The sequence below is a fragment of the Melospiza melodia genome, chromosome 18 (genome assembly GCF_035770615.1).
Source record: "Melospiza melodia melodia isolate bMelMel2 chromosome 18, bMelMel2.pri, whole genome shotgun sequence".
NCBI lineage: Eukaryota > Metazoa > Chordata > Aves > Passeriformes > Passerellidae > Melospiza > Melospiza melodia.
Window position 1 is genome coordinate 2,737,559 of NC_086211.1, and position 282,808 is coordinate 3,020,366.

Below are 282,808 nucleotides of genomic sequence, written 5' to 3' on the forward strand. Positions count from 1 at the left end.
CAGAGCAGGGGACAAAACAGAGCCTGCGGAGAGAGCCACAAACCAGATCCTGGGAACAGACACACAGCACAGAGCGACAGACACACAGATCTGATCCTGGGGACAGACGGACAGAACAGAGCGACAGACACACAGATCTGATCCTGGGGACAGACGGACAGAACAGAGCGACAGACACACAGAGCCTGGGGACAGACACACAGCACAGAGCGACAGACACACAGATCTGATCCTGGGGACAGACACACAGAACAGAGCAGGGGACAGACACACAGAACGGAGCCTGGGGACAGACACACAGATCCTGGGGACAGAGCCACAGATCCTGGGCACAGACACAAAGAACAGATCTTGGGCACAGAACAGATCCTGGGGACAGACCCCCAGAAGAGATCCTGGGGACAGAGCCACAGACCAGACCCCGGGGACAGACAGACACACAGGACAGACCCTGGGGACAGCCGTGCCCAGGAGCTCCGGACAGCAGTGGGGACAAGGAGCCGCACCCTGGGGACACGGGGATGCCCTCACGAGTGGCAGTGCCACAGCACGGCCACGGCTCTGCACAGCCCGGTGACAGCAGTGACAGCCCTGCAGGGACGCTGGCTGTGCTGTGAGGTGACGGTGACAGGACAGGGGGATGCCCCGGGACAGGCACAGCCTGGCCTCGGCGCCCCGCGGGGAATTGGGGTGACAGAAATGAGCCCTCGGAGCCATCTGTGCTCAGAATGAGCCCTCGGAGCCGGCTGCGCTCAGCCCGACCCACAGTCGGCAGTTTCGGCCGAAAAAGGCTCCTCTTCCCCTTCCCCCAGGGCTCCTCTTCCCCTCCTTCCCCCTCGGCCCCTTTTCTCAGCTCCTGAAGGCAGCAGGTGTGTGAGCAAACCTCCTGCCCAAGGCTCGGCACTGCCAAAAGCAGCCGGGCTGAGGGAGGAAATCATCCCAGCAAAGCTGCTCAAGGGGAAGGCAAAGCACCCCTAAAACTTCAGGGCCAAACATTGCCCACCCTGTCTGCCTGTGCCACCTGCAGCTCTCCTTGCAGCACTGCCACTGGGGCAAGAGCCCAGCAGAAAAACACATTTTGTTGTCAGGAAAAAACTGTGCTCTGTCACCCCAGAGAGAGTGGGGCACCTCCAGAGCCAGGTGCAGATGGGCACTGAGGGATGCAAAACCTTGTGGGGGATGCAGAGGGATGCAAAGCCTGCTGAGGGATTCACGGCACTGGGAGGATGCACAGGGAGCTGCTGGTTTGTAAGAATCCTGGTTGATGCTCTGGGGAAGCAGTGAACTCAGCAGAGGAAGGGTTTTAATCCAGAAATGCAGAGCAGGGGGCTGGCGGTGGCTGCCCAAAGCTCAGGAACAGCCCCAGGGTGGCAGCCACTGCCTTGGCTGTGGGGCAGGAGCTCATGGGGCACCGTGTCTGGAGGTGCTCAGAGCCCTCAGAGGCTGCAGGAGGGCTGAGGGTGTCTGGGGCACAGGGGGTGAGGAATGGGGCACACGGCCAAGGAAATGGGGCTCCAGCCCAGCCAGCCCCAGAAGTGTACAGCTGAAAGCACACTGCCTGCTCCCTGCTCAGCCAGGAGGGACAAACCACCCCCAAGTGCTTCTCACTTCCCTCCCGAGGGCTCACCAGGGTGGAAACTGCGAGTCTCTGCTGCTATTTACAGCAGCGAGTTTCCCCTGCAAAACCCCGAGAGCAGCTCGGGGCTGGGGCCGCCTCTGCAGGGCCATCTCCTGCTCTGCCACACTCACCCAGCTCGGGCAGTGCCAAAATGGGGATGTCCCTGCCAGGGGAGGCTCAGCACAGCAGCGATCTCATCCTTTGTGCCAGGCACATGTGGCACTGTCCCTGCGGTGCCTCCTCTGCTGCTCCTTGCTCCAAGCCCTGAGGTGCTCAGGATGGTGCCAGAGCTGCTTCCCACCCTCCCTCAGGATCTGGGATCTCATGGGCCACATCCACGAGGTGCTGGGCTCCTCTGGGCTCTGCTCCCCGTGAGCAGGACCAGCCTCCAGCGTCCCTGCAATGGGCACGGCAGCCAAACATCCCCTGGCCCCTCCAGCTGCACGTGGCGAGCACAAATCAGGAGCTTTGAACCAACCAGAAGAACCCTTGGTGCTGCTCCACGAGTGCTTTTAGTAACTGGTATTGCTGCTTCCTTCCTCCTTGAGCTGCTTCTGCAGAAAGGTCCCTCTGGGCTGAGCTGAGTCACGGCTGTGCCACGCTGCCAGCGCCTCGTGTGCTGCCAAGCCATGCCCAGCATCCCTGCAGGAGCAGGGACAAACCTCTGGGGCTGCCAGCAGGGCAGAGGGGGCTCTTCGCCTCTGTAAAAACCAGATGTGCTATTAATGAGTTGTTAATGTGCTATTAATGAGTTATTAGTGTGCTATTGATGAGTTATTAATGAGTTATTAATGCTTTGTGCCCCCAGCCCAGCCAGGACTCAGCTGCCCATGCAGGGCATAGCACATAGCACAGCCCTCCTGCCTCCCAGACATGGAGGCACCTGAGAAAATCAGTGTTTAGGACACCTCACTAAAAAAAATAATCAGTGTTTAAGGCACCTCACTGAAAAAAAAAATAAAAATCAGCGTTTAAGGCATTTCACAAAAAAAAAAAAAAAAAAAAATCAGTATTTAAGGCACCTCACAAAAATAAAAAAAAATCAGTGTTTAAGGCAACTCACATGTTCTGTGAATTGTGAGCAGGAGACAGGACAGTGGCTTGTGCTGACCATGCTGGGGACATGGGGAGGATGGAAGTGCCTGGTCCTGGCAGGGTAAAACTCCTTTCCCTGAAGGAAGCACGCCCCTGGCACAGGCTGCAGTGGTGGAACCACCCCCGGAGGGATCTACAAGGTGTTTCAGGGTGGCACTTGGGGACGTGACCGTGGCAGTGCTGGGGACACAGCTGGGCTCAGTCTGAGAGGGTTTCTCCAGCCTTTGTGATTCTGGGATTCTGCTGAGAGCTCCCGCTCCACAGGGCCCTCTGCAGTGTGCCCACCCGGGCCAGCACACCTGTCCCTGTCCTGTGACACACCGCAGTGTCCCCACGCTGTCCCAGCAGCCCAGGCACCCAGAGCCAATGCAGGGCCCTGAGTGTGCAGCCAATTTGCATGGAAGGGACGAGGGGCAGCCCCAGGAAGTGCAGAGCCAGGCATTAACCAAATCTCTCTAATAATAACCCTGGGCCAGGCAGGGCTCAGTGCTGCAGCTCCAGGGCCATGGCTGGAGCCCAGGGGGAGTAGCCACTGCTGAGAGCCACATGTGAGTGACCCATGGGGGGCTCTGGGGTGGCATGGGGGGTTTGGGGCCAGGGCTGGGGCTGGGCATGATCCCGGGGCCAGCAAGGAGGGGAGGGGAGGCTCAGAGCTCCCGCCCTGCTGTGGGGCTGGAGGGGCAATCTCAGAACGGTTTGAGCTGGTGGGGAGCTGAATTCTCGTCCTGTTCCACCCCCCTGCCATGGCAGGGACGCCTCCCACTGTCCCAGGTGCTTCCAGCCCCATCCAACCTGGCCTTGGGCACTTCTAGGGACGGGGCAGCCCCAGCTGCTCTGGGCACCTGTGCCAGGGCCTGCCCACCCTCACAGGGAAGAATTTTTCCTGATAATTTATCTAAATCTACCCTCCTTCAGCTAAAAGCCATTCCCCCCTGTCCTGTGGTTCCTTGGAGCTTTGCATGAGGGGCCTGTGGGGAAATTCAGAGGGTCCTGAGAGGCAGAGGGAGAGACTCACCTGGCTCTGCTGGAAAATCCATGGCTGAGAATTCCGTGCTGGGAGCACCACGTGTACCTTGGGACTCCCCAGGGAGGGGAAGGTCTGTCCTAGAAGAGACCAAACATCTCCTTGGGGGTGTCCTTGGGAGGGAGGTGCCCAGGCTGCAGCTCCTCAGCTTTAACACAGCCCCAGATCTGTTCCCATCCCTTATCCCATGGGAAATCCACCCAGGCCAAGGCTGGCTCAGCCCCCTGCCACCCCAAGGGTTCCCTGCCAGCCCTGGGGCTGCTCTGGGTGCAAAGCTCAGCTTTGGTCCCAGAGCACCCGAGGGGAGCAGTGGCCTGAGCCTCGCTCTGCCCTGGGGATGTCTCTTTTATATTTTATATAAAATTAAATAAGTCATTATTTAATTTGATAGCAATGTTAATCGAACAAGTGGCAGTGTCAGGGCAGCATCCCAGTGCAGAGAGGATTTTCCCCTGGGAATGGGGGTGGGTTTCTCTCATGCTGCCCCAGGCAGGACCCAGCTCATCCTGCAGGGAAGGTTCTGGATGGGCAGGGGCAGCACAGATGTGCAAAGTGCCCAATCTCAGTCCTGGAGAGAGATCCTAGAGGAGCACTGGGGATTTTCTCTATAAAAATCAAAGTTTTGGCCCTGCCAAGCAGCAGCTCAGCCTGTGGGCACACAGAGCTGACAGTGCAGCTTGGGGAAGCTTTGAGCCTTTGGGGCCATCAGCACCAGCATCCCCCAGCCTGCAGGAAAGAGCTGCAGCTCCAGGAGGGCTCAGGGAGGGATGGGGCTCTCGGGAGCCCTCTCAGGCTGCAAAGGGCTCATGGCCAGCACTGCCCCCTCTGCTGGGTTTGAGCTTCCTGCAGCTGCAGCCCCTGCGTGTGGCACAGCCCAGGGGCTGTCATCAGCCAGCCAATTCCTCTAAATGTGAGGTCTGGGTGGTTTTTGTGCTGCTGAGAGCTGCTCCTGTGCCTCTGGCATCACATCCAGTGCACAATGGCACTGGGAGCACTGGGGCAGCAGAGGATGGGACAAGAACCCCTGACAGGGACAAGAGCACGTCCACCTCCAGCTGGCACTGCTTAAACTGGTGCCTGAAGTCTCCTGGGGAGATTTCCCTCCTTCTTCTGCTCTGACATTTCTTATTCATCAGCCTGGTTTCACTATGACACCAGAACACCCAAGAGAAAGGGCAGCAATGACACACAAGGTGGTGGTTCTGGTACTTTCAGAAAAGCCTGTAAGGATAGCAATAGTCCCCAGTGCTCCTCTGGCAGGTGCAGGGACCCTCAGACCCCCAGGGCACAGCTCAGGGGCACCTCCAGGCCAGGGTGGGCTCTGTGTGTGTCCCCTGGCACTGGCACAGGACACACACAGAGCCTGAACAGCAGATTGGGCTGTGTGAGCCTGGGCCCAGAGAGGCTGAGGCACAGCCAGGATCCCCCCGCAGGGTCCCAGCCCCACAAGGGGACAAAGTGGCTGCAGAGCTCCCCACGGTGACCCCCCCACACCCACCTGTGTCTCTCCTGCAGCCATGGATGGGCCACGAGCGGGGCAGGATGCCATGAGGAACTGCACTGACCAGCAGTACTGGGACACCCTCGTTTCGCAGTGCATCCCCTGCAGCCTGGCCTGCGGGCAGTCCCTGGCCAGGAAGTGTGATGCTGTGTGTGGTGAGTCTGGGCCGCCCTGCATGGGAGAGCCAGGGATGGGGCCAGGCTGGGAGGGAGGAGCAGAGCCTGGGATGAGCCCCAGGGCGGGCTCAGAGCCAGCTCAGGCCAAATGCACACGGGGATGTGGCAGCTCCCCAGGGATGGGCTGGGGCTGGCAGGACCAGGGGCTGCAGCTCTGCTCCCTTCTGGGGTCACCAGGCTGCACCTGCACTCCTGTTCCCTACTGGGGAATGCCCCATTCCACCCTCCAAAGGCAGGGATGTGGATAATGACAAACCCCCAGCCTGGGACAGGGCCTGAAAACACCTGGGGAGGAGGACAAGGGACAAATGAACTCTGGTGCCCAGCCCTGTGCCAGCACCCTTCCTGGAGCCACAGGCTGAGGTGGCTTCACCCCTCCAGGGCTCACTCAGCAGCCACAGGTGAACATCTCCTCCTTGAGGACAGGAGATGCCATTCCTGGCATCCTGAGGCAGGTTTTGGTGTGTCCCAAGGCGCTGTGCAAGCCCCAGGGCAGCAGCAGCAGCAGCCAGGAGCCCCCAGGTGAGCCCAGGCTGGCTGAGACCATCCCCTCCCCTCAGCTGCCAGCAGGGGCCTTTCCCCAGCTCTCCAGCCCAAATCCCGGGTCTGTCCCCCTGGCAGCCCCACTGATGCTGTCAGTGCTGGGGCTGCAGGCAGGTCCCCCCTGAGCTGCCAGAGCAGGAGCTGGGCTCGTCCTGCCGTGCATTGGGGTGGGATGGATGTGCTGAGGACACCGTGATCATCTCACTCCCCTCCTCTCTCCTTCCCCAGAGTCCATGGACTGCAACAACAGACCTGGGTTTTACTACGATGATCTGGTGAAGAGCTGCATCAGGTGCAGCTCGGTGTGCGGGCAGCACCCCCGGGAATGCGCCCCGTCCTGCGAGCGTGAGTTGGGCAAGGGGCACCAGAACCCCCCCTTGTCCTGGAACTGGGGCTGGGGAAAGCAGCCAGGGCCCATTTCCCATTTCCTCCATCCCACCCTGGCCTTTCCCTGTGCTCACAGCCTGGGCAGCTCCCAGGGCAGGGGGGAGTTGGCAGCCCTGGGTCCCACCCGGCTGAGCTGCCCCAGGGAGGGGCAGAAAGAGGGGACAGGTAGAGCCCCAAGATCCCCAAGTCCTACACTGGGGTTGGGGTCCTACACCCCCTGAAGATGTGGGAGGGTGTGAAAGGGGCATGGGAAGGGATCTCCTCCACCTCACCATGGAGAAGCACCAGCGGGCAGAGGGGACACGGAGCTGCTCCCAGACCCTTTCCCAGCGCAGGGCACAGCGCTGGCAGCTCCTTCCCTGCCAGAAAGGCTCCGCAGAGGTGTCTGAGGGGTCCTGTCCGTCTGTCCTGCCGCAGCCACGCCCGCGGCCGTGCTGGAGCCGGAGCCGTGCGCGGAGCAGGAGCCGTGGCTGGCGCTGTGGCTGCTGCTCGGGCTGTGCCTCGCCAGCCTGGGCTGCTCCCTGCTCCTGGGCTGGAGCCACCTGCGCAGGAGGGGAGAGCCGGGACACTGCCAGCCCAGCGCCGCCCCCTGCCACTGCCGGGAGGACCCCGCCAAAGGTGGGTGACACCGGGACGGGGGGGAGACTGGGGGGCAGGCTTGGGCAGAGCTATTTCCTAAAGGGAGGGAGAAAAAGCAAAGACAATGAGGATGAGCCTGGGAGAGGAGCAGGACTGGAGCCCTGTGCCCGATTCTCCACCCTGACCCTTCAGTCACTCCCTCCCCAGGCACAGATTCCCTCTTGGAGCTGCTCCACGGGCAGCAAATCTCCAGTCTCCATCCAGAGGGTGAGGGGACAAAAGCCAACCCCCTTCCAAAATGAACGCCTGAAAACAACCCAACCCTCTTCCAAAACGAGCATCTGTCCCACAAAAACCCCATAAATACCCAGTTTTAGTTCTGCAGCCAGAGGGGCTTCACAAGTCCTTGTGTCAGGGAGAACAGGAGAAAGGATGCTGGGGAACAATTCACCATGGAAAAGGTGGTTTCATTCTTCCTCCTTTTCTTCTCTCCTGCCTTTCCAAAGAAAATAATGCCTACTTACCTGTTTCTGCACACACATCACACACACCTATGTTTACATGCACCCACCTCAAAGCCATCAATGTCAAAAATCACTGAGGAAAACCCCATGAGCCAATGTGACACCTGGAGTCACTCCAGGGACTGTCCCTCAGGCCATTCCTGTCTGCTTTGCTGAAGGACACAGGGATCAAAGGGTGATCTTCAAGATAAGCCACCAGGTCTGGAGAGATTCTCTGGGTGTTCCTGGTGGTGCAGTGAGTCCATGCTGGGAGCTGGGTGTCCTCTCCAGGTCCAGGAGCAGCTTTTCACCGGCTCTAGGGCAGCACTCCAGAGCATTCCCAGGTGAGAGCTGCTCCTGGGCCCCTCGGCTGATGCATTTATTTGCAGATGGACTGGTGGAAGCCGCCAGCGTTGCTGAGGGATTCACCAGCATCAGAATCCCAGAGCCAGTGGAAACCTGTGGCTTCTGCTTCCCTGGACATGGCTCTGCTGTCCAAGAGACCAAACCGTGCCCCAGCAGCTCCGGCCACCCTGGGGACAGGGCTGCTCCCTCCTTCTCCGGGATCTGCAGCACGGGCAGCGCTGGGGCCCTGCCCAGCCCTGAGGATGGCCACTTCAAAATCATCTGCTCTCCTGCCCAGGAGAAAACGCCCATGGTGTGAGCACAGAGGGGTTCCAGCACGGGATCACAGTGGGAGGATGCTCTCTGTGCCCCCAAACCAAAGCTGCTTCACCCTCTGTTGCCTGGCACAGCCTCTGCCCAGCCCAGGCTGCAGGACACAGACAGGGCTGGAGGCTGCACAGAGCTGTTTGCTTCCACTCAGGAAAACAAATTCCCATTTTTCTTGTGCACTCCCAGTGAAAGAAGTCACTTCCCATGTGGCAGCATCTGACTTCATCCTCCAGCTTGACCTGGGTGCATCCCAGCCCTTGGAGACATCTCATGGGGGCTTTTCATCCTGGTTCCACACCAGCATCCCTGCAAAGGATCCCTGCTCTCCTCTCCTCTCCCTGCCTGCAGATTCCTTCATCAATCAGAACAATGTTCAGCACAGCTGTAAACCTCTGAAATGTGGAATTGGGTCCAAGGATTTACTGGTGAAATTGATAAGGAGCCAGTGTGGGAAGCTCCAGTGCCAGTTCCCAGCACTGCCATGGGTGATGGTGAGGCTTTGCCTCAGGACCAGGACATGATGCTGCACATGAGGAGCTGGGACAGGCACCAAAACCTTCAATGGAACTGGGTTTAAATATGAAAATTCATCCAAGGCTGAGAACTTTCTACAAAACTGGATTTATGTATATCTGACCTGGGTTATTCTGAAGAGCTGGTAAAAGTGAGGAATCAGCTGGAGATAAAGCTGCTTTGAGAGAATATTTTTTTTTTATCTAACCTGGCTTTGAAAGCTATCACAGAAAAATAGGGGTTTCAACGTGTAATTTGAAGTTCTCATTTCCACTAAAGGAGACTGTAAGATTTATTTTTTTTTTTTTTTGCAAAGAATCACTCCTGGTAGGAGCTCATCCCTTCCACTGTCTTAAACTAGAGCTTTAAACTTGAAAGAATAAATGTAATTCTATATATGCACCCCTTGGAAAGCAGGTTTTGCACTTAGCTTGGGGCAGCACCAGCACATCCTCCCCTGGCACCAATGCCCCCAGCTCTGTGCCCCCTCTGCCCAAACTTCCCAGCAGGGACAGGGAATTCAGGAGAAGGAAAACCCTCAGCAGCATCAGCCAGGGCCTCCCCAGGCTGCCCCTTCCAGCAGGGGAACACCTGGATCCAGGCCAGCTCTGGTGCCCTACAGACCTTCAGGTGCCACCTCCAGGAACCCCTGGCCATGGCATTTGCACAGAGATTCAGAACCTTATTTAAAAACAGGATAGAATTAGTGAACACATGCCACCACTGCTGCAATTAGGGCATCCCTGAAGGATCAAGAGGTATCAATTATTCAAATGAGAAGGATTTTAGGGCCATGCCTGTGCTATGAGAGCAGGAGGTCACCCTGTGTGGCACCAGGAGCCCCAGCTGGCTCAGGAGGTCACCCACCTCACACCCAGGCAAAGCCAGGATGGGACAGGGCTGCTCCTCCTGTCACCGTGTGGTGTCCCAAAAATTGGGGAAAACTCTCAGCAGAAGCCAGGTCCTGCCCAGACACAGGAGGGGAGCATCCCTCACCATCCCCTCCTTGTGGGAATAGAACTACAATTATCAGCACAGAAAAGGTAACAGAGAGCAACTTGAACAAATTAGCAGGAAAATAACAAACACCCTTAGCTGCAGAACCAAGAGGAATCAGGGGATTTGGGCATTTTACAGCAGCTCTGAAAGAGCATACCTGGAGACATCAGTTCCAGTGTCAGAGGGACACCATGAACAGGACACAGTAATTCCAGATGGGATGGGTCCAACCCCATTGGGAATTAAGGGCACTGATTCTGAGCAGGATCTCCTGCCCAGGGTTTAACCAATTCTCACATTTCTGCTTTTTCCATCAGGCACCAGCATCAGGCAAAGCTTTATCTCTACTCCAGAGGCTGAGGGACATGAAAATGGAGCTAAAAGCACTTTCTGGCTATTTTTGTGTCCTCTGTAGAGTCGTGTTCACTGCTGGCAGGTAACAGAACACACCCCACCGTGAGCCTGCACGGCTGCACCACTCTTTGTTTCCAGTCATTTCTGCAAATGCCTCCTCCCAACAGACCCAGCTGTGCCGATAGAAAATGTACCTCAAAATAAACAAATCAAGCCCAAAGTGCTCCCCTGGATGAGGAGCTGTCGGTGCTGGCTGTCAGCACATCAGGGAGCCTTTGCCTCACCCTCCCTTAGGGTGCTCCAGCGTTTTCCTGCAGGCGATGCTGAGGGAGTTCCAGAGGAACCTCCCGGGAATGATTCCGTGCAGGAGCTGCAGGGCTGAAGGGATGGAGGGGAAGAGAGGGCTGTGTGTGAGAGAAAGCAGCAGGAGGGGTAGGGCTGCTCATACGCCAGCAGCCGCTCTTCCATTTTTATAGGAAAAGGGAAAATGCTGTCCCCTCCTCTCGGAACCGGCGTGGATTTACTGCTGCTGGCAACAGAACCTGGTGTGATTGGGGCAGGGACACGGGGGGTGGGCTGGCAGGGGGGAGAAGGGGGTAAGAAAAGAATAAAAGACCTTTTAATACCCTAAGAATTCTGCTTTTGAAACCAGAAAGAGAGCCTTGAAAGCTCCCCCCGAGAACCATCTGCGCCGGTGCAGCCGCACAGAGCAGGAGCCTCTCCACCAGATGGGCGGGGAGGAAAAATTAAGGGTGATTTATACGGCTGCCTCGGCCCCAAACAATTTGTTCCTAAAGGCTGTAACAAAGCCGGCTGCAGCAGCTCCGCCGGCTGAGCGTGTGCTGTGCAAAACAGAATTCATTAAAAGGGCAGCCAAAGGCTCAGAGCGACAAAGCGAAGGCAGCGCTGGAACTATCCTCATCCCCATCCCCATCATCATCCTCATCCTCCTCGGCGTTTGCCGCGGGGTGGCAGTCCCGCTCCGGCCGGGATGCAGCAGCAGCGCTGGGCATGGCAGGGCTGGCTGCTGCTGCTGCATTATTAACCAGCGCGGAGCGCAGCCACGGGGCCGGGCTCGCCCTGGGAAGGAGGGGCCGCTCTCCTGCGGCTCCTGCTCAGGAATGCTCGGCTCAGAGCGGGCGGCACCGAGCACAAAGGGGAATTAAATTGTTACACAGGCAGGAACGCGACGGTCTCGGCAGTGCGGGCACCCCCGCACCACACCCAGCTCCTGGGTCTGGCTCGGGATGTTCCATTTGTCCTGCCCTCCTCCGTGCCCTGTCGCCGATGTACAAAACCTCCTCGTACCGTTCCAGTCTGTGTGCAAATCAGAAGAATTCCACCTGTTCAGCTGCTCCTGTAAGATGGTAACTTAAAACCCAAACACTCAATTCCCTTATTTTGCTGTTTATCAGACTGTGTGAGACACCTTGTACCTCATTCCTAAAGGCTTCGATCCCTCCCTGCCTTCCCACACTGGCAAAGCTGGGGAATGCCTGGCAGGGGATTTATTCAGAGATTAAAGATCAGAGCAGCTGTGGCTGCCCCTGGATCCCTGGAAGTGTCCAAGGCCAGGCTGGATGGGGCTTGGAGCAACCCGGGAATGTGGAAGGGGCTGGAACAAGATGATGCTGAAAATCCAACCCAAACCATTCTGTGACTTTTGGTGTGACACCAATTCACACAGTGCCCAGCTGACACTTCACCCTCTCCACACTGGAGAACAAAGCTGGTTTTGCTCTTAGCTCTGTTCTGAAGGTTTCCTCTCCCAGGCTGCAATTCCACCCCCAGCCCAAGCTCCTGAGAGTGAGATCCAGCACGAGCAGCTCCTGCTGGTGCCTCCCCACAAGACAGAAGGGGAGGAAAGGCCCCAGAGCTGAGAACACCAACACACAGACTGTGCCACTGCTAGAGGAGAAGAGCCCGTGAAGAGTTAATCCATGTGGGAGGATACAAGGAACCAATACCAGCCTAGCACAAACCAGGAAAATGTGTTGTTTACTTAGAGCACTGCAGAAGGGCTCAATAGCAGCAGATCCATCACTCAAAGCTGCCCCGGCAGCGACCATTCCCAACAGATGGTACATTTTTCACCACTGAGGTTCTCTCAAGTGTCAGATATATGTAAATCCACCTTTGGAAAGCAGCAGGAGGGATAAAAAACCAAACCAAAACCAGCAACAACAAAATAAGCGCTTTTGAGAAATTCAAACTTATTCACAAGATTAAAAAAAAAAAAAACAACAAAACAAAACCAAAAAGAACCAAGACCACTCTTACAGTATAAACACACCAATTCATTCATTTTTACTGATGGTTGCATTTATGAATTTCATTCTCGTGAAAAAAGGGAATAAAAGGAAAAAAATTAAGAAAATAGCTATTTATAGAAAACAAAACAAAAAAGGGCTCAAACAACAGAATCTGTGCTGATGCTTTTGGATGAGCAGTCCGATGGCATTGAACATTACCTGTGCAAGCAGGCATGCTTGAAAACCTGTCTGAGTACTGCAGCTTCAGTCCCACAATCCAGGATTTCTTTTATGGTTGTTGGAAAAAAAAGAGCCTAATAGTTTCATACTGTATTTATTTAATAACTAAAATTCACAAATAAAAAGATACTTGCAAAGTCCTTTAGTTGTCTCATCCCCTCCTCCTCCACTCTACTGCTTTCAGACCCATATGCATAAAAAAATGGGTTTGGATTTTTAATTTTAACTGTTATATGATTGGTCGTTGGAGCTGAAGCACCAAATGGAGAAGATGCTTTATGGAGATGAGGGTAGAATCCTTTGCCTTCCCACACACATTTTTGGAGGAACACAGGAGATGTACCAGTGCCCGGACTCCTCTGCTCCCATTTCCCCCACCCAGAGCATTCCTTTCATTTTATATTTCCTCTGTTAGGTGACTGACTGCAGCCTCTTTTCCCCCTTTCCGTCCTCGTGGGACTGCACACACGTTGGACATTGTTCATTTCTCACTCTCCAGGCTGTGAGTCAGTGTCAAGTAGGTCCTGTTACAGCTCAGTGCGAGTTGGTTTGTAATGGGTCTTTTCATTTCAGGTAGGTTTGTGTGTCGATTCAGAAGGCTTGAGTTGTTTCTTCCTTGTTTACATCTGACAAGCTGCTGGATAAGGCTATTCATACTCCAGGAACTGTTTGTGATAGAACAGCAAATATCTGCAAGAGAGCAGAGGGACAGTGGCAGTTCTGTGCCAAAGCAGATGAGTTTCCATTGATGCAACCATAAGACATGAGGGCTGTTAATTTTGGTTTTCTTTTCAATTTGAGACGATTCCAGGGATGAGAAGGGGGGAAGCCAGCTGACATAATTTTACCAGCAACTCAGGGAACTGAACAGCTGTACATCAAAGAGGAATCCCATGGGTGCCCCATCCCTGGAAGTGTTCAAGGCCAGGGACAGGGCTTGGAGCAACCTGGGATAGTGCAAGGTGTCCCTGTCCATAGCAGGGGGTTGGAATGAGACGAGATTTAAGGTCTTTTCTTAGCCAAGCCATTCTATGATTCTATGAAAGAGTCAAACCTTGTAAAATCTACTCAGGACCTGAAAACTCTGGAGGATCGGATTCTGTTGGTGCTCAGACAGGCAGCAACCATTTAACACTGATGTGGCACAAAATAAAGGTGCTTTAAGGTACAGCTGTTGCTTCAGAGTCACACTACCAGAGATCAGACCAGGATTACTGCAAACTGCTCCCATTTACTGGAACAGAAGCAAAGTGAAGCAGCAGCCATGTGGGTGAACACTCATGTCCCAGTCAAGTATCTGATGTGTCAATCTGCACTCAAATCTTGTGTTTTAAAGGATGAAGTTCTTCCTGACCCTAACTGCTGTGTGTGTACTGGTACAGCAGGGAGCCCAGCCCCTCAGCAGCCACACAGAACAAGGGGACTGATCTCCACACAACCCTTACCCACCCTGACAGCCTCAGAGCACTTCTGAGACGTTCCAATTGTTACAATTCCATCCAAGCCCTGTGGATTCCCTCACGAGATGCAGAGCTAAAGTGTCAGCCTTTATCTGAACCAGGGAAATGCATCAAAGCTCCAACCAGCCTTTATGGGCAATAGCTGTGTTGTACATCCTCTTCTCCTTGCCTCTGGCAGGTTCTTCCATGGGCATAACCCCACCTGAGCACCAGGCATGCGTTACTGAATTACAACAAACTCATTTCTCTGCTCACCTCAAAGCAGAAGTTCCCTGCCAAGTCATTTAACACTAAAATTCAGGTATTATAGATTTCTGTTTTTACTTCCCGATTGAAGTTTAAAAAAAGGAAAAACGGGGAAAATCTATTAAAAAAATTACAACCTGAACATTGTGCCTGCAGCAATCCTTGAAAATGTCATGAATAATTAAAACAAGAATGGTAAAGACTTATCTCTGCAGTACCAAGTCCACAGTGGAAAATGCAAAATGAAGACTTCAGATTTTAAGTTGCTTTTTTCTTGGAACATACACCAGTCCCCAGTGCTTCCCTCAAATAAGGAACACCACGGTGCTTCCTTGAAAAATACTGCTCTGTCCTCCCAAAGCTTGTGTAATATAAATATCAGAAGCCATAATGTCAATCTGAGATTAATTTAAAGCCATGAGCTAAGGAACAGCTCATGTTCTCTACCTGCCTCCCATAGAGCTTTGCTATTCTGGGTCACAGCACTTCCTTCATGGCTTTTCTTCCAATCTTTTACACTCATTATAATCCAAAGGTTCTGCAAGCACAGACTGGATTGTGTCAGAGGTAAGCACTGCTCCTGCACTGGGAGATCACATCACTTTGGTTTTCAGAATCCCTTCCATGAGCAGGAGTTTGGACATGAGCAGCAGTTCCAGACATTGCAGTCACCTGATGTCCCTTGTCCTTCCCCTTCCTTTCCTTCAGCAAATCCAGGGTTATAAAGCAATCATGGATAAATTTAACTGTGCAGCCTCCATGCTGAAGCACTGAGCATTACAGGGGATATTCAAGAGAGAAATTATCCTTCTCTATGATTTAAAAGGGTTTTTTTTTAAGTAAGGAAAACCCAACAAAGGTGAAAGTTTGCCTTCTTTTCCCCTTCCCAGGGCACCACTTACCCTTCACTGTCTAGCACATCCTTAATGCTTGCCTTGGTGATAATGGCATCATCACACTTGAACCACTGGTCCTTGTGCTGCCTGATGAAGCTGGTATAGTGCCCACTCTCCAAGGTTCCCTGGTGATTAACTACTGCAAACAAGGAATACCTGGGACAGGAAACAGACCATCAATATGTGCATCCAAAGGGGGAAAGAACAGACATTTCAGACAGGCAGAAACTTTTGTTCATAAGCACACATAGTAATGGTAAAGGATCTGATCCACCATAAAACAGCAGCTCTAACACTAGATGGGAAGAGGGTGGCCTTGCCCAGGGAAAAAAAGAAAAATTTCTCTTTTCCTGTCTTGCTATTTTTGCAACTCTCCAGTTTGGTGATCACTGTCAGCTTTACCAATACTGGCTACCAAATTTGCTTCTAAAGTAGATCAATATTGGTGCATTCCTGAAGAGGAACACTGATTACCCAGTCTGACCTTCTACTTCCCTGATTTACTCTAGTGAACCAGAAAAAATGCATCTGAGGTATGGGAAGGAGGTAATCTTAGATATTTCTAATGATAAACTGCTGAACTGATTAACTGCCCTTAATCTGCAAAGCCTGTACTTATTTTGAAATACTGAATATATTCAGCCTCAACTTCCAGCTCTCAGATGCTGCTGTGCATTTGCCTGAAAACTTGCAGGTCTACCTCTGTTCCAAAAAAGATACTGATAAGCAAGTTGCTCTCATTTTTTTTTCCTTCTCTTTTTTTAAAAGTGCAAGAATGAAGTCTTTAGCTCTTTTGTTCTAAGGTAAGATTTTGTTTCCAGTCTTAAATACACTAGTGGCTCTTTTTCAAGCATTTTCCACTCTCTTTAACTCTTTCTTAAAATGCTGCCCTCACACTTTGTGTGTGACACAAGCACAGCTGAATAATGGTAAAATAATCTCTCTAATCTCACTTGATATTGTCCTACTCAAGTTGAAAATTCACAGAACTCTCTGACACAGTGGTGCCACAACAAGGCACCTATTCACTGACTGCCTACAGAGCCACTGATTTAGAGCCACCCTGTCTAGGGGAGCCCTTGAATCCAGCTGGGATGGACAGCACACTTCAGTCCCAGCTGGAGCCTTCTGACATTGCCCCAGCCCTTCCCAGGCACCCAGATCCCTGAGGAGAAGTCTCTGCTCTCATTACCTAAATCTGCTTAATTTTCAACAATTTCTCCAAGTTAAGGCATGTGCAAACCACAAAATGATCAGCTGTGTTACCTTCAGACCTTTTCTAGCCCTACATCTAATGATTCAAGCTGTAGGCCCACACACCACCTGCATGGTGACACCTGCACTAAGACCTGGTTAGTTTGGTTTTACATATTTGTGTGATTCCAGTTTCTTACTGAAACCTTTAGTGGCAAATCAAGTGCCTTGAATTTAAATACACAACAGCAGCAATGAAAATTGTAATCTTATTTAACTGAAGAGGTAAGGTTTGTGTGACCATTTCTATTCGTTTCAATTACACCCCCTTTACATTCTTAAGCAAGGCCCACACCAGTCCATCATTTATTCTGACTGGAATCAATATCTGCCCAGGAGACCCCAGGATTACTGGGATCACCTGCTCCTGACTTTGAGTGTCAGTGTTCTAATTACTTTCTTTGGTCTTCTGGAACTCCCTTTGCCATTGCAATAGGAAGAGGAATATTTCAAGGCAACACCCATCTCTTGTAACAAACATTGTGACCACAGCATTTCATTTTGCCCACAGACCATTTGAGGGTCTCACCCTCAGCTCTGGAACAGAAGGGCAGAACTGCAGTGAGTGAAGCTTTGCTTTGCAACATTCCAGACTTACTGTGCTGTCAGATATGGAAATGCACTGGCACTGCAGGGTATAAAGCAACACTATCTCCTTCTAGAAGGCAATACCTTTCACAACAGGAGGCATGGAATGTACCACTTACTTATTATCATTGTTTAGACTATCCGTCGGCTGCTGGTACTGCCCGTTCATTCTGCTCTCTTTACTGCAACACACACACACACAAAAATCCAGTCACTTAAAGCAGTGGCTCCCCAAACCCAGGAAATTGCTCTGACATGACACACAGCCTGTTTTCTGAATCCAGGTCCTTATTCCAGCTGAGCAGCAAAGGGCTGATTAGGATGCTAAAGATGCTTTATTTGCTCTCACAGCAGTGCTACATCACAAACACCATTTCTCCTCCTGGTCAAGGCTCCAGTGCTGCAAACACACATCTGCTTACGTCAAATGTTTTATCCAAAAAGCTTCAAAACAGGTTAAGAAAAGATTTGTATTTGAAACCCGGGAAATTATCTAATTACATCAGTCCTTTATCTTGTAATGGGTCAATCATCTTGGCTCTGACTTCTGAATTCATTTTGTGTTTTGACAGCAGCAATAGGATTATGCTGTTGATTTCCTAGCTGGTGAAATTCAGAGTACTGAGTTATGCCTGCTGATTATCCCATCTCTATTCCATTATGCTGGATACCTTTCATCAGCAGAGCCTGTTCAATCCAGGGAGAATTCACCAGAGAGGAACAAGGAAGTCTCAGGAATATATTGGAATAAACCATATATTCTTAATATAACAGTATTTAACAGAGCCTCAGAGCTCTTCTTTCCCTCTTGGTAGAAGCATCTACTTTCTTTCCTGGGTAATAAGGAGTGCAGGCAAAGCTTGAAATTGTAAGTAAAATTTCAGCATCAAACAGAGTCTCTCTGTTAAGAGATACCATGGTTTGGGGCTTTCTGCACTGCTTCAGATATAATTTAAATCTGAATATCCTCTTGCATATTTGCATGAATGTCTGACAAATACTTTTTAATTAAGCTGATTAAACTCCTTTCATAAAGGTGCATTTATATAAATGCCACGTCTTCCACAAACCTGGGAGGTGGCAGAAGTCTTGCTGTTCCTATTTTAATCTGGACTATGTTTTTGCTTCTTGCAGCATTCTCTAAACAGAAGGTGAAGGTACTAAACAAAAACCCCCAGATTTGCTTATGTGCAGGAATAAAAAGGGAGGATTTTTATAACTTCAGGAATACTGGTTAGGGCTTAGGCTGGCTCTGTTCTGGCCAACTGCACAGGATGGCAGGTGGGTGGGCACGGAGGGGATGGGACCAAAGCAGGGATCTGAAGGCAGGATGGATCTGGGTCTATAAATTGAACAGGCAACCAGAAACATAACACACATTAATTAAAGAACCTCACCAGAATGTTTAAATATAAATCCTTTTCAGGCACATGAAACTGAACAGTTTATCTAAAAATGGGTTTAGAGAAGCTACATCTTCCACAGAGAAGCTCATGGCAGAAGTGCCACCACAGACACTGTTCTGTACCCTCAGGAATGCTCCTTGTTTTGTGCTGCACGTGCGTGAATTGAGAACCAGTTCTGCCCAGCTCTGTGGGGTGTTCTGGGCTGGGAACCCACCTGGAAGCCATGAAAGGTGTCATGTCCAGCTCCAGGGGAAACGAGACATACGTAGTGATCTTCCGCCTCAGTTTGGCTGAGTGTTCAAACCGCTGCAGGCAAAGGCAAGAGGTTTCTTCTTTAGAGAAAGGGTAAATTTTATCTCTTTTATAAATGTCCTAAGCTTAGAAACAATAACATGAAAGCACATTAGCAGTCACTATACAGGGACAGCCCCAGAGTTTTCCTACCAGCTCTGTGGGAATGTCCATGTAAATAACAACACATTTCTAGCAGGAAAAATACCCACCATTTGTGGGCTCAATGTTAACACAGTATTAATTAGATTATTTACCTTGATATGTATGCATACAAACCTATTCCCACCTGACATCACAGAAAAGATATATTAAACAAGGAGAGCACACAGAGCCTTTACCCAAAGCAGTGTTCATTTGCACCAGGGCTATTCAAGCCCATGGCTGCTGCCTACCCTGGCTCACAGAACTGGTGATAACAGAGTTTGATTCACACTCTGAATCCATCCATCCCATCATCTCAAGTGACAGGAGTCAAGCCTACACAGTAATGCCCATTCAAATTAAGACAAAAAATGGAATATACTAACAAAAAAAGCCTTGTGCCTCAGCCAAAAGGGGCCTGCAATACCCACCACCCTCTCCTCATCTCCTTCACTGAACATCAAATTGGATCAGGAACAAATACCAGAAAGAGATGAATGAGTTTCCATATAAAGGCAGCTTCCCTCTCAATTTCTCAGAAATTTTTCTCTATTTACACTTCAAGTTAAGTATTTTCCAATTGTGATGCTGTAACAATTCCCTAGCAACAGATCCAGATGTGAAAAGCTGAGATTTCTGCAATTCTTATCTTTTGTGTTTCTCTCTTGTGTTAACACACAAAATGAAATTTGCATTTTGCATAGACAGGACAACACAATTACTTAGGAAAAGTAATTTATTTCCCAAAAAATCTTCAGTCATTTGGAATAAGACAAATACTGAACTAAGTATAGGAAAGGAGTGGAGCACGTTCACCTTGATTTACCTCAGAACTTTTCCATGCTTTTCCTTCAATACAGTGGCAATCTTTCAGTGAAAGTGTAAAAATTGTACCATGTAGGATGAGGGGGTGTAACTGGAGATTGGTTTCTGTGCTGGTTCAGCTTTTGGACCAGCCTTCCATTCTGTCTCTAGATTCAAGCTGGTTAAGCTCCCCCAGACACACTGCAAGGCTACATCAGAGATAATGTAACACTATCTTAATAGAAAACCTAGCTGGCAAGGCAAGATGTTCTTTATATTAATTTATATAATAAAAGTTTAGTCAGTGAAAGCCAGAAGACATATCCAGGAATTCAGCTCATCCTGTCAGAGAGGAAATCACATCCTCTGCTCTGTTGGCCCCCTGTGAACTTACTTTGAGATGAAAACAGGCCACAATGGGTAACTTCTTCATAGTGAGTTGTTTGGTAGATTCTTGGTAGCTATGGCAACCACTACATTTGATTTTGGCACTGCTTCCTAGATGTTCTGGCCTTGTAAACCTAAAAAAATATTGAAAAGCAAAGGAATGCACAAAACAATCAGATGGTTTTTGACATGTGCTGGAAACGCTTTCACTTGTGGGTCACTGGCACCACAAGAGACAAGAGTCAGTGGGTTTTATGTAATTTTGGAAAAACCTGCAATCAAACCAGAATAATGTAAAGTGCCATGGCTCAGATATCCAAATGTGACATGGATCATTGCTCTGACTTGCACTGAAGTGAATCAGTGGCTGAGAAAGGAGCTCAGTGTCAGTTCATCTCCTACAGCAGAGCAGCTCATTTTCATACAGAAAGCAAAGAGAGATCTTTTGTTTTCAAACCCAAAAACATTGATATGGAAGACACTCTTCTGCAACACACTATCCTACCTTGTAGCCCTCCAGGGCTGGGATCAAAGCTCTGAGATGGAAAGGCCTGTAAACACAAAGTTCTTTTGAAAATACAGATACCCTTCTAAAAAACCTTTGTTGACAAAAATCTCTTTCAAAATTTTCAGACAGAACTGCTCAAAGGAGCCATGGGAAGAAACCATTAGGGAACAGGGAAGTGCTCACAGAAAATGGACTCCCTCAATGTTCTCACTACAAACTAAAGCAAAATCCCTCTTTTCCAGAAATTCAACACAGAAAGGCCAGGACCACGGACTTTTCTTTCTCAGTCCCTTCCCCCAAGTTTAGATTTTCAAAAAGTAAATCAACCATTTTAGTTTTTAGGAACATAAGACAATTGTGGCCTCCTCTGTTCTGAAACCAATTGAAGATGGGGAATGGGAGTTCTACCAAGGATTCATTTGTCATATTTGCATTGAAAAGGTAGAAAGGTCAGAACGAGGAAGACTTCATTTACTTCCTCATTTTGGGACCCCTCCCCATGAAAGGGACCACCAACCCAGTTCAAGGAGCAAACTGTGCATGCTTAATAGCTTTTGAACTAATTACCATATGAAGTGGGGAACGGGGTGTACCAAAGTTATGAATATGGATTTGTATTTTGGGTATTCAATACTTGCATAGATAAAAGGACTCTGTAATCAGCTGTAAATTGCAGTGTGTATTTGGGAGCTATCCCACAATAAACAAACACTTTCTAACTTTAAATCGTTAGAGAGTTTTTGGATATTGGTACTAGATCAATATCCATACTGGGAATGGGATCTACCAAAGTTCTGAATATGCATTTGTATTTTGGGTATTCAATACTTGTATAGACAAAAGGACTCTGGAATCACCTGTAAATTGCAGTGTGTATTTGGGAGCTATCCCACAATTAACACACACTTTCTAACTTTAAACTGTTAGAGAGTTTTTGTCTGTCACAGTTGGATACCAGTACTAGATGAATATCCATACTGGGAATGGGATGTACCAAAGTTAAGAATATGCATTTCTATTTTGGGTATTCAATACTTGCATAGACAAAAGGACTCTGGAATCACCTGTAAATTGCAGTGTGTATTTGGGAGCTATTCCACAATAAACAAATACTTTCTAACTTTAAACCGTTAGAGAGTTTTTGTCTGCCACAGTTGGATATCAGTGCCAGATCAATATCCATATTTTAATCAGTCAATACCTTCTCAAGCAGTCTGTGAGGGTGGTGGTGCCCGACACGTGGCTTTCCCCGTTGACCACGCTGCCATCGCTGCCCGGACTCAGCGGCCAGAAGGGGGTGGAGGAGCCTGGCAGATCCAAACTGATGTCCCAGAACGGGTCTATCGTTGTGGAAACGCCACTGGGGGGGACACAAATGGTTCCACACATGTCATCCTCACATTTTCTGAAAAATCCCTTTGCCAGGATTTTGCTCCTGGGAAGCTGAGAAGCCTCAGAGAAAAATGGAAACAATAATTATCTGAATCACTTATCCTGTGTTTTGCTGCTTTGGAATGTGGTTGGAGACTGTTTATTCAACATGTGAATTATCTTGATTTAATGACCAATCACTGTCCAGCTGTATCAGGGCATTGGAGAGAGTTACAAGTTTTAGCCTCCTATCTGTATCCTTTCTCTATTCTTTAGTATAGCATAGTATAGCATTCTATAATATAATATAATATAATATAATATAATATAATATAATATAATATAATATAATATAGATCATAAAATACTACATTAGCCTTCTAAGAACATGGAGTCAGATTCATCACTTTTGTTCCTCCCCACCTTGGAGGCCCCAGAAAATACCACATACACAACTTTAAAGGAAGCCAAATGAACAGTTTCTCTCTCACTTTGGGGTGCACTCCAGGTGCTTAATTTTAAGGACTTTGGGATCGCCATCACCCCTAGAGGGCACTCAGAGATGACAGAAAATAGAGCTGCTCCTGAGTGTTTGCCCACAATGGATCGTTTCCCTGCATATTTAAAAGCTGTATATTTGGGGAAATGTAGGTGATGTATTAAATGCAAAATAAAAGTATTTAAGACATTCTGCCACTCACTGGAGCCCTGAGACTCAAAGCATTGATGCTCTGAGACAGAGGCACCACTGACCAGTATAAACCAGTTAACATCTGTGACAACAGACACATGCCATCCAACTAGTTTACAAGCTGGTCTTGTCTGCTCAAGACATGGAAGATTGTGCTTGAGGCTACCTCAAAAAAGAGGCTTTAAAAATACCCTTGCTGTCCAGCAGTGCACTGAATTCAGCTTTGCAGCTCCTCTCAGCATCTCCTACAGCCTTAGGGATTTTAGAGGCCAAAGAGTAACTGTACCAAGCAGCAGCTCGTGTTCTCCATCAGAGTTCTCTAAAGACAGCTGAAGACAAGTCAACAGCCAGACTGTGGAAAAAGCTGCTCAAAATTTTAACTGCTATTGATTCAAATCTTTTCTTCCAGCATCCACATTTCTAAGAGAACTTCAGGGGTTTAGGCTTCTTGTTATGTTTATTTTTTGAGTTCTCTCTTCCCCTAAAACCAGTGTCTTTCAATCTGCAATTTCATTAAGCCTTCAATATTCTGCCTTTTCCCTCTGCTTCATTTGTGCAAAAGTTGTCAATTTCAAAAGGAAACTTCTTTTGTCAAAGTTCCATCAATGTTAATATTGTGTCATAACAAATCAAGCTTTGCATTATCACATAAGGATTCTGTGGCTCTACCAGGCAAAGAACAAAATTTCCTATGTTTTCCTTACAGTAAATCTTTTGCAAATCCCTCCAGGAAACTGAGAATAAAAGCAGATTCAAACAAGCCCAGCCCATGTGCAGGACAGCAAGAATGTGAGGCAGAACAAAAAACAAGAACTCTGACTTCTGCACTGTGGCAACACCAAACATCTCCAAAGAGAAGTCAACTTGTTCCAGTACAGAGTAGGACAATAAATACACTTTTCCATACTCTTGTAAAGACTTTTTTTTTTCTGGTACCTGAGATTATATTAGGCATCAGCCTCTTTGAAACCTCTCCTGATGATACATGTGATTCTTGACTGAAAGAAAATGTGGTTCTACATCAGAATTTTCTTCAAATGTATTTGCAATGATGTATTTTGAAATTCCAAGAGATCTTGGAAGTATTTTCTTTATGAACTTGAAAAAAACCCACCTTTTCCAGACTAGTAAGAGGTTTGTGTGCATAAGCCTGTAGTACTTCCCAGGCAGCTTTTTAGGTATGTTTTAATACATGGCAGTTAACTGGTAACTGATTGCATTTAGCTGTCAGAATTATAGAATTAGAGAATCCCAGGATGGTTTGGTTGAAGAGACCTTAAACATCATCACATGGGACACCTTGCACTAGACCAGGCTGCTCAGAGCTCCATCCAGCCCGGCACTGAACTCTTCCAGGGATGGGGCAGCCACAGCTGCTCTGGGAAATCTGTGCTGGTGCCTCAGGGTGCTGCACCAACACGGTTCTTGTCTTTCTGGAGTTCTGCCAGTATTTATGGTGTTCAAGAGAGGAAAGGCTCAGTGCACTGCACTGGAGGGGTGCAGGTTTGGATCAGGATCAGGAGAAGTGACTTACTGGCAGACTTGACAGGTAACATCCGACTGCAGTCCGCCTGTGAAGATTTGGTCTATGATGCAGTTACAGTGGTTGGGGTTGTTGGCCTTCTTCCCATTATCATCACCTGCAGGAATGCAAACACAGGCTCAGAAGTCAAAAATCCTCTGAGGGAACAGTGGTTTGTCTTGGACTGTGTCTCCAGTAACTCTTTCTAACTCAAACTTATACTGTAAGTTCACAAGGATAACACAGAACCCTGAAGAAGTTGTGCATTGAAGAAAACAAGGAAACAAGATTGGAATTCCTTGAAAAATATAGAAGATAACCAAAAGTTGACTAAATGTAGAGGTGAAGCTTTAAGCCATAGCAGTTCTTAGCCAAACCCTTGCTCTGGGTATCTCCCTTTACAGAGGTTTGCTTTCCACTGCCTGGCAAAAAGATCAGCTCCTAAGACAAGGGAGTTACCAAGGTGGTTCATGAAAATTGATACTTAAATTTCACACCAGCAAATGCTACATTTTTACTTCTATCCCAGTCAAATTCTGTGAGTAGAATGAGGGGAGAAGGTTTGTTAAGAGCCCTTCATCCCCAGCCCAATGCCTCCATCAATGTGCACCTTCCATGCAAGTTTTCATCAGTGGGAAAATGAAAAATGTCCTTTTCTGAAGGGAGGAGGTAATGCTGTGTCCTCCTCCAGCTTCTCCAGAGGCAGAACACATGGCAGTGAACATATTCCCATCTCTGAGGCATCACACACTGTCACTGCAGGTCCCAGGAGGAAAGTGTCATTTTTAGGACGTAAGTGCTGAGATAAGCCAATTCAACTTTCTCACAATAACCAGAGTATTAAATAACCAGAGTATTTAACACTTCTGCACACAGTTCTCAGCTTCCAAGCCCTCTCCCTCCATTCCCCAAGCTGAAGTAGGAATGACAACCTTTTCCTTGGGTTCCCAGACTGTCCACTGCTTATTTTGCTTGGGCAGGACAGATGCAACTGGGCTTGCTTTGCAATCAGAGATGCACACACCAACTACTACACAGCACCAGCTAATTATTTTTTAAAATAGATCTCAAGATGTTTTTCCATCTCCTTCAACAGCAACTGCTACAACAGAATTAAGTTTGGAGAGGTTTCCCAGTGTATTTAACTTACTGGGAAGTATTTGATTTCTGAAACTGAAATGCTAAGACTGAAATACTGAAATACTCCTCAAATCTCTGCTACTTCTCAAAACCAATTATTTTCTACTCAAGAATGTAAAAAAAAACCACCTGAAGAAATGAAAAGTTTCTAAAAGCAGGGCAATAGACCATTTTCATGTATTTAAGGTGCTCTAGCTGGAGTTTTCTTGTAGTAGGAACAGATAGAATTTTTTTTTAATGAAACTTTAGAATTATGCTGAAAAGTATTATATAATAATCTGGCAAAGGTTCCACTGGATACTAAGTGTGGAAAAGCAGTCATAGGTGATACCTACTAAGCTGCAATGGGCCACTTGAGTTAATTAGATTCTAAATGCCTCAGGAAAGTTCTCCCTCAGCTGCCAGATTTAGGCTTTAGAAACTTTTGTTTGAATTGCCAAGAAAAGCACATTGTTTCCTTAAAAAGACTCTTGAAGAAAATGCTCTAAAATTAGATTTCAAGTGTATGAGGTTCAAGTTGGGGGTTATCACACCCGGTCTGAGGCGTTTCTTGATGGGAATTTCAGCTAAATCTCGCTGAACTTAAGAGCTTTTAAAGGGTTCAATTATGCTAAGCTAATGAAGAGGGCATACAGGATAGAGACTGTGCAAGGCATCCTTCACCTACAGAAAAAGATTCACTTATATTCACAAGCATTAACAAAAAAAAAAAATTCAAAATAGAATTAACTGGGTTTTAGTCAAAGCTCCACTTTTCCTTTTTAAAGAGCTACCACATCCTTGTAATCTGCCCATTTCAAACATTGTCTGTGCTTTGTTTTGAGGGGGCAGGAGGAGGAAAGCTGTGCTGAGAGCTTTTCCCTGGATCACAGGTACCATCCCAGCTGGACACCTTCAGCAGACAGGCATTTCCTCCCACAGCGAGAGCTGAGCTCTCCCTTTTCAATTACACAAGTCAATTAGGATCAGTGATGAGAGGGTCTCAAATGAATATCCTGCAAGCTTGTTCCCAGCAAAACAGAAGGGTATTACCCACTCAACATTATTTCCCATGACATTTGGTTGGAGAGGAGGGAAAAAAAGAGTAAGATTACCACCTACACACAACTTGTCAATATGGAACAGATGCTGAGGGGAGGTATATTATGCAGCTGAGAACTAGAAGCTGCTAGATTGTTGTGCTCAAGTTAAGGCTCCCTTCAACATTTCTGTCTCCCAAATGAGGTTTTAATTTCAGATATTTTTTGGGGGGTTAAATCCAGTCCAGGGAAATCAGCAGCTTTCAAGAATGGTTTTAGTCCTGTGCTGACCCAACTTAAAAAAACATCAATGTACATATTAATATGATTATGAGAATGGCTGAAAATTGAGTTTAGGAGTTTGCACTCAACTCTCAAAAAACCCCACACAGGTTACTACTGTGTCTGTGAAATAACTAAGATGTTAATCTATTTCAAAATAGGCATTTAATATACCACTAAAGGTAAATAATGCACAGCAACAGTAAAAACAGCTTAAAAATACACAAGTTTTTAAGACTGCTTTTGGTTTTGATACAAAAATACAAGTTTTGCCTCAATCTTTCATTCAGTATTTTAAATGAGAAATGGGAAGTCAGGAATTGTCAGATTTTAAAAGAGGTATTTATCAAAACAAGACATTAATGTTAATATTTCTGCCTTGCTTTGGTCCCTGGTGTTCTGAACAAGTGCTTGTTATTTCTGACAAAGCAGTGTACACACAAATCTATATGGATCAGAGCAGATGACATGTTTCACAAGCATATGCTCTATCAATTCCTAAGAATATCATAGAGAATTCACAGAGCAGGGCAGTGTTTTCCTCCCAAATCTCAGTACATCATTCTTTTTCTGCCTTCAGATTTGTTTTGTAGCATTCCTTGTTAAAGGTGAATGCAAAATGCTTCAAGAAATCCAAATAAATGAGGAATAATCAGCTTTAAGGTACTATTCTCCCTTTTTTAAAACTACTGAATAAAGTGTGGGATAAAAACACAGATTACTTCTATTTTTTATCTTGCTTTTTGAACCTTTGTGTATCAGTGCCCATCTCTTGAGTCCTGTTGCTCCTGCAACAGAAACCCCCACAGCAGTGATGCCACTGGACAGAACAGTAATTTTTGACTTGCAGTCTTGATCCTTTTAAGAGAACAGTAATTCTGACTTGAAGATGTCTGAAACAAAGGTGGGAAACTAAAAAGTGTCTGCATGATTGGAAGCTCACTGGTGTGGAAGTTTGCAGAATCAGAACCTCAAATTTATCCCAGAGCACTGGGGATAAAGATGCATCTGTCATGTTGACTGAAAGCTGACTTAATGCTTTACAGCCTGGGCAGAAATACAGATTATTTACACTATTTCTTCCACTAAAATACTACTTTTCAGTTAGATCACCTGCCTCCAGCTCTTGAAACGAAAAAGTGATGCATAGGCAAGACACACTTGTCCCCTTTTATTCAGAAATATTTTCTATTACTCCAGCAGCTCAGAGGAGCCCGTTGAGGGTTTAGAATGTGCCCTGCCCAGATGCCACAGCTCAACCCAACAGTGGCAGCACACCCATCACCCCTCACACAGGACATCATTTACATGGACATCAGACAGGTATCCTGGCCTTCCAAAACTCCACAGATGACACTAAAACAAAGTATAGATTCAACCAGCATTTAAAACACCAACCAAATCAAAACAAAATTACCTGGGCTGGCCTGCCCACATAATCATCTCAGGGCACTTGTAGGATTACAAAATTTATCTTTAAATGGACATCAAAATCAGGTATTTTTCTTAATTTAGGCAGTGACAAATCAACAACAAATATTCACAGCTTTGTCTTCACTTGCATTAAGACATTTCCTAGACAGCTGAGTACACAGAATGGAAAAGGGATAAATAAATAATGGCAGCCAAACAAACATCACTGGGTATTTATACCTAAGGAATACTTTCATTTACTTTGGTGCCTGAAGCCTTGGTGATCATGAATAATGTCCAAAAGCTAGAGCAGAATTTCCCCCATGACTTTATTTTATTTCACTGTGTGTTAATTGCAAAACTTCATTACTATTGACTGGAAGCTTTAAAAGCTTTTTTCGTTCATTAAAATAAATATTTAATATTGGCAGAGGAGGTATTATTTGCTTATTGTAGCTGTAGGACATATTCTCACTATTAGTAATAATATTTTTACATCTGCACACTTCACATGCAAGTGTGTCTGTGTGGATTCACAAGTGGGAAAATTTTCTCATTACACTGAAAACTAGTTCATTCCAAATGTGGTTTTGCATGACTATACTTGAAATTCTGTTTTAGATTAACTTGTTTGGTTCCCACACAACTGCTCAACCACTTCTTTTAAATTACCTTGATGTGGTATAGATTATTTACTATGATTTCATAAAAGCCTCTCTATTTCTTCAAAAACAGAAATTTGAAAACCTGGCAGAAGAGATATCAAGGAAGATTCTTAAAGTCAAACCACATTTTTTTTAAAGTCTTTTCAGATTCTTTATCAGTTTGAGAAGAGCTCAGGCACCTTCACTATTGCAAGTCTTTCTTTTTACGATTCTGAGACACAAATACTCCTTCATTAATTAATGAGGATGTGTAGAAGAAATATGAGCATTATCTTATATCAGAGATGATGAAAAAAAGTTCAAGATTTGTTAGATCAGAAATGGTTCAGAAATTTAACATGAACAAAGAAGTGCTTCTGTTTGCAGCTGAATTTATTCAGGGTTAAGAAGTCAATATTTGGTTAGATTTTGTTCCTTACTGGACTTCCACACCAGTTTAATTTGGATTATTGAAATCCAGTTAGTGGTTGTCAAATGACAGACATTAATAACTGCATAGGAACTGCTCTGTGTACTCCTGTCCTTAGCAATACTTTTTTTGGAGAAGATTCTTTTGGAGGCACCAATTATGCATGTGAACAAGCCCATCTGCTGCCATGCAGGGCTACCTCAGAGATAAAAGCAAGATTCACAATGGTTCAGAGAAGCAGCAGCAGAGGCCTTCCCTTGGACAGTCCTCTGATAAACCAAAAAACTAAACCCTAAGTGCTTTTCCTTGAGCAAAGCTGAGTGCTTAAATCTTCTTTTTGATAACCAAGGACTTTTTGTTTGTTCTGTTAGTATCAACTCTTCTACTTTCCCTTGGAGGAACAGTAAAAATTTCACTGCTGCAGGAAGTGAATCAAGTTAGAGCAAACACTGGCAGATTGGGAAATTTTCAGTTCAGCTAACAAACAGAAAATACATCATTTCATATGATATTACAAAATCAAGACTTAAATACTTCATATCAAAAAGCCCGACACTGAATGTTTTTATTGTATTGTACAATTACGTATTGTTCTATACAGACTAATAAAACAAGATAAACCACAGCCACCCATTGCTCTTCCTTAATCACATTTCTGTAAGCAATTTGGTATCAGAAATACAACAGAATCATATTTAAGCAGAATAATAGTATTAAGTATTAAGACATAACCTCTCCCCTATGTTATTTTCATCAGTCCCATGACACACTGAGTAAGAGCTCTAACTACTGAACGTATAAATAGAATAAAAGGGCAATTTAAAAGAAAAAGACACTGACTCACAACCAGTAAGAGAACATCATAATGGTGATTCAAACCAATGTACAGACTTGTCTGCCTATAACTTTTGGTACTTTTTGACAGTGGGAATGGTTTATCTATTTCTAAATATTTTAAGTCTACTGAACATTTTTAAAGGAATTTGCTAAGAGTGCTGCACTGGCACTAAACTTGGTTTAAGAAGAGATGGTTCTACCTCCTTTGGATGAAATAATCCTGGTTGATTGGAGCCTCAGGACAAGCCTTACCTTTGCAGTGTCTGTGTAGCACATCTAATGCAGCAATGAGGAACTCGTGTGCATCTTGTTGCTCGTACCCTGCTAAATGCCGTGCGTGAGTCCATACCAGGTGCAATAACCTATATGGAATGTGAGGAGATCGGTGCCCAGAGTAAAACTGCTCAAAGCAAAGAGAAGGACATCACTGTTAACAGCTTGCACAGCCTCAGTGCACTGCATTGTTAAAAAGTCAAATGAGAGCAATTAGTCAAATCAATTTAAACCGTTTAATTCTGATGGCCGTAATAATAAAGGGTAGAAACAGCTTTTGTCACAGACTGCTGGAGAAGTGATCTCAGAACTGAGCAGCTCAGTTCCTGAAATTCCATCAATTTGTGATGGATTAGCCTGAAAAATGTGGGGGTGCAGGGAGTGGGGTAGGCAGACACAAACATCACTCACAATTTGCTTACTGATACCACTGGCTTTTATTAAAATAGCCTGGGAGGAAAGAAAGGAAAAAAAATCCTGCATTTGAAAAGGAGCAGCAATTTCATTCACAAATTATGTGAATGAAGTGCCTCCCCTCATATCAGAACAAACACTGAAGCTGAGAATATTAGATGCTGACTGTCAGCCAATCTCTGACCCGTGGCAACTCTGCATCCAAATGCTGTGCACACTTCAATTTATGGAAAAATTTCTAAGCAGGGCAGCAGCCTCATGCCAGTACTGGCCTTTCACTGTGAAAGGCTTTAAAAACAACTTTATTGAGCCAGCTGTTTGCAGAGCTGAAGGTCCCCATTCAGGCAGTGATCCCCAAAGCCAGCTGCCATCCCTGCTCCAGCAGGGTGTCCCCTGCCTGGGAGTCTGGTGCTGGACCAGCTCCTGCATCTGCTCCTTCATCTGCTCCAGTCCAAATCTGATGAGCTGGCTCCAGAGTGACTAAAACTGCCCCAGGTGATTGAGCCAGAAGCACATTAGAGAGTGCATAGATGAATTATTCAGTCAGCACAGCCTGATGTGAAACACTGCTGCTGCTGCTGGGGGTGACAGTGCTGGGGAGGGAAATCAGCACAGGGCAGGAGGACACTGCCCACAGAAACTTTTTTTTAATTAAAAACCAGCCATGTCCCACCTGAAAAAATCCAAATCAACAAAAAAACCCCAACCAACCCACTCCAAAAAAAAACATGCCCAAAAACCACCCATGCTAAGAGTCTGTGTTTCCCTGGGTTGAGGTTCAGCCCTTCCTTATCCCTGCACAGTAATACCAGTTCCAAAAGAAAAGCAGGGATGCTCCTGTTGTCCCTGCAGGAGTCAGAAAAGGCCCAGAAGAGTTTATTCACTTGACAGAGTAACATTTTATATTTAAGAAGTGAACATTTGTGAGTCATTTTGCCTTCCCTCACCTTCAGCAAAGGTATCTGCCAGTAAATGCTGCGTGCAACACCACAATTATGTTTTCCCAAGATCCTATAAAATCCATGGCAGTTTCTTTTCAGTTACTCTTCCCAAACAGAAGACAGTAAGTGGCAAATACACAGAACAAAAAACAAGATTTAAACCCCCAGCAGTATATAATTCTCATCCTTATTGGAAAAGTGAGCTTCTTTCCCCAGCCCTGAGTTTCTCCCTGCACAGTCTCTGAGCATTTTATATAAGTCCAATCACAGGCACTGTGCTACAAACCTGCTGAGAGAAAACACTGTATTTTAAGGGACAGGTTGGCAAAAGGCAGCACAATCTTAATCTAATCCTCATATTGGTAGGGCCTCCTACATGATTTTAGTGTATTTCCTCCCACAGGAATTTCTTCCTCACAAGCTCCACTTTTCCCCACCAAGAAGCTGCACCTCTGCAGCCAAACACCACAAAATGCTCCTATAAATACAAAGATCAATAGTTACTCTGATGCCAACAAGGATGACACGGAGGGACTGAAGCAGGAGTGTGGTAATTGAAATCTGCTGATGCAGCTGCTGCTCAACATAATTCAGGGAACTGCAGCAATAAAACTTCCCTGTTCTGTCACTCCTCACAATTAGTCCCAGAGCTCTCTGGTCATTTTAACCACCAGCACTCCATGTAATTACTCCACTGCAGACACAAGACCTGCCAGCAGATTCTACATTCTCTGCTGCCTCAGTAGGATGAGAAAGATCTGACATGAAGCTTTATCAAATTATTAACTATTATCACAATAAACTAGAAACCTGCCTGGTAAGAATGTGGGGTGGGGGAAAAGCTTCACTGCTCAAGTAAGTATTAAATATAACAAAGAATCTGAGCACATTCAGTAACAATATTTTAACTGGAATGTATAAAACATCCATCCCATCTCTGTCATTTCCTTGCTGCTGGGAAAAGCAGCCTATCAGAGCAGTTCCAGTCCACAAAAAGGAAAAGAGTCCATATAAGTTTTATTCCAACCTTTTCACTGAAGTGTGCAAATATAAACAATGATGTATCTGCAAGTCACCTTTAAAACACAGCTGTTAAACAACTGTTAACTGTTCCAAACATAATTTAAACTTTTTTTTTTTGTTTAAATTTGTTTTCAATTCAGCGGTATCGGTTGTTTATGTTGGAGAGAACTGGTTTGAGCAATTTCAGAGTGCTGGGTAATACACTGCTTAATTGCTATTCCAGGAAAAAAAAGGGAGGAGGGGAGAAAGGAACAAACCAACCAGGATTCAAAGCCTCCATTCTTACACAGACCAAGTAAAACTAATTTTGTTTTTCCACTTGAAACACTTGCTGTTGCATCCTAGAAAGAATCTATGGAGGAATTAGAAGACTATAGGCTTTGTAATTTGCATTATTGTTACAAAAAAATATACAGAACACAGTGAGGTTTTAAAACAAAACAAGACCCCACTGTACACATCTGTACTTCTTTTTCCTCCTCCAGCCAAAAACATGCACAGAAGTTTCTCAATTATGTGAATGAGCAGATTTATAAATTTGATTTATCCCGCACATGTATCTGCTGAGCAGTCTCTGAGCTTTGTAATTATGAGTTTATAGGCAGAAATCCTGTACCAGGTTCAAGTCCAATTTGAGAATTCAAAAACTCCTCTTGGAAACTGGTTCTCAGTAAAGACTTTAAATTTCCTGGCAATTTACAATGGATGAAAGGACTGGGGAACACATGGAACTCATGCAAGAGAACACCTTCTGGAGGCTTCCCAAAGAACAATAGTTCAAAGAATCACAAAATACATTTTTCTTGCATGAACTCTATATGTTCTTCACTTCTTTCAAGGAAAAGTACCAAATTTTACTAAACCAGCACAAACTCTATTTTCCATGACAAAATTCAAGCTTCTGTCTATGTAAAGGGCCTAACTGCATTTTCTCCTCTCTAGTACCTTTGTTGTAACTTATTTTATACAGAAGTCACTTCCACAGTAGCATCTTCAGATATCAAAGCCATAAATCATCTCCTCCTTTTCCCTCTTGGTGCTCACTTCTCAACTCTTCCCCTGCTTGTGCTGTGTGCTGTGCTAGGCTCACAGGGATGAGTAATGATGGGGAAAAGGAAGGGTTTGTTCCTTCCACCTCTGAGTGGATGCATTCTGCTCCCCTCCCATTCCATCTATTCCAGTCACAGAGCACGAGACACAGATCTAATCCCACCTTCCTGAGTGGTCATTCTGGAAAGGATTTAGATAAATCTCAGGGTGTGGGCTATCCTGAAATTCATTTTCATTGGTGAAACAAAACTACAACACAAGCACCAGTAGGTAAAAAGGAGTGCCCCAACCCTTTCAGCCAAAAGGCTCAATGAATGGACTGTGTGTTCCATCTTCCCCCTGCCCAGATTCACCACTATCTGTTACTCCCAAATCCTTTTCATTCCTTTTCTTATACAGTGTAAGTCATGTCATGATTCTATTGAGAAATGGGTTTCATGTAGCACAAAGAAGAATGTTAATTGATGCAGTCAGATATTTTTAAAACAAACAGAGCTCAATGCTTGGTGTGTCTGCCAGAAAAGCTACCAGGAAAAAAACACCTCAGTCCTGAGAACCATCTGACAGTCATTACTCACCACCAACCTACTTCAAGGTGGAAGAACTTTGTGGCTTCCTATTTATCACAGAGAAATCACCCAATCTATATAACTACATGATCTTAAGCAAAAAAAGAAATAAAGTGGGATGGATAACTTCTGTTTAAGAGGCAAAAGAGCAAAACTTGCTTATTTATATATAGTAAGTTTTATTTAATGTTCAAAACAGTCTCTCTTTTCCTCCCTGAGAGCTCCCACTCAGGCACTCTGCAGATCCCCTGGCATTCCATTTGCCTAAGATCACACCTTCAGAAAAGAAGGGTGGAGGGGAGATGAAATTAACCCTTGCCCTGATTGTTTGTCCCTGGGTAAGATGCTTTGGGATAACCACACTAGCTAATCCTGGTGGGAAAGCTATGTAGAAACAAGACAGAACCTGAATCAAAGTTTCCCTGGTAATTCAATTACAAAGGAATTCTCAGCCATAGCATTGAGATCTCCTGGTTTGCCTTCCTCTGCTCAGACCTCAGCTCTGCAAAGGAAGTGACAGAATCTTCATTACAACCACTGCATAGAGCTGGGACATGAAACATAACCAGTCTGCTCCAAAAATTATAAGGTTTTTGTTTTAATTCTGAAAGCAAAAAAATTAAAACTCACTGGGAACAGAACTGTACAATGGGTGCTGACAGAGCCAAAAAAGCACAACAAGGTATTTACTGCTTGTGAGTTAAAATATACCAAGTTGGTTACAGACCCAACAGCTTTGCTTAGGAGGATTAAGCTCCAGTTTTACTTCTAGGAGGTTGAGTCACTTTCTGTGTCCTCCCACAGCACATGGCTGCAGTATTTAATGTGAAATAAGGACAGGGACTATTGCTGTCTGCACAGTCTGGTGTCACAGATATGGCTGTTCCCTCATCCATACACCCTCATGTTGCAGAACATTTAATTAATAGAACTAATGCAAGTGTAGGCATGAATTTGGACTTGAAAATGAAGGCTGAGCTTCCCAAAGTTGTGTATGAAATTAAACTTGATTACAACTGAAACTAACACAATAACACAAATGCTGTGTTTAAGCCCCATTTTGGGTAACAGCCTGTTCTTTGTTCCATGCTCACAGTAGAGCAAAAGGCATTCTGAGCCATCAACAGGGCTCCACACACAAAAATGGAAACAAAAATCATTACCTAGAGAGTCTTGATCTTTCCTGCAGCCTCTCAATCTGTAATGTAACACTCATTTCCCCTTTCCCAAGGGATTTTTTTAAAAATGCATGTGTAAATAGAGTGTGGTGATGTTCAGCGGTGTGAGACTTTATATACTATTTGCTGAAAGGATAGCAAGAATATAATAGTTCCTTCTTTTTAAATAAGGAAATAGGTTTCTCTATTAACAGTCTACAGAAACTGATATTTCTATACCATGACTGATTTTTTTTATCTAGGTATTGTGGTATTTCCCCACTTAACTGCACATCTGGTTTCAATAATCCTACAGCTGCTACCTATTGGTCTGCCTGCCTTTTGTTTTTACCTACTTTCCTGACAGACTCAGAACAATTGAAAAATAGAACAAAAAATAAGAAATGTAACATACAGCTAATGATTGATTAGCAGAATGAAATGTTGCAAATCCTCAGAAGTCTTGAGCATAAGCAGAAAACAACTTTTGTACTGGAACAACTAAGGGGGCTTTACCTTCTTGTATGTATGTTTAACTCACCTGCAGTGACCAAAAAGAATCATCTCTGGTGAAAAAGGCACCAGAGTAAAATCAAATTGAAAATCACAAGATAAAGGTAAAGCTATTTTAGGTTGGTCCCTATCAGAATGAACTTCCATGACAGCACATCCACAGAAAACCTGCTCTGTGTACAGACATCTCCAGCAATTTTAAATGCTCCATGACAGCATGTACACTACCAGCTCTTTCTGGTTTTTTGGTTGGTTTTATTTTACTTACCAAGAAAGCAGATCTACCACTGAGGGAAAGGCACAAAACTGGGTTTGTTTTGAAAGACATCTTAGAACTAGGAGCCCATGTCCACCCACAGTCCTTACAATACTGATGTGGAATTAAGATAGATAATAAAGCTCTTGGACTATTTATTAAGGAAAAGCCTGTGCTCATCTCACACAAAATGAACCAAACCTACAGAAAAGACACACTGCAAAGCCAAGTTCCTGAGTGGGAAAGGGAGAGAAGTGCAGCTTGTACAGGGAAGACACAAACTGCAGCAACACATTCACTTCTCTTAATCCTCCTTCCTGGCCCTTACTGGGTTTGCACATAAGAGATGACAGAAAAGATGTTTCAGCTGGTGAACAAGCGCTAAATTGAGATCTTTAAAATATTCATACAGACCTACATAATCCAGTACCTTAAACCACAAGGATGTATACTACTGCTTTATTCTCACTCCCATTATCACCTGAAGAGCTCGTGACATATTTTCCAGTTACAACTTGCACCTTTAATTAAAGCACACATTCATCTTTAAGACTAAGGATTCCCAGATCAGTCTCAGAAGAACAGGCAGCACTGTAATTATTTCCCATACCAGCTTTGCCTAAACAAGGGTGACTTCACAATAGGACTTAAAGCCATTAGTTTCCCTTTCAGCAGCTGGGTGTTTTTGACAGCCAGGTCTCAATCTTTACTGCTTTGTTTTACTACATTTTGAGGGGAAACACAACTTGCATTCACTTTATATTTGCAAATAGAACACAATTCCTTTTGGGTTAAGAAGAAGCATCTGTGGCAAGGTGATGCTTTGTGGCAAACAGCACTCACCTCCTGAAAGAGCGTAGACATTTCACAGACCAGACATGAGCTGGGACTTTGCATTTCACATTTGTGCCTGTCGGAGAGGAAGAAATCTCGCAGCAGTGGAGTGTGGGTAAGTGCCTGGACAATACAGTTCATAAAACATGTGTTCCCAAGATTGATTAGCCCTCGTAGACCTATAAAGACAGAAAGGGGGAGGGGATGCATAAGCATTATCAAGTTAAAAAAATGGTAGATTTGCATTTTTATACACTTTTCACAATATTGCCATGGATTTACTGTCTTACATGCACAGCTCCAAATAGAGTTTTATACTGGTTTAGGGAGGCTATTGGTAATTTTGTACTCAAGTCACAAGAAGCTGCAGAAGCTTTCTGAGCTACACTAGGATTTTTTAAATTCTAGGAAATAAGGAAACCTAGAAGTTCAGCAACACCAATACCATTATTTTGCAATGGCTGTTGTGCCACATGTCACCAAAACATGTCCCTCCCCAAGACTGATACCAAAGTGCAATGACAACAACTGCTAAGTCAGTACAGTAAGAAACCAATACATTTAAAGAAATCAGTGAGTAAGTTTTCAGATTGTTTAAAAAGCTTTGCCCCATGCAGGTCACGAAGCCAGAACAAGGTTTTTGTACTGTTATAATCATCATCTTTCTAAGACAGGCAGCAAAGGAAACAGCCCTGACAAACCAAGTCAGGCTGTGCCATCCAATGCAGACTTCAGAGATTTTAAACCCAAGATCTGAACAGAACAACTTTAAAAAAAGAAACTCTGAACAACACTAATTCCACACTTGTTTTAGGTAAATTAAACATTAATCTACAGCATACATTAAAAAATTCAACTTGGCATAAGAGGATTCATCACACCTTAAGTCAAACGTTCAGTAATGCCCAGAGATGATTCCTTGTGCTTGGAAACCAAGATGCTTAAAGGAAAGCTCTTTTGTTGCACAACAGAAGGGAGGTTAGGAGTGGGGAAAGCTTTTCAGTCATTTTGCAAGGTCTAAGTGAGAAGAAAAACATGCTCAAATCCTTGAGTATTCTTCCAAAATATTAACATAATACCACCATACAGGAGCACTAAACAAGAAGAGCATCAGGTGGCCAAGAATGCTTATTTTTAATCAACAACTTACTTTGAAATGAGATAAAATGCACCGATAGATACAACTCTGGTATTGATTTAAAATCAACACAGTCCTCTTCTGCAATAAAAATAGGATTACTACAGAAACATTGAAAGAAAACACAACAGGATTACTAGTCACAGAACGAGGAATTTCCTTGTCATTCCATGGGATGAGAAAACCTCTCAGCTGGCAGTGCTGAGGTAATTAGAAGTGGTGCAGTTCCCGTGCAGTACAGCAGATAGTGCTCCAAGGGCTCTTTAGCATCCTGCAGCAGGAGGGGGTGTGGTCCAGTTGCTATGTTACCACTGAGAACAGGCACCACAGCAGCTTGAGCTGCACCCAGAGCTGAAGGCAGGGACACAGAGCACTCCTGAATCCTTTTTCCTGTATCTAAAGCAACATCGACCTGCTTCCAACAGCTTCCTGTTCCTTCTGTGTACTCACAGGACAAAGTTTCTCATTATATTACAGTGACTTCTACTGGGCAGAAGCTTGTTGCAATTATTTGCTTGATTTTCATGCTGGGAGGCAATAAGTGTGTGCACAACATTAGCAGAGTGTTAAATAGTTAATTTGTTGGAGCAGCTTGAAATACTGTGTGATGCTTCAGCTTGGTCCACAATCCTATTTCAATTCCCAGTCTGTGTCTCTGCAAACAATGTCACAACAGGAGGGGGCTCGTGCTGTGCAAGTGGAGAAACATTTTGGTACCTCTTGCTTACCTCTCCCCTCATTTTCTGCCATTTAAAATTGACTGGATTTATTTAAATCACAGGCTGTGCTCACAGGAGGTTGGAAGGCTCCCTGACATGCATTTTGAGAAGTAGAAGATTCTATTCTCTCCCTATTTCTCCCTCTGGTTAGCACCAGATTTCAAAGCCAGCCTGTTCAGCACAGAAAACTAGAGGAAAACCAGTAGTAAATCTAGAGATTCCCCCTAGCACTTTTTGGTGTCTAATAGAGCAGTCACAAAAGCAAACACATAAAGGCAGCTTTTTGGAATCATTTATTAAGCATCATTTATTACATGCCTGTGGCTGGACCGTCTTTCCCTGTGACCACAAGAATCAAATCTTCCTTAAAGTTGCCACCAGGAGACAGTTTCAGGCATCAAACTCAGAATGCTCTTGGCTTACTCTGCTTGCTTGGTCTTTGCTGTCAGTTTTTCATGGATCTAAATGGAGCAATTCATGTGCTGGGACTTCACTTGAATGAACCAAGACAAAGCAACCTGCAAAACAGACAAGGCTGAAATGTGAATACTCCAAACTCCAATAAAAATCAGAAAATGGTGATTTGTAGCAAAACATGAGAACTTACTCAGTTGAAAAGGGAAAAACGAAAGCAGCACACATCAGTCTTATCCTTGTGGGAGCAATGACTGCAGCTGCTGCTCAGTCTCTTAAACTGGTGTTTGAAATGAAACAGGTATGAGGAACTACAGCTCAGGTACTGCATAAGTAATTGCAGCACACTGGAAAACATCAGAATTTGATGTAGGTAAACTAAAGAGCTGACAGAACTCAGAACAACACATCCTGTTGTGCTTAACTTTTATGGGGAATAATGAGTTTTGTTGGAAAGAAAAACAGCTAAAAATTAAAGCCTCTACAACACTCTGGTCAATAACATACTGAGAATGTAAAAGCTTTGTGCCTGCCACACCTATTCCCTCCCCTTTAATAAAGCCTGGCAAGGTTGTGCTGGAACAGTCAAGCATTGCAACATGTGGGTCATAAATTAACAGAAAAATAATGTGCCAAAACCTCACATGCAGCAGTCCATTTGTGCTAGAGCACCAACAGTGGTTTCCACCAGGCTCTAATCAGAACACAGTGTCACAGTCTAAGGATTGTCAGCAGGCTCCAATCTCAACTAATAATAAAGCTCTGGTACTTTGCAAACTTCTGCTGTGCTTCATAGCATTGTCTTTATTTTTGTTTCTTATTAATTGTTCTGAAATGAGCAAGGACAACCTGTGAGATACTTAATATTTTCTACACATGCATGTGTGTTGTTGTGGTAAATGTACTTCACAGGAAAGAAGTTTTAGCTCTGAACCATGCTGATACAATTGTAAATATTGGAATAAATTAATGTTGCTGAGAAGACAAAATTGTCATGTATGGTAAAATTGTCATGTATGGTATAATCATAAAAGAAGGAAATATCCTTTAATCATCATCATGGAATACAAACAGTACTCTCATTCTGCCAAAAGCTGGGCAGGCAGAGCATAAGCAAAGGCAAGAAATCTACTTTTGCAATGCCTTGAGCACAGGGAAACCCATCTGGGAAGTTTTGTACATTTGGTCTCAAGACTGGATTCTGGCTGGCTTACCTTTGTCAGCTTCAATTCTTCCATCTTCTTCCAGGAATGGGTTCTGTTTTTCCAATGCTCAAAGCAGTAGATCTGTAACACTGGGCAGCAATGGTTGTTGGGATGCAGGGAGATCCAGAGCACTGGTCCTGCCAGTACACCCACACAGGGGAGATGAAAAATCCAAGACAAGATAAGGAAATTCCACTTCTCCATGAAATGCAACTCTACAGCTATTAGAGGTGGGGAAGCAGGGAAATGAGAGGACCACACATGAATAGAAAATACAGAAAACCCAATCCTGCCCTCATGGAGGAGGTTCTGTTTGCCTCTAAACCCAGGCTTCAGGCTGGGACTGGAAAGAGCAAACAAACCAGTCTGAACAGATGTTCCCATGCAGAAACCTGGGATTTAGTGGAATGAAGGTTCTGGAAGGAAGAGCAGCAGTCACTGGACAATGCAGCTTGGTGAGACAACCAGGAGATGATTCAGATGCAGTGAAGCACAGCCAGCCTGAGATCCTCTCTACAGGAAGCCCAGGTTGGCAACACCTTAGAGCAATCCTTGTCCCCTAGCCCAGCTCCCCATCTGGTGTTGATGCTTCCCTGCAGCTCCATCAGACAGTGTCACAAGTCACTGCAAGCTGAGCAAGAGCTCACTGAAATATTTAAAGACAGTTCAACATCACACTTGGAAACAAACAGCGCAGCACAGCAGTGAAGAGTTCTATAATAATTTTGGGTGTTCATCCTAAGTTCATCCAACAAGAACTGGAAACAACATTTAAGAGCATCTTTCTGGAAGTATTTCAGAAGAGGTCTACCCTATTTCCCAGCACCTAAAACTACAACAAAATTACTCTCTCAGTTCTCAGGTTTCAGGTGTAGAACACATCACACATGACCTGAATGGAGCTGCCACAAACACCGGCCCAGTCAGACCCAGAGCTGCTGTTCCACCTGCATGCCCGGAGCAGCAGTTCTGCTAATGGGGTTAGTGACAGCAATTATTTTCCAAAGCTAATCCCTTCTGAAATGTTAATACAAAAATACTCATTTCAGAAAGCAGCAGTATACAGATATGTGAAATTACAAGTCTACACAGGAAAGCTCATCACATTCTGTGACACCAATGATCACGTGAGAGACCAAAAAAAACCCAACCATGCAGTTTTGGTTAATTTATTCCCCAACACTTCAGCTGAGCATCCTTTCTCAGGGACTGGAACCCACAGCAACTACAGAAGCAGGAACACTGAGGCAAATGAATCGGAACTTTTTCTTCAGATGTTCTTACAGAACACTTTTTACAAGCTTACCAATAACACATTTGGGTATTAAATTGTTTTGGCAACTGTTTAAGAAAAAGCTACAGAAACTTTTGCCACAGCCAAATTAAATGAAGAAATTTCAACCACATGATCTTAAAAACTAACTGAACAATTCAACTACTACCAGCAAACACAGAACATGCAATCTACCCAGAAAGAAAAAAAGTATCTTGGTAGGGAGAAGAGGAAGCAGAAAATATTGGTTCATCGGTAGATCTTTTTCTCAATAGAGTAATTTTGACAGCAACACCAAACAAGGGATTACATGACAGATGAAAGAAGTGGAGATGAACACTCAGGGCAATAATCCTCCCTTGTTGGGTTACTGCTGAACCAGGTGAAAACATGCTCATGCTCCCTCTTTTTTATTTTTCTGACTTGACTCCTTTTCTCCAGCTATTCAGGGCTGCCAGGTCAGTCAGTGCTCAGTCTGAATCACTGTAAATCCCTCTGGAAACAAACCACCTTCCCTGAGCTGTTCCACCAGCACCACCCACCCACCTCTCACCCCCTGAGCTATTCCATCACCAACAGGCACAACCTGGAGAGCTCCACTCACTCTTCTGCTCTACCCAACTTTTAAGCTAAGCCTGTTAAATCACAAGTCAGAATACAGTTCTAGAGCAATACATTTTAATTTAGAAAACAAGATCTGCAATACATTTTTTCAATTTTTTCTACATATGTTATATTCTATACATGAACATTTCACTGTATCATTCCATTATCTAAAAATATTTCTTGATTATCATATATATGTGTGCGCATATCAAGATTCATAAGTCATGTTGAATGCTGCAGTTTTGGGAGGCTGAGAGGATGACAGAGGACATTGTATTTAGATAATATTGTTATGAAAATTTGGGTTTCTTTTTCCTGTTTTAACTATAAGTAAGTATTTTCATTTGTCACTGACAGGACTGAAATAAAAAACAGCCCCTTCATCTATAAGGTCTAATAATCCAGAAGACACTGAGTCCAGAAGCAGTGAGCATAAGACTATGAAAAATAACTCCTGTAAACAGAGAGAAATAAATTATAGGACTATTTTAGATACACTTCATTGTGCACTGCATCAAAACAAGCAAGTTTAGCCACCCCTACACAGCAGAAAGGCAAATAAATCAGAAAAGGCCTTCTAGAATGAAAAAAAAGTCATCATAGGAGAAATAAGTATTTGAATTTTAAATGAAACCCCATCTTTAACTTTCCCATTTCCAGCTAAAAGTTTCTGGATCACTGCATTTTTTCTATTGCTTTTGAAGTAAAACATTGCTCAATAGCAAAAAATTTGCTTATGTGTACAAAAGGAAACTGTCCATGAGTTTGTATCCGGTTGGGAACCCTGGAGTCCAACTACAGGAGCTGCTACACTGGAGGGAAGAAGAATGTGCCATGAGTGGCACATGTACTGCAAAACCATTAACTGTAGAGAGAAAACAATATAGTCATTATTCCTCCTTGGATGTATCAGCAGCACCAGAAGACAAGGGCTGTTTATAAGGCTGAATCATCAAACCCCAAAGTTCTCAGTCTTGGTGTGTCAGTGCTGTACAGAGCTGGAGGAATTCATCCTCATTACTGACCTGTTTCACTGTTAACACAGCTCTACCCCGAGGCACAACCGGCTCAGGCAGACTTTTAAAGGAGTGATCCAGACACAATTCACACTCTACCTGAACAGCTGACAACCCAGAGCCAAAAGGGGAATGTGTCCCAGCACTGAATGCAGGCTGGCACCTCAGCCAGGTGCTTGGCATGTACTCACTTTTCCTAAGGTACTCGTTCCTCACCAAGGGTGGTTTTGTTTTTCCAAAAGACAGTTAATTTCCCACCTTCCAGATTTTAAGTGGTTCAAAATAAACAAAACAACACAGCCGTTCATATTTCCCAGTCTGTAAGAAAAATCTTACCTTATGTGTTTTGATTTAAATCCAATGCTTAAAAGCATGTTCAAGTACTTTATTCAGGCTCACAGGGCAACTTCAAGTCTTTTTTTGGATAATTTCTGGCATATTTGTATGCAACTGGGCAGTTCTGGAGTGACATCAGCATTCCTAGGAGACTTTCCAGATTTATTCTTTATGTTGTTTTAGAACTGCCATTCAAAAGTGAATGTTTGTATTCTTTTTCCTCCATTAAAATATCCATAAACCCATGAAAAGTTACCAAATGGCAACAACCCACCTATATTACATTGCCAGGAGAGCTGCACAGTGAGATTTGCAGCAGTTCAGCAGCAGAGATTAATGCATTTTCTAGCACATCCATGAAGAGGACCTAGCTCATCCACACCACATGGAAACAACAGCACTTACTGAGACACCAAATATGTTTTTCCAGCATTCAGTTTGCCCCCACCCCTCTTAGCTGACAGGGAATTGATTGCATTCACTATTCCTATTCAATAGCTTCAGTGACATCACATAATACACACTTAGAGAAGGGACAAACCACAACAGGACAGTGCAAATGTAATTGGAAGACAAAACAATAACTCAAGAGCAACTTGTTAAAGGGGAGAAACTATCTGAAATCAATTAAATTCAATAAAAACAATTGTGAAGTAGGAAATGAGGAAAAATTAAGCAGACAAACACAAAATAAGGAGCAATGGCTACAGTAACTCAGCCTAAACAATTTAATCTTGAGCTGTAGCTCTTCTACAAACAGCATTTTGGAACTTAACAGGAATAGGAGAAGGCCTGGAAGTCATTCTGCTCTGGTGACAGGTAAATCTCAGCTGCATGATGTCTGGAATTGAGCACCCATTTTAAAAAGAAATTATGCAAAGTCAAGAACGTGAGTAAAAATTTGTGTGGAATTAATATTTGAGACTGGAGAAACAACTGAAAAATCCACTGGCTGAGTTAATTAATTAAAACCAGATAGTGTTGGTGGAGGAACAGCCAGGCTGACAATTTTCAAGTATGTTACAGGCCACTACAATGAGGACTGTAATTAACTCTTGTGACCTACCAAAGCTATAATAAAAAAAGACTGAGCTCACAAGAAGTAAAATTTAATTAGATATTAAAAATAATTGTCTCAGCTAGAAAACACTGCAATGAGGGAGTTTGGGACTCAGTTGTTGGAGTGGTTCCAAAGGCAGCTCTGTCAGCCCAGTGCACCTAACTCAGGAGACAAGTTTGATATCCTTCCCTGTTTGTCACCCTGAGACTGCTCAGCCACTCAGACTGGTATCACAGCTGGTACAAAGCACAGCCCAGCCCTGGCAGGAAGGTGAGGGCACTTCCACAGCCCAGCTCACCTGATGCCACCTGCAGAGGTGGTCACAGAAAAGGATGAACTGAACTCACCCCCTGTACACAGCAATGAGTGTCTGAGCAGCTTCATCCAGCTCACAGCAGAGCAGGGCACACAGACAGTGCCAGAACAAGAGAGGGATGCAGGAAGTGCCAGAGCCTCCCAAAACCAGCCACCCCTCACCCCTCTCCTGTAACAAACTTCCAATGCAGGCAGGTGGATAAAACAGCCACAGGCTGAGCAGTGAGCAGGAATGAGATCCTCATCCCTGGATCCCTACTCAGCCTCATGGCTCTGGAAACCAGAATTACCTGCCCTGCTGCCACTCAGGCAAGGCTGGAGAACAGGTAACAACTGCTGCTTGAATGAGGGCTGCTAACTCTCCTCAATGTTATTTTTAGACTGCATAGGTATTCTGTGCATGGGCTTCTGCATTTGTGGCTCAGTGCATCACTCTCTCCATTTAGTAATGCACAAGAAGAGTCACAGGATAATGCAGAGAGATCCAGGAGGTCTGGTATTCATTACCTTTGTGTCACACATGCTACTGTGTGTCAAGGGAAATTTAACTTTGCACCTAACAAGAAAGTTTAAAATCAATTCTGGAGGAGCGCAATGGAGTCCCTGTATTGTGCTGCACCTTCAATTAAAATCAACTCCACAACACTGACACAACACTGGACCCAGGGTTCAGCATAGTAGATATGTGTTTGTAACTTATTTAAACAAAGAATTTCTAGCAATGACACAGAAACAACCAGCAACAAAAGGAGATGAGATTCAGGAAGGTTGTCCTTTGCCAGATTTAGGAGCAAAATGACATCTCTAAGCAATGACTACCAAAGATATCTTTACTACAGATCCTTCCCCAGAACAACAGCTTGGCCTTTCCACACATCCTACTCGGACACATATTGTTGGAAGAACCTAAGGGCAACTGACATGGTTGGAGCAAACACATCAAACAAGTTACCAAGAGCATGAGCCAACACCAAGTGTATCATTTTATATTATTACTGTTCAGATGAAATCTCAGAGCCAGAAATGACTCCTGAGTGTGCACAGTGTGCCAGACACACAAAGTACTCTCTATACTCTACTTCCAACATGTATATCTTTGAGCCAGTTCCCAAACTGATGATGCCAGAACAGGAGCCTTTCCACTGCTCAGACGAGTTCCCATTCCCTGCCTTAGGGCACATCCCTGAGATTTCATTTCCTGGGGTTGCTCTGTGTGTTCAGCAGCATGCAAGCACCGTGTTCCTGATTCTCTGAGGGCTACTGCTCAGCTAGGATTGGTTTTATTCCTGTTTCTCCAGGCTAAGAGCACTTCACACAAGGCAAGTGATCTCCTTGGATGGTGTGGGCTGTGAGGTTACAGCCTGTTGCTACTCTGCAGTGGCTGCATGCCCAGATTAAGACCAAGCACACAGACAGGACAGGAGCACTTGATGTCCTGTAAGTTCTCCTCCTTCTGATTTGGTGGCAATTGGCTCCTGTGTGCACACCCTCAGCTTGGTAAAATGAGTCAGCAATCCTAAAATATCGGGCAATACAAACAAACAAACCCCTTAAGGTTAATTTTTCATATGGCCTGTGTAAATAGAGAAGCTGTTTCAAGCAAGACAAGGGACTGCAAGTATCTATTCCCTCTGAATTTGAATTAAGAAACATGTTTCCAAAACAAAATAAATTAGGGGGTTTGACCAAGCCACTAAAAAGTGCATTGAATCTTGCACTAAAATCACAGGAAACAGATGCAGAAGTTCTTGAGATGACACCTGATCTGTTCCTATACCTCAATGCAGAATTAAAAGTACCTGTATTATTCCTGACAAATGTTTCTCTGAATTGTTCTTAAATCTCCTCAGTGATGAGATTCTGCAATATTCTCCGATGCCTCTTGTATTCTGAAGTGCTCCAGGGTCTCATCTTTGTAAACAAACAAAGAACTGCAGCAACATTAACATGGAAGATACACACACAACAAGACCTACAGATAAGCTCCCCTAGTGCTAGAGCTTCTGAATGAGAATGAATGTAATGCTGCAAACAGCAACTGCTTTACAAAAGCTCCAAAGATGAGGGAGGAGACAACTTGTCCAAAATACTGGGTTATCACTGGTTTTTTCTATCTATATGGATTTACTGTCTCCCACAGCAAGCTTAAGTTTAAAATAAATGTGGGGGAAAGGAAAAGGGGGGCTAAAGGAAAGGATCTCTGCATTGTGTGAGAGTAGTTTGGAACCTTTTGGTAAATAATTTCACAAGAAGAGGACCCAGGAGCACCCTACAAAAAAAGGCCTTTTTTTTTTCCTTTCAAGGTCATGGAAAATGCCAGTTTTTATATCTGTAATTTTGTATTTCAGCATTTTTATTGACCATCTGCATTGTGAAATTGTTTTTCTCTCTCAGGTGTCAGGAAGAAACCAATGCAGCATGTTCTCATACCCAGAAACCTACACAGCATGTAATCATCCACAGCAACAATCTCTGTTTGATTCTCTCAGCTGAAATGAAAAAAGCTGAAAAAGCCATTAAATTCTGCAGTAGAACTTGAACCAAACTTCTCTGAATTCCTGTCCTGGCATATCAAGACCCACTGAACAAATTTTGCCTGTTGTGCTTCAATTTGATCCAATCTCTGTCAAGATCTCTGAGCATTGAGAAAACACTGGAGAATGTACACACAGGAGAAGGAAACATGTCACTGGAAATAACCCCATAATCAAATCAATTATTAAATATCAAAGCATTATATGATCTCTGTAAAATATGAAGATCAGTTGGCTGGAGAAGAAAGACAGAATCATAGAATCCTGGAATGGTTTGGGTTGGAAGAGAGTTTAGAGATCTCAAAATTCCAACCCCCTGCCATTCATTCCACTGGAGATGTGGAAGCATGTCACAACAAGAGCTTCAGAAACAAAAAGGCACCAAGTCCTGAAAAGCAGAAAGAACAACATGAAATGTCACATTTAAGCATATGCATTGAACAAAATGCCTTCATTTACTGCTGAAGCCAGAGACCTCTCAACTGTGGTGCTTGTTGTATATTCAGATACACAAAGCTGAACAAATTTAAAGTTGAATACAGCTATGAAGAAGCTCTCAAAGCAATCAGGAGCTGCCCGGTCTCACAGACCTTATAAAGTTCAAGACACTGAAGTCCTAAGAACCAGAGCATGGAAATAATGATTATTCACATAATTGCTGGAAGGTCAGGAAGAATAGACAGAAGACATCCAGCATCAAAAAGGTAACAGCAGCAGGCAAAGAACAGGAAATATGTTTGTGAAAATGCCTGAATGATGGATCCAGAGCTTTATGACACCGGCCTTTAACAGCCAGTTAAGCTGTAGACCCTTCAAGGTGTTTTCCTCTGGCAAAAGAAAAGCCTTTACACAAAACAAAACACTTCAAAAGGTGGCACAGAATAAAATATTCTCTTTGCCCTCCCCCAAAGCAGCCAAAGTTAAAAGCTCAGCGAGCTCTTGTGCACAAGGCTTGCAGAGAGAGCCTTGTGCAGATGGCACCCATAAAGAACAAGAGGTACTCCCACCAAACTGACAAAATAAAATTCACACCCGCAGCCGTCCTTTCCCCCCAATATCACACCATATGCTGCCTACAAGTTTTTACCCTTCCTCCAAACAGATTTCACAAATTAATAACTTAAGGAGCAGGCTAAGTGCCAATGAAACTAAACGCATCCAAATATATTAATATGCACAAATTATTGTTGATGAACTGGCACCGAGCTCGTCCAACAATCCACAACACACAAACCATGCCACATGCTGTTTATGCATATTCCTGCTTGCAGCATATACTGTATCTACCTTCTGGCCACATAAAGCCAACTCTGGAAGCAGACAGGAAAGAGCAGAATGGAAGGTCAGAGTAAATATAATCCAAAAGCAATCCACAAAAGAACAAAACTGAGATGGCGATGATTGGCCTTGTTGAAAATGCCACGCTTGCTGTGCTAACACCAAGCTAACCAGGTGAAAATACAGTGGTAAATCAAGGTTTATATCAAATTGGTGGCTAAAGAGATCTATGGATGTCCCATCCCTGGAAGTGTCCAAGGCCAGGTTGGACAGGGCTTGGAGCAACCTGGGATAGTGGAAGGAGGTAGAACTGGATGAACTTTAAGGTCCCTTCCAACCCAACACATTCTATGATTTTTAAACATAAGAAAATGAAGATTCTAATGTTAAGGACACAGCTCTGCCCATGACAAGACAACAGGCACTTGTCTCCATGGGCTAATTCTCAATTCCATATCTGTAACAACAAATAGCTTATTTAGATAAGGTATCTCTTCAGAGGGCCATAATGAAATTCTGGCTAAGTGCTGCTGTTAGGTTTTCCTTGGTAAGAAAATTCAGATTCTGATAAAAACCCATTCAAACAGATGACAAAGTCACTGACACCAACTGCATTTTTTATTGAAAGGCTGCTGTTTTGACTGCATACTGAAGTTTACATAATGACTTAGTGAAGAAAACACAGGAAAAAAATTAAGTACCAGTAGAGAAAGAAGTAAGACAACTCAGTTAGCAAACATTTTACACTTGAAATCAGCATCTATGAGGGGGAAGAAAAAGAAGGGCTTTTTTGGGTGCTTTTATTCAACTTGATTTAAGTGATGAAGTTTCACCTGAAGAAGTGCAGAGCACAGTTTAGAAAATTCAAATCAAAACACTGTCTGTAAACTAAAATTAATGTGTCTGGATAAGTAACAACCATAGATCTACTTCTAAAAAGTGCAGAGCAGGAAAATCAGGTTTCAGTTAGAAGTTTGGAACATGATCCAAGCCCTGGATCAACAGCCTTGTCTTCTAAGGAATTTCCCATTGTGCAAGCACACACAGGATATCTTCCTCTGCCTCCAATCCCCAAGAGCCACCTAGAGTTACAAAATTAAAGTATTTTCTATGCGAGTAGGAATGGCAACTTTCCAAGACAGGATAACAGAAAAATTCAACCCCAACTGCAATTTTCTGATTTCACATACAATTTGTACAGTCTGCAGGGGTTTCAGCTGATGTGAAATGAAAACATCAACAGAACAGCTCATACACCGAGTGACATCAGCTCCTGATTTTCCTCAAAGAGGGTTTAAAATTCAAACAAATATTGAGGTAACAAGATCAGAACCCCCCTCAGGTGGCCAGGTGGCAACAAGACATTCTGAGGAAGTGATGTTCATCAGTCAGCTCTTCAGATGCTGACTGATCTTTGTCTAACAAAAGTGTCTGCAACAAAAGTTTGCTCATTTTAAGCAGGAAAATGCTGCAGGGACTTCACTGATAACTCTGATGTTCCTAATCTTATTCAGGAACAAATAAATCACAGATAATCAACTGCTGTGCAGATAAACCACACAGTGACATGACTGCAGTGATGCAAATTGCTTTCTGGCACCAGCTTTGGAAAACCAGGTGACAAGTTCCCAGACAGTCAATACACAAAAAGGCAACTGCAGCATCCAATCTGGAATTTCTCCTCACAAAGCCTTTTGCAGAGGAAAGCTTCTATTTTATATTGATAAAGAGCTAAATTTAGGAAGTTGAACAAGATTTTCAGACAGTACAGCTCTACAAACTTCAGAGAGCAAATCACTACTTGTATTTTAGAATTCTTAAAATAATCACATCCTTCTAATTTTTTCTTAGAATTCCCTGGGAGCTTTAAGAGAAGAGGGCTTTTTAAATTTATTTTTAAGATCAGCTTTATCAATTTTAGACCTAAGAAATGTATTACACAATGGTCAGACATGCTAAGCTCGTGACAAAGTAAAACAGGAACAGAAGGCTCTCCCTATTGATATGAAGGTATCTCTTTTTTTTTTATATTTTACCAATCCAACCTTTTAAGAAACAATTTTTCATCAAAAAAAAAACATTTTAATAATGAAGTTAATATAAATAAAACCAAAGAGGAAACATTCACCTGAGTAATCTTAAAGGTGGTTTTCTTTCCTTCCTCACATAGCAATCTAAAGGAATTTAAGAATCAGAGATTTCTATTCAGGATGCACTTTGTGCAGTCATAACTTCAAATATCAAAGCATTACTGCTTACAAATCAGTAATTTAAATTTAAAGCCATAGCTAAAAATGTGGTGCTATACCAAACCATATTTTTCATTCCACTTTTCCACTTGAGCTACATTAAGTGTCATCCAAGGAGAAAAAGCACACCTGAGTGCTGCTGCATTCACAAAAAACATCCAAGTACTAATGCAGCCTTCAACACTTCCAAGTTAGAGAAGCAAAAATGCTTCTGCTGGCTTGTCTAGAGAACAGAAATATTTTCCAGGTCACTGTTTCTCTTCCCTTGCCACCTTCATACAGGAGTTCTGCAATATTTATTCCATTTATGCTGCTCTTTGGCCCATCAGGCTGCTCAGCACTGCAGCTGCCAAAGCCACCTCTAATCCCAGGCAGTTTTGGTTTTGCCACCTCTCCATGCCATCACTCCTGGTGAGGAGGATTTGCTCAGTCTCCTGGAAAGGTTTGTCTCCCCTCTGCCTTTTTGCAGCCCTGCAAATGGGAATCCCGGGTGGCTGCTGCTAATTACCCATGTGCATTGGGAGTCTAATTCTGCCCATTGTTAATACACCCATCTTCAGCCACAAAGTCACTTCATATGCTAATCAGAGAGCAGCTGATCCCAAGCTAATATTTCATATACTCAGGAGAATGGATCTGCTGGGGGTATTAATGACAGCAGAGCAAGATGAGCTTGGAAAATAGTTCCCAAAAGATATTGTATCACTTCTGGTTCAACCCCCTAACAAATAATTTGCTTGTGAATGTGGAGCTTTGTCCCTTCCCTCCCCTGCAGAGGGAGGCCACTTTACAGACAAGAGGAGACTGAATAAATTAGATTTTTTTTTCTTTTACAACACAGAATCTAATTTAATAGCTGTTAAGTCTTACCTAATTTTTCCATGTAAAAGTTTTTGTGTTTAGGGATGTTTGAAATATAGTTTCAAGCCAAAACCAAGAGGAGCATTTCTATGAATACTGAATAGTCCAGGACACTACCCAGGTGTGCTGATGAGAGCAAAATAAAATAATTTGGGAAATTTCTATGTTCCCCACAATATGCCAACCCTTCAGTCTGATCTGTGGAAAAAGCTGTGGCAACACAATGAAAAAAATCAACATTCAAGTGTTGGAGGCAGAACAAGGTCTGAGCTGACAGAGCTTCCACAGAGCACATTTATGGTCTGAGTGAACGTGACATTCCTCCTGAATGTCTTGAAATACAGAAGCTCCATCAAAATGTCAAGTCAGGACAGCAGAACATGCAATGTCCCACACAAAATCCACACTGCAAGGATTTCTCATCATGGCTTTTTGCCTGTAAGACAAGTCAATGTTTCCACTTGGTTAGCAGTGTGTTCCAAGTCACTTTGAAGGTCCTTATGTGCAATACTGGGAACAACCCTGCACATCCCAAAAGACAGGAATCAGCACAGTTTCCACAGCCTGCAGAAGTGCCCAGTGTGAGTTCTCATTTCAAGAGCAATTTGCTCAGTGGCAAAATAGAGATTCAAGTCCAGTTACCTGCACTATCTTCTTACTAGATGGAAAAAGTATCTATAAGATAGAAACACAGCATTTAAAGAGCATCAAGGAAAAATTATGGATTTCTGTTTTTTCCTCATTTTTTTGAAGATGTGAATAAGAAGTTCCTTCTTCAATGGGTTTCAAATTGTCACTCAAGTAGAAAAATCAAAAGCTGTGAGTTTTGCACATTATTTCCTCTAGTGAACTACCAGTTCAAGTCTCCATTATAAGATATTCATCTCATGTCTGAGTATTCTTCAGTTTTAATTCATGGTGCTGATCAAAGACAAAAGATCCTGCAGCTGTACAAAAGTTCAAACAGCTCAAAAAGCAGCAGACACATCCAGCTGTTTTGAGAAGTACCATGAGATTGCTACAAATCTGGGATAAAAAAAATCCCTTTATGTACCCAGAATGTTCAGCCATGGAGTAAACATCCACCTAAATGAGTGTCATGCACATAATACAGAAGTGACAGGCAACTGCAACAATCATATTGTACCACCTAAGTGTGGTTTAGATAGGAAAAACATAAAATTTAATGTATTTTATTGTCAGGGCTCAAAATCATATGCAGATCCTTCAAATACAAGTTCTGTACATCCTTTCAAGGCCACACCTGCCCAGGTTTCAGTCTGTCGTCCCATGTATTTTAGTTGTAACACTAATAAATTTTCTTATACAAATGCTGAAACAAATGTTGGCACAACGACCATTCCAGGTCATGGCAGGGCAGCAGAATGTTCCACACCCAAGTGATATCTGTGGATCTCTGGGGTAGGACAGAAAGCCACAAACCTCCCCCTGGCCTTCCTCTTAAAACAGCTTTGAAAAGAGGATTTTATGCATAAAAGGCAGCTGGTTATGTTTTAACAGACTCTTGTGTAAACAGAAGTGCTCAACAGATGTGCAGCGCCTATCAGAGATGGTTATCAGCATCATTTTCATTTCCAGAACCAATAAAACTGGACATCATGCCTATTCTCTCAGCCATTTACCTACCTCAGAAGATAAACTGGATTCACTAATATCTGCTATGGGATTGATAAAATCCTGATGTAAAAAGAATTGAGTATTAGAAAAAGAGAGAAATGAAACTGTCCAGCTACTGCAGCATTTCAGTCTGCAAATAGGCTCTTCACTGATCTGAAACTGCAAACAGACAAGTCAAAGTGAGGAAAGGGAAGGCAAAAAGACTCTGAAGCAGATTTATATTTAGCATCAGGTTAGGTGGAGAGAAAAGGCTCAAGGACAATGGCAGGTCTTTTCTTCCTTGAGCTAAACCCCCAATGCATTTTTGTGAAAGAAAGCAAGTCTTCTGCTTTTAACTGCAGCCCAAAACTGCATTATGGCTCCTGGGTGCTTTGATTTTTTTCTTTACTTTCTAAATCTCAGCACACAGAGGCAGCTCCAGGGCTCAGAAGGAGAACTCTTAAAAGCAGACCTGCAGAAGTGAGGAGATCAGTCAGAGCCTTGTCCCCGTGCTCCCCCGCCCAGGCAGCCACAGATGAGATTTCACACCACCAGACAGGGCCTTTTTAAACAGCCTGAAAGATCCCAAATCCTCCAAGAGCAAGCAGAGCATTCCTTCTGATTGCAAAGAAAAACACTGAAATGTGCTTCAGTTCTTCACAAAGGTCATGGTAACCTTCAAAATTTTATCAAACTTCTTCCCCCCTCCCCAGCTCTATTATCTTTACTAATTTGTAATGTTCTTTACAAAATATACTGGAGTTTCTCAGAACACAAATCCCAATGTGAACATGATGCAAGCAATCTTTGCTTAGTTAATTTTTCCTAGGCTGTTTAATGTTTCCAAAGTCCAGATGTTTTTCCAACTGTCTTCCCTGTCACACGACTGCACAAACATAGGTTCTTTAGAATTACCATTTTATATACATGTTCAACTTACTCTGTGCTTCTCAGTCCATTTTTTCCAAATAAATATACACATACTTTGGATTCAATGACTTACTGCATTAGAAACATGACATTAGAAAGCTTTAGAAAGTATGCTCAGTGTGTTTTGACAAATGCAAATGTGCTGAAAGCGTGACATGTGCCATGAAACAGTACAGAGCTTTAAAACTGTGGAAAAAAATTCAGTTTCCTACTTGCAATGTCTATGGCTACACCTCCAACCTTGTACAATTAACAATCACGTACCATTAACCATTTTTTTCCAAACCTCACCATTAAAATGTTATTGTGCATTTAACAGCAAAGGAAAATGCCCAATAATCTTAATTAGAGCTGGTCAGGGAGCTAATTTTAACCCCCTGCTACCCAACCTAAAAACAGCAGGGAAAACATTAGAAGAACTGTTCATTTTTATCACCTTTACCCAAATACTGTCCAGCCAGAAGCAGATGCACACATTTCAGAGAATTCTTTGCTCCAGACCACTGAACTCTTAAGCATTAAACCTTTGAGATGCATTTCAAACCTGCTATTTGACACCACTGGAGAAATAAAATCACTTTTCAGAGTTCATATGAAATTGAAGAGATCCCATTTAGAGTGTAAAACATGAAGTAGGAATGTGCTGCTTCTGCTAAAAGAGATTTACCAGCTTTGGTTAAGGATGCACCAACTACAGGATTTCCCTTCACATCCCTGCACAGGATGTCTGATGAAGGCTGAGTTGAGATATATCAGTGATTTCTCATTACAAGCATGTTATCAAAAAAGGATTGTGCTTTGTAGCTGTTACACAGCTCAACCATCAGCAGTACCTGCAGTGACAGAGCAGATATCCATCCACAGCAAGAAAAAGGTAGTGTAAAATAAACTGACTTTGTTATTCTAAAGCTTACAGAAATCCACTACAATTACCAATGGAAAAACAGCACAGAATTTTGAACATATAAATCAGTGACAATTTGGCTCCAGAAGGGATTTCTGGAACTCACCTATGGTGCAGTTTGTGGTTATTTTTCTTCGCTTGGGGTTGTGTCGTAGCAATTCTAACTCTCTCTTGGTCGGCTCCCATGTTGAATACTTCTCTCCAATGCCTAAGCAGATAAAACAAAGTTTCAGGAAGTTCTTTAGTAAAAGGATTGAAAATTCTGTTCAAGTCAAAACTTTTAATGTGCTGTCCATTAGGCTAGATTCAATTTATGCATAACTTAAGGACACTGACTGCTTTTTACCCCTTCTCAAAAAACATGGTTTGAAAAGCTATCACCAAATTTTTGAACAAAGAAGAACTAACATAAGAAAACAAAGGTACTTCTTTACCTATAAAGAACATTTAGGCCAATAAACTTTCCATTACTGGATTATCATCCTCCTTTCAATTAAAAAAAAGAAATTCCAGCACAAGAATAAACTTGCTATTATTCAAAAATACATTGTTTGTGCTCAGAGGAGGTTAAATGACACCAGCATTGATGAGCTTGCCAAGTTATTTAATAAATCTAAACTGATCCAACTTAATGGACAGATAATCTTTAGAGAACAGCAGAATTTAATAGCTCAATATACTGAACACACTACATGTATATGCCGTTACACAGAATGACCTCTCCTTATACTATTAATGGATTAGACAAGTTTTAATTTTTGACATTCACTTTGTTGACATATATAATGTTATCTAAAAATGAAATTAGTAGTAGGTTTTAACACCACCCTCCCTCCACCAACCAGTCAAAACTCTCCAAATATTAAACCCCTTCTCATGAGCTAAAATGTGTCATTTTTCTTTTTGAAGACCAACACTGCATTTCCACAAGATTTCTTTTGCTCAAAAGGAAAGTGCAGTAGAAATGAGCCAGGTCAGTAGTATGGAGAGCAGATTTGAGACCAGCACAGAGCTGTGTTCAGTGTAAACCTGATACAAGAAAACACAACAGTGAAGACTCACGTGCTGAGCAGCTCAGTACTGCTGCAGCTTTCTATGTAGCACAGAAATTGCTGTGCAAGGTCAATTACTGTGAGTCACAAAGGCATCTTGGCATTAAAAATAAAGAATTATAAGATGGCAAGCAGTCTATTCTAAAACTGAGAATTAAAGTCAATTAAGAGTTATTTTTCACAGAATGCATGGAGCAGAAGCAGCGCTTTGCTACAGAAAATAAATTATAAATCATACATATGAAAAGGATAGTAGAAAAATATAGCTGGAGGCTTACACATTCTGCATAATGTACATTAAATTTTAATAGCTCTTTGATCTTCATTTTCAGAAATAGCTATGCTTGTCAGAAACTACCCTCCCAAAAATGTTCAATTCATAGTTACTACTGACCCTCCAGGTTCTAGTAACAGAAGGTCTCATTTTTAGATTCTCAAGGCCTAGAGAATTCTTATTTACACAAATACACCCATCTCTCACTTTATTTGATTCAACAACAGATTATGCAAGGAACTTAAAGAACAATACCAGAATCCCTTTCCTTTATCCAAGGTTCAGCATCAAGCTACAGACCCAGGGAAACAGAAAAGGCAGGGAATGACTGAGACTGATGAGATAACACAGCTGCAATGCTTTGGACACACTGCATGTCTGCAGAGACCCTTTGGAGATGCACAGATGGACACTTCACAGGGATGGAACATTGGCTTCCAACAGCTTTGGCACTGGAGGTCTCCAGCAATCCTGGTCATATTTGTAATGCTCCCTTAGGAATTTATATCAATGTATTGGTAACACCTTGTTAGCAGCAGCAATTGCATTGTGCAGCTGTAAATTGCTGTGTTTGGGTTCACTACAGGTAAAACATGGCCAAACACAGCCAGTCAGTGTGATGAACCCTGATAACAATTAAAAAATAACCCCTTGGATATGTTTAAATCCTGGTTTAAGTCAAATACAACAAAATTCATACCTGGAAACACATGTGCACTTTAGGCATGCAATAGCTCCACATATATCAGCAGCACTATTAATATATATTTATATATATCTATATATAATTATATAGTTTAAATACTGTAGAGGATGGGACTAAAGCATGTCACAAGAGCAACTCTAGGTAAGGCTAAACATGACAGACTGGATTACTTTTAAGGATTCTGGGTGAATGAAATATTTGTTCAATTTAAAAGAAATGAAAGGAAACAAAACATCATGTGCAATCAATGCCACAAACAGAGCAAACCAGACAGAAAACATTCTTGCAGAAGCCTTTCATTAGAAGGAGCACAAGTTAAGTCAGACACAGAAATTAAAACATGTTCCATTCCAGCTATATAACTTAGCAGGAATGCTGAGGTTATATTACTCTTGAAAATTTGGAAAAGGCAGAGCCATTTATTAGGAATGGTTTGATGTTTAAAAATGAAAAACTACAACAAAAAATAACCAAATGACAAAGAAGGAAAGAGGTTTAATAAAAAGGTTTAATAACACTCACAAGCATGCCAAAAACTCCAACATAAACTACCTTAAACAAAGATTTGCAAACCATGCACAGGTCACCATTTACAATTAAAGGAAAGTAGTGTTAGACAAGTGAAAATTACTAATTTTTAAAATGCTGCTATAAAATAGCCAGAGATTCAAGTCAGCACGTGAAATCTCCAACTAAGAAATTCTTTAATTGGGTGAAATACTCAAATTGGCATTTCTCAGAGAATTCATCAGGGGAACAGGGATGAGTGAAGGAAAAGGCAGTGAAGGCTCAGGTGTATAAAAAGTCACAATTTTTCAATCATTGTTTATTTTGCTAAACTTCAGCAAATTCCAATTTTTCCTCTCCCAAAAATTCAGACATTAATTAGAACAAAGGGCTTTGTGTATTCTCACCTCCCCTGTTATTAATATTTAATACCAAAGGAAAAAATTTTGGCCAAGTTGCAACATTCAGAATTACATCAGACAACCCCGAACTCCAGCTGGACTGGGGAACTCAGCACACTGGGAGTTAATACTACAGGAGTATGAAATGAATCTCATGATATTTGGGGGTTTTCTTAAAGTTTTTTTTTCTCCAGGCATCATGTTGTTATGTGAGCATCTATTAAAGTATAAACTAACACCTTTCCAGCACTGTGGAGAGAAATTTGAACATTTCTGCATTCAGCCTTCAGTCTTTAAGCCAATCAGTTTCTGCAGACTGGATTCACTTCTGAAGTTCTTAAAGTTGGCAGCAAGATCTGAGGTAAATTAACTCTGTGGTAGCAATATAAACCCAAGACACTGAGTTTGGGGTTTGTGCTCCTCTTGACATTCAGTTTGGAGCAAGAAGGGATCTTTGAGATGACAGGAGGGAGGGAGCACAGAGATTGGAACAACAGAGAGAGAAGGAAAAAACCAGACATAGTTCTCCATTATTCTCTCTCATTCCTTAGATAAATTTTTGAGGAAACACGTGGTTTCATAATAAAAAGACAAAGAAGAACCTATGCCATGACTTTAAAGAAAAAAAAAAGTCTACATTGCAGACTCCAGTAATTTGAAGTGTTGTTGTCTATTCCTTGATTGTCTGTGTTCACTGCTCACTGCAGATGAGTTCTCCAGGGACAGAAGATGGAATGTGCAGATCCACACAAATATGCATTTGTGTATATATATTTAATGTGCCATTCAATAGCCAGTTAATCAGTACAGAGGATTCCTGCCTGGCAGTTCCTCTGGGTGATTCTTTGACCTTCTCTACACAACTCTGGGGTCCAAGATGACCAGAGGAACAATCCTGTAGCTGTAATTCCCTGGAATCTAAACTACAGCAGGCTGATGTCCATGGCAGGACAAAGTGGCTGCATATCTCAGTCCACAAGGCACAGGTGTATCAATTGGTAAGGACAATATAACAAAGACATTACTCTTCAAATCTGCATATTTAAAAGTAAAGGACTGGAGGAGGTTTCCTCTTCTTTGGAATAATGAAGATCTGTTGTTGTTGCAGCTGATTCATTTGGTGCCCCAAACTCAGATTGAAGGAGTTTCCAGAATAGGTGCTAGTTTGGATGAAAGGTTTTTAAACCTACTCCCATTTTGTCTTGCTTTGAAAACCAGTGCTTTGTGCTAAAAGATTTTAAGGTGCATTTCCTTGTTCTAGGACTCACAATCCTCCTTTCCCCTGACTCTCTTCCCTCAAAGAGGAAACAAGCAGGAAGCAGCCTGGGATCTGTAGTAGGAACCAAGTGAAGGCAGCTATCTTTTGAGCCAGCAGAAAAGCTCTCGTTAATACGATGTTAGCTGCTATTTTTAAAATTGGAAATTGAGGTTAAGAATGGTTTGAAGTCATATCAGCCCTGACTAAGGCTGTCACATTGAAACAGGATGCCATGGATTCCAGAAGAGACATTACTAGACAGAAGTCATCTGTCTTCAAATACAGACTTTCCCACTTTAAGAAAACATACCCCCCAGAGGCCACTGGAAATGGAAGATGACAAGCTTTTAAAACTGATGCTTACAAACTACTCAGTTCAGAATAAATGATATTTCCTTTCCAAACAAAAAAACCAAAACAAAAACCAAAACAAAAAAAGAGAAAAGGTTTGTTTTGGAGGAATTCTATCAAGGAAAGAGCATATGAAATCAAGTCTGCTGCAATTATTCAATCACTGGAACATATCCAAACAAGAGGAAAACGATTTGCACGATAAAAGTGGCATTCTTAACTGTGATTCATGTCTAGAATGGCAGGATAATCAGCAAAGGGACGCTTGTTAGTGAGGTGCGTCGCCAGCCCACGCCTCTTACCTGTCATTGTACACTGGTAGTGAGAAACCACTGTTGGGGTGAAGGCTAAAAAAGAAAAAATTAGGGAAAGCAAACTGAATAAAACAAATGTGTGTACATATATTTGTGTGTAAATATTTCTACATAGATACTGTGCGTGTACCCTGAAAGCACAGGTGTGTAAGTAAGCTGGAATGATCTATTTAAAAAAAAAAGTTAAAAAATAATCACACACAAGGGTAGCATTTCATGTGAGGGGAACACATTTATTGCCTGTACCACGTAAATAAGCCTAAAGGAGCAAACTGTTACATTCTCTACCTAATACAGATCTAACTTTTGATATGCAAGCTTTTGCAGGATTAATGTTAGATATTTCTGTATTTTTTTTGCAATTAAAGATAAAATATTCTTGCTACAATTAGGTGTGGTGCATGTGTTAAACCCACAGTCTGACTCCTGGAAAGGAAGAACATCTCTCTCCCATTGCCTGCACTACTCTCTCTAAAGAGCTCTTTCTTCCCCTTAGAGTTTTTTTTTTTTTTTTTGCCACTGAACAAATGGGAGGGACAGGTATGATTAAAAACAGAAACAAGAAATTCAGGCAGGAAAACCAAACCTTGTAATTTCCAAGCTTTTCGTTGTTCTTCTTTGGCAATTTGTTCCATGTCTTTGTCGTATATGTAATCTTGACACATAAAGCAGTATATACCCCCATACAAAAGGTCTATGGCTGCAAAACAGAAGGGAAGTTGGGGAGGAGGAAAAAAAGATGTGAGTTCATAAACCAGAAGGCATTTTAAAGCAGGCTTCCAAGTCAGGCACTCCTTCTTCCAAGCAGTCCACAAAAGAAGAAAAATCTGTACCTTAGAATCTGGAAGGGGAAAAAAAAAAAAAAAAGAGAAAAACCCAGACATTTTTCCAGTTTCAGTGTGAGTTATTCAGTTGCTTCTGGCACAGCAAGAAAACTGTGCAGGACAACAAAGCATCAGCTGCCTTCAGGCTGTTTGTAACCCACAATTTACCTTTCAAACACCTGAGTTACCAAGAGGCATCAGGACAGTGACTGACTACAACACACACAGAACCAGTCCTGTGAGAGTTGATGTATCAGTTTGAACTGTCTATTCCTAAGATTTCAGCTATTTCTCTTCAAGGCCATTAAAATAATTAGGAAGCACCTAGTTCAAATACAGATGAAGGCTCCAACAGAAGACAGCACAGCAAATTCAGAGCTATTTCTCCAGGGGAAAGCTTTTCCAGGGTAGTTTATGCCACAGGTTACTTCTGTCTCAATTTTTCATTTCACACGCCCTTTCAGAATAAACAACTGAACACTGACCAATGTTAAAAATATTTTTCTTGCACAACCTTAAACAAAAGAAAGCCAAGAAACAAAATAAATACCTAACTGAGAAATGTCATTTTACTCCAACATATACCATGGAAAAAGTGCAAAGTAATCATAGTAAACTGCTGATTTTCAGTATACAGATATGAAAAAGGCCACAATCACAGGAAAGCTAAAAATCTGTGAGCACTAGCAAATTTTACTAAAACACAACCTGCACCAGCAAACAGCTAAGAAATACATCACCCTTCTCCCTCAAGTATAGAGGCTTCATTTATTTTGTTTTTTAATTCCTTTTATTTCCAGATAATAGCATTATTAGAATAGTCTTACTGCAATGGAAACTTGTTTTAAGCACAGGAAACCATTACCACATTAGGCAGCTTGCAAGAAACAGCATGGAATTACTCTGAAGTGCTCAATAAGTCAAAGCACATGCCATGCAGCAGGAATTCTGCCATGGATCTCAGCAGGCAAACACAGGTGAAGTCTCTGTGCTGCCCTGGCAGTGGGGCAGTGCTTGTGGGGAGGGTTTTTGGTAAAGTTCCTTTCCAACCCCATCTCCTCATCCTTCACAACCTCTACTCCCTTACAACCTGCCGTCCCTCCTCTTTAGTCTGTTGCAAGCTGCTTTTTTTCCTCCTTCCTCTCTTTTAAAATCACCTTTTCATGATTATGCCAACTGTTTGTTACTTCTATTATTCAATAAACCCCAATTACTTTAAACAGTTTTTCATCTTGCTGATGTGCTCCATTCTTCTGTTTTGCCTCTCTGGACCACTCAGTTTGTGGAAGAGGATAAGGACAGTGTTACCTCATGTAAAGTCACAAACTCAGGATTTTCTTTACCTTGTGTAGTGTCTCAACACCAGAATATTTCACCCTGATGCCCAGAGGACTGAATAAACTCCTTTAGCAGAATACTCCAAAAGGAGACAAGACTCTGAGCTGTGGTGGAGAATCAGTAACTGCAGGGATGGTATATCACAACTTACAGAGTATTAGAGTTCTACAATACTTACTCCATTCCTTACTGCATTACCACTTCTGCACAGTTTTCTACAAAAAAAATCTGTAGAAAATCCAAAATATCAGTCTTAAAACACAAACCCAAATATTGTTCTCCACATACTTTAAAAGATCCCACCAACAGGCCCCTAAATAACAGAACAGGGCTGGCAGAATATTGAATAAAAAGGACCCTGTGAGCACTAATATTTACAATTTACCATCAGAACATGTAAGCATAGCTGCGCTCAGAGGATTCCTTACTTTTCCTTTCTTGCTGGATTTACATGCCTGAGCAATGAAATAGAGATGTCAAGATCTAAACCAACAAGAGAGCAGAAGGAATTTCTGGTGTAAAGGATCAGAAAGTTTCACAGAAACACTGGTGGAGTTAAAGCTCTAATTGTCCAGCACCTGATTAAGGACTCTTGAGGAAATATCCTCTCTCCAACACACTTATGGGAACAATGCAGTTGTACATTTGCCAACACTTCCAATGCCTTTTTAATGACAGCAGGGGGTTTTGGACAAATTACCTCAAGCACCAGTGCCAAGGCAGCCACACAGGCCTGGCCACAGCACGAGGAAGGGCAGGAGTTTCTCATGGAACCTGAACAGAGCTGCTCAGGAAAAGAGCCCACTAGGAAAGTTTGGGAATTAATTGCTTCAGGTTAATGTAATTTGAATTTTTTTCCTTGAAATACACTTAAACTTTCTTATGCTAGTTGTCTTGAGGTGAAGAAGAACAGAGGCACCACTGAAGGGGCTGTTTTACAGGCAGAATCTCTACCCAAGCAAGCAATTCCTTAGCACTGACTGAAGTTACCACACCCAAAGGACAAAGTCCACACAAAACTTTCTCCCTGAAAGGACTGCGGGGACTGAAACTAATTTCACCTCATTGTTAGGCTAAATCCTTTTTGTTTTAAACTGAAGTGCCATGAAGCCATATCCCAAACTGAAACACCTGGCCAGAAAATCCCATAAAAAACACGACAGTAATGCATGAGAATGCACGCGTAGCAAACTTCAGCACTGGTATTTGTGTTGATATTTTAGATCACAAAGCTAACAAAAAAGCCTCAAATTCATAAAAACTTTGAGAACTACCAACCTAGGAATAATGCCCAGGTGTTTGGGATTAACCCACTGCCAAGCCTGCGGGATGCCCCACATTCCTCACAATGAACTTCTCTTTTAGGGAGCTCCTGTGGAATGGCTGCTACTCCCAACTTCCAGGATCTGCTTTTCCTAAAACTACTCCAACCCTTCTCTCAGGAAGGTACAGGGGGATGAAATCAGTGAATATCAGTTTTAGCTTAATACACATGCAGAATTTATTACCCTTGGAAAATAAAATATATAGCAAGTAGAAATCTACCTTTTTTTCACAAGGAAGAACCAAAAGCAATTTAGAAGAATCACAATGTCATTTTATTAAATTTGATCAATCTAGATTCCTGGTTTAGGAATTCAAAATACCTACTTGGTGATCACAGGCAGAGCAATTTAAGAATGAAAAGACCTCTTGGAATGTAACATTTTTCTCTGCTTTTATACCTTCTGTCCTGACAACAAGCTTGCCTTCCTTTAAAGTCTGATCTCCTTGGACTCCTTTACATACAAAATTATAAGCAGCTGCAACCCAAGAGAGGAATGCAAATATATTTTATTTTTCATTTAGAAATAAAACTATCAGCCTGGAGAAACAAGGAGGCAGCACAGATGATCATGCAGGAACAACAACAACTTTATCTATCTATGGTGCAAGGAACACGAAGTTTTAAAAAACAACAGCTCTGGGGTGAAAGTTTAAATCTGGCAGCAAAAAGTCTTCAAACTGCAGCTGGGAGACAAGTAAAGTGTTTTAGTTAAGCTCAAGGGCTTTATTTTTCCAGCTATATCAACTGATGTCCTTGTGAAACTGTTAGAGACCAGAGAGGATGGGAATACAACAAAAGCAGGGAAGTGTGCCACATCCAGAGTGTGCATAGCTCATCCAGGTAAAAAACCTTGGATGTTCAGATTTTGAACGATCCAGGTGAAAAGAACTGACTTTGCTCAGCTGGGAATGGGATACTTTACCATAATATTTGATACCATTAGGCAGACAGAAGATATTTGTGAATCATGTTGTGGTATCATCTCCCTTGGATCACTGGGTGCACTCAAGTAGAAAAGAAAAAAAATCCAGCAGCAACTCAGAATTCAGGTCAGTTTTTACCTGCACTGAAATTAATTCCATTGTGAATTTCTGTGACTCAGTCTTGGCATATTATCAACCTCAAATCAACATTGTCTGTGTTCTATGCAAGAAACCTGCATTTCCTTCAACTTCTGTAACAAAGGAGGCTAAATTTGCAATTCTTTCAGACCATTTTAAGCCAATATCCAAAGCTAATTCATGCTCCCTGATTTCTCACCTTGAGTGTTAATCATTAAACCCATTCCAGGTAATTGGCTCAGGTTCCCAAGAAGTGATTTGTTAAACTTCAGCCAGTTCTCCACTGGGATCTTGTCTCTGATCTATCAGCACAAGGCAGGCATCTGATTGCCTTCCTCCTGATTTCCTGGCACCTGGAACCTGCACCACAGCTCAGAATTCCTGAACTGGTAAGAAGGGAGGAAAAGAGGTGGAAAAGGGACTACTCCTGCTAAATTATCATCCAGCCATTGAGAACTCCAGGTATTTACTGTCAGGGAAAAAAAAAACAAAAAAAAAAAAAAAAACAAAAAACCAAAACAAACCCCAAGCTTCCTTCTGTTGCCAAAATTTTTTAATCCACATTAAAAACTATAGTCAGTCAAGCATTATCCTTCCCTCTCACATTCAGTATCTTCTCCTACTACTCAAGGTAGAACTATTCCATTAGTACTGCTTTTTCTTCTTTTTTTAAAACAGGAGTCAACAGGTGAGAAGTGTTTTTGTGGCTCTGAAGTCTTCAAGATGCCTATTGGCCCCATATGGATCTAGAATTTTAATGTTTAAATTCATTTTGCCTGCAATCCAAACATGGCAAGCACCCAATATTATCCTGCAAACCACTTAACACCAGGAGCCAAATGGGCAGCCCCTGTGCTGTACACTCTGTGATGGTTTAGAATATCATCCTACAACTCCACATGAATCCAAGCCAGGAAAGATAAGATGAAGAAAAAATGTCCTGGAGTCCCTATGGAATCTAGATGGAAAATGTGCTTTTAACTGTTAATTTACAGGAACCACAGTGTGTCAAAGCATTTTATGTTGTTATGAGTGGAATATTAATTCCAGCTCCTTGACCCCATTCAGAAATACATGAATTGTAAGCCCTACAGCAGTGGGTTTTCTGCAGCTATGAGTGTGTGTGTATTAAAAAAACAACAACAGAAAATATTCATTCAGAAAGAATACTAAAACTTCATTTGGTGTCTGCCCAGGAATTTTCAGTCCCAGTCAGGAAACTGATAAATTAATCACTGCTGCAGTTTTGAGGTGAACTTCATAGTACCGACCTCTCTTCTCTTTTAGAGCTACTGTTCACAGACATCTTCCTGCTTCTGCTACTCTGGGACTAAGTTATTGTGTACTTTCCTTCACTGAGCAGCTGCAGAAAAGATAAGTAAGAGACCATCAATTTTAACAAGGATAGAATCCACCAGCAGATTCCCCAGGTGCTGAACCTGATTTGGAAGGATTATTTAGGAAGATGACAGAGTATGTTGATGGCACACATTCATTTAGTATAATCAAAATAGCTCCAGAAGGATTTCAAGTTCCTTAGCAAATAGGCAATAGCACCAAGAGTGAAACTCCACCCACTAAAGAGACAGATAAGTAACACCAATCAGAAATGAAGTTTTGGAATCCCTGAATTTAACTCTCAAGTAAGAATATCAGCTCTGTGATGAACAGCAGGTTAAGAAGCAAAAAATAGAAGTCATGGAAGTATTAACTAAGAATGCAAGTCATTAACACAGCAAACTGTCTTAATCCAAGGGGCTGGCACCAGAAATGGACACATTAGAACTGGAAGAGTGAAGTATGATGAAGATAATGAGAATCATACAAGAGTTTCAATAAGAAAAGGTAAAAATTGTTCAGGTGGGGAAAAGGAAACATCTGACAGGATCAAACACAGGAAAAATCCCAGAGGAGCTCAGTAAGGACTTTGGTCTCAGCATTTCACAACTCCTGACAAAAGACACACAGAGCCCAGGGGGAGTATCAGACTGTCCTGGAGGCTGTCTGATGGGGACTGAGCAATGCAGGGATGAAAAAAAGCAGCTCCTTAGCTGGATCTTACCTCACCTACCCATCACCCACATCCACAACTCACAGAATACATTAAATGAAGTCCAGCATTATTAATATACATTGATCAGGAGGCAGATTCAAGAGGACAGGAATCACTGTAAAGTCAGTGCCTAATTCAGATGGCTCAGGCAGGCAGAGATAGCAAGGGATGTATTTAAAACCACTCTGGAATCTGATGCTGGAGCCTCCTGAGCTGCAAACACATCCCTGCCATGCTCAGACAGCTGTTACAGCTGAAATCCATGGTATTTCTTACAACTGTGATAAAGTGTGCAGCTCCTGCCTGTCTCCATGGAGACTGATGTTGGCTCAGCAAAAAGTCACCAAGTACTTTAAAATAATTCCTCTTCGTTTTGAAATTTCAAAGCACTTAACTTGTTTTTGCCTATCAGATGTTATTTCCCCAACTAACACTGCAGCAGGAAAAGCAACCAAAAGCACTAGTAAAATTACAAAAATATTTTCAAAGCTCCTTTTACATGCAGCTGGAAATTAAACATCAAAATATACATTAAAAAATGGAGAGAAAGGAATCTCCAAAACTAGAAATCAAGCAGTCACTTGCACAATCTTCACATTATGTGTATTTGTGCACCAAGTAATTTATATTTAGCTGCAGAAGAATCCTTTTTGGGATTATTCAGTAAAGTATTTTGTGCTTTGGCTTAATCAACTTTGCCCTTTTTATCTAAAGGCTATTCCTTTTGGGACATACCTTTTCTGACACAGCCTTAATTGTCAAATACCAGGACAATAACCACAACAGTCCCTAAGCAAGAGCATTTTTAAGAATCTCCCTCCTCCACAATCCAGTTTTGGTTTTCCTTTAAGGAAACACAAGCTAATTCACTACAGCAGACAACAGCAAATTCTGTCTTGCAAAAAAAATAACTTGAATTTAAGCTTCCCAAATACATAAACAGCAGCTGAGAATGTGTGCAATTAAAAAGCTTTTTTAAAAGGTTCTCCATAAATATGGTGAGTTTAGTGGTAAAAATATTACAGTGTTTACAAAGTGTCCACAGATAAACAGGTAAATACTGCTGGCAGTCTCAATTTAGCACAGTATTTTTTAAACCTTAAATGTGGCCATAAACTTGTACTAGCATAAAAGGTTTTTTTATATGTATATATACACCCACACACCCCTTTTACCAGAAATTCTTCACGTTTACCTCAAATAATTTGCACTTCCACATTGGTAGAGATTCCAAAAAAAAAATCAGCTAATGAATTGACTTTAAAAGCTCTTTGAGATCCCACTCTGCAAAAAGCAATTAGAAGATGTCACACAGGGTTGGGTTGGTATTTTCAGTTTTCAAAGCATGGCTGAGGTTGGTAGGGACCTCTGAGGTCCCCTTGTGCAGCCCCTGCTCCAGCAGGGCCATCCAGCACATCCAGGCTGCCAGGCCCTTGTCCAGAGGAATTCTGAATATATCTGGGGACAGACCCTCCACACCTCTCAGGGCAGCTTGTTCCAGTTTGGGTAATCAGACACAATTTCCTGTATTTCACTTTGTCTTCTCTGCCTCCTGGACACCACTGGAAAGAGCCCAGGACACTTTTTTAACCCCTCTTTCAGGTATTTGTACCCATTCATGAGGTTCCCCTGAGCCTCTCCTGTGAGCTGAGCAGTCCCAGAGCTCTCAGCCACACCATGATGGAATTTTCAGTACTATTTTCCAGTATTCTGTTTTTCAAGACATTTACAAACTTAAACTCTACCACTACTGAGCCTCATCTTTTTCTTTCTTGACACATATGGAGGAAGAAACTATAACGATCTGCTGGTTTAAATAATCTTTTCCATAAATAGTAAACTTACACACCCATTTCTTAAGCACAAGAGTACACAGCTCTGTTGGCCTTCTGGAGCTTCTCTGTCTTCATGGAAAATAAAGACAGTTTGTTCCATAAGCACTTTAGGATAAATTAAATTAGGAATGGTGGCTACACTGGTCAAGAGGAAATTTATGCCATGAAATAATGCCTTTTTTTTCCTGTTTCTTACATAACCCCACCAAGAATGTATTTTAATTTGGAGAAAAATTATATTCATCCATTTTAAAACAGAATTTTAATATGGATCAGGATTTTGCATTATAACTCAATAATGCTCTGAACTATAAGCAATAGGTAATTTGAAATAAAAAAAAGGCTTTTTTGGCTTTGAACATGAAATAGCACCAAAGCTGACAGAACAGAACTTGTTGGCCTTGAAATCAGCATTTTATGAGACTGTTGAGGGAAAGGTAATCCACATGAATTAAACTGTTTTGTTACTACTTAGGTTACTGACCCCAACAGAAACAAGAAGCCAACACAGAAAAACGAAGAAACTCCCCCTGCCTCCACACTTCAGCAGTTTAAATAATTGTGATTGCTACTTGATTAGCCTTCTTTGTGATAGAAATGATGGGTGTTTTCCTCAGCAATAAAAGAAGTGAACATGACCTCCTGAAAAAAAAAGTTTACTGAAATAAATGTTCTAGTTCCAGGCATCAAACCCACCATTTTTAACACTTAGGAAAAAGAACCCCAAACTCTGCCTCCTCACATTTTTAAATATGACATTAATTCATAAATACCAAGCTACTAAGGAAATTTTTAACTGCAAAGATAAACTTAACAGTGATGCAATGGAAGTTTAAGCACCAAGTTTAGAATAATACCACTAAACTAACCCAAACCCCAAATATAAAATTATCTCTCTCCCTACTGAGGTAACTACAAGAAAATATCACTTTGCTGGCCTGGAATGGAGAGGGATAACAGAGAGGATGATGAACACCACGGGGAGGAGAACTCACCTAAATTGTGTCGCTTTGTCTTCGCGTGCTCGTGAATATGTTTCTTTGTAAAACAGCCAAAGAAGACACAGTAGAGGCAAGAGTGGAGTCTGTTCAGGTGGGCACCACACATATGACAAATGCACGACTTTGCCTGAAACAGCAAAACAGACACAGGTTGTGAGAGCCAGAAGCATCCCCCAGCCCAGGCACAGCACTCATGGCCACCCTTCCCTTTCACTGTGGATTGCTGCACAACAGGAGGGGAACTGTTCTGTCCTTGTGTGCAAAACCAGCATAACAGGGAAACTGTTCTGTCCTCATGTGCAAAACCAGCATAACAGGGAAACTGTTCTGTCCTCATGTGCAAAACCAGCATAACAGGGAAACTGTTCTGTCCTTGTGTGCAAAACCAGCATAACAGGGAAACTGTTCTGTCCTCATGTGCAAAACCAGCAGCTGGACAGAACACAGGAAACTCCTCCATTTGTCCAAGAGATTTATTCAGATGAACACCAGAACCCAAGCAAAGGAGCTGCCCAGCAGGGAGGTTGAGGGGTGAAGAGGCAGCAGTTGGGGTGGTGGGATCACAGCAAGAACTCTCCTTTTTCACAGCACCAACCTCCTTGATGCTCTCAAAAGCTGTAATATAACTTGGACATTAAAATGTGTGTGGGTATTTGATATTTCATTGCTCTGCTGAGAGATTCTGCCAGATTCCCTCATTAGATTTTTCTACATTAGTCCAAAGAACAGTGGCACAGTATCAAATCCATACCAGCCAGAGTTACAGAAGCTGCCTTTGCCATTCTGAGCCTGGCTTTGGACCAGGAGCAATGGAAGTTTCCCCAAAACTGCCCAGAACAGGCAGGTCTGAGGAAAGTTACCCTGGTTCATTGGAAATTTATAAGCACACACCCCTGATATGACAGTCTATGATAGCAATATATTTTAACAAGTGAGTCTTAAGGACTAAAAAAAGTCACTGGAAGGTTAAATAGACTTTTTGACTCCTAATCACATTTGAAGCACTCTAAGCCAACAGCATCCAAACTCATCTCTTGGCATTAAACTAAAGTACTTCAATATTTTTTTTAATTACTCTGTTTAAAAAGAGACTTAAGAGAGTTTTCAGAGTAAGTCTTTTGCTCAACCACATTGAAAGCAATTTAGGTTCAATACCATCTGACTGGAACTCACAGACAGGAGAAATTCCTTGCAGTAAATTCACTTTTCATCTCAGAACTGCATTCAGACCTATGTCTGAGGGCAACTGAACTTCTGTAACAGCTTAGAGCTACAAAGAATATTTAGAGCTATGTCTGATTTTACAGCCTAATCTGAAAATACTATTTCTTTGCTTGACAATATAGAAGGACCCATTTCTCTTCATACTAAAAAAAAAAAAAAAAAGAATTGGGATTACTAAAATCCTAAGATATCTAACCCAGGCAGTGCATTTTATCAAAAACAACCCACAAAATTCTTCAGTAATATTTGCCCAGTCTGCCACAACTTAAAATTACTGCTGAATAAATGATGCACAATCTTGTTCTCTAGTCTGGCATTTTTCTCTCAGAATACTTTTGGCTTTTTAAAAAAAAAATCATCAAAGCAGCTTGCAATATGTTGCACCATGTAATTTATTTTCAAGCTCTTACAAATTAAGACTTAAATTCTGAATCTCACATGTTGTGTATTCAAAGTTATCATAAGTTGTTAGGGGAAAATGTTGAATCGAATTCCACACACCTACAGAAAGAAATATTTTAAAGTTGGGCCAAAAAAAATTCACCACCACCAGCACAATTTCCATCTTTAGAAAAATGCTGCAGAACTGTCAAACTGTTGCCTAACGGCCGCTTGTTGGCTGCAGAAGCTAAATGGGATCAGCCTATCTGTTAAGATTGCTGCTATGACAACAACTCCAGCAAGCAGCTATTTTACTGAGCCAGCTAAAAATAAATCTTTTAGCATTAAATGTATTGTAAACACATGACATAACAAGCATGTAAAAGCTGGTCATTTTAGGCTAAAAGGCAGAAAATTCGTACCGTAAAGAGTTTTTATTGCAATGGAAATTAAACTAAATTGAAGAATGTATAAGGAATTTAGTGAAAGTTGAAAGAGCAGTTCAAAGACCTCTTGGAAGGAAGCTGTTTTATCCATATCCTCTGTTTGTTCAGTTTAGCTCAAGGTGGCTTTTCAGAAGTTGTAAGAAAACAAGGTTAAAAGAGAGAGTGAGGAAAGAAATCAATATCAAAAACCATAGTGGCTATTCTTAACCAGATTAGCTGTCTCCTTGTCATCTGTCTGTGCTTTTAAACAATTTGCTAAGTTAAAACAAAGCTGCCACTCTCCTACCCCACCCCAAATAATCAAATTACTTTGTTTCATAATACTCCCACCCTGCTCACATCTCTTGAGGCTACAGTCTTAAGATGAAACAGAATACTGCAAATGAGTAATGAGAAGCAGTTGGATCCATACAGTCACCAGCTTGTTTTAAAACAGCATTCAACTTTTAAAAAAGGCAAGTGTCTTGCTTATGGCTGGATACTTTAGGGAACTCAACCAGGATTTCAGCTACAGAATCAACCTGTCACTTCTCCTCCCCCAAGATACAGGAACATCCCTTCCTTATCCAAGAGTTTTCCCCTTCCTTCACACTCTCTCCCACTGTTATTCTGCTCTCTTCCTGCTTCCTTCCTGTATTATCCTCACCCTCATCTCTCCATCTTTCACCTCATCATACACAATCCCTCATCTTCATGTCCCCAACCAGTCTTCCTTCAATCCACACTAAACCTCTGTCTGTTCCCTTTGTTTTTGCTCTGATATTCCAACAAACCACACATAGAAACCAGAGGAGGCTGTGAATGTTTTCCTTCTGGAAGAGCATAATCACTTTTTAAATGATAGAAAAGAATGGTCCTGCACAATATAAATGGTGTGTGCACATACAGAGTGTTACTGACAGTTCTGACAGCATCTCAATTGAGGAATTCCCTCAATTCCTGTATTGGTACCAGGGCTGGGCTAACCCACAGGCCCAGCCCCAGCAATGGTTTTGGACCCTCTAGAGAGGGGGTTCAGCCCAGCAGAAGAGGGGGCAAACATCAGAGCCTGACACACACAGGGGAACTGGCTGGGATCACCCCTAAGGCAAGGCAAGAGTTCAACAACTGCTCTCAATGCTGTGAACAGTCCTGATACAAAATGAGTTAAAAAAGAAAGCAGCAGGCATCACTAGGACAAAACCTAGAGAGCTGACACTCCAAATCTTGCCAAACTGCCAGAACAGCTTATTACTAATTTACCATCAAACCATCAGAATAGCAGTGGAGAAAATGAACACATCCACTGATGTTCTGTCCTTGCTCCTGCTCTGCTGTCCTGGGCCAGCTCAGGCTCCACCTAAAGCAAGGAGGTCACACAGGAGGGCAGGAGCATCAGTAGTTCTAAAAACCCACAAACCTGTTTCAACCTCTGTAATACTGGCTCCTCAAACCAGCCGATGGCAATGGAAATTGATATAAACCATCCCTACAAAGCCAACAGTGCAGGGAAAGCAAGAGGCATCCAGTGACCTGAGCTATTACAAACTCTCCTTCCACATTTGCAACTATTTCAGAAATAGCTTTAGAAGTACAATTTTTATTTAACTGTATATGATAAGAGGAAAACATCTTTTTAGAAGTTTTTCACTGTGGTACTTAGGAGTCTTGCCTCTTATGCTCACACTAAATATATCAAAGCACTTGGAGAACAGAGAGGTTTTTAGCTACAAGCTTGTAAGCCAAAGACCTCCTACCTTTCACAGTCTGCAAAACATCTCCACCACAAAGGTACAGGGGAAAAGATGGTTGAGGTAACACTAACAAGACAGTGGGAGGCTTGGGAGGTTAAAAGATCATAAGGAAGGTGTTGCTACCCTGTAGGTGTTCACAAGTAACTCAAAGAAGCAGATTCTTAAGGCAGTCTTAAAGCAAACACGAGTTATGGATCCCTGCAATGTTTGATCAGGTACAGATTTGTAGCATTAGGAAAGTAAAAGCTTCCCAAACCAAATCTACTTTGTTTTCCCATCTTTTAAAGTAAGTCTTTTGTGTAAAACAGATATAATGTTTAGACACATCAGAAAAAATAGGAAGTATATAATTTTCTAACATGTTATAATCATTACTGCAAGTTTCTGGTGGGTATGCTTCATTTTCCAGCCCAGACCTTCTTCAGAGACAACTTTATTCTCAGTCTGCACAGATTAAGGTGTTTGTTGGGCAGGTCTGCATATGCCTACCCAGAGAATACAGTTATATGTGGGAAATTCTGCCTCCATGCCCAAGTTTGCCACCAAAATCTGCTTTGTTCCCCAGGAGCAGTGTTTGTGCTCCAAAGTGTTACCTCAGCTCTGCCAAACTATTCCTTACAAGGTTGTGCTTCAGAGCACTTGAAAGAAGGTGAAAGCAACACTTGTGTAGAGCCTTAGGAATCTGTGACAGTTCCTGCAATAAAACTTTGCTTTCTTGAATCCTTAATCCCTTACAGACACATGAACAAAAGTGAAGATACTGAGTTAAGGTTTGCAGTGTTCATTGCCTTAATAGCAGACCAAGGGAAAGAAGAAAAAACAAACCCAAACTAGCAAAGTCAGAGACCTTAGACTGAAATTTTTTAATATTAAGTGCAAATGCCTTCACTGGGCCACAGATCAAGACACTGAAGCAAAAGTTAACCATTTTCTCACATATTCAGTGTTCCAGGCCTTAATATTCACATTTTAGGAACAGTCAATCCTCTCTGGGAATTTTTGCCTATTCTATTCCCCTTGCTATGTTTAGATCACAGCCTGGACACAGGGTTTTATTTTTATTCTTATTCATTCATCTTGCAACCAATTCTCTCCCAGATCTAAAGCAGCCCCAGCAGCTCACACTGAGTGATGAACAGTGTGCTTCCCTTGGCCTATTTTCTGAAAGGAAAAAAGGACAGATAATCACAAAAGGCCATAAAACCAACCACTGCTGAAGATGGAGGCCCTATGGCTGTTCCAACAGTGGAGTTTCTTCTACCCTGTGGGGGGCAGAGCCAGTGGTAAAGCACAGCCAAGAGCATTTATTGCTCCTGAGTACCTCAAGAGTAACAAAAATGGGTCAAATCTGCCTCACAACAATTCTGTCACTCCTTAGTCTGTATTTACTCCCAGACTCCCTGTGCTGTGCTCCTGACACCAGTCTGTCACAAATCCATCAAACAGCAGTGCAGGGGCTGGGACACTTCAGATATTTAAATAATTTAAACTTCAAAGCCGTGTTCTTAGAGTTGAAGAGACAAAAAGAAGGAATTGATTCTACAGTTCTGCATGATATGGCATATAAATCACTCCTCCACATGCTGATAGGATGATTCAGTTACTCTGAGTCAGTGCACTGCTCTGACACATCAGCTCTAAATAATTTAAAAATCAACTTAAGTATTGTTCACTCACTTCCTGCAACCAAGTCTTAATTAGAAAGATTGGAAATGTCAATTTTGTCTTTCAGAGAATATGCCATCAATATTCTAAATTTTATTTTCAGACCCAATGAGGTCAAGGGTACCCATAAAGGTTTTATTTGTACAAGCAAAACTGTGCACTAGTTATAGAATTTTTGAGTTTAGTAAGTGCTCAGAATACCACAGGTAACTTCATAAACTGGGTTATTTTAAATGTTTGTTTAGACAGCAGCAGAACCAAAAAAAAAAAAGGCAGAGAGGAGATGTCTGCACAGCTCTCCCAGACTGAACAGGACACTTGGCTCTGACCATCTGCTTGAAGTTTGAAGACAACAATATCACAATTTATAATTAAAGATGAAATGGCCTAAGCTGTTAAATAACATCACAGTTCTCAGATGGAGTGTAAATAAAAATATACCATTATGACCATGTGAGCAGCTTGCTGCTGATTCCAGTGAGTCCTACTTCTGTCTGTAACTGAATAAACTGTGGAAGAGAAAAAGGAAACTCAACATGCTAGAAAGCAACTTGAGGAAACTTTTTCCCTTTTATCTGATAGGGATTACATGCACGGACAACACTCAAAAGAAATACAACATTTATTTTGAATTGACTCTGAAATGAAGACGTTGTTAAATGAGAACCATGCCATAGCCAAGGTCTATCCAAGTTACAAAAACATGACTTTGGTTCAAGGGCTCTCATCAAGAGAACCCTGCAAGCCAATCTACAACTACATAACCCAGATGAAATTAATGATGACGAAATATCTGGGGGCAAAACACAGAACTGAGTAGGTATCATTAATTCTACATACAGATTTTTCTCCAGCTCTCCTTATGCTGGAGGATGTGTGTCATTTCAGGAGATAGTTATTGAAACCCTGCAGTTTTTTAAACTTTTTCCATTTTTCGTTTTGTACAAAATTCTGCAACAGGTACAAGGCTGAAATGAAACTTGGGAGGAAAAAAAGAGTTGTGCAATTTAAAAGACAGCATGAGCTAGAGGAAAAAATAGGAGGATGCTCTAAAAATGTAATTCTGCTTTTCCTGTACATAGCCACAGTAGTAAAAAGTTGTATTTCAACAAGAACAAAGCAATTCTCTGGAATTCAAATGACTATGCTGAAATTGCTTCTTTGCTTCTCTTTTGGTAGGTGCTCATCTCCTCCACCAGCATTTACAAACCTAAATGATTTCTCAAGTCCTTTATAAAAGATGCAGTTAAGAGCCTATTGTGTTTTTAAACCATTTAAATAATGGACCTTATTCAAATTAAAACACGTGTCCTTCTATAGTAAGATTCTTTTAACAGTGGGAAGTCTATTTGCCTTGTGAAAACACATAAGCTGCTTAAGGTTCAAATGCTCTGCTCCTTCCCTGGGTACATCCATAGCATGGAAACATTCTGTGTGTTGATTTTTATCTATTTCCTGCAATGCACCACTGCAGCAGCAAATTCCACACGAGAACAAGGGCCCTGCCAAGACCGCAGCAGTGTGTGCTCAGATCAGTGCAGAATCTATTCCTCTCCCTCAGCATTCCCCCACGTCAGCAAATCCTGGAAGTGTTTTTAAATGTCCTATTAGGTAACATATTGATCTCTTCTGTGGGCTCAAGGAATAAGCTAAACAGCCAAACCTGCCTGATGCTATGCAGAATCTCATTCAACCCTGCCCAGGCTGCAGAGATTCCTGTTTGCCCTGTGTAAAACTAAGAAATGGGATTCTTCCTATGAAAACAGGAATGCTCTTGGGAAGTTTGCCACAGTATTTGGATGGAAATATTCTAGATAGCATCCTTTCAGAAAGGCAAGAAAAATGAAACTTTAGGATCAAAGCCCTAACAACTCCTACAGGCTCATTTGGAAAAGCACATATATTCCAGCTATCTTTTCTTTAACTACTCTGTGATAGCCATAAAAATACAGACACTTAATTAGCTCAGATCAAAGTCAGAGTAATTCTGCTTGTAAGAAAGATGGATGGGATGATGCTACAACACAGATTCTCCATGGTGTGACTTACTAGTGGGACAAATATGGCAAAAAAAGACAAACGGTAGAAAATGAGCAGCAGTAGAATGACAGAAGGCACCTGTTAGTGACTGGTTGATCTTAAGGTCCCTTCCAATCCAAGTCATTCTATGATTTTAAAAACCCCAAGGCCACACTGAAGAGGGCACATCTATTGTCAAAACTTATTTGAGTTCTTATATATGACACATATATGAAATTAGAAATTCTGCTTGTCTCATTCCACTTATGATTTTAAGAAGTCAGCACCTGAGTATTTATGTCCAGGAATACTCCAAGCTGAGGAACAGCCAGGGAATGAAAGCAAATTCTCAATGTGCTTGCACAGAACATGTTTGATATCCAGTGAGCTGAAGTTTACTGTTTCCTCACACCTCTATACAAAACAAATTAATAATTCATGCTACTAGAGCTAAATAAGATGTCTTTCATTCACTACAAAACATTTATGCTAATTTGCAAGCCTAAAGTTATGGAGATAAGACAGAGGTAGTCAGAATTGCAATTCACCCTTTAGAGGGCAAGATTTAGATGGATATTCTGAACTCTACAGACAGGCAGGTCAGCATAGAAAAACATTATTAAAGCATTATTAAAGCAAAATAAGCATAAAATATGTTCTGGAAGAGAAAAGGAGCTTAGATTTTTCCTATTGAAACTGGTAAGATGAATGAAAGCATCTTCAGAAAAACAGCTGGGAAAGAAGCATTCTCATGACTGATTTACTCCTTCATCCATTTAAAGAGTTTGCAAATTGCTGCAGTCCCACAATAATATAATAAACATTAATCACAAAGTATTTAGGAAGGTGGGCGATAGATTCTGAGCAAAGAGCTTCTGTCTTTTTCCACAGAGTGCACAGCCAACTATGTTCTAACACTTGGTGATGTATTTAGAACATTTTTGTTTTGCAAAATATGTGCATTTTACCCTCCTCCCATAGGAATGAACTGGGAGGAAGGTGCTGATAAACTGTGAGTGCCTCAGGATCAGGGCACAGGGAATTCTACCTGCTGTGGTTAAGGAGGGCTCAGGGAAGGGGCACTTCCCACACAGAGAACTTTGGAATCACAACAAAAATGTCATCCAATGTGCCCCACTGCTACCAGGATTATTAAAGACACCACTTGGTTATTATGTGTTTTAACAAGGTTTCAGCTATAGGAAGAGCTGGAGGATGTAGGATGACAACATCATAGAAGCAAGTTCTGCATTCTTTCCTCACTGCAGTTTATTGACTACATCTAAAGAGATCTCTGATTTTTTTTCCTAGCAATATCTAAACACTCAACAACACTTTGTTTGTTTGTTTTCTTAATGTACCAATCACAAGTATTAAGTAAAAATCTATATATTTTCTTCTCACAGCTGCCTGGAGGCCATTCATAGATTAGTTATATATTAGGGTCATTGCTTAGTTCAGCCTAAACTGACAAATTTCTGAATTGATATTTTTTAATTGGAGCACACAGAAATTCATCCTGATATTTTGCATAGTCTCTTCTGTAAATTACTAAAAGGAGTGCCACTAAATAAAAAAGTGTTTGTTTTTTTTTTTTAAAGTCACATGAAAAAGTCTACTCTTTTTAAATAGTGCAAATGCAATTATCTGTGTCTTTCTGAGGTGTCATCCTAAGTAATTTTGACTCCAAAAAACTTACCATGATTCTGACCAGTCACAGTTTAATAAACATGAGGCAAACCTGTAAGTGAATGGAGTTGACATCCAGGCCCTAAATCTGTCCACTGACATTTGTGTAAAGGAAAAAATAAAAAAGAGGTCTAGAGCTTCACTGCAATTCAATTCTTCAAAAAGCAGCAAAAAGAACCAGCAAAAAGATTCAAACCTTCAGCCTGACCCCACTCACACAGCTGCCCACAAGGACCAGAAGAACATTTGTGTGCAGGTCAGATGACACCCTCACAGCTATGGGAGAAGTTTCTGCTCATAGCAGCTCTGAGCTATGTGAATTCACTAAAAGAAAAAAATCTGCCCTTATATCTGTGAGAATAAATATACAAACAGGGTTACAGAGGTATTTCGTTGATAGTGGTTTTATTATGGTTGTTATGGGTTTGTTTTTTGTTTTTAAATTAATTTCCAAGCAGCTGCTCCATCATATTAAAAAAAGCTCCACTGAAACTAACAGCCAAGCAGGAATTGGCCAGAGCTTTGTATATTTGACGAGTACTATATGAAAAATGTTCACATTCAGCACAAAGTCAGAACAAAAACATTATTTTCCACAAATTCATGGAGAACAAACTTGCACAACAATTCCAGTGTCACTGCTGTAGACTTGTAAACAATGATTCATGAGTATTTTGAAACAGATTTTCTATTTCATGTTTTATTTTCTAACATTTCTTCTGTTCATTCATAATTTGGATCAAATTGGAAAGATTTGGCTGAATTTCAGAGTGTTTGAACACTTTTTATCAACTAAAGGTAGCTGCAAGACTGCAGCAACCCTGGAAGTTAACCCATCAGGAGACTCCAGCAAAGTGCTACATGTTGATGACATTCATCATCACCTCCAGCAAAAGATACCAAGATTTGACAAGAACATTTTGTGCTGACCAGCCAGGCCCCACTCTCTTCACTCATCTTCTGTACTTATCAGAGGAAGTGCTAAACCCTTAACTCAACACAGACATTCCCTCCAACAAAGGCTGATCCCTTCAGCTTAGCCCCATTCACATCCCACCGGCATTATTTCCACATCTTCCTTTTCAGTAGGCTGCTTGGTTATATAATGCTATCCATTGAAAGCAAAAATGAGTAGATTATAGTGTTGGGTTTCATTTCTGGACATTGTGCTTGGTTTGTCATTTAATGTAAAAAGTGTTAGTTTCATTTAAAGCATGGCTATAAAAATTAGTTAAGACAAAACAAATGCAGACTGCAGCAGCCAGCTGGGCTCAGTGGCCAGGAAAGCTTATTAGGCAAAGCACATGTTTTAGCTAGAGCACACCTCTGCATTCCAAAAAGAAATCCCAGCAGGACAGCAAAAGCTTTTGCAAGGCCAGGATAAGAAAAGCAAGCAGAAAAACTCCCAGGCTGTTAATTACAGTCAAAGTCTATTTCATAATATCAACTACAGATCTTTCTCCCTATTTTCCTGTCTCTTTAAAGGATGGAATAAACCAAAGCCAAGACACCTCCACTTTTTGACTTGCCATATTATAGAGAGAAGCTTGTCTCACCTACCCTCAGCTTCCCAAAAGGGGTTGGAAAGGCTGCAGCAGAAAGGGTCAAAATAAAATTTAGAAGTGCAGTAACTAAAGCAAGCCTTCCTTCCTGGATGTAAAGCATGAAAACATAATGTGGGCATTATATAACTTGTCTGTGTAAACACCAGTTTCTTTCTGAATTGATTTGTTTACATGAAATTCTAAAGCTTGTATTAAAATATAAAAGATGAAAAAGGAAGATGATATTTCAGTTGAAGTGCTACCCAGTCCTGGGGAGATAAAAAATCCATCTGCCTTTATACTACCAAATACATCAAATCCTGTGTCTTCAACAGTGTGTGAAAAGTAAAAAAAAAACCTAAAAAACCAAAAAACCACAACCCCTCCATGCAAACAAACCAGAAAGCAGAACAACTCCTTAACGCTGCATCCCATAAAAGATCATCTTACAGAGCAACTGGGCAGTTCCAAGAACTATCTCAGGTAGCCAGTTCCAAGCAGTTGTTAGTGATATTTCCAAAGGGACACAGCTTTAAACCTAAATAATTGAAAGTCTGAACTGTAAAAATATCCTAAAACTATTCCAGCTCCTGAAACTGCTCAGTTCTGCAGAACAGGAACCACCAAGACAGAACACTTCAGACACGATGCCACCTCTTCACTCACAGTGCATCTTTCTGACAGTACTTCAGAACTCATAATGTGCCATTGCCTCACATCCCCACAACATGCTCTTTAAACCAGAATACAACAACTCAAGTTACAAGACAGCAAAGCAAAATGTTTCAAGATGTCAAAGAATATCTTGAACCTACATGCAAACCAAAAATGCTTATAAAGCTTAGTGACAAAGACCTGATTTTAAATAGGAACAGGAATGGGTTTAACTCCTGCCCTTAGAGGAGCCAGGTCAGTGGAGAATTCAAACACAACCTCTCACCTTCCAGGTGCTCTGCAAGCCCTTATGTCTGTGCCCTGTCTGTAAGCAAGGAAAAGTAACATGCTACATAATACATAACATTTTCCACCTTTTTTTTGTGAAGACATTAAGGTTCCTACTAGAGATTTAATTTTGTCTACTGCCAGAGAGCTAGAACAGTACTCTGATGTAAAAGACAATTTGCCTGTCAAAGTTAATGAATTAATCCAGTTATTCTTTCATTAATCACACAGAAATTAAGGATGAAATTAAAAGATTCTCCAAGAGAGGGGAGATTTTTCAGAAACTTTATAGGCACGTTCAAGTGGTTTTCATCAGTCCTGCAAACCCATTCCCTGGCACTTCTTCCTCAGTAATGAAGTAATTGAAATTAACATGCCAAAAGACTTAATCAGAGCAGGATTTCCTGACATCCCATTGCTGATAATCAAGTGATGGCAGTGGTAACTGATGGGGGGAGATACCTACACATGTTTAACCCAAAATCTGCATTAGGACTTTCCAGTTCACCATTCCCAGGTAAAACTCATGGAGAAAATATCAGATCTATTAATATTCCACATGACCCTTTGAACAAGTGTTTGCACAGCAAATTCATCACTGCAGTTGTGCTAGACAGAAGTCAACTGACAACACTAAAATGCAACAAGGAGAAAAAAATCCACATGGTGGACATGTCAGGAATACTGTGAAGAAAGGGGGAAAATAGAACTCCACTCAATGTGACAGCTTCCTAGATCAAAACAGTTTCAGCCCATTCAGCTCCTTTTTCTTTCACTGGCTCTTGGGAAATTCTGCATTTTTGAAAGAACTAATCTTCCTTCTCAAATGAAAATACAATTTATGTACATACACACACACAATGTATTAAAAAGTGTAACCATTTTACTTAGAAGGAAGAAAACAGAATTTGAATCCTTATTTCCGACAAAGATGGTTTCAGAACACAATTCATATACTCTTAACATTCAGCAAATACCAAGTACCAGGGACACATTGCAATTTCAATTAAAAATGATATCTTAACAAAAGAATTGTCTGTATAATGGGAAAATACATGAGTTTTTGGTAGAGGCTTTTATCTATTTATTAATGCCATGGATATTCAGTAGTCCACATTGCATCCTTGGACAGGAGCAGATTCTGTAACAGCTCAGAGACCTTTAAGAAGAGAAAAACAGAGGAAGAAACCATAAGCCATCAGTGGAACACATGCACCTGACAAATGAGGAGCACGAGGCATTTCAGGAGTACCAGTGCCTGCAGAAGATGCCTGAAAGAAGAGAAGTTGCTTTTGCATTCCAGGTGATTGCCAGCACCTCCTGGTGCACGTGGCCCTGATTCATTCACACACCACACTCAGAGCTCCAGCTCTGTCACATTTGTCAGGCACAAAAAGACAAAACTGAGATTCTACCTGGAAACAGCAAATACTGAGCCCACACCACGTCCATTAACACTAATAATTAAGATAAGTAGTGTTTCATTTAGCAAAAGGGCAAAAGCTGCAGACAGCTTCAAAAAAGAATTACTCAGATGTAATTTAGAGCTTATTTTATCAGGGGAGTGTGAGGGTACTTGGTACACGTGAACTTTTGTGCAAAGCAGAACAGAGAAAACTTCAGTTGCATAAATATCAAAATCATGTGATTTAAATAACTTCTTTGGAAAAAAGAATCATCTATCTGAAGACTCCCAACTAGAAAAACGACACTAATGAAAATTGGAACACACATTGGTGAAACAAATTGCTCTTTAACTCCTACCACAAACTAAATTCATCTTTTAATCAGAGTAAGACAACAAACACCAACAGCCAAACACATCCAAAGAAATTACAAAAAAGGATAAAGGGAGAAAACATCATCCATATGGTCTGGCTCTGCTGCTCTGACAAAACACAGCAGACCTTGAAGCCTCTTTAATTGATCGTTAAATTAGTGAACCTGAGGCTTAAAAAGGCAGAGAAAGAACAGATTCTGTACTACACTGGATACCACACACCTTGAGGCATCTCCTGTTACCATTCTCCACTTTTCCTGCCCAAGGTTAAGCAAATTACCAGTGACTGTATGTGTGTGGGTTTTTAACATATATACACACACCAAAAACCCCTAATTAAACTTCAAAAAAAAAAATCCACTACAATGGTTCTGTGCATTGAAATGAAGGATTAAAACCTCAACATTCAAACTGAGACTTTCAAAAGTTAACATCTGGAAATGCATTTATATGCAGGAATAAAAAAACCCCAAGCACTGAGCTCCACCCAACGACAACATCACAAAAATGAAATTAAAAAGTGCTCTTACAGGATTCTAAACACCAAAACACATTTTCTCATCTTATTCTGGTCTCTCATGATACAGGATGAAGTTTAATAGGAGCCTGTTGTGAGACACTGGGGTTGAAAGAAAGAAATTTCATAACCACTTACAATAATTATTGGCATTTTTAGTGAAACAATAGATGAAGTCACAGTGTTATTAACTCTGATATAGCAGAGCAGTGACTGCTCAGTGGACCAGAACTCACTCACTGAATGCAGACTGACTGGAACAACCTCAGGAACATTTTTATTTTCTTTTATGATTAAGACAATACCATGGAGAATGGTAAAACTTTACTACAAACAACTACCAAACCAACCTTTGCACACATTTTTTTTACTTTTTAAAATTAATTACTTGTACAATATGTACATATAAAACACCAAATCAATGTGAGATTGCCTGACAGATGAGACAATACAGTACAGAAAGTTTAATGAGCCACAGACTTAAGAAAGAACCAGCCACACACTTCAAACACACAGACTGCTGGAAAAACTAATAAAATTAATGCTTTGTTTGTTGAATGTACATGAATTACAATTACAGTTTTATTGCTCTGTATTTGTTCAAATATACCCCAGTGTTCCTTTACACAAATCTACGCTTCAAAATAATCAATGGAGTAATTAGAAACACTGTAGAGAATTAGTGCATTGACTAACATTTCCATAATTTCTCCTAAGAAATGATTAACAGATATTAGATAGCATGAGCAGTGCTTTTGAGGGACTTAAGGATATACTCATTTGGTTTTCCAATTGAAGAAAAGAGTTCTCATTTCCAACTGGCTTCACATCAGCCAATATGTTCCTTCAAGACTCTCCAAGAATAAGGAGTATTGGTACAACCAAGGAATCTTCCATGCTACTACAGCACCAAGTGAAAGGGTTTTGGGTTTCAGACTGACAGAAAAAGTTCCCTTTGTTATGTGGTTTTAAATTTGAATTTCGACATATGCATTAAAAAAGGACAAATATCAAGAAGGTGCATCCACAGGAAAGAGCCATAACTTCCCTGTGAGCTGAATCTACTCTGCAATTTCTGCTGCCTTTCCAATGTCCTTCAGGGAAATCAAACTTGGCCAACAGTTCCTGTGCCAAGGCCTCACGTTAACAATTGTGTACAGAACACATTGCTGGGATGGGCAGAACCAGCTGTGCCACCAAACACCACCCTGACAGAATCAGCCTCAAATCCCATTTCTCCCTTAAGGTCTGGAGGGATCATCACACCTGAACAGAGCTCTGGGCTGTTCTACCAGACTCAAGTAGTGAATTCCCTGCCATATCCTCACTGCTCACTATTCAGGGGTTTCCTACAAAACCAATACATTAAAAATACTCTTCCCTCATCATCCCTCCACCCAAAACAAAGAGGCTTTGCCTCCAACTCTTCCACATTCCCTCAGTTTGTATGAGATGTTGTACAGGCTTCCATCTCCCATTATTTTCCATGTACTTACTACCCATACAGAAACAAAGCTTGGCTGTGTCAGAAGGTAATTATTTCAATCAAGCAGGAGACTGAATTCCAGAGAAGCCCGATAACCAATGCTCAGACAGCAGCAAGGGCTCTGTGGGTCCTGCCTTCCCTTCTCAATTTCAGTTCTCTCCCCAAAGGAAGGTGGATGGGCTGCTGGAATCCACAGCTTCCCCTTCAGCAGGGAATCCATCTGATGCAATCTCAGCAATTACCACATTGCATTCCAACAGGGAAACATCATCACAAGGTAGGACTCCACAAGCTCTGCCCCAAAGCTGTAAATGACTAAGGCCTGAAATAAATCAGTTCAAGCAAACAGATCAACTTAACACTTCTTGTCTCCCAGCTGAGCAACTAAATTTGGGAGTGAACAGCTGGACCTGAAGATCTCAAACAGCAGTCTCACTGGGAAAGAGAGAAGTTGTGTATTTATCATTTGCTTTCCTTCTTCCCCTATCACACAAACCTTAACAGTTTTCAGAAACTTTAAATAATTTATTGCCCTGAACATACTAACAAATCTTCGTTGGCAGATGAGACACATTTTTACAAATTCTTCCATGGATCTAGCCTGTCCCAGCTTCCAAAACTCAGACAGACTTCCCAACACTTAGGGAAAACATTAACTATATACAGTAGAGCTCATCAAAGCTCCAAATCCCTCACCAAAGTTAACATAGCAGCAGACATTTGTGTGTGCTTGGCATTGCTAAAAAGAAAAAGAAAAAAAAAAAAAAAAAAGACATTGTATTTGCTATTAAAAATAACCAGAGTGCAATCTGAATGTTGGTATGAACAGAGAACTCATCTGTCAATTTGTTCTAAACAAATTCCTGTTCCTGCACTCACGGAAACAGTACCAGGAATAAATCCAACATCTATAATGCACAGATTGAGCCTCAATCCATCATTTGGATGTGGCAGTGGAGGCCAGAAACAGAGCAGGGAACTCAACCTTTCTCCCTTCAGCTCCCAAAGCTGCGCAGGCCACCCCAGCAACAGGAACTGTCTGGGCTCCTGAAGCCCCTGCACATGGGAAAATGAGAGGCTGACACAAACACAAACCACAACAGCAGGATAAAGGGAAACACAGGAATGAGGGAGAAAGTGAATTATAAAGTCTTTTATCTGAACAAAAGCCAGAACTTCCTTGGCATATTGCACTTGAAAAACCAGTTAAGAGCTTGAAGCAAAACCAAGGGATTCTTCAGGAGAGTATTACAATTGCAAATCACCAGTAATCTCACATAGATTAGAGCAAAAATATTCCATGAGAGCCAGTACAGATTTATAGTCCTGATCTCTTGCTTTGTCTCCACAGTTATAAACACGGGTGGTGTTCTGGGGACAAATACGTGGCCTTGTGCTTACAGCAGGATTAAAAAAGCATTTGAGAGCACTGAGGCCTCAGGCCTTCTTAGAGTACCTGAAATTGCTGAAAAGCTGTCCCTGCCCAGCACAGAGGTGATTTGCTCAGGTCTAAAACAAGCCCTTCCTAGCTGTGATTTTCAGGGCAGTGTTTCCTGTGATCTGGAAGTGCAAAGAACTGAGGCACAAGGAATGAAAAGCAGGGGAGCTCTGCATGACACACAACGTGTGGGTAATAATAAACTCTCCAACACTGCATTTTTACCTGGATTTTGTCCTCTGGGAACACATTCATAATAATGTAACTTCTATGGCACCTTCTCTTAAAACACAAAGAGAGGATAAAATTATTGGTGACACAATGCCCAGCCACTGGATATGATGAGATTTATGCTGGAAATACATTGGGAAAATGTATTTCTGTCTGACTAAACAGTCAGTAAATCTCACCTCCCTGGTAATCAGACACCACTATGCCCAAAATGTAATGGATACCTTGGGGAAAAAAAAAACCTACATAACTTGCATTTTTCTACAGCACATATATAAGAGCAAATGTTAAATTGTTACAGGGGACTCAGATTCTGTACCAAAAATCCACTTATTTTCCTCTTCAGGGCTCTACATCTCAGATATAACTAAACCAAACACCATCTTTAGGCCAGTGCTGAGATATGATGATATCCAGAGTTCACAAAAGTTCTCCTGCTTTTGAAAGATTCTAAGGACACAGATGGCAGAGGCTCCAGTTCTTCAGAATTGAGCCAACCCAGTCACTACCTCTTAGAGAAAACACAAAATTTCCACAGCACCCAACTATGGCAGAGACTGTTAATTTCCTTTTTTAAATTCCCCTCATCCCACCTTAAAAGCTTTCCTTCCTTTTTATCCTGAACACAAACCAGAACTTCCCTACATGAAAAACCAGAAAAATTAGCCACAATCAGAAGTTCATCCACGTCTTTACTAGTGTTACACAGGAATGTGTTTCAGTATATAATAGTTTTTCCTCCCTGAAGTCAGAGCAGCCATAAAAAGGGGGGAGGGGAGGTTGATTGCATGAGTTCTGCAGCATCTGGCTATGCAATAAGACTCTTGAAATAATTTTCTCTAGTGTAGCATATAGCCAACAAATCTGGCAAGAAGCAACTTTCAGCATGTGTTGCTGTGACAGCAATGAATTATCACCCCAGTCTGCAGCAAGATTAACACTTACAACCTTGGCATGAGGAACAGTCTGCTCAGACTCTGTGGCAGGAGAAGGGCTCCGTGCTCAGGCTCGAAAGGGTGGGCTCATGGTAAGAAATTAGGAGCACAGAAATGCAGACATTTGTCTAAACTGTAAACAAACAGATAATTTCTAGGGGAAAAGGCAGTGTACAGCCAGAGAAGTAGGAACACGAAGGAAAACTCATGGTATGGAAGAAAAAAAGAATTTTTAAAAAAGTAGCCATTAAAAACAAGGTACTGTCTGTTGTAGAGGATTGCTCCAAAGCACAGATACAGAACAAAAATCAGGAAACAATGCACCAGATTGCTCCTGCTTAGCACAAAATCACTGACATATCCAGTCAAACCAAGCTGATGTGAAATAAGTGACACTGAGAGCTTGGTGTGATCACCGAGTCCAACTCAGGACATTTCAAAGTCTGTCAGACCTTGTGTGCTCTGCAGCAGAACTCACCATTACTTGTGAGTTAAGGGCAGGTTCAAAACCAGCTTTGGCCCCACTGGAAGGTCAGAGAGGAAATTACATCAAAACCATCTCTAAGAAGCAGACTCCTGGTCATCCATTCCACTTTTCCAGCTAACTGACCACAAAGAAACCTGGAACCAAAGCTCCTCACCACAAGTTCTTAAAGCAAAAACTGCAGAAGCAAAGGACAAAGCTGAAGAACACACAGTGCAATCTCCTTCCTGCTTGAATACTCACCACACTTAAATCCTCTGCTCTGTAGAATTGACAGAACTAAAGCATGACTTCTGCTCTTTGATCTGGTTTGCTAAATTTTTTTTCAATAAACACTTTGGGAATTCCACCAATCATCAATTTCAATTCTAAAGCAATCTCTTTGCTTCATGAAGCAGAAGAAAAGTACATTAATGCTGGTAGGAGTTGATTTCACATATTATAGGTTCTACTTTCAAGACCTTAACTTGAAGGAAATACTTTGAGCAGTTAAGCAGTGTGAATTGAAACATATGAATTGGTGAGGTTAAGGGATTTAGCACTGAGGAAGAGCAGGACAAAAGGATTTCATATCTTGAAAGAAAACTAATTCATTAGTTTTATGGATATAAAAGTATTTAAAGTGACAGGACAGTCTTGCAAGCACCACACTCAGCAAGGGTTTACATAGAACAGAGCTTTCTGCATGACAAAAGGAAAATGTCACAATTTCCTTGAAAAGCTTTATTTCAGATACCTGTAAGTAGATATAACACACCTGCAAAAAAGAGTATTAAGAGAACAGTATGTGTTGAGAATTTTGTAAGGAAGCTATTACAAGTCATTTACTACCTTGCTAGGAAATTACCTCCAATTCCCTGTGATTTGAAGCTTCTCCAAGTAAAAAGGTAGCAAAAATATTGTGTAGCAAAGAGGAGCACACACTGAGTAAAAACAGTTCCTGCAAATGAAGGTCACTTTGAAAAACCTACTTTGTAAAGAAATCAGGGAAATGCATCTAAAGCCTTTAAATTATTTCTCACCATACATTTCTTCCCACTGCTTCATTATTTCAAACTGGTGTGTCCTTCAAGATAGACTCAGCCTTAAATCACTTCCCTTGCTGATACAGGACTGAATGATCACTCCCAAACCTCACTCATGTCCTAGCAGATCCCAAAAACACCACCATTCCTTCTTCAAGAGCAGAGATAAATTCTATTTAGGCTGGAATATGGTAACTACCACTTCCTGTGGTCCATCCTCCTTGTAGTTCACTCCTCTAGCACAATCAGGGCAAAGGAGCTACAAGGCACATCCTTCCTTCCCCATTCCCACTCACATCCAGTTCTGGAGATTGTCAGGGAGACTTGACTCACAATATATGGTTCTTGCAGTAAATCCTTTGTACATACTATCAAGTTGGGTTTATTACCTTATTTAAATCAGACACTTGAAATATCTGCCCAAAACAGTCTCATGTGCCTCAGCCCAGGGGGGTTTTCAGCTGCAACTCTGCCTGAGGGGTTTATCAACTACCTGTGCAGCAAATGCCACCACAGTAAAATCCAGGCTTGGCAGCTATTTTGGGTTCCTGGATTAGAAGTGTGAGCTGCATTAATGGGTCAATAAGAACAAAAGCTTCTGGGTCAGGAGAGTGAGAAACACTGGGTAGGTTGGTGAAACAAATACTTGTTTGAGCAGCCACCAGGGAATTGGATTCTTCAAAGAGTTTCACCTATTTATTGTCCTCATCTCCACAAGATGGGACTATTAAAACACATGGGTTTTGTGGAGTACATCTTGTGCAGATGAGGTTATTCTACACCAAGATTGTTCTGGAATACAAAAAAACCACAAGGCGGAATCCAATGCAGTAACACCAACAACTGACTTCAGTGGTATTCTAAGAAATCTTTTTTTTTTTTTTCAATAAAAACTATAAAGTCAACTAGGCAAATGAAGGGATGCTTTTGTTGTTGAGCATGTCTGAAGTTGTCATTTCAGACAGTGGAATGAAGGATTTGGGGTTTTTGTTTCATTTTAGTGAAAAAAAAAAATCAGCATTAACAAGCTTTTTCTAGTCTCAGTATCTTATGAATAACAGCATTTGCTGGTAGTGAGGAAAAAAGCAGGACAACACATCAGGAACCACCACACTTAATCAAATTGAAAAAATCTGTCTCAATACCAAGCATCTGTACACGCTATGGAATTGAACATTTCACAGATACAGTACAGAAGCATAAACCAGGAAAAAGGAGATGCTAACACATTGAAAATGTTTAATAGCTGAATACTGAATTATGAATCTACTCAAAAAAAAAAAAAAAAAAGCCTGACAGATGCCCTGGCCCAGTCCTTTCCATGGCTGCAGTAGAGGAGTAACTGAGGCCCAGAGGAGCAACCGAGGCCCAGGACAGCCCTTGCCCGGGGATGCTGGCGGGGCTGCAGAGGCTGCACCTCTCCACGACCCCGGCAAGGGAAGGGAAGCACGTTTGGCTTTCACTGGAGCGCTGCTGTCTCCATCTGGCACAGCGGCCCCCAGGGCTCCAGCCAGCTGGCACCGCTCGCAACAGCCTTGGGGCTGCTCCACACTGCACAAGGGAGGAGGCCAGAGGAAAACCAGCACCATAAAGAGATAATTTACAGTCCCATTATCCCATCATCCTCAACTACATGCAGCAGGAGCATGATCTAGGCACACGGCCCATGACCACATGCTTTAAACCAACAAAAAAGTTACATCAGCTTACGAGAGGTTGATTGTAAAAGACGGAAATCTTAACTTAGAGACGGGCCTGTTTAAAGAGGGACACACGTGGCTCATAACTTGATTACTTGGAAAAACACTCTTCATTTCATTAAATTAAACATAATATGAAAAGTAGATTTACTGTAATAGCTGATCACACATTACAGCCATTCCACACTCCCCGATTCATTTATTTTTCACAAGGAAACTGAGGTGACTTATTTGCATACAGGAGTAAGTTCCAACAATTGCTGACATAAGACAAGTTTCATGTATCAGGCTCAGCACACACCTGAGAACAGCAGGCACAAGCACAGCACTGCAGCACTAACAGAGGTTCCTTCACAGAACCTTCTGGATGAAGTCAGGATTAGAAATCCTTTACAGAGGAAGGCACCATTAGGATAACACTCACACAGGGTCTGTCACTGGCACAGTCCAGAGCACAGCAGCAGTTATTATTCACATGCAGCCTCCCAGTGTCACTACTCAGGTCGGTGAAATATCAGTAAGAGGAGGAAAAAAAAATAAATTTCATCTTCATCTGCTCTTTCTGGTTCATGGCACAACCACACAAACATGACACAGCAATGGTACAACAGCAGCAATGCGCAGCCCAGAGCTGGTAATTCCTTACACTGTTGAGGAAAGACACTTGTTCACCCAGAGCAGAAGAGCTGGTTTTCACGTTCTTCACTTACCAATCTCCATGACAATGCACAGAAAGGCTCAAATTTCACATCTCTTGCTTTTCTCTGGTAAATCAAATATTGCCTGTCCTTTACCTCATTGGCATTCTTCTCACCCAAACCACTTACCAATTCCATCATGTACTTGTGTCTCACTGGAACACATATCTATAACTAGTTTCAAAATTTCAATTCAAGATTTTAAAACTTGTCAGATTTGCTAACTCACCTTCTCCTTAACATCCTTTTCACCACTGCATAAAACAACTTGCCTGCCAGTTTCAAAGTATGGGTACAACGTGCTTACACAATTAAACTGCTTGCTTTATAAAGAATTGCTGTAATAAAGTAATTCTTCAGGTAACTGCAAAATTGGAGTTCTGTTTTTCTACAGTCAGATTTTTGCAGTACACGGCCTAAGGTAGACAAAGAAAATATCTCCTACTCCCCAAAATCTCTCAATAAAGACATAATTATTACAAAGAGATGCAGAAAACAGATTTAATTTATTGGAGTAACTCAGAAACTTGCATAGCAAGAAAAGTTCTCAGTAGCAGAACTACTATGTGACAAGGAAATACATCACGAAGGGCAGTAAGATAAAATTATGCTGAACACAGTATAAGATAAATTTCCTTGGGGAACAGCCTCATCATTACAGAGGAAAGTCTTGTTCCTCTTTATGCACAGAACTGCAGGAACTTTGAAACTATTTTCATGGCATTTCTCATCCTGTTCTCCACATCAAGATCATCCCGCAACCAAAAACACAAAATGTAGTCATGAGTGACCAAAGAACTGAGTGTTCATCATGCAGATAAACATTTCCCATAATAATCTCTCGGGAGGGGATGCTTGCTGAGAGAGCATGGCAGAATTCAGCAATGCACAGAGGCCAGTGTGAGTGAGAGCTTCACCCTGGCCACCAGGACAGAGATCCAGTCAGGGGCAAAACTGGGCAGCAATATGAAAATAATGAAGCACAGCAAAGAAAACCATAAAACCTTAAGAGAAATTTTGCATCTGTCCCTGGAGGGCAGAGGGTCACAAAGGCTCACCTAACACAAATGAGGTTCTGAAATCAGTCAGTTATCTCAGCTGTCTGCACTCACTGAGCTGTCATACATCTGCTGTGCAATAAATCTCACCTTTATTTACCAAGCATATTGTAGACAAGGTCCCTTAAAATCTGACTTGCAATGCAACAACAAGGCTGATTGCAGAGGACAGAAGTACAAACTGCAATTAGACAAACTTTGTGAAATAACATCAGGCTGCACAAAGACACAAGGAGGGAAAGATACTTTTTAAACAGAAGTTGGCAAGGGGGAGGTAGGCAAAAATAAAGCTTATAAACTGCTGCTTTCTTTCCTTGTGCTGATAAACACTGAAGTAATTCAAGTCTGTACTTGATTCAAAAACAAAAGCCCTTTAAAAACAGAAGCAAAACATACATATAAAAGCCCTGGCAGTCAATTCAGTGAGATGAATCCAAAGCCAAACCCTATTTAAAAGAGGCTACTTGGATGCATGAACTTCTGAGTGACAAGCAAGGCAAATGGAACTCGGTGCCACATGGGTGTTTGATCCTCCATCATCCCCACCACTGAACTACATTCAAATGCTGCAGGCTCTTTCATGAGTTTAAGAAAAATAAAGGGACTAATAACTAGGTGATTTTTAAATATAATACATTTCAAACTATGGATTAATACATGGATGAAAACTTGGTCTAATATACTAGGGAAGAGCTGAAACACAGATGAAGGCACTAATGACAAAGAGGAGATATTCCAATGATCTCTTGAATGAATGTAGATTAATGATCTCTACATCTTAATTCTACACAAGCACAACTCACTGAATGTATGAACCAATATTCACTTTTTCTGTTTTTTCAAGTTTCACCTTGTCTAAACCCAATTTTTTTATTCAATGACAAATTTAGTGCACTGTAGATCTTCACAGACATATTTCCCACCAGGGATATGCTGACATCACCAGTGATACTATGCAAGAGGTAGACAAGAAGAGCCACGTTAATTTCAAGCTCCATTAAACACAGTAAAGGAAGAATAAGAGGAAGGGGAAAAGTTCTCTTTAGCAACTTTAAAAGTAGCAGAGACAGGCAAAAAAAAAAAAAAAAAAACGGTTTTACATTAGCATTACTTATCATTGAGATGTTTTAAGAAAAATAAAACCAAACCTTAAGGAACATTCTACTTAAGTAGAGAAATGCAAAATCTAAAGTAGAGTATTTGCTGTATTCCACACACAAAAGAATGTGACAGGACTGCTTGCTGCTAATCAGTTATCAACTGATAAAGTGAATCTCAGGTTACTTTGAGTCAACTGGTGTCTGGTAACAGTTCACTTTACAGATCCTCAAATAGGTCTTGAGACAGATAAAATGATTCTTTCTCTTCAATGAGAGAGATCAGCACCATGGCAGCTGCTCCAGCTAAAGCAGACCACGGATTGTTCCTGAGCTGCTGTGCAGTTGCATTATGTGGTCCCACTCCCAGTCAGAACGCGGGTCTATTCTGCAAGGAGTAACTCTTTACATTGATTCTATTACCAGCTAATGCAGCAAAGTTCTGAGCTTGAATTAAGCCGAGTGTACATAAAGGAGTGCCAGATCAATATGTAAGAGAATACAACTACCAAGACAGAGCTTTCATCCAGTCAGAACAGATCTATCAGCCTCTAGAACTGTTTCTGCTAAGGAAAGGCTCCCAGTTCAGGCCTCTTGGGTAACATATGGCTCTCCCTACACTCCAGCCCTGCTTGCTGACAGCACAGTGCAGGATAACAAAATAAACTGTAATGTCATTATAGCATTTCACTCACTTCTCCATTGTCCACAGGTTAACGAGAGACTGAGACAGTGGCTCTAGGCAGCTCTTTGTGTCCAAGTCTAGAAAGGTTCTAACAGTGGCTCTTTGCAGGGTGGGGAAAAAATAATTTCTTTTTTAATAATGTTTTGAACAGGCCAGTGAGATGTGTATGGGTCACCTTCAGACTGCCTTTCTCCTGATGTATAATAAGAGGACATGTGTATCTCCTCACCTTGGATGCTGCTGCAGGCTACAGACACATTACAACACTTGGAGAACCACGGGAATATAGGTAATAAAAAGCCCAAACCCACTGCTTTAGAGTAGCCATCAGTCAAGTGAAACAGAAAGGTGTGGCTAATAAAAAAAAAAAAGCTCCATATCTACCAGGGAAAAGAAAGAAACCAGTTCCTTCACAAGAATTCATAGATCTGCACATGAACAGGAAAAACTGTGGGTGCTTGGTTTAATGCGGGAAACACAAGGTTTTAAACCGAGTTAATGTTTCCCTGGCTTAAAACAAATCAGCCGCCACTGGGAATCAAACTAACACTCGCAAGAGTATTTGTAACGAAAAAGGATCCCCAGAGTCCATCCCAAAGGAAAACACTTTTTTTTTTTGCTCAACTCAAGGAGCAGTAATTCTGGAGAAGGAGAGTCAGCAATTCACAAGCAGAAAACTTCCACTACCAGTCAGTAACATTTGCCTCTAAATTTGTTACACTGGTTACTGAAACAGAAAATCCTCAAATGAAAGGAGGAGAGTACGAGGTTTGCAAGCAATTTGCAGCTCTGGTTTCACCTTAACGCCACAGATTAAGGCTTGAAACAAAAATGAGGCTATCACCTAACCTTTGTTTGGGGTTTAAAGCTTTGATGGCTTAAAATAAAGCTCAACACATAGTCCAGCAAATCAAACAAAGCCATTCCACCCTGCTCACCTTCACACTACTGCCTGTCATTTCAGTTTAAAAGCTTTCAGCATTAAGCAAATGAAATCGTTGACTGCAGACAAAATTAAAGAGATGCTACAACTACTCTGACAAACAGCTTCGCTATAAGCAAACCTTTGACTGCTGATAAGACTACAGGAAAAAAAAAGAAATAAGCCTTCTTGTCCAACATATCCTATTCTTTCCTTCATCAGCCTGTGCAGATCCATCTTCTTGCTCTACAAAAGGGAACAAATACAAGTAGGAAGAAAACTGCATTTATTGTCTCTCCCATCCATGTCAAAAACCAGAAAGTCCTGATGGTTCAGATCCCACAATTTAAAAATTGCTGTTCACCATCTTCAGGCTCATGGTGCACGACTAATTCCTAACCTTTGGACCAGAAACCAGCAAGTGATTAAAAAAAAAATCACAATACAGGATACAAAATAGGGTTTAGCACCACTAGGAAGAGGAAGGTCTTGTATTATGTTCTTCAGCACCAGAGACACAAGCTCAGTGGAGCATTCTCTATCTGGCACATCCCATGTACACCAGGCTCTGCTGAGTACAGAGCTAAAATCTCATTTCTGGGCATGTCTCACACCAGAGGTCATGTCTTTACACTGAGAGAAAGAGAACATTACCTCAAGCAGCTCTAAGGACCTTTTCAATCCTTAGTGGTTAAGAACTAAGGAAGATTGCTCAGGTATGAAACTGGAGACCTCCTGAACAATGAAGCTTGCAGTAGACTCTGACACCTCTCATGGGCTTTCAGGGAGAAGGCAGCTCCCACAGCACATGGCAAAGAACATCCTTCCTGAGTCACACAGTTCACTCAGGCAGCCACAGCAGAGTGCACAGCTGAAAAAGAGACATGCTTCTTGAATCCTGGATTCCTCTTTCGAGTGCTTCACAGGATTTGCAGTCCAGAAGTTTGGTGCACACGCTAAAAACGTTAAAGAAAAACAAGCTAAGATTTCCTCGTTAATTTAAGCAATCCAAACACCAAGCCTGTGAAGATGGCACAGCCTGGTGAGGCTCCTGGCCTGTCTGTTACAGCACAAAGCAGATCAGCTAAGCAGCACCTCCCTGTTCCTGGACAGGTACATGGGCAAGGCCCTAGGGAAGCAAACGTGCCTCAACAGGAACAAGATGAGAAGTTCCACCAGCACCTTACCCTGAAGACTGCAAAGTCACTTTAGCAAGAACATGACACACTGATTTAGACTGTGAACCACAATACTTGCTACTGAAAACATGACACAGCAGTTATCTGCCATGTTATTTTAACCTTTTTAACTCTGAAAGGTAGGAAATGAACCAAAGTCATTTCAGGTTTAAGTCTAAGAATTTATTATCTGTCAAAATATTACGAAGAGCCACACAGTTCATGGGGGGAATGATACCTGATGAAAAGTCATCACCAATAAAAGCAAATGTTTCTTCCTATCTGAAAGGATCAGTTGGTCTGTAGGACCCATGTAAAGAGAGAATAACAGGAAAAACAAGAGAAGCTCTCAAACAGGCAGAAATATGCCAGAATGCAGCTGCTGTCAGTAAGAGTGCACAACCCCTGACAGGCAATTATTCTTTGATCTATTGGCTGAAGCACTGAACAAACATTCTGAAATTCCACACAGAACCTTGTGCATATCACGACTGTGGTCACAATGACCAGTTTACTTTTATCATCAAGAGCCTTTTCAGGGCAGTGATAGTAAGAACCATTCAGAATGAGACAGTTTTCCTCCAAGGCGCAGAGTCCAGGAAGAGGGAATTTAATCATAAATTCAGTTGCCCTTCCAGCAATGAAACCATTACTTACCAACTCCTGGACACAAAGATACATCTACATGTGTAATTGCTCACTGATGGGGACAAAAGCTACATTCAGCACTGCAAAACAGATTTTTCTCATCTGTAATTCTAAAGGAATAAGCCAAGTGTTTCAAGTGTGACTCTACAGAAAAAAATGGAAAAAGCTGACATGAAGGTCTGGCACAAGCCTTTTCAGCATCCTCTGTCTGCTCCCTAATTCCTGAATGGGGAGTAGTGGTGACAAATTTAAGGACCTCTTCTAGAGTGTTACTTAATTAAGTGTGAGGTAATTTTCAGATCAAAATACTCAAGGTAAAGTCCATGACCTACAGAAACACGAGCTGTGCCATCAGGTTATTAAACAGATTCTAACTACAGCAAATTAAAACTCAAGAGTTACAAGTCAAAGCCCCAACAATGAAAAAGTCCACCCTAATTTTATGTCACTTCACACACAACTGGAGGTCTAAAACCTAGCTCTATCACAATAACTATAATTTCAAGAGTCAGTCTTTGGATTTCTCCTGCTTCTCTTGTTCCACTCTTCAGCGTGACAGCTTTGTCTTTGCTTAGGCTTCACCACCAGCAACACAATTACACCATGGCAATCCCCGTGCCTAGAACAGCTTGTACAAGAGCTGCACTCGAGTTTGGCCAAGCTGCAGTGAGAAGAGGCAAGTCCCAGCCTCGCTCCTCGGTGTGGGTACAACAATGCACCGTGATGACAGCTCAAATCCCGGCACAGCCAACGCTTCAGGAGCAAACACACTGAAAATCTTCACCAGAACCCCAGTGCCTACAAAGACACGTACATAATCACCCCCTGGTTCTGACTGAGGATTGAAACACACGTTCAGGAGACAGCTTTCCCACTATAAAGCAGGCTTTAGAGCCGTTCTGCTGGAAGCACTGGCTGTAAAGCAAACTGAACCGTGAGCTGGAGCTCGTAAAAGCTTATTCACAGAAAGGTGCGTACTAAAGCGAACAGCACAGCACTAAAATGGTCTGCCAAGGCAGAACGCAGCCGAGGTACAGCAGAGAACGGACCCTTTCTGCCCCCTGCAGTTCCCACTGCTCCCTGGATTTTCAAGGCAGGCTTAGGAGGGATGGTAGTTACCATTCCAGAACCAGAACCATTTACAGCTGGCTCTCACCAACAGCCAAGGCATTTTTACACCTACCTTCATCTGAGCAGCAGTTAAACTGCCCAGTGCCTTCCATAAAGATCAATTTTATATATATGGAATGTTTCCTGTGATAAACATAGAATGTGACTGTCCATGATCATGCAATAAAAAGAATATCTCTTGCTAATAAACCTTTAATTTAGCCTCATCGTTTTGATGATTAGGATTAAGAAGAATCTTCACCAATGAATAGGTGCTCTTAAGCAGTCACAGCTTGCTCCTAAAATATATATACACGTATCCATAATATATGTGTATGTTAACTATTAAAGGACAAAGGATTGGTTCTGAGTTATATAGACTATGTAGGTAATTTTATTTCTAGTTATTAGACTATAAATACACCACCAAACAGAAAACACCCTTTTCCTAATTTTACATGTAAATCTGTCAGGCACACATATGTACAGGGAATTTCAGTGAATTAAAATTCCACAGAAGAAGGTCTCATGTTCATATATATAAAGGGTGAATAAAGTACCATAACTGTCACTTATAGACTTCCTTCAATCCTTAAAAACATAGACAGGGAATTGAATCCCAATTTAGCTACCCAAAATGTTCCCCCATATTGATCATGCACACCCACATATTTCAGGTGGGCTGGATTCAGAAACCTAATTGTTTCCATACTGGCAACCTGCTTAAAAAAAAGTGGGGGGGAAAAGCATTTTTAGCATGTACTAGGAAAACTGGTGTTTTTCCTGGGCTGACAGATAATTTTGAAACAATCCTGTTCTGCTTTATGAGCCTGGCTGTGCAAAGAGGAAGTGAGAACAGATTGATTACAATGGAATATTCTCAATTTTCAGCTGTTTTCTTAAGCAATGATGAACACATCCCTGCATTAGATTTCAGAAGGAAAAAGCTGTTGCAGCACACAGGAGGTATGCAGGTTACACAGGATGCTCCATATTTAGAAAAAGGTAATTCTGCTAATGAAATTTTATTTTCATTCTTCCACATAACTCTTGCTTTATATTTGTCTGAGACATCTTCATACCTCACTTGCCATTTTTTTCTTCCACAGCACAGACAAAATTTTTTCTCCATTTAAGCTGAAAGCACCATCAACTATATCCCAATTTGTATTTTAACACGCTATAGGATAAATAAACCCAGATTTTGACTAACATACTCCATAATATTGACCCGTAGGGAATTGTAAGGTATTTAATACAAGTCTGGCCATACTTTGCAGGGCTATCAAGTAATTAAACCCATTTAAAACATATTTCTTCTCAGATTCCATTTTTTTTCCTCTTTAGGTAAAAAAATTGGGAAACTGGATTATCCTGAGAACATGAACTGAGCACAGAGAAATGGTTTGGCACCTCACCCTTTAAGTCCATCCTTCATGCTCTAGTTCTATTATGAATAATAAGCTGAGCAGCTTAATGCAAAGCACTGGGATCACAAAGTTTTCAATGGGTTGTTCCAACAAAAACACAATCCGTGCTGTCCCAAACCCCAAGTTTTGCTCCGTATAGCTGCTGCCTTCCCCTCCTCAGTCACCAATGCGACGACTGACAGAAATCTGCAAAGTCACTTTGAAGTAAAAACTAGTTGATTCTAGGGAAAAACAGTAATTAGTCGCACAGTACATAGAGCAGCCCTCCAGAAGCATACATGTGTATAAGGATGTTTTTATAGGAGATAGGTGGGGAAAAGCACTCTTGCTGCTTTTTGCCTGGTTTACAGGGATTTTTCCCAGGGGCCAACCCCTCCTGCCCTTCCCCGCACTCCAAGCTGAGCCAGTTCCTTTCCCCACGCCCCACCAGAGCAGGAATCCCCTTTTCCAAGTGGATTATCAGCACGAGCAGCTTTTTTTTTTCTTTTTTTTTCTTTTTTTTTTTTTAAGGAAAACCACACACACACAACCGAGCGAGCCGCAGCCCCCGGCGCCGGGACCCGCTCCCAGCCATTGTGCTCCGCGCAGCCCCCGGGCTCGGGCGCGGCCCCGCGGGGCTCCACAAAGCTCCGCCACAGGCCGGACGTGCCCGGTGCCCCGGGCCTCCCCTCCCCCCGGTATTCCGGGAAACCTCCGGGAGGAGGAGGAGGACGAGAAGGAGGAGGAGGAAGCGGCGGCGCTGCGGAACAGCCCCGCTGCGGAAAAGCCGCCGGGGCAGGTGGCAGGGAGGGAGGCCCCGCCGGGGCTGCTTCCCTCCTCCATCCCGGTGCCCCCCCCTCGCCATCCCGGAGGCACCGAGCGCTTCCTCCTCCCTCCCCCCAGGACCGCGTGCGGGAGCTCGGGCCCACCTGCCCCGTGGGGAGGGAAGGAGGGAGGGCTGGAGGGGGACCGGACCCGTCCCCTCCCCGAGGCGGCGGCGGGTGGGTCGGGGAGGGAGGGAAGGGAAGGGAAGGGAAGGGAAGGGAAGGGAAGGGAAGGGAAGGGGGGTGGATGCGAGCCGCCCCCGGTACCTTGCGCTTCCTGGTCTCGGCCGAGCCGCTCCACACGAAGCACTGGTAAATCGCCCGCAGGTTCTGCTTCCAGTTCTCCACCTTGAAGCCGGTCACATGGCAGCACCCGGCCGCCGGCGGACTCATGTCAGACCCCCCCACATCAATCCGCCCGCACACGGGCCGGGCCGGCGGGCAGCGAGCCGGCCCCTTCCCCCGCCCCGCAGCACCGACACGGGCCGGGGCCCCCCCGCCCTCAGGGGCTCCGGCCCCTCACGCCGCCGCCGCCGGGGAGCCGCTGGCACATAGAGCCGGGGCTCCGCCACGGCCCCCCGGCTCCGAACAAAGCGCGGCGGGCGGGCAGCGCGCACTCTCTCCCGCCCTTCTCCCGCACACACAAAGATGGGGCGCTCTGAGGCGAGGAGAAGGAGGAGGCGGCGGCTGTAGCGGCCGCTGCCGCCCCCGGAGTGGCCGCCGCTCCCTTCTACCTCATAGAGGCCGCTGTGGAAGCGGCGGGCGGAGGGGAAGGGAGGGGATGGGGGCGCTGGCGGCGGCGACCCCGGCCGCGGTGCGAGCGGGCGTGTGTGGGGAAGGGGGCGAGTCCCCGCCCGCCGCTGCTCCGGCTTCCCCCGCCGGCGCCCGCACGGCTCTTGTCCCTTTAAACCGCCCCCCCGCCTCCTTCGCCGGCTCCTTCCTCCTCCGCCTCGCCCGCGCCCCCCCCGCCCGCCGCGAGCAATGGTCCGAGCCGCTCACTCAACCCAGCCCGCCCGGCCCGAAGTGGGATAGACCAACGGGGAAGGTGCGGGAGGAGCGCCCCCTCTGCCCCGCCGCCCGCGAGGGAGGGAGCGGCGGGGGGAAGGAGCGCGCCGATTGGTCCGCGTACCTGTCAATCCACCCATCTCTAGTGCCTCATTGGTTGCTTTCCCTTTCTTCTCTCCCCCCTCCACCCTTCCTACCTAGCATTTCCCCCGCCGGAAAAAGGCGGGACATCCCGGACGATTAACAGCTTATCTGACCAACGGAAATAAAGGGTGGGGTCTATGTGGTGGGAGCGGCGGTGTGATTGGCTGAGCTGGACGTCAGTCACGCTGCAGGCGGAGAGCGGATTGGCTGCGTTCGTGAGGGGGGCGGTCCCTCCCAGAGCAGCCTGCGCTGCTGTCACATCCGCTGGTGCCGCTCTCGCCGTTCCCTCAGTGGCTTCCTGAGGGGAGCGGGGTCTCCTGAGGGGAGAGCGATCCCCGGGCTCCCGGGAGGGCTCCGCGCCCCGCTCCGACCGGCTCCCAGGACCATATATGGTCCCTCCATACCGCCAGCCTGCATGCTGGTGTTCCATAGGGGAGAAACAAAAGCGGTGTATAACCAGAACTGGTGTTATTTCAGCTTTTTCCTATACAAGGAAATGGGTGGACAGTGTAAAATGCTGGGATCTGTACATAGTTTTCAGCTTGTATGCCACACACACTATAGGATTACATAATGGAGTGAGACAGGAGGGAAAGGATGGGAATTATGCCGTGGTTTCTCAAGAGAGAGAGCAGAGGCTTTGCAGAGGCTTCTTAGACAATCAGTGCAAACACTGTGCCACAAGGAAGTAAGTGGCGAAGTGCCACCACATTATTTCACCAATCCCGTTTTTCAGTGCGTGCTAATCCCATTCCTCAGGAGCTGTAACCTTGAAATCTTCACCTTGCAGATTCCCATATAGTGTCCAGTTTCCTGACCTGCTGCTGCAGCTTGCGAGAAATAAATACAAAAATTTGCGACAATCACCTGAGAACTTTCTGTTTCCTGCAGAGCTGCTGCTGGTTTAAAAAGAAAGCAAGGTAAATAGTAGGAATGTTGGTTTATGATCTGTGTGTAGCTAGAAGGTTTGGTGGCCAAGCAGGGCTGAGCAAAGAGCTGCGATTATGCCCCCAGGCTGAGGCAGCACCAGGACACGCTGTCCCTCTGCGTGGGACACCTGGAATTGCTGCTCCTCCTGGCTCACCCTGCTTATTAGCCTCTCCCAGAAATCCCACTTACACGCAGTCTGGGGATTATACTCCAGTGATAAACCTGGAATTGCCCCACAGGTGGAAAAATAAAGGTGCCAAGAGCCAGGAGAGGGCCCGATTATCCTGCTGTGTACACAAATTGCACTGAATGTTTCAGAAGATTATGAGTGGAATGTGGAGGGAGGCTGTACCCTCTCTTTGACCCTGTGTAATCATTAGACCTATTAAGACATCACAGTGCAGCCTACAGCTCCTTGGAATGGGAACAGGAATTGGTGCTGCACGTCCTTCCCGTGTTAACCCAACTTTCAGGAGAGTTAACCAGTTTTCAAAAACAGGAGTCAGAGAGAGCCAGCCCCTTCCCTGAGAAAACCACCCTCAGAAAAGAGGGAAGTTAGGGATTGCCAGCTCAAAGTGCATAGAAGGGAACAGGATGGGTGATTAATGTCCTAACAGCATCTAATAATTATTCTCTGAATATTTCCAATTAAACAAAGCCTCAGATATTGCTACAGTCTAAATACAAGAAGAAAGTTATTCTTATTCTGCACCAACCTACTGTTACTAATCTGGGGCTTTTCTCCATGGCTACCACATCAAAACAGGAGATAAAGATAAAAGAGAGAGTTTCTGCCAATGAAATTTAAGTCCATCTCGCTGAAAAAACAGGATACCAAAGAGACAATACATATGTTCAGTGTCCTGCAGACTCTGAAATTTTCACGGAGATTTCTGTGCCACTCTGTCTTGCAGAGTCCCCGTGTTTACTCCCTTTAGGGTGTGCTGTCTTATGCAGAAATAACAAGAATTGTGAGTTTAAACACGATTGCTTTAAGAAACACATTTTTTAGTGGTTCTCTTTCAAAGAGAGAACCTTTGAGAAAATACTGATCTTTCTCTGTCTGGCCACTTCCAGGACAATTAGCAGAGTTACCTACTCCTGTCCTGGAGGCTTCTGACCCTGCTGAGGGTGTGAGGAGCATCCTCTGAGCCACAAAGGACCCACATGGAGCACACCTATCCTGGAGCACACCTGGTGACACCCACTGTCACTTCCCAAAGGCAGCAATGCAGAAATTTAAAGATCAATTCTTAGGGGATATTTCCAAAGTGTAGATGTTACCTTTCAAACTTAAAGCTCCCCCAGGGTTCCCTTGACACCTTATTCTCCATAAAAGGGGTTTATTTATGCTAGAAATTCAGCTTGGGCTTCTTTTGGTAAATTGGAACCAGAGTAAAAATCCACTTTGGGACAGTGTAGAAAACAGGAGCTTTTGAGATTTTTTTTGAGGCCAGCTCCTGATTTGGGGGGCTTGAGGCAAAACTCTACACATGTCATTAAAACCCTTTCCTTTCTGTCCTGTGAAGACACCAGAATGTTTCCTATGAAGTATAAAAACTTCCAACTCTACAAACACTTCTTGCTTGTTGCAGCCCACACACTAAAGGCGACACAACTGCACAGAGCAGCAGCCAAAACAAACTAGGAGTGGAAATCAGTGACAACATTTTGTCAGGTAGTAATTGTAAAATCAGGGCCTGCTTGTTGCCCACACACACACAAGTTTACAAGTTTGCTGTAGTTTAATTTACTCTTGGGCATAGCTTGGGAATGTTTCTAGAAAAAAAACCTTTGGTGCAGCAGATAGCTTGGGAAAGGATTTGCCTCTGGGGGGAGGAAACAGTTTCATTCTCTCCTATGTCTCATGGAAGAATTTTTAATTTTAAAGCATTGATGATTATGCTAATTAGTGCTTACCCTCAAATGCCAGTGGAATATAAATGTTGATAGTAGCTAAAACACACTGCAAATGTGCAGCAAAGTCTTCCTCCAGAGAGTCATCTGCGTTCCATGATAGCTCAGCTGGGGAGAAGCAGCATTCTTCACATGGAAAAGCAAAGGAGCTGCTTCTTCTATCCATGTCATCCCAAGGTGGCACTTCTGGGCTCCTCTGGATAGCCATGAATCAGCTGTTACCTCATCACCTGGACATGCTTTGCCATGATATGTGTTAAAATGTCCAATTTCATTCTCAGGTAAACAGGAACCTTTCCCTTTGTCCAGGTGTGTGAGCAGCATCAAGGATTTGGGTGGGATTCCGCCCAAATCCTGGATTACAAGTGGAGCTGGCCTAAGTTTGGACCTGCAAGAGGCTGAAGCCCCTTGTTCCACAGTGGATTTGGAGGGGGATGTTCAGGAGCTTTTCTCCTGCAAGCACAAGGGCTCTCCATGCTGATAACCAGTGCAGAATACGTGAGGATTCCTCAGTACCTCTCCTGCATTTTTTCAGGCACTCTCAAAAATAAAAGTTCTTCCACATTCTAAAAGGGAAGAACTTACAGAACTACTATGCTTACCTAAACACACACATAAAAATATTTTAAAGCCTAAAAAGAACACTTTTAACTTTTAAAAATTACCCTATTTTTAATCTTCAGGATTTTTTTTTTCCCTCAAATCTTTTGTCATCCAAGCATTGTAAACTTCCATGCAAGTAGTACTGCCATTGCTTAATCCACTGCCTTTAGAGCAGATGAGGCTGAATGTGTGGCTGCAGGGCTAAAAGCCCTGGAGATACCAGAGGCAGAATCCATTGTGTGGTTCTCCTGAAGCTGATTGCTTCTGAATCCCTGTGAAGTTCAGCTGAGTTACCTCAGACTCCTGAAGGTTTGTAGGGAAACACTGGTACCTGTCATTTATCTCAGGGATGGGGTACTGACCTTGCTGCAAACCCAGATGGGTTGTAAAGTCCCAGCTTCTCTAAAAATTCTTGTTTTCATCCCAATCCATTTGCAATGGCACCTGGTAGGTGCCAGAGCAGAATTTCCACGTGGCTCAGTCTTGGCACAGGACACAGAGTGGTTTCTTGAATCCACAACATTCCATGATAAAGGATTGGTTCAGCTGAGCAGATCCTGCCAGAAGGATGATTGTCAGTCCAAGGGTTGCACAGATTGGTGGATTTCAGTGGATAAAGCTGACTTTGGACTTGGTAATCAACTCTTCCCATTCTCTCTTGGAATCATGGCACCCTGTATAGCAAATTTAAAGGTACTGACACTAAATTCCTTGTCTTTGAGATCTTTTGCAGACCTCATCAAAGCAGTGCACAAGACTCCAAGGATTCATGGCCTGTGGATTGAAAATAGTCCTAGAAAAACACAATGCCTCTGCTTATTTTTCTGCAGACCACTCGTTAGATTTCCCGTCAGCGCTGTCAGAGGGTGAAATCTTGGCCCCAGCTGAACTCAACAGGAATTTTGCCACTAACTTGAATGGAGCTAAAATGTCACTCCTGCTATTTGTCAAGGCAATTACATCCAGACAATACTTTTAACATCTGGCTTCGAGTGAACACACAGAGCAGTTCACTCCCTCAGTCTCTGAAGACAACACAGGACATTGGCTATCTCCATAAAAAATGCAACATTTGTCCTTGGCAAGCTGCTTGTAATGAAGAGGAGATCCATCCAGTGACATCCAGGAACCAAGTCCCTGTTCCTTAGCCTATAGTTATTGGCAATAGCATCAATAGATTTTCTGTCACTTTCTGGGAACAATGTCAAAAGCACCCATGTACTGTTGCAAGTCATTCTGTTGTACAAACTTTGTTTAGAACAGCAGATCTGGCCTCATCTGTGGTTTCTCACAGACGAGGGGGGTTTTCACCCAGTTCATCTCCTGTTTCCCAAGGCACTGAAAGGTCCCCTGTTAGGTCAGGGAGCAGCATTTCTGTCTAAACCTTTCTCTGTATGGTGGTCAAAGGTAAGGCTGAAGGAAAACTGATTATAGGAGAAAAAATGGTGTGAACTCATTTCCTTTTCTAAAAACCCACCTGAGACAAGGCAATATTGATTTATTGCAAAATATAAAGGTTAGGTCAACCTCGAGTGGGGCACACCTTTTCCTGGTAGGAAAAAAATAAAATCTTATATATAGAATTATTTGATCAGTGGTGATTAAAAAATCTATTTGAATGGGAAGAATCACAGGATCATAGAATGGTTTTGTTTGGAAGAGATACTGAAGATAATCCAGTTCCTGCCCCTGCTGTGGTCAGGGACACTTTTCACTAGACCAGGTGGCTTCAAGCCCCATCCAGCCTGGCCTTGAACACTTGAACAACACAGAGATGGGGCATCCACAACTTCTCTGAGTCATTGGATGATGTCTGGAAGAACAGAGATGTACAAAGAGAGGGGTTTTTAAGCACCAGGTAGGCAGGGATCTGTTCCCAGCTGGTGAACTGCTGTACTGCTCACCTGAGCAAAACCAGCTTCCCTTGGTCTCCTTCCATCCCCGGGGATGCAAAGCCAAACTCAGCCACCAGCATCTGATGAGCCTTAATTCCCAGCACTTAAATAATTAGCTTCTCAAATGTACAAAAACAACTCTCATTTTCTGGATTAATGAGGAGAGCTGGGTTCCACTGAGCACAGCTATTATGGAGCTGCTAATGCAGGGTTGGATTCCATGGCTGCCTCTGAGCACAGAGCCCTGGGGAGAGCAGGAGCACGGGGAGAGCAACGCTGCAGGGCAAAGGGGAGCCGGCAGGGGAAACCCTGGCACTGCTCTGTGGGTTTATGCAGGGGGAAGGAGGATTTTAGTTCTGTGTCTGCTCAGTCTCATCATTGATGATGATGCCACATAACCCAGATGAAGGCTGAAGCTCAGGCACATCCTGACGGTGGGTAGTTTGCTTTAATCACAGGCCAGGTAAAGGCACTTTCTGAAGCTGGGTAACAAAAATGTGACACAAACAAACCTAAAGCTTAGGTACTCACACAGCAGCTTCTGCCCAGTTTCTGTAGCCACAGCAGTAGGGAATGGTAAGGAGCTGGAAGGCTGCAGTGGAACTGGAATGTTCTTGTCCTCTGTGTTCATTTGGCTGAGGAGTTGGTAGAAAACTGGTTGCAAAAAGTCAATCTTGCCTCATTTTGGCAGGTACAGGCATCTAAACTCTTCAAAACAAACTTCTGTTCTCTCTTTGGGATCTTGGCACAGGGCTAGCAAGTTTGTTTTTCCCAAATGGAAGGAGAGGGGACTGAATGTCAGCTTGCAAAGGCTGCCTTGCTCTGCCCTGGGAGGTTTAAACTGGGGCCACATGACATGGACAGCTCAACACTGTTGGGGCTGTTCCCTTCCTCTCTCTGTGTCCCTGGTTCCCTGCCTTGTACATGGCATAGGGAGGAGAGAATAATTGCAAAATCAGGGAATTTGAGATGCAACTGCAGCCACTCATAAAAAGTCATGCAGCTTCTCAGAGAACTGGAGATCAAAAGGCCTGGAGTGTTGATTTCCTAAATTCTTCAGCCATCAAAGAGCCTTCAGTACATGTCATTCTCCCCCACCCATTAGTACATCCAAATCAGTGGTCATGCAGCCCTGGATGTGGATTTGGGGCTAAATATCTTCTCACACTGAAGTTCTTCTCCAACAATATGGCCTTGGGCACATGACATCTGTCACATTTGCAAACCAAACCAAACCAAAACTTTTGACCTCTGTAAGACAACTCTGAAATTGCAATGGAAGCCCTGGGTTAATCAAGAACCTTGGTGAAGATATAGGAGAAGTTGAGAGGTTAACACAGAAATTCATGGAACTGAGATGGTTTATGCAGCAAATCTCCTGCTTCGTTCAGTGCCAGGCACCAGGGACACCAGGGACCTGCAGGTGCTGAAGGATCTCAGCACCTTCCCAAAGCAGGAGCACTTCCCTGGAGGTGGCCATTCCAAATTAGCTCCTTTGAAAATGAGTGGATGCTGCTTCTCATGTCAGGGCTTGTTGGACCACTGGCTTCAGAGGAGTAATTTAGCTGAAGCAATCAGGAAATAATTATTACAGTGGAGAGTTAAAAGGCAGTTATTAAACTGTATAAATAAATAACTGAAGTGACTAAAAAAGTCCACCCAAAGCCTACTTTTGGAGCACTATTTAATGTAAATGAATCACTTAGTGGACAATACAACAATCATCTGTTCAGCTTCTATTCATTATCAAAAACAATACAGAAGGATTGGCAGGGAACAGCCATGTGCCAGAGGGAGCCCTTTAGGAAATACCACAGAATCTGGACTGGCTTTTGTCTGTTCTTCCATTGTGTTCTGACAATGCTCTGCTAATGACTGTCACACGTCATTTCAGTTGTCTTTTTCTTTTTTTTTTCCCCCCCAAAACCAGATCAGTGGTAATCTTGGCCTTCCAGGGTTGCTTGTTCCTGTTGGGAAGTTTCCACACATTATGCATCAGTTCAGCCAAGGTCCAGGAGGCTGAGGATGTGTTGTCTCAGGCCCTCTGGGAAATCCCAGTGTAGCTGATGAGACAAAATCCTTTGATTTGGGCAAAAATCCACCAAGTTTTAAAGAAATCATCACATATCTCTGAAAGATGCAGTACTTCAGTGAGTTGTATACTCAGTAAATTTGCCTTTTGTTACTCCATTTGAAAGGACAATAACCTCATTCTGAGAAACAAGCTGCTTTTCCATAGGGAGTATTTACACTGATCATTCCCAGCATTATCATGGGAGTTATCTGCAGGAAGCTGCAGGCTAAAGGGAATCCCCATCAGGAATGTGGGGAGCTAAACCCAGCAGGCAGACACCTCTGCTAGAACAAACACAGGTAAGACAATCCCAAGCACTAAAATGCTGTTATTGTGCCTCAGAATTGATGATCCACTGACATCCCATCTCTTAGGAGTTACTGGTTTGGAATAGCTCCAAGTTCCCACCTGAGGGTGCAGCAGGTACCCAGAGGGGTTTTCTTTTCTGACCTGGCTCCTTGGCTCACTCCTGCATTGCTGCTGCAACTTCCAGCTCCTGCAGCTTTGCTGGTTGGACTCTGTGGAGTTCTGCAGTGCAAAATCACTGTGACAGTCTGAGTTAAGAAAAAAGGACAACAGTGATACACTTAAGAAAATAAACAGGCTTTTCTGCTGAGAAAATGCACGTGGAGTAGCACCCAGATTTGACTTTTCAGTGCTGTCTCTGAGGTTTTATTTTGTATTAAAGAAAATCTGAGGCTCTGCAGCAAATTTCTGCAGCCAGGGTTTTCTGTCAAATCCAGTGACAATGGAGGAAGTAGGTTTCTAGTTAAAGCTATCTAGAATTTGAGATAGAAATGCACACTTCATAAAATCTTGCTCTGAGCTCAGTCTTCCAAATAAAGCAGAGATGGCATCAAACCCTCCAGGGCCTTCTGCCTGCAAAATCCCCACCAAGTTCGCTGCAAGCTTGATGAGCAATTTGGGAGTTTTACTCACAGCATGAACTCAGAATGCCACTGAAGGTGGGACCTGAGGGTTGGCAGCCCCTCTGGGGGCTGTTTCTGATATTCCTATTTCCAGCCTCTCCCTGTCCTTCAGCTGGAGATCACTGGGGCTGCAGGATGGGTGGCACATCTCTCCGTGTCACCGCAGTGCTCAGGATAGCAACAGAACCTGAAATGATTGCTGGCTTGGATTAATACCCTGGGCTGTGTGTGGGTATTAATCCACAGCCCAGCTGCCACCTTGGGGCAGGACTGGGACCTCTGACAGGGAGCTGGGGCAGCAAGAGCCAAAACCCACCTTCCTGGAACTGCTGCACTCCTTGGGAGGCACCATTAGTGCTACAGCTTCTTCCAGACTTACAGATCTTGGTACCTGCGAGGCCAGGCTGCCAGCTGGTTATAGCACCCTAAAACTGCAATCCTGAGTGCTGCCCTTCCACTGAAATAATCTTGGAGTGCTGAAAATGGGTGGTTATAGCACCCTGAAACTGCAATCCCGAGTGCTGCCCTTCCACTAAAATGATCTGTCACTGGGCTTGGGCAGAGAGGGAAAACTGCTGAGCTTCTGATAAACAGTAGTTCATTTTGCAAGATCATGGCCACCATTTGCACTAATTGACACTTTTAAATAGTAATCTCTGTTAAAGGACAGAATTTCTTGAGTATGCTTTTGGCTGGAAAAGAAAAGCTGATTATGTTAATTCTCAATATATTAAAGGCATCGTTCTTATTTTGGGAGAAAGAAAACCCAAAATAATTACCCTCCCTCGTTTAATAAACTTCCCCTAGAATATATTTTTAAAAAATTATTCAGTAAAGTTCTGTTCCTCCCTGCTCTGGTAAAGAATTCTTTTTGTTAGTCCCTCGAGTGGATGCTTAAGTCAGGTCTCGCTGTAATTACACACCTCGCAGCAGTGCGGGAGACTTAATTAAGAGAGTCACTGGAGGTGTGTTGTCAGATGGATACAACCCAGGGCTGCTGGAGGAGGCACCAGCATCCAGCTGCTGTGGGCATGTTGGGGAAGAAAATTCAACTTTGCAGAAGATTTTGAGATCCTCCTGCAAAAAAAGAAAAAAAAAAAAAAAAAAACAAACCAAAAAAAAAACCCAAAAGAAAAAGCAGCGTCGACACACCCAGCAGTCTCTGCTCAAAGCCCCTCAACTCCATCATCAGGGAGTCTGTGGTTTTAAAATCTCTCTGTACTCACCAGGAGACGCTCTGCCACACGGCAAGATTTCAGATTCTCTCCTCCCCTCCTCCCAAAAGTGTGACTCACCAGTTTCAAATGGTGACATTTCATTCCCAAACTATTCCGGGAGCAGCTGGCTCCACAGCACATGGGGATGTGGGGAGAAGGGAGGAGGGAAGGAAGAGCCAGCTTGCACAGTGCAAACCACTCATTCTCTCCCCCACACAGGTATCTTGCTTTTACATCTCAGAACCACGTAATTCTGGACACGCTGGCAAATTCCATCGGAGGAAAACAATAAAACAAGCACATTTCGGGGAGAAAAGAAAAAAAAAATTATCTGCACGCGCCAGTGATGCAATTCCTGGGTCACCAAACCCCTTCCCTGTCAGGCAGGAGGGACTGGGAGAGGGGTTTGCTCTCCAGATGGAGCAGATGTGAGGAAATGTTCTCACTCTCCCTGAACCCCATAGTTCTGGGAGAATTTCTGTGCGATGCAGGGTCAGGGTTTAGTCAGCATCAATTTCTTAATAACGATGAACAAATGCATGTGCAGTGGGACGCTCACAGGGGAATGACAGAGAAAGCCCTGTCAGCTCCCGCTCCCCAGAGGAGTTTTGTGTCCCACTGCAGCCCGGCATCGCTGTGTCCCTGCTGTGGGGACACCGTTGCCCTGAGCACAACATCCTGCATGTGAGGAGCGGGGTGCTGCGGGCACACACACAATTCTACAGAATCCCAGGAAATTCCGAGCTGGGAGGGACGCACAGGGGATCATCAAGCCTGACTCGGACGTGAACGGCCCATGCGGGGATCGAACCCGCGACCTTGGCGTTGGCAGCAGCGGCCGGTGCGGGGCCGGGGGCAGGAGCGAGGGCGGGGGCTGTGGGGTCAGAGCGGCCACCGAACCCCATCTCCATCCCCATCCCCATCTCCATCCCCATCCCCATCCCCATCCCCATCCCCATCTCCATCCCCATCTCCATCCCCATCTCCATCCCCATCTCCATCCCCATCTCCATCCCCATCCCCATCTCCATCCCCATCCCCATCTCCATCCCCATCCCCATCTCCATCCCCAGCCCATTCATCGACGTTCGCCAAAGCGCGGAGGGAGCTGTGCGCGATGGGGATGCCCGCGGGCGCTGGCACAGCCCCCTGGCACCGAGGCACTGGCGACACCGGGCTGCAGGCACCGTCCCCAGGGAGGCGACAGCCCCAGGGAGACGTGGCGGGGGCCCAGGCGCTGGCTGTCCCCGTGTGAGCCGGATTGGAACAGGCTGTCACAGCCCAGCCCAGCCCCGTGCATGTCTGCACAGGAAATGTTTGATTACAGCTTCATTCATCCCCTCTGCTGCCGTTGGAAAAGGGGACGCTGTTCCTGTGGCTCTCTCAGCAGCCTGGGACCTTGTGCTGCCCAGATCCAAGCCTAATTCCTGTTTTTTCCTTGGGGCAGCCCCACTGAAAGCAGCGCTCATTCGCGAAGAGGAGCTGCTCGCTGCTCGATCCAGGCATGCAGCAGCAATGACCTTGGCTAGGTAACCATCTCCTGAATACAAAGATGGATATAAAAGCAGCAATCCCCTTTTTAAAAAACACCCAGTTTTCTGCTAAGGTAGGGAAAGGCAGTGGTTTGTTAAATAAATGCGTCTGTCAGGGCTGGATTTCTTTCCCAGCTTCCCTAAATGCCCTTCACCAGCAGAGAGGGGGAGGGGACCTGCTCTTTGAAGCCTTTTCCTTATGGGAATAGAAAACACGGAAAGAATTCAATTCTCTGCCACAGCCCAGCAGCGCTGATCCACACTTCAAACCCCAAAGCCCGGGAGCCCGGCGGGCTGGTGGGTGCTCGGAGCCTGCAGTACCACAGATTAGCCTTGTTCGATATCCAGCATCATTAAGCGTCCCCCGTGGTGTTAAAGCACAGAAAAAGGGGCAGGAATGGAGAGTGGGGAAGGAAAAATTAGGAAATTCTGTGCAGAAAGAACTGCGGTTATCCAAATCTTTGATCAAAGCACCATCTAGTGAAGAACAGGCTCCTTGCAGCTGGCAGCGCTCTGGGCAGCTGCACCAATATTTGCCTTTCACCACAAGTTTGCTGCTAAAAACCCCCCAAAATCACCCAAATATGCACAGCCCGTGCTGGACCTGAACGAACAGGAGCATGCCCCTAAAATTGCTGCCTTCTCCTTAAATCTTTCTGAGTGGAAACGCGTTTCTGTGCTCCCCTGATCTCCCTCAGCCCCTGAATCCCGCAGGGAACGAGGCACCACAGGAAGAGAAGGATTTCCATGTTGTAGTTGGGGAGCTAAGGAAAAGAAAAGGTAAGGGAGCGGTCCAAGGTCGTGCAGGAAGCCAGAGGCAGATCCGGGAATAGAGATCAGCCACCCTGGACCCAGGGATGCCGGAACAATAGCACAGCCTCTCCCCCTGCTGTCATTTAACTCCTTCCTGACCCTCCCAAACCCGCACAGCGGTGGGCTCTCCTCTCCTCTGCAGATGTGCCTGCACCTTTACAGCTCTTGGGGGCCCAGCCCTCAGCCTGGTGCTGCTTTTCCCCCTCCAAACCAAGGAGTAAAGGCAGCAGGGAAGGACAGGGCTGGGTATCCTGAGAGCAGTGAAGCTGCAGGTAGGAAATAATTCTGTACAGCTGTCCTCTCATCAATTAAAACAACCACAATTAGCATCTGTTTATGGAAATGGTGCCTCAGCTTTGCCATTTCTGTGTGTGACAAAACATCACTGTCTCTCCCCTGGAAGCATTCAGCTCCACTGAAGTGGCTGTGGAATGTGGGGATCTGCAGGAGGAGAGGATATTGCTGCCTCTCCCTCTTCCCCAGCTTTGGGTTGTCTGCAAGGATTGGGGATTTGCAGCACGATCACACATCAGAAATGCAGTTTCACTAAGTCTACCCTGTTCTCACACTGAGCTTGGAAATGCTGCAGTGCAGGCTCTGGGGGAGACAGTAATTACAAACAAACCTTATAGAAAATAGCTGGGAAAGAAAAATAATACCCAGGTGGTGGAAAAAAACTGAACTGCAATGAACTGAACCTGCAGCAAAATTCTCCCCGAGACGAGAGCTGAGAGAAATAGTGACCAAGTACCCAGAAAGTTCTCTGAAAGGAGTTTGGTGTCCTTGAGTCAGAGCCCAGTTCCAAACCAGAACTATAACTGAGGCAAAAGTTGAGAACATTTTCTTGGGTCACTGTCTGGAAGGGACACAGACAAATCTGCAAAGAGCTGCAGGGGCAAAGAACTGGAAAAGCCCTGAGAAACCCTCATTTGTCTGTTTTCCATCCTAGGTCTGTTCCCCCCACCCTAGAATGTTTTCATTGACTCCAGTTATAGGAGGAAGAGAATCTGCACCCTTCCATGAGAAGCTGAGACAAGAAAATCTTTAATCCTGCCACAGCCCTTGGAACATTTACATCTCCCAGCCACAGGCACTGTGAAACTGGGAGCTCTCAGTTCAAACTAGTTCAAGGATGTTTTCCCTGGGGAAGGGTTTTGTTACCCTGTGGGGATTTCTGCCCAGATTTTTGCTCTTAGGGTAAGCAACCAAAGCTTTTCTTACAGCAAGAAGCTGCATCTTATACTCCTGGGAAAAGAAAAACTGGCAAATAAGAGCCCACAGGAACTAGGGCACAAAATTGCTGCCCTAGAGATTAGGGTTAAAAGGCTGCAGATCTGCACTCAGTGATTGCAGATGTCACCAAACACAAGTGCAAACTCAAATCCTTGAGTTTGGAGATTTTTGTTTTCTTTTCTCCCCCTCAAGAAAGAGCTCCTGCACTGCAAGAGGGCAGCAACAGAACAGCAGGATGTTTGTCAAGGAAGTGTTAGCATGCTAAAAGGATTCCAGCCCTCTGCAGTTGTGGCCTGACAAAATGAGAAAGGAAAGATATTTGAGTGCAAATAAAACCAACAGACAGAGTTTTACATTATGCCAACATTTACCAGTTGGGGCTTGCCCAGTCTGCAAACCAGTCCTAGATGTGGGGGAGAGTTTTCACTGATGGTTCTGAGAACAAAGACAGGTTGACATCAGTAAATCTTCTAATCCCAGTGCATGATGTATCAATGAGCAGCTTTGAATCAGAGGTGAATTTCTTGCTAATTACATTAGATTAACCTAAGGAAATGGGATCCCAGTCAAAGCAACAAAGTCAAGCTTTACTCCACTGACTTGGCAGCTGCAGCTCCAGTCTGAGCCTTTGCTGTGGGACTTGGTTTCAATCAACTCTGGGAGAGAGCAATCAAGAAAGAGTTTCAGTCCCAGTCTGGGAGAAAGCATGTGAACATATTTCTGTTAAATAACCACCTGGGAGATGCCAGGGAAATGAGCAGAGCAGCCTGGGCACAGCTCTCAGGTCACTGCTGGGCTGTGCATGAAGCTCCAGCTCTTGCTGCCCCACCTGGAGGGGGCAAGAAGGACTGAAATGGCTTTTTCCAGCTCTGAACCAACTACAGCTCCCAGTGAGGCTGCCATGACATAAACTACCTTCTTCTGGGTTTTATTTTTCTATTTCATTTGTGTAAACAAAATTATTGATTCTCCCAAATCATTACATATTGTCCCTGAAGTCAAAAAAGTGCATTATCATCCTTCCTTTCAGACAGTAATTTTTAGGAAGATTTTGAATTATTTTCTCATCTTTTCCCTGAAATATTGATCCCTTACTAATGAACCAGCACTGAACCTTAGAATTAATTTCAGTGTTTTCCCTATTAGAAGAGAGGAGCAGAAAAAAGTTACCATAAAAATGGATGATAAAACCACCTTTCAAAGAACTGCTGCAAAAAGCTGTCCTTTATCTCTCTGCTGTGCACAGGGAAAGACATCTGGGATTAAATACCCTTGGAAACATTTCAGTATTTCTGATTCCTCTGTAAATGGAATCACAAAAACCTGACAAAATCCTTCACTAAGAGCAACTCCCTGTGTCTTTCCTTTCTCAGGACAAGAATCCTGACACATTTGGGCTTTTGGGATCACTGGGGCCAGGTTTGTGCCCTTATCAGTGCCAGGGGATTTGGAGTTGCACATCCAGGGCCCATTTCTGCACAGAGCTCTTGGAAAATCAGAGAAATTGGGGGTTTTCCCCATCACAGATTTGAAAAAGGCTCTGCAGAAATGTCTCTTTTCTCCTACAGGAATTTACTGCTGTTCCTCACAGTCACATTGGCCAGTGTCACCCTCATGGTGGGATTTTGGGGGTGTCTTGTGCCAATGTCACCGTTTAGGGTGGGATTTTGGGGGGTGTCCTGTTCCAGTGTCACCCTCAGGGTTGGATTTTGGGGTGTCCTGTGCCAATGTCACCCTCAGGATGGGATTTTGGAGTGTCCTGTGCCATTGTCACCCTCAGCGTGGGATTTTGGGAGTGTCCTGTTCCAGTGTCACCCTCATGGTGGGATTTTGGGGGTGTCCTGTTCCAGTGTCACCCTCAGGGTGGGATTTTGGAGTGTCCTGTGCCATTGTCACCCTCATGGTGGGATTTTGGGAGTGTCCTGTTCCAGTGTCACCCTCAGGGTGGGATTTTGGGGGTGTCCTGTGCCAATGTCACCGTTTAGGGTGGGATTTTGGGGGTGTCCTGTTCCAGTGTCACCTTCAGGGTGGGATTTTGGGATGTCCTGTGCCATTGTCACCCTCATGGTGGGATTTTGGGGTGTCCTGTTCCAGTGTCACCCTCACGGTGGGATTTTGGGGTGTCCTGTGCCGATGTCCCAGTGCCCGAGCTCTGTGGGGAGAGGCTGTGGAGCCTCCCTCCCTCACGGCCATATTCCCGAGCAATCCCGTGCCGTGCTCTGGGACGGCCCTGAGCAGGGAGGCTGAACCCACGCCCCATAGTCCCTTCCAGCCTGACCCCTTCGGGATTTTGGGATTCTGGGACCGAGGGCAATGCCTACCTGTGGGGAACCCCGAGAGGGCGGAACCCCTGCTTGGCACCGCCGCTCCCGGCCGGGCTGCACAGGCGGGAGGACAAGTGAGGGCAGCTGCTCTCCCACAGCCACTTCCGGTTGGCGTCACGGGGAGAGGAGTCCGGGCGGAAACGGCCGAGGCCCACTTCCGGCGGTGGCCATGGTGACGGCAGCGGCCAGGTGGGGACAGAGGGGACAGGAGGGGACAGGAGGGGACAAGGGGGACAGCCGGGAGGGCCCGGGGGGCTGCGGGGCTCGGGGGAGTGCGGGAGAGCTCGGGGCAAGGCGGCGCTGGGGCGCGCAGGGACGCCCGGCGCTCTCCGGAACAGAGTTCACCGCTGGTACCGCCATTAAAAACCCAATTACAGATAAATTAAAAAGACAATTACAGATAAACCAGGGACAGCCGGCCGTCATGGCCTCACCTCATGGAGGTTCAGGTGGCTTTTGATTTGGTAAAAGTCTGCAGAACGCTTTCTTTGGAACAACAAATGTTTGAGTTTTCTGATCAGGCCGTCTTTGTTTCTGTCCCGAGCACCAACGGAGGAATTCCGTGTGGGAGGGAGGGAGGAATTACACTTTGGAATTACACTTTGTACCTGAGTGAACGGGGCAGGAAGATAAGAGAAAACGATTTCCTAGAATCCTGGGCTGGCTCGGGCTGAAAGAACCTTAAATCCCCACTCATTCCACCTCTGCCAGCACCTTCCGCTACAGCGGGTGGGATTCCAGGTAAATCCTCAAGTCCAGGCTGCTTTCCGGGTGCTGCAAACGTATTTTTTTCCTTTTTGCTGCCCCGTGGGCTGAAGAACTCAGGCAGAAGAACTGCAGAGACCCAGCAGGGGTTGATGCTTCAGGTAATGCCTGGCTGGCTTTGGGAATTCCAGCTTTCGTTGGGAATTCCTGCTTTCGTTGGGAATTCCTGCTTTCGTTGGGAATTCCGGCTGGGTTGTTCTCTCCTCCTGCTCCCTGTTGGGATGAGGAGCTCTGCCTTTCTCCTGAGCAGATTTTGCTGCTTTCAGCTTTGGAGCTGCCTCTGTGTTGCCGGTGTGGGGGTTGAATTCCCCGTGCCCTGCAAAGGTCAGGGCTGTGTTCCCTGGGTTTGTTTTTAGAGGCAGCCCGGGCTGGGCTGGCATTGGACGCTTGCCTGGATCGCTGCCAGTTCCACATTTAACTCGGGGCTGGCCTGAGGAGCACCGAGGCAGCTCCAGCTCAGAGCACTGTTGGTGAGCCCCTTCCTTCCTTCCTTTCTCAGGTAGGACCTTGTGCTTTCTTCACACTAAAGCCCTCACTCAGGCCCACAGGGGCTGTGCTTTTCTCCTTAGGAAAATCAGTTTTTTTCCCCTTCCTTTTATCCCCCCAGCTGGGTTTGGGGTTGCAGCCTCCAGCTGGTGCCACTTGTCACCTAAAGGACAATGTGATTCTGGGAGCCTGGAGCTGCACAGTCAGCTTTGGTCCCAGTTTGTTTGGGGAAGCTTCCAGGGGTTTGGTTCTTTAGGAACTGCTCTCATCTTTGCACCCTTATTCATTAATAAGGTCATTAATCCTTGTTCCTTGAGAAACCATTGTCCTGGATTTACAGGAGAACACCCAGTTTTGTTTTAAAGGGAAAGTTCTGGGTTAATTTTTAATTGGATAAATGTGATTTATTCTATGGGAAGCCTTCAAAAAGTTTCCTGTCACCTGTATTTGCTGACATTATCAGTTTTTATTTCTGCTCCCTGGTAACTGCATGTTCCAGTGCTGCCCTTTGGGATGGAGAATTGGGAATTGCAGGACACTGCTTCAGTGTCACCTAAAGTTGGGGTTGTGATAGAAGCAGGTCAGGAAATCAAAGCAAAACTTGTTGCTGTGGGTCTGCAGTGCTGCAGAAGTTCTTCTGTCCCAAATGATTTACTCAGCTGGGTTGTCCTCTCTCCCAAGTCTGACTGATCTGAGATTTTCTTTGTTTTGGGTTTTTTTTAAGAGGCCATTTGAGCACCTTGGAAGAAGGCACTGCATCTGCATGCCCCAAAAATTTACATTATATATATTATGTATTATTAATATAATATATATTATTATAGAATATATAATATAATAAGATATATTAATATATATAACATATATTAATAATATATACTATATACTATATCATATACATTATGTATATTAATAGTATTTTAATATCAATAGATTAATAATGACATATCTGTATATTATTATATATTAAAATTATAGATAATGTATAAATTATATGTAATTAATATATAATATATAAATTATATATATTTTAAAATAAATATATTTTAATATATAATATATGTTAAAATATACATAAAGATATATAAATATATATTAAAATATATTAAATATATAAAGGGATTTTCATCTCAGATTGGCAGCTCCTTGTCTCTCTGGCTCCTCTCCTTCTGTCCCCATCCCATCTTTCCCCTCCCCAGAGCTGTTACCTGTTGGCTCAGGCTCCAGCCTGGGAGCTGCCAGAGCAGCTGCTGCTCCTGCTCCTGCTCCTGCTCCTGCCTGGCTTCTTGGTTTGCTGCAGCCCTCAGGCAGAGATGTACAGTCTACCCAGTTCCTGTGTATAACATGAGAAAAAGGAAAGAAATACAATAAAAGATTCGAAATATTTTCAGGTCTCAGTGTGCTTTAGCTAGGAGAGGAGTCAGGAAAGGCCCCTCTTCTCAGTTACCTTTGCACCTGCACTGAAACCACAGCAGGGCCAGATTTTTCCAGTGCCTCATGGAGGAAGTGCCAGTGCAGCTGTCAGCTCCCACTTGGGAAATAATGAAAGGGCCTGAACGTGGGCTGAGGGTTTTTTGTGATTGCAGAATGTCCTGTAAGCCCAATGGCACCTGCTGTCCCTGCCCACACCTTGTGCTGTGACTCTCAGGAGACCTTTGAGAGAGCAAAAAAAGGGAATCATAGAGAAGGCAGCTGCTGAGCATGAACCAGTCAGGAGAACCTTCTCATCCAGCCTGGAAGTCCAGTGGGTTTATGTCAAAACATCTCTTTCCCAGGAATTATTTCAGGGAAGATCCATTCTCTTGTGTCACATGAACTGTGCCAGTCCCTGGCTGAAAACCAGTGCCAAACCCCCCTGTGTGCACTCCCAGGGTGGAGGAATCAGATGCTCTGCAGGGCCTGAGCTGAATCCTCCTTGGGGGTTTGTGCTTTCCCACTCTGGGCACACTCCCTGTGCCCTGGGCAGCTGCTGCTCTGGTGTCTCCCTGCATGATCCACACTGGATCCCATCAGGAAGGATTTGAGACCACAGAAATCACTTTGGGAATGGGAAGCTCACTCCAAGATTTGTGTTCTACCTTGGTGGCTTTGTTTTCAGACCTTGCCAAGTGTATTTAGAGCTGTCTTTATGTGTTATTTTATTGTGTTCCAGCTGTATCCCCAGAAATAGTTATTTTATTCAGTTCACTGCTATTTCAGCAAGCTGTTCACTGAGCAGCTATTTGAGGAATTCTCTCCAAGCCCCGATGGGTATCTGGAAGAGCCTGACATTTTCCACATTAGCTGTGTTCCATGGCATGCAGAGCCTCTGCCATCCCCTCAGTGACGCTGAATTCTGCCTTAGCACTGTGGTTACCTCTTGTTTTTGCTGTCCTTTTGTTGGAAGGAGCACAAGTTGTGTGCCCAGAATTTCCCAGTATCTTCCCAGTAAAGGCCTGTCTTGCAGTTCAGACTGCAAGAGTTCAAACTCTGCCTGCATGAGAAACAAGGGAAAGGAAAATACCCTGAGGTGTGGTTCTGAATTCATGTGTGACCCAGAAGATTTCAGGAAGGGGTTGTAATTAACTTTACTCTTACACCAAGCTTTGATAAAAGCTCAGGGATATACAAAGGGAAAATCAGTGGCCTTTTCACAGGAGTCCACTTGTGCTCTTTGGCCCTTAGGAAGCTGTCACATAAACTCCTCTCTTGAAGGAATGGCTTAGCAAGGAGATTAGGGCTATGCCTTGGTATCAGAATCCAATCCCAGGATGAGATTTCAGTGTGTTAAGCAAATTACTGGCTCAGAGAGAAAACCTGGAGCCTCCAAAAGACAGACTGGCTTATATCCATCTGGGATAACACACAGTAACTGATCTCTGGCTTGTAGGTACTCTGGTACTGGCTGTTCTAGAGAGATCTGAACAGTTTTATACAATCAGAAGAATGTGGAGAAATATCCCAGCCCTGAGGAACTTCCACACAAGAGGGAGAATTTAGGGCAAAACATGGGAACAGCATCCCTGAACCCAAGTTTGTGATGGGACAGCTGACAGGATGCAATGCCAAGTGTCCTGCTGGGATGTTCACATTACTGTTTCAGTGCTTAAAATTGGGAACTGATGGGAACTTTCCAAAACCTAAATGAAGGGATGAGGAAACCTGCTGAAGATACAGAGGTACCTTGGTGTTTTATTGGTGATCTAAGGCAGGGTTAAGAAGAATAATTTCAAAGTCATTTTCAGGCCTTTTCTCATTTTCCTCATGGTGAAATGATCTCTTTGCTGTCACCCTGTGGCTCTAGGAAGACAGCAGAGAGAGGGAGGCTGATGGATTTCACCAGCTCTGTCATCGTCCCGCTGCTGTTCGGCAGCCTGGGCATCTTCGCGCTGTTCCGGCTGCTGCAGTGGCTGCGCATGCGAACGTACCTGCAGGAGGCTGTGGTGGTGATCACAGGGGCCACCTCTGGCCTGGGCAAAGGTATGGACACACACACAGCCCACCAAGGGCAGCACAGGCAGGGGGCTGTGGCAGGAGCAAAGCAGGAATGAGCTAAAGGTTCCTGCTGATCTGAGTTTGAGACACGCAGCTCCCACCTGAGTCAAAACCACTTGGTTTCAATCGACTCTGCCAGCACCTGCCAGCCTGGGAGAGACCATTCCTGTTCCAAAAACCACCTGGGAGATGCCAGGGAAATGAGCAGAGCAGCCTGGGCACAGCTCTCAGGTCACTGTCCTGTGCATGAAGCTCCAGCTCTTGCTGCCCCACCTGGGGGGGGAGGAGGACTGAAATGGCTTTTTCCAGCTCTGAACCAACTACAGCTCCCAGTGAGGCTGCCATGACATAAACTACCTTCTTCTGGGTTTTATTTTTCTATTTCATTTGTGTAAACAAAATTATTGATTCTCCCATATCATTACATATTGTAATGATGAATCATTCAGTGCATCCTGCCTGAGTTCTTCAACCCATGGAGCAGCAAAAAGGGAAAAAATATGTTTTTCCCTGAAATCAAAAAAGTGCATTATCATCCTTCCTTTCAGACAGTAATTTTGGTTGATTCTTTTTGTAGATGTATATGCAAGGAAGTCTCAACATTTGGTACAAAAAATTTAAATCACCTTGTATAAACTGGAGCTCATCAAACAAGGAATTAGATGCTGTTCTTGTGCTGTCAGGGGTCTTTTCCCTAAATCCTGAAAAAGCCATTAAGCCAAATTGTTTCTTTAAAACCTCTCAGAAGTTGTGTTCTGCCTTCACATAATTCCAGCTGCTCTGCCAAACCTTCCACTCCTTCTCCTTGTCCCTCACCCTCAAGGTACCTTTCATGGTACAAATCCATCCACTCTAAAGTCAAACTCTTGGCATTATTAACACCAGGGAATATTTTTTTCCAAATGAAACTTATGTTTTGCTTCAGTGTCCACATTCTCTAATTCTGCTTTCTATAATTGCTTTAAAAGCTGCTTGAAGAAAAGACAAGGTGCTCTCTGCTATCAAGGCCTCTCATCAGGAGAGTACATTTCTAGAACAAATAGAGCTTTAATTGATGCTGCCTTTGCATGTGAGTTTGTCCCTAAGGACAGGGCTGTTCAGGAACTGGCCAAAGGAGATGAACTGGTTCTCTCTGCCTGCCTCAACCAAAGAGTGGGAGTGGTAAAGGATCTTGTACTTCTCTTGAAGAAGAGAGGAAATTAGTATTCCAGGAGAGACCTTCCAGCTGGAGCTCTGTCTGTGCTGTGGGGTGTAGAGACATCCACCACTGCACTGTAAAGTTTCCTCCCTTTTTGGCTCATTTGCAAGATCTTCTACAACTCCCCTTACTCCTAGTTATTAATACACCAGACCACCTCTAATTACTGTGTGTTCACTGCCATCCACTGTCATCCCTTGTGCAAACAAGCAGTTTGTCCCTCTGGCTCCCAGGGGGGGACAGGGACATGCAATTAGGAGGACAATAGCCTGGCATCCCTTCTCCAGGCTTTTCCCCATGAGGAGAATCACCTTGATGAAGGCATTGAAGCCCATGCTCCCAGAAGCTCTGGAGGAGTTCATTAAAACTGAAACTCCTAAGGCTGTGTTAGATGACACACAGGGTAACTGTGGTCAGAAATGAAGAGGCAAATGTGACCAGCTGAGGGGGAGGATGTGTGAAGAGCACAGTAAGTGTCTGAGCAGCACAGAATGTGTGAGCACAGCAGCTGCCTCACGTGTCTGTCACAGTCCCAGGAGAGTGGGAGTGGCTGTGACCTCTCTGTCACTCAGCCTGGCCACCACACAGCAGCAATAAAGTCACCTGCAGTAAAGACCCTGCAGCAAACAGCACTTTGAGCTCTCCCCAGGGCTGATGTGGATCTGTCCTTTGGCTGATATTCACTTTTCTCTCTTCTTGCCTCTCCACAGAATGTGCCAAAGCTTTCCATGCAGCTGGCTGCAGGCTGGTGCTGTGTGGCAGAGACAGTGAGAGGCTGAAGGGGCTGGTGCAGGAGCTCTGTGCTGTCAAGAATCACCGCAAGAACGTGAGTGTGGCACCAGGACAGGCCCTGGGCTCACCTGGCCTGGATTTCTGCTTGGGCTCTCACAGAAATTACAGAATTGCCTGTGGGTTGTTCTCTTGAGCAACAGGAAAAATGCAGCTCTGTGGTGAGGGATGGATGCTGATACAGGAGTACACTGAGCTGGTGTGTCATTCCTTGTAAAAACCCCCAAAAGAAGCCAGCTTGGCTAGAAATGGAAGTGAAGGCACATGAGGGCAGTGTCCAGACCCCTTACACCTGCACCTCAGAATCTAGAAAAGTGACTTTATTTCTGCTTTTATTTTTTTATGTCTATGCCTGCTGACTGTGGCTAAGAACTGCTGGCTTCTGCAAAAAACACATGGGTTAGGTTTTGCCTTTTTCAGATGCATTTCCTTTAATATGACAACAGGAAACTTTACTACTTGAGGAAGATCTCCCTTGTCCCTTTGCTAGGCTCAGGGATAGGGAACAGGCTACAGGAGCAGATAAAGATGAGCACAACCTGCTCCTGCCATGAATTCCCCACATGGAACAGGATCTGGTGGCCCTGCCTCTGTGCTTCCAGAGCTGGGGGATCCCAGAGCTGGCACACCCAGCACTGAACTGCATTTTGCTAACCTGAGTTTCTTCACAGCCACACGAGCCTCACACGGTGGTGTTTGACCTCTCAGACACCAAGGCTGTGGTGAATGCAGCTGAGGAGATCCTCAAGGCCTTGGGTCACGTGGACATCCTGATCAACAACGCTGGCATCAGCTTCAGAGGCACCATCGTGGACACAGGGCTGCAGGTGGACAAAAAAGTGATGGAAACAAATTACTTTGGACCTGTAGCCCTCACCAAAGGTACCTGTGACCCACAGGATTTGGCTGATGCCTCTGCAGACCAGCACAGCTGAGCACAGCTTTGTGTTTGTCATTGTGCACAGGCTGAAGGGAGGTTTGGGGTTCTAGGCAGGCCTGAGGGTGTGACTGTGTGGGAAATACCCCAGTGAGATGATCCCTGCTTCCATCTCCTGATCCAGCCTGGCAGGGGCTTGGGAAGAGGCCCAGTTATCCTGTCTGCCCTGTCAGAACATGGTGGGGTTCCAGTGGAGCTGCAGCTTTCCTGGGAAGTTTGGTCACACAGAAAGCTCAGCCTGGAGCGTGTCAGCTGCAGGGAATGGGAAGATGATGTGGTGGCAAGAAAAGCAAATGCTGCTGCCCTCAGTGTGGGAGATCAGAGCCACCACAGCAGCCCTTGTGCAGCTCTGGCACAAGGAATCTCCTCACAGGTGACCCTCCCAGGCAGACACAGCCTCAGCCAGAGGCATCCCAAGCACTGTCCCAAGCCCTGCACTGAAGAGGGATCTTGGAATTCCCTTCAGCATCTCTGAGTGCTCTGAAAGCTTTGATTCTTGACAGCAGCAATGGCAGCACTGTTGTCTGAATGGGTCTTTTCTGTCCTTTGCTAGCACTTCTCCCCTCCATGATCAAGAGGAGACAAGGCCACATTGTGGCCATCAGCAGCGTGCAAGGCAAAATAAGCATTCCTTTCAGATCTGCATGTAAGTACCTCCACAGAAGATGGGAAAGACATATTTGGGGCACCAGGCTGAATAAATACTTGGCTCCTGCTTCCACATTTAGCTCTCCATGGGATTGGCTGTGTGCAGGGAAGGCAGAGCTGTGCATCACCCTCAGTGGGGTCACAAACCACTGACAGCCACTCTTAATTACAAAATCTTAGCCCTGGCCTAAAGTTGTTAAGGGATGGAGAATATGTTTTGAAAACAGCTTGATTGTCCTATCTTGAGTCACTATAATTCCATAATTTTATGGTATTTTGTCCTTGTCATTTGTCTGCATTATCTCCTCTAAGAAAGCAGGAATTTTTGGTTTTAATAAATTATGAAGTGCTGTAGTACAAACAATGCCAGAACAAAAGCCTAAACAATCTTGATCCAGCAAACTCTTCATGCTGAATCAATTATGACAAGAAATATTGATGAGATTACTGAAAAAAAGGCCTTTAAAAGATGGATGAACTAAGAGGGGAGCATTTGACACACAAACATCTGTAAATCACTGAAAGTGAACACCAGAAGTGGAGGGGTGATGGCATACAGTGGGTCAGGAATGATGCTGAGGGGGGAGAGCCTGGAATGTCTGAGCCATGGGGTTTTGCAGGGGATGTGGGTCCAGTTGCTGCAGGAATTGTGTTCTGAGGAGCTCCCAGGGTGCTTCACAGGGACCAGAGCCTGTGGATGTGGCAGCAGGTGCAGGGTCCTCAGCCTGTGCTGAGCTGGCTCTGGTGCTGCTGGTGTGGTGGTGGCAGCCACAGGCAGTGACCAAGCACAAGGAGTCTCTGCCATTCCATGGGGGAAAATCCTGCCCTAGGCCAGGCTTCCCTGCTGTGCCTGCCTGTGTGATCTGCTGTTCCCTTCTGCAGCCAAGCCCTGAACCTGCTCTGCAAGTCCCTGGTGCTCAGCACGTGCAGGGCAGCCAGCTCTGCCTTCCAAAGGCTCTGAGTCTCCTTTATCAGGAGTGGGAGGCAGCTTGGGCTCACTCTGGAGTGCTCTGGCAGGGCTGTGATATTAAGCTCAGGATCCCAGCCAGTTTTGAACTTGAGTTTACATTTTGTCTTCCTAAATTGCCTCCGACTCCCACTACCTGTTGCTGCCACTCACTAAACAAAAACAAACGTAGAGGCTGGAGAGCAGCTCCTGCTGAGGAGTGGCTGCATTGTAGTGAAAATCCATTCAGAAAGTGAAAATTCCTCAGCCCTGCTCCTCTCCTTGGTGCACAGTCCTTGTCCTGTTTTGCAGATGCTGCCTCTAAGCATGCTACCCAGGCTTTCTTTGACTGCCTGCGAGCAGAGGTGGAGCAGTATGACATTGAAGTGACAGTGGTGAGCCCTGGGTACATCCAGACCAACCTGTCCCTCAACGCTGTCACAGCGGATGGATCTCGCTATGGAGGTGAGATATCCCTCACTGCCCTTTGTAAAGCATCTCCATGTCATTGTAAGGTGTGTTTGCAACACATGGCCTCTGGTGGGGACACAGGTTAGCCCTGAAGGATCAAAAACCGACTCTGGATGCAGGGTAGGAACAGCAAGCCCCAAAACTGAGCCTTTCCAGACAGCAACTCTCACCTTCAGGGCCAGCCATGAGGAACAGCTGCCTGTGCTCCCACACAGAGCTGGAGTGAGAGCCAGAGCAAGCAGCCATGTGCAGTTAGAGCATCCTAGGAAGGGTTCTCAGAGGGGTTTACCTGCTGCTGGTGGTGCTGGTGCTCACTCAGCTTTCCCTTGGCAGTTATGGACAAGACCACGGCCGAGGGACAGACGGCAGCCGAGGTGGCTCAGGTGGTTCTCAATGCAGTGGGACAGAAGAAGAAGGAAGTGCTTGTGGCTGGCCTGACCCCCTGCCTGGCTGTCTACCTGAGGAACCTCTGCCCCAGGCTGTTCTTCACCTTAATGGCATCTAGAGCAAAAAAGGAGAGAAAAGCAAAGGGCTCTTAGAGCTCAGCTGCCCTGAGCAGGGAGAGGCTGAGCCCCTGCAGTCAGCTGGGACATCACTGGAGGTGCTCCTGCAGGAAAATCCTTTCTCAGAGCTGTTTACCATTGCATGGAGACTGGGAAGTGGTTTCCCCCACACTGCTGGAAGACAGCACCTAAAGCTCAGCTGGAGAAGGAAGGTGCTTGGACAATGGGGGAGAGCTGAGGCTGCAGGGAGGGCTCAGGGGAACACTGGGGAGGCCCTGGCTGGGACTCCTCACCTCACTGCAGGCATGCTCAGCTTTGCTGGCCTGCCACAAATAAACCCCACCTGTTCTGCCTTCAGCGAGCAGCCCTTGGCTGTCCCCACCCCTGTGAAATACAGTCCTCAGCTGGGAGCTCTCGTGATCAGTGTCTCATTCCCACTCCTTCCACTCTGACCCAGGACACGCTGCTTGCAGTGGGAAACTTCACAGCCCCTTCCTGTTAACGTGCCAAGTCAGCTGATAAATTAAGCTCAATCCAGTGCCACTTTTAAAGAAGTAACTGATGTACAATTTGGGTGTGTTTGGCATCATTTTACCTGTCTGAATCGTGCCCTACTGACGGACTGGGACAGCTCATTCTGCAGTGACAGCTCTGTGGATCCCAGCCCCAGGAATGCAGGGAAGCACTGAACAGGCAGAACAGCACAGCAGGGCAGCTGCTGCCAGGACACACTGCACAGGTGACAGCAGCACACCTGGGCCACCTGCAGCTCAGAGCAGCTGTGATCCTGTGCATGCCAGGCACTCTCTGGCATGAGAGAAGAATCCAGGTGTGTAAAGTGCAGAGTGTAGCAGACAGAGCAATCACAGGTGGTAATTATTGTCACATCCAGTGGGGAAGGATACCTGCCTGTTCAGGTATCACTTCAGGGAGCCTGACAGCCTGAAGGGTGCTGTGTTCCATTCCTCACCCCTTCTCCTCATGTGAGGGACACCAGCACCAGTAGGAAAAAGGAATTGCTGCACAAATAGAGGACAGAAATAATCTTAAAATTGAAATAAACTCTACTAATAGGAACCAAGGTTCAGACCTCTCCTGCCTCTCCATGCACTTGCCAGCATTTTCCATGTGTCCTGCCTCACATGTCCTGCCTGGGAGTGCACATCTGATGACAAATAAATTACATTGCTATGAAATGAATCCCTTGGTCTACTCCAGCTCCTCACAGCACATAAGAGGAAGGGAAAGCAGGAGGGGTTTGTTTTTCCTTGCATCCCTGCAAGGTTCTATTGTACCAGTAGTAGCTGCAGAACAACATGGTTTATCCCAGCCCTCTTTATGGGCCCTGTTAGCTTACACAGTGTGAATCCACACAGAGCATTAGTCACACAAACTCTGATATGGGTGTGCAGGCTCAGCAGGACCTTCTGCTTCCAAAAGCCTCTTCTTAACCACTACAGATCTATGAATGATCTCTGAGATCCAGGATGTGTTTAATGATGACAATGCTGCTGCTCTCTCAGGACATCCATCCTCTGCCACCTGCCCTGTGTCACAGGAAGGCCTGGGCTTGGACTGACAAGGTGAAGCTTTCAGGTGCAGACACTTTTTTCCTGTTAAGAGAGGAAAGCAAGGCATTACCTTCTCTGCTCTCCACAAGGGGAGTGCTGCTGTTGGTTGTGCTTTTCCTTGTGTGTTTCCCATGCTCAGCTCCTGAGTTCCTTGGTGAAATGCAGAGCTCCTGCCAGGCTTGTTCAGCTGCTCCATTTCTGGTGTTTCAGGTCGTGGCTCCCCAGGAAGGACCAAGGGGCTGCTTTGCATTTCTGTGTTCCCATCCAGGGCACTGAGGGTGAAACACATCAGCCCTGAGGGGAAAATGATGTGTGGGGAGTTCCTGCAGTTCCTGTGGGAGCTACAGCTCCGAGGCAGAGGTTGCTGAGAGTGCAGCCATTCCCTTTGGGGGTAAATTCCCTCTCTGTGATGAGGGGAGTGCTGCACATTCCAGAGCACTGGGGGCAGCAAAGTGTGGGGCATTCTGAAGGGAGATTTGTCCCCAGCCACTGATGATTCCACTGAGCTGCTGGCACTGGGGACAGCAGATACAGCACCACTCCACATGGATGGGAATTTTTGGAAGTTGTTTTACCATTTCACCATGCACTAAAATGCCTCTCAAGACCCCTCTCATTCTCCCAGGTCACCTTGCACAGTTACAGCCCTGACTGAGTAACAACCAGAATGTTAAAAAGCACTTTAGTTAGCTACATTATCACTGAGATTCCTTGGAAAACAAACTCCCCTGCCCCTCCACCTCAGAATGGAGTGACAGCTGTGTTTTTCAATCAGACCCACCCATTGTGACAGCTAAGCTGACTTCTCACCTTTCCTCCTGCAATAAGAGACCCCAGGAAAGTTGCTAATTTTTAACTCAAGTCTCTGATGCCAGCCATGCATTTAGGGAACCTGCCATAGTGGTCATTCCAGACCAGGGGAAACTAACACAAAAAAAGTACCAAAACCCCAGAGGTTTGGTGCAGGAAAGGAACTTACAGCTCTGAGAATTCTGCATTGTGTAAAAAAAGATGAGGAACACCTCTGGTGTGGCCAGCACAGAGGTATTTCAGGGCCTTCTGCAGCAGTAAGCAGTAGTAGCTGTGGCAGATGTGCCACTGGCTTCAAATCCACCCAGCAGGGCTCTGGAAACACGTCAGGGTGGGAGGGCAGCCTGCCCAGCCTGGCCTGACCACTGGGAGATGAAGTAGCTGCATTCCTCTGCCTCCTCTCTGCCAAGACAACTGTACATTGTTGCTATAAATAGATGCTCTGGATCCCAGCTTCTTTTAACCTTGGAGGGAGAGCTCAGCACTGTACAAAGGGCTGCTGCCACCCAGAAATGTCCCAGTGCCACTGGAGCCCCCTCAGGTACAGCTGCCCTTGCTGGAGCTCAGGGCTGGGGCACCCAGCAGTCCCAGTTTGCCCAGCACACACACAATGGGCTGCGTGTCCTGCTCACAGAAAAACTGCCCCAGCAGAGAACAGGTCAGAACCGTGGTCAGAACAGCCCAAGGAGGTGAGGACAGGGAGACCTTGGTGCCTGCTGTGGCAGAATTTGGGGCCTGACCCCTGCCAAGGTCGGTGTTTCAGCTGTGAAGGTCAGGCTGCAGCTCCCACTGGAGCAGGGAGCACACGGTGCACGGGCAGCTCTCTCTGCAGGCCTTTGCTCTCCTATTTCAAATGTAACACCTGGAGCTGTGCCAGGCTGGCCCTGCCAACACCAGCCACACCTATTCCCCATGTGGTGGGAGGAGATTACAGACAGCAAGCCCCTATCTTTCAAAAATAACTGGCAGATGTCACAGAAGAGTAAATGCTTCCCACTCTAAGATCAAGATTTTTAGTTTAGAGCTAAAAACTGGAATAATGCACAGGACTGAATGCTAAAATTTCAGGTAACAGTTAGAAGGTGCACTCATGAGGATGCCTTGCAGCAGGAGCAAGCAGCTCCTGTGTTCAGGCAAAAGCAGTGGAATTGTGTGGTCAGGGCACAGCACAAAGGTAGGACAGGTAGACTCCCACCTTGGCAGCCCCCAAGGCATTTCAGAGATGTATCCACCTTTGGAAGAACTTGTACAAGAACTGAGCAGAATGTGCTTGTACCTGGACACTTCAAGTGATATCACTTTGATAACAGTGACAAGAGAGCGAGAGCATTTGAAATTCTCATCCTTTAATGGTCAATGATAACTTCTGGCTGGTTTTGTGTAATACAATTAAACAATATACTTAAATGTTTCCCAAAAAAAAAAAAAAGAAAAAAAAAAAAGAAAAAAAAAAAAAGAAAGCAGCTCTCACACCCCTTCTTTCTATTGCTTTCTTTCACTGACATTCTGCTGCTGGATTGGACTCCCCTGGCCTAACATACGGATCTCAAGTCACCACACATCCACATCTCAAGTGTAACGAAGAGCTGAAAAACCTTGGTGCACCAGTGATACGTTATCTGAAAAATAACAGCTCTATCAAACCAAATCCTTCCCAGTCTCCACCGCTTCTCAAAGAGGAAAAACAAAATGTTACTGTGGGAGTCTTAATACACTTGTCTTTGTGGGTTTCTCTCTTCCCTGCTGGAGTCATACAGCATAGAGTTCATAGATCTTCTTTACACAGTACACCAGGGCAGCGAGTGCTATCGTGTTGTGCAGTCTCTTTCTGTGCAGGTCGTCCTTCCTCACCAGCACCACGGGAGTGGACGAGGTGAGCGTATGCAGGGGCAGGCGCGAGAGTTTATAGGCATCGTACTCCACCTGGTACTTGCAGCAGGGATCAAACTGCCACGAGATCCCGTACAGGGTGCAGCAAGCCACGCTCAGCACTCCGGCAGGCAGGGAGATGTAGTGAGAATAATCTACGGGCAGTGCCAGGGGGGTGAAGAGGCAGGTGGTGCCCGCCAGCACGGCCGTTTTGTGCAGGCAGTTCCCCACGGTGATCCAGCGCGCCGTCTCGTCCCCGATGCGCGTGGGCTCGATCACGATGTACTTGTACTGCGCCTCCAGCGCCTGCTCCAGCTCGTACTCAAACTGGTCCTGAGCGTTCTCCCCGTTGTAGATCTCGTGCACAATGTAACAGTCCGTGGAGGACAAGGTCACCCTGGTGAGGGGAAATGAAGAATTAAAACTACAGGGCTGAAGGACGGGCAGTTCACCCACCCGGGCGGGAGAGCGGGACAGGAGTGCCCCGAGTGAGGGCAGCCCCTCAAGGTCACTGCCTGTTTCACAACCAGCAGCTTCTCAACTCAAGCTTCATTTCATATCAGCTGATTATCCTGCTGTACAATAATTCATCCCAAAAGAACGCAACGTATTTTTCTTACCTTTTCCTAACTTGGATGATCTAGAACAATTTGAGAAATAGGGTCTTGTAGTAGTCCTGAAATGATTTCTCACATTGATACCCAAGCAGAAGTGTCACTCGCACCTTAGTGACCACAACACATCACTGAACAAACCCCACAGACTTCAGGAGCTTTCGCAGAAACCAAGACAAGCAGCTCACTCCTCAGGAGGACAAGCTGCTCTGGGAGGTTTGGAGAGAGGAAGCCTCTCCACATGAATACATTTGCCTTCTGATGCAATTTTGCTATTTAGTCCTTCATATTAACACAGCCAAGTAAATCCACGGTAAATCCAACAAGGATGGCCAAGGAACACTGCTGAAAGGGAAGGTGAAGAAGGCAGCAGAGCATTCAGTTTGTGGCAGAACACTTCCCTCCCTCTCCTGAAGTGGGATGCAGCAAAGCAAGACATGAACAAGATTTTAACCCAGGCACTGCTTAAACAGTGAAGAAAGAGCTGCTCACTTCACCTGGGAGCACATTTCCTACTCAGGGGATTCAGGGAAATTGTACTGGAGCAGCTTTCAGCTACTTAATGTCACATCAATGCCCACCTTCACCACATCACCTTATATCTGCAGATACATTCATGTACAGACTGCTAAGAAATAGGATTATAACTGTTCACCTGCTCTGAGAAAGTGTAAAAACCTGTCCATCAGAACCAGGCAAAATCCTCCCTTCTGTGCAGAAATGAATATTTCTGGCATACTTGTGCTTAACCAGAGCAAAACTGAGCACGTGGCCTAGCAAAGATAAAAATATCTAGCAGATTCCTTTAGCAGAAGGAGAACAAATCACACATCTGACCTAATCACAGCAGACAAAACAGCCTCATCCCAACAGCATTCAGCCCCCCGTGATAGCAGGAGGAACAGTGCTGATGTGGAGAACAGAACGAGCACTTTTTGCTCCATTAGTGCAGTGGTACTTATGTGCATGCACTGGAAAATAAGGGAGAAAAATACACATTCACAAGCTGCTGTTGCCAAACATTATCCTTAATGTGCAGCTCCACTCAGGCTGCAAAGGGGATTGAGCAGTGGCCAGCTGTAATCAAGAATATTGTTAAATTACAAGCTGTTGCAGACGTGGCTGGGTTTGTAACAGCAGCAAACATCAACCAGCAGGACCTGAGAGGCACCACCCTCTCCCAAAGCAGAGTCATGAGCAGTTTCATTAAAAGTCCAGCTGGAATTTATATAACCTACAAAGAAAACTCAACTTACAATGCAGTTATTGAGTTCTTGCAGTGCATTTCCCCCTTGGCCTGTTCATGGGTAGAAAGAAAAATAAAAGTCCAGCTTAATTCTGTGCATGCTGGGGGCTTCTTTAGGGTAATGAGTTGTTAGACATTGTTGGGAAAATTACCATAACCCTTTCAGCATAGGATGTGGTGGGCTCTGATGTTCTGCAGTGAATTGAGAGGTATTTAGAAAAAAAAAATTAAGAACAGGATCTATATAAGGAGTTCCTAACAAGAAACCAGTTAAGCAGGTGTTACACTGACACCAAGGACACAGCTGGTCATGGTTTCTGCCAAGGATTCTTTTCCCTGATAACAGCTGCTCCAAGTGCAGCTTCTTCCCAATCAAAAATTCCAGTTTCATTGCAAAAGACATATAGAGGCTTAAGGTAACTGCACACCACCACCCATGACTTTGTGAAACCACTTGCTAGGGCATAATGACTTCATGGAAAAGCTATTGCTGAAAGGCATTTTCAAGCTGGAAGCCAACCCAGTGCTAACACAACTCTCCAGACAAAATTAATATTTCCAACAAGGAGCACTTTCAGTGTTTTGTAATACCTAGGAACATGCAGATGGGTGGGCAAAACAGAGAGGCAGAATCCAAATTCAAGAGAGAGCTTAGGCACAGCACAGTTGTCACTGCACATCTCCCTGTCATCACTGGGAAAACAGGGATGAAGTGAGGCCATTCCCTCCCTGCCTTTGCAAGAGCCATGGGAACTGAGCTTCTCACTTTAGAATTCAGCATCTACCTGGGATTTCTCCAGGCTCAGCACCAGGACATGTGGCACTAACCCATCAGTTTCTCCCTGCTCAGCTCTTGCCTGTTCTTCCCTCTGAACATCCATTTTTTCCTTTCACCATCACTGCACAAGCAGAGCCACACCACAAAGAGCCACCTGTCAGCAGGAACCCAACACACTGGCCAGGGGCAGCACTGCCCATCTCCTCTGGAATTTTCTGGCTTTATAACTTTATAACAATAAAGTTAAGAAAAGCACATGCTGGGTTTTTGTTTTTTTTTTTTTTTTTTTTTTTTTTGGCCTCCAATGCCAAAACAAGCAGAATTTAAAGTATGTTCTGCTGGGAAAAATAAAAATTTATTGGGAACTGAACAGCACAAAGGCTCCATCCCTGAAAGAGTCTGTCCCCCAACTGTGCTGTTTCTCCAAATGAGTCCTCTAAAATCAGAATAAATCTCTATCATAGTGCTGAAGCTGCAAATGGCAAAAGAGCCAATCCAAAAAAGATATCTGCTTAAATAGGACATGTGGAGAGTCAGCAGAGCAGGCAGCAGGTCTCAATTTCTGCACAGGGAAGTTGGGTATCATGTGTGATTTCCACACAAGAACTGGCTGCCCCTGGAGCATGCAAAGCTGAAAACTGTTTGGATTTCACATGATCCAGAAAGAGACTCAGATATGTGGGCTTGAGGAGGTTTCAGCTGAGGACTCTCCTGACCCAGCCCTTCCACTGAACACAGCAGCTGCACACCAACAAACCCAGTCAAAGCAACTCAAACCCTGCTCAAACCCTGGAGTGGAGTTTGCCTTTTGGAGCTTGCCACCCACCCTGGCCGTGACAAACAAACTGCAGAGCTGTGCAGGCAGCTCTGAGCTGGCATCCACCACTTACCAAGTGTGGGGATTTGATGTTGTTAATATTATTATAATATTCTAATTATAATATTGTTAATATTAATCAAATTATTTTCCAGGACCTGTCTCCCCACTCCAAATAAGAGGGCACAGTTAAAAAGTTGTAGTAGAGCTGTTCTGTAGGAATAGTTCTAGATCCAAATATTTGTTCTACTGCAGCTGCAGGCATTCTATATTTGAGAACTTGCAGTGTCTCACTCCTGGTGCTGAATGAATGCCTGGATGGGAGGATGTGACAGAACTCTCAGCTATTCACAGCAAGATAGAAATCACTTAAAACTCAACAATGTCAAATTTTGGTGTTGCCAAAGTTAAAAATAAGGATTCCATTGTTAACAGAGCTGCAGCAGCAGGAGGGGCAGAAGTGTCTGTTAGCTATAGAGCAAGCTTCAAATTACATTTGGATTGTCTTCCTAACATGGGAATATGGGAGAGCACCAGGAGAGGGTGAACAATAGCAGCTCCAGCAGTTCATCAAATCCTGAAATGCTTTGGGTTGCAAGGGACCTCAAAGCCCACTCAGTTCCACCCCTGCCATGGCAGGGACACCTTCCACTGTCCCAAATTGCTTCAAGTTCCGTCCAACCCTGCCTTGGACACTCCCAGGGATCCAGGGGCAGCCACAGCTTCTCTGGGAATCCGTGCCAGGGCCACCACCATCACAGGGAATAATTTCTTCTGAAGTTCCAGTCCCCAGAACAGCTCCATTTCTCTGTCCCACCTTGGGAGCAGGCTCCTGGGAACAGCAGCCTGCCTGGTAAATGGACATTTCAGTTGGGTAATCTTTGTGGATGAAGAAATAAGTACCATTCCAAAGAGGAGGCACAATGTCACTCCATGCTTTGCCAGCTGGCAAAAGTAGAAACAAAGAAGAAAGCAGTGAGAACAGGCAGGGGAAAACATCCTGGGAGAACCCTGAACATCCTCCTAGCACTGCCCACTGCAGGGAGAAGCACTGAGCCTCTGAGATTGTTGCCTTCAGCCTAATGGCACCTGCCAGACAGACTTTTTTGATGAGGGTTTCAAGTCATCCAACTATCTCAGTTCTGCAAATGCTCAAAATCACACTTGGAAACAATCTTTAACTGCACAAGTACAGTTCTGGACAAAAAAGTTCTTTTGAGCCCTTCCCATAACACACAGGTCAAGTTTTGGTGAAGTTTTCTTTCCTGGGCAAGAGTTTTGCTCAGAGCACCAAACAATCAGATTAACTGAAAATGGAGACCAGTTTGATAAGAAGTTAAAAAAATTAGAAGGGAGAAGCTTGCAGCAGTGTGATAACACCAGGTCACAAGCAGCACACAGCAGTGCAAGAGGGGTTTCGTGCTGGCTCTCCAAGATCTCAGAAAAAGGACATTACAGATGGCCAGAGCATGTCTGGGAGCATTGCTGGCATCTCAGCCAAGCTGCAGGAAGTCAACAGAGTCAAGGCATGACAAATCCAAACACTAAACTTCCCTCCCTCCAACATAAATTCTTCCTGAAATTCAATTTAATTTCAAGATTAAGAAATGAGCTGTGGCCTGGCTTTAATTCTCAGTGGAAATATTCCACCTCCCAGTCACATTTCCCAGTGTTTATTTCTACTGAGGATATGGTGCACAGAGAGCACAAACACATCCCATCCTAAACACCTGGAGAATTGTTGCTCTGCTCAAGGTCCCCACAATTTACCAGGCTCAAGCCCTCAGCCAGGGCTGCCAGGCCTGGGGCTTTAAGAAGGGCACTCAAGCAGAGGAAGAACAGGAAATGCAGGGCAATAAAGCAAGACTTGAATTCAAAAGATGCACCTTTAATTCAAATAGGAAAAAGGACAGGAGAACATTGGGAAGCTCTTCAAGCAGCCTTAGGGAGGGACAACATTACCTGAACTCTAAGGAAAACATCACCAGACTATTACAACAAATCCAGCCCCAGACAACAAGGAGGTGTCAATTTTAAGTCAACTAATGATTAGCCAGGCTGATGGAAATAGGTCAATCATTGCTGCAAGCAGAGCACAGAAATCTGAGCAGGGCAGGCAGGGAAAGGGGAGCTCAGTGAGGGCACAGAGCAGCCAGGCAGGCACTGCTGATGACATGGAAGCTGTTCTTTCCAGAGTTTGTCAGAACATCTCCCAGGGGAACAAACGACATGCTGTCCACTGCTCTGGCGGGCACCAGGCTGCCTTTTGTACAAAAACACCCAGCACAATCCTGTGCCTGTTCTGTATGAAAAAGTTGTTTTGGTCTACACATGAACAATTCCCTTTAGACAGGCTCCATTAAAGAGTCTATCCAGAATGAAGAAAAACAAATATTTAGTTGGTTCCCTTCAGTGTTTTTGGTTATTTTGTTTAACATTATTATTTCACCACCAGAGCCAGCTGGAGTTCACAGTCAACATCCTTTGAAATTAATGTCCTTACATTCACTCTGAGCAAGGAAAGCACTTTTTCACCAATTACAGCTTTCTCTGTATCAATAAAGTCACTTATGAAGGGACTCAGTCTCCACAGATATGCTGGTCTATTTTTTTTTTTTCAAATAATTTTAAATGAAAGCTGCTGTAGTCTCGTAGCAGACAGGATTTTATTCAGCACTGAGTCTCCTCACACCACCTCCGACACACAGATGCCTTTTAGAGCGGCTGCCTGACAACTACAAACCCTCCTTGAAACAGCTCAGCTACCAGGAAAACTGCATCAGCACATTCAGTTCAAAGGAACGTGCCTTTGGACAAGAATCCTGCCCAGAGTAAGAAAAGTGTTTTCAGCCTATAAAAAGCCCATGTCATCATGTGATGACATCAGGTCTGTCGGCGCTGCCTCTGCCCAGCCGGTGCTGCAGCAGCCTGGCGAGACAGGCACGGGTGGTTTGGGAGCAGAGGCACCCACAGCTCCTGCTCTGCAGCTGCCAGGCAGGAGCAGCACCTCTCTGACATCACCCAGCACCTCCTGGAATTGTCCTCCTGTCACCTAAAGAACCACCAGCCTTTGATGGAGATTGTGAAACTCTGCTCAGGGGGATATGTGCTGTGCTGTTCTCTTCCATGCCCTCCTCACTGGCAAAGGAAAAATAATAAATGCAGCAGGTTCATGGAGTGACTCGTGTTTAGAAGTATTTTTGATCATACTCCTTTGAAACAAGATCACCCCAAACAACAATTAGATTATTGTACAGGTTACAGATGAAGTTACACAGTAACAACTCACTTTTAAGTCTGCATCAATTTTCACCCTGGAAGAATAATTGAAGTTATTAAGTGTTCTTTTCCATATTCTGTTTCTCCCCTTCTGCTGGGAGGACACGTCTGCCACATGAAAACTCCACACCTCCCGTGCTGGGGCAGTGCCAGCCCTGGGTGCAGACAGTTTTTACCACTGTGGTATTCTTAGCTGTTTATTTAAACCACGCTGATGCAGGAATTCCATTGGCCCTTCCAGTTCAATTACTTTTGAATTCCCTGAACATAGGCAGCATTCCTGCAGTTCACATCAGCGCCAGAATTTTCAGGGCTACTTGTGGCTCTCCTTGGCCGGGTAAATTCAACAGCATCAAAGCAAACGCTGCTGGATCACAGCAAGGGAACAAAGTGAAGCAAAAGCCACGAGACAAATGAAGGGGGATATCAGAGTTTCTAATTAAGAGGGATATCAGAGTTTCGAGGCGAGGCAACAGGACAAAGGAAAACTCAGAGAACACTGCAGCAGCTTTCAGCAGCTGCCGGTTACATCAGTCGGCCCTGGGGCAGAACAGAAAAATGCCAACGTCAGGAAATGCGGGATAAACCCAGACATTTTCAGCAGGTGGAGGGCTGTGCACACAGGTTTTAAAGTAGTTCGACCAGACACTGTCTTAAGCTGTGCCAGGGGAGGATCAGGTCTGACATTTGGAGGGATTTCTTCACAGAAAGGATTATTAAATACTGGAATGGGCAGCCCTGGGAGGTGTCGGAGTCACCGTCCCTGGCGGTGTTTAAGGAAGGACTGGGTGGCACCGAGCGCTCTGCTCGGGGTGAGGGGTGGGGATCGCTCCAGGTTGGACTCGATGACCTCCGAGCTCTTCCGAACCTAACTGATTCCGTGACATATCCCTCTGTCTCTTTTCCCCATTTTAAAGTTGCGATTCCCAAACTTCCCCCGCTGCTCCGTGGGTATCTCCAGCCCGTGCCGGCCGCTCCTCGGCGCCGGCAGAGGCCGGAGCGCGGTGCCGAGCTCGGTGCCCGCCGCGGCCCCGGCAGAAGGAGGTCACCCTGGAGGACTCGCCGCTCCCTCCCCGCCTTTAAAAATAGCCGTGGACGGAAGGAGCCTCCCGGGGCCGGCCCTCCTCTGCCCGGCCCGCAGCGCCGCATCCCGCCGCGGGCAGCGCGGCCCCGGACGCGCCGCGGTTCGCGCTGACCTTCCCCGGGCCCGGCCCCGCCGAGCGCCCCCGGCCCCTCCGCGCCTCAGCGCGGCCGCGTCCCGCGCCCGCCCCGCCCGGCCACGCTCCCCTCGCGGCGCCCCCGCCCTTGCCGCGGGGTCGCGGGGCCGCCGCGGGCGGTGCGGCCCCGCAGTCCCCGCCGCCCCTCGCCGCCGCCCGGCCGCCCCTCACCTGTCCCGGCCGCCGCCGCTGTTGGTGCTGCCGGGGCCCGCGCGCCTCCTTCCCCACGCCGCCATCTTGGAGACACTCGCCTCGCAAATGTCTCCGCCGGCGGCCCGCGGGCGCGCCGCGCTGCCCGACGGAAGATGTAGTGCGTGGGGGCGGCGGCGCCGCTGCTCGGGGTGGGGCTGAGCCCGAGGAAGGACTACAAATCCCACAGTGCCTCGCGCCGCCGCACAGCCGCGGGGGGCTCTGGGGCGTGTAGTCCCCTGGACAGGGGCGGTGGGGCCAGGCGGGCACCGCGGTGGGACCCACGGGCATAGCCCCGTCACCGGCGGCGGAGCGGCTCCGCGGGGCTCGGCTCGGCCCGGCCCGGCCCGGCCCGGCCCGGCCCCGCCGCCCGGGATCCTCCAGCCCGTGGGAGGAGCGCGGTGGCGAGTCCCGGCCTGCCCCGCGGCCCCGCCGTAAGGGGATGCGGCTGCCCAGGGTGGGCACCGCTCAGTATCGCCCCCTGATCCCAAAAACCCAGGAGGCTCCTTCCCTGCAGGCGATTAGGGATGGAGGATCCCCTGCGCAGCGCTTCCCTGGAAGGAGAGGCTGGGCGGTTTTGGGGTGAATTTCGCCCTCTTAATCAGTCTCGAAAAGGGGCAGTGAATGGGGAGACTCCCCTGCTGCATCTCTGAGGAAGAATAAATCACAGAATCACTTAGGAAAGATCTCAAGGTCATCAATTCAATATAAAGTTTAATACCAAACGCTTCTCTAGAATTGCAGTGTAGGTTTGGTTCTGCCAGAGGTTTCCCAGCTCCTGTGGGTCCATCAGAAGGTTTTGTGCCTGGATGGTATCTCCAGGGTGCTCGAGCCTCTGCAGGGCTCCGTCTTGCTCCGGGCTGGATTCCTCCCAGGAGAGGAGCCTTTTTATCAGGAATTTTAAGTTTTGCTTATCAAACAGCAGCTCCTTGCTCCACACCCCCTCCTTTCTCGGAGCCCTCCTCCAGCCTGACAGCACTGCCTCTGCATCTCCCGTTCCTACAAAAACCCTCTTTTTGACAGCATTATTCCCAAGCGATGTAATGTGACTGTGAGAACAAACCCCTGGCTGCCTCCACCTCCCCAGGCGTCCCGAGGCTGCTCCTGCAGGGCCCGCCCCCAGCGCTGCCCTCCCAGCTGTGTTTTGGGGGGCAGCTGTTCCGGGGGAGCTGTTCCTGCATTCACAGGAACCAGGAGGTGTTTGGGAAGCGTGCCCAGCCCGGCAGAACGTGCAGCAGGGCCGGGACAGGCCGGAGCACGGACTGTGTGGAATGTGGAATGTAAACAGAGTGTGTTACCAGCAACAGCCCAGCCACGGATCCCAACGGGCCGTGCTGTCCCTCGGGAGCAGCCAAGCCCAGCTCCTGCTGCAGCCCAGGGGCAGCTTGGCACGCTGGATCAAATCATAACTGCTCCCCACACCAACCTTCCTGGCAATCTGAGTTATCCAAACTCAGCCCCTGCCGCCTTCTCACAGCACTGGGAAGGGACACAAATGCCCTGCCAGGATCCTGAGTGTCCAGTGCTCCCAGCCCAGGGAGTGCTGGCTCCAGGGGGGCACTGCCTTGTGTCCCTCTGAGCACCTGCCTGCCCACCTTGCTCTGGACAAGCACAACAACTGGATATTTAAATATTTCCATGCCCATCTTAAAGCAGTGGACACAAACACTGAGTGTGTCTGCTCAATTGCAGGACAACTCCCAAAGCCTGGCCTGAAATCCCAAGGAGGAATGGTGAAGGTGAGCAAGTCTGGATCAGCTGGCAAAGAAGAGGAACCAGTTGTGATCCCGCTCACCCTGAGATCTGCACAGTCATCACCAGGTCAGCCAGCCCTGTGACCTCAAATAAAACACAATAATTTCACCCCTTACCTACTGATCCTTTGCAATGGGAGCATTGACCCCCCCAGCACAGCACAGCCACTGCAGCTCAGTTAAGCCACACTTTTATTGTATTGTATTCCATGCATTATGTTCATGTTTTATAGTATGACAGAGGGAGGGGTCAAGATAAATGTTAAACATAAACAAGAGCAGAAAGGTCGTTTGTAACAGGTCCTGAGAAGGAAAGGCACATCGTAACCACCAAATCCAACAGAACAGAAACGTGGGACAGAGGAAGACAACGCTGGAGAGCGGATGAGGGAGGGGGTGTTTCAAGTTGGGGGCTGTGGAAGCAGGTCTGACAGCCACCTGCATTCCCCCACCCACCACAGGTCTGTAGTTCCAACGGGTTTGGGGAGCTCAGTATTCAACCAAACCACTTCCACGCTCCTGTTGCCCGGGGAGAGTCCAAAATCCCAAACTCCTCCAGGCTTAATAAGCACCAAGGGGCAGCACAGGACTCAAAGCTCCTTTCTGCAGAGACCAGCTGGGCAAAGGCAGCTGGTGGGGAGGCAGGGAAGGGTTACCCAGCACCGAGGGACCCCCAGGCAGGTCCCACCCAGCCATGCAGGGTCACAGGAGCACCGTGGGCTCATCGCTGGTGAGCTGCGGGTATTGCTATTCACTGGCATCCAGGAGGAGGGACAGAGCAGGGACACAGCAGAGAAAGGGTTGGCACAGCCACTGGCACAGGTCCCTGCCAGCTCAGACACCAGGGGCTTGTAGCACCTCGAAGGAAGCAGCAGCAGAACCGGGAGCTGTGCTGAGTTAAGGCAGCGATCGCTGCGGGATCCAGCGCCGGGAAGCTCCAGGTTCCTGTCAGAGCAGCACAGGGGCTCCAGAGCCAGGCTGGACGTGGGGCTCTGCCCAGACACTGAGCACAGCACACCCTGCAGCGAGCTGACACGTCAGGGGGCTGCTGGAGACTGCTCACAGTGGGAATGAGCACTAAAGCAGGACAGAGCTCAAGCATCGCACCCAGCCCTCCTGTGGCACAGACACAAGTGTCTGATCTTGGCTTCCAGGGGGCAAAACAGCTCAGCTTCACCTTGGAATCAAGAGAAGGGATGGTTCAGCCATCACAGCAGCACCAGAGCCAGCCTTGCTCCTGTAACTAAGTGTGTTGTGCATGTTAAAGAAGGAACATTTAGCAGCCCACATTTCTTCTTGAGCCCCTTTAGTTTGTTACCCTTTCCCAGTCCCTCAAAGCCACCCTAAAGGTCACAGCCTGGGTGAAATAAGCAGCAGGAGGGCAGAAATGAAGCAGAGGCAGGGCTGAGCTTGAAGCCTTTCCTGAGCAGCACAGGGCAGAGGTGGCTCTGCCCCCTGGCACAGGTGGTGGGCACGGGCAGGGGTCTCAGAGCCTGCAGTGTGCAGGGCAGGGATGGAGGTTGGGAGTTCTGGAAGCCTGAGAGGGCTGTGCTGTGCTGTGCTGGTGATGGGCAGCCCAAAAGCACGGGCAGGCAGCAAGGATTCCCCTCGTGCTGGTGGCCAGGGACAGCTCAGGCTGAAATCCTGGCACAGGGTCTCCATCTCTGGCCACCCCAACCAGGAGAGAAGTTTGTAGGAGTTTTTGCCTTTGCTGCCATGGATTTTGTGCTGGGCTCTGGGAAAGGGCTGAGCTTCCTCCCACCTGGGGCTTCAGTCACTCCGTGGCACAGATTGTAAACTTTAGTCCCTGCTGAGCAAAGCAAGGCCTGGGTTTGGTCTCCAGGTGAGAGGCTCTCCATGTCCTGCCTGGCTGCAGCCCCAGTGGCTGCTCAGGGCTGGGGGTGTTGAAAACATCTCTCCCTCACCACAGCCCTGCCTGGGGACACTACAGAATCCTGAGAGCTCAGTGTGAGATGCTCTGAGGGGTAGCTCAGGCTGGAGAACGCAGGCAAGGCAGGACAGGCAGCAAGCTGGGACCTGGCAGTGCCCTGCCATCGTGGTGCCACCTCCACATCTGAGGGTGGCAATGCTGGGTTGTGCTGCAGAATCATCATCCACCGAGGTAAGAGCACGAAATGAGGGTGTTCCTGCTGCTGGCCAAGGTCCCCATGATGCTGCCAGAGCCCTGAGCTTGGAGCTGTGAGGAGGCCCTGAGCAGCCAGGTAATGCCAGGAGCCAGGGCTGCTTCCCAAAGGCTGTAAGGAGGAGCCATTGGGATCCATATGGATGCAATGGATGCAGGCACCTCCAGCACTGAACCCTGCAGATGGGCCAGGAGCAGGTCCTGGAGGCCTCACCCTGCTGCTCTCAGGATGTCCTGGTGGGGCTGATCTGGGGCACTGACAGGGATGCAGAGATGGAGGAGAGGGAGATGAGGGGAGCCTTCCTCTTCAGCTGCAGAAAACCACCCTGGTGCCCTGGGATGTCCCTCAGTGCTCAGGCCAAGGCTGATCTCTTCTCCTGAGCAGGCTGTGTCCACACCAAGGGCAGGGAGACAGGAATAACAGTCCATGACCCTCTGGGATGCCACTTCAAGGTTGTGTACACAAGCTGGGCAGGAGATGGCATCTCCAGGGAGCAGCATCTGCAACTCAGTCATGTTTCTTCCTCTGCACAGACTCTGCCACAGCCTCTGCAGTCCATGTCCACTCCTCACATGGCTCTTGTCTCCAGGCTCGAGGGTGTCACCATCCCAGTGTCTCCACAGCCAGGCCAGCAAAGCCCCTGAGGTGCCACCATGGTCCACATGTTCTGGTATGAACTGCAGGTGGCCTTGGACACGGCCTGGTGCCCACCAGGTGCTGCAGGGGATGAGCCTGACACAGGGCGGGGGCTCCTCCAACACCTCCCTCTGTCCCACAAAGCTGAACCCACAGCATCTCCCCAGCTGCCAGGAGCAAAGGGGGGCTGGTACCCCATGAGCAGCCCTAACCAACATCCCCCAGCAAGTTCAGCACTATTGCCAAGCAGGGGGCAGAGGATGAGGTGCAGAACAAGTCATGCCCTGGCCTTGCGATGGAGTTTGGTGGAAAATTCACCCTCTTCTATCCCCTGGCTTGGGAAAAGCACTGGTGGGCACCCTGTGTGCCCAGAGCAGCCTGGCCCAGGGGCTGTGGCCATGCTCACACGTGGGCACAGAGGAGGAGGAGGAGGTGCCCACACTCACACACCGCATGGACACGCTAAAAACCGGGAATTGCCAGTGTGGGAAGGGGGTTCCTGAGACTGCAGAGAAGCCAAGGCCGCCTTGAACAGTCAGGGCCAGGTGTGCTGGTGAGGGAGCAGTCCTGCCTCAAGGCTGCAAATGTTCCAGGTACTGCGGCAGAGGGTTCTCCTTGACGTATTTCTGAATGTACCAGCACGTCAGGTGCGCCTTCAGGTCCTCCTCCACCACAAAGTCCAGGGCTGCCTGCAAGCAGTGCAGATCAGAGGGGTCACAACCAACACCCCCAGCCTCAGGGGAGTCCTGCACCCCTCACCCAGATGGGGGAAGCAGCAGGAGTCCCTCAGGTACCCCTGTGCTGTCGTGCCACAGAGTCCCCAGTTTAACCCTCAGCACATCCAGCCCCGTGGATGCTGTGCTGCAGGTGACACAGCCCATCCTGTGAAGGCCACCTTCATTATCTCTTTGTCCCCATTTACAGAGCCAGGGAGCAGCTGGACCCCAAAGCAGCACCCCAGTGTTGTGCTCATGGCTCCCCATCTCTCCCTCACAGCCCAAGCAGGCAGAGGGCTCACCAGGGTAGTGAAGGTTTGAGAGGAGGGGTCCAGCTCGAGCTGAGCCATCAGCCCCTGCACAAGGGATTTCTGCTGAGAGGGGGAATGGGCTGAACCTGGGGGAGTGCCTGGATTTGCTGACACTTACCCAGCTCTCCTTGCCACAAAACTCAGCGATGTCTGACCCCACGTTTCCATCTGCCCCTCCAGCCACCCCATCTCCCATCAGAGCAGGATTCCCACAGGGCACACACACAGTTCCAACAGGACAGGGCCTGCTTCAGCCAGGATCTTTACCCGCAGGTGGGATGGCAGCAGGATGGGCACCGTGCCCTTCTGGGGGGCTGGGGCTGTACCTTTGCCAGGTGCTTGGCAATTCCTCTCCCTCGATAGGCGTCGGGCACCTCCGTGTGCTGCAGGTCCACGATGCGCTTCCCCACGTACTCGTACAGCAGCACGGCCTTGTCGTGGCAACCTGGGGGTGGCACAGAGGGGACAGGGCTGGGGTGTCACCAGGGATTGAGGGTTGGGGTGTCCCCAGAGAGCCCAAAGCAGGGAATGGGACAGAGGGGTAAGAGTTGGGATGTCCCTGGAGAACCCACAGCATGTGATGGGACAGAGGGCTCAAGGTTGGGATGTCCCTGGAGAACCCACAGCAGGGGATGGGACAGAGGATTGAAGGCTGGGATGTCCCTGAAGAACCCACAGCACAGAACGGGACAGAGGATTGAGATGTCCCCAGAGTCCTCAGCAGGGGATGGGACACAGGATTGAGGGTTGGGATGTCCCTGGAGGACCCACAGCAGCGGATGGGACAGAGGGCTCAGGGTTGGGGTGGCCCCAGAGAGCCCACAGCAGGGGATGGGACAGAGGATTGAGGGTTGGGATGTCCCCAGCAGGACAGGCAGTTTTGGGACTGCTACATCACCCCTCGTGCCATGGGAGTGGCTCTGGTGCTGGGTTTCAGTGGTGGCTTTGCTCTCAGTGACACCTGGATGTCCTCACTGGTCTCCCCAAGGTGAGCAGGGCCTTTCCAAGCCCCTGGAGCAGGAGCAGGTTTCTGACCCAGCTCTGAATCAGTGATGCCAGCACAACATGTTCAGGGTGGGAAAGCAGGTGTGGGGAGGGAGGAGATGTGTTGATGGTGGGGGAGAGTAAAAAGAAGAGGGGGAAAACCAACAAAACCCAACAAAGCTGACCCAGGTAACAGCCAATTAATTTCTCCTCCAGCACAGGGTTTTGTTTTTGGTTGTGACACATAAAACAAGACAAGACTCCTTGGTCTGGTGTTGCAGCATTGTCTAGACACGTTTTGGGAAAGATGAATCCCACAAACACACAGGAAAGCACACACAGGTGTGCAAGGGGGGCTGTGCACACAAATTTACATGTACACACACACAGGCTTCCTGTTTCAACACCCTGACCTTTCTCACAGCAGCTCAGTTACAGGAAAAAAGAAGTTTCAGCTCATGTATAAATCAGAGGAGTCAGAACAGCCCTCTGGTTTCATCCACAGAAACTGAGCCTTCAGTGCAAAAGGAAATGTTTCATTTCTACAGAGTTTCTGTGCTTAAAAGTGAGTTTCAGAAATGCAAGATCACAATCAAAGAGAAAAGTTTGATTAAAATAATGGAAACTTTTCCTTCTGTCCAGTGTTTTTTTAAGGCTCAAGGGCTGCAAAGTTCACCTGCATTCAGGATCTGCTTTAGCTGAGCTCAGTACACTCCATTTCACTGCACTTCAGCTGACAACTCCAGCCCAGCTTGCCTCACCCCTGTATTCAAGAGAAACTAGAAAGGAGCCCATTGGAATTTTGTGTTTCCAGAGAAGCAGCTCAAGCTTTTATTGCTGCTCCTTTTATGCAGACTCTCAATTCTCCTGCACTGGATGGAAACCTTCACATTTCCAGCCTGAGTTTATTCCTGCTGCTTTCTGCCCACTCCTTCTTGTGCCAACATTGTTCTTGGGTGGACATAAATAATTTTCCTCCCTGCCATTCCCCCAAGTATTTCTAGGCTTCAGTCCTGCCCCACTCAGCTCTGGCTCACCAAAAAGCTTTGGGTTTCCCCCAGAGAGAAAAGAGGGAGCACTGCAGTGTTTCTCCACGTGGATCCAGGCACCCCAAAACAGCCAAGGGAGCAGGTGAAGCCCTTCCTGCAGCACAGACCTGCCCAGGCTGGGGCATGAGGTGCCCTCACCCTCCCAGAGCATTTGGTGGCAGCTCTCAGGGGTGGCAAGGGCAGAGCTGGCAGCACCAAAGGCTGTAAAATGATCTTATAGCAGCAGCTTTCGCTCGTTCCAGCCCTTCCACCCCACTCTCCTCCCAGGCTAAAACTTTCCATAGCCTCTGCCTGAAGCTTTGAGAAGTTTAAAACTAAATTGAACACAGAATAAAAGATCTTTTTTCTTTAAATACACTTTAAAAATATATGATCTGTTCAAAAGTATCAGAGACACAAATGCATTTTAAAGCAGGAGGTGATTGGAGTGTTTGGAGGATCTCAGACATGTCCTGGACAGGCTTTTCCTGGATATTCCCTGGACCACAGCAGCAGCACAAACCCCCAGCCAGGACAGGAGCTGCAGAGTGCCACCAGATGAACACACACACAGAGGATTTAACAACCAGCCTGATTTTACAACAGTCAGTGCTGCTGGAAACTGGGCCCAGTTCAGAAAAACATCCCAGCTCAGCCAAGTGCACGAGCACATCCACACACCTCAGTGGCACAGCACCCAAAACCAAGGACATTTGTGCCTCAGGGTGTGGTGTGGGCCCTGCAGGTCCCAGCCATGGCTTGGAAAGAGCCAACCCTGGTGCTGGGTGCTGCCCTGGCCATGGGGGCAGCTCCCAGGACAGCTGGGGGGGCTGGAAGCAGCGCTGACCCTTCCAGCCCCAGCTTGGGGCACAAGCAGAACCCCCCCAGAACATGGCACAGGAGACACCTCCTGCCAGCCTGTGCCACCCCTGGGCTCTGGGACAGGAGTTTATCAGCCTGCACAGGCACAGCTGGGCACACAGAGCCTGCCCTGCAGTCTGACTCACTGACTCTGAGGAAGTGGAGCTGATGCAAATCAGCAGAGCCAGAGAGGAGCAGGATGGCAGCAATGGCAGCACTGCTGGTGCCCTGCTTGTCCCCTCACAGGGGGCACAGGGAAGGGGAAGCTTTTCTGGGAGCTGGGCAAGGGAGCAGCTCTAACCTTGCTGCCCATGGAGGGTTTGTTCCACCAGGGGCAGTGGTGGCTCAGGGGCCTGGGGAGCAGCAGAGAGCTCAGTCCCAGCCCCAGCCCAGCTGAGGAAGGGACACCTCAGGCATCTGCAGGACACAGACCCCCCAGCCCAGCCCATCCTTCACTGCCCCCCTCTCCTGGCACACACAAAGCACCCAGCAAGGTGAGGCTGCAGGACTGTCCCTCGTCCCTGTCCCCTGCACCAACCCCAGCCCAGGACACCCCTTGGTGTGCCCAGGACCTGGGCAGGGCCCTGGCTGCTGCCTGCAAGGCCAATTCCTGTGCCCCAGCCCCCTCTGGACACTGCTCAAAGCCATTCCCTGGGGCAGGGGGACAGAACAAATGCCAGCCCCACCTCCCAGGAGCAGGAGGCAGCTCAGGTCTGCTGCTGCTGAGCCAAACAGTGGGGGAAAAAAAAAAAAAAGCAAAAGCTGCGTGTGGGGTGGGCTGAGAGGACAAGAAGTGCTGAGCAGCTCATGCATCCCAGGCTGGAGCTCTGCCTGCCATGGGCTGGCCTCACTCCCCAGGGAGCTACTGGCACGTTACTAGGGAGAGAAAACACAACAGAGCACAACAGCCAGAGAGGAGACAGCACAGGGCTCTGGAGGGGCAGCAGGGGGGGCTGCTTTGGAGCACTTTCCTGTTTAGGAGCTCTCTGGAGCTGCCTGTGGCACGGGAGGAGTGGGGATGTCTTTGATGCAGGGCCTGGTGACAGATCCCCTGGTCCCTGCTGCAAACTCAGCACCTTCCCCCCTCCTGAGAGCATCTGCCCATCAGGCAGGAAAGCTCCAAGCAGGACCTGCTCCAGTTTTCCCAATAAACCTGAGCCTGGGCTGCTGGACAAGGAGCTCCTGAGACTCAGAGCAGCAGTGGGCAGAGCAGGAGCTCCCAGCCAAAATCCTGCCCTGGCGCAGCTGGGGAGGAGTGGGAGGCTTGGGAAGTGTGGTGTGCTGCAGCCAGCAGAAGTGTTGGAGTTGGAATGTGTGAGAAGCCCGAGCATTCCTGAGCAACTGGAGCTGCTCCATGCCCGTGGTGAGCCTGATGGGTGTGATGGGCATCAAGAAGTGACAGCAGCTGCTGCTAAAAGCTCTTCCCCTGCCCCAAACATCTGTGCCAGCAGCTGGACCAACCAGCCAACTGCCTTGGCACGGAGGGGATCCCTTTGGGTTTCTTGTTTTGAGCTGAAATTTCATCTCAGACCCAAAGAAATACCCAACTATCCTGACAAAACCAGCCTGTATGATTCCCATGGAAGCTTTCAGCTTTGACAAATTGATGTTTTCCAAGAGAGTCTCTGCTCAGGGAGGTTTCTGGCTGGCTCAGGCTGTTAGTCACATCCTAACCCATTACAAATCCAGTTGGGCGTCTCTCTGCCCTCCTCTCGAGGGATAACGAGGCTCAGTGAGGTCTGCTCATAATCAGCTTTACTTTCAGCTTCTAAATGCTCCTTCATTTGGGATGCAGGGGAAAGGGAACGTGTTCAAGTGCAGCAGCTGTTCCTAAAGAGATTTAGCAGCTACTGCAGCAATGGGAGAGGGGAGGAAGCAGCAGAGAAAGGAAAGACAGGGCAAGCCCCAAAAACCTGAAAAAACTTGAGTGCAATTCATCTTCCTTGTGCACAAGGGGAAGTCCTGACAAGGTCACGCAGGGGCACAGAGGCAAACACAGGATGATGCTGAAAATGAACACTTTCACAACCAGCTCACAGCTTTCACTGCCTCAGCCTCCTGCTCCAGGGATTTCCAGAAATTCATCACCATGCAAAGTTTTCTACCCAGCATCACACCACCACAAACCACCAGCTGTCAAAGTCTGGCTGCTTGGTCCACGTGCCTGGTGCATCCATGTTTTCCCAGGGCATCATCCACACTTGACATTTAGCAGAAATGAGGACATCACAGCAAAGCTGACCCTGGAGCCCACAAACTGCTGCTCATCTCTCAGTGACACTGGACAAGAGTGCTCTCTGAGGGACATGGAGGTCACTTTGATGCCCAGATCTGTGTCTGACCCATTTCTTGTCATTCCCCGCTTGCTGCAGGGAAAACCTCCCGGGGCATTCCACACCAGTGATGCTCCTCATGCCAGGAGGGACAAAGAGCAGTGCAGGAAATAAACAGCCAGCCACGCACTCCCACAGAGATGGTATCTCCGAGCAGCTTCCAGGGCTTGGCTGCCACCAGCAAGGGCCTAACAAGGAGGAGGAGAGGTGGGTCACCCACTGCACGTGGATGTTAGTCAGCACAGCAGGACACTGCTCAGCCTGAACTCACAAAAAAGGGCTCAGACTCCCTGAACTCCCAGAGAAAACACAACCTTGGTCATGGGGATTCACCTGGGTGAGGCCATGGCCACACTGGATGGGGCTTGGAGCAACCTGGTCCACGTCTGGACACACACAAGGTGTCCCTGATGAGCTTTGGGATCCTCCCAGCCCAAACCACTCTGGGATTCTGTGACTCCAGGACCCTCTCCTGAGTCAGGAGGTTCTGTGCTGATTCACACACGACTCCCACAGCTGAATCTCTCCCTCTCAAAGTTCACCCTCCCCAGTCACGACTCATCCCTGCTCAGCCACCAAACTGCTGGGCCCGTGGTGTGGCTGCCAGAGCTTTTATCCAGAAAACCACAAGAAAAGATTATGTCTCCCTAATAATTGTTGACCCTTGGCTGTCCCCTCTATTTCCTGCACACACCAACTTCACTGGCAGGGACAATGCTCTGCTGGTGGCAGTGGGGACCTGGCACCCAGGATCTTGTTTGATCTCAGGCTGAAATGAGCAGTTGGTGAAATTGTTTTCTCCGCACCCGTCTCCTCCTTCCTCGCTCCACCACTGCTGAGCTGCAGCCTGCCCTTTGTAATTAGTGGTTGAAATGAAAATGGGGTGGGGGGGGGGGGAGGAAGAAAAGTCTAAAATAAAATCTGGACTATTCTTGTTGTTCTGTCGACAAAGCCTCCTGCATTCCCTATGATTTCTGAACTACACATTTTATTTTTATTTTTTTTAAAGGCAGCAGCTACCCTGCAATTTCTGTATCAAGAGCAGTTCTACACCCAGAGTAGTTCTCATCACAACAAATGGATGGGGAAGAGATGCTGAGATGGTTGAATATCTGTAATTAACCACCAAGATGAAGGCTGGGAAAGAATCAGTGCACCACAGAGAAATGTTAGTGGCACCTACTTTTTGTTCCTTTGTTCACTCCACCCAGTATGTGACAGAGCTTTTTGGGGGTCACTGTGTCACCAGAGCTCCACAGGTGGCTGTGGCAGCTTGGATCCGTGTCACTGGTCCTACAGAACCGTGGCACCGACTCTGCTGGAGCTCCCGAGGGGTTTCCCTGAAGGAATGTCCCCCACATCCCCCAGAGGCACCTGCTGGGGGGGACCACGGCAGTGTCCCCAACCTGCCCGTGCCACCATCGGGCTCCACAGCCCGGCCCAGCCGGGGGAGCCGAGCGATGCCCACATCTCCCCTGGGAGAAGGTTTTGGGGGGCAGGAGGGGCTGGGGGGCACTGGGGGGGTCGCACCGCGGCAGGGCGCAGAGTACGGGGGAAAGCGCAGCGGGACACAGGGCACGGGAGGAGGAGGGAGCGGGGGAAATAGGTGAGAACCGGAAAAAGGGGAGGAACAACAAGAAAAAAGGGGGGAGGAACGGGGAAGGAAAAGGGGGGAGAGACGGGAGGGGGGCGAAGGGGGGGCACAGCGAGAGCTGAAAAGGAGCGGGAATCTGGGTCCCAGCGAGGCGGAACCGCGGGCGGAGGGCAGCGGGTAACGTCCCGGGGAGCCCCGAGCGCCGTCCCTTACCGTTGAGCCGCACGGTGAACTGCCGCCGCTTGCGATCGTGCTCCACCTGGATGGGGCAGCCCTGCTCCAGGAGGCCGAGCGGCGCCGAGTGCGCCATGGCGGCCCGGTGTGGGTGTCAGTACCGCTGTCGGTTCCGGTCGCGGTGCCGGTGCCGGTGCCGGTGTCGGTGTCGGTGTCGGTGTCGGTGCCGGAGCGGAGGCGCGGGCGGGCCCGGCGCGGCCCCGGCCGCAGGAAGCCCCAGCTGTGCGGCACGTGCCCGCCCCGCAGCCAATGGCCGCGCCGCGCTTTTGTTTTGGTACGGCCGCGCGGCCCTTAAAGGGGCAATGCCGCACCGCCGTGGGGACCGCAGCCAGCGCCCGGCGCCCCCGCGCGGGCGGGCACCGCCACCAGCGGCCGCCAGAACAGTACGGGCTCTGTACCGGGTCTGTGCTGGTGCTGTACTGGTCCGGCACTGGTGCTGTACTGGTCCGGCACGGGTTCTGTGCTGGTCCTGCACGGGTTCTGTGCTAGTTCTGTACTGGTCCGGCACGGGTTCTGTGCTGGTCCTGCACGGGTTCTGTACTGGTTCTGCACTGGTCTTGCTCGGGATCTGTACTGGTTTCGCACTGGTTCTGCACTGCTTCTGTACTGGTCTGCCACTGATCACGCACTGGTTCTGTACTGGTCTTGCTCGGGATCTATACTGGTCCCGCACTAGTTCTGTGCTAGTTCCGCACGGGTTCTGTACTGGTCTTGCTCGGGTTCTGTACCAGTCCTGCACTGGTCCCACACGGGTTCGGTAGTGGTTCTGCACTGCTTCTGTACTGGCCCCGCACTGGTTTTTACTGGTCCTTTACTGGCCCTGCACTGGTTTTCTGCTCTGGGTGGCCGGGGCTGTGCTGGGGCTGCCCGCGGTGCCGGCTGCTCTGCGGCGGGTCCCGGGCTGGTGCCCTGTGCTCTGCCCTGTGCCCTGTGCTCTGCCCTGCCTGTGCCCGATTCTGCTGGGCTGCGGGTGGAAGCCCCAGGCCATGGCTGCTGCGTGATGCTGTCCCAGGTTACTCCAAGTCCGTCCAACCTGGCCTTGGACACTTCCAGGACCTGTGCCAGGTCCTCCCCACCCTCACAGGGGAGAATTCCTTCCCAATATCACATCTGTCCCTGCCCTCTGGCAGTGGAAAGCCATTCCCTGTGTCCTGTCCCTCCATCCCTTGTCCCCAGTCCCTCTCCAGCTCTCCTGGAGCCCCTTCAGGCCCTGGAAGGGGCTCTGAGCTCTCCCTGGAGCCTTCTCTTGTCCAAGCTGAGCACATCTGCCTCTCCCAGAGCAGAGGTGCTCCATCATGTATCACACACACATCACATATCACACATCACATCTGTGTCCCCAGAGCTCTCAGTGACAGGAGCTGAGGGTGCCCGAGGTGACTGTGCTGGCAGCTGCAACAGGAAAAGCAGCAACACCTAAATTCACAATAAAGAACAGTTCATCAGCAGCTTCTCTGCACCTGAGCACCATCTCATGTAGCTTGGCCTTTGTTCACTCATCCCTTCTGCTCCTGCTGCCCTGTGGGAAAGGGATTTGTAAAAAGTTCAAGGCCATGGAATAGAAGGCCACAGTGGGGAAAAAATAGAAGTGATTTGTGGTAAAAGTAATAGCAGCATTGTGTGGCAAAAGCTAGCAGGCTGAAAAACATTCATAAAGTGTTGTAACCAAGAAATAAGTTAGCTTCTCATAGGATGGCGTTGAGTTTTACATCTCTTGTGTCTCAGTACTCATCGAGACTGAAAACAGAATAAAATTTTTTCAAACACCTCTCAGTTGCCCCAGGTCTGGGTCAGGAAAAAAATATTATCCAACACCTGAGCACGGGCTCAGCCCAGAGCTGCATGGATCAGCTCAAACCCCACTGCTGATTCCAAGATCAGCAAGATCTTTTATCCAAGATGAGGCTAAATGTCAGAAAGGGCCCCTCAGCCTGCCCAGCCCTGCAGTGACACCCACAGCTCTTGCATCAGCTGATGACCTGTGGTTGGGCTGCAGAGCCGTGGCTTTTTTTTGGAAAGACTCCTCCTTGTCTGTGTTGAAAGACTTGAAAGGTGGTGAATCTGCGACGTCTCTGGGGAAGGTAATTGCTCTCCCCATTAAAAACCTGTAATTTATTTTCCATTTGAACTCTTCCACCTTCAGTGTGCAGCTGGACCTGGTGCCTTTGGTGCTGGATCACAGCTCTGCCTGAGGCACCCGTGCAGCCACAGATCCCAACCCTCCAGCTCCTTCCCTCTGGCAGTGATTCCCTTCCACCTCCTGGCTTTCAGGAGGTTTTTCCAGCCCTCAAATTTATCCCAAATGCTCTGCAAAGCTGAGGGCTGGCTGTGGCAGAGCAGCTGTGATCTCACCGGTGCTGTCAGCAGTTGCCACCCCTCCAACCCCTCCTTTGCATCTTTACGGACCACGCTAAGAATTCCAGCCAGAAAGTGGCACTTGGAGTCTTCTTTTTTTTTTTTTGTTTTTTGACTGCATCTCTCACATCCTTCACAGCTCGGGTGGCTGTGGGAGCATCCTTATCCCGGGATGTGCCACGTTTAGGAGGGATTGATTCCTCAGTGACTCAGAGAGGAATTAACCACAGAGTCACGGAGTGCCCTGAGCTGTGAGGGACACACAGGGGTCACCCAGCCCCACTCCAGGCCCCAAACCCACACTGTGCCTGCCTGGGAGCCTTGTCCAAACCCTGCTGGAGCTGTGGCAGCCTTGGAGCTGTGCCCATCCCCTGGGGAGCCTGGGCAGTGCCCGAACACCCTCTGGGGGAAGAACTTTTCCCTCATACCCAACCCGACCCTCCCTGGCCCAGCTCCAGCCGCTCCTCTGACTCCCCGTCCATTTCCCAGCCGGACACACCGCTGCCACCCGTGCGGGACCCACGGGAGATGTGGCGAGCTGGCCTTCCTTAGCTGACAGCTGGGGTGCTGGGTCGAGGAGCAGCACAGGACGGGGATACTCCGCGCCCCAACCCCGCGGGTTCCGCGGCGGGGCCACACCAGCGAGGGGACACCGAGGCCGCCTCTCCTGAGGGGCACCAGCGCCCGCCCGCCTCACTTCGCCCTCACAGCCGCGCCCAAGAACCTCAAAGCCGTTTCCGCGCGGGGGCCTTAGCCCCGCCCCCGCGCGGCGCTGGCCAATGGCGGCGCGGGGGCGGGCCCGGCGGGGCGGCTGCCGGCGGGGCCGCGGCGGGCGGGACTCGCGGGCTCCGCTCGGGCCGGGCCCGCCGGGCTCGCACAGCGCCATGTCCCTGCCCAGAGGTACGAGCGGGCTGGGAGGGCCGGGGGGGAACCGCGGCGCCGGGGATGGTGCCAACCCGCCGGGCGTGGGCTCCTCGCCGCTTCCTCAGCGCGGGCCCCGCTGGTTCCGCAGCCCGGCGGCGCCGCTGGGGCCGGAGCCGCGATGCGCGGGGCTGCGAGCGGGGATGCGCGGAGGGGCCGCGGGGGACGGGGCGAGGCTGCGTTTGGCGTGGGGACAGCGACAAAAACAGGCGGGTTTTGTTTTCCCTGCCTTGAGCTTCCACTCCTCGGGAATCCCGGGCTGGGAGCCCTCGCCGTGGCTCAGGCGGGTGGGAAGGACCGGGCTGGGGTTCCGGGTGTGGGCCGTGTCGCCGCGTGTCCCCTCGTGTCGGTGTTGGGGCACGGCCGGGAGCTGATGCCGGCGTGTGCCGGGGTTGCCTCGCTGCTTTCCCGCGGTCCCGGCCGCAGAACGTGACCGTGTGTCACCGGGGCTATTGTGGAGCACGGCCGTGACTCAGGTGTCCCCATCGGCAGGTGAGCACCGGCCGGCAGGTATCGGCCTGGGATGAATGGAGGATGGATGGATGGATGGATGGATGGATGGATGGATGGATGGATGGATGGATGGATGGGGACAGTGGCTCTGCCGGTGTCCCGGTGCTCCCCGGAGCCCCATCCGCACACCAGGCAGAGCAGGGAGCGCCCGGAGTGTGGCTGTGTGGCTGCCGCCTCTCCAATCAGCGGAATAAAATCCGAGGGTTTTTCCCTGATGCTCTGGAAACTCGAAGTCAGGAGCCATGTGAGCAGATGAACGCACCTCCCGTGACTTTTTTTTCTTTTCCAACCCCCCCCCCCACCCCGGTTTTAAACGCTCCATGTCTTATCCGGAGGGAATGTGGACCTGAGTTTCCTGTTTGCTGTGTAAGCAGGGGGTGAATCAGCAGCGATTTTCGGAGCTGCTGAGTGGAGCTGCTGACTCACAGGTAGGAGCACATGCCTCCAGCCATCCAGCCTTGGAAGGGATCACCCAGGCTTCTTAAAAGGCTGGGACACCTGAGCCCACACCTTTCCTGGGCTGCTGTGCCGGACCGGCAGATGTGTGCATGGAGGGACGAGGTGAGCCTGGCCCAGGGACCACTTGTTCTCCATGGGAGATGATGCTCAAGCTGAACCTGGAGGATTTTGGGGGAAGCAGCAAGAGGTGATGCCTGGAGGAGCGCCTGGGAGCGCGGTGCTGTCCTCAGAGGAGGTTTGGAGCTGCTCTGTGTGTGCAGGTTTCTGTTGGTTGTGATAAACTGGTTCATTCATGCAGTTAAGCTCATGTCCTGTGATGGAGGTATCACACGTGTGCTGAGAGCTCTGAGTCCCTGAGTGACCTGAGCTCCTTTGCTTCCATCAGGGCAGCAGCAGCAGCAGCAGCACCAGGCTGGATCCTGAGCGTGTGGCACACATCTGCCTCCTCTCAGCCTGCCTCTCCTTGCCCTGCACCTGCCTCCCAGGGGGTTTTTCCAGGGATGCTCGCAGGTCTGGCTGCGTGCACCTGCTGCTCGTGGCAGCTGCTTCCCTCTCTTTCAGGCAGCCTGAATTTAAGCTGAATTTCCCTGGTTTTCCTCAGGGAATTTCAGTGAACAGTCTCAGGTTTCCCTTGCTGGTTCTCCTTGGGTTTGTGTTGCTCGGGGTTGTAAACAGAGGCCGCTGGGTCTCTGTTTGCTTGGCTCTTGGTTGGCTCTTTTTGTGACAGATGCCTTCCAAAACTCACCTGCCGTCACTTTGGCTTAGTCACAGGGCTGTCTCCTGCCTCGGGAGGTTTTTGGGACACGTGGCTGGCCGTGACACTGGTGATAGGAATGGTGCTGTGCCGGGGCTTTGCTCTGCACTAAACATAGCTTGGGAGATAAACACCTTCTGGGGATTTTGTGGAGCTTAGGGAGGACTTTGGCTTTCTTTCTTTCTCTTCCCATTGCTCCTGTCTGCTCGATCCAAGTTATCTCTCGGGATCTTGTATGTGGGAGAACATCTCCTGTGTTATCTTGTGCTGTTGAGGCTGATGTTTACTCACGTATGCAAAATCTCCCTGTTTCCTCAGGTCACCCGAGTTCCCTTGAGCTGTGTCTCATGGCCTGGGTGGCACTGTAGGAGGAAATTGGGAACAAAGCTCTGGAGCTGTCCCTGTGTCCTCCTTGCAGAGCTTTGCAAGGGACACAGCCTCTGTCTGCAGCTTGCAGCGTGTGGCTGGGTGTGATTTTCCAAAAGGTTCCTCCTTTTTCAGGGAATGGATGCTGTGCAGGGGGGGTGTTGTATCCCAGAGGTTGAAGCAGGAGGGGATTGAAGCCTCAGGGAATTTTCACCTTTTGTGTGGGTGCAGGAACACGGTGGAGGATGCAAGGTTTGAGACTCTGGGGATACAAAACCAGGCTGTTGCCTTTTCCCTGGGCCTCAAGGTGTAACTTCTGCCTGCCCTGCACGTGGAAATAAATCCATGTGGAAATAAAAAGGAGGGGGCCAGTGGGAGAACAATTGTTTCCCAAAATTTTGGAGTTTGCTGGGAAAAACAGCTGCAGGGATGGAGGGAGGGTGAGTGCATGGGTGGGATCTGGAGGGAGAAGACCTGCTTGTCCTGTCCTGGCTCACCCAGCACCGATGGCTGAGTAATTCAAGTGTTTTTTCCTTAGCAGGAGATTGTCCTTTGGGAATAGAGGTGCTGTTGGGCAGAGGGATCAGGATCTGTCTGGAGCCAGGCTGTGCCTCTGGGGAGGCAGCGCTGCTTTACCACAGAGGCTAGGAAAAGCCAGCAGTGAGAAATGCCAGGGCCTGGGGATGAACTGGTGCTTGTTCTCGTGGCACATCTATTCTGGGTGGGTAAATAAGCGGTGGTGCCTTGTCCCTGCCGTGCCCTGGCCGTGCCCTCCGTGGGAGCACACCACTGTTATGCAACTCAGTCTGTGAATCCAGCACTGTCTCATCTGCCATTCGCACTCTTCCAGCTGCCATCCCCAAAAAAAGGCAGCTCTGCCAAAAATACACGTGTGGGTCGTGACCTGCTGAAGCAGGACCTTGGCTCTGTCCTGTCCTGGCCAGGCAGAGCAGCCACCAGCCTGGTGTGAGTGCTGGGGGATGTGGGAGCTCTGATCCCATGGAGCCATTATTTAATTGGAGTTGAAGCATCCTGGAGCTCAAATCCAATTAATGGTAACGATCCTGGAGCAAGCACAGCACTTTGCTCCTGCCTGCCTCCTCTGCTGCCACAACGGTGGGTGCCTGGAAAATATCATGCTGGATGTGATAAATATTTAGCTGTGCCTCAGAAATCCATTTCCCTCCCTGGAGGGATGCTTCCCTGCTTTTCTTTTAGTGGATAATGAGTCTCACTGCAGGCTGATCCCTTTGTTTTCCAACTCTGAGCCGTGGTCCAGGGCTGAGCTGGAGTTTGTTTGCAGAGGTTGTTGTTGCTGGAGGAAACTCATCTGTGCTTTGTAGAGGCTCCCATTGGGAGCAGCTTTCTGGTACTGGTGATTTTGTGCCCCAGAATGACACCTCTGCAGATGTGGGGCTGGCTCTGTGGGTTTTTGGGCAGAAGATGTTTTTTCCTTGTGTTGGTTAATAAGGCACAGCCTGGGCTGGCTGTTTGCTGGGCAAAGAGCTGGGAGAGGAACTTGTGTTGGCCGGGGAGGTGATTTTACTTCGATCAACAAAAAGTTTGGGGTTTTGCTGGCGTGACTCAGGTCGGCTTGTGGGTTCATGTGGAGCTGGATCTGCCTGCTGCCTCTTGCTGACAAACCTCTGTAGCACAGGTCAAGTGTTAGTCAGGGATTTGGAGTGGGGGAAAGGGCGGGGAGGATTTTTTTTTTAATGATGGAAACTGGAAGTTTCTGTTGTTTTTTTCCACCTGGGAGATTTTTCATTTCCTCACAGCCTCTTATCTGTGTGGGGGCAATGCTGCAGTGGTGCTGTGGCAGTCCCAGTGTTTGTTGTCCTGAGGAGCTCTGGAATCACTGGGCACAACTGCAGCGATCTCAGGTGTCACAGTGCTGCCTTGTGGCCCCAGTGGGCCTCAGTTTGCCCTGGATCTGAGTCTGCTCCATTTTTGGAGCTGGGACAGGGCTCCCTGTGTGCTCCTTTCTCTTGCAGCCATTTCCCTGCCCAGCAAAAGGCTGGAGCACAGGTGCTGCTTGTGTGGGATGTGGTGGGTTATAGGATTTGGGAAGGGCAGGGGCAGGATTTGGGTAGGGGAGGAAGGAAATCATTGCCTTGTGCTGGGGACCTGCAGTGGGGTGAAGTGAGGATGAGCTGGAGCCCCTCCAGCACCCACTGAGCTGCCATAACCTCCCTCCTCTTGCCTGCTCTGTGCCCAGGGAGGGGCACTGCTGAGTTGATCTGTGCTCTAACCCTTAATTTCATCATTTCAATTTAAATTATTTTTGAAAAAAATTAAAAAGATGAATTTCCACTAAAAGCATAGCTTGTAAGAGAAGGCAGGATGAGGAGGAGACAACACTTACCATAAGTTGTTTGTGGAGCGTTCACCCTTCCTCCCCCCTCACCACCACCAAAGACAAATCTGGGTTTGGAAAGGAAGAAACCTCCAGAGTGCTCAATACAAGTAATTTCCCATCAGAGGCTGCTAACCTTAGCTGTGGTTTGGCTCTGGCATTAGCCAAGCTGCTGATGGAGCTCTCTGAGAATGGCTTGGACCCTTTTCTCCCTGGGATCCTTGTCACCAGTGTTCGTCCCTGCTGCTCCTCTCCTGCTGTGGTAGCGCCTTTTGGGAAGCGTAAAAAGCAGCTTTTAATTCTTGTGTTTAATTTCTAAACATCTTGGAGGTTTCTCATGAGGAATGCACAAATCCCTGCAGCTGGGATGGGGCCCTGCTAGAACCACATCCTCCCTCAGCATCCACGGGTGATGGCTGTGGATGGGAGCAGCAGGACAGAGGGACAGGAGGGGAAGCAGCTGTCCTGCAGGGCCTGGCAGGTGACAGTCATGTGTGTGACAGATCATAAACACGCAGGGCTGGTAATGTGCACGGGCTGGGGGTGGCTGAGGGGAGGATGACGGGGTTATCTGGGGTGTGTCAGCTTGTCTGGGCTTGCAGGCCAGTTAGAAACTGCCTTGTGGGGTGTGTGTGTGTGAATTCCCTCCCAGCTGGGGTCCCGTGGGGATGGCTGGCACAGCGCTGGGCTGGCTGCTGTGGATGTGTTAACAGCAGCTTGGAGATGGCAGCAGCCTGACTGACCCTGCTGGCTGGAGGGCGTTTGGCACAGCTGGAGCAGATGTTCCCTCTTGCAGCACAACAGAGAGTGTTCCCTGTCCAAGCTGGTGAAGGACAAACACGCTGCGGGACGGAGGAGTTTTCTGCTGTAGTGTCACAGGCATCTTTTATAAAAAATCCTTTCCTTAGGATTTTTTCCTCCTGAGAAGCTAAGAGGCCTCAGGAACAAATTGTAAACAATGGTTATCTGCTGCTGTGGAATGCAACAGGTGGATCTGTCTCTCTGTCTCATAGAGTTGTTTCTAATTAACGGCCAATCACAGTGAGCTGGCTTGGACTCTTTGTCTGAGACAGAAGCTTTTGTTATCATTCTTTGCTATTCTGTTCTTAGCTAGCCTTCTGATGAAACCTTTTATTCTATTCTTTTAGTATAGTTTTAATGTAATATATATCATAAAATAATAAATCAAGCCTTCTGAAACACGGAGTCAGATCCTCATCTCTTCCCCAATCCAAGAACCCCTGTGAGCACCATCACACTGTAGCACCAAGATCTTGCTTTACTCGGTGTGGGAGTGGGAAAGCTGAGGCTTGAGGGGGGAGATGATGCAGCAGCAAAGTGTGCAGCCCTTGGGGTGGCCCCTGTGAGTCAGCCCTGAGCGCTGGGGGCATGGCTGCAGGGCTGTGCTGTGCTGCACACACCACGATGTCTTTGCAGCTCGTCACTCGAGGTGACGTGGCTCCTGTGCTGAGGGCCAGATGTGCTCACGCTCAGGGCTTCTGAGGAAAGCTGCTCTGCATAGTTCACAATCCCCTGCTGCTCTGCGCCGCTTGGCTTCTCTCCTGACCTGCTGCCAAGTTGCACCCCGGCCAAAGCTGAGATGATCTCGTGCTGATTCGTGGCTTTGGCCGCTCTTTGTCATCTTCCAAACACCTCTGAAAGGTGCTTGGGGGTAGGTGACAGGCCCAGCCCCACGTGCCTGTTTGTAAAACCCCCAGAAAATCCCTGCTGGCACGGGGCAGGGCAGTGTGAGACACCTGTGTGTGCGTGCACGAGTGCTCAGCTGACTGCTGAGGCTTCCCTGGTGTCCCAGAACTAAAATCCTCCACCCTGTGCCAAATCCTGGTGCTGACTGCCTCCCCTGTGTGGTCAGGAAAAGAAAAGATATAATTATACAGAAAGAAGGATGAAGGTGCTGGTGGGTGGTGATGTGCTGGAGGACCAGCCTGGACCTGACCAGCCCCTGTGCCAAGCTCTGTCTGCCTCTCTTTGGCAGCACCCGTTTTCCTTAAGTCTGGAAGCAGCTCCACACTGCTTTAAGGCTGCTAAAAAGAGGGATGTGGTGGGTGTTGTGATGATCTGCCTGTACAGCTCCCTGTGTTCACTCCCTGTTAGCATCTGCAGCCCGTTTCCTTCAGGTTTTTGGTTGATCCCTGCAATTGTTTGGCTTTGGGCATCAGGTGCCCGAGGATGGCTGGTGCCAGCCAGGGCTGGGGGTGTCCTCAGAGCCCAGGATATCTGCAGAGCTGCCTCTTGTGCTTTGCTGATGCTGCTTTCTTACCCAAGAGCAGCTTTTTGCAGGTATTAATTACACCTGTCCCTGCCTGGTTTCTTGAAGGGTTGGAGGAGCTGCCTCCAGAAATAACCAGGCAGAAATTGTGGGTGAATTTCTAATTCTTATCAGCCTTGTGTGTGCTGTGCCGTGCCAAGGTACTTGAAAACCACTCAGCTTTTCCTCCAGCAGCTCCCCTGTAGGTGTGATGTTTTTATGTACATTCCAGGTACCTGCGAGAGTTTTCCCCTTAATTTTGGATCCACAAAGGGTTTTGTGTTTGGTAACTGTGGGTTTCCCCAGGGGGTTTTACAGCCTCAGCTCAGTGAGGGAAACCATGTGTAAGCATCCCAGGGACAGGAGGGCAGGGTGTGTTTCCCTTGATCTCAGACAGGTTTGATGTTTCACACAGCTCTTTCCAGCTCCTCTCTGTGACCATGTTCACAGGGGTTTTTGGATGAGAGGAGAGACGAGAATGTTGACTCCATGTTCAGAAGGCTTGATTTATTATTTTATGATATATATATATATATTACATTACAACTATACTAAAAAGAATTAGAAAAGAAAGGTTTCCTCAGAAGGCTAAGCTAAGAATAAAATAGAAAAGAATGATAACAAAAGGCAGCTCTCTCGGACTCTGTCCGAGATAGCTCCGTTTTGATTGGCCATTAATTATAAACATCTAAGAGGGACCCATCACAGGTGGACCTGTTGCATTCCACAGCAGCAGATAATAATTGTTTACATTTGTTGCTGAAACTTCTCAGCTTCAGCAGGAAAAATCTTAAAGAAAAGATTTTTCACCAAAGATGTCTGCGACACCTCTCCACACATCACCCTGCAGAGAGAGCGCCGCTCCTTTCCCCAGAGCACGGATGTGAGGCTCGCTCTTCTGAGAGGAAAGGGGATTCTTAAAAATTGATTTGCTCTTACTCAAATGGAAATGGTTCTTGGAAGCCCCGAGACAGCTGCAGGCTGGGCTGGGCTGAGTCACTGCGAGCTCTTGGGCTGGGATGTGAGCCGGATGCGCCGGGACCTGCCCGGCTGTGGAGACCTCTGCCTTCCTGGGATGGAGAGGAAGAGCTCTCTAATCTGCCTTTACCAGGAAAAACCTGCAGCTCTCACTTCCCTGAACCCTGGAAAAAGTGCGGTGTGATAGGGTGGATGTGAGAGAGTGACAGAAGGAGGGGAAAGAAGGTCAATCCCACCCAGAGGAGCAGCTGTGGTGACAAAGCGCCGCTGAGCTGTGGGCACGTTTCCTGGGGAGCTTTTCCTTGTCGTGAATCAAAGCTGCCCTGTGGGTACTGGGCAAATCCAGCAGAAAATAAGTGTTGTCCCCACACAGACCTGGTCCAGCCTTTGATAAGAGCCAGGGTGATGCTGGGCAGTGGGGTGGCAGTGTGCTGGTGCTCCAGCCTTTAACTGGGGGGAATTTTTAAGTTTTGCAGCAAGGAGTGTGGTGGAACAAAGGAGAGAAATGTTCACAGGTGATTTCTCATGGACCAACTGGATGTGGGGTTGGTTCTGGGAGTGTGGATGCAGTCTGTCCTGTGGGGGAGAGGAACAGGGATGGGAGGAAGGGCAGGAGGTACATGGTGTGGGCCATAAGGAGGGATGGGTGAGAGAGGCAGAAAAGAGGATTGGCACTGAATATGTATCAAAAAGAGCAAAAATTTGGTGTGGGACAGCAGGAAATGCAGGGAATTGTACTGCAGCACTCTCCTGCTGCTTTCTGTGAGCTGCTGGAGCAGCACCCTGCTCCAAAGGGAATAATCCAAGATTTTCTCTGCTCCTGTACCTCAGAGATGTGGTGCTGGCTCAGTGCTGGAGGTCAGGAGTTTTCCTCTGAGGGAGCTCAGGCTGGGGAATAATGTCACTGTGAACCCTCTGAGCAGCTGCTTGGCTGCTCCCCAGTGCAGATGCTGCTCTTGAAAGTCCTGCCTGAAGTGTGAGGGCCAGGAAAGCACCTGGGTCAGTCTCTTGTTTCTGCCTCTCTCCCAGAGCAGGCAGCTGGGAACGTGAAGGGGGTTTTTTTCACCTCCATAAATTCCATTTTCATAGCAGGTGTCTGCTCTCTTACATCATTTGCAGAGATGACATCACTCTATCCCTGCCCAAAGCAAATGGGAGGGAGGATGGTAGAAATTTTTTTTTTTTCCCTAATTTTTCCTTTTTTTAAAAAGCAGAGAGGGGAATATTTTGCTCTCTTGATAAGTTTACAAGGACACCTGGAAGTACTTGAACGATGCCAGTTTGGGTAGAAAAAGTGTCTGTTGATGCTGGAGTTGAGTTACTGCTGCCAATTACAAAGTCAAACTATTCCCTTTCCCACTGTGCCTCCTGTCAGGCTGATCTATTCCAAGGACAGTTTGAGTTTTCTCTCCCATCAGGAAACTGTCACTAGCCACTCTCATCAATTCCAAACAGATTTTATTTTTTCATAGCTTACCCTATGGAGTGAGAAATCAAAGGAAGGGGTGATGCTGGTACCTGCTGGCAAGGAGAGGGGCACAGGTGATGGATGATGCATCTGGCTTTTTTTTTAGTGTGTTCTTTGCTTTTCTCTAAGCATTGTGTCCTTTGCCTTCACCTGACAATCCCAGGGCATCAGGGCTGGGATTCCTTCCAGATCTTTGTCTCAGGACAAAGCTGAGCATTGAAGAGGTGCAGCCTCAGCCACTGATTTTTTTGGGGGGAAATCCAGTTGAAATGAAGGATGCAAAGGAGGCAGTGTCCATTTTTTTGAGGGAAATCCAGTTGAAATGAAGGATGCAAAGGAGGCAGTGTCCATTTTTTTGAGGGAAATCCAATTGAAATGAAGGATGCAGAGGAGGCAGTGTCCATCCCAAAGGATGCTCTGCCTGCACCCCAGCTGAGTTCCTGCTCTGAATAGTTGCCCCTGTGACCGTCCCCACCTTTGCACAGGGGTTTTGCACAAGCTCTGGTGCAAAGCACCACAACTCTGGCCACGTACCTGTTGTGTCCTGTAATGTCACCATGTCAGTGTCAGCCAGACGGGGCTTCTCAGCTTCCTGAGGGGAGTCCGGCCTCTGGTCACATGTGGGAGTGGAGCCCTTGTGCTCCATTGTCACGGGGCAGGCTGACACATGGGGACAAAATCAAAGGTTTTTTCCAGCCCTCGAGGTTGTGCAGGTAACCTAAAAATACCTCAGGAATGTGGCTGGGCGGTGACATCCTCCCGGGGCTGCCCCGGCGTTATCTGGCTGCTGCACAGAGCCCGGGCGTGGCTCTGAGCCCCGGAGGTGCCTGTGCCAGCGCCTCTGCTTGTCAGACACTCTGCCTGAGGTGCCCATCCCCAAATTCCTCGCTGGACACCGGGATGTCACATCCTGCTCCCTTGCTCAGTCTCATCTAGAGCTGGTGGCACCGTGGCTGTGACATCCTGCCATGCTCTGATTGTCCCCAGCCATGGGCTGTCTCCTTTCCCATCCAAGGGGATGAGAGGATAGCACCATTCCCTTTCCACCTGGATTCAGTTCAAAGGCTCTGTTTTCAAGCGGAGTTTCCAGCCTGTGTGTCCTGTGCATAGTGGGGCATGTGAGGCGTTCCCATGGCATGTGTGGAACAGTGAGCACATCCCAGACTGGGGCAGTGCCTGCACTGCAGCCTTGACCAGGGAAGCTGCTGCCATTCCTGGGAGATGTGGGCTCATCAGGCAGTGTGTGCTGGGATGGGACAGCCAGCTGGTGCATGGCCTTGTCTCTGAGCAGAGGGAATGAAGTATTCCATGAAAATCAGGCTGTGCCCATGGTTAGACAGCAGCTCTACTTAGGGGACAGGTGAATTAATTTTGTGGTCTATCCCATACACACCTATAAAAAGCTCCTTTCCAGCCCCAAATGGGACACTTCTGCTGCTCATGGTAAAGCAGCTCGTCCCCTTCTCCACTCCCTGGCTGTGATGGTGACCCAGCCTTAACTGCAGTGGCCTCGGGAGGGGCTGTGTGTCCACAGGGGAAGGGTGGGGAGAGGGGCCCAGCGTTGGCAGGGCACTGTTTGAGCTCATTGCTGTTTTTGTGGGTGTGCTCTTCCCCTTATTCAAGCCAGCCCCCTGGCAGGAGGCTGCTGGGAGGGATGGGAGCCATCCTTGTCCCTGGCTCTGCCCTGTGCAAGTACCTGAATTCTTCCCAGGGTTTGCTCTCCCAGCATCCCTCACCTGTTTTGGGGTGACATCCCTCATGGGCAGGCTTTGTTAACACCACCTGATGCTTTTTGTTCCCCTGGGATTACCTGTGCCCTATAAAGAACTGGATAATTTCTGGCAAATGGTGCACGCCTGGTTATTCCAACTGCACCAGCAAACCTTTGAAAGAGTTCCCAGCAGTGAGACTTGAAAGGATGGTTGGGTTTGTTTTTATTTTTTCCCTTTTTCCCCCCCCCCTTGTTTGTTTACTTTTTAAGATGCTTTTGAGATGTCAGGAAGCTCAGCTTTACACCACCCCTGGTCCTCGGGCGCTGAAACCCAACGGGACAAATTCAAAGGAAATCTTCTTTCCCATCCCACCTGCTGGGTTAGGGACTTTCTGCTCCAGAGCAGCTCTGACTCTGTGGGTGTCTGTGAAGATCCTTGGAGTGTCTGTGTGTCTGGCTGAGAGGGAATTAGCTGTTAATGGAGTGAGTGATGGGAGGGCAGCATCTGAGAGCACTGCTCTCCCCAGGAGCGCTGGGGACGGGTGCTGGTGGCTCTCAGTGCCATCTGCAAGAGCAGCTCCTGCGTCAGCATCCTTTATGCGCTGATGATCTGTGCCTGAAACTATACCCTGGGAGTGGAAATGAGCCTGAGAAAATACCTTCCGCAGTCCTTCTGGGGCTTACATAAACACTATTTAAAATTAGAGCCACTCATTATGTTGGTATGTGCGTTTACCTTGACCTCTGACTTTTCAGCCTGCAAATGTGCCTGGTCCAGGCACAGCCTGGAGTTGGGAGAGAGCTCAGCAGCAAAGCACTGGTAGATTTTCTATAATTAGTTTAAGGTAAAGAATCTGGTACAGTATCTCCCCTCCAGGCTGACAGGGAAATCGAAAACAAAACTGCAGCCTGTCAGAGCTGAGCCTGGCTTTGATCAGGAACATCAGCTTTGGCTTCTGCTGGAGTGGCTTTGAGGGAAAGGGGAAGAGCAGCAATTCTTGGCCGTGGCTTCTCTTGCACGTGCTTGCAGAGAAATGAATGCTTTTATTTTCCCACTCTCCCTTGCTATTTCCCAGCCAAGTGCATGCAGCAATTTATATTTTGCTACCAGAGATGCCGTCTCGGCTGTCACCCTGGAATAGCTGCCGAGCTCCGAGCTGGCATTGTCATGGAACAATATTTCTCCTATTTGTTGTGGTAATAGTTGTTAGTGGCAGAGCAATTACCGTGTCACCTGCAGCACAACGAAACGTGACCTCTTTCCATCCCAGCACCCCTTTGGTGCCCCAACCATCGAGCCTGGGCTCTGCTGCTTGGTGCCAGGGCTGTTCTGGAGCAAGGGTCACTCCGGTGGGACGCCTGGGCCTGCAGGCTGGCTCGGAATGGTTGAGTTTGTGGGAAGAGAGCGTGTCCCGCCGGGATGCACTTTAGCAGTCCAGCGCTTCGGCAGCTCCCGGAGCTGGAGTTTGGCTCCCCACCAGTTTCCTGTTGACGTCACCTGCTATTTCTCTGCTGCAGTTTTTACAACTGTTGAGCTTTCAAGGGTAATCGGAGCCGAGTCCGGCCAACCTCGGCAGCTGCCGATGAGCGAACGCGGCTCTACCTTCCCCAATCCCCCCAGCTTGCCTTGGCTGCTGCTCCCAGCCTCGGGGACCCCCGGGATTTGGGGACACAGGGCTCTGTGAAGCCAGCGGGTGCTTGGGGCCATGCATTCCCACTGAAAGGAATCAGCGGTGCTTGCAAGAAGTGCCGTGCGCTGGATCCTGCGGGAATTTTTTCCCCTCCCTCCTCCAGTCCGCCCCCATCCCTCTCTTGTGCCAGGCGTGCAGGCGCTGCTCTTCATTTCTGGGAAACCATGGACAAGAAGCAAGGTAGATGTTGCAATTTCCAAAACACGTGGTGGGGGAGAGCAAAGGGCTGGTTTTGCTGCTAAAAGGGGCTGTGTAACTTTTCTGGGGTCAATCCACGCGGTTTTGTTTCTCCTGGCTTGGGCAGGGGGTCTCTCTTTGCAGCTGGGGATCTATTTTTAAAGCGCTGGAAAAGTTGCATGTTTCGTGCGGTTAAAACTCTGGCGTCTTAATTGTCTAAAAAAAGAAAAAAAAAATCAAATCCAGCATGTCTGAAGGAAACTATGCAGAGGGTGAATCTGGCTTCTGGCTCTGGGGTTGAATTGCATTCCTGGGACTCAGGGTTTTCCAGCAGCTCTTGGTGGCTGTCCCCTGCCTGTTGCACGGGCAAGGTGGGTGCCCACGGCCCCAGCAGTCAGCAGCTGTGATTCAGCACAGGCTGAGAGGCTGGTTTGGGGCTGCAAGGGGCTTTTTGTGCAGCGTGGTTCTTCCCTGCTGCTCGCCGGCGGGTTTGCAGAAGTGCGGAGCGCGCTGACCCGCGGGAGCCCCTCGGCAGCGGGACCTCGGCGGCTGATGAGTGATGGCCCTCAGCAGGTTGAGAGCCCTTTTTCCACTTCCATGGATAGCTTGTTCCACTCCCAACAGTGGAAAACAGCACAAAGCGTGCCTGTGAGGAGCTGGCTCTCATGACCAAGCACCCAAATTCCCCTCTCTGCTCTGCACCCTGCCTCCAATTTATTTCCTTTCTTTTCTTCTTTTTTTTTTTTTTTCCTTCATGCTTTTTTGTTCCAGCTCTTTATTTGCATCAAGGCTGGGATCCACCCTCCAGCCTTCTGCCCTATCCATGGCATCTGACTCTCCTCCTTGGATCGAGGAGAACTGAGATGCATCCAAAACATTTCCCCCAGCACTAACAAAGCAGCACAGCTCTCAGAGCAGCCTCCCGTGCCCAGGACTTCACCTGGGGCTACAACCAGAGCCCTGGAGAGGCAGTGGTGAGGTTTAATTTCAAAGGTCGACTCAGGCAAATAGTTTTATTTGCAGTTCTTTAGATTGTCCTGTTCATTTCTCTCCGCCCACGCCAGCAGAGTGGGAAGGAAAAACCTCCCGTGGAGAGGTGCAGCTCAGTAGGGCTGAAGTTGGTGGTGGCAAAAATGAGGATTCCGGTGTTGAATTAGGCAGTTCCAGGAAATGTCTGGTGGTTCTTAACTGGTGGTGGTTATAGCATGAGAAAGAATCTCTTTGGGCTTTTTTTTTTTTTTTTTTTTTTCTCTTTAGGAGGAAATGGTTCCTTTCTTAGCATAAAGGATGCAGTTACGTGCCTGCAGCATCACGTGGGTTGCAATTTCATCCGCACCAGGAACTTCTGTCAGCTAATTTTCCCCTGCCTGGGTGCAGGGCACGGTGCTGTGTGTGTGTCTGTGGCTGGCAGCCCTTTCCTGTGCCCAGAATGGTGCCCTGCCACAAGGTGGGCTCGGGGCTGGCAGGGATAACCAGGACATGTCCCCAAATCGCCTTGTCCTGCTGCTGCCTTTTGGCCTTTGCAGAGGGATCTCTTGAGGGGAATTTATGCTTGCAGACCCCTCTTGCAAGAGCCCAGTGCCCTGGGAGACTGGAGCATTTCCAGGATTTTCAGGTGACAGAAGCAGTTGTGCACATTCTGGCCATTCCTCCTGCAGGGACCCTCTTGGGAGGGATTGTGCTGAGGGATTGTCAGGGGTAGGAGAGGCAGTGCCAGGGACTCTCCAGTGGGAAGGAGCTGACAGCAGCTGCCTGCGGGGGCTGAAGGGCTTGAGTTGCAGGGTCATGTCATGCCCATCCCACTGCCTTGCTGCTTCTCTCTTTTTGGCCTTTTTTTATTCCCTTCCCTGGTTTTTCCTGCATTCTCATTCACCCTGAACGGGGCATGGGCTCTCCCCGGGGAGAGGCACAAGCAGTGGGAGAAGCTTGCAGCAAGGAGTAGCTCAGGCCAGCCTTTGGGAGCTGGAAATCTCATGTCAAATTTTAGGAGAGCTGTAACAAACAAATCCAACCTCTGCCTCAGCTTCCTGGCTGCAGGGCAGCATCCTGGGGGATTTTATTCCTGCAGCCATGGGCCGAGCTGGGTTTTCTGCCCTTCACAGGTGGCAGAGTCTGGGAGTGGTGGTGTAATACCTCTGCTTTAATCATTGCTTTTTCACGTTGGAGCTAGGAAATGCCTTTTGGGGCTAAGCAGGACAGGCTGGGAAAGGGATGGTTGCTGGTTCCACCTCTGGGAAGTCAAGGGTGGAAGTTTGGGAGTACAGGGTGCCTGTGACAGCAGAGTTCATGGCCAGGGCACATCAAAAAGACTCTCCTGTACAGAGCTGGGGGTTTGGAACAGGGAATCTCTGTGTCCCTTGCTGCCCTGGTATCCCATGCTGCAAACCCTGCCTGCAAGCTTGGGCTCTGCTGGACAAGGCACCCTGTGATTCCCAACCCCACCCTGGGTGCTCCCAGCTCCCTCCAACCCCAGAAGGGCTGAGGAAGGGCTCAGGCCACCCTGCAGAGGCTGGCTTGGGTGCCTGTGGACCCTGTGAGTCACGGCCACGGTGCCAGGGGAGCTGCTGGTGGCACAGAAGGTGCTTTGTGCCTGCTCCGCGGGGTTACTATGGCAATTGGGGAGAGGGAGAGCAAACAGATGGAGCAGGATCCCAGCCAGCACGGGGGGATTTCAGGGCTTCGTGTACAGGTCTGGCTGGTAACTGCTTGAGGAGGGGGGCTGTGTGTGGAGCAGAGACCAAACTGAGTTTTGGAGCAGGTCCTGGGGATGAAACGCTCAGCACGGGGCAAAATCCATCCCCTGAGTGCCCACAGCAACTCCCCAGCTTGCAGAGGGACTCAGGGGACCCCAGTTTCTAGATTCTGTTCTTGCTCTCCCACACTGAGTAGCAGGAGGCTGGGAGTGGGAAGGGAGGCACTGCTGAGCCCACGGACAGGATCGTTCCTCTGGCTCCGTTCTGTGTTTGCTGCCGTCGTTGCTCCACTGGGTGTTTTGCCAAGTGCCATCCGTGGGTGTGTGGGGCTATTCATAGTGCCCCTTCCAGCCCTGCTGGGTGGGCAGTGGGGAAGGGAAACTCTGCAGGCTCACAAATTAGAACTTGTGACTGCTCTGACACGGTCAGGTGGTTTCCATCCCAGCGGGATGGGTTTGGGGTGGAGTGGCTCCTGTGCTGCTTTCACTGAGCTGGAGGTTCACATCATGGAAACTGTGCTGGTCTTGGAGCCTTTGGCTCAGCTCTGATGCAGGAAAAGTGGCAGATAAGGTGGGGGTGTGGGCTGATCTGCTGATTCCCTCAGCAGGGAGGGATGCTGCTGGTCCTGCAGGTGGGACATTTGCAGCGTGCTGCAGACCCACAACCTCAGTGAGGTTTGCATTTGGGGAAGGTCAGGGCAGGAGAAATGAGTTCCAGGCACATGTTTTGTCCTGGAGCTGGCAGGGCACAGGGCTGGGGGCTGTCAGAGCTGGGGACATGCTGGCCATGTGTCTCCCCTGTGTCCTGCTGCAGCTGCAGGAGCTGCTGCATGGTGCTGTCTCCTGCTGAAATTGCAGCTCCTCGCTCTCCCCTCCCTTCCCTGGCAGCCTTTGGAGTGCTGGACTTTGTCCACACGCCTGCTCCCAGCAGCCAGGCAGGTGGGAGCTGCTCTGGAAGGCTGTCCAAGGCCACGCTGAGCCTGGAGCACACCTTGGTATTCCTGCTCTGCAATGGATCCTCCAGCTCTGTGCAGCCATAGCAGCTTTGGCTGCACAGTGCAGCTGCCCCCTTGTCTCTCCTGGGGGGATCAGGCCCTCCATGCTCTCAGCTGCTGAACTTTCAGCCCCTTGGGGTCAGTTTGTTTTCCCAGGGATGGAATTTTCACCTGCAGGTTTCTGGCCCTGCCTGAGCCCTGTTTCCCTCTGCAGCAGTGGGTGTTGTTATCTCAGGGCTGGTTAAAGGAGGGGGACATGAGCATCCTCTTGCCAGTCACTCCTGGTGCCTTGTCCTGGTGCCTCAGCCCCAGATTTGTGAGGGGTTCACTGCTGGCTGACAGTGAGCTCATGTCTGGTTTTTCCCTATTTTCCATTTGTTATGGATGGGGTGTCCCCTCTCCTGCTGGGACCAACTCCATCCTTTTGCTGGATTTTGGAGTGCTTTTGTTGGATTTTTGCTGGATGTCTCGTGGTCATTGCTCTCCATGGCAGATCCAGCTCTGCCTCTTCCCAGGAGGGCCAGGCTGGGGCTGGGGCCCTCTGACTGGGAATGTTTTTTGGGAGCCCTGCGCATCACTAATGGCGTGGGGACCTCTTGTGGCTGGAGAAACGGGGATGGGGCCAGGCCTGGCTGTGCTCCCAAAGCCCAGCTGCCTCCCCCTCCTGGAGCTCTGCTGGTCCATGAGCCACGAGGGGCACAGGGCTGCTCTCTGCTTTGGCTGCAGCATGGAGGCTGAGCTGCTGTCTCGTTTTTCTCTTTCAGATTCCAAAGGATCCTTGGAGCCACACAAACCAGGTAAGTGCCCAGCAGAAATTGCAGCTTTCACCCCAGAAAGGGTTTAAATCCCAGAGAGAGGGGACTGTTAATGGCCATGGAGGATAAAGAGCACTTCTGGGGTACAGTGCTTGGCTGCAAGACCTGGAAAATGGTCTCTTAGTGCACCCTTGGCTATTTCTACAGAGCAATGCTCAACAGTGTCATTGAGACCCTCCTGTGCTCTGGCTTTTGCCTGAAATTTTGGGCAGGTGGTCACTGTGACCTTCTTGGCATTTTGCTGACCATGGTGAGGGGTCCAAGCCGTGCATTCCTGCCTAGTGGCTGCTGGGAAAAGGGTGCTCGAAGGAAAAGAAACAAAAATCCATTTGCTCACCTCACTTGTGCATCTTCTCTTGCAGTGAAAGGCAAGAAGAAACGGGACCTGAGGATAACATGTGTCCCCATCAAACCACCCGTGGCCAACACCACGTAAGGATCTCTGCTGCTTGGAGCTTCTCCAGAGCTGCATTTGGCACTTCCCCACAGGGAATGGCCTGTGAAGGGTTCCCAAAATCAGCACAGTTGTTATTTTCTGTGAAGCAGGATGATGAGGAGGAATCTCACACGTGTGTGCAGACATGTGCACAGCGTGTGTGGCTCTGGGAGGTGCCTGTTTGATAGGAAATGTCCCAAAGGCAAAGACTCAGGATCCTCTGGGGAGCTCTCCCCAGTCTTTCTGCCTTGGCTGTGCCAGTGCCAAAGGGCAAAGATGTGGTAGAGAGAGGGAATCTGCCTGAGGGAAGAATTTTAATGCAGGGGAAGAGAAGTGGTGGTAGCTGGACCGCAACAGAAACCAGAGGCACAAAGTTGGGGTGTGTTTTACACGACCTGAGTATCAGGTTTAGTTTGAGTTGTTTGCAGCTCCTTACCCTGCTAAAAGGAGGACACAGACATCTTGCACTGTTGTGCTGTTTGGGGCCAGTGCCCAGCAGTATCTCAGGGCGCTGGAATTTCTCCCTGCCCTGTTTGCTTTGAGCTGCTGATGCTTGTTATGCCGTGGGGGAGAGCCCAGGGTAGCAGTGCTTGGTTTGACAAAGAGCAGGCTGCTAAAATTCCACTTCCATGGTGCTCTTCCAAAACACTTTGGGCTGCATCACCACTGCCGAGCCTTGTTTGCCCCAGAAACCTCTTCTAGAGAACTCCAGGAGAGCAGTGAAGGCCCCAAAAGGGAAATATCACTGCTGCAAACCCCAGGTAGAAAGGGGGAGGCAGGGGAGCTCACACAGCCCTGCCCTGCCCTGCCTGTGACAGCCACCTCCTTCGCCCACGGGCACATCTGCCTCTGCTCCTGCCAGGTTTGAGTTTCCCCTGGAGAAGGCCTCATGCTGGAGTCTGCAGGGCTTTGCATGCCCAGAGGCCGGTGCAAGCTGCCCCCTGCTCCTTCTCTCCCTGCTTTTCAAGCTGCAGTGCAAATATTTGCACAGTGCAAGGCTTTTGCTCAGAGCCCAAAGTACTTCCTTGAGGCTGGAGGCTGCTCTGATGGGAATTGAGACTAAACCAGTTGGGCAATCTCTGCTCTTCAGGAGCTCCCAGGGGATGGGGAGAGCCCAGCAGTGAGGCGCAAGGGGCAGAGCACTCTCGTGGTGGCTCTAAAAGCACCGTGCTGCCCAGAATGGGAAGTGGGCAGCAATAAGGGAAAAAAAAAGCCATAAAGCACAACTTTCACCTGCCTGGTGTTGTGCAAAAGGTGACACCAAAGTGCTGCCTGCTCTGGCTGCCTGGAACAGGCAGCAGAGTGTACACAAATGACTCACAGGGGAGGAATTACCTGTTGTTCCCTCGCGTGCGTTTCGGGCTACGTGGCTGTGCTGCTACAACACCTGCCTGTCAAAACACGACAGCCGAGCTGCTCTGCCACAGAAACGTCTCATCTCAGCTCCTCGGGCTCCTCTCCCAGGAGCAGGAATGGTTTCACAGCCTGGTGGTTTGGTGCATGTCTCACCTGGCTGATTCCCTGGGGTTCTCACTGTGCCCTGTGGGTGTGGGCTGAGGCGTTACTGGCACCATTTAAAGCATTTGTGGGTGTTTGGAGGGGGCTGGTTGGAACCTACAGTGAGGCACAGGGGGGAAAGCAGCAGCTGAAAGTGCTCAAAGGAATGTGAAACCTGGCCAAGAGGGTGAATGAAGCTGGGCTTTCTCCTGACTCTGTCTCATTTCTTGCAGGCCCCCGAGGAACTTGGACTCCAGGGCCTTCATTACCATTGGAGATAAAGTACGTGTCAATGGGGTTTCTTTTTTTGCTTCCTTCCAGTTTGGTTTTCCCTGGGCATGGGGAGCTTTGTGGATTGTGCATTGCAACCTGTCAGATCAGGATTGCAGCCTCATGGGCTACAATTCTCAATCTAAACCATTCTAGGATGATCCAGCCCCTCTGTCCAAAATGAGGGTGGCCTCACCAAGCTCTCAGAGTGCCCCAAACAAAGTCCCTTTATCCTGCTTGTGTTGCTGCTTGAGGCCCAGGAGAAGCTGGGCACAAAGTTTTCTCTCTGGTTCTCCAAAGTCTTTCCTGGTGACCTGATGAAAAGCACTGCTGGAAATAGCCACTGTCCCTCTTTTATTTCATTCTCTTGTTATGGGCTCTCTTGGGGCTGCAGAAGCTGTTTGCAAACGAGCTAAAAATACCCTGCATTGGATCAGCCCTATATCCAGACTCTTCCAGGCTGGGAGCTGGCTTGGCTGATGGGATCTGGGTCCCTTGGCCTCAGTGCAAGGATTAGGGTTGAGGAGAGGAAGCTTTGGCTGGGTCCAGGGAGCAATCCTGCTGCCTGTGATGTTTTCTGGTGTTGTGTGTAGCTGGAGCTCTGGGAGAGATGCTCTCTGTGACAGCCTGGGCACTGTGTGTGCAAGGGGACAGTGCTGCAGCCTAGGGAAAACTCTCCAGAGTCACTTCCCTGCCTGCTCCAGTGTTTGCAGGAAGGGTCTGGTCCAGGTATTTTGGAGTGACATGGTGGGAAAGAGGACTTGGGCAGGAGTGGAGCTTCAGGAGCAGAGGTGGGTGGTGACCTCGGGTCCCTGGGATGTGCACAGGCCATGCCATGCATCCCATTGTCCTGGGAGGGCTCCTTGGCTGCATCCATCACCTCTTGTTGCTGGGCAGGGCAGCACTGGTTCCTGGAGCGTGCTGGGAGCCTCGGGGCAAATGCCAGGAAAGGAAAAACACAATAAGCAGGAACAACTGCACAACACGTGTGCAAAAAGCACCACCAGATCCTTCCTGGAGGCCCCCGCACTGCTCCTCTGCCTGCTGCCCCTGCTCTCCTCAGTTCAGGATCCACGTCCTGCCCAGGAAAGGGCCAGAACCTTCCTGTGCTGGGCAGGGCACAGCTCAGGCTGAGCTCAGCCCTCCCTGCCCGCCACATCTGGCTGCCGTCCACAGCCACATCTGGCTGCAGCCAGGGCTGGCAGGAAGGTCGGGCAGACCCGCTGGCTGCTGCCTGTGCTGAGGGGACAGTGCTGAGGGGCCGGGGCTGGCCAGGGTCTGGCAGCCACATGTCCCAGCCCGAGGCCGTTTCCTCTCTCCCTGCTCAGGGCGTAGCTCCGTATCCGGAGCTGTGCCGAGCTCCTTTCCCACCCTCGCTGCCTTTGTGGCCACTGGGGCACTTTGGCATCCTGGTATTATTTTCGTTCCCTGAGACCGGAGGAGAGCTGGAGGCTGGATAAAGGCTGGCTGGAAGGAGGCTGTGACTTATTAGGAGCCATGAATGCAGCATCCAAAAATAGCCTGTGTGTCACTGGGCTGGTGCCCTGCCCAGCAGAGGCAGCAATTACAGGGGAACGTGGCTTTAGGGAAACTTGTTTGTGGCTGGTGCAGGAGCTCGCTGGCTCCCTGCAGTGTCAGGGTGAGCACTGGCCATGGCTTTTTCACAGCTCAGGTAGTTGTTTTCTTGGTGTTAACTCAGGTTTTAGCTTGCTGGCAGCTTTTTGGTGGTAGGAGAAGGTACTGAAAGTGGGTAAAACCTGTTGAACTCACTTAGAAATGCAGTTGCTGTGTGCATCTCATCTAAGAGAGGTGTTGTTAGACATACAGAGAGGTTTTTGTGACTGATGATTTTAGGGATGTGAGGAGATGTGAGGGATCCCTGCCTGCACACAGGGGTTTGGAGCTTGGTGGAGGCTCCTGACTGCTGGAGGCCCATGTTGGCACAGGAGCTGTTAAAATCCTGCAGATAGTTCAGCAACTGCAGAAATACCCTTGGTGGGTAATCCCCACAGGCAGAGAGGCACCAACCTTTGGTGCCCTTTTAGTGGCAACATTCCCTGGGCTTAAAGGATGAAAGTCCTGATCTCCAGCTGCAGAGGGGGAATTAAATGAACCCTGGTGAGTGTGGGGTGAGAGGGTTTGGGCTGTGATTCAACAGAGCCAAAAATACCCCCATCATGGTGCCTCTGGAGTCGTCCGTTGCTCAAAACGCTCTGCACCAGCGAGCTGACAGTGTTGCTGATCTCCTTGCTGATAAACCTGCTTGTCCCTGATGCCATTTTGTCCTCTCTCCCCAAAGAACTTCGAGGTGGAAGCTGATGACCTGGTGAGCATTTCAGAGCTGGGCCGTGGGGCCTACGGCGTGGTGGAGAAAGTGCGGCACGCGCAGAGCGGCACCATCATGGCCGTGAAGGTGAGCACACCTGGCTGGGCTGGGACACCTGGCTGGGCTGGGACACCTGGCTGGGCTGGGACACCTGGCTGGAGTGAGGATCATGAGATACAGCCCCAAGGGAGCAGAGGAACTGCCAAGCTCTGCTGGTTGTGGCAAGACGAGGGTGGGTTTATCTGGCTTTGGCAGGCTCTGGTGTTCCTGGTGTGGTTTGGCCCGTGCAGGGTCTGTGCTGATACTGGCTGGGCACACTGGGGTTGATAACAGGCCTGGGAATCCAGGATTGGTGCCTGCAGTGCAAGGCTGGCATGGCAGAGTGCCTGTCCAGGCTGCTGGCCTGGCCCTGCACCCTCTGCAGAGCGTGCCAGGGTTTGGCATTCGTTGGGGTTCTGTCTGGCAGAGGCAATTTGGGCGTCTCCTCCTGGGTGCTGCTGGCTGCAAAAGAAGGATAAAACACCCTGGCCCCAGGACTGCAGGTCCTGAGTCAGGCTAGGGGATTCAAGGAGCTCAATCAAAAGTTATAGTCATGCCTTTTTGCTTTGCTTGCTTTTAACCATGCAGGTTGGCCAGTTAGCCAACCCAAAACAAATGTTTGAATATCTACTAATATCTTCTACTGTTTGAATATCTGATATCTGGTTACCCCCCCTACACCAAACTCTTGTTGTTTCATGTTTGTCTCAGAGGATTCGAGCCACTGTGAACACTCAGGAGCAGAAGAGGTTGCTGATGGACCTGGACATCTCCATGAGGACAGTGGACTGCTTCTACACAGTCACCTTCTATGGAGCCCTGTTCCGTGAGGTACTGACCTGCTGAGTGCCTGGGGCCACCTGGGGCTCTGGGATTGCACTGGAGGCACCAAACTGTCCCCAAAACACCCCTCTGTGTTTATCTCCAGCCCTTAATCTCCCCTGGGTTTCCAGGGAATTCCCTCTCAGCTGCTTTCTCTCCATCCACAGGGTGACGTGTGGATCTGCATGGAGCTCATGGACACTTCCCTAGATAAATTCTACAAGAAAGTACTGGAGAAGAAGAAAACCATCCCTGAAGACATTTTGGGGAAAATGGCTGTGTCTGTGAGTGGCTCTTGGGTCCTTAGATGGGTTTATGCATCCCCTGAGCCTGCTGGGGGCTGTGGTGTGTTTGCAGTGAGAGGCTGCTGCTGCCTGTGACTGATGGGTCACTCTTTTTCCACTCTTTTATCCCCAGATTGTACGAGCTCTAGAGCACCTGCACAGTAAACTGTCTGTAATCCACAGAGGTAAGTGCTGGATGGGGTTAGTGGAGTGTGGCTGGAGATCCAGGCTAGGGGAGGGCACCTTTCCAGGTGTGCTATGTCCCTGTGGGATGCCTAAAGTGGAATCTGCTGGTGCTCAGGACTGTGGTGGACAGATCTAGATGCTTGTTCCTGAGATGCTTCCCTTTCTGCAGGGTGTAATTATCTTCCTCCTTTCCAGATGAAGGGTTGGATGTAACAACAGAATTCCTCACCACCTGTATTTTTTATGAGCATCTCTGTCCCTCTTGGAGTACAGAAATGCCTTCAAGGCAGCTCTTGGAGGTAAAATCCCCAAATCCTCCTGGCTGGGTAGTTTTAGCAAAGTGAGGGCTGGAGGAGACCTTACAAAATCCCAGATGGGAATTGTAACACCCAGGTCTTGCTCTCCACCCTGGTGAGGTCCCTTGTGTAGCTGTGGACAGATCAGGATGTGCACGAGACAAACTCTCCTGAAGATTTGGCAGAGCTGTGCTTTTAAGGCTGTGCTGGGCACATAAATCTCTCCTAAAGAGCTGGGGAAAAACTCCTCAACATTTTAATTCAACTTTTTGACCGGCCTGGTTGGAGAGGGGACTTGTTTTCCCTAAGGACGTGGTTGTCCTGTGAATAACTTTTATTGCAATAAGACTGGTGGGGCTTTGTCCCCCTTCCCCTGTGTTGGGACCTGCCTGGTCCCTCCCAGGCCTTCAGGGAATTGCCATTTTTGTCTCAGACTCTTCAATACCGCTGCAAACACCCAAATTTTCCCTCTTGCATTTCCTCTTAGACGTGAAACCTTCCAACGTGCTGATCAACAAGGAAGGGCACGTGAAGATGTGTGACTTTGGGATCAGTGGTTACTTGGTGGACTCTGTAGCCAAGACCATGGATGCTGGCTGCAAACCCTACATGGCTGTAAGTGCAACCCCTGTGCAGCCTCAGCCCTGCTCAGGAATGAGTCTGTTCCACCTCCAGCCTGAGATAAAAGCCACTCAGGAGTGCTCTGCTCTCCCTGACTCAGCAGAGCCTCCCTGTAAGCCCAGCTCTGTGTTAATCCCACAGTGACTCTCCCTCTGCCCCTTCCACCTGCAGAAGGACACAGAACTGGTTGTGGTGCTGCTCCTTGTTGGATAGAAAGTGCTGAGGCTTTTCTTGGCAGGATTGTTTAGTTTCATCCTCAAGTCAGTCTGAATTTCCCTTTGCCATCTGTGGCATCCATGTGGGAAGCGTGTGCTCCTGAGGGAGGGATCATGCAAGTCCCACTTCCCTGCAAAGAGGCAGAGTTGTGTGGAGCAAGATGTGGCTTTCATCAGAGCTGGATTCAACCTCAGACCCTGCCTCCATGGGGACATGAGCCAGGGAAATCCACCCAGCCTGGCTTTTGGAGACTGAGATGTGCTCTGTGGAGCTTGCACTGGGAAATCAGGAGTGGTAACATCTCCCATTTTGCTGTTACAGCCAGAAAGAATAAACCCTGAGCTGAACCAGAAGGGCTACAACGTGAAGTCAGATGTCTGGAGCCTTGGCATCACAATGGTAGCACCAAGGGCTGGGATCTGGACCTGCAGCCCTGGGGTTGGGATGGCTTTGGGCAGGTGGGGCTGTGCCCTGCTGGGAGCACTGGCAGCTGGGTGGGTGCCATCAAGCAGGGCTCAATTTGAGCATGGACAATGAGGTTAATTACCCAGGGAATTCAGGCTCCCAGCAGACAATACCAGGATGACAATGACTATCCATGCTGAGTATCCAAGAGTCTGGATTTTAATTGCCCAGCAGCTCCCTGCCTGCTGAGGGGTGGTCAGTGGAGCAGGGTTTGCTGCAGTTGGGGCTCAGCCTTCCTGCTTCACCCTCCAAGTCAGCAGAGCCTGTCAGGGGATCCCGGTCCTGCTGCACTGAGAGCTGCTGTGTGTGGTTTGCAGCAAATCCTGCCTGCGGGGTAGCTCACAGCAGCCAACAGGAAGGGGAAACGCTTTCAGTTCCAAAACTGCAGCTGCTTGGGATGGTTTATCTGCCTCCTGCAAGAAGCAGACCTTGCAGAAAGCAGCTGAGATCCTCTGGCGCCAGTGGACAGAGGAAATCCCAGCTGCTGGCTCCAGGGGATGCTGCCTGGGAAACAGCTCCTGCTTTCCAGGAGACTCTCTCTGAGGGCAGATTATTTTCAGGAACTTTCCCTGTGCCCTCTTAGGCTTTTGTTTTGGGGGCTGCATCCCTGTGTTTGTGCATGCTGTGTCTTGGCAAATATTCCAGCGTGGTCTCATCCAAACTCAAGCCAAACTCAGGCTGCTCTCCCTGGTGTCCCCATGCCAGTGCAGAGCTGGTCTGGCTGGCTGGAAATGTCATCAGGAATGTCATCTGAGCTGCAGGAAGCTGTGGGATGGGAGCCTCTGAGTGATGGAATATCCAAACCTTTCCAGAGCTGGAAGGGAGAGGACACCTTGCTGGAAGCTGGCCAGCCTGCAGCTGAATGGAGCCCCTGAGTGTTTGGTTCCTCCTTGTGTCTTCCTCCTGGGCTGGCTTCCTGGGGCTTTTTAGGTTTATTTTCTTTATGAAGGACTTGGATTGATTTCAGACCAGACAGTTTGTGGGCCATTGAGTTGCAGGGCTGTTCCAGGCCTTCCTGGGCTGGTGGCTTCATTCAGTTTTGGAGCAGCAGGAACTGAGTTCCCCTGACCCGACCCAGAGGCAGGGAGGGACACTGGGCTCTGTCCTTTCAGGTTTGTTATTCCTCCCATCCCATCACAGCCTGCCAGGCAGGTCTCAAGGTTCTGTTGCCCATTCTGAGACAGGACCTGATCCTTGGCATGAGGACACTACCCAAGAGCTGTGACAGACTTTTTCCTGCTTAAATGAGGGATGGAGCAGAGGTGACTTGCAGGAAGAACCCAGTAATTGAGGTGGTTTTGGTAAAATTATGTTCTAGCACTTAATTTTTCTTGGGTTTGTGGATTTTTTGTGTGTCTAGCTCATGCAGTGCCAGCCTTGGGCTGCCTTAGGGCCAGCAGAGCACTTTGGAAACCAGTTCAGAAGCTGTGTGCTGTTATTATTATCTTTTTAAATAATCCCATTTTACATATCTTTTGTGACTTCCTGTAAATGCATTAATATGCTGAACCAACCTCAAAAGGAAGTACTTTTGGCCTCTGGGTCTTTGTATTTAAAAAAAAAAGATAAGAAAAAAAAAAGGTGGTATGACCCAAATTGAAAATGGTTTGTAAGGAAAGAGAGTTTTCCTTTGAATCTGTGCATGGTGGGGCTGTACCTGGTGTGTGTCTCACATTGAGGAAAGAGGGTTTTCTTTTGGATCTGAACATCATGGGGTTGTGCCTGGTGTGTGTCTCATGTTAAGGAAAGAGGGTTTTCCTTTGAATCTGAACATTGTGGGGTTGTTCCTGGTGTGTGTCTCACGTTGAGGAAAGAGGGTTTTCCTTTGGATCTGAGCTGTCTGGGCATCCTGGGGTTGTTCCTGGTGTGTGTCTCACGTGTCCCTGCCTTGCCCCCAGATCGAGCTGGCCATTCTCCGCTTCCCGTACGAGTCCTGGGGGACGCCCTTCCAGCAGCTCAAGCAGGTGGTGGAGGAGCCCTCGCCCCAGCTGCCCCCTGAACGCTTCTCCAAGGAGTTCGTGGACTTCACAGCACAGTGGTGAGGCTCCAGCAGGGACTGCTGGCTCTCCCAGGCTGCCTGAGGGCAGCCCTGATTTGTGGGGGTTGCAGTGGATGTGGGGCTGGCTTGGCTGTCCTTTGTTAGCCCATTTCTCCCATCCTCGCTGTATACCTGGTGCTCAGCATGGCAGGAAGCGCTGCCCTAACTGGTTTTGCTCTCAGCCTGACTCACCCAGGCTGGCTGGAAGGTGCAGAGGTTTCTCTTCCCCTTTTCCTGTCGCTGCTGCTGAAATGTTGGTGTTTTCTGGCAAAGTGGCAGCGAAACCAGAAGCACCCCCTGGCAGCCTGTGGGTGAAAGCTGCTTTGTGGTTCTGTGGGATGCTGCTCCCTCAGGGTGTCCCCTGCTCCCTGGAGCTGCCAGGCAAGGGCAAGCTCCCCCTGCAGGTGCTGGGAAACCATATCCTCCCCTTCCCAGTTGTTCTCTTGTGTGGGGCAAACTGCAGAGCTGCTTGGCTTGTGCTTTTTGTGGCAAAACACTGAGTTGTCCTTCCCCAGTTACCTGCCTGGCTGCTTTGCTGGTGGTTCAAACCTGCTCAGGCAAGGAGGGAGAGGGATGGGTGCAGCCCATGGGAAAGGGAGATCCCCTATGACAAACCATGTTCAGCAAAAGATCCCACAGCCTTTCTGTCCCTTTGTTTTTTCCTTGCAGCCTAAGGAAGAACCCAGCTGAGCGAATGAACTATTTAGAACTTATGGTGAGTGCAGAGCTGCTTCTGCTGGTCTTTATTCCCAGTTTTGAAACTCAACTCAGTGGTCCAGCAGGGAAATGGGACAAACACATGGGTGATTTTTCAGGCATGGAGCAGGATGGGTGTAGTGTGTCAGGGGTGTGGAAGGGTGTGTTGATTTCACGGGTGTTAAGGTCGGGGTTTCCAGGTGTTTTCTCCATCTGTCCTGTCTGCTCTGGGAGAGTTTAGACCTGGAAGGATGGCACTACAGCTGCCAAGGTGGGGTGTCCTGCTGGGGCTGAACTGAGAAATGCCAGAATTCATGTCTTAGCTGAAGAATGGTGTCTGGGGGAGTCTGGGGAGGAGAGTGGAATCCACCTGAAGCTGTATGACATCCCCCCGGGGTCTGTGGTGTCAGCTGACGTTTTCTTTGATCTCGTTGGCAGGAACACCCTTTCTTCACCTTGCACGACACCAAAGAGACTGACATGGCCTCCTTTGTGACAGAGATCCTCGGGGAAGACTCCTAACTGCCAGCCCCCAGCTCCCTGCAGTCCCTCCATCCCGGCTTCCCGCAGGAGAGCCAGCGAGGACTCCAGTTCAGGGTGCTTTGCACAAATCACAGATCCACCTCCCCGCCCTGGGGGCATCTCTGGCCCCATCAAAATCTCTTTTTCTCTTTGCCCTGAGGAAAATAAATCCCCCAGGAGGAGCCTTTTGAAGCCAGCACCTTCCCAGCCAAGCCAAGGACTCCGAAGGCTCAGGAGGTCCCTGAGAGGAGCAGAGGGTGCCAGGGGCCACCTCCCCTCCCCAATACCCACAGCACAGCACAGGGGGTTGTGTTTCTTTGCTGTCAGGGGAAGACAGAGAGACCCAGTGCTGCTGTGCTTCTCCCACTCCTCTCCTGCCTGCCCAAGCCCCTTCCCTGGAGTCTGGTCTCACTTGCCTTCTCTCTGTGCCCCCAGGAGCTCATACAGCTTTAGGGGCTCGTGGAGCTCCCTGGGCTGCTGCTCACACCAGAGGAATGTTTCAATGTTTTAATGTCTGGCTCAACACCTTAAGGACCCTTTGAGGCAGCACCAGCTCGGGCATCCCTCTCCCTCAGTCAATGCTGCTCTCTTGAGGAGAGGGAGAAAAAGGCATTTTTCCATGAGCTGCATGGGGCTTCACCCAGCATCCATCCCTTCCCTGGTGGGCACAAGGGGATGCAGACACAGCAGCTGCCTGTCCTCCCTGTGGGCTGGCAGGTCACATCCCTGCCCTGGGCAGCGCCTTCCTCAGCCCTGGCTGCCTCCATCCCACCCTGCCTGGCTCCTGGGAAGTCTCTGCTCCATCTGCTGTCCAGCCTGGAGCTGCTGTCAGACCTCGCACTGTGACACCGTTCCAGAGGCTGAACTCACACCCCTGGTGTCCCAAACTGTCCCCAACCCCTGCGGGTGCCAGCGAGAGCCAAAGCCCAGGGACTGGCCCGTGGCTGTTGTACATTTGATGTCTATATATGATGGACTTTGTGACTTTGTGTTTCCTAGGTTTGATTAACTCGCTATAAATTAAAGCCCTTTCTGTGTGGGAGGAGGGAGGAGCAGTTCTCTCTCTGCTGACAAATCCACTGTGAAAACCTGATGTGTTTCCCCCAGCTCCCAGCCAGGGGAGCCAGGGGAGCAGGAGGGGTTTCTGGCTTCTACTGTACATGATCACGGATAAATGCACCGGCTGTGGAATTTGGTTTTGTTTATTTTTTTTTCTTTTTTTTTTTTTAATAATTGAGTTTTTCTGAAGGATTATTTTTTCTTTTCTAATATATATTTGTGTGTGTGTATGTGTGCTCTATATATATTATATATTTTTAAATCAATGATGAATGTGTGGATGTCTATGTGGCCAGCAGATCTGGCGTCATAACAATTTTTCTGGCTAAATTTGGGCAGGTGGGGAAGGGGTCACTAGAAAACACTCTGGCCTAAGATTACTTTTCTTCTTTCTTTTTTAAAGAAATGCATCTATTTTTTAACTGAATCTTTTAAAAATCTTATTCCTGAAATTCATGCCCTGGAGGTCTGGATTTCAGGGTGAATTCCCAGTGTTCAGGGTGCCCCTCAGTGAAGAATGATGTTCCCTTAAATTCATTATCCCCCCTCCTGCAGTCCAGGGTTTGATGCTGTGCTGGGCTGGGAGCTGGGGTGCTCCACACCATCTGTCCCCACCTGGGAAAGCTGCTCTGGGGAAAATGGTTTTCAGCCCTTGATGCATCACACAGCCAAGGCTTTTCCTGTGCCATCCCTCTGATCCCCCTCCCTGAGTCCACAAACCCTGAGGAACCCAGCCCAGGTGGAGCTGCACAAACCCTGTGCAGCTTCACTTCAACCCTGACCCCCCAGCCCACCTCTGGATGGAAAATAAGGACGTGATTGATGTTCTCCATGTCTCCCTCCTCCTCATCCTGCTCTGCAAACCACCCGACACTCACCTGTACCTGCTTGGTTTGACAGCTTTGCTGCCGAGATGTACAACTGTAATTTTTTTTCATAGTTGGTTACTTTGGATTATTTTTGTTTTGAGTTGAGCTTTTGGGTTTTCTCCTTTCTCTGTTTAAATTCCTTTCCCCTTCCTTTAGCTCACTGTTTTTTGGTGCTTTGGGGAATGGCGTTCATTTTTGTAAAAATTTTTTTTTGCATGCTTTTTATTTTTTTTTTTCTGCATTTCTCCTCCTGGAGAGAGTCCTGATTTCTGTATTTTGGGATAAGGGAGCATCTGCCCATTCAAACAGGGGAGATGGCTCTGGGGTGGGCTTGGGCCCGTGTGGATGAGCTGAGGCTTTGCTGAGGAGGCCAACACACCACACCTCCCTGTGCCATCTCCTCTGCTTCATTCTACACAGGTTTACCTGTCCAAATCCCGTGTCCTTTCCACCTCCCTGCTCCCCTGTCCCACCTCATTCCCTCTGCAGTGGCAGTTCCTGGGGAGAACCAGCTTGGCTTTAAGGTGGGCGAGGATTTTGACTCACATGGGAAGCCCCTCTCCCCTTGTATTTTTGGGAATGGTCTGTACTCCTCAACCCCCATCCTTATTTCCAATAAAATTCACCCTCAAACCTGATTCTTGTCTCCTCTTGCTGTTTGAGGGCTGGGGGCGTTTGGGGCAGCAGCTTGGAGGGGAATCCTGCTTTCTCCCTATAGTGCGGAGTGATGCTGCTGCTAATTTGGGGATTGTACAAGCTGTGACCCTTGGGATGGGATCCCTGGAGCAGCTCCCTGGGCCTGGGGGTGCAGGAGGGGCTGGGGAGGGCTTGCAGAGCACGGGAACCCCAACTCAGCATCCCTGGGGCCGGGCAGGAGGGGGAGGCTGTGGGGTTCTGGGGCAGGGGGAGGCTCACCGTGGATCGGGGATCCCCTCGAGTCGAGGGTCCCGGGGCAGCAGGCGCTGCTCGCGGCCGCGAGGGGGAGGCAGCGCCCGGCGCCGGGACCCGGCGGGACCGAGCGGGATGAGCCGGGACCCACGGGGATGAACATCCACCGGGACACGGCGGGACCGAGCGGGATGAGCCGGGACCCACGGGGTGACCGGGACCTGGTGGGATGAGCCTGGAGCCACGGGGGTGAACATTAACCGGGACACGGCGGGATGAGCCTGGATCCGCGGGGTGAACATCCACAGGGACAGCCGGGATGAGCCGGGACCCACGGGGATGAACATCCACCGGGACACGGCGGGATGAGCCGGGACCCACGGGGTGACCGGGACCTGGTGGGATGAGCCTGGAGCCACGGGGGTGAACATTAACCGGGACACGGCGGGACCGAGCGGGACTGAGCTGGATGAGCCTGGATCCGCGGGGTGAACATCCACCGGGACAGAGCTGGATGAGCGTGGATCCACAGGGATGAACATTCACCAGGACACGGCAGGATGAGCCTGGACCCACGAGGGTCAACATCCACCGGGACAGCCGGGACGAGCCAGCCCCACGAGGAGGAACAACCACCGGGACCCCGTGGGATGAGCCTGGAGCCACGGGGTGACTGGGCTTGATGGGATGAGCCTCCACCCACGAGGATGAGCATCCACCGGGACCTCGCGGGATGAGCGTGGATCCGCAGGGATGAACCTGGATCCATGAGGATGAGCATTCACCGGGACCCCGCGGGATGAGCGTGGATCCACGGGAACGAACATTCACCGGGACACAGTGGGATGAGCCCGGATCCGCTGGGATGAGCCCCCACCGGCGGCAGGACCCGGCGTAGCCCCCGTTTCCATCCCAAGCTCCCCTCTCAGCCCTTCCCATCCCTCCCTCGGCCGGGATTAGGGCAGGGGTGCCCATAGGGGATGGAGCTGCGGGTTTGGAGGGGACTGCGAGTGAGGAACAGCTCCCTTCCCAAGTGTTCTCCCTGTCAGCCAGGCAGGATCAGGCCGGAGTCACTGCGTCCCTCAAGCACCGCGATTTGGTGGCGATGCTTTGCCTGGAAATGGGGCCGAGGAGGGGACCAGCGGTGCTGGGGAGAGCAGGGACCCCAGGAACACCCATCTGTGTGGTGTGGGGACGCACCCGACCTGCTGGGAGCTGGAGTCTGCTCTGTTCCAATTACCAGCTTAATAGCTACATGGAGACCATTAAAAATGCATCAGTGCCTCCGAGGAAAGAACTTCAGGAGAAGTGGAAAATTCATCACTTTGAGCTCCCTTATTAGGAGAAAAGGTGTTTTTTTCCCCCCCATTTGTCTCAAAGAGAGGCAAAGAGAGGTTATTCCTGCCTGGTGACTCCCCCATGGGACTGTCACGAGGTGCAAACAGGCAGTGCCCAAACCTGGGTGACAAGGACACAGCTCCTGCTGCTGAGATGGGAAAACTCAGCACCTCCAGCACAGGCAGGGGGCATGGGACCATGGGTGGTAGCAGCTCAATCCTCCTCAGATGAAGAGCCAACAGCTCTCCTTGCCCTGTGCTGAGAACATGTGTTGGGAGCATGGGACCCCAGGCAGGTGTGAAGGGGAGCTCTCCATTGCCAAAAACCCCAGGCAGGTGTGAAGGAGGGCTCTCCATTGCCAAAAACCCCAGGCAGGTGTGAAGGAGGGCTCTCCATTGCCAAAAACCCCAGGCAGGTGTGAAGGAGGGCTTTTCAATGCCAAAAACCCAGCCTTTTTAAGCACTTAAGGCAGTTATCAGGGTTTTTAAGGCACAACATGCTTACATGGGTACGTGGTTTTAAGGCACAACAAGCCCAAGTCAACCAACCACCAGACACCATGAAGTGGATGTAATGTGGACTTGTGACAGTCACACAGCACATCTGTCACATCTCTCTCATCTCTGTGCCCCTATTCCAGCTGAGTCACTTCCCCATAGCTCCCTTCTCCTTAGCCTAAGACCAGGCTGGAGCCATCTTACGAGGCCTTTCCTTTCTAAAGCCTTTCAAGCAGTCCCTCTAAAAGGGCAGACCCCAAAGTGCTCCCCCAGTACAGTGCAGGTGTTTGTACTGGTCATACTGGCCCCTTGCAGGGGTGGTTCATCAGGAACTGTAGCACAAGGAGTAATGGGTTCAAACTGAAAAGGGGAAAATAAAGGCTTTAAACACAAGAAATTCTTGGCTTTGAGGGTGGTGAGGCTCCGGCACAGGTTGCCCAGAGAAGCTCTGGCTGCCCCATCCCTGGAAGTGTCCAAGGCCAGGTGGCATGGGGCTTGGAGCAACCTGGGGTAGTGCAGGGTGTCCCTGCTCACGGCAGGGGGCTGGAACTGGGTGATCTTTAAGGTCCCTTCCAACCCAAGCCCTTCTGTGCTTCCATTCTGTGGTGGTTCTCTCCAGGAGCTCCTGAGCTGGAGCTCACGCTGTTCCTAAGAGCCGTGTGCGGAGGAGGGCTGGCTAATGGATTAGCAGGGGGTGTGATGATGCAGCCAGTTTTCTGGGGCTGAGGGTTATTTATTTTGCTTAATTTTTCTTTCTTTTTTTTTTTTCTCTTTTTTTTTCAGGTGGTGGCTGAGCCCGTATCTAGGACAGGGGTGGCTTTTTTTGGTGCGGGTGGCCTGTGGGCACCTTGTCGCTCGATAGTGTAAATTAGCGAGTTCACCCAGGCCAGGGGTTTGTACCAGACGTGTTCAATCCTCCCCTAATAGCTGCCTCACCCAGAAACTTCCAAAGCTCTTGTAGCACCTAAGCACTAATGAGCTGAAGCTGCAGAATAGCAGTGAGGCCTCAGGAATATGGATCAGCCTTTGCTGGCCCAGCCAGAGGCTCTAAAATGATTTCAGCCAGCACCCAGAGGGACCAGTGTAGCCCAGCTGGGAGGGAAGGGTTTAAATAAGGTGCCTTGGGTGCAGAAGCCTTTGCTGCCCATGAGGAGCTGCTGAGGATGTCTCCCAACTCTCCTCTCCAAACAGAAGTGTAGGTGGCTTGTGTTGAGGTGAGGAGAGCTCAAACTCTGGTTGAACCACTGGTGTCCAGGTGTGTTGGTGCCCTGCCTTTCCCCCTGATAACTGATCATCCCTGGTTGATCTAAGTTTGTTTTTACATTTTGTTTTTACGTTTTGTTTTTACTGCTGGCTTGGACAAAGCATCTCCGAGCCCTTTCTGCCTGGTTTGCCCATTCAGCCCCAGTGTGTGTGTGTTTATGAAGTAAGTTGTGCCACCCAGACGTGTGTATTTATGGAGTGACTTGTGCCACCCATCCATGCACAGCTGCTCCATCCCCTGGGAATTCTACATGACCAACACCAACAGGGTGCAGGAAAGCCGGGGAGATTTCTCATGACCAACACCAATGGAGTGCTGGAAAGCCGGGGAGATTTCTCATGCCCAACACCAACAGGGTGCTGGAAAGCTGGGGAGATTTCTCATGACCAACACCAACAGGGTGCTGGAAAGCCGGGGAGATTTCTGCTGGAGCCCCAAACCACGGTGAAAACTCCCCTCTCACCCAGCAACACCAACCTCCATCCACCCTTCCCTCCCAGCTTGAATCTCTATTGATTTTTCCGAGGCGGGAGCGCTGCTGGGGGAGCGCGGGGGTGGGAGGAGAAGCCTCAGCAGCCAAAGCCTGGAAATATCAAAGCTCGACGGCAGCGCTCCGGGGTGACCGGGGGGGTCACCGGCCCCGCAGGCAGCCCCGGTTCCCGGCGGGTTTCCCGGAGCTTTTCCAGCCCCGGAGCGGCGGCTGAGCCCCTCTCACGCTGAGTTAACCTTTGTGGAAATGCCAAGCGGAGCTGGAACAGGCTGTGCGTCTCCAGAGCTGCGGGCACACGGGCAGGGGGCTGAGAGGAGCCTCGGTGGCTTTTGCACCTGATTTGCATCTCGGGTGGAGCAGGAGGCACAAACCTTGATGAGAAAAGCTGCCACCTTGATATCAGCTGTGTTTTCCTCAGTGTCATTCCCCGCTCAGGGCTGCTTGTTTCTCCTGGAGGGACACACTCCTGATTGAAGCTGGGATTTCATAAATAAACCCCGAGGTTTCCGACAAAAGCTCCGGCTCGGGTCCGAAGCTGCCACGAGTGGTGTGCGGCTGCTCTGAGCACCAGTGCTCCGCTCAGTTAATTAATTAGTGATTAAATTAGCGTTTCCCAGGTCATGCCGACCCTCTGCTCGGGCTCTGCAGAGCATCACTCCTGCCACAGGTCCCGTTCCGAGCCGGAGCCGATGGATGGATGATCCCGAGCATCCTCCAGGACGTGCCTACGGACTGGGGAGCCCTGGCTGCGGCAGGAGGTGCTCGGTTCCTGTGCTGCCCCAGGGATGATGCTCAGGGCTCGCAGTGGCTCTGTAAACACCCAGCAGCTGCCGGGGATCGATCCGGGCTGGCTCGGCTCACTCTGGGCACGGCATGGACCCGCAGGAGTGGGTGGGCAGCATTGTTGGTGGAATTTTGGGAGCCTGGGGTAAGGCAGGAGGGATGGGGAGGTGCTGGTGCGAGGGGCAGGGGTGGCACTGGGATTCCTCAGGCAGTGAGAAATCTTCTCACCCCGCTGTTTTCCATAGGGGTTGTGGTTTTTTTTTAAACTTACTCCGTGCCTCTTTTCAGAACCTCTCCGAACAGCCCAAAAGTGATCTGGGGGTTCTGCTGACTGCACCCCACTTCCCAAATCTTTCCTGGGCTCTGACCTGGCCCCTTTTAGCTCAAGGGGTCAGGGCCTTCAGCTGTGAGGACCCTCCAGCCTCTCCCTCTCCTTCGCCATAACTCAGAGTGGGATCCACAGGAATTTGGGTTTGCTGCAGGCTGGAGATTGCCCGGTGGGCACCTCAGCCAAGACTGGAAGGTTGTTTTTGGGGTGCAGAGCAGCCTCTGTGAGCTGCATTTGGGGGATGCTTCCCCTCGGGGAGGAGGGCTGTTGATGATGGGGGCTCTGCCCTCCCTGAGCCCCAGCAGCAGCAGAACGTGTCCTTTGTCATCACCCTGCCCCACCCTGAGCTGCTTTAATTACAGCTCTGAGAGAGATCTTCCCCTTTATTCCCCCAAATCTTCTCCTTAATTAAAATCTTCGATCTGGGCCAGCGGGAAGCAGCTGTTGCCTCTTTGCAGCGTGCTGCAAGCTGCCAGCCCGAGTGTGGGCCAGGGAGGGGACAGCACGGGGACATTGGCACTGCCATTGTCACTGTCCCAGCCAGACCCAAATTTTGTGCCCAAGATGGGCTAAAAGGCCAATAATTTTTTTTCTTTTGTTGCAGCGTGCTGCAAGCTGCCAGCCCGAGTGTGGGCCAGGCAGTGACAGGGAGGGGACAGCACGGGGACATTGGCACTGCCATTGTCACTGTCCCACCTGCTCAAGGCTGCTGGGAGCCTTGCCCTGCTGAAGTGAGGGCTGAAATCATCTGAGCTGAGTGGGGATCAAACATAGGGTCCCTCTGCACCTTCCCACCACGGAGCTCTTCCAGTGAGGGTGAAAATGTCCTGAGTGCAACGAGCCCAAACCCATTTGGGGGTTGCCAGCTCCTGATCTGGGGAAGGGCTGGATGGTGCAGGTGGATGAAGGTGAAGGTGAAACTGGGGCTGTTCATTGAGTTTTGTCCCTGGGATTCACAATGTGCCTGGCCAGGGGCAGCTGTTTCTCATTTCTCATTCAGAGGAAGCCCATTGAACCCAAATCCATGGCTGGCACCTCTCAGGTGGGACACCCCTGTGTCACCACAGCCTGGGGACATTCCCTGCCATGGCCTCGCAGCCTCCTCGTGTTTTCTCCCAGGATTACCCGGGGAGGTGACTTCACCCTCCCTTCCTGCTCTGTTTTCTCCCAGGATTAGCCCAGGGAGGGGATTTTACCCGGGCGTTCCTGCAGCTCTCCATCGTCACAGCAACGGGGAAGCGTCGGGAACAATTGGTGAGCCGGTGGTGTCAGCTTTATCTCGGCTGGTGTGTCTCTCCTTGATGAAACTTGTGGAAGAGAAAAGCAGGGGGGAAAAGGGAAAAGGCTGCTGACAACAGATGTGTTATTTCTATTTCACCTCAGATTTACTGGTGCATGCATTTTTCATTCATGGAAGAGGCTGATATGCAGATTTATTCAGAGCAGAGCAGGTACAACCCTTTGTGGATCAATTCCTGCAGCAGGCTTAGGAGAAAAGGACTTGGCTGAGCAGACAGCCATGCAAGGCACTTCCCAAAGCCAGCCCCAAATTTTGTGCCCAAGATGGGCTAAAAGGCCAATGCGATTTTTTTTTCTTCTTTTTTCCCTTTTTTCTTTTTTCTTTTTTCTTTTTTTTTTCTTTTTTCTTCTTTTTTCTTTTTTTTTCTTTTCTTTTTTTTTTTTTTTTTTTTTTGTTTTGTTTTTTGTTTTTCTGCAAATCCACGCACTTCAGCCCAAATTCTGTTCCTGTTTTTGGCCAGGGGAAACTTCCACTGCAGTTACAGCTTGTGTTTCCCACATACTTCAGCTGGGGTGGCCTGGGTTGACTTTGTTCTTCTTCCAGTTCTGCTTTACTGGGGGCTCCGTGCCCCAGGGTGGCTTCACCCTGTTTTGGAGAGGATGAATTTATATTATGGACTGTATATATATATATATATATATATGAATTTATATTATGGACTGTATATGTATATATATAAATATTATATATATATATATATATATATATTTATTTATTTATTTATAATATTAAAAATTGTATTATTTATATTGAGATGTCTTCCTCAAGAGACCCTTCTTTGTCCTGGCTCCTTGGTCACCAAAGTCATACCTTAAACACCTGAGCCAGGTGTCTCTTACTGGTAGCTAAAATTTGGCCTCCAGATGAGTCTGAAGCTCTTCTCCTTCCATACAGAGCACGTAGTGATTTCTCTGTGATCTGGGGGGCTCTGCTCCCCTGGGGCAGGACACCCTCTGGAAGCCAAGTAGAATTTAATCTCCCTGCAGTGATGAAAGTGAATCCAAGAAAAGTATTTGAGGTGTTTTTCCCCTCTCATTAGGAATGGAAGACAGGAGTCTTCTGTCTTCTGGGTACTATACAACCAGCATGAATTATTTAGGACCGAGCATCTCTCCGATAAATAATTTTTTTATGTGGGGAGATTAAATCTGAATTTTTTAAAAAATATAATAACAAAAGCAATTTCTCTCTTGTAAGTCCTCATATTTCACCCAGCAAAGAGATCCCAGGCATCCATTCCTGTATTGATCAGCAAATAGGTCCTTTTATAGATTTAGTTCACCCAACCTTGTTTAATTTTGGATTCATTGATTCAATGCAAAGATCTAGATGAAAAGCAAGTGGGCTGTTTCCAGTGCTGGTGATGCTATTTTTAAATAAATCTAGTGCATGCTAAAATAAATATGCAAAACATTTTGTAAGGCCGCGTACGGGTGGGGAGACCAGATGTACTAAAATATTTAACAAACTTTTCCCTGATTTCTCCAAATGCATGTTTTATTTACCAAACACCAGTGGAATTTAATCTCACCCAGTGTTTGCTCCGACCCGTTGTCTGGGGTGAGCAGGAACGTGGGGCCTTGGAGGAGCTGTCTGCGCAGTGACATTGGTGGCACATTTAAATGCAAAGCTCATTAACCGTGTCTGGGATTTTTTGTTTGTTTCTCCCTTTTTTTTAATGTTCACGTTCCCTACAAGAGCAAGAGATGAAATACCCATCTACAATTCCCTTTCATCTCCAGGCTGGGTGTTTTTTTTTTTTTCCCCCCTCTTCTCTTGCTCAGATGACAAAGTTTCTCATTTGGTATTTTATTTGATTTCAGGAGATGAGAAAGAATTAAAAGCGTCTTCAGGAGGTTGGGCTCACCTTACTCTCTCCAGGATCCTTCAGGAGGAGGGTGAGTGACTTGGCAAAGGCTCCTGCCCCCAAAGGATGGGGTTCATCCCAGGGTCAGAGCTGCATCCTGGCTTCTCCTTCACCTGGGGTGACCATCCTGCAGATCCCACAGACCCCAGCCTCCTTTCCTGGGGCATCCCATCCCACTCTGGGTGCTTGTGCCTGTCTCCTCCCAACCCTCTGCTTTCAATCCAATCTCATTTAATTGAATTGTGGTTTTGATCACATCTGACGGTGGCGGAGATCTTGCTGATAATCAGATTCCCATGGAGAGGTGGAAATGGGGTTGGTGGAGGAGGGAGGGGAGACAGGGGCTGGTGTGATGCCACTTGGTCCTCATGTGCCACCAGGGAGGTGACACAGCAGCCAGGCTCTGCCCACTCTGGGGTCAGCCACATTTTGGGGATGGGTGAATTAACTGAACGTCCCAGTGGGGGCTGAACCCTGCAGGTTGTGTTTGTTTTGGTTAAAAAAAGGCAATTTCTTGGCAAAACCTTCCACCTTGCTGCAGGTTGGAGCAAATGCAGCATCCCCCAGCACTCCTGGTACCCAGCCTGGCCTCACCCTGCCCTGCCTGGACTCTGTGCAGGGATGTGCTCAGCACTCTGCACATCTGCCACGTGTGTGGTGGCAGGTGGCAGCAATTAATTACAGAGATTCATGTGTGATTTGCATGAATTCAGCTGGAAGTGCAGCCCCTGGGATGGGGGAATGTTCCTTACAGAGCCCCCTGCTCCAGGTGCCCCTCTGCCAGCCAGTGCTCCACGGGGTGTTCGTGGTGTGTGTGATTTTGGGGGTACCAAACAGGAGGGGCAGAGCAAGCAGCAGCCTCTCCTCCATCCCTTGGTCCTTGCCTGGGGCTTGGGCATGGCAGGGAAGGCCTTGGATAATCTGAGACAGCAGGAATTTCCCCCCAAACTGGGATGGAAACAAAATCCTCCACCGTGACTCAACCTCTCTCCTGAGATGCTGGAGGGACATGTGTGCCCCATTCCAGTGCCCCATTCCAGTGCCCCATTCCTGCTGACCCCAGGGCCCAGGGCAGGAGGAGATCAGTCCTTGGTCCACAACCCAACCCCACCCCTGTAGTGCTGTGATGTGGGGCTGCCATTGCATGAGACCACCTTGCTCTGTGTTTGCAGGCTCAGGGCAGAGGCTCGGTGCTCCTGCTCTGCCTGGGCTCTCCCTGGCCTGGCACAGCCCTGTTCCCCTTGGTTTGGGTGTTACAGCAGTTTTTCCCATCGAGCTGTGGCTAATTTGCCTCCTTGCTGTCTGGGGTTTAATGCACCCAATCTCCTTGGGCCAGAGAATCCCAGAATGGTTTGGGTTGGAGGGAACCTTCCAGATCATTCAGTTCCAACCCTGGGACAATTTCCACGGGACCACATTGCTCCAAACTGCATCCAGTCTGTCTTTGGACACTTCCAGGGTGGAGAGAGAAGAGATCTAAGACAGAACTGCCAGAGGAGGATGCAGGGCTGTATTTGTGGGTGTACATCAGGAAAGAGAGACTCCTGCAAGGAGCCTGCAGTGTGCTGGCTTGGTCCAGGAGAGGTAGCAGCAAGCCAAGAGACTCAGCTATCCTGGCCAGAAGGATGAGAGAACATTGCCAAGACAAGCAGGTGTCCAACAGAGCAGCTCTGGGCCTGGAGGAGACGGGGGGAGACTGGAAAGGAGCAACGAGGAATAAAACCCTGAGGTGTAAGGTGACAGCTAGAAATAGAAGGGAGCAAGTGATATTTGTATCAGAGGTATCCTGGGGAAGGCATGAAGGAATCCAGCCCTGAGAGCCCCAGCTCCTCTGTTCAAGCTTTTCCTCTCAAACCTAGCATAAACCATCTTAAGGCTCATCTCAGCTCACCACGAGAGAGGATGGAGCTGCCCATGGCAGCCAGGCACTTCCACTGGTCCACTGGCTTGGTTCTCACCTCCACTGGTTTGGTTCTGATCAATAATGAGCTAATTAGTTGCTATGGAGATGTAATGTGGGAGAACTTTGGGGAGGAGAAATTATAGGTAATTTTTATTTGTTTGGGCCCTGTTCCTATAGCAACAGGAGAACTTGTCACTGACTACCAGTTGGTTTCCATGGAGTTGGCTGCTAGTTCTGGGTTATTAATGCCTCCAAGCATAAAACAACTCACCTAGTAGGGCTGGTGGATTGTCCTCCATCATCCATGGGAACTTTGCAGTTTGCCAAGTCAGGGCCTGGCTCTCCCAAAAGTTGGGATGGAGTGTTCATCATCAACCAACAGTGTGGAAGTCCTGGAAGGATCGATCGTTCTGCCCCTCTCTTGTGTTGAAGACATCGTGGAATGAATAATCCATCACTTCATGGCTTGCTCCACTCGCAGCATTGCCTGATTTTTAATTGGGTTTTCTCAGTCTTCGGCTTCCAGATGCTTGGCGTTGATCTGCCTTTCTCTGCTAAATTAAAAAGTCTTTTAGCACCTGGCAGTTTTGCTGTAAAGGGACTCACTGTAATTAAGTCCCTTTCTCCTCTCCCCAGCACTGGTTCTCCTGAATGGAGCCGTTTGTTTTCCTGCAGCCCCTCACCTGACGCGTTCCCGTTTCCGCGCTCCTCCGAACAAAAGGGATGTGGTGTCTGCCTTGCAGAGGGCTGCAGCTCTGTCGAGGGACCTCTCAAACTCCTCCAGAAGCCTTGGAACCAGACCAAACACTCCTGAGCGCTGAAGAGACTGGATTTGGGAGAGATTGGTTTTATGATAGGTTGTAATTTCCCTCCCACCAGCTAACTCCTCAGCTTTCCACGGGTGATAATTACCCAGTAGGAGCTGAAATGTCTCTCCCCATTCCCCCCTTATCAACCCGTTCTCCACTTTGAAGGCATCACCATTTCTTCCCAGAGTGTCCTGGCCAATCTCTCGGAGCACCTGCTCATCCTCTGTTGCTTTGGAAGATGGTGCCACATCCACCACCTCTCCCCTTGGAGACCGCTCTGGCTCCGGCTCTGGAGGCAGATAAGTCGATCAGCGTGTGGATAAACCTTTAATGGTGTTTGGCTGAGCTCGCCAGGCAGTCGGAAGGGAGGCACGAAGCAAAGGGCAGCTCCCCACCAGCAGCCCTGCCTCGGATCTCTTGGCAAGCTCTGCTGCTGGCCCCAGCCCTGCATGCTGTGCTCGCAGCTGCTCCGGCCCCGCTGCTGAGGCACGGCCCAAGTGTCTCCAAGGAGGCTGCAGATGGGGCTGGAGGATGAGGCTGAGGATGAAGGCTGGCTCTGGAGACGGGAGGAAAGTCCTGAGCCATCCAGGTGGGGTCTGGCTGGCAAAGCCAAACCTTCAAGGTGGAAGAAAGGCTTCATCCAAGAGTTCCTGCATCTCCTTGGTGCCACTTGATTTGCAGATAAATTATCTGCAAATCTTCTTCTGTAAGAAATCCCCCTGCAAACTCTATTTTTTCTTCTGTGACCGTGTTCACAGGGGTCTTAGGATGAAGGAAGAGACAAAGATCTGACTTTATGTTCCAGAAGGCTTGACTTATTATTTTATTATATGTATTACATTAAAACTATGTTAAAGGAATAGAAGAAAAGGTTCCATCAGAAGGCTAGCTAAGAATAGAATAACAAAGAATGATAACAAAGGTTTGTGGCTCAGCTTTCTGTCCGAGCTAGCTGGGATGTGATTGGCCATTAATTACAAACATTTAACATGGGCCAATCAAAGTTCTGCCTGTTGCATTCTACAGCAGCAGATAATCAATGTTTACATTTTGTTCTGGAAGCTTCTCAGCTTCTCAGGAGGAAAAAATCCTAAAGAAAGAATTTTTCATAAAAGACGTCTGCGACATTCTTCCATGTGTTTCTTTCCAAGAGTGGTGCCCATGGAGGGAGAGGCTTGGGAAGTTCTGTATTTATTCACCATCAATAAGCAGGGATGGCTTTAGCAGAGGCTGGCTGTTGGATGGAGATGTTAGCTGGGTGAAGGAGGCACACCCAGCACACCAGAACCAGCCCTGGTTGGGAATCCAGGCTGGGGATGCAGGAGATGGGGCCAGGAGGTGACATGCTAGGAATGCATCCCGTTGTCCCTGCCTGGGGCAGTGGTGGGGGTCTCTCTGCCCACATCAGTGTGGCTGGTGGCTGTAAATAACAGGGATGCTCTGGGTGGTCACCTCCAGCCTGGCTGTGACCCGTGACTCACCAGCTTCCTGTCCACAGCAACGCTATGGATTGACTCATGGCTATGGGAGTGTTTCACCCTGGGCCCACAGCCCTTTGATTTCACCAGACACCCTTGTGTGTTTGCAAACCAGAGATCTCCATTTGATCAGGGCTGTGAAAACTGGTGACATCCTGCAGAGCCACTCAGCAGGTGATGCTTCATCCTGAGCTTCACCTGGTTCTTCTCCTCCCCTCGTGTGTGGCTGGAAAGAAATTCTTCCTGGCTTGCTTTCCTCTCAAATTTACCTCCTTGCTGTCTGCAGGGTACAGCCCTGTGGTTTAATGCACCCAATCTCCTTGGGTCAGAGAATCCCAGAATGGTTTGGGTTGGAAGGGACCTTCAAGATCATTCAGATCCAACCTTGAGACAACTTCCACTGGACCACATTGCTCCAAACTGCATCCAGCCTGTCTTTGGACATTTCAGCTTTCCCAAGCTGGGCTTTGCTTCACCTGTGTTGGTGCAGTCCCTTGAAAAATCAGTGTTTTCCCATTTAATGTCTCAGCCTTCCTGAGCCTGGAGCAGCCAGGGCTCTGCACCAGAGCAGGCATGGGGCCTCATGGAGGTGTGGGAAGGCAGATGATGTGGCCCTTTGGAAACAGCATCTGAAGAGGGGTCTGAGCATGGAAATTACCTGGCAGGGCGAGACCAGCCTTTGGAAAATGGCTTTGAGTCACAGAATCATGGAGTGGTTTGGGTTGGAAGGACCTTGAGATCATCTAGTCCCACCCCCTCGTCATGGGCAGGGACTCTGTGTCCCTGGTGCCAGTGGAGCTGTGCTGCTCTGCTCTGAGCATCTGTCACCAGTAGGGCACAGCAGGGAAGGGGTGGCGAGGGCCATGTCACCAGGTGAGGGTGGTGCCAGCTGGGAGAGCCACCCCTGGGGGCTGTGGTGGCCCCTGGCACGTCCATGTGGGGCTCCTCTCCTGCAGCAGGCTCTGAGGGACGTGGTGGAGCATCCTTGGAGGGTGTGATGGGAAAGGCTGGCGTGGCTGTGGTGAGCACTGGGGATCCCGCCCGGCTCTGTGGTGGGAGGAGGACACAGGGATCGTTTGGATGACACACGAGCTCATGCTTTTACTCTGAGTAACCTTCTGGCAGAGAATGGAGCCTTCTACCATGCCCTGTGCTCCTGGGGGTCCATGGCAGAGCCCTGGAGCAGGGCAGGCACACCCAGCCCCTGTCCATGAGAGTGTCCATGGCCACCTCTGGCAGCAGAAGGTGGCCATGGAGGAGCTCCATGCTGGGACAGGCCTGGGTGGCTGCTCCTCGTCATCCAGCAGCTCTGCCATGACTCTAACAGGCGGGTTTGGGTTGTTGTCCACAAAGTAGGCAGGACCTGTTTGGGTACAATGCTGTCCCAGCCTCCTGCTGCAGGTTTCTGCTGTCCCCAGTCCTTTGTGATGCCTTCAGCCAGCTCTCCTGGGAGGTTCTCTAGTGCTGAGGTGTCCAGATGGGCTTATGGTAAAGCCTGGGGTCCTTCCCAACACTTCTCTCTGCTTCCCAACACCTCCAGGATTTGTCCACACCCTAAAGGCCAAGCAAACTTTAGAGGAATGAATGAATTAACCACAGAATGGTTTGGGCTGGAGAGGATCCCAAAGATCATCTCATTCCCATCCCTGCCATGGGCAGGGACACCTTCCAGTGTCCCAGGTTGCTCCAAACCCTGTCCAACCTGGCCTTGGACACATTCACAGTCCACCCATTTTCAGCGCTGTTGGTTTTAACCCGCCATAGCCTGGACTTGGAGCACGCTGTGAACCTGCAGATCCTGGTCCTGGAGCAGCTCAGGAATGGGTAGGGAGAAGCATTTCTCCAAAAATCCCTCACGTGTGACCTCAGAGCTTCAGTCTAAAATCAAACTGAGGAGGACAAAGGTGTATTAGAACACCAGAGCTACACTGGGGCAAGCCCAGGCTGGGTTAGTCCTGGATGACAAAGCCATTTTGCCTTCAGGAATGGCCCCAGCAGACCCCATCCTGCACAAAGACCTTGCTGGCAGCCTCCTCTCCTCTCCCTCCTCACAGCTGTGGCCAACAGGAGGTTGCATGTGCCAAGGGGTGGATCTGCAGCCTCCTGTCCCTCCCTGCCCTGCCTCACTGGGAACATGTCTGTCCAGGTGAGCATGGCAAGGTGTTTCCTGTGGAGCCACTAACCAGTGGTTGAGCAAGCTAGAAGGGAGGTTCTCCTCCTTCCCCAGCCCTTTCCCTGCTCTGGCTCCATCCGTGGGCAGCGTCCTCTCTGAGCTGCTGAGGCTCCTCAGCCTCCCCATGGCAGGAATGGAGGTGTGAAGGTCTCCTCTGGGCTCCAGCAGCAGAACAGGGCGGTGAGGGCTGGCTCCAAAGAGGTGAGACCTTCCTACACCAGTGCTGGGGTGGTAGGAGCAAGAGGAGAGCTCCAGGAGCCATCTCAGGAGCTGAGTGTGAGTCTGAGATGGGATGGGATGGGATGGGATGGGATGGGATGGGATGGGATGGGATGGGATGGGATGGGTGGCCCTATGCAGCTGCTCCAGCCTTGTTTCACCTCCCACTGAGGTCCAGAAGGCTCCTTGATTGCCAGGAAGGGTCATTGGGAGGTTCAAAGCAGTGATCTACAGCAGTCCACCTCTGCTGGAAGTGTTCTAGAGGCTCAGGGGATGAACCAGCCATTTCTTGTAGGACCTGGGAGGGTTAGGAGGAAATCTGGGGGTTTTTCTCCAGGTCTGGGCTCCTCATCTGGCCCCAGCAGCAAAGGGAAGAGTGGATGGGGGGTCACCTCAGTGCTTGAAGGGACTCATGGTGGTTTCCTGGTCTAGCTGGGATGCAGCAATGTGCTCCAGCCCCAAGCTGGGCTTTTCTCCCCAGCTGGGCAGCCAGGCCAGAGCAGGAGTCTGTTTTTGTAGGAATTGTTTCTGCAGAGGGATTTCCTTGCTGTGTCCTCCCCCGTCTCACCACAGCCTTTTCCATGGGTGTTCCTGGGGCTGTTTCTGGGATGTCTCTGACAGGATTCCCTGGACATTTGGACGCTGACAGGGATTTTGTTCTCGGTGTACGGACGGGTCATTCTGTGTCCCTGTACCCTGCAGGGCAGGCTGTCCTGGGGCTGGTGGCTCTCTGGGGGTGCCACCCTCTGTGTCTGTGCCAGAGAGGTGCTCACAGTGTGCAGGGTTCATGGGTGCTGCCGTTGGGTGGGACCCAGGGCTGTGTTCCATCTCTAGGACACCGTGCTCCCTTCTCCCTTCTCCATCCTGTTTAAACTTCCCCCAGCCAATCAGCTCCTGCAGCAGAGCAAACATCATCTGGTAATTAATCTGCACAGATGGGCTTTGTTTGAACAAGCTGGTGTGCACTGGCCTCAGAGGAGGGAGCAGCAGGGCCCTGGGGTGGGGGCACCTCACACACCCTGCTCCAGCCTCTCCCATGTCCAGGGCATCCCTGGCATCACCAGATCCTTTGTCCAGTGCTTGGAGCTGAAGGTGGTCCAGGACATTTGGTTTTGTCAATGGAGAGAGACGTGAGAAAATGGGTTTTGTGGTTGTGAAACCCTGATGGAGCCAGGGAGGGAGGGAGGAGACTCCCACTCCTCTCTCAGGGGCCTCTGGAGCTGCTCCATGATCAGAGCAGCTGGGCTTGGACATGGAAAACATTGAAATGGAAAATGCTCAAATGGAAAATGTTACAATGCTGTCAAAGATCTCACCTGGAAAACCTCAAAGTGAATGGGAATCTGCATTTCTCAAGGAAAAAAAAAAAAACTTTTGGAAGCCCTCAAGTGCTTCAATACCCCTGGATTATTTTTGCTGCCCTGGTAATTATTGCCTCAGTTTGTGCTGAATTGGCAAAGTGCTGCTGTTACCCCAGAACCTCATTTTTCAGGTGATGTTGTTTGCTGCAGTGGTGGCCACAGGGGCTCACAGCTCCATGGGCACAGCTGAGGGCAGAGGAGGAAAATTCCCAATCCCATTGGCACCAGGAAAAATCCATTGAGCACTCAGAGCCCTGCCCTGCGCAAGGAGGGCATTTTTTGGGACAAACTGGGAACATGGAGCTGTGTCTGAGCCCTTTAGTGACAGAGCCCTGCCAGCCATTAGGGAGATGTGTCCCTCCACGTGTCACCTTCATGTGCTGGCTGCAGGTGACAGATGCCATGGGCAGCTCCATGAACCACAGGAGAGCAGAGCAGCCCTTCCAGCCCCAGAGATTTCAGGTCCCTGACAGCAGATCCCAGCCTGAGCTGCCCTCCTCTCTTTCTGTGTCCCTGCCTGCAGCTGGGGCTGCTCCTGTTTTTAACAGAGCATTTCTAGATTACAGCAAGTGACAGCAGAGTGATTTGTGGTGGGTCAGGTTTCCTGCCCCTTCTCTTATAGCCCTGGCTTATAAAAATATCCTCCCTGTGGGATTGCTTTGGGTCCATCTTTGCTGGCCAGTTCAAATCCCTGTGTTTGATTTGTGTTAGGAGGGCTTGGGAAAGCTCAGTGCCTCTTGGTGCCAGTGCCCAGCACAGCCCAGTCCCTGCCAGGGCTCCAGGGTGGGGAAGGCTCATTTCCATCTCTGTGGAGTGAAGGGAGGTGCCCTGGGGCTCCGAGGCAGGGAAGGATTCACCTTGGCACCCCTTGGCCATCTCTCCATGGTGCAGTTTCACAAAGCCTCATCTCATGTGCCCTGTGTGGTCCTGCTCTCACTGCCTTATAAAAATCCCTGGCTCAGAGGGAATCTGTTGGTTTTGGTGCATGGCATGAGGCTGGTTTTGGTGGGGATTGGTGTCTCAGGGGGCTGGGGTGGCCAGAACCTCCTGCAGATCCCAGAGCCATCAAATGAGCAATTAACTGAGGCTGATGAAAGGATCTGAGGGAAGAGTTTGATGCAGGAAGCAGCACGGATCACATCCATGGTTCCCCACCACCCCATTGTGCCCCACTCTGCCTCCCCATGGCCTCTCCCTGCTTTGGGAGGTCTCAAAGGGCCTCACAACCACCACTAAATGCAGATTTTTATTTTTTTTTTTCTGAGCAATCAAGACTGTCCCTGCTTCCCAGACAGGGAAACAGGGTGGGATGAGATGAAACTGTTCACCCAAGCCCATGCAAAACCTCAGCAGCAGATCTGAGCCCCAGCCTCCAGCATGGCTGCAAATCCTCCTGCTAATCTCTGCTTTGCTGAAGAGCTCCAGGGGAGTTTTAGTGGTCCCATTGAGATTACTGTCATTTCTCTCTCTTACTTCCACTCCACCTTGGCAGAATCGATTTCCTTCACTTTCTTTAGGCTTTCACTGTGGCAACAAAGCTGTGAGAAGATCCTTTTCTTCTGCAGGACCCCTCTTAAATAACCTAGGAAGCCTCCTTAGCACTCAGGAGTGGCTGTAGCTCTGTGTTCCCAGTGCTGGAGGTGACAGCTCTTCCCTTTGAGAGCACTTCAAGCACTTCCACTCCAGCTTGTAAAGGTACAGCACACATCTCACTGAGAGCTGAACATTCCCAGGACCTTCAGGAGGACAGAAACACAGCAGGACAGGCAGAGGAGACCCCCTGGGACATGCAAAGGGAGGAGAAGGCAGGGCTGCATCCATCCCAGGCAGGTTGGATGTGCTGGCTGCATCCCTGGGCCCAGCTGGAAGGAGCCCAGGGAGAGAAAATGGGCTGGCAGAGGATGCAGTGAGCAGCACAGAGCTTGTTGCTCAGGCAGGAATTGCTGGGTCCCAGAGCCTCTGCTGCAAGTGCCCCTTTGGAGGAGGATGGTGGGGATGGATGGAGACAGAGATCTCTGCAGCCAGGTCGTGGAATTTGGGGTTTATTGCAAAGGGCCTGGGTGCAGGGCCCTGCTGGGAGCTGCCAGCCACAGCTCAGAGCAGGCCTGAGAGAAGAGAGGGGGAGAGAGGATGAGAGGGTGAGAGAGTAAGGGAGTAAAAAAGGTAAGAGAGTAAAAGGGTAAGAGAGAGGGAGTTTCCTGTTCCAATACAATAAATCTTCTTCTGTGTTGAATATTTTAATTCTCACTAACCAATCTAGTACAAGGTACAAATCCTATAGCATTTCCATACAGCCTGTAAGAATCATTACATTATCATACTGTGTTACATTTTAAACCCTAAATACTCCTCTTTAGGCCCCTTCTGCCAAGCTGCCAGGGTCTGCTCTGACCCTTGGGCCTGCCTGCAAGCAGAGGGTGTTGAGATTACCTTCAGTCTGGCCACACCATTGTTTTCCAGTTGTTCAGTAACTAATCTCAAAGCTTGCTTTCATTTCAATCTCATTTATAGTTTCCATATTCTCAAAATCTTTTGCCAGACAATTGTATTTATAAGGCTTTCCTGTTTCATCTTCCCCATACCCCTTGTCCGGGGCTGGTGTGGGCAGAGCTGTGGCACCCAGCCCTGCAGCACCTGCAGGCCCACAGGTAAAATGCAACTGGGAATGGTGGAAATGCAAGGCCAGGCTGTTGTCACCTGCAAGGGGACAGTATGCAGTGTCCCAGCATGGCACAGTCCTGAGCTCAGCTGCTGCTGCCCCTGCCCAGGCTCCAGGGCAGGGAATCATCCTCACTTGCAGCACTTTGAGTGGCTGAGACACTTCTGCAACAGCAGTAACTGGCTTTGAGTCTGATTCTGACCCGACAGAACCCTGCTAATGCAGCTCCTGGATCAGGGCCAGCAGAGCCAGGGTGGAATTTCACCTTTCTCCACACAGGGAGATGCTCAGACTTGGATATGTGCAGGCAACATCTCTCTCCTGCTCAGACACTGCTCCCATTCCCAGCCAGGCAGTGATGGAGCTGCTCTCTGGGGTGGGATAGCCTTGTGGCACAAACATGGGCTCAGCCTCCCAAAACCACTCAGGAGTGCAAATCTCTGCCTGCTGCAGGCACAGCATGGATGGGTATCATGAATTTTTAGTGGGGATGGAGGAAATAATCTAAGCCAGGGCAGGCAGAGGAAAATGTTCAGGGTCTGGTTTGAGAGCTGTAAGCTTTGGAACCTCCTTTCTCCCCCTGAGCTGATCCCAGCCCTGTGAGGTTTTTCCCTACCTGCACTGCCTTTTGAGGATTTTATAGAGAAATGGGGAAACTGAGACAGGGAGATGTGCTGAAACTCATGCCAGCAATTCATCTGAAGTGCTTGGGCTCCCTTGGCTTACATGTCCCTCTCTTTTGTCCCTCCTTCTCTGGACTAAAAGGGTCAGGGAAAAAGTGCAGTCCCATCTTCATGAGGAAAATGGAGAGCTCCCTGTCCATAGACTGGATATGCAGCAAAAACATTTGCAAGATGGAAAGGATCTGCAGATTCTGGTTTCCAGGAGGGGCTCTTGGATGCTGAAAAACCCAGAAAAGCAAAAAATATCCAAAGGCTGTAGCAAACCTAGAGATCCAGCAGGTCTGCAGATGCAGAGGTGAACCCTTTTCCAAAGGGAGGGAAGGGAATTTGGGGGGTGGGAAATCTCCCTGGCAGTTCTGCCATCCCTTTAGGACACAGGGTGAAAGAATGGGCCCCAAACTCACTTCCACCCCCCAGATTAAGCAGTAGGGGACAATAAAAAAAATCACAGTGTCCCGACAAATATAATTAACAGGAAGAAAAGGAGAGATTTTTCAAAGTTTGGGTGCTCAGCAGCGATGTTTTATTCATGGCCCGGCAGGGAAGTGCTGGCGGTGCCATTAATTATGGGAGCTGCGCCTGCTCCGGGGAGCTGGGCTGGGCTTTATCATCCTGACACCTGGAACAGGGAACTGGGGCAGCCTCTGGGGCCACCACACTCAGGGACATGAGCCCTGCTTCTCCTCCCTGCACCATCCTTGTCCTCTGCCTTCCAGAGGGTCCTGCCACCCCTGCTCTTCTTGGAGCACCACATTCCCCAAAGAGCAGAGGATGGACAAACAGCCCCATAGGGAGGCATCACCACCCTCCCTATGGCTGGGAAGGTCTTGGCAGTGCCACTGAAGTCATGGCTTGGTCAAAGAACCAAATCAAAAGAGATGATGATGATATAAAGAAGTGCATTCAAAACACAACTAAAGCGCTGGTTGGAACCATCCCCGGGCTTGGTGCACCCCCCAGGAGCAGCTCGCAGCTCTGATGATTTCCTATTCTGGGAAATCTCCCCAGTAACTTTCCAGAGAGGTAATAAATAAAATATTTAGTGTTCAGCAAGCTAAAGCAGGTGCAAGAACAGCACAAGTGGGAGAAGGGACCTGGGAAGGGTCCCTGTGGGAGTTGGCTGCAGCTTGCAGAGATGTGAAGGAGAGGGACCAGCACAAATGGGGCCAGTGTGGGAGAAAGGTGACCTTGCAGCAGGACATCCCTGTGCATCACATTTATACCCCTGGAAGTGTCCAAGGCCAGGCTGGATGGGGTTTGGAGCAACCTGGGATAATGGAAGGTGTCCCTGCCCATGGCAGGGGTGGCAATGAGGTGAGCTTTAAGGTCCCTTCCAACCCAAACCATTCTGGGATACTATGAAAATATTGCCATGAAAGAAACTTCTCCAAAAATCTCTTTGAAATACAAAAGTGGTGAAGCAAGGCTGGAAACTGGGACAACAACCTGGGGGTAAAGAAGAGGGTGACCTGTGGCATTGTTAGATCCAGTCCAGGGCTGCACCCAGGGCGGCTGGTGCACCTGGTTGGTGGCACTGCACAAAGAACAGGGTCTTTTGTATCTGCAGTGCCTGAAAAGGCAGGGTACAAACCAGGAGAAGCTTTGAAAGCATCCTCAGAGGAGCAGATGCTGGATTAATGAGAGGAACAGCCTCTGTCTGCCTGGCAAGGAGGGACCATCCCTGCGGGTGTGGGATGGCAGGTGGGACCTGGCTGGTTCCTGCTGTCACCTGTGACTGGGGGAGCTGATGGTGGGGCGCAGTCCTGCCTGGCTCTGCTGGGACCCAGTGCTGCATTCCCCCATCTCTTTTAATCAAGGAAATGCTCAGTTGTGTCCAGGCCCGGGCGCTGTCACCGAGGATTGATGGCCTGGCACACCCAGCCCCGGTGGCAGCCCGGGCTCAGATGGCCCCGCTCATCCTTGCTTCCAAATGCAAACTGCATTTCATTTCTGCAGGAGAGGCAGGAAGGGAAGGGCTGGCTGAGCACTCCTGCCTGCATTCTCAGCCCCAAACCTTTCCTGGCCCTGATATCCCATGGGCAGGGCTCCACCAACGCCAAATCTCTGCTGCTCCATGGGGGGATGAACTCTATTCCCCATCTTAAGGGTCTGGTTGGATTCAGTGTTTTTTTTAGGAGCAAATAATGTGTCTAAAGAGTTTTGTCTGGGGGATTCCATCCTACACAGAAGGGGCTCATATCCCCCAAGATGCAGAGGGACCCAGAACCCTGGGAACCATCAGCAGCTACTCAGGGGGATGCAATTAGCTTAATTGGTGTGAGAATTAGAGGGAAGATGGTGTACTCTTGCCCAGCTCAACCTAATGAGAGGAGAGCCATCCTCCTCCCCAGCCTGCTGGTTATAAATAGGAGCAAACAAGAGGGGTGGTTTGGATGCTGGGCAAGGCTTGCCTGGTGTGGGCTCTGGTGGTGGTGGTGGGATGAGCTGTGCTGTGCTCAGCCCCTCGGTGCCTCCCCCAATTCCCTCAAGGGGGTCCTGGTGCAGCATCTCTGGGGGAGGTGGCGTGGGACAGTCTGTCACCGCAGCAGGGCTGGGCTGGCTCCCAGGCATGGCAGCTCCATCTGCTCCTGCAGAAAGCCCTCCTGTTCCCTCCTGTTCCGCCCCCACAGCCAGCCAAAGGTACCTGGTAACCCTTGCTCGGAGCTGGCTCCGCACAAAGCTCTGTGCTCTATAAAAAGCCAGGCTCCCTGGGAAGAGCCCCCCTCTATTAGGATTTTTATAGAGACACCCGATGATGAGCAAATCTCCCCTACAGACTGGAGTGGAGGCTCTTGGAAAGCAGATCTGGGAGGAAAGGGTTTGTGAGGGGAAAAGGACATGTTGTGGGGGCAGAGGGGCAGGGAACTGCTCCCCATGGTCTGAGCTGTTCAGGGGTAATAGCAGCAGCACTTGCCTTATCCCTGAGCCCTTCATCTTGCTCTGAACGTGTCAGTGCCTGAAACTTTAATGCTTTTACACTGATGCTTTAATTATTAAACGTGGAGGTAATGGAGAAGCCAAGCTGGAAGAGGTGGCTGCTGTGCAGGGATCCAATCCTGCATCCTGGGCATGCAGGAGGCTGCAGCATGGATCTGAGCATCCCAGGGCTGCTGTGCTGAGCAACACAGATCAGACACTGCTCTGGCTTCGTTCTGAGTGCTTTTTGGAATTCCCCACATTATATTCCTGCTCTGCAGGGACCACGGAAGGTCTCAGTATCTCCTGCTCTCTGCCCGTGGTGTGTTTGTCTGGTTAAGTTTGCCAGAGGGGACGGATGTTCTCGAAGGACTGACAGAGGAAATGTTTGTGATCCCTCTGAATGAATGTCTGTGCCTTGGTTGTCTGTAATTTGGGAGAGAACTGTGAGCTGTGTGGCTGCTTCCAAGGCTCTTTCCCAAAGGGAAGTGTGTCAGATTGAAGTGGAGGGGAACGAGCTCGTCTGCAGCCACGATCGGAGCCTGATGGTGCTGGGGAAGAGCCTCCCTCTAGCTACAAAACTGCACCGTGCTTGCCAAAAAATGTAAAGCTCTTGTGCTAACAGGGCAATTAATTAATTACAGCTCATTAGAAGAATTACAATCCCATTAGCTCCTTTGGATCATGATGGGGGGGAGCTGATCCTCAGAGGATGAGACTGAGGGCACTCCAGGCTGCTGAGAGCTGCACTGGGGAAACTGGGGGTGCTCTGGTTTGTGGGGATGGGGTCCTGCTCAGACCACCCCCAAATGATGGCCCTGTGCTTCCAGGGAAGCAGACATTGAAATTGCTCCTGCCTTCCCAAAATCCCAGTCTGCTCCCAGGATCTTGTCCTGGCTGTCAATCTCTGCTCTGTCTGGCCGTGCTCTGCCCACATCCCCATTTAGAGATGGCTCATGAGACTCTGCCTGAGGAGGGATGGATCAGGATAAGTATCTGACCCCATGTGGGACAGGTCATGGGGTCCTGGCACCACAGCTCTCTGCTTTCTCTGGAGCAAATCCTCCCTCCTGCCCTCCTTCTCCCCTTGAAATCCCATTAACGCTCCCTTTATTCTTTGCCTCGCTTTGCTGTCACTCTCCGCTCACTCGGTTCTTTGATCCCTTTAATTTATTACTTTTATTTCACAGAATCTTTTATTATAATTTTTTTATATATATATCTATAAGAAAAAGGCTCTGTCATCGAGGCTGGGTGAGAGGGGACCTCTCTGATTAAATATAGCAACGAGACGTGCTGCTCACTGCGTGCCAGCCCTGGGGTGTAGTGCTTGTCCTCCCAGAACTTGGGCTATTTCCCTCCTCCTCCTCCTCCTCCTCCCTGCTGGGACATGGAGGAGTTCTAGGGCCTGCCACGAGTCCAGATAAATTGCTCCAGACCTTAAGCCCTGACTGGAGCAAACACCAAGTTTCCTCAATTTCCGTTCCCTGAGCCTGATGCTCAGAATCTGGGCGTTTCCGTAATGCAGTAACACACCTCATGAATAAAGATTAAGTTGATTAAAAAAGGAAAACCCAGAGCAAGGCTGAATAAAAGTGATTTGCAGAGATTAGATGCTCTAGCACATCAGGAGTTCCCTAAAGGGCTGAGCTAACATGTTCAAACATAAGAGCTTTAAGCCCTCTTCCCTGTTTTGTAATTAATGGCTGTGGGTTGGGAAGACTGACTCTCCCACTTGATAATTGTCCCTGTGGGACACACTGAAGTTTTATGCACTGCTCCAGAGGCCAGCATCTCCTGTAACCTGTTCCCTGCTTTCCATGGGATGTGCTTTGGGCAGTAGTTGCACAAACAATTCCCTTCCAGTGGCCAGATGTGGGGGGAATGGAGCAAAGCAGAGGGATGAGCCTTGTACCCCAGCATGCACAGCTTCTTCCATGCTCCTGGATCCCAAAACTGGGGATAACTCTCCTGTGTGACTCCTTCTAAGGAAGATGAATAGTGAAAATCAAGGGTTTTTTCTTATTTGTGAAAGTGAGACTGAATATGAAATGTGTCCATGTGATGCCCCAGCAGACAGGGTCATATCTCAAGTACCTGGAGCAGCCAAGGAAAAACACCCAACTCCTTTTGCTGTGCATCAAATCCAAGGGGCTGCTGCTGTCCCACCCTGAGCTCTCCCTCTGCCACATAAAAACAAAGGTTTTGTCTCTGAAAAATTGGGAAAATTGGGGGAAAAAGCCCCACAGTCTTTTCCTTCTCCAGGGAATCTCCTTCCCTGGATAGCCCTGGGCCCCAAAGCTTTAAACCTGCCTCTTGCATGCCTGGGGTGATGCTCTGGGAAAGGGGCACTGTGTGTTCTCTAATGGGACAGCAGGGAAAGGAATGTGAATACGTCATCTGGAAAATCTTTTCTCTGAGATTTGCAGGGGTAGATATACAGGCAGAATCCACCTCGCTTCATGTCCTCATCAGAATTTCCCATTTGTGCTCAGGGCTGCAGCAATGTCACTGCTCTGGGCCAGGGCAGTGTCTTGCTGTTTGAGTGAGTGAGACTATTCCTGTACCTGAGAGATGATAATGTAATTGGCCTTTTTAATTCTGACCTGAAAATGGGAGGTTTTCCACGCCACATATCCCAAACCCCCGTCCCCACTCCCTTTCCTCTCTGGAGATGCTGTCACTGAGCTGATGCTGGTGGACCCTAACTGGAAACCAGCCCCAAGGTGAGGCTTTGTGTGTCCCAGCATGTGGGGAGCCCACCCTGAGGTGAGCACACCTGGAGTGGAGCATCCTCAGGAAGGAAATCCAGAACAGGATGACAGCAGCAGAGAGGGGTAAAAAATGGAGCTAATTTAAAGGTTCCCATGATAGATTCCTGAACTTGATTATGCAGCATGGCAGGGTCTGAACTTGGCACTTCAGGGTCCTCTTCTTGTCCCTGCACGACCCAGGGGCTGCAATTCCTGCTGGAGTATTTTGTGTGTGTGTGTGTGTGTGTGTGTGTGTGTGTGTGTGTGAATTAAATTCCATCACAGGCAATTACCCTCAGTCTCTTCAAATTCCTTGGGGAGCAGGGAGGCATTTGCTGGTGCTGTGCCTGCCCGAGGAGTCTCAGGTGTCAGGAGCTGCAGCCTGGAGGTGGCTGCATTGCAGCGCTGCGCTGCTTCACTCTCTGATTCCTTATCCAAAGAAATTCCTGCCTTTCTCCGAGTTCCCCAGCAGCACTGGGAGGGGGGAGGCTCCAGGGGTGCATTCGTGTGCTGCCTGTGCAGCTGGGACAGCTGTGCTCCGATGCTGAGGGATGCTGCCTTAGCTTTGAATCCAACTGGAAATGCAGCTGGTGGAGCAGCAACTCCCCCCTGCTCCTCTCCCTTCTCCCTGCAGTCACAGCCATTCATCCCAAGCAGTTGTATCCAGCCCTGTGCTTCAGCAGGAATTGCTTCCCCATCAATCCAGCTGCTGTTTCTTTTCCCCCCCGAGGCTTCCAAAGGCTGTAAGTCCGCAGCAATGTGCAAATATTGGAGAGCTGTGCGTGGGGGATTAGTGACTTGGCAATTAAAATATTTGACCTACATCTTGTTGAGTACCAGCAAGGTCAGATGGAGCTGTGCTTCTTCCCAAAACTTCTTCCCGAAGGAATTTCAGTGCTGCTGTTACTTCTGTTGGAACAGGCTGCTACTGAATATAAAGGGAAGGGCTCAGGGTCTGGATCTGTGGGGCTATGTGAGGGCTGGACCCCCCAGCAGGGATTTTGGGGGTGGTGGGAGATTCTGAGGGCGGGTTGGAGATCATCTCCACAGCACAAACACCCCATAATATTTACAGGACTCTTCCCACAAACACAGCAGAGAGCGAGCATCTCCTTTTGTTCCTGAGATTGTACGTGCTGAGAATCCTTGTCCAAACAAATGAGTGGGTTTTTCTTCCAGCAAACATCACAGATTTTTTTTTTTTTTTCTTAATTTTTTTTCCTCTTCTCCTTTTCACGTGTTGTTCTCTCTGTTCTGCAAACAATGTTCTTTTTAAGCCAGGGCAGAAATCTCTGTGTGTGTGCAGAGCACGATGTGACGGCAGGACCAGCGATGTCCGCTTGGCAGGGAGAGGGAGAGGAAGTCTTTTATAAAGCTCCTCTCACCCCAAAAACAAAGCCCCCCCAGTACTGCTGGCTTTGGATGCTTTGCTCACAGCTGGGGCTACAGGGACAGTAGTCAGAGGGTTCCTGGACACCCCCAGGCTGAGGTCAGGCACAAACCCCCCTTGGGTTTGGGTGGTGATGAGTGGCTGTGACAGGGCTGGAGGAAAACTGGGAATTTGCTGCTTGGGACTGTGGGCTGTTGATTGTTTCTCAAAAATCCACTTGTATAGCTGGCATCCCCCCCAACAACCTGGGGAGGATGTTTTGTGCTGTGGTTTGAGTTGTAACAGGGATCCCTTGTTGTGACTGTGTCCAACAGCTCTGCCTGTTACTCCTGCCCTTGGGAAAGTGTCTGCTCTGAGCCTGCCTGCTCCAGGCAGGGCTGCTGAGACACCAACCTGCTGCCAGTCTAAGGGCATTGGAGTTCCTGCCTCCTGAGGCAGAGCAGAGGAGGCTGTTGGCATATGCTAAATAAACCTGGAGGTGATTGCAGCCCCTCGGGTGTGATCACAGGGAAGGGTTGTGCAAAATCCGTGTGGCTGCTCTGGGAGTTGCTGCTGCCTCTAACACTGGGAAATCCCAATGCTCCTTCCCCTTCCTGCTGAGCAGGTGCTCCAGGAGGCTGCCTCAGAGCAGGAGGAGCCCAGGCCATTGCTGGGCCCAGCTGATGCTCAAAACAGAGCCCAAAAACCTGAGTGGATCCTCATTTCCCAATGAAACCTGACCCTGAGGTTTTACCTGTTGGACCCAAGAGCGTGAACTTTTACCAAGAGACTCCAGTAACAGGTTTACCCAACAGCAGCAATGCCAGATTTTGGCAGAAGAACAGTTAGAAAACTGAAACCAACAGGTTTGCAGAAACCCCCATGGTCTGTCATTCCATATGGAAGTCACCCATTCTTTCCATGCTGAGGGGTCCCCCATCCTTTCTTTTGTTTTCAGTGGGGCTGGGGTGAGAAATTCCCAATTGCTGCTGGGGACTCACCTTAGTGAAGGTCACTGATGCTGTTTGCAGTTGTGCTGCCTGCCCTGGTCCTGCCTGGCTTCCCCTGCCTCCCCAGGATCACTCCAGGTGGGATTTGATAGCTTATCTTTACTGAGTCGTGCTGTCCTTGGAGTCTGGTAGCAAGGATTTCTTGCAGAGGCAGAAATGTCTTCAGGGCCACCAGTATGTGAGCCAGCAGGGAGCAGGGAATTGCTGAGTTTGGGTAAACTTGTCATTAGAGAGAAAATAGTTCCTCAGGTTCCTCCCTGAGCAATACACGACTTAAAATAAACCCTCAAAACAACAACAACAACAAAAAAGAGAAAAATCCAACCTCTCCAACAACCTGCACCTCAGCATGGCTCAAAAGAAAAAGAACATCTTTTTTCATTCAACAAATTTTCCTGCAACCTCTCCCTGATTTTCTTTGGGAAATGAACTTCTGGCTAAACCTATTCAATCTCACAAAACATTTCAATTTTGACAAGAGTGCATATTCTGAAGGAACGTGGTTTCATCAGAGTTCCTCCAGCCAGCTCTAATCCCAAATGCCTCGCTGTGACTAAACCTCATTTCTATGTTAAGTACTTGAGCTTGCCTGTAAGGACCAGGTAAAAACTCAATCAGTGGAGCAGCCTCCCTGCAGCTGCCTTGTTAAACAGTGGGCTTTTAAAACTTTTCTCCTTTTTATCTTAATGGAGAAGAAGTGGAAGGTCCCCTGGGGAGAAGCACAGTTTGATCCCTGATAAACCAAGCCAAAAATTCACACTGGAGCCTTGCTGACATGCAGGGAGGTGTGGGGGCTTGGGGGTCACTCAGGACTGGGCTCTGGGAAGGTTTTGCTGCTTTGTTTTTTATCATCCATCATCCAGAAAGGAGGGGGAGAGAGGAAGAATAAAAGGAATTCTTAAGAAGCATCTTTGTTGGGAAGCACAAAGTGCAGGCCTGGTAGGCCGTGCCCTCCTGCTGGCTGCAGGCCTCAGAGAAGGACATCAATAATTTCTGCTCTGCCATGGGCATTTACAGCTGGTGACAGCCAAATTCCCATCCCAGTAGTGCTGGATTTGAGGCAGGGGCTGCCAGGAGGGGTTTCCTGTGCTCCCAGAGACCTGGATCACACCTTGCCTGGGTATTCCACCTCACCCTACTTTCCCATCCCCGTGTGAGGCGCGTGTGCCACCTGGGCATTGCAGAGGGGTCAGCTCCCCGCTGAAAATGAGACCTTTAGGATGTTCCACAGCAGCTCCATGAGGGAATCAGCCCTTCTGTGTCATCTCTGTGAGCACTGGAGCACCCCAGAGCAGCAGGTATCACCTGATGGGATCTGCTGTGCCACCCCTGCATCCCAAATGGAATTCCCTGGCTCACCCCACAGGGATAAACACCCCAAAAAAGGGAAAGGGGAATCCTCACCCCTTTAGGAGCTCCCTGCCCTGGGCTTTGCTGGGGTGTGCTGGCGACTGTGTGTGCTCAGCACTGGCACTGCAGAGCCTGGCACCCATCCCAAACTCATGCAGAGCTCAGGAATTACATGTGACTGCTCAAAATGGGGGAGAGAAACAACTGGGAACACCATGGTGCTTTACCTTGGCTTTTTGGAAACGTGAAGTTTTCAGGGAGAGTCAGAATGCTCTGTTTAGAGTTAATTTATTTTTTTTCAATTGCCTCTTCTGCTTTGGAAAATGTCTTTTAAATTATCTAGAGGAGAACTGTGATTTACAAATGAGTGCAACAACCTGGTGGGGAGCTGGTGCCTTTTGGATTGAACAAACTGCTTTGAGGCTCATGGAACAAAACCTTTATAATTTAGTCTTTCACTTAAAAATAATTTGTTTCCATATGAATGTACAGTTTTTATTTTGCTCCACAACCCAAAGATTACCTCAGCCTTTCATCTCCCTGGCCCTGGGCACTACTGAACCTCTGTTTTGTAGGACTCCACCCTCCAGAAACCATCACAGGCAGGTGATCCCAAAATGCAGCTCAGTTTCAGCCTGGCCTCTTGGCTTCCCTGCTCGAGGCTTTGAGCAGAGGGTGAAAACTGGGGGTTTGTGCCAGTTTTGATGTTTCTCCACTCTATAAATTCCAATTCCGCTTGGCTCTGGTGCCTGCAGCTGCCCAGTGCCACTTGGTGCCGTGTGATTGAGGACAGGACTTGAGCAATCCCTGAAGTTTTACCTTTATTGCCATACCCAGATCCAGCTGCTGCCTGCATCCCTTTTCCCTCTCCCAACCCCTGAGAGCTGCCAGCAGCGGGCACAGAGGCCTTGCCAAGAGCAGGACAGCACAGATATTTGTGTGTGTATTCCCCCCTGCCAGCTACAGACCCAAATTCTCTGTCTGCCTCTCTTGTCCCCTCCTGGTGGCACGGCCAGCTCAGCCTGGAGCTGCAGGGCTGATGGAGGAGCCGCTGGTGCTGATTGTGCAGGGATAATTTAACCTTGCTCCGTGCCCAGCGCTGCCCCGGGAGGTGCAGCAGGGCTGGGGATGCTTTATTTAGCAGCGGGGGCGGGTGTGAAATGCCTCTTGTAAAAGACAGGGCGGGTTTGTAGTGTTTAAATGACCGTCAAATAGAGCAGGAGGCTGGGGCGGGTCGTGTCCTGTCTGATCCCTCGGCCTGCTGCTGTCTGTGCCCCCGAGCATCCTCAGCTGATGTCTGAGCCCACCGAGCTCTCTGTGACCTGGTTTGGCACAGGAGAGGATGCCCCATGCATGGGCAGGTCCCCCAAGGCTGGTGCTGACAGGTAAAGGCAAAATCCCACTCATTTGGGGTTTCCTTTGGCCAAAACCACTGTGGGTAAATCATTTGTAGATGCGAGCCTGGAGGGAGGGAGGAAATAGTGTCTGACAGCACAGCCCTCACCTGAGCTTTCACCTCACTGAGCAGCCTGAAGTGCTGAAGGTGCTCCCAGGTTATCCATCCTCTGCACCCTGCTCATGCCCCAGCCCAGCTGGTTCTACCCCGCTGTGTCCATCCATGGGCTCTCTCCAGCCTCACAACTCCAGCTGTCTCCAGAAGGCTGCTCAGGACAAAGAGGAATCTCTCTCTGTGTCTCTCATGTCTCTGGCAGTGCTGAGAAATTTGGGGAGATGAGATGAGAAATTCCCCACGTGGTGGGAGCTGAGCACTGGCAGAGTCTCCTGGCTTGGTGTGGTGTCTCCATCACTGAGGGGACTTCAGCTGTGGCTGGGCTGGAGGTGCTGCCCTTGTAGGAAGGGCTGTTGGGCTCTTCCCAGCCCTGCACCCAGCTGCCAAATCCTGGAGGACAAATAGCTTGGGGGCAGAAGTGATTTGTCATTTTGACCCCTTCTTCTGGTTTTTTTTTTGCCTCTGGGGATGGACAATTCTTCCGCACACACCAGAATTTCCCTGGAGCCTCCTCAGTGTCACCAAGGGGACCTGACAGGTCCATGATGGGGAAAACCCCTTCAGACCCCCCAGACCTCCTCTGTGCCTGTGTCCAGGAGGGAATGGCTGTGACATGGCTGCAGTGGCTCCAGCCAGGCCAGGGGTGCTTACATAAGATATTTACAGAGTGCCCAGGAGTGCCTTGGGAGGAAGCCAGCGTGCTGATTAGGTGACGTCTGCCCGGGCGGGTGGATTTGCCCTGGGAGCATCTGCTGCCTGTGCTGGTGGTCCTGCAGGCCCTGCCCTCTGCTCCTTTATGTAAGCAGCCAGTTGGGCTCTGTGGCTGCAGCCAAACCTCTGGGTTGGGAGAGGTGCCTGTCTGACCCACAGTGTGTCCACCCACAGTGTGAGCAGCTCATCACTGCTGCTTTTTCTTCCTCCTTTCCTGAAATAATTCACCCTTTGGATGAGGGGAAGGGGAGCTGAGCATTGGTTGTGGAGTGAGGAAAGCTGAAAGGGCTCCATGGTTTCTCCTGGGTGCTGTGAGCCCGCAGGGGAGCTGCTCTTTGCTGAGCATGACATGGTAAAATGCTAAAGCTGTGCTCATCACAACTGGCCCATGGAGCTGGCACTGGGATTGTGCATGAAGTCTAGGAATTCCCATCTGCTGCCCCAAATCCTCACCCCAAACACTGCAGGCCATGACAGCAGCAGATAAGCTTCTTTCCTCCCGCTTTTTCATGTTTTTCCAGTCAGGATCCCAAGCCATGGAGTCTCTGGCCTGGTCTTGGAGTGGTGGCATGCTGAGGGTGCATGATTTTCCCAAACTGGCTCAATTTTTGCTCTCAGTTGTGGATAAGGAGGCTCCCACCTCTGGCCATGATGAAATGCACTGGCCAAGGTCTCCTCAAGTGTTTGTCCTCTCTGTGTGCAGCAGGGCAGGGTCAGCACCTTCCAACTCCCAAAAAGTGTATCATGACCAGCTGGGAAATCCTCTGGGACTGTGCAAGGAGGTGCAAGTTTTATGGAGGATGTGCTTGTTTGGACCAGCACTGCTCATGGAGGAGCAAGGCTGAGCCATGCTGAGCTGAGCTGTGTGCACAGGGAGAAGAGAAGCAGAGGAAGAGCCAGAGGAGGATGCTGGGGAGTGCCATTCCCTGGGGACCCTGCTGAAACAAGCTCTAATGGGTGAAATTAAACTGAGTAGAATGGGAAAATTTCCTAAGATGTGTTAGAGCCTCCCGAGGGACGCGGTGCTGCCCCAGCAGCACAGTCCCCAGGGCAAACACAGGGGAGCAAAGCTGGCAGTGGGTCTGTGTCCCTGCTGTGGGGCTGAGCCTGGGTGTGCAGGAGCCTGAGCTGTGGCACCAGTGCTGGGATGCGACGGGGATGCTGCCAGGGTCCGTGTTGTGGCTGGGGCTGGGATCCAGCTGGAAGCTGGATGGAGCAGTCCTTCATTAGCAAAATCTGCAGAGTTTCACTGGCTACAAGTGGCATTTCATTTTGTCAACTGGCAGAAATACAAATGTCTTTTTTTCCCCCCCCTGTGCTAGCCATTCTGGGGAGAAATGGCTCACCTGCTCCATAGCTTTTCATGGAGCAGATTATTGCTCCTGGCTGATGGTTCCTCATGCCCAATCCTGTTTTTGCTGCTCTTTCCTGGGTGAGTGGAGACAAAGGTGCTGAGCCAAGAGAGCAAGACCTGCTGGGCATGGTGTGACCAACCTATGGAGAGCTGCTCCACATCCCTGCATGGCAATGGCCAATTCTTGCCCCCATCAGCGGTTTCTGGTCCCCAAGACCTCACTCATAGTGCCAAAAAAGCACTAGAATCAAAAGCCCTCAGCTGCTGTGCTCCTCCTGCTGCAGCTGGGCTCCTTCCCTGCCCTCTCTCCCTCCTGGTCTCACTGAAGCACAGGGATGTGCATTCCTCTATTTCCAGAGAAATCCACGGCAGTGCCTCAGCTCACTGCTCCTCACGCCCTGGGGTCAACCTCCCTGAGCTCTTTTGTGTCCCCTCTGTGCTGACACAGCCCTTGAGATGCTCTGGACGTGGATACCATGGCTGAGCATCCCTCTCTCCATCACCCAACTGCTCCTGGACATCCTTGCTGCTCTCCCAAGCTGAGATCCCCTGGTAACACAAACATCTCTTCTCCCCTGGGCCATCACCCCCTGCTTTCTCCTCTGCTGTGAGGGCTCCAGGGGCGAGAGCAGTGCCCACAGACCCGTGCCATCCCTCCTCCCCTCCGTCTGCCGCATCCCCTGGCCCGCTCTCTTCCCAAATCCCACCAGGACTTGGCCCTCTGCCTCCCTTTGCTGGCCAAGACTGTGGCCTGGCAGGGTGGGCACCCCGTGCCCGTGAGCAGATGGCCCAGGCTGGAAGCTGGGGGTCTGCCTGGGCAGGGGAGATGGAGCCAGCTCGGATGGGGCAGCAGTGCCAGGGCGAGGCGTGGCCGTGGCAAAGCTCATGGATATTTTTGACCTGGATGGATGAGGGTTTGTTTCCTGAGCTGGCACGTGTGGTTCTCACCGCCCAGTGGATAGAGGGACGTGTTTTTGGTCATCAAAAGCCTGCAAATGGCCTTTTTTGGAGCAGAAGTGGGAAGGGAGTGGGGTGCTGGGAGAGAGGAGCTGGTATTCCATAGGGACGTCTTGCAGTGGTGTCGTGGTCTGGTGTGGCTTGAATTCTGAACATTTTTCTGGGCTCTGGGCTAGGTGCTGCATCCATCAGCCTTGGGGCTTTCTCAGCTTGTATTTCCAAGTCCCAGTTATCACACAGGAGCCTTCGATGGGGCTCCAAGCCTATTTCCCCCAGCACCCCACCTTCCTCCTGCTGCAAACCCCATTGGAGCAGATGGGCGAGATGCCCATGGGAGCACACCCCTGCCCTGTGGGATTTGTGAACTACCCTGCACCTTTTGGGGCTCAGCAAACCCAGTTTGCTTGCAATCCAGCTGCTAGGTTTTCAGAAGGGCTGGAGGACAGTGGGCTGTGTCCCCAGGGTGTGCAGGACGGGCTGGTGGCATCAATCCGAGCAGCCACCAGGAGGATGGGTGACTTAGCACGTTTCCCCATCCCCGCCTCCCCCTCGGCCTCCTCCTCCTGTGGGAGCCCTGACATTAATGCAGCGGGAGGGGGGGGATTTATGGACGGCAGCCCTCCAATCGGGCCATCCATCCTGATTAAATTAGCCCTAATGGCTCAGCGCTGACTCGCGAGCTCACGGCCCCGCGCAGCCGCGCTCGCTCGCCAGGGCTCGATTGGAGCACCCCCATTCCAGCCCTTCATCCTCCTCCCCTCACCTGGACAATTCCCAGAAGAGTGGTTTGGGGCAGGGGAGGTTGGATCCTGGCTGGAGCTGTTCCCCGGATAGGAGCCCGGAACATGGGGGTCCCCAGGGCTGCGGTCCTGTGCCGACAGAAGGGGACAATGAGCTTCTCCCCAGCCCTGGTGGGAAAACGTGGGGAACTTTTCCCCAAAAGCAGAGGGAAACTGGGGTTACAGGGATGGAAGTCCCAGGCTATTCATTTGCATTTCCTGTAGCAAACTTGGGAGGGAGGGATAAGCCACCAGCATGTGCAGGTGATGGGAACACCAGCCTGGCCAGTTGTGGCTGCCCAGCTTCACCCAGCCCCACTCTTGGACTGGGGACCCTGAAGCTGCTCCCCTCACCCCAGTGCGTGCCCCTGGCCCATGGCCGGTCTCCCACCCCAGCTCTGCAGCCAATCTTTTAATCTATTTTTGAAGGAGTGTCAGGAACTTTGGTCTGGCACCTCTGGCTGGGCACTGGGGCAGGGAGGTATTTGGGAATCTTTCCATGGTCATGCTGGTGTGGCAGGAGAGCTGGTGTGTGAGGGGCTGCCTGACAGACAGAAAGGAGCAGTGTTTTGGGGTCAGGATGTCCCTGAGTGGTCTTGCACAAGACCACCATGCCCAGTGTGTGAGCTGGTGTCCTCTTTGATCTGCAAATCCCAAATCCCTGCTGTTAACTGAGTATCCATCAGGGCTGGGGCAAGGCCCTGCAGTGCTTTTCATCCTGGGATTTTGGTGTTGGTTAAAATTCAGTGTTTCTGAGGTTTGTGGAATAGAGTGAGATGGGACAAGCCAAGGTGGAGAGGGGAGTGGAGGCAGCACTGGAAGCATTGCCCTGAGGTGCTCTGGGGTATTTGGGAGCAGTGAAGGAATAATCTCCATCTCAGGAGAGGATGGGAGTTGAGCACCAGGAGAGTCGCTGCTCCAGGATGCTGTCAAAGGAGAGAGGGAGGAATTGCTGGTCCCAAACTTGTGGTGGGAACCACGGAAAAGTGAGGGAGAGGCTGCCAAAGAGCAGGGGAGGAGGCAGCCTCTTCATGTGCCGTGTTCTGTGGGGTTTCATGTTTTCTCTGTGACCTGCCAGCTCGTGACAGCCACGCTGAGCAGCGCCGAGCATCGCTGGCAAGGCTGGAGGTCTCCTGGCTGTGATTTCTTTCTTTCTTTTTTTTTTTTTTTTGTGAACAAAGCCTATGAATCCCCAAAAAAGGAGCAGGCAGCAGCCCTGGGATCTCGCGGGTGACCGAGTGTGGAGGAAGTGTAGCAAAAATTACAGACGGTGGCTGGTTTGCATCTCCCTCTGGCTGGGAGCCAGCCGGGGTTGTGAGCCCACTGCAGCATCCCTGAGCCTCTGCTCCCCTCCACAGGGGAAGGTTTCACTTTGACCCCCTCCAAAAAGGCCTCGCTGTTATAAGGATAGCGTGACCTGGAGGCACCCAAAGCCTCCCAAACGGTTTAAAATTATGCTCACCCCCAACGAAACAAACTTGGACTCCACTCAACCTTTCGAAAAGAAAATAAAATTAATCCCCGCCTGCAATAAGTGGCTCCAATTCTCAGCCCCCTCTCTCCCCCCATCTCCCCTCCCCACACACACACACAACCCCCTGCCCCTAAACCAGCCCAAAGTGAAGCCTTCAGGGACGCTGTCCCACCCTCGATTTTCCATGGAAGGTGCCCAGCGAGGATGATGATGGGCTGCAGGGCTGCTGCCCCCCGAGCAGCGCGGGGGAGCTGAGATGCATCCATCGGGAAGGGGCTGTGGGAGCTGAGATGCATCCATCGGGAAGGGGCTGTTGCTTCCCGGCTCTGTGCCTGCCGGGCTAGGAAAAGCCAGCGGAAGCCATCAAGGTGGAGGAGAGGAAGAAGAAGAAGAAGAGGAAGAAGAAGCAGCAGCAGAAGGGCCGAAGGGCTGGGGCGAAGCAGCCATTAGCAAAGTGCTGATGCAGAGGTTCCCTCGTGTCTACGGGCAGAGTTGGAGGAGTTGCTGTTCGCGGACAAAGGCAGCAGGAGGGAGTGGAGCTTTGTAGAAGCCGGAGCCTGTCTCACTGGGTGTCTGTGTTTCATTCCCTGTCAAAAAGCCTGGGAGCTGGTGGGGGGAAAAAAGCAGGGAAGCAAGCGGCGAGCTGCAGCGCTCGCTCAGGATCAGATAGCAGGGAAACCAATAGCGGCGAGAAAAAAAAAAAAAAAAAAAAAAAAGAGAAAACCAACCCACATCAACCAACCAACCCACCCACCCTCCACGCTGAGGCTGGAACAGGCAGGTCCCTGCCAACTCCACAGCACGCAGCAAGCAGGGAAGAAGGGAAGAAGTCCACCCTCCCCGGGCAGGAGCGGAGTTGAGCCCGAAGGATATTTGATGACACTTTGGCTACGATGGGTCCCCCAGCATCTTCCAGAGCCCATTTGAGGGTGAAGGCTCCGAAAGCACAGAGGGAGTTTGAAGCTAAATTCACCTGAGTCTGGATCTCTTGGTCGCTGGGATTTATCTGTTTTTCTTTTTTTCTCCACGGGGAAACCGAACCAAGAAAAAAAGCGAGTTTGTTTTTTTTTTTTTTTTTAATTTTTTTTTTATCTCCCTCCTTTTTTTTTTATTTTTTTTTAAATTTTTTTTTCTTTTGGAAGAAGATATTTTTTTCCCCCTGTGGTTGGAATGGAGGGGTTGGGTCTGTGCCTAAGAAGCAGCAGCCGAACGTCGGTCCTGGGAGAAAGCCGAGTGGATGTGGGGTGCCCTGCCAGCTAACTGTCCAGGAGCTGCAGCCCCACGGCCCGAGGGGCTGGATGCAGTGAGAGGTAAGTGCCGGCTCCGGTGCCTGCCCACCACGGCTCCTCCAGCTCCGTCTCAATCCCAAGTCAGAGGCAAAAACAGCAGTCTCATAGTGAGTCAATCACTTCCACCTATTGCAGCCCTAATGGAGAAATAAGACAGGGAAGTTTCGCAGCGCCGGCTCCACGGGGAAAGTTCCCCCTCACCCCTGTGCCCCAAATGCCAGTTTTTTTGGGGGGGGGGGATGCTTTGCCAAGCGGCGTCACCGTGCCAGTGCCATGGGCCCCCTCCCTGCCCAGCCAGCACTGAGGGTATTGCTGCTGCTTTTTGGGTTCCTCTCTGTGCTCCTGATCCCCTCTGCTCGCTTCCCCCGGCCAGCTCGCTTCCTCACCCAAAACTTTTGCACAGCGGCTGTTTTGGGCGATGCCCACGCGGGGTTGTGCCCCTCGGTGCCCACACAGGGATGTTCACACGTCGGTGTGACACACACACACACAGCTCCTGACCCTCCTATCCCCAGCTCCCCGGGCCCTGCCGGCGGGGACACGCTTGGGGTGAGCCCGGGAGCTGCGGGGCTGGGGGGGCTTGGGAGGCAAACTGCAAAGCACAGGGAAAAACCCGAGCGAGCCGAGCCCGGCAGAGCAGCAGCAGCAGCAGCAGCAGCAGCAGCAGCAGCAGCAGCATAATTGCATCACTGTAATAGTATCGGCGCTGAGCACGAGCCAGGCGAGTAAAATTGTCCAGAAAATGAGCTGTACTAAAGTGCCTCCAGTTAGCAGCACCTGCACGCCTTCACTGGGTGCTCGAGGCCGTTCGTATTTTTAGAAGTCTCTCTTAATTATAGAGCAAAGAGTGTGAGAGGGAAAATGGTGTGTATTTAGCAGCATTCCCGGACAGTTTTGCAGTGAATATGAGCACAAAATCACCAAATAGGGTTTATTTTCTTCCCCCCGTTTTGCACTTGTGATTTTGAACCACCTGTTTTGCTGTGGTGTCAGCAATCGAGGGCTGGGTTCTCTTCTTTCCTGTTCTTAGAAAGCGTGGCGTGACTTTGCCCGTGAAAAAGATGGGAAGCGGTCCTGCTGCCTTCCCTCTGCACCCCAAATCAACCCCAATTTCTGACATCTTCCCATTCCCATCCCAGGGGTGACACTGCTGGGGACAGGGCGCTCACATGTCGGCGCCAGGTCCTCTGCAAGCAGCAGAGAGCTGGGGATGTTTTACAGGTCACTGTGGAAAAAAATCCACAACAAGCCCTGCAACAACTCGTTTTGCTTCTACAAACCTTCTTCCCCTCATCCCCTTCTCTGCAAAACTTTCCAGGGCCTTTTGTTTGGAACAGCAGGTGAAATTCCCTTTGTGTGAGCACAAAGCAATGAAGCCACCAGAAAATAATGAAAACAAGACTTAAAAAAAAAAAAATTAAAAAAAAAAGAAAATCCTTGCCTGCTCTTTTCAGGCCTGGAAGAACAGCGAGCGCTCCCGTCCATGCCAGATAAGCTTAATAAAGCTCTGGCTTTGCTGGGGAAGGCGCCGTAAAGGCCACTTTACTTCTTGCCTCTGATCCAAAACACACTTTGAAATCCTGTGTTGCCTCTGCTGCTCTTTACCCAAAAGAGTTGCTTTGCCTGTGAAGTCAAAGCAGTTTTTTTCCTTAGCGCTGGAATGACCCAGGGATGGTTATGGCAATTCCCATGGGACCAGCTGGGGTTGGGATTTTGGTGTCGCCCTGACTCTGGTGCCGTGGTGCTCTGTAGTTTTTGGTGGTGTCACAGTGGGGTTTTCCCCTGTCCCTGCTGGCTGGGGCAGCTCCACCAGCAGCGCAGCAGAAATGTTCCTGCTGCGGATAAACTTCGGGGGAGCAGCACCGTGAGCTGAAACCTGGCATTTCCACCCAATTCCTGCCAGCTTTAGGGGCTCTTGGGGTGGGAATGTGCTTGAGAGACACAGGAGCCTCACCCAAGCCCTGTGCAGGGGGAACAGGGCTGGGTTGGCAGTTTTGGGGGTGCTGTCTGCAGCAGGAGTGGGACAGTCCTGTCCTGCTCTCCTGTCACCGCTCGGGTGTGTGGCACTTGGAGGGGACACCTTATGTAAGCAGCGATGGCAGCGCTGTGCCCTGGCTGTGCCACCCTGCTCTGCCACTGCCAGGCCCCGTCCTGAGGGTCCCCTCTGGGTGCAGGAGCTGCTGGATCACTGTGCAAGGAGCACAATCCCCCTGCCAGGACAAACAGCCCCAAGCCCAGGGTTTGCCTGTGGGTTTTGCAGAGTTCATGCTTGCACCCTTCCTGGTGCTGGCTCTGCTGTCCCCTGCCCTGGGGAGGTGGCACCAGGCTCAAGCCCCTTTCTGGGCTCTTTTGCACCCCTTGGCTGAAGTCCAGCCCCATTTGTGTTTGGCAGTGCAGGGCAAGGGCTGGCTCACATGGATGAGGAGGGAGAAATTGTCCCCTGAGTGTGGGGACACTGATTGGCAAAGGACCTGTGTCCCTGTCCCAGATCATGAGCCTGTCCTTCCATCCCCCTGAGTGCCCAGTGCATACCCAGCCACCTGCCCTGGCCCTGGTGTGCCTGAAATGGAGGAAAAAAAGAGGAAAAATGAGCATTAGGGTCTTGGGAAGCCCCTGTGCCCCAGGGAGCAGAGCCCGGCGGGTGTCTCATCACTCCAGCTCCACTCTGGCTTCTGAGTTGGGGTGCAGGGGAGAAAGGTGGGAGTGTGGTGGCAGGGAGGCTCCCAGAGCTGCTCTGCACGGATCTGGGTGACTGTGGGCTTGTCACCTCACAGGGATGTGCCCCTCTTTCACCATTCCTGGCTCGTTCCTGGCTTGTTCCCTGGTCCCAGCTGGGTCCTGCAGTCCCAGCTTGATCCCAGTTCCCAGCTCACTCCCTGTTCCCAGCTTGCAGTGAGGCAGGGCTGCCGGTGGGCGATGGATTCCTTGCAAAGCTCTCTCAGATTCCCCCGTTGGACTTTTGAAGCATCTGGTATCACTATCTCAGCGTCATTATGAATTAATTAACATTAATTTCCTGCTCTGGTATCTCCCATTGCTGGGACCTTTAGCCTGGGCTTTTTTCTCCTCCTCCCTGACATCCTCAAACAGAAATGGCCAGATCCAGACTGTGCTTGACAGAAAACCAGAAAGAAATCACTTAATTGTGGTGCTGTGGGGGATTTGGGCTCCCAATCCTGCACCAAGGCAGGGGATGCTGCCGGGATCCCGATGCTCTGGTAGCCAGGATAAGGCTGATCCTGAGGGTGCTGCCAGCCCTGTTTGCCCCCTGGCAGTGCCCCCAGCATGGGGATGGGTGTTTGGGGATGGGTGATGCCAGCTGTGCCACCCCTCACCTCCGTGTCCCCGCAGGGATGCAGGGCAGGTGGGGCCAGGGCTGTCCTGCAGGGGAAGGATTTTCCCTCCAGCTCTGGGAAATCCTGCTCGTGGCTCCCCAGCCTGTGCTGGAGGCACCAGGGGTGTTCCTGCTCCCTGGGATGCTGCTCCAGGGACGCTGATCCCAAGGAGGGTGATGGCAGGGATGCTGTCACAGGGATGCTGTCACAGGGATGCTGGCCTCAGGAAGGCTGTCCTTAGGGATGCTGACCCTCCGGATTTGTGAGGATGGGGATGCAGATGCAGCAGGCTGGCATCAGGGCTGGATCCTTTGCATCCTGCTCCGTGAGTCACCCCGAGGGAGGCACAGCCCGGCAGTCACAGCCTGACCCTGGCTCCTTCCCTGAGCCTTCACCTGCCCGGGTGAGCCCTGGACAGCCCAGAGGGACTCAGTAGGATGTGAACGCAGCACCCGCTGCCTCCCAGCCCCATCCCCACCTCCCATGCCCCATTCCCTGCCCCACAGCCGCCCAACCCTCCTGTCCCCCCAGTGCCACCCCAGTGCCACCCCCGTGTGCCCCACAGCAGCGCCACAGCATCCCTAGAGCCACCCCAGCCTCTCCTTGCAGCGTGGGCTGGGCTGGGGGGGTTCCCCCCAAACTCCCAAGCCCCGGGGTGGGGGTGGCAGCCCCGGGGGGGGCCGGGGGACAACCCTGGTGTCCTACATCCCCCGAGCTGGCTGGGGCTTACGTAACGGCCGTGCTGCAGTGTGTGCTCTGCTCAGCGCCAGTGCCACCGGCGGAGCTGCAGCGCGAGCCCGGCTCCCGGGAAATTCGCTTGTTGGGGACAGGGGGAGGCAGGGGGACACCTGCAGGGCAGCTGCGCTCCGGGGAGGGGCAGCGTCAGGAGGGGGTGGTTGGCAGGGCTGGCTGGCTGTGGGGTTGAGGTGTCTGCTCACAGCCCCTTCTGGCAGTGACCTTGGGGGTCAGAGGGGCCCTGGGTGGCAGCAGGAGGAGGGGTTGGGGATGGGGACGGCAGAGAGGGCACTGTCCTGGTCCTAAGTCAGAGGTGAGGTTGGAGTCCCTGCTGCACCCTCCTGCCACCCACAGTGCTGCCTGTCCCCTCTCGGAGAGCACTGTGCAGGCGGGGAAACTGAGGCAGAGGCTGTGCCATGCTGTGGGGAGCGGGTACCAGGGACCCTCTGGATGGGGAGGGGATGGGGAATTAGCAGCTCCTCAGAGAACCCTGGGTTGGAGGTGCCCCAGCTGAGCCCAAGCTCTGCCCCCAGAGCTGGTGTCCCCACTCAGGGCTGGCACTCGGGGCAGGCTGGCAGGGAGGGGCAGCTCTGGGTGTGTGTGACATGCCATGGGCCATGGGGGGACATCCTGGCCCTTCGTGTCCTCTGCTTGAGTTCCCAGGAAGCCACAGGGTGCCAGAACAGGGAGATGTGGGGAGAGACCTCCCTGCCAGGCTGTGCCAAGGCCGTGGTGTGGCAGGGACCAGTGTGCCACCAGTGTGTCACCAGTGTGTCACCGTGCCTGACCACTGCCAAGGGCCGTGCACCTGGGATCTGACCCAGCCCTGGGGGCTGTGGGTGGGCTCAGGGTGCTGACCTGAGCCCAGGGGCTCAGGTGGCACCTGCTGCAGGTCCTCCTGCAGCTGAAATGTCACCACAGTCCCTCTCTGGCCCAGCTCTGCTCCAGCACAGCTCGCTGCAAGCAGGAGCAGGGTTTGCGTCCCACTGCTCACTCGGTGCTGTGGGGACCTGGTGGGTCCCTGTCCCTTCCTGCTCGTGCAGGGCCATGCAGTGCCCCCAGCAGCTGGGCTGTGCCTCCGTGGTGCCTCACAGCAATGCCACCACCTGTGGGTGCCACCAGGCAGCATGGATGTCACTGCAGGGCTGTGGGAAATCCCGGTGTGATCCCAGTGTGAAATACGCGGTGTCATCCATCAGTGACAGCCAGGGTGGCCCCAGGGACCGAGGCAGTGAGACCACCCTTCTCCATCCCCCTTTGCCCCTCGTTCCCAGGCTCAGCTGGGGTTTCTGCCAGGGCCGGGTGGGATGGAGCTCCAGCACCCCCAGAATCCTGCTGAGTGCCCTGTGCCCTCCTGGAGGGCACACGCTGTGCTGGGCACAGGGACCCCACACCCCGAGGCCAGGGGGAACCAAGGACACCAGTGAGCTCATCCCTCCTGCCCGGGCTGGGAAAATCATTGCATTGTGCTCCCTGCAAGAGGCTCAAAGGCCTTTGGTTCCCTTTTAGGACGTGGCTGGAAAGGAGCCACCAAAACGAACGCCAGGAGAAATAAGGCTTCAGTAGTAACTGCTTTCTTCTTGGGGTCTGAATGTGGGTCGTTCACCTCACTTGGGGAACCCCCAGTGCTTGGGCTGTAGGGATGAAACTCACCCCAACACATTTCTGCCAAATTCCAACCTGTTGGATGATTTAAATTTGGGAGAAGTCTCTGGATTGTGCTGCTTTGTCCCTGCAGCACTCAGGGGAGCCCTGGCACAACCCCTGGAGGGTTGGGGCACCTGGCACGGTGGGATCCTGCCCCCCAGCCAGGCTGGGCTCCCAGCTGGGCTCAGAACACCCTCCACAGCAGTCACACCCATGGGCCAGCTAATCTGCATCTGACAGCGAGTCATCCTTCCCACCGTGCCGAGGGCTGTGCTGACAGTGTGCCTGAAGGGGCTGATGAATTAAGTGCATCTTATAAATACACCAGATATTAAAATCCCCGTGTAATTACAGTGCAATGGATTGTGTGTGGTGCTGAAGGGGAAGCAATTCAGCAGAGCAAAGGAATTACAGTGATAGAGGAGAGGCAGTGAGGCATCACTGCTCTGCTGGGGTACAGCAGGGGCTGCTTTGGGGCTGCAATGAGAGGCCCCAGAGCTCTGCTGGCATCCAGGGCTTGTCTGGGACTCTGCAGGGATTGGGGACATCGAGCTGGACCTGCAGAGTTTCGTGGCGGGGAGTGAGAGAGGGCTGAGCTCTGCTTCATCCCCTGCTCTGCCAGGGAGGAAGGCACCTGCTCCCAGTCTGCCTCTGGCCACACAGATCCACAAGCTCTGGCCATTGCTCACTCCAGCATCCCACTGCTCCCAGCGCTCCCATGTGTGACCAGCACTCAGTGCTTGAGCAGATCTAAGACAAGAGAACCTGATTTCCCCTTTCCTTTCCTTTCCTTTCCTTTCCTTTCCTTTCCTTTCCTTTCCTTTCCTTTCCTTTCCTTTCCTTTCCTTTCCTTTCCTTTCCTTTCCTTTCCTTTCCTTTCCTTTCCTTTCCTTTCCTTCTTTCCTTTCCTTTCCTTTCCTTTCCTTTCCTTTCCTTTCCTTTCCTTTCCTTTCCTTTCCTTTCCTTTCCTTTCCTTTCCTTTCCTTTCCTTTCCTTTCCTTTCCTTTCCTTTCCTTTCCTTTCCTTTCCTTTCCTTTCCTCTTTGCTATCTTCATTCCTTTCCTTTCTTTTTTCTGTCACCCCCTCTCTTTTCCCCTTCTGTTTTATGTTTGGATTTTTTTGTTTGTTTTGGTTTTTTTTTTTTTTTTTTTTTTTTGGCTTTTTTTCCCCCTGCTTTTCCTTTTCTCTCTCCTTTTCCCCTTTCATGCTCCAGGAGCTGCAGGTGTGTGATCTCCAGGCAGAGGCTGCTCCAGGGGGTCAAACACCCCATCCCATCACTCACATCCCCACGTTCCAGCACAGGGGGGATTTTTTGGTGCTTTCAGCCCCCCTGGCCCGGGGAGGGGGTGCCACCTGCCAGGACCTTGTGGTCACAGTGTCCCCAGCCCGGTTTGGCTGCGGGGCTGCCGGAGCAAAGGCTTCGCCTTAATGAGCCGGTGCTGCTCGGCTCGTTAATGATGCGGAGCGGCGCCATCGGCAGACAATTAGGGAGTGCTGTCCCGGGCTCTAATGAGGGCACAGAGCGAGCCTGGGGGTGCTGTGGGAGGCTGTAGGAAGCTGTGGGGTGCTGTGGGGTGTGATGGGATGCTGTAGGATGCTGTGAGATGCTGTGGGGTGCACTGGGGTGGTCTGGGACGCTGTGGGATGTTGTAGGGTGCTGTAGGAAGCTGTAGTATGCTGTGGGGTGCATTGGGATGCTGTGGGGTGCTATAGAATGCTGTAGGAAGCTGTGAGATGCTGTAGGATGCTGTGGAACGCTGTGGGATGCTGTAGGAAGCTGTGGGATGCTGTGGGGTGCTGTAGGAAGCTGTGGGATGCTGTGGGGTGCATTGGGATGCTGTGGGGTGCTGGAGGATGCTGTGGAACGCTGTGGGATGCTGTAGGAAGCTGTGGGATGATGTAGGAAGCTGTAGGATGCTGTGGAACGCTGTGGGATGCCGTGGGGTGCATTGGGGTGCCATGGGGTGCCACATGTGTGGGCACAGAGCTGGGCTGTGCCAAGGCACCCACCTGGCAGCACCAATGACCCACCCCACCACCACCCACAGCGCTGCCTCCTCCTCATCCTCTTCTTCCTCCTCCTCTCCCCCCTCCCCAGAAGCGCCAAGAGTCACACAGGACATTGTCCCTGTCGTGTCCCCATCCCACACTTGGTGAGGACACGGGGCCCTGTGATGCCTGCCTTCACTGGTGCAATGGTGTTTGTTCCCTAATCAGCACAATCTGGCAACCCACACCGTCCTCCCAGTCATTATTTATTATTAATTATTTGTTATGCAAATAGGGTTGAGGAGCCCAGCGCTGAAGGCAGCACAAACACAAACAGTCCCGGGCCTGGGTGTTTATGTAAGGGTGGGCACCATGGGAGGGCCTGGAGCCACCCAGGCTCTGTGTGCTGACCCCTGCCCAGGGTCCCCTGGGAGCTGGGGACACGCTGGTGGCATCAGTGGCCATTGGTGTGGCAGGGCTGGTGCTGGAAAGGACTGCAGCAGTGCTGGGTGTGGGCTGTAATAGGGAAAGGGTGCTTTTCAGGGTCCTGGGGGAGGAAGGTGATGACCCAAGGGTGTAGGGAGATGTGTTGGTGGTGGGTGGCTGAGGAAGGCGCTGCTGGCAGAGGTGGGAAAGGCGATCTCTGTGTTTTGTGGGCGCTGAGGATGCCCTGTCCCACTTTTCCCTGTGGTCCATCCCTGGGAATGGTGTCTGGGGGGAAGCTGGGATGTTTCACCAAAGCTGGTTCAGTAAGTGGCAGTTTCCTGTCTCCACCCCCAGATGGATGGAGGATGGGGCTGGGATCCACCTGTGCACCCCTCCCAGCCCCTGCCTGCTGCTGATGGGGTGATTTTGGCTGATTTTGGTGCTCCCCACCTTCCCCTTCCCCTCCATCTGGGGCTCTCTGCTCCGTCCCTGTCTCCCTTCCCTTTCCATTCCTCTGATCCCACCATCCACCCCAAATGCAGCCCCCATCACCTCCCTGTGCCACACAGCAATGGCACCAGTGGCACTGTGCCACAGGGACACAGCCTGGCAGCAGCAGGGCCCTACCCAAGCCCTGCCTGAGCAACGGGGAAGGGAACTGAGAAAAAATGGAAATTAAAGAGAGGAAAGGATTAATAAGGATCCTGCCTCAACCACAATGGCTTTGTTTCAGGAGAGCTGATACCACACGCTGCTCCTCAGAGGGTTTTGGGAAGCAGAGAGGTTTTGGCCATGCCCAGGTGCAGATCTGGAGTGCTGTGAGTGAGATCTTGGTCCCTGCCCAGCCAACTGATATTCCCTGGTGTCCTGCTGCTGTCCCCAGCCAAGTGCTGCACCGTGAGGCCTCTGTTGGCACAAAGCAGAGCCCTGGCAGAGTGGAGATTGGGAAGAAAGGTGTTCTCACAAGGCACAAAACACAAATGTGTTCTCACGAGGCAGTGCCTGTCCTGCTGGGTGCTCTGTGGAGCCGTGCCCTGTGACATGGGACAGCCTGGGATCTGTAGGGCTGCTGGCTCCTGCTGCACAGGGCATCACCCCACAGGCTGTGCACAGCTCACCCCGAGCACAGAACCACCTGTGTGTTTCTGACAACTCCCTCTTGCAAGCACCAAGCTCCATGGGGGTCACCTGTACATCCGTGTGTGTCCCTGTACATCCATGTGTGTCCCTGTACATCTGTGTGGATCACCTGTACATCCATGTGTGTCCCTGTACATCCGTGTGGATCACCTGTACATCCGTGTGTGTCCCTGTACATCCGTGTGTGTCCCTGTACATCTGTGTGGATCACCTGTACATCCGTGTGTGTCCCTGTGCATCCGTGTGTGTCCCTGTACATCCCTCCCCAGCCCCGGTGTTCTTTACTTTTTGCACTTCCCAGATCCCTCAGTCTCTGCCCCTCAAGGCTGCTTCCTGCATTTCCTCCATCCCGGGGTATTTGCCCTTTAGAGGAACATTTCTTTAGAGGTATTCATTCCCAGCAGGGACGGGAGGGGAGCAGCACTTTGCACAAGCTGTGCTCAGAGCTGCAGCGAAGTCCCGACAAAGCTCTCCCATTATTCCCGTGCCTGCTGTCCGTGGGGAGCTCAGCCTCTTTTCTTCCCTCTCCGCTGCAGGAACCAGCTCTGGCTGCCGCCAGGGTTATCTCCATCCTCCAGCTTGCAGCACGCTCTGCTGCTTCCCTGTCCCTGCGAGGGCTGGGGCTCGACCCCGGCCGGGCAGCTCAGGCTCCCGCAGCGAGCGCCGGGGCTTTATTCTCCCATCGCCCATAATGAGCTCGCAGATAAAACCAGGAATAAAACCGGGGACTTGTGGAAGTTCCCTGCCCGCCTGCTGGGCACCGGTGCGTGCTCTCTGCCCCATCCCGAGGCCAGGGCTGAGCGGGGGCTGCGGGGAGGGCTGAAGCCAGTTTCAGATAAAGCCAGATGCCAGTTTCTAATAAAGATCCGCTCCCGCCGTGAGCCGCTCCAGATGAGAACGGCGGGGAAGCCGCCGCCGGACGGACACGTGAGAAGCGGCTGAAGGTGAAAGGATCTGTGCACTGCCCGTGGTGTGTGCCGTGAGGATGCTCTGAGGAGCATCGTGCCCCGGCTCTGTCCGCCGTGGGGGCTCGGGGGCTGCGGGGTCCGGGCGCTGCGTGGAGCGCGGCAGGAAGGAAGCGCTCGGCGAGGACACAGCCAGCGCTGCGTGCGCGTCCTTACATGTGTGCTATTTTCAGCCTGACGGGGAGCAGGCCAAGTTCTCCAACAGATTGAGTTGGGAGCTGAAATCCTCCTCTCCTCCTCCCCGCTGCCCAGCACCCACCGCCGGCAGGCGCGGCGGGTCCGAGTGCGCCGCGGGCACCGCGCTCTGCCCCGCGCACCCCGAGCTCCCGTCCGGAGCTGAACCCCGCTCCCTCTGCCACTGCTGCCGCTGCCCCAGCTCGGAACAAGGCCTCAGGATCTGTCCCTGCTCAGGGACCAGCGGCTGCAGCTTCTCCTTTCCCCACTTTGCAGCTTCTCCCTTCCCCACCGCCACCAGCATCCTCCCAAACCCAACCTCATCCCATCATGGATCTTCAGCCTCACCTGCCTTTGGCTTCATCACACACATTCCCACCTGCTCTGCCCTTGCTTTTTTCCCAAGCAGAAGATATCCCTCCTTCCTCCCTTTCCCAAATTCCCCCTTCCTCAGCCCCATCACCGCGACCCCTCCAGAAGTGCAGCCATGTCCTCGCCCTGTTTGAAATGCAGGGAAGAAGCCCATGTGCACCTTACTGCCTCAGCACCCTGTAATCATTTTGTCAGCCAAAAGCCCTTTTGTCAAACCCCCACAGGCAAACTGGGAGGGGATGGATTGGGAAGAGGCATCTGACACCATTTCCTGCTTTTTTCCCCCCTTTTCCCATCCGGAGTTTTGCTTTACATGCAGGACAAGCATTGGGTTTTTCTCTCCTCTCCCTCTCCACGTGTTTCAACAACTGTCCAGAGAGAGTGAAAGGAATAAGGGAAATGTTACAGGAAAGCAGCAAGGCTGGAGAAAATGTATTGCCAGAGGCTGGGTCTGCTCAACAAAGAGCAATTACGCAATGGGAGGAGAAAGCTGTTCAGGCTGGACTAATGGAGCCCCAGGCCTGGTCACCTGGGATGGCCCCAAAATGTTCAGGTGCTGGGGGGGGGGGCATTAAATGGCTCCTTCTGTCCAGCACATGAGCTGCTCTCAGGGGTTTTACCGTGGGAGGTCGATGGCATTGGTTTGCTCCATTCTCAAAGCAACAAACTCAGTGACAGCAACTGAGGAGCCAGGGTTGTCCTTGATGTCATCTCTCCCACCGCAGCTTCAGGAGGGGTGTCCCTTTCTCAGCCCCTTCATCTTCTCTGATGAGAGTCTGGGGTCACAGCAGCGGCTGACAGCAGCCCTTTCCTCCAGGAAAAGGGTGGAGGCACTTGGAGTCAGCATTTCATGTGGCCTTGAGGACAGATGGGCTTCCCAGGGACAGGCAGACGGTGTGGGGGAAACAGGCTCTGCTCCAAGTATGGGGACCTCTGATTTGGGTTCTGCAGCCTGGGAATGTGGCTCTGCTTCTCTTCCCTGCTTTTCTTTCGGCTGGCACTTGCCTGAGCAAAGGGGCGAGCTGCCTTTGCCAGTCTGTGTCACATGAGCACCACGGGGAGTTTGCACAGAGCCTATCCCCTCTCCATAACCTTTCCACTAATGAGGAGGCAAATTCCTGGGATGGCTGCAGCGCTGGAAGGTCAGAGCCATCACAGCCTGGCTCTGCCCATGGTCCCATCCTCCTTTCCCACATCCTTAGTGGTTTGGGGTGTAAAGAGGAGCTGGGAATGGGATGCTCCAAGGAAATCTCATGTCCAGGATGGCACCACTGATGACTGGAAAAATGAGGCACCACAAAGCACAGCCGAGCCCTGCCTAACGAACAGGCAGTCGTTAACTCTGCGCCGAAGTGTTTGCAGGTCTCCAACACAGAGAAAAAAAAAATAAAAAAATCCCCAGAACCCACTTGCAAATGCTGCTCATCTAATTAGGGTACCAGGAAAGGCTCATCCATCCTTATGTGTCCAGCGTGTCCTCAAACACGCACGTGAAACCCGGGCCATCAAACACTCGGAGCCGGCGTCGCAGCGAGACGCTCCCGTCCGGAGACAGGTCTTTAAATCATCCCCGAGCTCTGGGAAAGCTGCAGACAGCTCCAGAGCGGAAAATGAAAAGGCAAAACGTTGCTCCTGGAGCTCTTGCCCTGAATTATTTGTTCAGCTTCAATAATAAGTTACACACAAGCCAAACTGAAGCTGCTCGGGTGGTTTTGTGGGGAGGACCAGCCTGGTGGATGCTGTGGAGCAGTGCCTGGGCCCTTGGTACTCCAGCACCTTTGGGAACTGATGTGCTCTGGGAAGACAAGCTGGGAAAAGAGGGGAAAGAATTCCCACTTTAATGGGCCTTTGTGCAGTATGAATGTGTGTGTGGGAGGTGGGATTGAAGCTTTTCATTGATTGTCCTGGAGATGGAGGGGACAGCAGTGCTGGGGATGATGTTCCTCTGTCTCCTCTTCCCTGGCCCTGTTGCTCCCATGGGTGAATGACTGGCAGGTACCAGCAGGGAAAACCCTGGGCTCTTTCCCTGCCTTATTCTAGGCTAGTTTGGCTAAATCTGCCTCGTTTAGGATGAATCACTCCAGCACTGCTGGTTGTGACCTGCTGGCCACTGTGCTTGCTGAGCTTCTGCAATTTCTCTTTTATTGGTGAAAATGAGAAGTTGCTTTTTCTGCCCTTTTCTCTGGGATCACAGATTGCAAATAATGATTGCCTTAAACACAGGCTATTTCCCAGCTTGCTGGGGATGGGATTGCTGGGTGTTCAGTGCTGGTGGCACCAGGAGCCAGGCCAGCTCTGTGTTAACATGGTCCAACAAGCATCTTGATTTAACTCTCTGTAATTTAACTCTCCTTTATTTAACTCTCCCCTTTCTCAACTTCATCTTTCCTAATGGAGCAGAGTGGATGAGGTCTTGCCACGAGCCATGTGTTGCATCCTGCACACTGGGCTCTGGGTTGGTTTCCATGTGTTTCTCATGGAAAGGTGATGGATCCTGCTTTGTTGAGCTGCAATGGATCCCATTTTCTCTCGTGCCTGATTCCATGGGATCCCATGGAGCACAAGGAGCTGTTCACACTGAGTGCCTGTAGCTGAACACATCTCCCTGCATTTATTGGTTGCTGCTTTTTGCTGCTTTTTCTCCCGTTTCCTTTCCATGGGATTATTTATAGCCAGGCCAACTCTGCTCCCACCCTCCTCTCCCTGTGAGGTCCCCAGGTGCTGCCTTGAGGAGGCAGGCACCTTGTTCCCAGTGAAAGATGCTGTCAAGGCTTAGCCCAAGGGCACAGGTATAAAACTTCCTGCAGGAACAGTTTGCTGCAGGAATTGTGCTGAACCAGCCGGACTGGGTGGTTTCAGGGGATCAACCAGGGCTGCGCTGAGATGATCTCACCCTCTTGCTTCCAGCCTGATCCCGTTGCTTGTGTAACTCAAACATGTTTTATAAGGAAAATATAACCTGATGATCCTTCCCCCTACGGACTAAGCCAGGATCTGATTTTGGTGTTCCTAGCAATAGCAAAATATAAATTTTTCCCCACGGCTTCTTCTCTTTGTGACTCCCATAAGAGCCCTGAGGATTCTGCTGATGCCCTGAGACAACAGCAGGTCTGGGCTCATGGTTAGAGGTGCAGATGAGACACTTGGGGACATGGGTTAGTGGTGGCCATGGCAGTGCTGGGTTAACTGGGTGATCTTAGAGACCATTTCCAACCCTGATGATTCTGTGTGGTGCAGAAAGGCAGGGAGGTCTCCAGGAACCCAAAGAGCGGCTCCACATTCGCCTTGGGTCTGTCAGCAACCTTTCCCCCAAATGGAAAATGAGCTTTTGGGGTAAAAAACCCCAACAAAACACATGAAAAAAAATCACTATCTGTGATGCCATCTGTGTCTGCAGTGTGGCACAGCAGGGACAAGCTGTGCCCAGACTGCTGAGCACCTATGCCAGGGAGCTGAAAGAGGTGGCACGAGCCTTCCTCCTCATTTTCCCCCCCTGGGAGAGGAATGTCCTGTTTCTCTTGGGAACAACAGTATCTCCTTGGCATCTCTCTCTTTAGAAGCTTTGATTTCTTTTCCAACTGCAGCTCTCTAGCCTCAACAGCATGTCTTGGATATTTTTTTCTCCCACCGGTCCCCCTCCTGTTGATCCCAGGGGAAGGCTGGTTGGAAACCTCTCCAGCAGCCCAGGCAAGAGGCAACGGAGGGCTGGGGGCAGCAAGTTGCCAGTTCATTTGTTTTCCTCGATGGGGTTTCAAAAAAAAAAAGTGATGGGCTGATGAGTTTGGAGTCTCAGGGGGGCAATTTCCCTGGCAGCATCCAAGTTGTGTCACCTCTCTGCTTGGCTCTGTGACGACAGTGTTGATTTGAATTCTTCCAACTTAAGACTGATTTAAATGATGGTGAAGTTGGGGGGTGGCGTGTGGGAGTAGAGCACTGAGCGCTATTCTTTTTCGGTTGTCATATGCCTCCATAAAGGCTTCTCCTGCCTTGGGGATTTGCATAGATCCCTGGTCCAGATTGTGCTGCAAAACCCACCGGTGGTCCTCAAAGCTATGGCAACGCTTCTGGGCTGGCTCCTGAGGCAGATGAAGCTGGGAAGTTTAGGTGTGTTTGCAAGCCTTATGCCATCATTGCTCCTTTTAGGGTTTGGGGGATGCAGATGGGGCTGGGAGAGCAGCTGGGAGACCCCACTCCCCTCCTGACCAACAGCATTCCCCCTCCTCTGCAGCCCCATGCCCTGGGGAATGTCTGGCTGCATCTCCTATTCTATTCTATTCTATTCTATTCTATTCTATTCTATTCTATTCTATTCTATTCTATTCTATTCTATTCTATTCTATTCTATTCTATTCTATTCTATCCTATCCTATCCTATCCTATCCTATCCTATCCTATCCTATTCCATTCTGTCTCTCCTCAGCATGTTCTGCTTCACTGAGCTCTCCCAGCCTTGCACTCCAAACCACTCTAATTTGATGGCAAGATGGTGAGGTCAGGAAAAAAAACCCAACATTCTCAATGTTTTTGTGAAAAATAGGTGTTTGGGTGATGACCTCATGGGGAGGGAGGCTGCAGAGTGAGCCAGTCTCCTACCAGTGAAACCGCAGGAGGCGAACGAGTGGGATTGTGCAAATGTCCCAGCCACAGGGAAAGCTTAATTCGGTGCTTGTAATAGCTGAGGACACGCACATCTGTAGGGAAGCAGGCTCCCTTCCTCGCGCTGCTCCCAGAAGGGCTTGTTTGTTTAATTTTATCTCGCCGAGAAAATTATAAAAGGAAAAAAAAAAACAACAAAAAAAAAACCAACAAGCCATACAACCACCACTCTGTGGTTTTACTCAGCTGCAGCACAAAACCACCCCAGCAGCGGAGCCTGGAGAGCGCCGGGAGCGAAGCCCTCGCCTGAGCCCAGGTATTTCCGTGGGGAAGCGGGGCAGCGAGGGGCCCCCGCGCTCTGCCAGGACCCCGCTGCCTGCTGGCACAGGGCCAGGCAGGATGGAGCCGCTGTAGGAGCCGTCAGAGCTGGAGAGATCCGCACATCGCACTGGCTGAGCTGCCCTGCCATAAACCCCACCGCCCCGGGCAGCGGTACCCTGCAAGGAGGGAGATGTTTGCCCTTTGAGAGGCTGCAGCAGGATGGGGGTCTCCGGGACCCCCGGCACAACAGCCTGGCTTGCCCAGGTGTCACCACTGCACCTTCTGGCCGAGCAGAGTGGGCAAGGTTGGATTTTGGGGCAGAAAGTTGAGATCTTTGTGGTGGTTGGCTCTCTGAGAGCTGCCATATAAACCCCGGCACAGAGATGGCTGGTGAGGCTGGATAACGTGGGAGCGCCTGTGCTCTGGTTCCAGCTCATTTTCCTCGCTGTCATTAGTTTAAATTTCCGAGGGAGCCTGGGCTTGGCATCAGACGCTGACATCCTTTAATTTAACAAATGTAAAAACGGGACGGTTTCCAAGTGGAGTGATTAGAAGCGCCCCGCTCCGTCCCGCAGCCGCGGTGCCGGGCGCTGGCCGGGCCGTCCCTGTCACCGCCGGCGGGGCTGCGGCTGAGACCTCCCACACTCGTCACACGGGTGTGACACCCATCATCACCACCATCACCATCCCTGCCCGCCGCTCAGCGCTGCCACCCCATCCTCACCATCCTCACCATCCTCACCATCCTCACCATCCTCACCATCCCTGCCCACCGCTCAGCGCTGCCACCCCATCCTCACCATCCTCACCATCCCTGCCCAGCAGCGGGGCTGGGAGCAGGAGCACAGCTCGCCGAGGGGAGGGACGGGGCTGTGCCCCCCGTGCCACCCCCACAGCACCCCCCGAGATGCCGTCACCCCTTCGCCCTGGCAAGGGCCTCCTCCACCTCCGGGTTTGCGTAGGAGGGCGCGTGTCCCCCCTAAGCTGCTTAATGAGGGTTAAGAAGCTAACGGGCTTATTTCCAGCAATGGTTTCCACAGCTCTGCAGGTGTCCCTGGAAGCAGAGTGGCCCTGCTCCCACCCGGGAGCATCCTGCTGGTGTTCCCACCAGCCAGCCTGTGCTGCCATGAGCTCGTCAGTGCTCAGCCAGCTGCCTGAGTCAAAGCAGTGCCTGTTTTCAGGGCGCTTCGACACCCTGTGACAAAGACCCAGGCTGTGGTTTGGGTGGGGAAGGGGAGTAGGGGGGTGGCATCCCTATGGATACATCCCCCACCGCCCTGGTCCCTCTCGCTCTGCCTCCAGAGCATCTCTGCAGCATCCCTGGGCGGTCGCCTGGAGACGGCCGCCGCGGGTTGCCACAGCGACGGAGCCTTCGCTCAGCATCCCTCCAACTCCGCAGCCTCGGCCGAAGTTGGGCGACAGGAAAATATCCCAGGGAAGGGATATTTGTCTGTCCTCCCCTGGGGTAGCAGTGCAGGGCTGGGGAAACTGAGGCACAGCTGGTGGAGTTGGAAGCAGCTGTGACGCGATGGAGAAGGCTTTGGGAGTTGCCTGTGAGGTTTAATGGGGTAAAAAGGGGTGGAAATGGGGCTGGTGGAGGGCAGGGGGTGCCTGCAGTCAGCACTTTGGGGGGCAGGTGCTGGTGCAGCACCTCCACACGAGTCCTCCCAGCAGCAGCCATTGATTGTCACCATGGCAATGCCAGCTTGCTCAGGTTGTCATCTGTCGTGACATCCAGCCCGTGCTGGGGTGGGCTGCAGGGGTGTGCACACCCTGGGGGGCTCAGCCACCCAGAACCCAGACAAAAACCTGGGGTCCCCACACAGGATGGGGAGACTGGCCCCAAAACCATCAGGGTCCCTCAGGGATGGGGCTCCACAGGGTGACACGGTGGCTCAGGCTGGTGCCTGGCCCTGGGGACTCTCTGTGGTGAGGGAGAGGAGGGTGAGACCCTTTGGGGTGACCATGCAGTGGTGGCCCCATCAGTCCCACCACGAGGGCTCCCCCCAAACCACGCCTATAACTGAAGGCGATGTCCGTGGAGGGCGAGAAGAGGTTACGTAACTTTGGCGTTTGGAAAATTCTTTCTGCTCCCTTATCGGCTTTATAAATATCTCGACCTGGGGCCAGGCCAGCCAGGGGCGAAGGTGATGACAAGGGCTGCTGCCAGTGCCCAGGCTCAGGCCTCTCCAGCCACCGTGCCTCAGTTTCCCCACCTCTATGGACGAGACCATCCCTGCTTCTCCTGCTGCTGTGCTGAGGGGAGGGCTCCTTGCTGCCTATGGGAGCAGAGAGGGTTTTTCCCCTCCAACAGAAAAAGAGGGGGATTTTTCTTCCTCTCCTGAAATAGGCTTGAGGGTGGTTTTGGGTCACAGACCTCCTTAAGTGGCAAGACCCAAGAACCAAGGTCCTTGCCCTAATCTGGTATCACATCCCCCAGGTTTCAATTTGTTGCATCCTTCTTGCTGGTCTTTGATGTCCTGGAAGTCCCTGGCTGGGGGTCATGCAGTGCCTTACCTACTGTGTTTTCCCAGCAGGATGCTGGGGTGGGTGCCTGCCCTGCTCCCCCTGCTCCCCACAGCCCAGCCAGGGCACAGTGGGATGCTGCTGCGTGGCTGCTGCCCACTGCAGGAGCCCCAGGCTTTGAGGGGGGGCTCAGCAGGTCCCCTGCTCACGTGCACTCCCATCTGTGCCACTTGCAGGGCTCTGTTCCCCCCGGGGATGTCGGAGGGCGGCCGGGGCCGTGTCGATAGCGGCGCGCACGGCACACACAGCCCAGGGCAGCGTTGTGTAACTCTCCGTGAGGCTCTTCACCAGGGCCATGTCACCCTGTCCCAATGCCACCAGACCTGTCATCCTCCCCAGTGCCACCAGACTTGGCCCTTGCCCCAGCCACGGGCTCCTTTTGCTCTGTGCCCTCCCATTGCCACCACAGCCACCCAGCCATGCCAGGATGCTGTGTGATGTCTGTTTGCACTGCTAAAGGGATGCTGGTGGGCAGGACCAGGACCCCAGGGGTTCTGCAGGCTGTTGTGGGTGGCAGCAGCGTGACACCACTGTTACCTCCCCAAGTCTTCCTGTGGCAGCGTTTTGGGTTTGCCTGCTGGTGCCCCTCTCCTTGTCAGCCCATGTGTGCACACAGCAGGGCCCGGGCTCGCCAACGCCGGGCTGTGCACTCGCCTTGTTCATTGTAGGGTTGCACAAGGACACACGTGGGGGTTGTTATTTTAGGGCTGGCCAAAAAAAAAAATAGGGATCCCTTCATTGCTGTTGTGATCTGCAGTGTGTATCTGAGCAAGCCACCCACCAGTGACCTGCTCTGTGCAAAGGAGCAGAGGGGGAACACGGGCAGATGTGCACCAAACCTTGGTTTAGAAATGACCTTTTAAATGCCTTAAATGCCCAGATCTCTGCCACAGGCTCTGTGTCTGCTGAGCCCCTTAACAACAGAACCTGATGTTGGGGCCCAGAAATAATGAATTATTTTAGGGATGTCTGTCTGGTTCCTTCATGGCCACTTCAATTTGAACAGGGCTTTCCAAGCAAGGTGTGTGGCCCGGGAGGAACAATGCGAGCCCTGGGTGGAGGCAAGGGGTGCCCTGGGACGTGGCAGTGGAGTGTCCCACAGCACAGCACAGCACAGCACATCACCCCCAGGCTCTGGGCTACCAACATCCGCGGATGCTGACGTCGGGCAGAGATTTGACTTCTTGCTGCCAGGGCCAGGCTGAGAGGGCACCCATGGCTGGTCCCCGTGGGCAGGGAATGAGGGAGGATTAATTGAGTCTCTGATCTCTGACGGCGAGAGGGGCCGGGAGCAGTGACCCCCCCAGCGTTACGCAACGCCTGTGCTAAATCTTCATGCAGCAGATAAAGACGGTCCCCAAAATACCCTGCCCTGCCTCTGCTGCCCTTCAGCTACTTGGGTTTGGGGTCATGACTGAAGTTTGGGGTCGTCCAGCTCTCCGGTGACAGCAAAGGAGCGTTGAAAAGGCAGAAAGATTGGGACAGAAACCTGTTACCCACTGGGAAGATGGTTTCCTCCCATTGAGGAACGAGAGCTTTAAAGGGAGCCCTTACAGGATTTTGAAGACACTGAAACTCATGAACTGCTGCGGGCAGAGCCATGAGCTGGAGGAAAGCTAATAGCTGCAAAAACAGTGCAAGGGCCTTTTTTGTCTTGAAGATGCCAGGGGAGCTGGACATCCCCAGCAGAAAAGGAGGGTGATTTTTCATCCTCTCCTGAGAAGATGGGGTTTGTGTCACGGCCATCATTAAACAGCAAGAACAAAGTGGTCTCGCCTTGGAACACCGCCTGCCTGACACCACTGTCTGCTCCACCAGCTTGGAATGTGTCTCATCCTTCTGGCTGGTCCTTCACCTCCCAAAAACCCTCTGAAATCCCCTCCAAGCTGCTTCTCTTCCACCGCCCCTGGCACCGCTAAGGCGTCGTGGGCTGCCCACCACTGTCGCACAGCGATTCCCCTCCCTGTCCCTTGGAAATGCCACTGAAGATGCACATCCCCCTGGCTGGCCGTGGCTCCCCGGGGCCGCGGCCGAGGTGCCGTGTCCTGTACATGTAGGGAAGAAGCGAGGCTGTAACCCGAGCTGGGCAGCAATCAGGCAGGACATCCATCCATCGGCAAAGCCCCGCCGCTGCCTGGGCTCAGCATCGCGGCTCTCGCTGCCACCGCGGGGTAAGTAGGGCCGGGAGGGCGGCTCTCCCCGAGCCTGGCATGGCCTTCCTCCCCTTTCCTTCCTCCTGGGGTTGCCAGTCACCTTTAGGGCTCTGCTGACACCTTAACCCAGGCTGGAGACACAGCACTTCAGAAATGACAGCTTTACCCTGGCACTGCCGTGGAGCCAGGAAAAGTGCCTGGGATGGTGGGACACGGGCTGGATTTCTCGCCAAGTTGAGCAGTTGTTAATGTTTTGATGGAGCAGGAACGATGGTGGGTTTAAGGTCCGAAAAAGGGTGGAGGGTGCTGATGAGCAGTTGATGACTCAGCCTTGCTTATATCAAAAAGGAAGCTTTTCACGGAGTGGTCAAACACTGGAATCATCTACCCAGGGAGGTGGTGGAGTCACCATCCCTCGATGTGTTTAAAAAAAGACTGGATGTGGCACTTGGTGCCATGATCTAGTTGAGGTGTTGGAACATGGGCTGGGCCGGACTTGATGATCTTAAAGGTCTCCTCCAACCTAGAAATTCTGTGATTCTGTGGTATCCCACCTCTCCTGGCTGGGAGGGATGTGTGTGTCCTGAGCTGCTTCTCGTGGTCATCCTGCTCCTTTCCGAGCATATTCCCAGCTGGAATGTCACCGTGGGAGATGCCATTGCTGTCCCCACAGCCCCTGGCTCTGGCTGGCAGCTCCATGGCTCCCAACCTGTGTTTGTGCCTTCAGGATAAACATTTCCTGGGCACTGGTGATTTCCCTGGAGTGGGGGGATTGTGTTAGGTGAGAACAACTGAAACTTGTTTCAGTTTTTAATTTTTTGGTGGTCTCTCTCCATGACAATTGTGAGGCAAATGAAGGATATTTCGGACTGACTCTCACACTTGGGAATAATGGGATTTGGGAAAGAGGCCTCCACTGGAACCAGGCAAGCAGGAGGTACAGGGTTAGTCCTGCTGGACGAGGATGAATGGATCCAGATCGGTCATCTCCTGCCTCTGACCCTGAGGTGTGAGAGGGCTCTTGAAATAATCCGTGCCTGTGATATCCCAGGGATGGTTCCAACCACTGGTGTTACCTTCAGGGTAGGAAGCCCTCAGCACTGCGCCCTCAGCTCGTTTCCGTCTGGTTGGTGACAAAATCCACTTGGAGACATTTGCCCTTTCTGCCTGGCTTTCCTTTTCTTCCCACGGTGGTTTTTAGCAGCTGGATGCTCCCCCTTGGTCAGGGCCAGGGCTGTTGCCTCTCCCCTGAGCCTCTTGGCATGTGCTGGATGGGAACCTGCCGTTCCCAATGGAAATCCATGTCCCCGCAGAGGCCCCAGCTGTGGCAGGCAGGAGCATGAATGACCAATTCCAGCCCTGTCATCATCTCCATTTCTCAACCTCCATTCCTGGGAGCTTTGGGGCTGGAGCTGGAGCCCAGCACGTGTCTGGATTTGGGAGCGAGCAGGAGGGACCAGGGCCATGGTCACCAACCCATCCAAGCACATCCTCTGGCCCACACCACCCAGGGATGGCTTTTTTGGGAGGGAGGCCATCACCACAGCCTGGCCGGGGAACAGGACTTGCTTGGGAACCTGTACAACCCTCTGGCACCTTGGGCACGGCAGGGCTGGGTGGTGTTTCAGTTCTAAGCCCTGGATATCCCCCTGCCATGAGTCCCACCCAGGGGGGCTCCTCTTCACCCTCCAAAGACCCCACTGACCCAGCCCCAGCCATCTCCATCACCAGAGTCCCAACCCCAGCAGCTCCTGAGGCTCCTGGGACACTGTCACCATGGCAGGCCATGGGCACAGGGCATTGCTGCTGCAGAACTTTAATTTGCAGGGCCCTGGGGCTGCTGGGAGCAGAACTCTGACGTCCTGTGGGTCAGAGCCTGCCAGGTGCAGGGTCTGGAGCATCAGCAGGCTGGGAAACCTCCCCTCCCCCTCGCTAAATCCCTTCCCAGGCGCAGGACAGTAGGTTACGGGACTCGACCAGAGGTTGGATTTAAGGAGATTACAATTTCTCCCCCAGGATAATCTAGAAATTCAATTAAAACTCTCTGTCTCCTGCCCGGGCTGCAGCAGGGCCGGGGCACCCTGTGCCCTGCAGCCATGGCCGGGGAGCGCTGGGGTCCCCCCGGGCACACACCAGGTAAGGGCTGACCCCCCGGGATCCCTGCCCGGGGAGGAGCTGGGGCTCTGCCCCTTCCCAGGCTGAATTCCTGGGACATTTACACCGTCCTCTGAGCCTGGGGGGCTGTGGGGGCCTGCAGGGGGTGTGGGGAGGGGTAAGGGGGCACCCCAGAGGTTTGGGTGAGTCTCATGTGGGCAGGGCAAGCTGGCTGGGTTTGGGGGCATCCTTTGGCAGCCCCTGCCAAGGCCTGTGACCCCCTTGCCCCCTGTCCGGGTGTGTGGATTTGAGGGGATGGAAGAACAGCCTGAGATTTCCAGGAGAACGAGACGGGAGTTCAGGACTGGGGGGACAGCAGGGCTGGCTGTGGGTTGGGGTGCCTGTGGGTGCTGTGGCATTGATCCCAGATCGCCCTGGCACTGTCCTGCAGCCGGGCAGGGGGACAGCAGCAGGGTGCATGTAGAGCCCTGGGGCCCTGTCAGTGCAGGGATGGGAACTGGAGCAGGGATGGGAGCTGGAGCAGGGATGGGAGATGGAACAGGGATGGGAGCTGGAGCAGGGATGGGTGCTGAGGTGGAGCAGGGATGGGAGCTGGAGCAGGGATGGGTGCTGAGCTGGAACAGACACAGCTGGACTGGGGTTCTCAGTCCCCACATCATGGAGTTTGGGGCCAAATGAATGCTCAGTGCAGCCTCTGAAAGGCTCTTTCCCAGGATCTCTCTGATCCAGGGCACATCCAGCAGGAGTTTTAGGGTGCTTAAGCACCAGCCCATCACCCCACAGAGGCCACCTGGCCCTGGTGGTGACGAAGGCTGCACGTGGCCCTTTTCCTGCTCCCGTACCCGTGGCATCCGCACGTGGCTCAGGGGGAGAGGGATGAGCCAGCATCTCTCCAGGCACCCTGGGGAGGGCCTTCCTTGTCCCAAGGGCCTTCCTTGTCCAACGTGCCTCAGTTTCCCTTCTGTATATGCCACCAAGACTTGCAGACAGTGATTTCTCACCTGCTTGTTGGAAATAGGGAGTACATGGGTGTTCTGGGCAGGGGTGTGTGCCCGTGGCTGTTTTCCTCCTGTGTCCTTGCCAAAATGGAGCAGTTCTTTCTCATTAGGGATGCACTGTGGTGGGAACCTCTTTCCTGTCCTCCCCGTCTGTGGAGTGGAAACAGGGAGCCATTTATCCTCATTTATTCTTTATATGTCCTGACCTGGCCTGCCTTGTGCTGACCCCTCATTTTTTGGCAGTGCTCAAGTACAGGCCATTGTAGGAGGGAGTTATTCAGGCATTGCTGCTGCCCTGGCACGGCTGGGGGAGCCTCCAGCCCCTGAGCTGCCTCCCCTCGGTTTGTGGGTGCCCTCAGTGAGGGGTGGCTTTGTCGGGACGGGGTGAGCAGGGGATATTTGTGCTTTCTCGGCCGCACACAGAGCTGTGTGGCATTGCTGTCCTCCTCGCCGCTGACATTGCTGTGCTGCTGCTGGGCCATGAAGGGCATCGCCGCGGGAGATAGCGGCGTTATCTCCCGGAGCGGGGCAGCGTTATCGCGGCTCGGGGCAGGCAGCAGCGCCCAGCGTGACCCGCTCAGCCATCCCCTCCCTGCCCCTCCGACGGGGCTCCTGCAAACTCATCACCCCAAACTCCTCCGAGCCCCACCTGAGCTGTGCCACACTCCCATGGGAAAGGAAAATCCACGCTGGGAGGGTGCGAGAGGCAGGTGCCAGCCGGAACGCGTCCCCTCCAGAGGAAAGGTGTGATGATAAATGGCATTGACACATCCAGCCGGCTCTAACTAATGACTTCCCCGGCACCCAGCGCCTGTTCCCAGCGCGCCGGCCGTCCCGAATATTGTTGTAACATTTAACATCCCCTTTTAAGACAAAAAGTAAAATAAATAAAATTAAGCGTGCGGTTGGCAGATTGCTGGAGATTCTCGGCGGGGATCCGCTCGGCGCTGGGAGCTGGGTTGCTGCAGTTCATGGCAGGAGTTGTTCCTCCCTGGTCAGCTCATCAGCTGGGGCTGTCCTGCCTCCCGAGCCGCGGGGAGCCGGGGCCGCGAGTTCCCGAAACTCGAATTATCAGCCTGGTTTGCTTCATAAACGTTAACGCTGTTTGCTCAGCCCGGGACGCCTGGCCCTGACCCCAGGGGATGGTCCCGCTCCTGCCCCGCACCCAGCAGGGTTTGCCAGAGCTGGAGCTGGGCTGGGATTAACGGGACTGTCAGGGAAGTTTTGACGTTGTTCCTGTGCGGGAAAATTGTGCTGGGCAGGTTTGTGGGACTCCCGGGAAGCAGAAAGGAAGGGGGATGTACCCCAGGATCACCTCTGGCAGCCCCTGGGGCAGTCCTGGCTGTGGGGGATGCCAGGCTGGTGCAGAGGATGCCCTCCGGAGCCGGGGAGATGCCGAGGGACCGCGGGGATGCTGTCCCCGCTGTTCCCCCGCTGTTCCCCTGTCAGAGCCCGTCCAGCCGCGGCTTTCGTGTGTTTGCATGAGCGCTCTCCCAGCCCGAGCCTCCCGCAGCGGCAGCGTGGGGCTCCAGCCTTCAAAATTAAACCGAACCAGAAACTCAGCTTTCAGCGAAGTCGAGAAAGTGTATTTCCAAACAAAACTGTGCTAAATAAAGGACGAGCCGCAGGCGGCCGCCTGCTCCGGCACATCCACTTTGCTGCCTTTATTTAGCTGCTGTATTTGTCTCCCCAGGCTGCCGGCCCGGGACAGGGGGGTCTGTCCCACCAGGAGCCCCGGGAAGGGCTCGGGAATGTGGGGTCCCAGATAGGAAAGGGGCTGTGCCACAAGAACGTCCCTGCACCCAAACCAGGGTCGGCTCCTGGGGTCTGTCCCGGCATCACCCCGCGGCAGTGGGATCCCTGAAACTCTGTGTGACATGGGAAGGGAAAAGGGGAAAGGGGAAAAGGGGAAAGGGGAAAAAAGGAAAAAAGGTAAAAAGGAAAAAAGGGAAAAGGAAAAAAGGAAAAAGGAAAAAGGAAAAAAGGGAAAAAGGAAAAAAGGAAAAAGGAAAAAATGAAAGAAGGGAAAAAGGAAAAAGGGAAAAAGAAAAAAGGAAAAAAGGAAAAAATGAAAGAAGGGAAAAAGGAAAAAGGGAAAAGGAAAAAATGAAAGAAGGGAAAAAGGGAAAAGGAAAAAAGGAAAAAAGAAAGAAGGGAAAAAGGAAAAAGGGAAAAGGAAAAAAGGAAAAAAAGGAAAAAAGGAAAAAAGGAAAAAAGGTAAAAGAAAAAGGAAAAAAGGAAAAAAGGAAAAAATGAAAAAAGGGAAAAGGAAAAAAGGAAAAAAGGAAAAAAGGAAAAAAGGGAAAAGGAAAAAGGGAAAAAGGAAAAAGGAAAAAGGAAAAAAGGAAAAAGGAAAAAAGGAAAAAGGGAAAAGGAAAAAATGAAAAAGGAAAAAAGGGAAAAGGAAAAAAGGGAAAAGGAAAAAAGGAAAAAAATGAAAGAAGGGAAAAAGGAAAAGGGGAAAAGGAAAAAAAGAAAAAGGAAAAAAGGAAAAAGGAAAAAAGGGAAAAGGAAAAAAGGGAAAAGGAAAAAAGGAAAAAATGAAAGAAGGGAAAAAAGGAAAAGGGGAAAAGGAAAAAAGGAAAAAAGGGAAAAGGGAAAAGGAAAAAAGGGAAAAGGAAAAGGAAAAAAGGGAAAAAGAAAAAAAAGGAAGGAAAGAAGAGAAAAGGAAAAAAGGGAAAAGGAAGGAAGGAAGGAAGGAAGGAAGGAAGGAAGGAAGGAAGGAAGGAAGGAAGGAAGGAAGGAAGGAAGGAAGGAAGGAAGGAAGGAAGGAAGGAAGGAAGGAAGGAAGGAAGGAAGGAAGGAAGGAAGGAAGGAAGGAAGGAAGGAAGGAAGGAAGGAAGGAAGGAAGGAAGGAAGGAAGGAAGGAAGGAAGGAAGGAAGGAAGGAAGGAAGGAAGGAAGGAAGGAAGGAAGGAAGGAAGGAAGGAAGGAAGGAAGGAAGGAAGGAAGGAAGGAAGGAAGGAAGGAAGGAAGGAAGGAAGGAAGGAAGGAAGGAAGGAAGGAAGGAAGGAAGGAAGGAAGGAAGGAAGGAAGGAAGGATAAAGGGGTGCAGGGATGGGGATGAGGAGCCTGAGGGTCTCTGGAAGCCCCACCACAGGTGAGGGCAGCTCTGCTGCCTCTGAAGTCACCCGGGCACAGCTCCCCTGCCAGCACAGTTAATCCAGACCCCAGCTAATCCTCTCACAGGTCACTGGGGGCTCATTGCATTTTGTTCACTTCTCAAATGCATCTAGAATTAATTTTAAAAACGCAACTCTAAATTCCTCTTGTGGCAAAAGCATTTGGTGTATTGTCCTGGGGCGAGCCAGAGGGGTGACAGAGGAGCAGCTTTTTCTGGCCCAAAATGCTCAGATCCCATTAAAAAAAAAAAAAAAAAAAAAAGAGGAGAAACATTAATGGATGCAGCCAGGATGGACAGGAGGAAAACTCGGGGTGGGAGACCAGGTTGGTGCTGGCCTGACATATCAGCTCTGCAAGGCCACTTTGGTCCTGTTTCAATTCCAGGGACTATAAGATTGTAAATATTTAGTATTAATATTAACTGTTTGTGCCTATTTTACTCTCCCCTGTGGCTCCAAGGAGGGAGAGGCTCTCATTCAGTATGTGAGCAATCCCTTGGTCTGCTGAGACGCCAACAAACCACTGTGGCTCTCAAAAACTCAACTTTAGTTGATAAAAATGGTTGTACTTGGATTACAGCAGGACAAAATGTGTTGTTTGGTATGAGGTGGTGGCACACATGGGTCTGTATCCAGCAGCTGGGAGGTTTGGCCAGGCTTTAGTGGTCCTGCTTGTGGTACAGTGCTTCTGGAGGGTTTCCTGATTCTCAGGCTGGATTTGGGGAGCATTTCAGTAGAAGGCAGTGCAGGGTATCATGGCAATGATGCAGCCCCAGGCAGGCTGTGCCTGGCAATGCTCCCTGGCACTGGCTGGCCCTGGACACTGTGTAATGGAAAGGGTGTGTTTGTCCCAGCGTGTCCCCGGGCACTGGAGCTGATTGCAGGAATCGAGCGCATCGATCGGGCCGGCGGATCCGGCACAGCCTGTCCAGCCCAGCGGCTTCTCTGTGCTCCAGGCACAGCTGGGCTCTCACAGGGGGCTGTCAGCTCTCACAGGGGGCTCTGCACCCGCTCCCCACCCCATGCTGCTGCTCTGTGCAGGTCTCACTACCAGAAAAGTGGTTCCATCCTCAGTGGCACGTCCCACGGCGCTAAATAATGGGGTGACCTGTGCCAGGGGGTCGTGTGTGGAGAGTTCCTGTGGTGCCATCTCTTCGAGGTGCTTGGGATGTGCCACATGGCTTCTTCACAGTCCTGTCCACTCCCTGATGCAGCCCCATGTGGGGCTGGGGGGGGTCCAGCAGCCTGGCAGAGTGGGCTCCCCCACCACGCGCTCATCTCCACCAGGCTTGGGCCACCTCTCCCATGTCCATGTCACCTCTCTCCCAAGCAAAGCTGAGTATAGGTCCTTGACCCTGCAGCTGAGCCTTCCAGAAGGGACCAAAACAGCTCCCCATTCCCCAGTGGCAGCTGTTCCTTCATGAGACTTGGCCAGCTAAACCCATCTGTGACCGTGGATGGCTCCATGTCCCAATGGACACGTTGGGAAAGTTGCTCCTCAGGACATCTGCCCTGAGCAAGTACCTTCTCCATCCAGATGCACGTTGGCTGTGTCCTCTCCCATCCCCGGGCAGGGGGACAGAGGTTAAATCCACATCTCCCTGTGCTTTCCCTCGAGCCCAGCAGAGCTGGTGCTCTGAGGTCGGCGCTGGGCTGGGCACCGATCCATCTGGCACGGGCAATGTGAACTGATGGAGCTGCTTCCAGGAGTACCTTTATTGGTATCTGTGTCCCACGGAGAACAGCTCGGCCTCTCTGCTTTCCTCTCTGGTGGCAGAGCTCGTGGGAAAAGTGAAGTGGAGAAACTCTCCAGGTTTTTCATCTGCTGGAGATGTTGAGTGTCCCACAAATGCAGTAAGATTTGTTCACTCGCTTCGTATCATGAAAGAAGAAACTCTAACACCTTCTCCTTTCCTCGGTGTGTTTTTTGAGAGCAGCCCAGCCAAGGAAGGGAGAATTAGAGCAGTGCAGGAGGTTGTCACTCATCAGAACCATTGGCCAAGCAGCCCCTCGGATCCCTGTGCCATGAGTGGTAACGGCCCTGTCTCTGTTTTCTCATTGCAGAGCCTCTCACAGGATCCACGTGGTGACGTGGCAGCCAAGACGTGGAAGTTTGGGACTTCTCTTCCACCGCAGCAGAATTTGGGGGGTGGGCAGGGGTGGGTCAGGGGGACACTGGGAGTCGCAAGACCCTTCACCTTCACTGTGGGCTTGGCTCAGGGATGACAACGGGCAGAGTCAACCCTTACAGCATCGTGTCCTCCGAGGAAGACGGGCTGAGGTTGACCACCATGCCAGGTATCAACGGCTTTGGCAATGGGAAAATCCACACCAGGAGGAAATGCAGGAACAGGTTTGTAAAGAAGAATGGTCAGTGCAACGTGGAGTTCACCAACATGGACGACAAGCCACAGAGGTACATTGCAGACATGTTCACCACGTGCGTTGACATCCGCTGGAGGTATATGCTCTTGCTCTTTTCCCTGGCGTTTCTGGTGTCCTGGTTATTGTTTGGGCTGATTTTCTGGCTTATTGCACTCATTCATGGAGACCTAGAAAACCCGGGTGGAGACGATACTTTCAAGCCTTGCGTTCTGCAGGTCAATGGCTTTGTGGCTGCTTTTCTGTTCTCCATCGAGACCCAAACGACGATTGGGTACGGCTTCCGCTGCGTGACCGAGGAGTGTCCGCTCGCCGTCTTCATGGTGGTGGTTCAGTCCATCGTGGGCTGCATAATCGACTCTTTCATGATTGGTGCAATAATGGCAAAAATGGCCAGGCCCAAAAAACGGGCCCAGACATTACTTTTCAGCCATAATGCAGTAGTGGCGATGAGAGATGGAAAACTCTGCCTGATGTGGAGAGTTGGGAACCTACGGAAAAGCCACATAGTAGAAGCCCACGTACGAGCTCAGCTAATTAAGCCCAGGATCACAGAGGAAGGGGAGTACATCCCGCTCGACCAAATAGACATTGACGTGGGGTTTGATAAAGGCTTGGACCGTATTTTCTTGGTGTCTCCCATCACCATTCTCCACGAGATCAATGAGGACAGCCCCTTGTTCGGGATCAGCCGCCAGGACTTGGAGACAGATGACTTTGAGATTGTCGTCATCCTGGAGGGCATGGTGGAGGCCACAGCCATGACGACGCAAGCTCGGAGCTCCTACCTGGCCAGTGAGATACTGTGGGGCCACCGCTTCGAGCCCGTCTTGTTCGAGGAGAAAAACCAGTACAAAGTAGACTATTCCCACTTCCACAAAACCTACGAGGTCCCGTCCACGCCCCGCTGCAGCGCCAAGGACTTGGTGGAGAACAAATTCCTGCTGCCCAGCACCAACTCCTTCTGCTACGAGAACGAGCTGGCCTTCATGAGCCGCGACGAGGAAGAGGAAGACGACGACAGTCGGGGTCTGGAGGACCTCAGCCCTGACAACAGGCACGAGTTCGACAGGCTTCAAGCCACAATAGCGTTGGATCAGCGGTCGTACAGGAGGGAGTCAGAAATATGACTCTTGGTCCTTCCGTTGACTTTTCCAAGGGTATTTTTTTTCCTCCTCTAATCTCTTCCCCTACAACCCGCTCAAATTATGCAGAACAATGCAAGTGCCATAGGAATGCTTGAGAAATTAGTATCGTTCATAGTTTTCAGTTTCATCGCAATAACCACTGAGCGGTCTGCAGAGGGGACGGTGGCAGGCCACGGCGCGTCCCCCGCGCCCAGCGCCCGCGGCAGGGCCCACGGCTCTGGGGGATGGATGGATGGACAGAGGGGTGGATGGACAGAAGGAAGGATGAGGAGAGGAGGGTCCGTGGGGCGTGGGCAGGTGCTCGCCCCGCTCGGCCCCGTGGGGTTTTGCTCCCTCCGCGGGGAAAATGCCAGCGTTTTCCCGGAGCCGAGCACTGCGAGATCCAAAAAGAGGAAATATCAGGAAACAAATCTTACTCTCTCTCTTTCTCTCTTTCTTTTCTTTTCCTTTTATTTTTTAACTGAGCGGCGACAACAAAACAATTGCTCCTTCGGCAGGCGGTCTGGTTCAGTTGCACAAGAACAACACTTGAAATAACATGCAACATTAATGTACTTCTTTTTAATTTGGGAAAAAACGGGGGAGGGAGGTGAGAGGGTTTTTAATATTTTCACCGCACCGTTTGGGAGACTGTTTACCAAAATAATAATAATTATTATTATTATTATAATTATAACAATAATAATAATATTAAATCTGAAAGAAGTCATTCAGTATTTTTTAAAAATGAACAAGGGAATGAAGAAGCCACCGGGGTCCTTTGAGGGGGTGACTTGTTGGGTAAATGCAAGAGCTAAAAGTTAAGATTGCATCCAATTTTGGGGTGTTTTTTTTGCCACTGGCATGACTTCATGTGCAGATGTAAGTGACTGTAGGTCTGTGACAGTGAAAGAAAGTAGTGGAATTATTGACAAAGGAGGTAATAAGGATAAGCAGGGCTGTGAGAGAAAAAAGCATTGTAAACATGGTAATTAGCCAATTTCTAGAAATGTTGGATTTTGGGGTGGAAATGGGGTCTGGAACTTCAGCTGCTGAAGTGTTGGGTCTCCCCCAACATCTCTGATGGGGAATTCATAAGGTTCACCATAACAGGGACATAACAGTTAAAAGCACAAAAATGAGAGTGGAGAGCTCTCAAGTTTGGGTATTTCCCCACTTTTCTGACCAATTTGGTATTTTTCTTCCTTGAAGAATATTTTCAAATATGAAAATCAATGGGAAAGTCATCTTGTTGGGCTGCATTTCTAGTCCTGGAGCTGTGTCCATGCCAGGCTGGGCCTTATGAATTCCCAACTCACCAGAGAGTGCTGCTTCAGAGGCAGATGTTCTCCCCAAAACTACAGATGCCAGTCGAGAAAATCACCCCATCTTGCGCTTCAGCCCATCCCTGTGTCCCAGCCTCAAGGTGGATTGTGCCTTAGAGATGCGAACTCATCCCGTGTCCCAGCCCTTCTCCACAGCCGCCATCCTGCATCCCCCCTCTTGCTCTGCAGCACCCTCATCCCATCATCCACCGCCTTTCAGGCTGGCCTTGGTGACAACTGCTTCAGCGTTGGCTCTGGCACAAGGCAGAGCACCCCATGCATGGGAAGGGTGCTTCCCCCTGCCCCTGCCCTGCTCCCACAGAGGGAAGGGGTCAGGCAGGTGCAGGTTGTGGGTCCCTTCATCTGGCTGTGCTGCTCGTTGGTGCTCTGGGAGCCAAACTCTGGCTCCGTGCTCCCTGTGGCCATGGGAAAGGCTTTGTACCCTCACGGGCATCCCTCGTCTGACCCTGGGCATGGAGCCCTTGGGGAGGGGGCTCAGCAGAGGGGTCCTCCACAGCATTTTGGCTGAGATGGGCTCCCGCTGCTTTTCCCCCCACAGCCCAAACCAGGGAAGCCAAGTCTTGGGGTCAGGACTTGCCGTGGTGTGGCAGAAACAGGATTTGTCCTGTGTCCCCATCCCCATCTTTTCCTTGCCAAGGGCTCTGGGGAACAGCTGCCCTGAGTGTCCCTGTGCCACCAAGCACCATGGTGGGGACCAGGACATCATCCCTGCAGAGCTTCTGCCCGCCAGTGTCTGTCACCATCACCCCACACTGCTGCTCTGGTTTTGGCTTCCTCTAAAAACCACTGGGAGAAAACCTTCTCATGGGGCAGCTCTTCCAGCACTGAGTGCCCCAAATGTGTTGTCCCCACAAGTGGGGACACGTAGGGACGTGCCATTGAGCTCCAGCCATGACATTTATGTTTCTAAGGCAGCGAAGGTGGATGCCATCCCATCTCCAATCCCTTTGCTCCTGGGGGGATGCTTTTACCCCCTGCTTTTTGCACCACAGCATCTGGGGGGTGGGAAGGATGGATGGGGGTGGGGGGCAGAGAGATTTTGTGTGAGCACTACTTATTTATTTTTTTAAAACAAATGCTTTTAAGTGGTTTTAGGTTCTTTTGAATAAATAATAATTATTAAAAAAAATAAAAGGTGCACATCTTGCTGCTGTAGAGTTCTCAGAGGGTTAACTTCTTTATAAATATATATATATATATATATATCACAGTAAATATTTGTATAAAAACGAAAGAGAAATAGAGATGTCTTTAAGTAAATTATTGCTTTTAAACAAACTTCTATGATTGTACAGTGTTACCTGGGAGAATAGAATAATATATACAGATGTATTTTTAAACTGCTGTGTAGGAGGAGGATGTGAACTGGGACAGGGAGAGCCTGTGGCTGGCACAGTGAGGGGATTTTGGACCTTCCCTGGCCCCTGTTCACACACCCCCTGCCCCAAGCCCTAGTGAGGGTCTAGCTCTGGTGAGATGTCCTATATCTACTGTATAGTCCTTGACCATAGACCACGCCGGTACATAGTGTATAAATATTATTTTTGCCTACCTGTGAGAGCTCAGAGCTACTGGTCTTTTCTCCTACCACCAGGGAGCATCGGGAAGGCTGCCCAGCCATAGCTTAAATCCCATCAATTGGCAAAGAAAGGGGTAAAATTTAAAAATTAAACAAAAAAAAAAAAGGTGGGAAAAGCCCAAGTTCAGCCCTTGTGTTTCCTTAGGGGGCTGGGAAGGCACGGGGATGCTTTGGGTGTGTGGGTTTTTGTGGAGGGGAATCCCTGTGGGAAGGGGCTTGGAGAGGAGCGAGGTGAAATGTGCCCCCCACCATAAACGGCCGCCGGCCATTTCCTGCAGCCAGCTCCATCCCCAGAGCTCGCTCCGGTGTTACACCTGATCCCTGGGAAGGAGGGAGCCGCTGATCCCTCGGCCAGCATCCCGCAGGGATCGCCCGGGGCCGGGGCTCCCCAAGCCGGGGGTCGGGGCTGCACCTGCTCCGGTTTGGCCTCACCCTGAACAATCCCCGGTGAGGGCAGCAAGCAGCAGCATCCCCACACCCCAAATCCACCTCTGGGGAGAGCATCCTGTGCCCGGGGGGCTCCTCACCAGGCCGGGGAGGGCCGGGGGCCATCGGGACGAGCCTTAGCTTCTCATCACCGAGTTTAGTGCACTTTGTCTTTTAGGGCTGGGACAATCACTTAGCGCTCAACCTTTCGCGATTCGGTGCCTGCTTGACCTTCAAACCTTTTGTAGGAGATGATTTCAGAGCCACCTTTTCTATCTTTAATAAGGCAGAACAAATACGTTTATTTTTAAACCCTCCCGCTCTTCCCTTTCCTCTCGTGCTGACAACCAAAAGAGCCCCCTCTGTGTGTGTGAGTGTGTGTGTGTGTGTGTCCCCTCTCATTTATTGCACACAGAAACGAGCGTGTGGCAGCTGTGGCCGTGTCCAGCACTCCGGCCACATCCTGCTCTCCCACCCCCCAATTCAGGAATGCTGCCACGGGGGGGTTGGCACAGGAGCAGGGACAGGACGTGGGACCGCGCCCAGCCCGATGCCACCCATCCCTTCACCCGCCAGCTGTGCACATCTGTCCTGCTGCCCATCCCAGGGCACCTTGTCCCCTCCATCTCCCCCCCCAGACACACCCCAGTGCTCCCCCAGGCTTGGCCCCATTTGGGGTGCAGGCCTGGCACCAGTTCACAGGGCAGGTTGGCAGCTGGGAGCACTGGTTTCCCAGGGGTGAAATGCTGAGTCTGTTCGCTGGGGCAGTGGTGGTAGAGAAGCTGAGGGATGCAATGAAGTATCTGTACCTTTTCCACCTCCGGTGTTTCTCTGTCTCATTGCACATATATTTGAGATATATGTGACAATGTATATATATATTTGTAAAATGTATTTCAGATGACAAAACTGGCCAATTTTATGTTATTTTAAATATATTATATATATTATATATAAGAGTCTCCAAAAGATATAAATAGACTAGAGAAAATAATATAAATATGTAATAAATGTATTTTGATCTATTTAAAATATCTCGCGTCATGCTGTATATTTTAAAGATCATAGTGAAGTGTCTGCCTGTAGCCAACTTCCAACGTGTTTCCAAGTCTGTCAGTTGTCACACACACAGGATATGTGGAGCAAACTTTGAGCAAGACTGGGGCCAGCACGACAAAGAGAGATTATTTTTAAGAGCCTTTTAGCAAATATCCATCCTGCTGCCTCTAGGCAAGAGCAGAAAACACACATTTGAATTTTTCTTGGGAGGATAATTTTCTTCCCTGCTGCAGGAATGCTCAGAATTGGGGGGGCTCTGCAGAGCCCCTCCCTGGGTACCACTCGCTCCAGTGGCTCTGCCCACAGGAACAGAGTGCAGCCATGCAGGGAGCCCGGAGATGGGAAAATGTGTCGGGCAGAACGAGCCAAATCATCCAAAACCGACCCAACAAATCTTCCCAGAGCGACCTTGGTCCCCTTGGGCCCTGGAGGATGTGTTTCCTACGGCACTGCCTCCTGTGGGGACCTCAGGGGACATCGCACCGTGTCCAAGTGACAGTTTGAATGGCTTTAATGGTCACGGCTGGAGGAGAGCGGAGACAGTGTGAGATGCTATTTACAGACAGGTTAATGGCCTGCTGGACACACAGCCCCTGGATTTGCCAGCCTGGATTTTCCTCCTGGCTTTCACACCTGGCTGCCACAGGGAACGGGGCTCGTGCGCTGAGATAACCTGGGGAAATTATCCATCATCATTCCTCAGGCTGGGCAGGGGCTGAATCCAGTTCAGGTGACCTCTGGCTGATCATTTCCACCCACCAGTGATGGTCTGCTGGGTCCAATCAGCTCCATCCCTTTCACCAAAAGGAATTTTTTTACTCATTTAAAATTAAAAATCCCCGCCAGCCACTCACTCTAATCATCACAGAGGGGGCTGGGGCTAAGCAAGATTTAAGAGCAAAGCCCGTTTAATTTAGCAAAGGGGGAGACTGAGAGGTGAGTTGATTAGAGCATTTGTCAGGGGGAGGATACACTGGTACAAAGAGGTAACTCAATCTAGCAGGGAGAGCCATAACAACCACCTCTTCCTGGAAGCTGGAGCCAGACAAATCTATCTTGGAAATAAGGAGCGATCTTTTAATAATGATTAGCTATTAGAACAAGCCACCAATCTCTGTCTCTTAATGCCTTTAAATCTGGACCAGATGCTTTTCTGGAAGCTTTTCTCTTGCTGAGGAGAGGAGCGGGGGGTTCTCAGGGATGCTAATGGCCTCTTAGAGGCAGGGAGGAGAGGAGATGGGAAAAACTCTACTCCAAACCACGGGCTGGATCTCGGCAAGGAAAATGCCAGGGAGGAGGTGGGGGATGCTCTGGCAGCATCTCCTGGGGACACGCACAGGCCCGTGCAGCAGCTTCCCACGGCTCCTCCCGTGCTGCTGGGGTTTGCTGTGCCATGAGGCAGTGACTCCTCTTACAGCAGAGACTCCTCTCAGAGCAGAGACTCCTCACACAGCATTAACTCCTCTCACAGCACAGACTCCTCACACAGCACAGACTCCTGTCAGAGCACAGACTCCTCACAGAGCATTGACTCCTCACACAGCACTGACTCCTCACACAGCACAGACTCCTCACAGAGCATTGACTCCTCACACAGCACACACTCCTCACACAGCACACACTCCTCACACAGCACACACTCCTCACACAGCACACACTCCTCACACACCAGACTCCTCAAACAGTTTTTACTCCCCACACAGCACTGACTCCTCACACAGCATTTGCACTACAAACCCCAGCGCTTCGTTTGTGGAAGCATTTAATGATTCAGGAGCCGGCAGCTCCCTGGGGACAGCTCCCACTGCCTCCAGAGTTCCTCCCTCGGTGGCTGCTGCTTGTACAGAATTCCCCAGGGAGCTGAGCTGATGCCGGCACCACGGGAAATGTGCTGCCAGGGTGTTTGGTCCTTGCTTTACTCCCAGTCCAACCATCCTCATCTTTGAGTGCTGAGCTGAGCTGAGGGTGGGAGCAGCAGGGATGGGAAGGAGTGGGTGCCTCTGAGGGGAATGACCTTGCTTACACCTCACAGGCCTGGCTGGGGAGTTTTCAGCAGGGATGGGCACCAGGGTAATGAGTCTCGGGCTGTTTCTTAGCTGGCAACATCCACTTCTAATATTCAAAATGTCTTTAAGGGCTAAAACCCTCTCTGAACTCAGCATTGCACCAGCCCTCACTGACTGCCCTCCTGCCTCTTTCCCTTCAGATTCAGGAGATCAGAACATCTCTCTTTGCCTTTGCAGAGATTTTTGGCCTCCCAAAAAGCAGAGTGTGTTTTCACCAGCTTGGATGGGTTTGGCTCAAACCCACTGAAATCTGGTTTACCCAGTCTGTCATCAAGAGGCAGAGAGTGGGCAGAGGGGCTGGGAACTCTGCATTCCCACCAGGACCTCACCTCAGAGGGATGAAGGCAAGGAACTTTGCCCTGGCCCCACTGGAGATGCTGCTGCTCCATCCATCCTGGCTGCTCCAAGAGGCTCAGGCCCTTCAGACCCCTCAGATCTGTTCCCTTGGCCCAGGAGCTGCCCCAGTGCCATTCCAGTTCGGGTACCTCGGATACCCAGGGATGCTGAGCTGTCTCTGGGGGTAACCATAGTAACGGAGCAGCATCTCTGCTCTCCTGCTGGCAATTTGCTTTTTCATCCTACATTAAGGTGGACCCTCTCCAGGGCCTTTCTGCCCCTCCATAAAGGCAATGCCAAGAGCTCTGCCAGAGGGGCCAGCTCTTCCTCTCCATCCCACACCAGGTTTCACCCCACCAAAAGCAGGATCCAGCCAGGGAAGCAGCCTCCAGCATCCTGCAGGGAGTCCAGGAAGGCAGCAGCTGGAGTTTCTCCTTAACACAGATTTTTAATTGTGAGTGGGACAAAATTATGGGGTTTCCTTACACTTGTTGTTAACAGGTCACTGTCAAGGTTAAAAACCTCAAATACTTTAATTTTTTTTTTAATTGTAAAATGCCTCTACTAGCAATAACACTCCCGCTTATTAATATGGATTGGCTTTTTTCAGCGCAGAATGTAATTATCACCCGCTAAGTACTTTGTTCACCTTTCACATTTCTCCTCACTCGGGGAAGGCAAACACATGAGTCAGCGTCCCTTTTTCTGTCACTTTTAGGCAGTTTTTTTATGACAAGCCATTGTGAATCAGCACAACACTGCAAAGTTCAGGTCACAAACGCTCCCGAGGTGCTGCTCACAGGGAAATTCGGTGATTTTTACGAAGGAGGTGAAGGACATCTCCTGTGTTGACCCTGGGCTTTAGTGGGAAACCCCAAATGAATAAATTTGGAATCAAACTGGGCTCGGTGATGCTGATTTGAGGGGAGAAGTGAGGAGGGTTTCCCGTGGGATATCAGCAAGGGGAGGATGCGCTCAGGCTGGCAGATCAGCATCCCTTCCCCAGCCAGCCGACACTCCCTCTCCTCTTCCCCTGCAGCTGGCACGTTTATTTTGGAAACACCTCATTAGGATGTAATTAACCCTTCCCCTCTTTGCCTGACGACCCCCGGCATCCCCCCCGTCCCCCAGGCCGGGGCCGTGCCCGCGCTCCGGGCTGGCACCGGCGGGGGGATGGCCCCAAACGGCGCTGCCCGTGGGTCGGTGCCCGCCCCGGGGCTCCGCTGTCCGCTCGGGTTCGGGGCTGACTCAGCCCCAGATGGTTCCGCAGCGCTTACATAACGCGTGTTGTGGCGGGGGCCGGGACGCGGAGCGCGGCGAGGAGGTGGGCGCGGGGGCGAGGGAGGGAACAGAGCTAAAGATAAGCCTGGCAGCACTGGCAGAGCTGTGCCAGGCCCCGCGGGAGCCGCCGGGGGAAAGGCGGCCGGGATCGGGCACCGGCATCGCAGCCGGGCCCCGTCCCCATCCCCGCTGGCACCGCCCGAGCCGGGGCGGCCTCCCTCTGCCTCTCGCCAACACGCCCAAAATCACCCCTGGTGCTTCACAACAGGTTTATTTCCCCCTGGTGTTTCGTGATCCAGGGCTGAAGCAAGCTGGGTAAAGATTTCCCAGATTTCGTCCCCATCCTTCCTTCCCTCCCTCTCCTCTGCTTCACCCTTGACTGCTGACCAGCACTGGAGCTCACAATGAGAGCAGAAAACTGATGATATTTCTCTAGAAGGGATGTTTTGGGGTGACCTTTGACCTCTGTAGAAGTCTTCCTCTTTATCTCAGTTTACAGTTCCGATGTGCACACGAAGATGAACCTTGTTTTAGGGCAGTTTTATTTTCATGCTGAATAAAAACCATTCTAATACACAGAATGTTCTGGGTGTGATGGCTCTTCTCAGGTGGGGCAGCTGTGGGGTTTGGAGCAGGTAATTCATTACCTGAGACACTGCTGCATGTCTTTTATTATTTATACATGGATTTGTCTGGCGCTACCCCAACAGGAGCCTTCCCCAGCCCCACTGATTTCATTCCCAAATCCCTTTTTTCCCAAACCCGTGGCTACAAAGCAACCCCAGCTTGGGGGTCCTGGAGAGAGGCAGGAATCCCTTGGAGGGATTCCTGGGTGGCTGAGGGTTCCTGCTGCAGGAGGGATGGAGAAGGCCCCTGGCTGTGTCCCGGATGCCACCTCTGAGCACCCCACACTGACACCAGGTGTGGGGGTGACAGCAGGAACAGGCTCTGTCAGGAGAAGCAGCACTGATGCTGGCAGGAAGTCCCCAGCTCCTGATAATTAGGAGAAAAACCAAATAAATCCCTCTGCAAAAGACAAAGTGCAGGGAGAAGCTCAGGCCTGGGCTGCTGCCAGCCCTGGATTTGCAGAGCTGCCCACGCAGGACGGGAGCAGAGACAGGGATTGTCCCCCCAAGGTCAGGGGGACAGGGGTGGCACTGGTGGCTCCAGCCCAGGTGGGGGGCTCTGGGTGCCCCCCTCACATGCAGGGTCCCTCCCAGGGCAGGGCTCCATCCCAGATCCCCAGAACAGAGAGCTGCACTGGATTTATGGCAGCAGGAATCTGGGGATTACGCCGCCAGGGTCTGACCAGCCAAAAATTGTTAAAAATCAGAATATCCGTAGCTCAAATCCAGCTTAAAAGTCAAACCAATCATCCAAACCATCTGCCTCACCATTGAAGATAATACTACTTTTATTGTTTCCATAAGCTGCTAAGCAGCTTTTCAGCAGGAAAAACCTTCTCTGCTGGGACATTTGTGGCCATGGGACAGCACGGGGGCCTGCCCGGTGGCAGCCAGGTCCTGCTGGGATGGGGATGCAGGGGAGGATGTGGGGCTGCAGGGCAGGGATGGTGCTGGGGGTTAAATTCTCTGTGCCATGGTGCAGATACCCACTGCTGAAATCCACCCATGGAGGAGGGCTGACACTGCCAGCTCTCCTCCAAGACATCCCAAAATTTTCTGGAGGTTCTGGCAGCTGAAGGTGGTGAGTGGCAGGCTGTAATGGGAGCTGCCCGTGCTGCTGCCCACCTGACCTTCTCCCAGGGGTATTATTAGCCCATCAGGAGCAGCCAGCAGCTCTCCATCTGCAGGTCCTCCCTGGCTGTGGGCCAGAGAGGGGAGCTGGGCACTGTCCTGGTTTAGGACAAATTAGGGGAAATCTCCAAAAGGGAGCCCCCCAAAACAAAACAAACCTCCAACCACCCCTCCCCCAACACCGGGTTCGGGAAGGAATTTCTCGGAGGAGCAAAGTGGAAAACAAAACCTATTTATTTACAAGTAACAAAAGAACACTCCCCAACACAAGAAAAGGAAAGAAACAGACTTTGTGTATGGTGAGGGCGTCAAGCTTCTCTTGCAAGCTCCAGGTGTCCTGGACGTCTCAGGTCAGGTCCGGAACCGGTCCAGTATCTTCAGGGGAGGGTAAGAAAGAGGGAACAAAAGAAAAGAAAAAAACAGCGCAAAAGCAGAAAGCAAGCAAGCAAAGCGGCTAGCCAAGCCAAGCAGCAAAAAGCCAAGAGCCAAAAAGCCTGGTCAAGCACTCCCCCCCCTCTCTTCCCCGCCCCGCCACAGCAAGACGGCCGGGGGGGGGGAAGAGAGAAAAGGCACAGCTGCCAGACACAACACACGATATTGGGATAAAGGCTGTCAACCCACGACACTCCACCCCTTATCCCATATCGTGAATATACAATAAAACTTTCATTTCACTTACTCACACCTTTGACACTTACGCATTCCTCTCATCTTACTTGCTCAGACCTTTGACACTTACAGTTTCCTTCTGTCTCACATTCAACAAACAATGACATTCATATATGAGTCTCATCCCACAATCAGGTCTCCCTGAGGTACACACCGTGTTGTTCCATCTTTCTGCATTATCCACCATGTATAACCTGGTCCTTGAGCAAAGACAATCCCACGGATGGGTTTGTCTGTACTCGAGGCAGGGTTGATCCATACTGTCTTTCCCAACAAACCTCTGACATGGGCCACTGGGGCTTTATCCCCATCTACTATCTTAAGGAGCTCAGACTGAGCAGGACCTGCTCGGTTGGTGGAACCTCGAGTGTTAACTAACCAGGTAGCCTTTGCTAAATGCTGCTCCCAGTTTTTTAAAGACCCCCCACCCAATGCTTTTAAGGTGGTTTTTAACAATCCATTATACCTTTCCACCTTCCCTGCAGCTGGTGCATGATAGGGGATATGGTATATCCACTCGATGCCATGTTCCCTAGCCCAAGTATTAATAAGATTGTTTTTAAAATGAGTCCCATTATCCGACTCAATTCTCTCGGGAGTACCGTGCCTCCAAAGGACCTGCTTTTCAAGGCCCAAGATAGTGTTACGGGCTGTGGCATGAGACACAGGGTAGGTTTCCAACCATCCCGTGGTGGCTTCTACCATGGTCAGTACATAGCGCTTGCCCTGGCGGGTCTGAGGCAGTGTGATGTAATCAATCTGCCAGGCCTCCCCGTATTTGTACTTAGACCACCGCCCCCCATACCAGAGGGGCTTCACCCGCTTGGCCTGCTTAATGGCAGCGCACGTCTCACAGTCACGAATAACCTGAGAGATACTGTCCATGGTTAGATCCACCCCTCGGTCTCGTGCCCACTTATAGGTGGCATCTCTACCCTGGTGGCCTGAGGCATCATGGGCCCATCGTGCTAAGAATAACTCTCCCTTATGCTCCCAGTCGAGATCTATCTTCAACTCCCCTATCTTTGCAGCCTGATGTACTTGCTGGTTGTTTTGCTGCTCTTCATTAGCTCTACTTCTGGGGACATGGGCATCTACATGGCGAACCTTCACAGGTAACTTCTCTAACCGAGTAGCGATATCTTTCCACTCTTCCGCAGCCCAAATTGGTTTTCCTCTTCGCTGCCAGTTCGCCTCTTTCCATCTCTTCAGCCATCCCCATAGAGCGTTGGCTGCCATCCAAGAATCGGTATACAAATAGAGCCTTGGCCACTTCTCTCTCTCTGCAATACCTAGGGCCAGTTGAATAGCTTTGATTTCAGCGAATTGACTGGATTCGCCTTCTCCTTCAGTAGCCTCTGCAACCCGTCGAGTGGGACTCCATACAGCTGCTTTCCACCTCCGTTTCATCCCTATGACGCGACAAGAACCATCGGTGAATAGAGCATAACGCGTTTCTTCTGCTGGTAACTGATTGTATGGCGGAGCTTCCTCAACCCGGGTCACTGGCTCTTGTTCCTCATCCGCAACACTAAAGCTTTCACCTTCGGGCCAATTTGTAATTACTTCCAGGATCCCAGGGCGATTTAACTTCCCAATTCGAGCGCGCTGCGTAATGAGGGCAATCCACTTACTCCAAGTAGCATTGGTGGCATGGTGGGTAGAGGGAACCTTTCCTCTGAACATCCATCCCAGCACCGGTAGTCGGGGTGCCAGAAGGAGTTGTGCCTCTGTACCAATCACCTCCGAGGCGGCTTGGACTCCTTCATAGGCGGCCAAGATTTCCTTTTCTGTTGGAGTATAGTTATCTTCAGACCCCCTGTAGCTCCGACTCCAAAATCCCAATGGTCGGCCTCGGGTCTCGCCAGGCACCTTCTGCCAAAGGCTCCAGGACAGACCATGGCTCCCGGCTGCAGAGTAGAGCACGTTCTTCACATCTGGTCCTGTCCTGACTGGACCAAGGGCTACAGCATGAGCGATCTCCTGCTTGATTTGGATGAAAGCTTGCTGCTGCTCAGGGCCCCAATGGAAGTTGTTCTTCTTGCGGGTAACCAGATAAAGGGGTCTCACAATCTGACTATACTCAGGGATGTGCATCCTCCAGAAACCTATAGCACCTAAGAAAGCTTGTGTTTCCTTCTTATCAGTTGGTGGGGACATAGCAGTGATTTTGTTAATAACATCTGCAGGAATCTGACGCCGTCCATCTTGCCACTTCACTCCCAAAAACTGAATTTCTCGGGCAGGTCCCTTGACTTTGCTCTTCTTAATGGCAAATCCGGCTTCCAAGAGAATATGAATTATCTTCTCTCCTTTCTCGAACACTTCTATTGCCGTGTTCCCCCAAACAATGATATCATCAATATATTGTAAATGTTCGGGAGCCTCACCCTCTTCTAGTGCAGCCTGGATCAGTCCATGACAGATGGTAGGACTGTGTTTCCACCCCTGGGGCAGTCGGTTCCAGGTATACTGCACTCCCCTCCATGTAAAAGCAAACTGGGGCCTGCATTCTGCTGCCAGAGGTATGGAGAAAAATGCGTTAGCTATATCAATGGTCGCGTACCACTTTGCTGCCTTGGACTCCAGCTCGTACTGCAGTTCCAGTATGTCCGGTACAGCCGCACTCAGTGGTGGAGTCACTTCATTCAAGGCACGATAGTCCACAGTCAATCTCCATTCTCCGTCAGATTTTCGCACGGGCCAGATAGGGCTGTTGAAGGGTGAGTGGGTTTTACTGACCACCCCTTGGCTCTCCAGCTCTCGGATCATTTTGTGGATGGGGATCACGGCATCTCGATTCATCCGGTACTGCCTGCGGTGCACTGTTGAGGTGGCAATTGGCACTCGTTGTTCCTCTACCTTCAAGAGTCCTACTGCAGATGAGTTCTCTGATAGTCCAGACAAGGTATTCAATTGTTTAATACCCTCTATCTCCACTGCAGCTATTCCAAAAGCCCACCTGAATCCCTTAGGATCTTTGTAATAGCCATTCCGGAGGAAGTCTATGCCCAAAATACACGGAGCCTCTGGACCAGTCACAATCGGATGTTCCTGCCACTCCTTCCCAGTCAAGCTCACCTCAGCTTCCAACAAAGTCAACTGTTGTGATCCCCCTGTCACTCCAGCAATGGAAACAGGTTCTGTCCCCACGTGTTCTGATGGCATTAAGGTACACTGTGATCCGGTGTCAACCAATGCTTCATAGTCTTGTGGCTCTGATGTGCCAGGCCATCTGATCCACACCTTCCAGAATACCCGGTTCTCCCGTGCCTCTTCCTGGCTGGAGGCAGGGCCCCTCTAAGCCAGATTGTCCTTCTTTCCCTGGGCATATGCCTTAGAAGTTCCTTCAAGGGGATCGGACATGTCATCGTCATCAGCATACTTAACATCTCGGCTACGAGCGACCGGAGCTGCTATCCTTTTGGTGATACTTTCTCTTTTCTTCAAATCATGCACCCGTTGTGCCAAAGCAGCGGTGGGTTTTCTGTCCCATCTCCTCATGTCTTCTCCAGACTCACGCAGAAAAGCCCATAACTCAGCCCGTGGGATGTACCTTCTCTCCCCATCAAAGGAGCGCCAGCGTTGGACACCAGGGCCTCTAATTTGTACAGCTGAGATTTGAATAAGGTCCTCCTTAATCTCTTCCCGGAGTTTCTTATGATTCTCCTCTATTTTGTCCTCTAGTTTCTGCAGTCGGGTTTCCACTGCTGCAATTCTGGCATGAGTTGGGCCATGCACAGCATCTGCATACGCTCGAAGCTTCTTTGCCATATCGAGCACAGTCTCATATGTATCATCCCGCTTCATTATTGCTAGGGCAGAAGCGTATTCAGGTGGCCCAAGTCGCACAAGTTTCCTCCACATTACAGGTGTGCATGGTACCAGGTCCGGATTCCTAGTTGTTGTATCATCTGAGAAAATGAGCTCTGCCACCGCCATCTCTCTCAGGCGTTGGATCGCCTGTTCTATGGTCTTCCACCGTGTCTGCTGCATATAGAGATCATCCGTACACAGGTATCGTTCTGCTACGCTTCTTAGGACCCGTTCCCAGAGGCTGTGAGGGTTAGCCCCCCTCATCATACCTTGATCAATGACAGGATCATGTGACAGGGATCCCAAATGCCTCGCTTCAGTACCATCCAAAATTGTAACCTCCCCTGCAGCATCCCAAAGGCGGACTAACCAACTAATTATAGATTCGTCAGGTTGTCGTCTATAATCCTTTCTTAGGCCCCTGAGGTCCTTCAGAGAAAAGGAGTCAATATTAGCTCCAGATTCTGTGCCCCTTGATGTGGCCTCTGATTTTGGTGAGGGTCCTTCTCCTGCATCATCATCATCATCCTCCACCTTTCGATCAGTCTTGCCTTTACACTTTCCACCTCTTGTATTAGCTGCAACAGCCATGGGTTGGGGCCTATTGTCTGATTCAGCTGCTAGCCTGGAGCCTGGGATGTTAGCTGCAGCCTGGGTCACTGGGATAGTAACTAACTTATCTCCCTGTTCCCTTTCTGCTATCTGCTGCTCCACAGTATCTAGCAGAGTACGGTAAACAAACGCCAAGGCCCAGCTCACTGCAGTAACCCTTTCCTCCTTAGTATTACCATGGCACTTCTCCCTCAAATACTTTGCCACCTCGACTGGATCCTGAATTTGATCAGATGGAAAGTCCCAATCTATAGGATCGGAAAATTCCTTTAAAGTCTGGCCCATGTCCTCCCATTTCCCACTCCAGTCAAGATTTTTCCTGCTTTGTTTTACTCCTAAGTCAGGAGTGTCTCTAACCCCTCTAGAAATCTCAGTCTTCATTTTATACACACTCCAGACAGTATAGAAAAGGCTTAATAAATTAAATGCCAGAAAGATGGTTTCTTTCAAACTCAGGGGAAATTCAGTATTTTCTAATAGAGATGTCAACAATTTGGAGGACAAGAAGGAGGACAAAGGCTGAAAAGCCCCTTCCCCTTCTTCTCCCCAAACAAACTGAGTAAACAACCATAACAGCAACCCATACATTCCTGAAATGAAGTCCAGCATTTTTATCCGACACATCATCACACATAAGACCAGCACAATGACTATTCTGGTTAGTGCCCCCCGCTTACAAAAGCTACTTATTAGGGACAACATCAGAGCTATTTTTGGGTAAGGAAATAACCCCAGGGACCACAAAAGTATTAAAACTTCAAAAACCCCTAGGGACCAGAAATACCGGCAAGCTTCCACTCCAAATGACATTATGAATCACCAATATGCCCACCAAAATAGCCAAAACCAAAATATTATTGTTATAGGTTTTTTTCCACTGTTTTTTTTTTTTTTTGGCCTCCGTTTCCCGGCCAACGCACCAAAAAGTATATTGTCCTGGTTTAGGGCAAATTAGGGGAAATCTCCAAAAGGGAGCCCCCCAAAACAAAACAAACCTCCAACCACCCCTCCCCCAACACCGGGTTCGGGAAGGAATTTCTCGGAGGAGCAAAGTGGAAAACAAAACCTATTTATTTACAAGTAACAAAAGAACACTCCCCAACACAAGAAAAGGAAAGAAACAGACTTTGTGTATGGTGAGGGCGTCAAGCTTCTCTTGCAAGCTCCAGGTGTCCTGGACGTCTCAGGTCAGGTCCGGAACCGGTCCAGTATCTTCAGGGGAGGGTAAGAAAGAGGGAACAAAAGAAAAGAAAAAAACAGCGCAAAAGCAGAAAGCAAGCAAGCAAAGCGGCTAGCCAAGCCAAGCAGCAAAAAGCCAAGAGCCAAAAAGCCTGGTCAAGCACTCCCCCCCCTCTCTTCCCCGCCCCGCCACAGCAAGACGGCCGGGGGGGGGGAAGAGAGAAAAGGCACAGCTGCCAGACACAACACACGATATTGGGATAAAGGCTGTCAACCCACGACAGGCACGATCCTCCCTGTTTCCCTGGGGAGATTTGGGTTGGAAGGGGCCTTAGAGATCATCTCATTCCAGCCCCCTGCCATGGGCAGGGACACCTCCCACTGGACCAGCCCCATCCAGCCTGGCCTTGGACACTGCCTGGGCAGCCACAGCTTCTCTGGGCAACCTCTGCCAGGCCTCACAGCCAAGAATTTCCTCCCAATATCCCAGCTAACCCTGCCCATCGTTAGTTTGAAGCCATTTGCCCTTGTCCTGTTACTCCATGCCCAAAGTTCCTCTCAGGCTCTCTTGTAGACCACCACACTGAAGGTTTCCAGCCACAATCCAAAATCTGCTCACCAATTCCTGGAAGATGTCCGTGCACAGCACAGAGATCAGTGTCCTGTCTCTCCTAAACCCTCCCTGTTTCATCCCTTGAAATGGCTGCTGTGCAGTTCACCCTCTCCCTGCAGTTCACCCTCACTCTGTAGCCCCTGAGGTGAGCTGAGGTTTCTATTCCCACCTACAGCTTCCCTGGGCAACAAAAGCATCCCCTGTCCTGTCCTCATCTGACACCCTGACAGACAGACAGACAGACAGACACCCCCTTCACCCTGGATTTCCAAACAGGGCCTGTACAAGGAGTAAAAGGCCAGGCTGGATGGAGCTGGGAGCAGCCTGGCCCAGGGGAACAGGGGATTGGGACACTCACTGGTGTCTGTGGGTCTGCACTGACGCAGGGACAGCACAAGAACTCGTTACTGAAATCACCCTGGAGCTACTGACAGTGCACATTGGTGCTGCTGACTGGCTGCTCCTCCTGCCTTCACCCAGGCTGAGTTTGCTTGCAGACATCATTATCCCATGGGAACACACCTGAAGCAAAACTTTTTTCCCTCATGTGGAAATGAGGAAGGAAAAAGAGCTGATAGATCAGCAACCGACAAGCCAAGAGGAACCTGCTCTTCTATAGATCACCCAGCTTTTATTTTGTCTGATTTTAAGTGCCTGGCAGTGAACTGGGCCCTTCCTGTGCCCTGGGAGAGGCAGAGCATGAGAGGCAGAGCATGTCCAGCTCACCAGAGCATCCTGGGTTTGCTGCCCAGCTCCCCATGGCACTGGAGCCACCACTGCCACCTGGAAAGGGACTCTGCAGTGACACAGAGCATTTCCCTCCTGCCCAACAACAGCTCAGGGACACCCTCAGCTGCCCCACCTCTCTGGGCTCTGATTTTGTGGCCCCTCAGGAGCACTCTCTGCTGTCTGGCTCCTCTGCAGCCCCCAGCCAAGGCAGGGGATGTGCCAGGCTCCAGGGATGGCTCCATCCTCCTCCACCTCCCGACCTCTGCCCCGGGCTGGCCTGCGGGACCTGACTTGCAGCTGCCAAAGCCACAGCACTGATTTTTAATTAGGCAGAGGTGCAATTAGTGAAACACAGCAGAGTGAGAGGAGAAGCCCTGGCCTGTCAGTCTTGGCTGTGAGGTCCCTGACGCTTTCCCTTATCAGCCCAGGAAGAAACATTGCCTTGACTGTGACAGTCCAGAGAGGGTGGGGAATGCATCAGACCTTGCTAAATCCCAGCTGGATTTAAATGTCTGCAGGATATCACCCAGCAGAGCACTCTGGAAGCCTTCCCCCCAGGAAAATGGACAGGTGATATGCACAGCTTCATTGCTTTTGTGTGTGTGTGTCCTTTGTCCACACGGCAAGGTAAGGGCCGTGCTGAGAGTGCAGAAGAGGGCGGTGCTGTGTGCCTGCATCCCTTGCACCGTGTGTTTCCAGCCCTGTGGATGAACACAGGCTCTTTGATCTCAACATCAGAGATGTCCAGACACTCCCAGGGATCCAGGGAGACACAGCTGGGAGGCACCGACAGGGTCAGGCCTTTGGAAGCTGAGTTAGGCCCAATGCATCCATTGCCAGATTTCCACATGCTCCCACATCATCCACCCTCGTCCTGCTGCAGGAGGGATTTGCTGCTCTGAGCTGCAGCTCCTCGAGTGCCAGGGCTGTGCTGGGGCTGCAGATCCCACCAGGGCCATTTCCGAGATGCTGGCAAAGATCCCCTCGAGAGGAAAGGAGCTCAGCCAAGCCTGGAATGACCTGCTGGGGCAGGGCAGGCTCCTTCCACTCTGGCTGGGATTTATTTAAAAGGGGATTCTTTGCAGGATGGCCTGGAAAGGGGGGGTGTTTGCAGTGTGGGGCTCCCAGACCACAGCTGGAACAGCCCCAGAGCCTGCCACAGAGCACTGCTGAGGTCAGGCTGGGTTTGTGTGTGGAGTCACAGCACCCTGGGCTGTGTGATGGTGCTCAGGGATGCCACACATACCTGCATCCTGGTCCCTCTTCCTCATCCCATATCTGATAAATCAACGTCCAGTTCCTGTATTCCCACAGACCAGACGCCATCCCTCTGCACCCCCTGCCCCCAGAGCCCATCCCAGCTCTGCTCCCCCTCCAGCACAGACCCTGTGAGCTCCCTGCAGCCACAGCTGCTCCCACACACTTCCCAGGCTTTCATTAACTCCAGGCTCCTCTCTTTGCTCAGCCCCTTGGGAAATAAAACTCTCCAGTGCTGCAGATTGTGTTCAGGTGATGTTCAGCAGGGGCTGAACCCTCTGGCAGTGCCACACTCACCTCTGCTGGGGCTGGGGAGGGATCCAGGATGGATTCTTGTTGGAAAGGTGTTTCTGTGTGGCCAAGGACGTTGGCAGATTTGACCAGCTTGCCAAAATAGTCACCTCAAAGTTTGTCACAGCCACACCTGCCAGGCTGGCTGTTCTTCTGGGACAGCACCAGGAATGAACTGGGCTCTCTGTTGCTGCTCAAACACAACCCAGTGGGGAAACCACATGGAAAAAGAGGCAAACTCAGGGATGGGGACATTGCAGTGGTTCCTGGGAAGCTGGGCTTCCACCACGGTCTTTCCACCTCTCCTTGATATGCCCATGACTCAGTTCTATCACAAACTGGTTTCCAGCTCCTAACTCCAGTACAAAGCATTCATTGTTTTGATTCCCCTCCCCAGACAGGGCTGCAGAGCTCCAAGCCAGCTCAAATGGGAGCACCCATGGTTCCCACACTGTGAGAGCATCCCCTCTCCCACGGGGGTCTGCAGGGCAGGCTCATCCAAGAGAAAGGATCGGGTGAGGAGGAGCAGCCACCCTGCCCACCCAGCCCTGCTCCCTCACTCTTGCCTGCTCCCTGTTCCTCATCCCTGCCTGCTCTGTTCCCTCATCCCTGTTCCCCATCTCTGCGTGCTCCCTGTTCTCTCATCCTTGCTCCCTCATCCCTGCCTGTTCCCCATCCCTCCCTGCTCCCTGTTCGCCAACCCTGCCTGTTCCCTCATCCCTGCTCCCCATCCCTGCCTGTTCTCTGTTCCCTGTTCCCCATTCCCCATCCCTGCCTGTTCCCTGCTCTCTGTTCCCCCATCCCTGCCTGTTCCCTCATCCCTGCTCCCCATCCCTGCCTGTTCTCTGTTCCCTGTTCCCCATTCCCCATCCCTGCCTGTTCCCTGTTCTCTGTTCCCCCATCCCTGCCTGTTCCCTCATCCCTGCTCCCTGTTCCCCATCCCTGTTCCCTGCTCCCTCATCCCTCCCTGCTCCCTGTTCCCCATTCCCTATCCCTGCCTTCTCCCTGTTCCCCGTTCCCCATCCCTGTTCCCTGCTCCCTGTTCCCTGTTCCCCTGCCTGTTCCCCATCCCTGTTCCTTGCTCCCTATTCCCCATTCCCCATCCCCGTTCCCTGTTCCCCATCCCTGTTCCCTATTCTCCATCCCCGTTCCCCATCCCTGTTCCCCATCCCTGTTCCCTGCTCCCTGTTCCCCGTTCCCCATCCCTCTTCCCCATCCCCATCCCCATTCCCCATCCCAGTTCCCTGTTCCCCGTTCCCCATCCCCGTTCCCCATCCCTGTTCCCTGTTCCCCATCCCCGTTCCCCATCCCTGCTCCCCGTTCCCCATCCCCGTTCCCCATCCCTGTTCCGTGCTCCCTATTCCCCATTCCCCATCCCTGTCCCCCATTCCCTGTTCCCCGTTCCCCGTCCCTGCCCGCTCCCTCTCCGGTGCCATGCGCTCTCACGGTGGCAGGGCAGGCGATGCCAGGCGCTGCTCGGGCACTGTTGTCACCTGATCTCGGCCGCCCCCGCTCCGAGCCCGGACAGAAATAAACGCGGGAGCTGCGGTGGAGCCGCCCTGGCACGGCGGGCAGGGCTGAGCCCATTGCTCCCTGCTAATGCCAGGGACTGATCCCACAGAAATGCAGAAATTCCCCTCGCGCCTCTCCAGCCTCCTGCTGCACACAAACCATGGCTCAGGAGCAGGTGGAACAGAAAAGGACATGGTTTTTAACCCTATTTTGTGAATTTTCCCCTATTTTGTGAATTTTCCCCTATTTTGTAAATTTTCTTATTGATAGAAGGTTCCTTCTTTGTGGGGTGAGGCTAAACTTTCCACAGGAATTATATTTTTCCTTGAAAGTTTGAATTTGTTTAAGAAGAAGGGTAAAAAAAAACACCAACAAATCTTCACATTATATCCTGAAAATATAAAGCCTGAAGCTCCATCTCCCCTGGTCCTGGCAGGGCCCAGTGCTCCTGCTGGGCAGCAGCTTTTTGCTGTGTAAAATTGGCATCTCCTTGCAGCTTCCATGGTGCTTCCAAGCATGTGCAGAAATACCTGTGGCAGGGCGTGCTGGGGCCAGCCAAACTCATTTCAGTCGTGACCTGAGCAGGTGCTGGGCTGGAAAGGTCCAAAGCTGGGGCAGTGGCTTTGGCAGGACAGCACAGGAGCTGTGTGGTGACAGAGGGGACACCGCAGGCAGTGATTTGGGGTCTTCTTCAGCACTCAACCTGAGACAAACCAGCCTACAGAGGGACTCAGCATTTTTCTGCTAAGCCCTGGGCTCTCACATTCATTTGTGTGGCTGGAAAGTTGCCTTCACATCTCTGATTTGTCCTGTGGTGCTGAAATATCAGAAACTCTGTCCCAGAGGATCTTTGCTTGCAGCCACCCCAGCCCTGGCTGAGCTCAGGATGTGCCCCAGCTCTGCAGAAGCAGCCCCAGGAAGGTTTTGCCACAGCAGAACCAAAAATTGGTCACCAACTGCGTCTCCTCATGCTCCAGGTGTCCAAGTGGCTTCCAGGGCCCCTGCCCTGAGCAGGAGACATCAAAGGCTCTGCCAGGCAGGGGAAGGACCAGGATCCTTGCAAGGAGCCCAGCGTGCTCTCAGCCTGGCAAGGCGATCAAAGGGGAGGAACAGACAGATCTGGGCAGAAAACTGAGAGAGAAGGCAGCAGCAATATGGTCCTGGAGCAAGCAGGAGCACAACCCCTTGGCTTCCATTCCCTGCTGCCTCCCCTTGCCTCCCGGAGTGCCTCAGCTTTGCACAGAGCTGATCTCCTGCAGCTCTCTGGGCTGCAGCCCCATCCCAGCAGCCTGAACTCTGGAGCATCCACCAGAGAGGCTCCTGCCCTTCCCAGCAACGTGCCAGGGAAACCACGAGACTCTGGGCTAACCAGCATCTCTCCAGGGACAGACCCTGCCTTTTCTGCCTGCATCATGCTGGATTTTGTCCCTGTCCCCAAAGCCTGTCTCCTGTCACCCCCTCTCTCCAGGCCATACCTGGTTCTTCCGAAGGCGTCATGACTTCACTGTCTATTTTTATCCAGCCCACTGCTAAGTAAAAGCAGAGTTGACACTGGCTTTTGGGAAAAAAAAAAAAAAAAAAAAAAAAAAGGGAAAAAAAAAAAAAGAAAACAAGGCATTTTTCTTATTGTGTGGGAAAAGATCCATGGGCTGGGTTTTCTTTTTCTTCCCCCTTAACTTGGAGATCTCCCAAAGCACACAAGTGCTGTTAACTGGAAAATAGGATGATTCACCAGTCCCCTGGGCAGATGGTACCCAGGCCCTCTATTCTCCAACTCCTGGCAAGGGAAAATGCCCCCTGTAAAACTTAAAATAAACAGATGATCCTGTATCCATCAGGGGATCTGCCCTGCCAAGCCGACGCATCTCCTGCAAGCTCCTGCGTGTCCCCAGAGCACTCAGGTGATCCCCGTGGGTGTCCTGCCCCACAGGGGCACTTTGGGGCATGCAGGATCAGCTCAGGGGTGCAGGAGGGTCCCAGAAGCTGCAGCCTGCCTGGGAGTGCTGGAGGCTGAGGGATGTGCTGGGTTAGAGCCCCAGGTGAAGGGATGGAGCTGGAGCAGAGCTGCTGCTCCGTGACAAGGTGTCTGTCCCTTGTGCAGCATCTGCCACACGATGCCCTTGCTCTGGGGTGCTGAGGAGATGCTGACACATGGAAAAGCTGGCCTGGAGATCCCTGTGGGTGAACAAACAGTGGGGCCAGAGCAATGAAGCAGCATTATCTTCCCTGCAGCCCCTGACACGTGTCACGGGAGGGATCGTTCTCTGCGCGACGTGACTCAAACCCCATATGGACAGCGCAGGAATCTGCTGTCCCTCCCAGACACAGGGAAAGCCTGTTTGTAAATGCCCCCAGCTCCTCCCTTCTGCAGGAAATGGAACCTCTCATCCTTACTGCATTCCCCTTCCAGATCCCCAAATCCTGGCCACACCAGCAAGAGGGCTGGCCCTGCAAGGAGGTCTCATTTCAAGGACACAGCAAAGTGAGGGGCTCTTGAGGAATTTTGGGGCACCATGATCCCTGAAGCACATCCCACGTGGAAAGTGCCCATCCCCAGTGTAATTTCAAACAGAAGCTGTGGAGGTGGTGCTGGAAAAGACTGGGGTGAAAAGAGGAGCTTGAGAGGGCCTTGGGGTGACCCAGCAGTGTTCCCTGTTTGAGATGAGGGTTCCTGGACCCCAGGAGCAGGGCTGTGTCCAGGGTCTGTCTTTCCCTGCCTGGGACATGGTAACAGCAGAGGAGCCCCAAGCACAGGCTGAGAGGCCAAATTCCCAGCACTTTAAAATTCCCCCTTGGAAGCTTTTTGGCTGCTGGAGGCCTGGGTTATTTCTGGATGCACTCGGCAGGAGTGTTTTTCTCTTGCTTTGGAGCAGGGATGAACCAAGATCTCAGCTCAGCGTGCACACACACAGCCCCAGTGCCCTGCAGCACCCACAGCAGAGCGTGCCCTCTCCTCTCCCTGCTCTCCAGGCCAGGGATGAGCTCCCAAGAGTGGGGATCAACCCAAGAACTGCTCCCTGTATGAGCCAGAGACACAGGACAGCGTCCTCCTTTCTCTCCCTTTAAATCAGACCTTTTCAGCCCAAATATGACAGACTCCTCACAAGGGTCTCTCCTGCTCCCTGGGCTTCCTCCTGCATTCCTGCTGGCAGCAGGTCAGAGAATTTTGGGCTGCACAAATTCAGCTCCCAGAAGGGCTCCTGGGACAGAAAACCAAGGTTTCTTAAACAAGGTTTCTTAAACCACCCAGAGATGCCAAGCCTCAAAATAAGTGACAGCCAATTGTGGTGTCACCGCATTGCCCACACTGCCACAGCTGCTCTGGGCATTTTTATCAGCTTTGCCCTCCTCCTGTTGCTTTTGTGTTTTATTGCAAGGCACCCACTCAGCCCTCACGCCCTGGGGTGGGCACAGCCTCTGCCTGAGCCCACTCCTCCACCTCTGCCTGAGTACGAGGCTGTGACAGCCCCCAGGTCACCTCTGGGTGTATCTGCAGAGGGATTAACAGAAGAAATCCCAGGTTTTTAAATGCCAGATATATTGGATAAATTGTGCTGCTGTTACAGATTTAGGAAGGAAATGCAGCCAGCGCCCAGGAGTTCTGGTCTGGCAGCAATGTGGGCACCCTGCAGGCAGGAGGTGTTTGGGTTTGGGGGGTCAGGAGTGGTTTTAGGGCTGTGATTGCTCCTCTCCATTACCCCCTGCTCCCAGGGAGGGGCTGGGAAAGGCTGGCTGTACCCTGGAGCTGTTCAAGAGAGCCAGGCTTGACCTGGAAGGGTTAAACTCACCCAGTTCATGCAGCAGACCGGTCCCATTCCCCTCCCCATCGCCCAGCCCTGTGGTGTCCAGCTGCAGAGCAGGAAGGAGGGGTTGTAGCCCCTGCTCTGGCCACCCAGCAGCTGCCCTGCCTGCTGGTCCAGCCAGCTGAACAAGCTGCCAGCACTGGGGGATCGTGGGCTCAGTGGTCCTGAGGGGCAATGGGGTGTGAAGGAGGTGGGAAGGGCATTGGGTGAAGGAGATGGGGATGAAGGATGAGGAGGTGACCTTAGCCCTGGCACCAGGAGTGGGGCAGGTGGCTGGGGTGAGGTGGGTGGTCTCTGGTCCTCATCAGAGAGGTCCCTTCTCAGCCTCCATGTGTGGGGAGTTGGCAGAAGTATAAACATCCCAGAGCTGGGATTTGGGATTGCCAGGATTCACTTTGGCCACAGATTTTCCTGGCCTGGCTGCAGCTCAGACAGAAGTGATTTAGCACCTGAGGTCCCCAGCTCACCTCACACCCAGCCCTGGGCACTCCTCCCTTGGATCCAGTCCCCAGCTGAGCCACTGGGACACGCCTGTAAAGATCATTCCAGAAGGATCAATGCAGCTGGAGGGTCCTTCTGGTGCCATCCCAGCCAGGGCATGGTGGCACCTCCTGGGGACAGGGATGTGATGTGGCAGCTGGTGAGAAATCTCACCCCACAGAGGTTTCTCCTCCACCTTTCCTCTCCCAGACCTTGCTCAGAGGGAAGGAGAGCAGGGCAGGAAGATGAACAGCCCATTTCAGACCCTGATCCCAGTGCAGACACACCTGGAGGAGAGGAGACCATTTCTGCCACAGCTCCTCACACACAAGGACCCTTCTCCTGCAGCAGCCCTGAAATGTGAGCTGGGAACCAGCACCAAGGTGCCAGCACGCTCTGTCCTCGTGCCCCCACTCCCCCACAGCTCCTGCCCTGCCCTCAGCTGCTGCTCTCCATGGAAATTTGCCCTTTTTCCCCCTGAGAACAGGCCCTGCCCGCGCTGGCTCTGGCTGTGCAGCGCTCCAGGCTCCCAGCATCAATCCATCTGCCAGCCCTGGTGTCACGAGTGCATCATGGAAAATGCCATCGATCCACCAAGGTGGGGACTTCATTTGAGGGCTCTAATGAGGCAGGGATTTAACCTCATCACACCAAGGTAAGTGCAGCAGCTGGGTGCCCTGGCCAGAGGGCAGCTGCTGGTGTTTTTGCCCAGCTCCTCGTGTGGGAAGGTGTTTCCAAGGTCACACTGGTGTTAGGGAAGGGCTGGGCTGGTGTCCAGAACTGAGCCAACATCTCGTTGTGCTGGGGTGTCCAGGCTCCTGGTCCTGCCCAAAGTCACAGGAGAGTTCAGCTGCAGCTCTCAGCATTGCTGTCTCTGGTGCTTCCCTCCATCTCCTGGCTCCTTCCTTCCCATCTCCTGGCTCATTCCCTCCCATCTCCTGGCTCCTTCCTCCCCTCCCATCTCTTGGAAGCCTCTTAGTGCCTCGAGTTAATGTACTGTTTCAAAACAGCTTGTTCTGGCTTCACAAAAGGGTAGAAAACTCAGGGGAGAGCACTCATTAGGAGACTTCCAGCCTGCCACCAATTCACTTTACATCTCTGATGAAGTCCTTTATTCCAATTTCCTCATTAATGCACCACATTAACAGGATCACTCCTTAACTGGGGTGCATTTGCCCTCCCTTCCCTCAGGCCATGCAGCTCAGCTGCCTGGGCATCTTTGGCTCTGCAGGGCCTTGGGGACACAGCCAGGACAGAACTGGATGTCCCCAGGACTAAAGTTCTGCTGTGGGATGGAGCAGAGAGCACAAAGGCAGCCGGGAGGGTGATGATGAGCACTGACCGAGGTGCTCCTCACCTGTGAGCAGCCAGGCACAGGGAGGGCAGGAAGGGAAGGGAGAGCCCTCACTGGGCTGGGGAACGTGTCCTCTGTGGCCTGGGGCAGCTCTCAGTGCCACCAGCAGCTCGGTTTTACAAACATCAGGGTGATGATGACAATTCCGAGTCCTCCCCTGCGCATGGCAATGATTTTTCCAGTCTCAACCACGAGCTCACAGCATCAACCTCTGCTGTGCTGAGCCCAACGGAGCCCTGATCCCCCCTGGATTCCTGAGATACCACCACCACCCTCTGCTCCCTCCAGAAGAGTTTCCTCTCCTCAGCTGGAAGCAGGTGCAGGCTCCTGATAACTCTTCTTTGTGTCCACAGAGGAAATGGGGCGTGAGAACAGCCCTGCACACGAGCAGGATGACAGCCCTGCTGCCACTGATCTCAGCTCGGGCTGCAGATGACTCTTCCCTGCTCCCTGCCAGGCCTGGCAAAGTGAGACACTGTGAATAGAAAACAAAGGCTTAAATGTCCCTAAGCCAGTGATCCCAGTGATGTCCCAGCACACCCTGACAACGAGGATCTCCTCCTCCTCCTCCTCCTCCTCCTCCTCCTCACAGCTGGTGGTGGCAGGACACGAGCACATGGTGGAATGACTGTCTCTGTTTGCAGGACTGTTGTTTTCAGCACACAGAGAGGAGGGTGTTAGATGGTGGAAGGTGTCCCTGCCCATGGCAGGGGGCTGGAATGAGGTGAGCTTTAAGGTCCCTTCCAACCCAAAGCACTCTGTGATTCTGTTCCTCTGGCCATTCACTGGTATCTCTGCAGAGCTGAATTGTCCTGATTTCTTGGTGTCACCAGCCTCAGCATCAGGTGTCCTGATGGTCTTAAGAGCAGCTGGCTGGAAGCAACATCCTGAGGCTCACACACTCTTTCCAGCTGTGTATCAGCATCCTCCTCATTCTCCCACTCCAAAAGATCCAGGCAGTGAATGTGGATCCCCACAGGGAAGTGTGGTCTGACCCACAAATGAAGCAAAAACAAGGAACAAAAAGAAACAAGCCCAACAACAAACCAGAAAAGCTTTCGGAAACTGGGAAAGAATCACAGAGCGATGAGAAGGAGAGGCAGCTCTTCAGGCAGGCCTCAAGCCTAACAGATCCAGATCTCCTCTAAATCCTGGGCAACTTCATCTCTTCCCACACAGGAGAAGTGGCACAAGAAGTGCACTCAAGGGAGGGTCAGGGAGGGATTTCCCCTTCCTCCCACCCATCACCATCAGCTGAGGATGAGGGTCAGAGATCCAGATCTCCTCTAAATCCTGGGCAACTTTGTCCCTTCCTACACAAGGGAAGTGGCACAAGAGGTGCACTCAAGGGGAGGGTCAGGGAGGGATTTCCCCTCCACTCCTTCCTCCCAGCCATCACCAGCAGCTGAGGATGAGGAGGAGCAGGGTCAGTGGGCTTCCCCTGAGAGCGGGGCCACGCCGTGCTCCCACCCTGCCAAGCCCACTGGCGTGTGTGTGCACACTCAGCATCAGTCAGAGCTCAGAGACACGTTCTCCCCAGCATCCTCCCTCCCTGCCTGCCTCCCTCGCCGCCTCCTGGAGCCTCGAACGTCAGTGCCTGTGGGGGAGAGCCGGGGAAGAGCTGGGGAGCAGGCTCTGCTCTGCGGGGGCAGCTCCGCACGCTGCAGCGAGGGCCAGGCGGAACGAGCATCCTCAGCGGGATCCAGGAACCCCCAGATCCCTGCCGTGGGGACTGGGAGCATCCATGCAGCAATTAGGGATGCCAAAGGGGGTGTGGGGAGAGGCAGGGGGATGAGGAGAGGATAAATAAGCTGGAGAAGTGAGGATCCCGGTCCTCTCTCACTGTTTGACATGCAAGTCAAATTTGCCTTTGAAAACCTCTACGTCTTGGCAAGGCTCGGAGAGACAAGGCTAAGGCAGAGCCATGGATCTGCCTCCTGCAGCCAGCCTGAAATTGTACCCTACAGTATCACACACTCCTGCCCACGCCCCAGCTGCCCCCACTTCAAACCCAGTCAGCACTGGGATTCCTCTGCAACCATGGCTTGGAAATGGGCTGCTGGGAGAGACAGATGCCAAGGGAGAAAGGTTAAACAGACATTGTGCTCCGAGGGGGGAAAAAGAAGGATCCAATTCAGCGTTGCAGTTTCTAAAACAGTCTCCTGAGATCCTGAGTGAAGTGTGCGCAAGCAGTTTTGGCAAGGAGAAACAAAAGACCTGAGAGGAGCAAGAGGAAGGATGAATGAACAAAAGACAGGAAAGCTGCACATGTTTTCAGTCCCTGAAGTTCACTCATCTCTCTTTTCATGCCCAAGCCCTTTTCTTCTTGAGGCACCTTTGGGAAAGGTAGGAAACGGGGGGTGGGGGATTTACTGCTGCTGGGTTTAGCAGTGGATCCTATTAACTAAAAAGAATGGGAACAAGGAAAAATTCCCAAGGCGAGAAAAAAATTCCATCATTAATTGACAGGTCCCTGGGGGGGCTGGAGCGGAGATGTTGAGCTGAATTCAATTACAGACCTGGTCAGAATCAGGCAGGAAGATGTGGCTTCTTTCAGTGTGTCAATTAAAGAAGGACTGGGAACGATAGACTTCTCTGACCCATGACTCAAAGCAAGCTTCCATCCGGCACTGCCTGATGGCCCCGTGGCTCCCACTGGGAACAGATGGGCTCACGGGCAGAGCAGGGATGCCAGAAGGCCTCCTTGCAGGCTGGGCACTCGACAAAACCCAGCCTTGTGCCCGCTGCAGAAATTGCTGTTCTCTGCAGGAAGGTGGCATCGTTAACAGTAATTAATTTGCAGCCACTGTGCCACCTGAGCGGAGCCCAGCACAGCACCACTGAGCCAGCAGCTCCCTCACCAGATCTGGGGGCTGTCCTCAGCATTTCCCTTAGGGAATGAGGAAATAAGTGGCCATGTGAAGAGGGGAAGGGCAGAGAAGCTTTCAGAAGGTACCTGGGCACTGAAAGCTCTGTGTCAAATCTGCATCACCCCTTTCCTGGCTGATGGGAGCAGCTCCCCTCAGACAACCTGGTGCTGCACAGCCTGAACCCTCCAGCTCTCAGTCCCTGGTACCACAACAATAAAAGTAGATGTCAGTAGATTATCACATCCTTTTCCCTTCACTGTTCTCCCCTTGGGAATCCCAAATTTTCAATTTTCCCTCATTTCCCCTGCAGCAAGGCTCAGCTGAGCAGGGCTCTGAGAACACGGCCCAGACAAGAGATGGGGCAGAGCACAGTCACATTCCCTGCAAGCTGTTCCAATGGAAGGTGTCCCTGCTCATGGCAGGGGTTGGAACCTGATGAGCTTTAAGGTCACTTCCAACCCAAGCCATTCTAGGATTCTGTGCTTGATTCCTGCTGGGCTCAGGTGGGCAGGAGTGTGTTCCTCCTTTGTAGGATCAGAGAACTTCAAAGGAACCTCCCTCTGCTCCATCACCACTGGGAACACCTGCACATCCTCCCATTTTCAGCTAGCTGCTTTCTTCAAAGGAGTAACACCACTGTGTTCCTACTGACACCATTTTACACCTTAAAAAAAATCTCTCTTTCTCCAGATTCCCCTTCAAGGGTTGAAAA

At 49.3% G+C, this 282,808-nt stretch overlaps 7 protein-coding genes and 2 long non-coding RNA genes across 18 annotated transcripts; 4 read left to right on the plus strand and 5 right to left on the minus strand.

Annotated features, from left to right (window-relative positions):
• Window positions 1–3,188: 3,188 nt before the first annotated feature.
• Window positions 3,189–8,971, plus strand: TNFRSF13B (TNF receptor superfamily member 13B). Its single transcript, XM_063171409.1, has 6 exons — window positions 3,189–3,261; window positions 5,253–5,393; window positions 6,186–6,311; window positions 6,653–6,691; window positions 6,762–6,962; window positions 7,816–8,971. The coding sequence occupies exons 2-6, from the start codon at window positions 5,255–5,257 to the stop codon at window positions 8,088–8,090; spliced, it is 780 nt and encodes a 259-aa protein (XP_063027479.1). The 5' UTR covers window positions 3,189–3,261; window positions 5,253–5,254; the 3' UTR covers window positions 8,091–8,971.
• Window positions 8,972–12,243: 3,272 nt separating this feature from the next.
• On the minus strand, window positions 12,244–100,892 carry USP22 (ubiquitin specific peptidase 22). 2 transcript variants are annotated; one of them, XM_063171681.1, is made up of 14 exons: window positions 100,715–100,891; window positions 69,574–69,706; window positions 60,727–60,840; window positions 60,129–60,173; window positions 55,384–55,485; window positions 36,832–37,001; window positions 30,045–30,192; window positions 24,040–24,145; window positions 21,645–21,803; window positions 19,943–20,069; window positions 18,524–18,615; window positions 17,023–17,085; window positions 15,068–15,217; window positions 12,244–13,149 (listed from the first exon to the last, which is right to left on the minus strand). In XM_063171681.1, the coding sequence occupies exons 1-14, from the start codon at window positions 100,838–100,840 to the stop codon at window positions 13,107–13,109; spliced, it is 1,578 nt and encodes a 525-aa protein (XP_063027751.1). In that variant the 5' UTR covers window positions 100,841–100,891; the 3' UTR covers window positions 12,244–13,106. The 2 variants fall into 2 exon arrangements, with proteins under 2 accessions (XP_063027751.1, XP_063027752.1); XM_063171682.1 differs by lacking the exon at window positions 60,129–60,173 and having other exon boundaries at window positions 100,715–100,892.
• Window positions 100,893–108,624: 7,732 nt separating this feature from the next.
• On the minus strand, window positions 108,625–119,650 carry LOC134426576 (uncharacterized). Its single transcript, XR_010030002.1, has 3 exons — window positions 119,523–119,650; window positions 110,868–111,021; window positions 108,625–109,569 (listed from the first exon to the last, which is right to left on the minus strand). It is a non-coding gene; the product is annotated as an uncharacterized LOC134426576 (long non-coding RNA).
• Window positions 117,201–128,480, plus strand: DHRS7B (dehydrogenase/reductase 7B). 6 transcript variants are annotated; one of them, XM_063171683.1, is made up of 7 exons: window positions 117,201–117,252; window positions 121,598–121,773; window positions 123,697–123,812; window positions 124,447–124,657; window positions 125,266–125,358; window positions 126,619–126,771; window positions 127,111–128,480. In XM_063171683.1, exons 1-7 carry the CDS (start codon window positions 117,233–117,235, stop codon window positions 127,314–127,316), a joined length of 975 nt encoding a protein of 324 aa, XP_063027753.1. In that variant the 5' UTR covers window positions 117,201–117,232; the 3' UTR covers window positions 127,317–128,480. The 6 variants fall into 6 exon arrangements, with proteins under 6 accessions (XP_063027753.1, XP_063027759.1, XP_063027756.1 ...); XM_063171689.1 differs by having other exon boundaries at window positions 117,207–117,252; window positions 121,602–121,773; XM_063171686.1 differs by lacking the exon at window positions 117,201–117,252 and adding an exon at window positions 117,475–117,804.
• A 2,507-nt stretch (window positions 128,481–130,987) lies between these two features.
• TMEM11 (transmembrane protein 11) lies at window positions 130,988–139,752 on the minus strand. The gene is made up of 2 exons (XM_063171690.1): window positions 139,653–139,752; window positions 130,988–131,927 (listed from the first exon to the last, which is right to left on the minus strand). Exons 1-2 carry the CDS (start codon window positions 139,715–139,717, stop codon window positions 131,411–131,413), a joined length of 582 nt encoding a protein of 193 aa, XP_063027760.1. The 5' UTR covers window positions 139,718–139,752; the 3' UTR covers window positions 130,988–131,410.
• Window positions 139,753–141,599: 1,847 nt separating this feature from the next.
• On the minus strand, window positions 141,600–152,396 carry NATD1 (N-acetyltransferase domain containing 1). Its single transcript, XM_063171691.1, has 3 exons — window positions 152,245–152,396; window positions 145,558–145,676; window positions 141,600–144,893 (listed from the first exon to the last, which is right to left on the minus strand). Exons 1-3 carry the CDS (start codon window positions 152,339–152,341, stop codon window positions 144,777–144,779), a joined length of 333 nt encoding a protein of 110 aa, XP_063027761.1. The 5' UTR covers window positions 152,342–152,396; the 3' UTR covers window positions 141,600–144,776.
• A 3,052-nt stretch (window positions 152,397–155,448) lies between these two features.
• Window positions 155,449–186,065, plus strand: MAP2K3 (mitogen-activated protein kinase kinase 3). 2 transcript variants are annotated; one of them, XM_063171694.1, is made up of 13 exons: window positions 155,449–155,520; window positions 172,735–172,767; window positions 173,148–173,217; window positions 174,952–175,000; window positions 177,288–177,401; window positions 178,065–178,184; window positions 178,343–178,459; window positions 178,593–178,644; window positions 179,429–179,556; window positions 180,100–180,177; window positions 182,142–182,281; window positions 182,951–182,996; window positions 183,416–186,065. In XM_063171694.1, the coding sequence occupies exons 1-13, from the start codon at window positions 155,505–155,507 to the stop codon at window positions 183,497–183,499; spliced, it is 1,047 nt and encodes a 348-aa protein (XP_063027764.1). In that variant the 5' UTR covers window positions 155,449–155,504; the 3' UTR covers window positions 183,500–186,065. The 2 variants fall into 2 exon arrangements, with proteins under 2 accessions (XP_063027764.1, XP_063027763.1); XM_063171693.1 differs by lacking the exon at window positions 155,449–155,520 and adding an exon at window positions 167,966–168,286.
• Window positions 186,066–192,715: 6,650 nt separating this feature from the next.
• Window positions 192,716–197,297, minus strand: LOC134426394 (uncharacterized). Of its 2 annotated transcripts, none has more exons than XR_010029973.1 (4): window positions 197,107–197,297; window positions 196,769–196,911; window positions 196,357–196,639; window positions 192,716–192,900 (listed from the first exon to the last, which is right to left on the minus strand). It is a non-coding gene; the product is annotated as an uncharacterized LOC134426394 (long non-coding RNA). The 2 variants fall into 2 exon arrangements; XR_010029972.1 differs by having other exon boundaries at window positions 196,998–197,296.
• A 25,098-nt stretch (window positions 197,298–222,395) lies between these two features.
• Window positions 222,396–253,497, plus strand: LOC134426579 (ATP-sensitive inward rectifier potassium channel 12). 2 transcript variants are annotated; one of them, XM_063171695.1, is made up of 2 exons: window positions 222,396–222,960; window positions 251,617–253,497. In XM_063171695.1, exon 2 carries the CDS (start codon window positions 251,775–251,777, stop codon window positions 253,062–253,064), a length of 1,290 nt encoding a protein of 429 aa, XP_063027765.1. In that variant the 5' UTR covers window positions 222,396–222,960; window positions 251,617–251,774; the 3' UTR covers window positions 253,065–253,497. The 2 variants fall into 2 exon arrangements, with proteins under 2 accessions (XP_063027765.1, XP_063027766.1); XM_063171696.1 differs by lacking the exon at window positions 222,396–222,960 and adding an exon at window positions 242,063–243,336.
• The last annotated feature ends 29,311 nt before the right edge of the window (window positions 253,498–282,808 follow it).

Coding starts and splice junctions, on each gene's coding strand:
- NATD1 (XM_063171691.1), bottom strand. CDS start 152,341: ATGGCGCACTCGGCGCCGCTCGGCCTCCTGGAGCAGGGCTGCCCCATC. Junction 145,677..152,244: donor GTTCACCGTGCGGCTCAACG/GTAAGGGACGGC, acceptor TGCCACCCCCAG/GTTGCCACGACAAGGCCGTG. Junction 144,894..145,557: donor TTGCCAAGCACCTGGCAAAG/GTACAGCCCCAG, acceptor CACTGCTTGCAG/GCAGCCCTGGACTTTGTGGT.
- MAP2K3 (XM_063171694.1), top strand. Junction 172,768..173,147: donor CTTGGAGCCACACAAACCAG/GTAAGTGCCCAG, acceptor CTTCTCTTGCAG/TGAAAGGCAAGAAGAAACGG. Junction 178,645..179,428: donor ACTGTCTGTAATCCACAGAG/GTAAGTGCTGGA, acceptor ATTTCCTCTTAG/ACGTGAAACCTTCCAACGTG.
- USP22 (XM_063171681.1), bottom strand. CDS start 100,840: ATGAGTCCGCCGGCGGCCGGGTGCTGCCATGTGACCGGCTTCAAGGTG. Junction 21,804..24,039: donor GTTACCTGTCAAGTCTGCCA/GTAAGTCACTTC, acceptor TGTCCCCCCCAG/TGGCGTTTCCACAACGATAG. Junction 20,070..21,644: donor CTCACAGACTGCTTGAGAAG/GTATTGACTGAT, acceptor ATATTTTTTTAG/GTTTACAAGGCCAGAACATC.
- DHRS7B (XM_063171683.1), top strand. CDS start 117,233: ATGGTGACGGCAGCGGCCAG. Junction 125,359..126,618: donor CATTCCTTTCAGATCTGCAT/GTAAGTACCTCC, acceptor CCTGTTTTGCAG/ATGCTGCCTCTAAGCATGCT. Junction 126,772..127,110: donor GGATGGATCTCGCTATGGAG/GTGAGATATCCC, acceptor TTCCCTTGGCAG/TTATGGACAAGACCACGGCC.
- TMEM11 (XM_063171690.1), bottom strand. CDS start 139,717: ATGGCGGCGTGGGGAAGGAGGCGCGCGGGCCCCGGCAGCACCAACAGC. Junction 131,928..139,652: donor AGCGGCGGCGGCCGGGACAG/GTGAGGGGCGGC, acceptor TCCCCTCACCAG/GGTGACCTTGTCCTCCACGG.
- LOC134426579 (XM_063171695.1), top strand. CDS start 251,775: ATGACAACGGGCAGAGTCAACCCTTACAGCATCGTGTCCTCCGAGGAA.
- TNFRSF13B (XM_063171409.1), top strand. CDS start 5,255: ATGGATGGGCCACGAGCGGGGCAGGATGCCATGAGGAACTGCACTGAC. Junction 6,312..6,652: donor GTCCTGCGAGCGTGAGTTGG/GCAAGGGGCACC, acceptor GGGGACACGGAG/CTGCTCCCAGACCCTTTCCC. Junction 6,963..7,815: donor CCGGGAGGACCCCGCCAAAG/GTGGGTGACACC, acceptor ATTTATTTGCAG/ATGGACTGGTGGAAGCCGCC.